A 244,425-nucleotide genomic window follows, 5' to 3' on the forward strand; every position below is an offset into this window, starting at 1 on the left:
ATGGGGAGATGGAGTGGAGATTCAGTGTCAGCCTTGTGCCTGTGCCTGTGCCTTCCCCTGGCCATGTGTAAATAATTATTATTTTTCCAAGCTATAAATCTGCTTACAAAATATTTTCATACATATTTTTCTCTTCTCGTCGCCGCCCACTTCTATCATTCTGTGGCTGCGGCTGCGGCGGCTGTGTGGCTCCACAAGCTCTGGCAATGATATACAGTTTTTAATTATAAAATACAAGTATATTCTAATAAAATTGTGCTTGGTCGCTGGCTGGTGCTGCGACACTCTTTGATTTTTAATAAAAATAGAGAATTCTAAGAGACACAGCTTTAATTTCCATCGTGTGCTCTAAGTCGATGTCTGTGTAGCTGTGTGCTGTCCTCAAATAGTTTGGTTTTCAAAAATTCCCAAAAATTGTTTTTCTCTGTAGTTTAACATTTTTGTTTGTTTGACCAAAAATTGAGCATCCCTTTGAAAAAGGTGCACACCTGTCCCATGGCCGGACAGTGAGTGGGTTTGGCATGCCTTTTAGAGAAAGAGAGAGAGAAAGAGTTTAGTTTTTCTATTCGACACTATTTATTATATATGTATGCTGGGACCCCAAAAAATGTGCATAGTAACAGGTAACGCCACATGTCCTGCACAGCCATTTTGTGTCCTTTGTTGATATTTTGTTGTTGTTGTTTGTAGTTTGAGTAATTTGCTTTTAAGCGGTTTTTAATATCAAAGTGCGATTGCCAACACTATTGTTCAAATATTTTATTACTTCAAAATAACTTAGAGCCGAATATTTCTGAAACACACAAAGCACCCAAAAAACAAAGTCTGCTTAAAATTGTTATAGCATTTTTATGCAAAATATTTTTTGGAAAATGCTGACTCCACGCGTAATAATAAAGGTAAAGAAAAAGAGGCCCACGCAAAAACCGAAAGAAAAACAAGTAAGAAATCTACAGTCGAGTGTTTTCGACTATAAGATACCTGCGAACCATTGTGAAGAAAATCAAAATAGTGTAGTTTTCATTTTAAAATATACTAAATTACTAAAAATATACCAAAGACTATATTTCGTATATTGATGTGCTAAATATACAAGATTGTCAGCCATACAAAAGTATTTATTAAATAACTTCAACGATGACCAGGAATACATATACTTTATAGGAACAGAGATGCCAGCTTCTGCTTGTTACAAACATTTCGTGAAGACACAAAGTTATAACACTCTTCTACGCTATGGGTAGCGAGTATAAAAATCCTCACACTTTGGGACAGTCATAAAAGAAGAACATTTTTAACATTTAAAAGCTGCTATTGCTGAGCATAATGGGATTAGGGGCGACGACCCACCCAAAAAAGCAAAGAAGTCATCAAAATGTAACTCAAGACATTTGCCGCGACGGGGTGCGACTAATTTGTGTCCACGGCAGGTCTTGTCAAGTTTTGCCTATCCTCATTTTTTCGATTTGTTACACTCTGTCGTCCCCCCATCCCCCATTCCCCATTCCCGTCCGCCATTTCGTTGGCTTTGCAAGTTTGTCTGGGGCACAAAAAAAGAAAAAAGAACAGCTCGTTAGATGGACTTTGCAGTTGCTACGAAAATGCAACGAAATTGTACATGAGATGTCAAAAGAAAAAGGTAAATATTCTTTTTGCTTTTAACATTTATGCTGTTGATTTTCAGGGGTGAGTGGCATCGCTGTTTTTTGATATTACTTAAATATGCGTCCAGCAGCTGAGCCCAAGGTGCAATTACCATGAATATTAAGCCACAATAACTGGAGATAAAGTTGGAGTTAAAATTGGTCGAATCGCAGCTGGGTAAGTGGAATTTTATGTAAAAGTTTTGAATTAACCTAGATGCATTTTTAATGAAATTTATGAAAGGTTGCCCAGGATATTCAAATTTAAATTCATGAAAATGAATTAAATATAGAGAGAATGGATTTTTCATTTGTAATTAGAGATGTTCAAAGACAACTTCCGAAAAATATCAAAAATGCCTTGCAAACTAATGACTGAAAAATCTTCAAAATAAACTTTATGCAATTTGTGATGTTGAAAAATGCCTTAAAAAAAACAATAAATGAAAAATCAAAAAACAAATAAAACTAAATGAAGAGAGAATCGATTTTTCCATTTCAATTTTTCAGTTCAAAGACAACGATTCAATAAACTCTCAAAATATGAAGTTGAAATAAACCTTGCGAAAAAATGATCCCTAGAGAAATGCCCATTCGTTTGATTCCTAACACAAATTTGAGCCAGCAATGCAAAAGTAGCCAGCAGTCACTTCCCTTCTCTTTCCACACATTTAAGTCCAAAGCGATTCCCTCATCCAATCCCCCTTCTAAAACATAACAGAAGCTGTAACTGCTGCATGTAAAGTCCCATTACATACGCACTTAACTCGATTTTTCTTTGTCTGTCCGCTCGACCTCGAAGTTCAAGTGCACTGGCAACCAAATTGAATTTAAATTCAATTTGAACTTTTCAATTTTGCTCGGAGGACAGCAGAGAATTTCCACATTTCAAATGCGTAAAATATAATGAGAATTATGAAATGGTAGCACATGGATAAAAAAGATAGAAGCAAAAAAAAAAAAAATGAAATGAAAATGAAATTTTACAAACCAAATTGTTCATGCACATTTAAGCAGCACTTTTCGCGTTAGGCAGACAAACACACAGCTCTAAATGAAATGAAACATAAATTGAAATTGAAATACGTAACCGTACGTGGAGATTGTGTCAGACAAGCGTCAAAAGTGCCGAGGGGCCAAAAACCTTTTGAAGCATTTCTGTACTCTTCATGGAAAAGGTGTCACATTTACACGGTTTGCCAAGGGACGCCGCCACATTGGCTAGTTATGGCCAGCTAGTACAACAGCTTTAATCAGACAGCAAGGACTAAACTCTATTACTGTCCGCAGCAAACTTTTATGAGTCACTTGCCCAGTGTTGATGACGTGCCCAGGACATGAACAGAAAGCACTGAAGCAGTGTGTATCCGCTATATGGCTGGGCTATTTCAGGTACCACGTTCCACAATGTTGACCAAACATAAAAAGACGCTTTTTGTCAACAGCAATGAAAATGTTGTCGACAGCACTGAAGAGAGAAAGAGAGTGTGTGTTGTGCTGTAATCGTAGTCGTAGTTGTACAACAATATCATCAGGCATTGGAGAACACGTTGCACTCGCCATTCGAGTCCCTTTTGTATTTAGCTGTCAATCGAGGTGCAGTCTCTCATATATGTATGTATGTATAGAGCGGGAGGAGCTGGAGCAGACACACATATGCCAGCTGGAAAACTCAAACCAAACACAGGCGGCTCGAGCAATTATTATTTAACAAATTGTTATTTATGAAGCAATTTACAAAATGTTTTTACTCCAAACGACTTTTTCACATGTCCTCTCCTCGCTCGAGGCGAAGCCTCCCGCTCTTCTCCCCCCTCAGCTCGGGAGGCTTGTGCAAACATTGCACAGAGTGCATTGCAGTCAAAATAGCGTCACAGGCATTTCACATATTGCAATGTCATTGCAACGACCAAAAATTGCCATGAATATCAGCCAGTCAGGAAAAAAGGGCGAATCAAAGAGCACCAACAACGATGGCAACGACAACGTCCGAGGCAACACACACACACACACACACACACACACACACACACACACAATGAACGTTGGCTTTTCGCAATGCCCACAAATGTTTATAATTTTATTGAACAATTAATTAAATGCGGCAAAACGTTTTCAGCCATTCCCAACCCCAGGCCCAGCCCCAGCCCCAGCCCCATCCCCAAAACAGAGATTGCCAACAGCTGCAGACAAAAGGCAAGGATGCGTTTTCACTGCGCCTGCAAGTATGCAACACAATATTAAATTACAACAACTCGCCTCAATCCACGTACAATTTTTACACATCGACACAAGGGTTCTATCAGTTTATGAATATGGAAAATGCATTTAACAGGCAGTCAAAAATATAGGAAATTGTAGAAATGTAATCGGAGACTGAGGTTTAATTATATCCAAAACCATTTGGGGCTGATCGTAACAATGATTGTTGGTCAACTAAAAAGCAAAGAATATGCATTTGTGGCACTAGTAAATCAAACTCAGGAGTCGCAACCCCAGCTGGACTCACAGAGAGGGTGATTTGCATTAAAAAAGGTTTCGCTTTTGGCACGCCCTTTTTATATTCGTACATTCACGGACATTTGGCGGACTCGTTGACTTGAGTAAATACTAATTTACATTTCGCTGTCATAAACACTTTTAAATTTGAATTTCGTTTTGTTTTCCGTATATTTTTTGTACACATTTGTATGTGGTGCACTCAGTGAATGTGTTTACAACGAGGTTTGTTAACTGTGAATTCCTTTTTTTCAGATCTTTTTGGAATAGCATATACCAAAAAGTAGCCATTTCTACTGCTACAGGGTATCGTGGTGTGAAGCACACTCGACGCAAGCACTCTGCCCTGTTTTTTTTTAATGCATGCACATGCAAATTGAAATTGATGCTAAAGTAAACAGTACGAAAAACTCAAACAGCGTTTGTTCTTTTTTTTATTTTTATTCTTTTAAACCCCACTTTCAGCCAGGCAATTGTGTTGACATCTTGACTGGCTAATTTTCCGTTTCGGCTTGGTCAGCAGCTTTTACTCTAAGACCGCTTTCGAGTGCAGATATCGAGACACTCGAAGACAGATACTTAGGTAGACGCATCGACATTGCTGTGGTGACTTGTTGCTCCGGTTTTATTTATCCCACTAACAACCTAACACCTTGACTTTCACTCCTTTTGAGGGGTTTTCTTTCTTTCTGTTTTCGGCAATTGAAATTCGGCTTTTATTTCTGCACTTGTTGCTCGCCTATTTCAATAGACAGATGGCTTTTCTTGAAACTTTAGCACTGCGTTTGCCTTGTAGTTTTTGGTTTTTTTTTTTGTTTTTCGTTGGTGGTTGTTCAGCTCAACAACATCTAGCATACAGATTGAGGCTTATTCAGAGCTGTCTAAAGGAAAAACGTCGCTTAAAAAGGGACGTTTAGTGTCGGAAAAAACCGTAGCAGGGTGTGTCACCCTTATTGTTTTTGTTAAATTTTGCAGAAAGTCCTCGTCCTCGTCCTCATCGCCCCTTTGACCTTCTTCCACATGGATTTTGTTTGTATGGTGGTTTTACTACCATACCCGTATATTTTTTTTCTTTCTTCTCTTTTTTAGCCTTTCGGGTATTTAAACTAAGCGGATTGTGTGTGTGACATGAGTGGGTGTTAAGTGGCTCTGTCACTTGCCAGTTAGTCTTCCTTTTAAGTGTGGGAAAATTCCACTGCTACAATTGCACAGCAATGCCACAAAATGCCAAATACTATTTTGCAGTGCAAAGTGAAGCAGAAGCAAAAAGCAATCGTTGTACTTGATCGATTTGCAGTCAGTTGAACTTGGAAATTGCTTTTTGCAAATCAAAGTCGAGTTAGTGTGAAATCTCATAAAATTAATCAGTTTTCCTCCCAAACATTGCCGCTTGCAATTAATCTATCTTAATTGACTGTGGACTTGACTGACTGAAGGGCTTACTCAATCCAAATGCCGAGTAAGCAATAAATCGCCGCTCTCTCACTCATTCGATGTTGTTATTGCTCTGCTGTTAATTTGCAATTGCGATTTCAATTTCAACAAACATTTTTTGCACCGAAAAATATGCCAGCGGGCATTTGTCGACTTCATTGGCATCCAACTGGTTGCGGAGTTTTGTGGAGTTTGGGATTTTGAGGTTTGCCAAACCGCAAACAGTCGACGTGTTTGGTCAGTATAGCCGGCAGTCATGTGTACGTATGCAAGTGGTTTCCTGCTGCCCTTCCACCGTCCTGCTGTCCGTCCGTTTGTCCGTTTCGAAGCCATTCATTTGTCCAATCATTCAACCGGAAGCTATACCGTTTGACACACATATACCTCACATGGTTCCCCATTTCCTGACCCTCTCACAGTGTGTATGTGTGTGTGTGCTTTCAGCTCCACTCCGCCTGGTGTCGCATGAAACACCCGCACTCGGACACTTTCATGACACATGCAAATTTCCAGCTGCTTCGCATCCCCCACAGCTGGAAATCACCACACGCAGCTCCAGCTTCAACTCCATCTCCATCTCCAACTCCAGCTCCAATCCACATCCGCATCCTGTGTGTTATGTGAAACGCGTTGCCGCTGTGCGCCACTTAATTCATTTGATGCCGTAATTTGGCAATTTCTCGCAGATTTCAGTCTGACATTCGGATTTGATCAATTAATTTGAATAACACCGGTCATTTATCATGTCGCTGGCAAAAAAGGGTTGTGTTCTTCCTGGATGTTGCTCTTGCTATGAAGCCAAGTGTCTATTACGTCTATGCCTTCTATCGACGGCCAGGAGTCTGAACTCAACTCAACTCAACTCGACTCGACTTAATCTGCCTGATTTGTTGGTTTTTTCTATGTCGGGAAATCGTCTTTTTTCAATTGTTCAATTTAACCTGTTCAAGTTGCAGACGAAGTTTGTTTTGCAGTCAAACTAAAATACTTTTTTTCTTGTAAGAGAACATCATTCCATTGTCACAAATAATGATAATAAATGATAGATAAAATGCTGAAATTATGTTTTTTAATAAAAAAAAGCAACAATACTTTATGTCAAAATGCCACCCACCCTTCAGCTCATATTTTTCATATACTTTTCTTGACTTTTTCCTTTGCTTTTTAGCATCAGCTCCCCACCAGCCGGGGAATATAAAAAATAAGCTTAATAAGCGGAACAACAAAGAAATAAGCCAAAGACACGAGCGCTTAGATAAATGAATGAATACAACAGGAACACAGCCTTGTATCATATTTGCGACTCAGACATACTTTACATACCTTCTCGGTAGCTCGAATTGGAGTAACAGGCGTGAAGCAGAAAGGAAAACCACATCAGCGGTAACGTCAACTACGGAATTTAAAAAAAAAAGAAACCAAAAAAAAAACACAACATCAGGAAAAAATATATAAATGACTTTTTATGTTGATTTCATGGACGCAGCTGTTCGAGCAATGGCTTTGTTGTACTCATAATTTATTATGCTTTAGCCTTGTTTTATGAACTTTTTATACAAATTTATAAGTAATCCGGCAGAACGATGAAACGATGGCGCAACCAAAGCAATCAATACATATGTTGAAAATTACAAATTTGCAAATTTAAAATATTTGGAATTTACATAAAAAGTTAGTTAGTTCAAAGATAGAATTATAGTTATAATATTTCTTTATAGGGATCAAGAAAATTCGATTAGGATACTATGATCTAAGAAATTTATTTATCTCTCTACACTATTTATTGTTTTTCCTTAAAAAAAAATTGATTGTTTGTATTTATTAATTCTATGATTTTTTGTACAAGTGTATGGAAAATTTGTTAAACATATTTATGTATCATATTAAAAAGAAATTGTAAATAAAAGGTTAGAATTTAAAGTCCCTAATTTAACTTTTCACGTCTGTTTTTTACTTGAACTATAATAAAACTATTTATTAATCCTAATATAAGGATTATTTATTGAATTTATAACTATATTATTATTTATGTTATATATTCATTATTCATTTTATTAGCCAGCTTATAATCACAATTTTATATTTATGAATACGGTATTTACATTTCATTCCAAATAAAAAATCTCAGATATTCCTCTATAGCAAAAGCTCTTTACGTTTAAGCTCATTATTGGCTTAGCAAGCAATAATCTATTGAATTTGGCAGCCTTTGTCTGAGAGTCTTATACAAGTCAATTCCATCTGCTTTATCGTCGATTGCACACATGATTGAGTTGAGCAATTTAAAGAGTCCTAGAGTACAGGGTATCTCTCGGTTACAGCTAACCTGTAGAATTACAATCTTGGCTTTCTAAGCTAACCCCGAACTATATTTAGTTGGGATTTTGTGCTTCGAAGCCTGAGACAGGACACAAGAGATGCATTGAACATTGGGCATTATCGAGCATTTTATTTTCCACTTTACTTGTGTATTTATTTAAATTCGTACTTGGGCAATATGGGTGATATGGTCCATGATAGCACAAAACGAGTCGAGTCGAGTCGAGTGAAGTCCATGAACTGTGGCTTATCGCTTGCTCAGCTTATTTGCACAGGCGATTGCTGAAAACCAATCAGCGTAAAATTGAAACCAGCACAACACGGACATGCAAAAACGTAAACAGGGATCAGAGCGGTGTCAGTCAGAGAAAGAGAGAGAGAGAGAATATTCTATTGGGTGGGTTTCACCCACAGCGAGAGCTCTGGGTGCGTGTGCCAGGGCATAATAATAAAAACCAAATAAAAATGAAGTGAGCGACGCACCGTGAAAAGTCAGTCAATGTTTTGGCAACTTATGGGCGACGAAATATGAATTTTCAAATTAAACATACCGCTGGGAGTAGAAGGGGGAGACTCTTCTACATAAACATCGATTGATTGACGCGCGATTTGACACGTGGAAAATGCATAAAAAACGCTTAGGCTGCCATCTGTAATTGTTGCAACAACCCCCACAGCATGAACACGATACTCGCACTTTGTTTTTCCCGCTGCGACAGTTGAAAATTTCGTATGCAAATCGACACAAATCGACGAAGCGGTGAAAAGGGGAACGGGGGGCAAAACCGCGTTGTTAAGCGTGAAATTTGTTTTCTACACTTGAGTGGGAGAGGTTTTCCTCTCTATGCTTGACATACATTCAAATCGAATTTCAGCTGCAAAGTCATAAGAAAATATTTGAACAAAAGAAAACGGAACGAGCGCTAAAAAATAAAGATGAACTCTGCTCTTTTAGGGTGGTGAACGTTTAGCTTCTGTCTCATTTCTACTTGATGCGATACGTTTTTCATTCTTATTTTTTTGGCACATTATGCAAAATGAACATGCAAATAAGGTTTGCAGTTAATAAAATTGGTGTACAACAGTTGTTGGTGGAGATTAGAGCATCCCCAGCAAAGAAAAACATAGACGACCCCTCCATATGCCGCTTTTGGGAACAATTATATGCAATTTTAATTTGATTGCCCAACGATTTTTACGTCAAATTGATGTCAAGTTAACTTTATAAGCTTTTTAAAATGCAAAACGTTGTAAGTGGTTGTCGATGGAATATTTCAAGGAAAAACTTAAATATTACGTATACGACAAAGAACTCTTCCAACCGATTCTTTCTGTTGATTATTAGTTTAGCTTTGCAGCTACCTCATTTATAAATATTTATCCACTCAGCGGCAGCAGTTGCCAGTCGCCACTAGGAAATGCTCAAAAGGAACTCAAAAGTTATTAAAAATTTAAGTGTTGCCAATTTTATGTTGCGTCCTTTGTCAAGCCAACAAAAAGGGCCAATGTAATGCGATCCCCGGCTGCAGATTGGAATGAGAATAAAGACACATGCCATTGTCGACAAGCCACTTACAACAATGGTAATGATTTTTGCATAATTTATTCGATGATTATTAGCGAGTCGTCGCAACTGGGATACCAATTTTACAGTGTTGTGGATCCCTTGCTACTTTGAGTTGACTTTCCACTTTCCACTTTCAGTGAATGTCGCATTTTATTGCAATTAGAATATTTTTCGCATACGAAACGACTGTTGTCGTTGGTTGCTCTGGTTGCTCACGGTTTCGTGTTGCGCGTTTCGTGTGTTTCAGCATATTCCTTGGATTTAATTTCATTGCTGGCAAAAGTGATTATGTCCTGTGTGAGGTGCACCTTTTCAACTCGACTAGAATTGTGTCCCCAGTGGCCTACACTGCCAGCTGCCTCCATCATAACATCAAGAACTCTTACACATGGGGCCCCGTGAAGTGGTTGTTACTCAGTCGCTGTTGCTTTGCTTTCTGTTTTGCTCACTTTTATTTCGACTTCAATCATATTTCATGCGCTTCAGCGTCACCGTCGCCGTCGCCGTCGTCCTCGCACTCGTCTGTCGCACTTCTGGTTTATGTTTATTGTTTTTGCCAGCTTTTTGCCGTGTGCCGTGTGCCAAGTGCCGAGTGCGCTCTCCACACACACAGTGCAACATAATCAAAAAAGGTAATCAACATAAACTTGAACGTTGACAGCGATGTTGTCAACTCCAAGTGCGACAGTACAGACTTTCTCCAATTCTCATTACAGAAGGCATCGTCTCGCTTTTGGTCTCAGCTCGTTTCTCCCCATAAGCTCCGGGGCTTAGCATCGTTTGAGCCGCTTGTCGCATTCTCACAAATGAATTAAGTGCCAAAAGCACAACTGCGACACCGAATTGATGTCGAGACTGGCTTAATGGATAACTAGATTCTTGTTGAAGTAGCATTTGTGAATTATACATAAAGTGGCTCAGCAGTGAACCGAACTAAGCAGGTGAAAGAAAACGAATAGAAAATGATTCCCCCTAAATTTAGAATATTTAGAAAATATAAAAAACCCTTTAGTATAAATGTATGACTAAATCAGTTTCTATTATCCTAATATCTTCTTCATATCGTGTAACACACACATGAGTATGAAACGCAAATTGATTAATCAACTCATTCGGTTGTGTACTTGCGTTTTGTGTTTCATCAAGCAGAAGAATTCAATTATTCAATAGACGAAAACAACGTCAAGGTAGAATCGAGGGTTGAGTTTGGTGATTGGATTCCCTTAATTTCTAGGGAACTGTTTTGGTCAACAACATATGCTCTGTTACAGCGTTTAGCATGAAGTATGAATGTGTTTGTGGTGAACCAAATAATAGTCAGTGTAATGAGCTTTCATTTAATTCAATTATAGAATTTAAATTTCGAAATTCTGCACACGAATTATACGAATAATAATTGAATTGAAATAACACGACAGTTTAATATTCAAGTACATATATCAACTGTTCATACTTATCGAGAAATTATAATTAATTAATCAAGTAAAAAAGAGCTTTATAAACTCACCTTTGCAGAATGCGGTTCATTATGAAGACCCCTTGTTTTTATAGGCACCACAAGGCACGTCTCGAAATCAAAACAAACACTTATTATCAGATGCTATGGTCAGTGTGCACAATTTTCCGTTGAACTCCAGCTGGAGTCTTAGTCTCCATCGCGATGGAGTCACTGTTGCATGTTCATTTTGTGGCCATTCTACACTTAATTAAATCATAAATAAGCATAACGCGACGCATCGACAATAAAACAAACATAAAAACAACCGAGTGGTAATGTCCTCAAACTTGCAAGGAGAACGAAACCAACCACAAACACAGAAAACAGAAAATTGCGTACTCAAATGACCGAAACGCATTTAAAATTGCATTTAATTAAATCAATTCTCGTTCAGCCCTTGTTACATACGTTGTACGTTGCAAAAGCCGTTGCATACTTTTGGGATTTGGGGGAATTTTGGTTACGGCTAAATGCCTTCATGTGAGTAAGGTAAGTCGACTACGCAGTTCAGTTGATGAGACTCACTTTGAATGACTGCAAATGCATAAAGTTAATTTCACTTTTAGTACGGACGATATTTAAGGCAAGTCTTCTGTCAGTTTTAACGTATAAGAATCGTTGCGAAGGGCTGCGATTGCCCATCATTAATTTCACTTTTAGTATGTCCAATGTTTAAGGCAAGTCTTTTTATCAGTTTTAACATATGAGAATCAATTAGAAGGCTCTAAGTGCACATAGTTAATTTATTCTCTGAGTTTAAGGCTAGTCTTCTACCAGTTTTATCATATGATAATCATTGCGACGAGCTGCAATACTTATTTTAAGCAAAGTTTAAGGTTACACTGTGAAGAGCTGAAACTATGAATAATAAATCGTGCGCTAAAGAAAATTTTAATTTAAGTATATGTATATTTTTTAGATTTAACGAATAATTGAAATAAAGTAAAATATTTTCTATTTTTTTTAGAAGCAATATATAGTACATAGTACCATAACAAAACAGTATAAGGAAATCTCATTCAAGCCAAATCTCAAACTCATTGAATGAACAACTTTGTAAGTAAATTCCATTTTCAACCAATGTCAGTGTAAAAACACTTCGGTGTGTTGATTTCATTTATGGTATCTTGTTGACTTTGACAAAACAAAGTTGACGTTGCGTCTCCACCGGCGAATTGCATGCAAATGCATTGCTTGGGAAACGGGTGAGGAGTGATAATGAAATGATGAGAGCTATGATAATTATGACAGTGTTACAGCTGAATATGATGACTCCTTCATAGACCATTGACCAGTGCACTGGCTCGGTCACAATGTTTATTTTAATTACTGAAATTGCATTCGAGTGCCAACTGCCAAATGGCCAAACGTTCCCCACAGTTATATTTCCCCATTTATGGTATCTCTCTCACATGCTGCTGTTCAGTCACCCTCTCACTCCCCCCACTTGCTTGCCTTGTTGTGCCAACATCCGCTGCATTGTTGTTGCATTGCATTGTTGGAACTGCCGCTGACATGGTTGCTTTCATTTGACTTTGCGTTTGGTTTGGCTTGATTTTGGTTTTGGTTTGGTTTCGTTTCGTTTGGCTTGCGCCATTTGCCTTCGGCTCCTTGTCGTGCATATGTACGAATATCCTAAGTCCCCTCCCCTCGCACTCTCAGTCTCCACTCTCCACTCACCACTCTGCGAATCGAGTATGTATCAAAGTTTGTTCAGTTAAAATGCCGCCCCGCAATGGCCGGGGCAATTGTTATGAGTGTCATCATCAGCATCGAAGGCAATGCCAACACGACACGACGATGGCAACTGCGGACTGCGGACTGCGGACTGCGGAAGGGACGGTTAAACATGCGACAGGCCACATTATCGATGCAAGCGCTCCTATTCAGAGAGGTGGCGGCTGCAATTCCGCAGTCCACAGTCCATCCAGTACACAGAGTGATGTCCACATGAAGTCTGTTGTTGGTCAGCGACCACGCGCTTTATGCAAACACTTGGCAAACAGAAATGAAAGCATAATATTGAGCGCACTCTGCAGTGATAGCAGTGAGCAGTGAGCAGTGAGTTGACTCTCGCTCCAGCTGCCGCTTTTCATGTTCAAAGTGGGCACTTTGAAGTGAACTTGTTTAAGTTTTAAGACGTCGCAACTTTTGTGTGCAACAAAATTGCAACATTTTAGAAAACATTAATTATAAATTGCTAGCGAAATGTATTCTTTTTGAAAGCAGCAAACAAAATAACTTTTGAATGAACTCACAAAATGCATAAATTATTGCAAGCACACTCACCTCTTGTAGTCTGCAACTCGTGAAATTGTCGATAGCCAAAGTTACGCGGCGTATGAGTAATAAATTTATAAGTACCCCAAAGAAAAAGGGGTATGCAAAGAGAACCGCGACAGCCAAAAATGTGCTGGCAACGGCACGTAATCAGTGCATAACTGAGTTATAAGAAAATAATTTTTCGCCAAACATTAAAAAAGAGCAAAGCGAAAGAGACAGCCGCTCCCCATGGTGGTAGTTTAGAGCCGCAACAATAATAGACAAAAATCACAGCGGAGCTGCGAACGACGACGACGACGACGATGAAGTTGGAGAAAGAGTCTGAGACTGAGACCGAGACGGAGACGAAGATGCCTGGCGTCATGTAAATAAGAATTATGAAAATAATAATGGAAAAAGGATTAAGACGCCCGCATACGGCAGAATTTCCACAGCACTCTTACCCTTCTTCGCTGAACGGGTGGTTGGGTTTTTGGTCTCGCAGACATGAAAAGCCCCACGTAATTGTAGTCAAGCAATGAATTTTCTGAATTTATGTTGCTCATATACCCAGCATAATGTAGACTTCAAATAAAGTGCAAGTATTTTGTATTATTAAAGATATTTTAATGATAAGACAATATGAAGAGAAATATCATTCTTATTTTATTAAATATAAATATAAAGATGTTGTTATTAATTTAAGGAATTATTGTTTAACTATATATTTGAATAACATAAGATTGTTTCTATTATGTTACTCCAATTGTATTCATATTTAATTTGCAAGCGTCGCAGATACCCATCATTATTTCTGGAGTTAAAAAACCGCCAAAGAAACTGACAGGCAAAAATATGGTGATTGTAAGACGACGACGACGACGACGAAGACGACGATGACAACAACGATGTTGCTGGCTGTAAAAGGTTATGATGGTTGGCGTGTGTGCGCACCACAGGTAGTGAAGAGAGTGGAGAAAGGGGAAAGAGGCTAGAGAACGCTAAGAAGATGTAGCTATAGTCGCATATAATTATGGCATTTTTACACAGTGGATATGTTACCTTCTCTTAAATTTAATTACTTTCGCTTTTGCACATGAAATATTGAAATGCCGCTGAGCTGTTGAGTTACTGAGGTGGTAAATGCTGAAGGTTGTAGGTTGTTGCTAACAGGTAATAGGTTAGAAACTTGCTGCATTTTAAATACGACCGCAGCCAAGAAGAAAAACAGCGAAAAAGAACAAAATGTTCACGACGACACCTGCGTGATTTATAGCGAAAAACGCGACAATTTCCCAAAGCGATGTCTCTCCCTCTCCCTCTCACTCCGACCCCAAAACTTCCATTCACCCTGCACCAGAGACACCACAAGAGTTTGTTAACATTTTAGGCTTTTTTTGGGGATACCCTGTACTGAGAACACACATTTTGGGTTGTTCTTAATTGCAAGTTGGATATGATTTAGAGTATCCTGCAGAGTATTGCGTAGTCCTACAACCTCGACTGCAACGCTTCCACTTGTTTTGGTTTAATTTCAATTTTCTACTTGACAAACGACGGCCCTCAATTTGTCGGGTGTGGTGGTGTCCTTGTTAGTCCTGCGAGCATGGCAGGTACAACAAGGAGGGAAGAGGTTTGCTGTCTACGCTTCAGTTTCAGTTTCAGCTCCAACTCCAACTCCAACTCCAGCTCAAGCTTATTTTGTATGTGGTGTGTAATTGTCTAGTTATTGTTGCTGTTACTGCTAAAAATTAATTTTTATTTATGAGTCTTTTCTCACCCAAGAAGCCGGCGAAGATGCGCGCCCAAGGTGCCAAAATGGGGCAATTACAAGAGCACTCTCACCAAATCGTACGCACAACGAAACAATAAAGACAATGCCATTGCCATGAAGTAATTATATTTCGCCCGGAAAATTTATTGCATTTGTGATTTTTATTTTCCTGCCGAGCGCTAAGCCCCACAAAAGTTTTCCATGCCGAATATTTTTCTGTGTTCTGTGTGTGTTGTTATTGTGTGAATTATATGGGGCAGAAATTAATTAAAAACAAGTAACAATGCCTAGAAAATACATTCCGCTGTTCCACAAGCCTATCTTTATATATAATTAAATTTTATTTGCCATTACATATGTCTTTTGAAAAGTATAGGAATTAAAAATACCAAGTAAGAAAGCTACAGTCGAGGATGCTCGACTGTGAGATACCCGATAAACCATATTTCACAAAAATATTACAATTTTACAACAAAGATACAAAAATATACAGAATATTTGGTATATTTGAATAGTACTGCATTTAAAATATACCATAAAGTGCAAAATATACCAGATTGTCCGCCAAAGCAACCAATACCCGTAGTGAAACAGATGGACAGACAGACAGACAAACATGGCTTTATAGTCTCAGCTGTTCACGCAGATGAAGAATATATATATATATATATATATATATATATATATATATATATATATATATATATATATATATATTCTGACACAAAGGTATAATACCCTTCTACTCTATGGCTAGCGGGTATAAAAACCTTTCATTGAGAACACTTAAGGTACAGTAGAAGGTAAAAATTGTCATCATAATTTACTATTGATTACATGATATTAAGAGCTTTTGATTTAGTCGAGAGTTATGACACATTAGCGTCTTAAGGATCATAAATGCGATAGCCTCTCAGGTGACCAAAAATATATACATATTCCTTAATACTATTATTAATCCCTGAGAGCATATGTATGGCATTAATCTTTACGCTCACGCACACATTATAAGAGGTACTCCCTCTGTCTGTTACTGTATTTGTGAATAAATTTTAACAACCCAATGCACAGTTTTATAACCAAGAGATAAATATCAAATGTGACTTTTTGACTGTGCCATAAAAATTGATAGAATATGCTTCACAGACTGAAATGTGTCCACACATGAATTTGATACCCTGTATCGGTAATTACGACTAAAGGGTAGTTACCACAATGGAACACTAACCAGAGATTTTACGCTTGCAATATGATATATGGTAACTCCCAGTTTTGGGAGTTCTTGTCGCCACTTTTCAGTTAAAAATTTTCAATAATTCAAAACACTCATCGCATAGAGGGTTGCTCTATGTGTAATCGTGTGGGTAAGCGTTACCTTTTGACGTACTTAATCTGTCAATAAAAGTAAATCAAAGTCAACCCCCAAACCAATAAGCGCATCACTTCAAGAGGCATTTCCTGTTTTAAATTGAGGTAGCATCCATATGACATGTGTGAATATGCCGATATGGATATGAGGATGTGGGAAGTTGGGAGGTTGGGATGTGTGGATGTGGGATATGGCAAATTCTTTGCTTCGTTTTTTTGTCAATAAATTTGCCTTGTCTTTCGGCTGAGAGAATTCCATTCAGTTCTATCTGTGTGCAGTTTGTGGGCTGAAAAGTGTAATTTTAAAAAGTCATAATCGCAGATAAGTGCGGTCTCATTGCCCAAGCCAAGGCTATTCATTACAGCTTCTGGGATCGACAAGGGCGGTTATATCGTATATAACATAACATAATATGATATGACTGTGTGTGTGTGTGTTTGTTGAAGTATCTTGCAATTTTTTTATACAATTTTTGCCTATAATCTGAGCACACCCGCTCACACACCCTCGCATCAAATACTCGCAATATGGCAATTTGGTTGCATTGCAAAGAGCCCATTGTTGTTGTCGTCGTGATATATGTGCGTAGGTATTAAACGTTATTGAAAATACTGCTGACAAAAGAAGTATAAATATTTACCCAAAATACTACTATTTGAAAATCAGCCAATGACTGAAAGACACACACACAAACAAGGAGAGAGTGAAGGAAGAAGATGGCAAAAAGCTTGGCGATTAGCATTGTCAAGCACTGCTGTTAAATGCAAATTATTGCTCTTTGATGTTGAAACGGATTTTACAGCGCATTTTGTGGCACGCAATAAGATAATGAAGCTTCGACTTCACTTTGCTTGATTACAAATATGTTAAACATTACTCATACGAAGCAAAGATTATTGTAACACTAAAAATATACCGAAAATATTCATTGCCTTAACAAATTTAAATAACAAATCTACACACATTATTATCGATTTAATTATGAATTAAAAATTTAACACATTTCTGAAAAAATAATGAATGAACCACATAAAATGGTGACTGGCTCCTTGCTGGGCCGAAATTCAGCTCATTTAAATTAAAATCCATGCGTGTGCGCTTCGCTCATTTAATCTTAATGAAAAACCGGTTTGTCGGGTTTTTCAGTTGTTGTTGTTGGGTTTTGTGTTGAGAAGATTTCCGTTTTTATTGCCAAGGCCAAAGGATTGTAACGCACACAAAATCCTCCGTCCTTAACGTACAACTTTTATTTAGTATTCATCAAATTTCTGATTTATTCAGTCCAAATGGGCAAACGAACGTATTTATGCTTATAATTACCCAACAGAACTTAACCTTAACATAATATATTGTATAACTCACATACGCCCATTCACACATGCGTGGAAACACAAATAATAACCCTTTATATAGAGTTTAAGGGGTGGGAAGCGAGGGTGTGGATATATTTATTCATAGAAAACTGAGGCGTTTATTTTCGTCACAAGTAAATTTACTCCTTTGGGATTCGATTACAGCAGAGATGGAAAATTGTAATTGTAAACAAAATGTTGAAAATATCAAGACAATAATATTTAATCTTTTACTACAGAAATGTAAAATTGCAGTTGTAAACTAAGAATATAATATTTCATCTCTTACTACAAAACAAATGCCTTTGTTTTCAATTACAATTTTAATCATTCAAATGAACTTAATCTCAATTTGAAATTGTTATCTATGATATAATTACCCAAACCCGCTGCAATGTCCAACACTTTCTCTGCGTTGCGTTTGAAAATTTGAGCTCTTTACATGCGGAAACCTGGTTGAAGAGATGGCTTTGATATTCAAATTCAACGAATTCCGCTTAAAAGTTTTATTTTGCAGCTTGCGCAACTAATTTTCACATTTTATGCATAATTCAAAAGTACAGCTCACCATTAGGCACTTTTGGTCACCTAAGGGTTAAAGCGGGTTGAGGCGGGAAGGTGAAGAGAGAGTGTGAATCGAGATAGCATATTTCATGGTTTCATGACCAAATAAATGCAATGAAATTCATCAATTGACGTCGACGTCAACATCTTCAGAGCCAACTACGCTACCGGCATCGCAGTCGCTGTCACAAGTCGCAGTCGCAGTCGCCATCGACTGAGCATTATTTGCATATAAATTGGTTTTCGGTTTCGTGTTTGGTATATTTTTGAGTTTTTCTTTTCATATTTGGGGAATATTTGTACTCCTCGTACTCACGGTTCTTTTTTTTTGTTGGTCGTGCCAACTGCTAATCGTGTTGTTGGCATCTGTTTTAAAAAGCAATTGCAGAACGCAACATCGTCGATTTGCTCATTATTAATTGACGCAATTTGAGCTTAAACGATTTGGCAATTCAACATGGCCTGCAGCGGACATCAGCATCCGCATCAGCATCAGCATGAGAATCAGCAACACCCATGGTGACAATTATACGTATACGCAAATTGGGAGACGGGGTCGTCAGCGTACTGCCCTCAGGCCATTGCTGGTGTACAAGCCCACCCATTAGTTCTGGGGCTTTCGAGCTTTTCGGGTACAGCTAGTCACTAAAAATAGAAACAAATATGTCAAATGAAAAAATCAACGAAACTTAAATGCCCTAAAAATATGACAATATTATATAATGCTATAAAATATTGATGTAACTATGTGAAAGTATTACATTTGTAGCGGTAAATATAGAATAGCCGTAAATTTGTAAATCATTTTAGTTTCCATTACTTTTTACGAATTAAAGAGCTTGTTTTATGTCATATTATATTTGCAGCGGTAAACAAATAAACTTGGAAAACAAATAAATATTAAAATCATTTTCATTTCGTTACTTTCGTTACTAATAAAATTACAACACAAAAGTACTAATGTAAACTTAAAAACAATAGTTATAAAATCAGATAAAGAATTTTGGTCTAAAAAGTGCCTTAGGAATTTCATAATTTTATGTTTAAAAAAACACATCTTGATTTCAAGAACATTTAAAATCGTATAGCTTTAAGACCAAAAATCGTATTATAAGAACAACAAAATTTTACATTTTATCATTCTTATTGTTTTTTATTATTGAATTTTCTAATTATTTTGAGAATTTAGCATTTTTTAGACTAATTCTTAGTTTTAGGAATTTGTTCTTAAAGTGATCTTACTTTAATAATACAGTGTAAAAGACAAATGTTCACAAATGGTCTAATTTTAATAAAACTATTTAAACCAATCACAAATTTCAAAGTATTGTACTTGAAGTGGTCTAGTTAAAAAAATCTATAAATTAAAAATAAATATTAAAATAATTTCAGTTTCGGTTGATTTTTAAATTAATGAAATTCTAATTACTAAATATTATAAAATTTCCTTTCCTTTATTGACACCCCAATTAAATTAGCAAACTTGATATTATAGTCAATATACCCTTCGAAGCAGCATTCGCAACACGTTCGTCGACTTGCTAGAAAACCAAAAACACGGCGCTGACAAAAATTCGTTAAAAAAGCATAAGACGCGTTTTCAAAAAGTCGCGGGACGTCGCCGAGAACAACAGCTTGGGGTTTTGTTTTTCGTGGGGAGGAGGGTGACATTATTTTTCATGTCGATGCCTAAAAAGGTCAAATGTCTGGCGGAGTTCTTTTTGGTGGTTTTCTGGTGTTCTCGCAGCGTTTTGTTTGTCTTGCTGATTCTTTTGCATTTTTTATATTTTTTATGTCAACGAAGCGAAGAGTAGCTAGTACGATTTGTGCCCCAAGGGCAGGTGATGCCGTCGCGATGCTGTTGCGCTTTGTTTCTATTGTCATCAACTGAAATTGGCTTTTAATGTTGCCGCAGAGATATCTTAAGAATAATTGTTTTGCGTGTTTTTCTTGATTTCTGCGGCGTCTTCCAGGCCCCGCAGGTGCGTTTTATTCGAAACTCGCGTAATTTTTACAACAACAGCACCGAAAACAAAAAAACGTAATGTTTGTTTTGGGGTAATACTTTGGAAAGTACTGAAACATCTTGGGAGCTTTTATTTTACAGCACAAAGGGCCAAAAGTTTTGTTCAGCAACAACACCTGTGGAGACTCATTTTGATTCTGTTACTACCCAAACTTTTCTCCAAGGGTTCAATTATAATTTCCAATGTCCATTGTATTAGTTTTAATTGATTTGTCGTGGCGGCACTTTAAACTCAGTCGGTATATTAAATCCTAGACCAAGTCACATAAGTCACAGTAATAAAACTAAACTATCATTTTTCTATATGGTTCCACCCCATTGAAATTGATTTCCGCCTGATACTCTATTTCTATGCTGCGTTACACGAATTGTTATCAAGCAGCCAGCGACCCATATAACTGTTTTTTTTTTTAGAGGAATGAGAAATCAAGTGAGAATAGTCGACTGGCAGATACCTGAATTTTAACATTATTAAATTAAATATGAAATATATATAATTTTCCGTAAAAAAAAGTTATATTTCAATAGATGATGATGAAAGTTTCATTTGTCTAGACAACTCCCATCATGCATATCTAATAGATATTATCTATACTAGATGTTTAGAACTATCGATTTTGAGCCATCGATAGTGTCGATAATGCTATCGATTGTTCTCCACCTCTAATCTATACTCCTTATTCATGTTTTACAGGGTAACATACAAAAATTTGCAGAGGAACACACTCAAAATGAACTCAAAGCAAAAGAAAACAAAAATTTAAAAAAAGCCAATCCCATGCAAAGGAAGAGGGTACTAGAAAACGATGCTGGGGGTGAGTTTCATATTCATTTTTTTTTTGTTCTTTCTGTGGTTCAGGGAGGGTTCAAGCTATGCTCCAAGGTTCAGTTTGCCGGCGGCTGCAGATAGGCACAATAATTGTATCAAAAGCATATTTTCCATTCTGGTAGAACGAATTTTATGCTTTTTCAATAAACATTAACCGATTTTGGTATTTTTTCATAAAAGAACAACAACACAAGCGCTAGCATGTAACGCACTGACAAAAATAAGTGCGAATGCTGAATGAATTCAAAACGAACGACAATTAGATACTCTTAGTTTAGCGTAGAATACATTACATATAAAATATATTACTTAACATTTCTAGAGGTAAGAAAATGTACCAAAATATTTTTTTTAGTTTTGGAAAAGAAAAAACTTATAATTAGCACTTTAATAAGAGCTAAGAATGATAATAGATTTATTTGTATGTTTTAACATAGCAAAAAATGAAGGAAATATACAATATATCTTATCGTAAAACAGAAAAAATGCGTGCTCTAAATTTAATTTTAATACAGAGTTATAGGAATAACCTTTACTTATTTTTTAAATTATCCATAGATATGTCTCTTTAAGCTCTACTTCCCTTTGCCTTCACCATTATTAGCATTAGCTTATTTACAAAAGAAGAGTATACAGCATAGAGAGAGAAACAAAAAGTGCCAGTGAGTATGCAATGCTTTTGTGCGGCAATCATTCATGCGTTCATTATTTCATAGACTACGAGATGAGTGCGTCGCTTGCCAAACTCCCAAACACACACACTCACACACACACACCCGCACAGACCGCTTAAATATTTTGCTGTCCACTTTTTGTACAAGGATATGCAAACGTAAGAGCCCCAAGAAAAATGGCAATCAATGATTCGGAAATATTTATTTTTTTCGTTTTGCAGTCTAAGCTAATAGCAATTTTTTTTTTTTTGGTTGTTTATCAATATTTCCATTGATCGCATTCCTGCAGCAGTTCAAATATTTTTCATTAGGATTTTGGGGGGAATATTTGTTTTATATTTTGTATGAATATTTCTTTCCTTTTTAAGTGAAAATTAGCCAGCTTTTCAATACATCTCCCACTCCCTTGAAATTCCTAATATACAATGAGTACTTAAATAGTGTTACAACAAACGCATAATAAACCCAAGATTTATGCCGAAAACTATATTTCATAATGGCAACCAAATGAGAAGGCAAAAGAAGCTGTGCTGAGGCTTAGATACTGGAAGTTGGCCTTATTATTGGAGCCATTTGAAGGCGTAATAGCAAACGCTCCACATAATTATTTCCTCTCACCATCGTTTGGCAGACGTCGCATCGATTTTGTTCTCATGTTACGCGCTGCTTTTGTTTACACAAAAATTATGTTTAATGAGAGCGACCCCCGCAGATGCCTCTCACTTCCCCTGGCCATCCCATTGACTACCCTTCTCTCTTGGGCTTGGGGTTGGAATCGCGAGCGCGGCTGGGCTACAAAAACTGACAATTATAATTACAAGGTCTTAAGTTTTTCGTGAAAATTATTATTTTAATTATGGTTTGGCGAGGCACAAGGCGCAAGGCAAAGGCAAAGGAAAAGCAAACGAAATGAAACGAGGGTTGCGCAATAAAATTTCCCCAAATACGCGTATTTATGGCCATATCGAGTGTAACACATAGATCATAAATCGCTCAACAAATAAATAACGTCTTCGTATTTATATCCGTATTTATGCGATATGCGACTGACTGTCGCTCGCATAATAAAAATCGAAAATCATGCACTGAAAATAACCTAATCAACTGGTCCAATCTGTTTTTATGGCTCAACGCCAATCATAACTTTTACACATTCATAATATGACTGTGAGAGTGAAGAAGTAAATGCTACGAACACGTTGATAATTTTTATTTGCAATTTCGCCGTTTACCGTCAGCGAATCCTGTGCTGGTGATGATAACTCGACTGGTCTACATATTTATTATTAGCACTGTCCTCTGCAAATAAAATAAATTTCTGCTGTACTTTTATTTCCAAGAGACGGGAGAGAAGTAATAATCATTTATTTAATGTGCCCAACATTTATTATTTCTGCTGACCTTTCCCGAGATGACGACAACGATGTTTGACACTTACAAAGGACACTCCTCTGATGGTCAAAGTTAGATTGGACACTTGCGTAATTTGCGCGCTCTGAATCTAATTGAGTTTATCGAGTAACTAGCAGCCAGCCAGCGAAAGTTACTTCACGGTTTAACCTTGAGCAATCGCACTGAATTTAGTTCGTATTTTTCTTGCCAAGGGAACTACCTTTTTAATTAACCAAATTCCTGCATGGATGGCAACTTTAATTTCACCCTGTTTCATCGAAGTATTTTTTAACCAAGTCATCATTCTACCCCATTTAGAACTCGGTTTTTTGTTTGCACACATTTAGATGTTAATGCTGAGAGGATTGACGGGCTTCAAAGCTACTATTAAAACTGACTTATCAAAGTGCCCTCGCACATAGGATATAACATATATGTGTCAGCTGTTTCACATGTAATTATCATGTAGAAGTTAACAACTCAATGCTGTGTGCCCTTTTGCTGACAAGTCAACTTTTGTAGAATAAGCAAACTCATTTGCAAACTATACAGATGAGAGAGAGAAACCATTAATTAAGTAGCTGATTGCAGCTTCAAAGTGCCTCGTAAAAACAATTGACATTCACAATAAGAGTACTAACTGGGTAATTGCAGAAATAAAACAAGACAAAAACAAAAAAACACGACTTCTAACCACAACCGCATGCTGATGAGACAAAGCAGCACAAACGGTGTCATCAGAAACGAGCTGATGCCTGATGTCGAGCCATATGCGCAGTTTGTGCAGTTGACCACAATAATGTGCCACACAAAATTGTCGTTGCCAGCGGCAAGACATTGAAATCGAAAAGTGAAGCGTATTGAATGCCAAATTGATATAAAATTGAAATGTGATTAGAGTCTGGTCATAAAACCAGACGGGCGACACAGTCGATTTATGCCGCAGGTCAATTTGAGAAAATGTATTGCATGCTTTTAGGCTGCAATTAAATAAACATAAAATGTCAGCGACTTGGCAAATAATTTCAATAAGCACAAACTTAGAGCTGGGCTATGGGAACGCTTGTGGTCGTTTTAAACAAACCGCAGGTGTTGCATACATTTGCTAGCTTTGCATTAATTATGATACGAGCTTGCCGTGGGTTGAGGGGCGTGGTTAAACTATTTGCTGCCGTTGCTGCTACGAAAATTGTAGCATACTTATGGGCTAAAGCAATTTTATTGCCATGCAGAGGAAGCTGCATAGACCGACGACCGACGACCGACGACCGAAGAGCGACGAGCTCCAACGTCATTGGAGTCATCGCTACGCTGCTGCTGCTGTTGCTCTTCGTTGGCAGTGAAGAGTCCTGGGAGCATGCACCGTGTGACCCGTAAACTTTACAATTTCTTTGTTTGGACTTCTACTCATACCAACGAAGCGCTTGCTTCTGCTTCTGTTGCTGCTGCTGGTGAAGCAAGTTTGTTGCTATTATTATTTTAGTTGGCTGTGCTCTGCACAGTTTTCGACAGACGCTCGAGCAAGTGGACGGGCGCAAGTTCGCATAAAATGTTATTGCAAAAAACTATTAAATTTCTCTAGGGATGAAAATATGATCAGAAATTTAAATCGATTTATTAAAAGCCACAGTTGTTGTTGTCCTTGTGCTGCTCTAGCGAAAAGGGTCTCTGCACCTGCACACACACACACACACACACATACGGGCACACACAATAACATATGTTGCCAAAAACTTTTCAGCTGCAATAGCTCCAAAAAGGTTCTCGATGAAGACATGCATGTGACTGCTGGACTAGTTGTTGTTATTCTGGCACTGTGGCTTTTAAATATTGTTAAAGTGATTAGCGCAGATTGCAAGAAAAGCTAGTTAGGTAGACTTGGCTCTTTGGTAAATAATTTAGTTAAAAATGCATTAGTTGTAAAAATTGTAATGACAAATCAAAGTTAATGCGCTTATCAATTGAATCAAACACTTTCCACTGTGCACAGTTGTCGCAAGCATCAAAATTCCCATTCCTCAGTTGAGCACAACTTGAAAAACAAATTTACTATGTACGCTTAATGTCTAGACAAAGCCTCCAATTACCTTATCCGATTACACGAAGATTTTCGCTGCAAAGTGTTACCCAGAGTTTTGGAACAAAGAATGAGCAAATGGGCAAATAGCCGAAACCCAATGTAACCCGTTGACCCAGCATGCTTCTCGTGCCGCAAAAGACGACTTTATGCACTCGTATTACACTCTCTTTGTCCCTTTGGTCCCATCTCACATCTCTACTCCAACGGTCCTTGTTGACGTCATCAAAAATGTTTCAAATTATTTGCGAGGCTAAAGAAATATTCTCACACCTGAGCACCAACCAACACACAGAAAAAAGGAGTAGCAAAGCACTTAAGTGCCTGCTCCGGCTAGTATTCGGGATTTTTAATTGAAGTGCAGTGGTGATCGCAGAGTCCTTGTCCTCGTCCTCGTCCTTGTCCTTTGTCGGTATTGTTTTCATTGCGACTTTCTACTCCCCCATTTTTAGTGGGCTTCCTTGGGAAAGCAGGTGTAAAGTTAAATCAGAAAATGAAATTAAAATAAAGCAAAACCAAGCAGAGCAAACGTAATGAAGTGGCCAAAAACGAAAAAAGGATTAACTTGGCTATTCCCCCTTGGGGGAGGGTTGAGAACGAGAACAAAAACGTTGCGCATAATTAGCTGTGCCCGAACACACATTTTTTTGCCAAAATGTGATGAAAAATGCATGAGGAAAAACCCCTTGAAAATTATCATCCCTCGCTGCCTAGCATTTTGTCATTTTACAATATAATTTATTAAAATTCTTATTTCGAGTGCAAGTTGTGTAAAGGATACTTTAGTAAATATTAAAACTGAGAAAAATGTACATGCAAAGAAAATCATGCGACTTTATTAATAGCATGCGAGAGGCTTTGATTGCGCAACCATTTTGTGGCCGTTTAATAGATACAACTGGCTAAAGCTGGGCTGTGGCGTTTTGACTGCGGCTTTGACGGTCTGTGGTCAATAGCCATTTGCATATGAAACGCAATCAAAATGTCAAAATAAACACCACCAGGTCAACAACTAAAAACCGTCAAACGTCAGGCTGGCAAACAAAACAAAACAGCAGGAAAAGTGGGCGGAAAAGTGACCGAGGCGACGCCTGGGCAGGAAACGTTAACGTTGCTTATATCACAACTTGGTTCTTCGTATAATTGTTTGTACTTTGACATAGGCACACGCCCCCAAAATTCAAATGCAAACACATTCACATACAGTACTCAGATATGCACACAGTGGCACCCACATTGTTGGATCCGACATCCAATGTTGTGTTTGTTTGCTTATGGCTACGCCTCAGCAATTCCAGCAAAAAGAATAAAAATATCATACGCTGTCTGTTCATTTGAAAAATGTTTTGTAAAAATATCTATAGAGAGCATTTAATCAATAGCAAGTTTAAGCATGAAGAGCTCTTGGGGTTAAACGAAAATCAACTTTTCAATTGTTGTTTCCAAATCAAAGCACAAAAATGTCGTTTGCTGCCGGGGGGAGACACAGCAATTCATCTTGCAAGTCTAAGAAATTAGCCGATCAAATGATGCAAGAGAAACCAAATGCCAGGCACAGTCTCCATCTCCGCCCCCGACCCCGTCTCCAGCTCTATCTCAATCTCAGAGTTTGGTTGGGCAATTAAAGGACTCCCAGCTACGCGCTATTCTCACTCCAAACTCTCTAGCTCGCTCTCTAGCAAATCCCTGAGGCTCTTCAGCTCTTCAGCCTGAGCATTTGCACACGCAGCGAAGTAAACGGAAAATTCATTACAAACAAATTAACAAATAAATCAAATTTCAATACGAACATTTTGTGTTTGCGAAAACAATTTTTGAGTGTGATTCCGGGGGAGCTCATCGCCCGTCGCCCAACGCCCATCGCTTGCCACGCCCAAGCGCGATGTGGGGGGCTTGACTGACTGACTGACTGACAGCCGGCAAATCGTTGGAAAATCTTTGGCAACTGGCAACTGTAAACTGAAACTGAAGCTCTCTCCACTTGAGAAATCATTTGTCTAAATTAATTCCTGTCGTTTACATTTGCCAGCCAGAGAAACGCAACGCCAAAAATCAAAGATTAAGACAAACATTTACTACAACTACGATTCCTTCTCACATCCACCACCCCAGTCAACATCTCGATGCCAGGGTTGAATAAATCTACTCTGTGTGCTGTGTGCAACTCTCTCACTCTTTCACTGAATGTTGTTTTTTTTGGGTTTTCGCCTCCACTCACGCCTTCCGCTGCCATGATAAATGACATGATGCGCATTTGGTGGATCAACGCTCAACGTCGTCGCGTTAATAACTCATTCGAAAATTCCGTGAAGAGAAGAACGCGACCGACGTATGTACATTTTTGGCCCCAAAAAAACAATTAAAATTGTTGTCGAGCTGAGCGTCAGGTAGCGTCGTCGTCGTCGTCGACGTCGGCATAATTATAACTGCTAAATCCAATATTATATAATATCCCGAAATGTAACAGGATTTCAACCCTTTGCATACTTTCAGGCTTCATCAAATCCCACTCTTATGTTATTTCCTTCTCGGTTTTCTTCCCAATAATTATTTCTGTCAAACACAGATCCAGAGACTGTCAATCGCAGCAAAAACGCCAGATTTCAACACAGTGTTAAAAATATGCATATCTTTATCTTTCAAATCATTTGCAATCCATGATAATTAAGAACTATATGTCTGCGATTATAAAGTACTATTAAAATTGTTGCTATAATTACTATGATATAAAAATATGCGTTTCTTCGCTTTCAAATCATTTGCAAGCCATGACTTGGATAATTAGGAACTATTTGTTTACCATGTCTGCGATTATTAGGCACTATTACTAGGATATATTTAACTAAATAGAATTGGGGTTTCTCCAGCTTAGCTAACACCTTTTAGGCTCTTTGTGCTCGACATTTCACTAAGCACATTGCCCAACAAAGTGGAAGACTTACGAGCATAGGCCACAACCAGTTTATAGGGCGATGCAAAGCGTTGTTGCTGTTGATCGCCGTCGGTTTGTTGCTTTAGATTCATTGAGACAACAATATCAACGAAATCATCTAGGAACTCTTCATGCAAGGCAGCTGGCATGCGCTCCAGAAAAGGACAAATTGCCTTGACATTATCTACAAATAGAGAAAGGAAATACAATAAATAAAAAAGTAAATAAATAAATTGCAGCATCTTCGCTAGGAAAGGAAAGACTGCAGAAGTGGCTCGAAATATACGCTCTAACCATAACTGCATCATCATGCAACATCTACTGGGTAATGCTCGGTATTTTAACTGGTAAGTTTTTGTCGACTGCTCATGAGGTAAAGCTGGGCATTAACAATAGGAAATATAACGTATCTGGAGTTAAGGAAACACTTGAGAGTCTCCTCTGTGTATGTCCAGTGTTATCCCGACTTCGACTGAAATACCTCGGATGTTACCACCTAGGATGTTGCTGGCGACTTCTCTAGACGAAGATACCTTCTACCGACTCAACTACGGTTTTCAACATGTCTATGCTCCGCCCCTCGTAGGAGCAGCCGGTCCTACCTAAGACCTAATAAATAAATCGAAAACTCACCTTTCAAAGTGCGGACTCCCTCGTAGACGAAAACCTCGCTGCGCACCTCAACGTTCTTGTAGTGAAAGCCAGCTTCATTCAGTAGCTGCTTGAATTGTTCCGCTGGCTTTGAACTTGTGTGTAGCGGGGATATAAACTGTTCCACATCCTGCATATAGGCAGCCCACTTGGCGTTTGTGTGCAACACTTTGTAGACCTCGTATACGGGATTGGAGGCGAGAAACACGAGCAAACAGTCGCCTCCTTCGTTGCGCAACAGATCGTAAATATTATTCAAAGCCACGCGCAGATTCTGCACCCAATGCAGGCAATAAAAGGATGTGACATGATCGAAACGTCCTTTTAACTGTTCCGGCAAACGATCGCAGCCAATGTCGAGCACCTGGAACTGCGTGCGTTCATAGCGTCGATAGCAATTGTTGGCATAGCCAACCATCTTGCTGGATATATCGGTGCCCACCAGCTGCTCATAGCCCTTGGGCAGCAGCGGATATACAAAGTCCATCAGCACATTGCCCGAGCCGGAGCCCACGTCTAGCAGCGAGTCCTGGCCATCGGAGCGCCATTGGAGCCGAGAGGAATACTCATCCAAGATGAGCTTGGCATCGTGACGCTGCACTTGGTTGGCGCGCTGATAGAGTGAGGCCTGGTTCATTGTGGCCACTGATAATGTCGAGCACAAAGTGCCCAGCTTATATAGCGAACGCGGGCAACAATAGCGACATGTATGTTATGTATGGCGTATGTAGATTTATTTATAAAGCTGACAGTGATCTTCAAAATTATTCACTCTCGCTCGCGCTACACTGACAAATGTGTTCAAGTTCGATCTTCGCTTAATTATACCCGCTACCCATAGGGCAGAAGGATATTATAAGTTTGTGCTTGCAAGAAATACATATATGTAACAAGCTGAAAGGTCCCTAATAATTATATACATATGCATATTTATTAGTCGAGACGATATAGCCATATCCGTCTGTCTGTCTGTCCGTCGGTACACCAAAAGCTCAGAGACTTAATAATATAGAGAAATAATTTTTTTCGACAGCACTTGTTATGTTTGAAAGCAGTAATTTTGGTATATTCTGTACTTCATATTATATTTTGAATGTAGTTATATATATATATATATATATATATATATATATATATTAGTATATTGGTAAATTTGTTATATTCTGTACTTAATATTATATTTTGAATGTAGTTCTATATAACTATACCAATTATAGCCGCTGTTATATTTGAGTATTTTGGTGGTATTTCAATTTGGTATATTTTAAGAATAATACTGCAGGTATCTCACAGTCGAGCACACTCAACTTTAGCTTTTTTTTTACATGTTTTAATTGTGGTGATGCTGGTTTTTTCATATGTATACCTTACTTTGCTTTTTCAAGTATTTCCAAAGCCAGCAAATACTTAGAATAATTCAAATTTGCAAACATATGCAGTGACGACCTTCGCATGAACAATAGCAGCCACCTCGCTGGTTTTTCCTATCTCGATCAACGCACAAAACAGTTCAAGTTCTAGGTCATTTGTGCTTAGACTTCCTTCCTACGTAACAAGCTTATTCAAATGCTAAATGAAATACTATACAACTTTTTCTATAATTTATTTCGTGCAGTGTATGGTAAAGATTTTCGGCAGTATAAAAATAAATACTTATATTTGACCCAAGAGTACCACGAAGTGCTTTAACCAAAAGTGCATTGATCTGACATCAGTCCCCAAAAAAATGGAATGAAATGCATTCAGTTCAACGACCTACCTTAAGATAAAAATAGTGAAACTAACAAAGTTCTATTTTAGTTGTCATCTTCCCAAAAAAATAAAGAAGAATAAAGAAAATAATTCAATCTCTCCCTTTCGACCCTTTTTTTGGCACTCAACATTGAAATATAAATTCATTAAAACATTCCATTTCTGTAATTGCTGTCAAACCTTCCCTTCAGAGATAACTTTTGATATGCTTATCATATTTCAAATATTTCCACGTATGACAGACAGACAGCAGAGACACAACAGAGGAACAACGTTTGATGTCCTCATGCATGTCGTCTGTGTTTTATGTTTTGATTTGCCAAAGTGACATCAAAAAGGAAGCGTTTGCTTCAAATTTGTGTGGGCGTTATGGCTGGTTAATTGCATTTGCAGGCAACGCATTGTCCTAAAGGCTTTTCGCCCAAAACACAATTAGAGCGAGCTGTTGAGAACAAAAATCAATTAATGTGCCACAGCTTAATGGGGAATATATAATGCAGAAAGAGTTTTTGGTTCGAGAGCAATCTCTAATCTAATCTGATTTGAGACAATATCAATTTGAAGCTAAACTTCATTTTCGAGAATATCAATTTTAAAACGAAAGTTCACGCAACTCTTAAAGTCTAATAGACTTGCAAACAAAACTACAGTTGTCTTACAGGAAGTAGTTGCGCTTATTAAATTCATTGTTTTCATCGACAGAGCAAACAAAATACATTCAAGAAAGGGTTCAGCTGCTGGTTTAGTCTCCTGTATTTTAGTTTGCCAGAAGTAAACGAGATTTTAATGTCCCATAAGGGAATTGCACACAGCCATATGAGTGTAGGGCAAGTTTTAGGATTTAAAATCCAAAGTAAACGGTGATTTGTTGTTATTGATTAAAGCGGACGTTGCCAAAGCGAGAGGAGAGGAGAGAAGAGAAGACCGAAAAGGGCAAAGCCAGACAAACATCGGATCAGAGACGGCAAAAACTGCTCGTGTGTATCTTAAGACGCAGCCACAACTTGATGAGTATTTAAAAGTTTTCCATTGTGTGTTTGATGAATATTTAATTAAGCATAAAAGGAGAGACTTTTATGCTGCAAAACTGTATCAGGCAAAGGTCTAAGGGTTGCTTTCCCCCCTCTGAAAAGCTTAAGCGAGAAAACAACACGCAAGAAAAAAAGTATAAAATAAAATAAAACAGAATCAATTATCGCTTTGTGCGCTTTGCTGGTGGTCGTTGGATTTTTTTCCTTTTTTGCTTATGCTTTTTATATTATTTTAATATGTGTATAGTATATACACGTCTAAGAAGCCTTCACAAGGCGAAAAATAATTAAATAGTGAAATCTCCCCGCGAAAAAAAAACCCTTTGGCTGAGGGAGAAGGAAACTTTTTTGGCTGCTCATTAAAGTTGAAAGGGTACGAGAGGCGGGAAATGGGAAATGGGAAATGGGAAAATGGGCGAAGAACGTTACCCACAAATAGCCAAAAGCGTGCGAATGTTGCTGGCAGTCTCTCCAGCTCCAACTCCGTCTCCAACTCCGTCTCCATCTCCGTCTCCATCTCCAGTTTCCATATACTTACACAATTTTTCTTATATTAATTTGTTTTCCTTTTGTTTCGATTTGCTGCTGCTGCTGCTGAAAAATTAATTAAAAATTACATAAATGAAACGTTGGAGGATAACGAGCCCCTAAGCTGATTTTGCGATGGAAAATATTTAACAGCAACAAAAAAACAACAAAAAATAAAAGCGAAACAAAAAATATTGTCGACCTACCGCGTGCCACATGACAAAAGGAAAAAGCAACAAAATTATCTCACCACTTGCCACGCACACACACACAGACACACACACAGGTATACACAGGGTATAAAAAGCAGAGGCAAAAACCAAAAAATGAACAACGAAGCTGCCATTTTTTGTCGCTTTTGGTTTTTATTTAATATCGACGCAACACCAACAAAAGCGAAGAAGTAAAGGAAAAACGCTGTGAAACCCTCTGAATGCAATGAACAGAGAGAAAGAGAAAGAAAAAGGGAAAGAGAGGTGGATAAAATTGGAAAATGTTCTTTAACATAACAAAATATTTTTATAAAATAATCAAATTTTTATTCTTTTTTGTTTGCTGCAAATTATTTTTAGCCCTCCTTTTTGGACACGGGTGAAAAAAAAAAAATGGTGAATGGGAACTTTGCAGCTCTTTGGCATTGGTTGTAAATTAAAATTGACAACGCTGCGTATTCCGTGATGAATTTTTGTGGTTTGTTTGAGAAAAGCACAAATTAACTTTGATAAAAATCACAAGAATACCTTCAGAAATTCACTTTCGCAGTGTCGACGACATTTCTCTCCACATTCTCTCTTCACTCGACGCAGCTATTAAAAGTCAATTTCAATGCAATTATTGTCTGGCTGGTTGAGCTCATAAGTCTCGTCGGAGTGTCGAGTATCAAACTACAACCCCATTTGAAAACTTTAATTGAAAGTATAAAATTATTTTCAAGTTAACGTCAGCAGAAAAAAGCCCAATGAAGAAGAAGAAGGCGACTGCCAAGGTAATTTCATATACATACACATGCATAGTACATAGAAATCTATAAACTCCATACATATCTACGTTGAAATGACATCGTGGAAGTCCTTGCAAAGGATCTTCAAGACAAGAAAGTTACCCAATTCAAATTGTAATGAGTTGGCATTTTCAGAAATTGTCGTAGACTCACAAGACTCGGGCTGCCTTTGGCCTAAGAACAGCTTGTTGGTTGTAAAGTAGCTGAAATGACATTAAAAAGACAACACTCAAAAGTAAAGACAATGCACAGTGGGACGAAGTATTGAAATGTGATGAAATGGACTTAAGTTAGAACTTTGCATATATGAGAAACTAATCTCAGCAAGAACATTAAAATGTTTTCTAAATATTCTTTTACTAAATTGCAATATTGACACTAAGAAGACAACACTCAAAACTAAAGACAATGCACAGTGGGACGAAGTATTGAAATGTGTTCGAAATTAACGCACTTTAGAACTTTGTAAATATGAGAAACTAATCTCAGCAAGAACATTAAAATGTTTTCTGATCATTCCTTAACTAAATTACAATATTTGCTGATAATTTGTACCACAGTGCAGCGAGCACTGTGGGCGTCGAGGTCCCACAGGAAAGTAGCGTGGACACAACACACATTCTCTTACCCAAATGAAATATGCGATAAACCCAAGCCGCCAAAACAGCACTTCATCCTTCCTTTCGCCACTGGAGTCGTTTCATACTTAGTTTACAATCTTATTATCTGCGCTGGCATCTCAAGTCCGCACACACACACACACTCACACATATGAGGGGCGGCGCCCAAAAGTATACACCACATTATCCAAGGCAATTAAAAAGCTTGCAGGCGTTGATGCCATTGCGTCCTTTTTCGGTTATTTGCTGTCGCTCTTGTCACCCTTATGTGTCTTGACAAACTTGATTGTGTTTATTAAACATATTTTGCATAAAATTCACTTTATTTGCACTTTATTTCATAAGAAAATTACAAGTTTTTTGGAAAGGCGAAGATAGTTTCTCCCACACACAAACACATTCACAGCTTTTACTACTCGATGCACCTTTTTCTCCTTAAAATTATGTTTGATCACGTTTTGCATTTCGGCTTTGTTTGATGAATATTTATACATATAAATGGAATGTAAACTGGCACTTTTGCTAGCCAGAAAATCTATTCAATTTTGATTTTTTCCATAAGGTCAGTCTGCAATAAAACTTGAAGATAAGACAAGTCGATGAAAATGTTTGTTGTCCTCAAATAAAATCTTATCAGCAACTACAAGCGTTTCCTAATCCATTCTCACGTCTGCCCTATGTTCCGGCCCCAGAGACGTGGATGATAGTGAAACCTCTCCACTTTAGACCAAGCAAATCCCATAAAAAACAGCTCAATGATATAAAAAGAAAAATAGATAACGCAACATTTGCAAAGCAACCAACAGAAAAAAAGTCGAAAGGACATCAATGAGTCAGTCCTCAACTTATAGATACCCTGTAATACCCTAAAAGTTAGTAGAAAAATAAATATGTAATTATATGCTAAAGCTGAGAACAACAAAATTCAGAATGTAGCTTTAAAAAATATGAATAATATTAAGTAACGATCCACTCTTCTTCATCCTTCAACAGGGCATAATCAAATTGCAAAAATATTAGAAGCGTGTCAAGAAAGTCAGCTTTAAACTAAGCCGCAAAAGCACTCGAAACGATGCGTCGTCAAGTGAATAATGGGCAAATCCGCAAAGTAAATATGACACATCGCAAAATGGCATTTGGCGATAAAAAAAAGAACGAAAAAAAAATGTAACCCGCCTATTGACAGCATCATGTCAGTGACATTCACATATCCCGGTCTTCTCGTATCCGGTAGAAAGGTGTTGTGACAAGTCGTCTGTAAGGGGTTAATCTTGGGTCTGCCACCCTCTCGATACATTTCACCCTCTTGAAGTCGTAGAAGTCATCGGCATCGTCATCGTCCCCCAAACCGTAAAAAAAGTAACAACAACAAATGCGTATCAATAAAAAGATTGTTCCGCTGGGCATACATACGTCGTATTGGCTGAAGAGAGCTTGTTGATTATGGGGAACGGATTCTCGATTCTCAATGCCCGATGCCCGATTCCCGATTCCCACTCGACGTTCCATATACAAATTTTGCGTTTTTCGTTTTTATACCCTTCTAAAAGTTATTACAGTTTTGTGTTGAAGTTTGCAACGCTCTGAAGGAGGTGTGGAAATCGAAGGAAATTCAGACTTCATAAATATGTATGTGAATATATGTAAACAAAATTAATTTTAGTAATGCATAGACTGCAGATTAAGTTCTGTTGTTAAAAGCAAAAATATGGTCAAATAAAAGATATATATTGATAAAATAAAATTAAATAAATGAGTCAATTTAACCAAGTCGACATTCCCTCTTTAGAAAGATATGCATTTTGTAATATTTAAACTTGCATGAGGGGAAACATCTTTTTTTAAAGCGATTTTTTTTATTTTATGCAAATTTGTCACTCAGTTTAGCAGCAATTTTAATTAAATTTGCAATAGATTCGTATAATTTGATTATTTAATTTTCATAAAAGTATTTACGTATAGTACTAAATCGATATACCAAATATTGGTATATTTGTAGTATTTTTAGATGTATTTAGAAATATAGCCTTCTATATATTTTAGTATTTTTAGTATTATAATTTGGTATATTTTGTGTTTAATTTATTGAATATGGATAGCGAGTGTATTTTTACTAGTTTCGGTTGCTTTATTTTAGAAGAAATTAGAGAATTACAAAACCTAAACTTTAATTTCCTATAGGAATATATATTTTTGTTAACTTTTTCAATTATTGTAATATATGCACATATGTATAGTATTATGTTATGCCTTAATAAGGGCATTTAATATTCGGTCTAACAAAGTTAGAGCTATACCTTTCGTGTTTTTTTATGTTACGAGTGGCAAGCAAAAAGAAAGTGCAACGCAAATGTGGCATAAAGATTACATTTGTGTGGCTGGCTGAGCAGCCTAAAGGGGTTTTTGTTTGTATGGGGAAGGGGGGTTACTTCTCCATCATTGTCTTGCAATTTATGAGTTTTTGACATTGAATCTTTATTCGAAAAGACAGTGGGCCATTCGATGTGCATTAAAATTCAATAATCATAAAATAAGCAACAAACAGCAACACAACAAACGACTCACAATTAACCCTTCGCACAAAGAAGCCAAACAAACTAAAGACTAAAGGGGCAAAAAGTGTAGCAAAATGTACTCTATCTCTCTCACTCTCACATGCGCACTCTTTCGCTCTCGCTGACTATGGAATCACAGTCGCAGGCAATAACGTAGAAGAAGTTGGCTACGACGCACGCAATATTAACGTCACATAAATCTTACAAACACTATTACTAAGTCGCTATTAAGTGAAATTGACCACATATTTTATCTCATACGCCCACGCAGACCAATGTCAGACAACAACACAACACGACAACGGGCTGCTGGACGACAGAGAGGAGGGTGAAAAGGGAGGTGGTGGTGGCAAAGGATGCTGGATTGTTAGGCACTTAATTGGTGCGACAGACGCAGCATAAAGCAATCTGAGAGTAAATTATATGAAAGCTGCTACTGGACACATCAAATTAGTTACTTGCTTACCGGAAAAAAGACTGAAATCAACTTGTAACCGAACCAGCAAAACAGTAATTGAAAATGCGCGCCATATTTGGATGCTGTCTAAGGTTGCCAGATCGCGGTAAATAGATGTTTTCATTCAGCAAATTTGGCAACTGTTTCACTGTCCATTTGTGGATGGTGTTTTTAAAATGAATTGTTAATATAATAATAAAATTTGCTCATAACCTAAAGCTATTTTTTGATAACTTGTTTACTTTATGAAACGTAAAGCAATAAAGCCAGCAGAATGTGTGGAATACAGATTACACAATAAAATCCGGCTTGAAAATTAGAGTGACCACTTTTTTTAAATGTTACTTAACGCTAATTTTCAAATTTGATATGCTTGATAAGAAATTTGGTTTTTTGTTTTAAAGCAACAAAGAAGCCTTCTTTTTAAATTTAATTCCTCCAATAAAAGATAATTATATAATTATTACTATATCAATAATATATATTTGACTGCACGATAAGTCACAGATGTTTACGTAAATAATCGATGTTTCAAAATATCGATGCATCGATAGCTGACAACATTGAAGTGACGTGTAAAGTCGGCATTTCGCACAATATAAATTCTTTACGGCTCACATTGTTGATACACATTTTAAACCGACACGTAAGTGCGGCAGATAGTTGCCATTTCACCAAGAGAGATCGAGAGAGATTAACCAAAGCCACCATGATGCAATTCCCAAGTGCATGTAAGTGAATACCTACTTAGATACACATCTTTTATATGGATACATTATCTTCATGTCGATATTCATCTAATCACGATTTTGCAGCAAGCATCTTGATGCTGACGCTGTTCTCCGTCAGCTGCGTCAACGCATTTTACTCACCCAGCGATGGCGTCGTCGAATTGACGCCCACAAATTTCGATCGCCTAGTCACACAGGACGATGCCATCTGGGTTGTGGAGTTCTTTGCTCCGTGGTGTGGTCACTGCCAGTCTCTGGTGCCCGAGTACAAGAAGCTGGCCAAGGCGCTGAAGGGTGTGATTAAAGTCGGTTCCGTCAATGCCGATGACCACAAAGAGCTGGGTGGCCAATTTGGTGTACGTGGCTTCCCTACCATTAAAATCTTTGGCGCTAACAAGCGATCCCCAAGCGATTACAACGGACAACGCACTGCCAGCGCAATTGCGGAGGCGGCTCTCGCCGAGGCCAAGAAGAAGGTGAACGCCGCATTTGGAGGTGGAAGCGGAGGCGGAAGCTCGTCTGGCTCAAAGGGTGATGTCATCGAACTAACAGAAGATAACTTTGACAAACTGGTGCTCAACTCCGATGATATTTGGTTGGTGGAGTTCTTTGCTCCATGGTGCGGTCACTGCAAGAACCTCGAACCTGAATGGGCCAAGGCAGCCAAAGAGCTGAAGGGCAAGGTCAAGCTGGGTGCTCTCGATGCCACAGCTCATCAGGGCAAGGCTGCCGAATATAATGTGCGTGGTTATCCTACCATCAAGTTCTTCGCCGCCGGCTCAAAGCGTGCTAGCGATGCACAGGAATACGACGGCGGACGCACTGCCTCCGACATTATTAGCTGGGCCAGCGACAAGCATGTGGCCAATGTGCCGCCACCAGAGCTGCTAGAGATCACCGACGAATCGAGCTTCGACAGCGCCTGCGAAGGCAAGCCATTGTGTGTGGTCTCCGTGTTGCCGCACATCCTCGACTGCAATGCCAAGTGCCGCAACAAGTTCCTCGACACGCTGCGTTCGCTGGGCGACAAGTTCAAGCAGAAGCAATGGGGTTGGGCCTGGGCCGAAGGTGGTCAGCAGTCCGCATTGGAGGAATCGTTGGAAGTGGGCGGTTTCGGTTATCCCGCGATGGCTGTGGTCAACTTTAAGAAGATGAAATTCTCGGTGCTCAAGGGTTCTTTCTCCGCCGATGGCATCAATGAGTTCCTCCGTGACATCTCATATGGACGTGGACACACGGCACCAGTGCGTGGCGCCAAGAAGCCAGCGATTGTCAGCGTCGATGCCTGGGATGGCAAGGATGGACAGCTGCCCACCGAGGAGGACATCGATCTGAGTGACTTCAACATGGACGATGATGTCAAGGATGAGCTGTAGAGCTGTTGAGCTCAACCGAGCTGTAACGGACAAAACTTATTCCACAAAGACTGCAGTGTTCAGGCTACATTTTCCACTAAACAAAACAAAAAACGATCCGCTCAATGAAATTCCACCAAATTGTCGCGAGTGTGATTGCGACCACTCTGAATACGAGAACTGAGTATTCACATTTTTCTACTATCCAATTGCGATCAATAAAAAGCATGCAAATAAACTAATTACTACTAACTAAAAAAATATCTTTCAATGTATCTTTTTGTGTACAGTTTTCGAGTCATGACTGACTGATCAAGTATTTGATCAAGCCACACTCAAAGTGCTGGAGAATGGAAAACTCTGATGGTTTTATATACACTGGCTTAATGTTATAGAGAGAATAGTATTTAAAGTTAAATATATAGTCCCGATTTATAACATGGTGAATATTTTTTCAATAAAATGCTTGCGATGACTGATTGAGTAATCAATCTAAGCATAGTACAGATGATTCGAGGGCAAAAAAGAGAAGAATCTAATATGGATATAGCCAAGTCTTAGTCACTGATAGTCTAAAATATTTTTAAAATACAGCTGCCAATAATTAAGAAACTTTTAGATTAAACTCTTTGTGCTGATTACCTTAGGAATTGACCCAATTATGAGCGTACACTCTAAATGAAAAGTATTAGCACTTGTTTTTAAACCAAGCTACTAAGTTTTCCCCCAAAACAAAATGAATCATAGATATCTGATAAATACAATAAACATCTGAATTTGAAGGTGTTGACAAATTGTTTATTATAATCTAGAAAGCAAAGTATAAAAAGCATTCGTCATAAATCAAATTCTAATCAAAACATTCGTAATTAAGTACTAAATGCGACATTCAACCCCAATAATAATATATTATAATATTCAATTTGAAGCAGTTCAGTCTTATGCAATTAATCTTGCATTGGATTTATATAAAATTGTATAAAGTATAAAATGGCATTTTTATTTGAATAATAAAGTCAGGATATTCAATCTTCGGTGTGCCGAAGTAGCATTGTAAATTCGAATAGGGAAGCTTACACTACAGATAAATGTAAAATTTATATAAAAATATATATATATTGTATATGGTACGGCGAGATTTGCGCATCGATATCGAATAAATTAAGTACTTGATGTTGGCATAAAAAACAACCATTGAGCAAATAATGCTTGGAAAACGAGAAAAGGAATTTCTGTGGCTAAAATCAAAATCCCAAATTCGATGGAAACGTTTAAAAATGAAAACTACCTGCGTTTATTGAGAACAACAAAAACTTCAGAAGATCTCAGCACATGTTGAATGTACACACACCAATACACATTTACACTGCACGTATACACACCTACACGAAGGTAAGCAACGACGCGTCGTTGTGTGTGTGCATATTGACTCATGTACGCATGCGCTGTCCGAAGAAGAAAGAAAGAAAAAGAGAACGCTTAAAAATGGAGTTTGCCACAGTAAAAATATGAAGAAAAAAGCAAAATGTAAATAAGCGAATAACTAAAAGACTTAATATGAATAAAATACCAATTTGCAGACAAAAGCTGAACTGGTTATTGCTACTTATACACTTACAATATATATGTATGTGTACGTATGTGTGTATGTTGATATATTAATCCTAGCGATGTTTATCCTTTAAGTACTCAAGTTATGTATGCGTGTGTGTGAGTGAGTGAAGCAATTACTCAGGCAAGTTGGTGATGATGCTTTTGATCCACCGGATAATTCTCAATCGATTGAATGGATCGCGACGTTGCCGATGTAATTGTTGACGACACGTCCATGAAACGATATTTCTTTTCGTCGCGACACAAAAACGGATAACACATAATGCCATAGTAGAACACCAATGAGAGCACAATAATCGTAAAGATGATGGCAATAATGCCAAATGTCGAAAAACTCGATTTGCTATCCAAATACTCCTTGGGCGTCTGGGGTGGCGCTATCGTCGATGTTGTAGTTGTTGGTTGCCTATTATAGCCATAACGATAACCATGCGTCGTAGAAATTAGACAACTCAAGGCTGAATGTGAAAAACACAAAGAAATCATCAATTAAATGTTAATCAGATACACTTTATTATGTTTACACTAACCAATAACAAGCAGTGTGCACAGCACGTACGAATTACATTGGCGCAACATGTTAAAAACAGTGATTAAAAGTAACAAGTACTCGAAAAAAAACTAGAACAAACGCAAGACGCAGGCGCACCACACAAAGCGAATGAAAAGTATCTTGTCTAGTAATTATGGTTATCGATAAGCTGTCTACTGTCTACTGACATCGATAATATTTCATCCCTGGCGAAAAATACGAGAGTAGGTATATTTATAATGGTATATTTTGTGGCCACATTACCATTAATATTAAATAGCTCATTGCGCCAAAAATATACTTTATTACAGTGAGTCCAATTAGTTGAGAGAGTATATTTAAAATAATGCTATAGAAAAGTTGTATGGTTTCTAGATTTCTATAAAAACACAAATATAGCAAGCTGCTTCAATAACGCGCCTCTCTCCATGCAGTTCAATATGTACCAATATACTATATGAAGTGTAAGCAGATATCGATTATTGGCGTTTATTTAAATTGGAAAATTTTCGAAAATAAAACATTTTAAAAGAAGTCTTATAATAATATAAAAAAAATCTGATCTATTGAACTAATTTATTTCGATTAATTTGTTCGCATTAATTATGTTATTTATATACAAAATCATCGATGTTTGCTATGAAAAAATCGACTATAAAGAAAGGTAAAAAACATCGATACCACCAAATTGCCAACGATGTTTCTCCATCTCTAATTGTGTTGTGCGAGCTGAACGTTTCGTTGGTGCATATTATTATTTTGTGGATATTATAAAACCATTGATAAATTATGTGAAATAAGCAGAAAATGTTAGCTCATTTTCGCATGCAAACTGTCCGTGAACAATGCAAAAACTGCACGGCAACGCAGTTAGGTGAAAAAATCGAATTGCAGCAATAACAAACAACGAAAAGGTGACGCGACGACGACTCGATTTCTCACAACGACGACGACGACGCTCGTTTTTTTTAACGTTCTTTTCTTAACTTGTCACTGGCAGCAGCGACACATTGAATACATTACGAAAAACTACAATTTAACAATTGCAAAGACGTCGTGAAAAACGTACAACCACTCGTGCAGTGTATGCGACAAATTCCCAATCAAAAAAAGGTACAGTGAAAATTTTTCGTCGATTGTCGGCAGCAGCAGCAAGCAAAACAGCACCACAAAGCGGGTACAACAATAAGAAGAAGAAGAAGCAGCAGCAGAAAGTGAACAGCAAAGAAACAGAGCAACAACAAAAACAAGGAGAAACGGAATTCAAATTGTAGTGGTATTGGTGTATGTGTGTGCGCTCAAATATAAATACAAACAAGAGTCGAAACAACAAAAAAAGAAAAACAAAAATACAATACAGTAAATGCTTGTGCTGAAAAAATGTCACATTTGCCATTGGATGCAAGGGCCATACTCCAGCACCTAAATGAATTGGGTTATAGAAATATATCCGCCGAACAACTACGTGAATTTCTAAAAGGTAAGACTCCCCGACCTCAGCTCTATTCCCCTTTTTGAAACTATCCAACAACCAAAGGCAGCAAAGCAGTTCCCGCCATTGCATATACACATACATATACACACCTATACATACAAAGTATATGGGCATATGTGTGTGTCTTGTGTGCAATAAGCATTTGAAAGATTTGTTGATTTGTTTTATATGCAAGTTTATTTCTATTTTCGCACAAATTTTACGAAACGATTCGTCACCATTTTTTGTTCGCTTTTAAGTACGAGAAAAGCACAACGGCGTCGACGACGAATGAGAAAAACGAGTATTACTCGCAAATTGTAAATAGCAGCAGCAGCAGAAAGAAATAACGAACAAAATTTGCCACAGCGCTTTGTTGTGTACTTGAGGTTACACACACATACACAGCGGAGAGTGCGAGTGTGAGTGTGCTTTGTGTTATATACACATTCAATTGCAGGCGTTTTAGAGCAAAGCAACGCCAAATACTACAACAACACACTGTGTTGGCCGATGGGCCTCACGGCACTTTCTGCTCTTGTGTGTGTGCGTGTGAGTAATGTGTGTGTATATAAGTGTGGTCATGTTTCGGGTTCTCCATGGCATAGACACACATATGGACGCATATACATTTGTATGTATAAATGCCGAAACTCGTAAAATGTGCATGGCCCCGTCTAGTTCATACAACACTTATTGTGTTTGACAGTCTGGCAGCGCCATCTAAAACTTCATGCTAGTGATGTAAAAATAACGATGTTTCGGTCGATATATCCTAATATAAACTCAAATTGAGCAAAACAAACGTTTTTATTGGAATAACCTCGTATAAGTATTACCAATAAGCATATTTGAAAAAATTAAACAAGAAAAGCTTCGATAGTAGCATCCCTAGCTCTCACGAACACATATAACAGTACATTACATGGTCATACACGTTTGCATCTGTGTGTGTGCGCGCTTTGAAATTGTGCGTTTCGTGTTTTTTGTTTTTGCTTTGCTCTCGACGTTCATGTTGTCGTCTCTTATTTGTTATCCATTTTTTCCACTCCACTCTGATGGTGGCGGTTGCTTTACTTGGTCTGCTGTGGTGAATTTTAAGCAACAAAAAACCGTACTACAATATCACGTAGTTTAGTGTTGTTGTTGCAAATGAGGCAACATCTTTACATTGCGAGCCAGCTGCCAATAATCTACAAGACAGACGTGCAAGCATATGTGTTTGTATATAAGTACATATGTGTACGTATGTAGGTAAAATAAACGTGTGCGGCTCATTTTGTTAACCAAACGGTCGACGACTCGACTCTCGACTCGTGGTTGTTATTGCTTTGCTGCTGTTGACATGGCTGCCTGCTATTCAACCCTTTACATACATTTGTATGTACGCTTAAATGTATGTGTGTGGAGCGCATGTGTGTGTTTGTGCTGCGCATGCAGTGTGTGTGGTGCGCTCGTAACGGACAACATAACAATGTATGAATGTCTTGCACACGAGTGTGCAATGTGAACTCGTTTTTTTATTTTTTATTTGTTGGTTTGTCTGTTTTCTTTAATTTATTTTCGTATTATAATTTATCCGGTTCCAATTCGTTGTTGACTACACAGCTGTTGTTATTGTTGGCGCGGTAGCAGTTATCGATTTTGTAATCGATATAACTCGCCAGCAACACTGCCGGTCTCGAATTTGTTATTTCTATCCTCATCCTTTCTCTTTGCCTTGTAGTTGTTTTGAGTGTGTAGAAATCGATAGTTTCATTCGATAGCACACTATGTATGTACATATTTGTTTCTAATTTACAAAGTGTGGCAACGCTTTTATTAAATATGTGTTGCTTGCGATGCCGGTTTTCGTTTATTATTTATGTGTTGTGTAGTTTTTAAATAATTAAAGCACATCAATTTTATGTTATGTTGGTTATTAAATATGAACAAGAAAAACAAATGAATGCACGTGAATAATCAAGAAAACAATGGAAATATGTTAAATGGATGCTGTGTGAAGCTTTTGGTTTGTTGGCTGCTGTCCGTAGGCTAAGTGCAATAAAAACAATTTAAACTAACTCTATCTCAATTTGCTTATATCTCTTTCTCTCTCTCTCGTTCTTATAAATGCATTAGCTTATTTGCGCCTAAAGGTATGCAACCGCATTTGGATAAGCAAAGTGCTATCAACAGCAAACTTTCAACAACAGCAGCCACAACAACAAGAAGGGAAACTCCTGAACAACAGCATCAGCAGCAGCCACAACCAGAGCCACAGCCTCACTCACAGCCACCGCAGCGCTCTAAAGTAAAGGTGATAAAGAGCAAGCGTCCACTTTGCCATTTCAAGTTCTATTTGGACATACGCGATCATCAGTTAACCAAGCGCATAGAGAGCGAAATAAAAGCGCTTGGCGGCAACCTCGAGTTCTTTCTCAACGACAGTATTACACACTTCATAACCGACAAAGAGCGAAGCACAACATCATCAGCAGTAGCCGCTGTAGTTGCCCCAAATAGTCGCAGTCAACATCAACAACAACGACCTGCAACACCTTTAACACCGGCCACACCAAATACACCGCAATCGCAAGCATCAGCAACGATCGGCAATGAGGATGGCAGCTGTAGCACTTCTTATCCACGCAAAGTTCGCCAAACGCGCGCCGACGCAATTCTAAGTCGGGTGCGCGAAGCACAACAGCAAAGTCAGCAGAGTCCATTGCGAGGTGCAATTGAATTGACGCACCAACAGCCGCCGGGCAAATCACTGTCATACGTTGTGTGGCAAACGGAATACGCATTACGCTTCTTTCGGCGCATTCAGACCGAGTTGCGACAATATCTGCAGGAAGGTGCTGTGACAACAACAACAGCAGCGGGAACAGCGAACATACTGCTGAAGGGCAGTTACATTAAGATCGAGAGCATTAAACGCAATCATCGACCGTATTATCATTTGCTGAAGCAGCCCGAGGAGTGGCCTAAAATTGATTTGAGCAGCGACGACGGCGCATTTCGTTTGCAGGCAAAAGCGAAGCTGCTGGAGCAGAGCATGACACGCAAGTCGCTCGGCTCACGGACATCGCAACGGCAACAGGAAAAGCACAAGGAGCAACAAACAGTGTCACTGCCACAGCAGCCACAATTGGTGGTATTGCAACACAGCGCGTTGCAAGCGTGCAAAAAGCAAACCGAGAGTCCAGATCGCTCACATTGTCGCGAACTGAAAGAGTCGAGTGATAAGCAGTGTGGTGTTTGTGAGATTTGTAAAATTGAATACGATACGCTGAGCATTCATTTGCAGAGCAAGGATCACGAGTTGTTTGCCAAGAACTCGGGCAATTTTGTGGCTTTGGATACGCTCATTGAGGTGTCGGCCAGCGTAAAAGGTTTTCTGCAACGCGAAGCGGAACAAGAGCAAAAAGAGCGAGAACAGCAGCAGCAACAGCAGAAGATTTTCACCGATATGGAAGTGGATGAGCTGCTCAGCGATAGCGCACTTGCTCTCAGCTTGAAGGCGGCAATCAATCAAACGGACGCCGATGCACTGCAGCAAACACTCAGCAGTGGCAACAACAATAACAGCAACAGGCAACGACCGTCGCCAGTGCTGCGCGAGAAATCGAAGCGCATCACCAAGGGCAAGCATTCCTCTGAAAAGTTCCAAGCAACAACGCCCAATAATTCTCCAACAACAGCAGCAACAACAAGCAATCCAGCGCCAGCTGCAACAACTGTTTCGCCCACAAAGAGAGGGACGACGACAACTTCTTGTAATCTGCTCGAGTTGCACGCCAGCAATGCGACAACCACCGCTGCCACGCCCACAAATCCCACGCGTCGCAAAACCAACAATTCGGTGTTGTCGCCACCAATACGCGCCATGTTGCCGCCGTCATCGCTGTACAAAGTTGTGGAGGCCAGCGATGCAACAGCAACTCCACCGCGCGTCCGTCGTGGTGGTGTTAACAATGCAACGACGAATCTGGATTCACCTTCGCTGATTGTCAAGTTCCAGAAGGTGCGACAATCGGAGTTGCAACGACTGAATGGCGAGGCCGAGAACTTTATGTTCCCCAGGAGCAACACAGCGACAACGCGAAGCAGCAGCGAGCTGCTGACGGATGTGGATCGCCAGACAACGTCGGATGTTGTGCGTGGCGGGCAACACAGCGTTTCGTCGTCGACGAACAGCACCAACGATAGCACCAGCGAGGAGCAGCTGGATGCTGCATTGGCAGCGGGAGCGGGAGTGGCAACAACGCCAGCATTGGTGCAAGGACGCGCTGCTGTTGTGGGAAGAAGACGCAAAGGTGTTGCTGCGGCGCAGCAGCTGCTGTCGACTGGCAGCACAAGCAGCAGCAATGGCAGCAACAACCAGCACCAACAGCAGCAGCAACAACAGCAGCGCTTTCCAAACGCCCCCATCCAGCCGGAAATGCAACCGTTAAAACAGCCGCGTCAGGCAACGGCGGCCACAAGGAAGAGCAGTCGCATGGCCACGGCCATTGTGACGGCGGCGACGACGAGCAGTCAACTGCAGTTGCGTCGTCAGCGCGGTGGCAACAAACTGGAGGATCGGATGGGGGAACAACAGCAACAACAACAACAGCAACCACAACAAGAACAGACTACAACAAATCACAAAAAGCTGATAGCAGCACAGCAACAACAACAAGAGGAGGATGAACATATGGAAGTGGAAATAGAGGAAGATGTGGAGGAGATGATGATGTCGCATGATGAGTCGAGCTGTTCGTCAGGCAGCGATGAGGATTATGTGGCCAGCAGCAAGTTGCACAAATCACTGCCAGCAACAAGTCAACGTGCTGCGGACACACGCGAAGAACGCGCTGCTCGACGTCTCTCGAGGCTAACGCTAAGCACGAGTCGCAACGAGTTGCAACGAGTGACGCCACTGAAATGTGGCAGACGTGGCAAACAAAAGCTGAATGCAGTCAAGAATAGCAAACTCAATAAACCACAACTAATAACAGCAGCAGCAATCACAACGACAACGCCAGCAACTCCAACAGCAACAAGTCCAACCAAGAAAACAGCTGCAGCAGCAGCAGCGACATCGCCCAGCAGCGAACAGATGTTTGACTGCAGCAAGAGCGTGCGTCTGCAGCGAATGCGATATGCATTCGAGACGTCGCCGAGTGCCGAGTTGTGGCATCATGTGTTTCAGCGCCAAGATGCCGGAGAGGAGCACTATTATAGTTACTACGGTTCGACGCGTTATCGCAAGTTGCCCTACGAAATGGGTCCCATACCCATGGAGCGCACCAAGCCACACAGTTGCAGCATCTGTCAGCAGCAACAACAACAGCAGCAGCAGGTTGAATGCAAGCCACAAGCGTTGTTGCAACCGATAAAGGTGGAGCGTGATGCAGAGACGGACAGCAATCAGACGGCGGCAACGACAACGACGACGACAACATCCTCGATGTACAAGCACAAGAAGCTGCATCTGCTGCAGCGATATCAACAGGAGCAACAGCAACAGCAGACACAACTCAACAACATTGCCGTGCCGATAGCCAAATGTGATAGCAAGGCGAGCACCCCCGAGCTGCTGGAGCGTGACTTTGCTCCGTTGAGCGAACGCGGTCAGCTGGTGGAGCGTGTGCGTGCCGCCTCCACGCAGAGCAGCACGAGCAGCACCAGCTGCAGCCAGAAGAGCAGCAGCATCAACAAGCAGTTGGCGCGAGTTGTTGATCTGCCGCCGCGCAAATCGCCGCGAGAACACGCCTCGACGCTGGCCTTGGTCAGTTGCATCATTCGCCAGCGTCAGGATTCACAGAGTAAAACCAACTCGGAGGCAGAGGAACCACCACCACCGACGACGGCTCCCCCGCCGCCAGTTGTGGTAAAGAAGCCGATTAAGCAGGAATTGGTGGAAGCTGTGACGCCGCACAAGACGCGTTCGCAGGCAGCGACGCCTGTGGAGGAGCTGCGCTTTGCCACCGAGATCAGTGAGACTGTGAAGCGCATGCGACGGGGCCAAAACAAATACGACAGCGTGCCAACGCCAACAACTCCAGCAGCGGAACGGACGACGCCAGCCCGTTGTCGTCGTCCGGCCAACAATAACAGCAACAACAACAATGAGGTGAACATGGCCAACACTTTGAGTTATTCGCGACGCACAACAACGGCGACAACGACGACAACCTCAACACTGCTGGGCAAGCGTAAGCGACGCCAGCTGGGCATGAAGACGACGGGCGGCAGGGGGACAACGTCGGGACAACAGCAGCATCAGCAGCAGTCGCATCAACAGTTGTTGCCGGGCATACGCAAGTTGCCGAGCAAGAAGGGATTGCTCGAATACGAGATGGAGGGCAGCGCGTTGAAGGCTTTGGATGCCAGCATGCAGTATGTGAGTCCCATGTTGATTGCCTGGCAAATTGACAAATATCTCGAGCTAACTGGCCGCGACTACGATCTGCAAGTCGACGATGAGGTGCAACAGCAACAACAGCAACCGGAGTCCAATGTGGAGTTGCGTGATGATGTTGTGCAGACGCCGCCGCCAACGGATTGTTTTACCAGCGAATTCGATTTGTGCGATCTGCTCGCTGGCAGCGGAGGCAGCGGCGATGACGATGAGTTTGCTGTGCGCACGGGTTGCCGGCGCAATAGTCGACTGAACTTGTTTAGCAGCTATCAGCGGAAGCGCAAGTGCCTCAAATCGAATCGCACAGGTTGGCCGCGTGTCCAGCGACGTCGTGCTGCAAGATCACTGCCCCACAATGATGATGCGCCGATCAATTTTCACGAGTTGGGAGTGTTTGACGATGCAAAGCAGCAGCAGCAGCAACGTGTCAAGCAGGAACCGCTTGAAATGGAAGAGGAGCAGACGACAGCAACCACGGCGACGACAACAACGACGACGACGTCGACGACAAAAGTGGCTGAAAAGGAGATCATCAAGGAGCAAGACGATGACGACAATGATGAGAGTGCTGCCCATGGCAAAGCTGATGGCGATGATGATGATGGAGAGCAGAGTGCACGCGAGGATGTGGTAATGACGCCACCAGCCACTGATGTCGATGAACAGCTGGGCAACGACGATGACGACGAGGAAGTAGAGGCGGAAGAGGAGGAGGAGGCGGAGGCAGCAGCAGCCAGCGATGAGGATGATGATGAGACAATGGCCGATTCAGTGGAGGAACAGCAAAATGATGAGGCGGAAATTGAAGCCACCGATGCCGATGTCGAGGAGGATGAAGACGATGAGGAAGATGAAGATGAAGAGCAGGATGAGCAGGAGGACGAACCGGAGGAAGAGCAGGATGACGAAGAGGAGGAGGAAGCGGAAGAGGAGGATGTCTATGAAGATGCCTATGGTGATGAGGAGGTGTCAACGACAACAACCACTCACGAACAGCAGTTGACATTACAAAATCTCAACAAGTCGCGCCTCAAATCGAAATCGCCGACCACAAAACGTGATTCGCTTGCCAAGACTGCAGAGCAGAGTCCGGCGAAAGAGGAGCAACGGCTGTTGACCCTGCAAACGAGCAATGGCTTCTGCCTGAATGTGACCACATCCACGCCGAGCACTCGACAGCCGCGTCATCGAACGCCCCAGTTGAACGGCAGTCTCGGGAGTTGCATATCACCCAGCGAGAAACTGGGCGATAATTCGGACATCTTTACGGTGTCGTCGGATGGCCTAGAGACCGATATGGATCTGAGCAATACACAGGCGGGCGATTCACTGGAGCATTGTCAGCATCAGCATCAGCATTTGACGCCCACCAAGCACAAGTTCGACATTAGCAAATATGCGCCGCCCAACAATGGCAAGGCGGCGAGCAGCTGTGCAGCGGAGGCGGCGACGGCAGCGGTTAAATCGCTGGCCATATCGCAGTTCCTGAAAAAGGAGGTGCGTGTCACTTGCCGGCGATTGCGTGCGCCATTTCGTCGCTTTCGATATCGTCGCTGATCATCTTCATCATCGTCACTCATTGTTGCCAGCAGCAGCCATTATTATCATTAATAAGCCAATGTGTTTAGTTTTAATATATCACACACACACACGCACACACAATTGTAAAGCCGTTCAACACGAGGATCAAATTCATTCATTCATCATCTCTCGCACAATTGTTGCACCTCTGTAAATGGCACATGCTCTCAGTCTCTCATTTGTTGTTGTACACACACATAATTAGCATCAAATTGAAATGCAAAACATCATAAGAAAGGAAAAAAAGAACTACACTACATACGTAAAATAAGCATAGTATAATTTTAGTTTAGGACAAATTCCATACCCTTTAATTCGCCACTTAGTTGAGTATCCCCAAAACAAAAACACAACTAAAATCTTACCATTAAAATAACGACATACGTTACGTTTAGTTTACCAACAAATTTGTTTCGAGAAATAAATTCTATATAAATATATCAACATTGATGCTCAAGCTATTGTAAAATAAAAATGAGAAAACTACGAAAACATAAAACCAAAAGCAATTGTAAAGAAAAAAAAACTAAAAACAAAGAGAAAACATTAAACATGCAATTAAACTATATATTCTATGTGGTATATATTGCTTTTCATTTCACACATCAGTTGAAACGTTTCAATTCTTTGTGCAATCCATTTAAAATGATGTGTATTAATGTGAATATTGCTTTGTTTGCTGCAGACCTCCGAAAGCTTATCAAACATGATGAACGCTTGGCGACGAACTCGAAGGAAGACCATTTCAGCAGTCTGCATAAACGGGACACCGTCAGCTCACGCGCTAAACTAGGCGGCGACAGCCGGGACAAGGAGAATGCTGCTGTTGCCGGTGCCGTCGCCGTTGGTCAGGACTTGGAGCGTCTAGCTGGTGGCAGAAAAAAGGTCACAGAGGATGTCTTGAACTTGGCGTCCGTTTTGCAGCAGAAACTGTCGCTCGACACCGCAAAGAAGCCGCCTGGAGCAACTGGTTTGGATTGTAAACGTCGCAGTCGCAGTAAGACTCGCAAGCATCCGAGGGAAATTAATAGAGCTGCATCCAGTGATGAATCCGATCCCAAACAGGAACGAACAAATGCCACAAAAAGTCGTTCCAAGTTACGCAAATCTTCGCGTACTCGCAGCACTGGCCGCTCTTTAGCTTTGGGTATGCGAAAGAAATTCTTAATTGTTATTCGTTGCTTATGTTTTCTTATTTAATTTTTAGTTCGTGCCCAGTCCAAGCATAAGACAAAGAATCCACAGAGCGATCCGGTGGCCTTATATCATTACTATCAGAATGAATGGGCTCATTTTCGTCAGCAGATTCCTGGCAGCAATCCAGGCAACAGACATAAGCTAAAGGATACCAAGTGACATGGCGACTATGGATATAAATGATATGCGTACACTTCTGACAACTTTCTGAATTCAATCGAATATAAAAAAAGAATGATCAAATAAACTACGGTTTTGTAATAAACAAGAATAACTTAATTGTTATTTTTTTTTTTATTTTGTTCATCATGTTCTTATACAATCGGGGAAAGATTTTAAATCGAATATAGCTAGTGAATATATGTAGCTATAAAATCATATAGTCACACACCTAGGTCAGTCTGAGGTGGGTCACAGGGTATACCAATATTGTGGAAAATAATGCTGCGGATAAAATATCAGGACTAGAATCAGAAAAGCTCCCCGTAGGACCTGCGACCTGAACCATTCTGTGGAATAGCTGGCTTAGTTTAATATGCAATATTTAATTTAAATTTTACTTTGGATTGTCCAATTTTGGAGTCGTCCTTGGAGCAAATAGTATAATTATATGTTTTATATTTAGTTACATATATTTTTCCACAGCAAATAGCTTCTAAGAGGTCACTTGATTTGCTCTGCACATGATCAAGTTTGAGTCGAAATTTAAAATATGAACAATAAATTATATTTATATTAAGTAGTAAGAACAGAATTGTTTAAAGAATACGTGGCTGCCAGGAAAGCAGCACCTGCATCAGAATCGAAGGTGAAGAAGCCGGCACTTCCGCCATCATATCCTCCAACTCAGTAAATGGTGGATGCATCAATTCTGAACCTAAAGGAACGTTTTGGCGTATCGCTTATGGCAACCAAGAATTAGGTCGTCCTAATTCCTACATTCCTAGAAGATACTAACGCTATAAATGACAAGCGAGTCTCGATTATGTCGTAAGATATCGAGCTGGCGAGATGTTTTTCTGATGAACGTGCTTAAATCCTTACCTTATAAATATCGATTCTTTTCAGCACCTAAATTTTATTTTTTGATAACTTTTTTTATATCTATAAATAAAATTACTAAAACATGGAGAATTTAATCTATGCTGTTTTGACAAAACTAAACTGATTTTAGTGTACTATAATATTCAATATTGAATTGAGAAACACACAAAGAGTGAGAGAGGACAAATATTCTTAACAATGGAGAAATGCAAGCATTACCTTGAACATCAATATAAACATAGTCATAGTCACGAGGTAAGTGGGACTATTGAAGAGTATCTTTAATTTGCATTCTACTTGAAATTGCTTGTAGAAAGAGCATCGTTGTGAAAATAGAAACGAGTCAAAGATGAGGCCACCACCAATGCCGGCGACTCCTTACAAAAAGGATCCAATATGCATATGCCACAAGGAGCGGCCTGAGTCACAGAAGCCTCCTTGTCATCGATCAACGAATGGGAAGCCAGAGAATTTCGAGTATTCAGCTAGAATTACGGAAGCCAAGTGTTCTGGTTCTTCGCAGGATGTGCGTAGTCCTTGTTCCTCTGTCTCTTGTTATACACCGAAGCCACGTCATGCGCATCAACTGCCGCCTTTGGTCGAGAAGAAGGACAAGGAGCGTGAGAGGGGAGGCCACACAGTCAGAGGTGCAGATATCCAAAAAAAACCTCAACCTTGTCATCGAGTAGTTAAGGAGAAGCATCAATCGCCCGATCACTGCCCAAGTCTATCGTTGGAGCTGGTAAGTCCTTGGGCTTCGCAAAAAACTTATACGCCGAAAACTAGGCTGATCTATAATAAAAAGAAGGATAACAAACCGAGTGGTGTCGCTGATGAAGCTAATGTTGATCGGATGCTGTACAAGAACTCTAGTTTTGGTCTAGAATGCAGTGCTGACAGCAACAGTGACATCACTATGAAAACTGACAAATTTCGAAAGAAATCTGAAAAGACGCCTCAGAATAATATACAGCTAGAAGACAAAGATTCCAGTCCATTGGTCCAGTCTGCGCGAGAGCATTGCAAAATGATGGAGGAACGCTTTAAGAACAAACTTTTGAATGACGATCTTTTAAGTTCAGATTGCGAATCGCAAAGGACAACAATTAGTGGTAAGAGTGCCGATCATTTGCGCATTATGGTTTGTTCGCAAATTGAGATACAAGAGATTATCGATGAGACAACTCGCAAACTGAATAAAGCAAAGGAGCAACGAGATAAAAAACTGCAGTCTTTAGAGCGATCGGATTTATCGGAAGATCGGAAGGAAACACCTCCAAAACCAACTGAGCAGAAAATCATAAATGGTGGGAGCAGTTTAGGAGGAATAAGCGTTGATATGGTTTCGCCTTTGGTACGCAAGGTGGAGCGAATGTACTTGAAAACACTTAATGAGCAAATGAGTCTGATGGAAGATCTGGAGCAATTGCCAGTCAAGTGCAATAATGTGAATCGCACGACTAATGAAGAAGCTGTGGGAGATGGGAAAAAGAACAGTTAGGACAAATGCAGTTATTGATTTAAATATATTTTCTATGCATTCTAAACAACCTACAAAACATTACTTACAAAATAGTCAAAAATTTTGAAAATAGCCGTTATGTGCACAGAGTGTGACCTGCCAAATTGAATTGAATTGTATGCACAAAATATACCACAAGTACCTGCTGCTTTTGATAGTGTGTGACCAGTTATGATTTCAATAGTTGTTATTTCAGCGATTGCGCTGCATTTTATTCGTTTCTATTAAATTTTAATGTAAAAAATAAATTGCCTTTAATAATAATTTATAATTTTTTTTTACTATCTATACTATAGCAGTATTAGTATTTTTTATTTGGTTAGCGTAATAACATGATGTTGTTGGCAGTCCTACGCAAATGTTATCGCTGCAGCCCTGGTTTCAAAGGAGGGGGGCGCTCGCATTCCCAAACATTGATTTTTCTTCGTTTCGCTGGACGCCAATGTCGCAAGCTGTCAATTGGCTAAGCTGACGCTCGTATTAGTTAACAAACTGCAGCAATTACGTGTGGACTATCAAAATGAGCGGTAAGCATTAAATTGTGGCTTTTTATAAATAGGAAATACTGCTTCCTGGCGTCTTTTTTGGCGTCGAGCTTTTTGTGCATGGCGTGTGCATTGCAATTTTGCAGCCTACTTTTGAGGGTGGGTGCCAGTCGCCCCCTCTCGCTTCTTCCTACACCTGCCATTACACAGACGATGACTTCATTCAGTGTTTACATTGCCCTCTCACTCTCGCTCACTACCCCCCTTTCTCTTTGGCAGGCGACGAGAGCTGCAACGAAAAGCAGACGCTAAATCTTTGCAAGCAGCAACTGAAGAAGGTGCCAAAGCAGGACGATGCCCAGAATATACGCAAACTTATACTGGACGACAATGAGCTGCAGAAGATTGACAACATTGATTCGTATTTGAAAATCGAAACGGTGACATATGAATTATTTAACACACTTAACGACTTTACATAACTGCGTTTGTCCTTTTCCCTTAGTTATCCTTGAGCCGCAATCAATTGCTGCGCATGTTTGGCGTCTGTCGTTTGCATTGTTTGCGTGAATTGAATCTCTCCTTCAATGGCATACTCTCCATTGAGGGTCTAAAGGAATGCGTGCATTTGCGTGAACTAAATCTAGAGGGCAACAACATCAAGACCATTGAACATCTCAATACGAATGTGCTGCTAGAATCCCTTAATCTGGCGGATAATAGCATTGGCAGCATTTCGGATATATCCTACTTGCGATCGCTGCGCGAACTCAATTTGCATGGCAATCGTTTGACGCATTTGCGTCAGTGTGACAAGTATTTGCCCGCTTCGCTGGAGACCTTGACCCTGGCCAAGAATAGCATCAATGATCTGAATGAGATTTGTACGTTGTCGCATCTGAGCAAGCTGCTCAGCTTTTCCATCACTGACAATCCCTGTGTCACAATGGCAAATAGCGTGGAGTAAGTGCTGAGTTTATCTTGTTATGGAAAATCTCTTTAACCTTTCTTAATTTGTCCGATTTAGTGGCTTTGATCATCGTCCTTTTGTGTTAAACTGGTGCATGAGCTTAAAGTTCATCGATGGCTACGTTGTGGATCCCATTGAGAGCTTGAAAGCCGAATGGTTATATAGTCAAGGACGCGGACGACAGTTTCGTGTGGGCGAACAGGCCGCTTTGGCCAAATACTTGAGCTCGGTGTGTCCGTTGTTTGGCAAAGCGTTGGAGAATGAGCACGATCGCAAGCTGCGCTTGATACTGAGCAAGGCGCAGCATCATCAGCGTCAGCTGCAGGAGGAGATCATGGACAATGCACAGAGTTCAGCAAGCACATCGCCATCGGCGCATCGCAAGAAGCCCACAAGTCGCATCCAATCGCCACGCTGTAAGCAACAACTCCTTAATTATAAGAATACGTATTAAATTGTCAATCATTTTATTCTAGTTTCACGTTTGAGCGGGCGTCAGGGTTCGCCGGAGTCCATGGTGAACAGCTATCATGGCAACAGCAGCAACAACAGTTTGAGCAGCACTGATAATGGCATCGTTAATCATCATGGCTTGCAGATGAGCACATCGCTAATTGAGAATATTAAGAACGGCGATGGCGACAACTTCTCGCTGGCCAGCAGCAGCATGTCGGGCATGTCGAGTAGCGTTAATACGAAGACCTACAACTCCACAGAGTCGACGCCGCGCAACATCACTCCGAATCCTTATAATGGTAAGATAATTACTTTACAGATTGCAGACTCTTCACTTTAAAAGTAACTTGAAGTGGTCCAGTGAAGTCTCTATTTCAGTCGCTTACTCCCTTATTAATGTTCCTCTTGCTTTTGCAGAGCAAACTTTCATTGGTCAAGCACCTTTGGGGGGGGTCCTTTGGCTGCCGCCTCGAAAATGGTGCCGGTGCCCGAGACTCTGATGAGTCCTGACGTTTGTCCCGCCGCCGTTGCCCAGCGTGTGACGGTCACATCAGCAGCAGCAGCGCAGCAGCTGCACAAAACCAAAGGCAACAAAAACAAAGGTAGCTTAGACTAAGTAGTTTATGCTTTATGGTAGTCGAAACAAAATTCTAATGTTTTCCATACACTCCCCCCCCTCACAACGATAGACAACAAATTGAATTTGCCACGTGTGCGCAGTCCTCAACTACGTCGCATGCAAAGTCCCACGAGCAGTCCACGCAAAACCGATCGTAGCTCGCAGCTGCAGCAACCTCAACCTATGCCAGCGGTTGCCACAATGTTGCAGGGCAATGCCACAGATGCCAGTGGTTTTAGCACCGATGATGATGGCGAGCAGATCAACATTGAAAAGTTGCGAACGATTCGTAAAATGGCAGCACAACGCACACAGCAACAACAACAGCATCAACAGCAGCAGTTGCTGGAGAACAATAATCTGAACTGTGCGGATCGGCTGATAGAGCATGTGACGGAGTCATCGGCGGTGACCATACAGAAGATGTGGCGCGGTTATCATACGCGCAAGAAAACCAAAGATATTGCCGAGAAGCTGCACAAACAGCGCACACACGAATACATTGAGTAAGTATAGCCACCAATTCTTATTGTAGTTTAAAGTTGGCTTCTTGAAAGAACTTCTTGCATTATCAAATATGAAATATAGTTCGTGTCTTCCTTAAGCTCGGTTTGAAATAGATTTAACTTAAGCTATGTTCTTGAGTCAATTTTAATTTATGTATTGTTTGTTGACAAATTAAACTGCCATTCTAATTCACTTTCGTTTTAGCAAACTTAATAAGGACATGCAGCTGACCAAGGCGCAACTGCAGAACGAACGCAAAATCCAACAGCTGCAGATGCAGGCCATCAATGCGCTCTGGAAAAAAGTCTCCACAATGCAAGTGGATGCCAAAGCAGGCAGCGAGCAGCAGCAACTGCCAGAGGATACACCAACAACAACAACAACAGATGGCAGCCAAGGAGGCAGTCAAGGACAATTGTGTCTTGATCAGAACTCTGCAGCTGTTGTCAACGATTTGGCCAAGCGTTGCACAATCCTAACTGACCAGGTGCAACAGCTTCAGAGCTCCATTGGCACCATTGTCAACTGCCTGACCATGGTGTGCAATCTGCCACAGGATGCGTTGCGCAAACAAATCAACAGCTCCTCGGAATGCGACGAGGCCACCGATCAGCAATCGTCAGGCGTGGAATTGCGCGACAGCAGCTCAACGCAAACGGATTTGATTGCTGTGCACACGCCTCAACTGGAAGATTTAAGTAATTTCCCCTTTACGAAACCAAGACCATCGACATTGGCGCTGGAATCGAAGCATGATGCCTTGCTGGAGACTGCCAAAATTGCAGGCGAGGCAGCGGCAACAGCAACTGCAGAAGATGCTGACGAATCGAAGGAGAACATTGAACAGGAAGAAGTTCAGTTAAATTGAATCCTCACTAAAAATGGACGCTTTACAAGCACAGATCTCAAGCGCGCATAAACAAAAAATATTCTTAGGCTTTGGTAGCTTTTGCAAGCGAATTTTAGTTACAAACAGCAGCCGCAAAACAAAAAAAAAAAAAAATTATTAATGTAGTTGTATTTTTTGGTTCTATATTTTAATTATTATTATGTATGTAGTAAAGACACCAATTCTTTTTGTTACAACAATTTGAGAGGAAAAAACAACAGTTTGCGGTTAAAAAAAATATACATAGCTAAACTTTTGTAATGCACAAAAAACCAAAATGTTGCACTGCAAGTCTTCAATCGCTGGTGTCTTCGGAGTCCGAATCCGACTCCGTTTCTTCGTCTTCTTGTTGGTGGGCAGGACGATTTGTGTTGGGCGGCAAGGAGTCATCTGAATCGCTATCTGAAGCATTGCTTACGGGTAATCCGGCTGATTTCTTGGCAAATCGCTCTGGCCAAATGCCCGCTTTTGTGTACTCTTTGATGTGCTCGGGAGTGAGAATCTTGCAGATCTCTGCCTTGACTTTGTCGCCCTCCTCGATGGGTTCCACGAGAAGGCAATCGCCGCGCTTGACCCACACATTCTTGCGAAACTTGTTGGGCATGGAAACTTCAGATATATAAAAATGTTTATTAAGTAATCAATGATAACAAGATTCGTACTAACCCAGAAAGTTTTCGGCGTCCGGTGAAGGCGCCTCGACCTCGTGTAAATTGTTGCCGCGACTGCTGATGACTCGCACAATTTGCTGCTGCTCGGTGGGCAGCGAGTAGTCGTCCTCCATCATCTCCTTGAGCACATGCTTGCGTCGCGTTGTATTCGGATGTGACATTTTAATAATTTTAACGTTTTGTTTATTATTATTATTGTTATGGTGTGGCCCGCCAGTTTGCCAAACAATTAAGCGTGTGTGACCGCAAAGCGAATTTTCAAATATACTAAAAAAAATAGATTCGTACTTTGGTAACACTCTGGAGCATGTGTGTACTCAAAAAGGTATGTCCGATAACATCTTTGTGGTGGTTGGCCGATTAGTTTTTTTGTAGTGTTGTACATAACGGTTATACAAATTTTGGAGCCAATTTTCCAATTTGGCGGTGGAAAAAAGAAACGTATAAAAGTTCGAACAGTGCGCGAGTGCGAGGATTTTCATAAATTTTTATTAAGCTTAAAAAACGGAAAGAACTAAAGCTAATTTGGACTAACAACTAGTTTTGGCTGCGTCGCAGCACCATGCGCTCCTTGTACAAAAGCCTTTTTGGCTGCGCCGTGGTAGCGCAGCTATTGCGACGATTTTCAGCCTGTGCATGTTTTTTCATGTTTTTCAATTTACTGCAACGAAAAGAGGGAAATCAAATTAGTGGATATTTCAAAATCCTGATCTAAGGTGCTGGACATACAATTCGTTCTCCAATATTGCCAACTCCTTCTTCCAAATGTCTTTGAAGTCGTTGGTGAAATTCGTCCAGTAACCGAAAAACTGATCGGGCGTACACTGTGCCAGGGTTAAAGTGCAACCTTTGGGTGAGAAGTGATAGAAACGCATTGTCTCCTGAAAGAGATCGCGGCATTCGTCTAGGAGCTGATGCAGCTTGGCCACCGATTTATCGGCATTCGCTGTAAACTCCTGCATTTTGGATTTAAAGGGCTCCTGAATGCTGCCACTGGATGCGTCGAGCACCTGTGCTGTGGTCTGTTTGCAAGCTGTAAGTAAAAAAATTGTAATTTCATTAATAAATATGATAGCTGCAGACAATTACAGTTTGAAATGCTTAGCATGTTCAGAGCAACCAAAACTGTACTAGAAACAGCTTCATGTAACTTAACAGAACTGGTACTATTCGCATAGAGTGTTAACAGCAACCTCAAAAGCTGAATAACAGCGCTGTTAAAATTACGGCATCGCTGCAACTGGTTGAGCAAGCTAAAATGCTAGAGTGTTCGCTATGAAATACCCAATGTTAATTTTTAGAGATTTCAAAAAATGATTTTATGTTATTCAGATAAGCGATTTCAGAATGAAATTGTCTAAGATTATTTTTCGATTTTAAGCAATTTTTAAATTAATAAAAATATAGGACTATCTCTGAAAGTTTCTGAAATTGAGGCGTTTTTAAGGAGAGATAGAGACGAATGAACTTGGCTTATATACAATAAATAGCAATTTCAAATTTATTTACTTAAATCCCCTTTCTCTCTCTCTTACCTGTTAGCTTCTTGTGCAGCTCCTTGATCTGCAGCTGCACCTCATCAAAGTCTAGTTGCGCTGCACGCTCCACATCTGGCGGCTCCGGTATAGGCAACTTCATATTGAACAGACTGAGCACCTCTTTGCGTCGCTGCGCAATGTACGTGCGCACAATGAAGTGCAACAGCGTGGTATGCGACTCCTTGGACTTGACATCCTTCAGTTTGCCGAGTATATCGAGATTGAAGCCATCCGCCTGGCCACGCTGTCGATTGCCGCCATTCATATAATTGCCCAGCGTTAATATGATGGAGAAAACGAGCTTTAAATCTTCACTCTCTATAAGTTGTCGCGAGAGCTGAGAAACCGTCTCCAGTTTGCGCACCAACAGCGTCACAGACTCTTCGAATTCGGCTTGAAAGACAATGCAGGAGATGCGTTCACTGGCCATCGAGATGAGGGAAATGTCGCGGAGAAATTGTTCGGGATAATCGAGTGGAATGTCGCCCCCATCGGCATCCTTGATGCGTTGCAGCTCCTCCTCGGTTGCACGTATGTGACTGATTTGTTGCAGCGTCTCCAGGCTAATGACTGAGGTGTCCACCTGGTAAATGGCATGCTCAATCTCTATGGACGGCATGTGCAGACTTCTGGCAAAGATGCCCACATTGCGTGATCGCTTTGGGTCGAGCACTTTAATCGACTTGTCCCGCTTGGGCTTCAGTTCCTTGGGTTTGCTAACGGGCGCAATTGCTTGGCGGGAGAAAAGCTCTGTAAATTCATCGATATTATCCAGCGGCGTCTCATCGATCTCCGTCCAAATCTCTTTGGATGGCGCAGCTGCCGCTGGTGTTGCCGCAACTGCAGCTGCTGCTGCTGCTGTAGCTGTGGCTGCTGGCGTTGTGGCTGTGCTTGGCGTCTCCTCCGGCGAACTGCCGCTGTTGTCTGTGCTGTCCGTGGAGTTGGCCACCGATGGCGGACGCGGCACTGGCGGCACATTTGTCACAATGCGCGTCCAGTACAGCGGTCGCATTGGCTTCGGCGGATTAACGGCGCTCTTGCGTTGTACTATGGAAAAAGGAAGCAGCAGGTGAGTTTCCAATTTATATCTGATTTTATATGGAGGCGGTTTCTCGTGTTCCAGTTTTAATAATAGTTATGGCTAGTATGCATTTATAGTTCATAGTAAAACAATTTGGATTTCTAAAGGTTTCAAACTAAGCAGCAAGAAGAATAAGAACTTTAGTATATTATTCATTACCAAAATTGTTCACAAGAATAGTTTATGCTTTTTTTAACTGTCTTAAATATAACAGTTTGATAATTTGTTGTTTTGCTATCGATAATTTTGAGACGGATTCTTATGTTAATACGACATTAGCTAGCATGAATTGATAGTTCTAACTTAAAAGCAAGATTAGTAATAACATTTCTATATTAAACTCCCTTTACTACAGTCTTGACAACCAATGGGAAATATTCTAACCAAAGAAAATTGCGTTCATGTAAACTAAAGTATGTCAAGCAAGGATTAGGATAAACATAAGCTTTGTTTTGCTTGCAGTAGTTCGTCCTTTTCTCATAATCATCAGCTTTATTTTCTATTTTCTGCTGCATTTTTTTTGGAGTATATGCATTTGTTATCTATGTTAGATACAAAGAGCTAAAAAAAAGTAAATTGTTTTATCACTTACTGCTTGTGCGTAGGAACCAATTGCCTTCAGCGGGATCGGGTAAGGGCGCTGGCGAGAGATTTGCGCCGGACTTGGAGGTACTTAGAGGCGGTGGCGGTGGCACTAGGCCTGCTGAACTGGCGGGTTCTGGGGGTGGCAACGGTGCGCCTCCTGCACCTGCACCTGCAATGGGTGGCGGTGGAGGAGGCGGTGGCGGAGGTGCAGCTGCCTGGCCGGGCAAGGGAGGTGCGGGTGGCGGTGGCGGCGGCGGTGGTGGAGGAGGTGGTGGCGGAGGCGGTGCTGCTGTAGTTGTTGCTGCGGCTGTGCCTGTGGCTGCAACAGCTGGCTGCACTGGCTCCGTCGTCGCCACACCCTTGGCTGCTCCACACGTACAAGTCTTATCCTGATCCTCTTGCTGCTCGGTTTGTGTGCCCGCATCCGCATAGGTTTTGCTCTCCACTGGCTTATTGCACTCGTAGATGGTTGTTTCGCTGGCATTGATCAGCTCATTGAAGTTGATGCACCGTTTGGAGGGTCGCCGCGGCGGTTCGTCCACGCTGCTGAGCAGCTCGTTGACCACCGCATGCACCTCGGCGAGAGTCGCGCAGTTGAGCAGCCGCTTGCGGAGTACTTGCTGCAACATCTTCTGGCCATCGAGTTGTTGTGTGCTGTTGCTGCTTTCCAGCAACTGGTGTTGCTTCAATCCCGCCGGCGTGCTAGAGAAGGGCCAGGCAGCCACCTTATCCAGTTTGCCGGGCGTCAGAGGGAGCGATGTTGTGGGCTGCTCCGTGTGCGTCCATTGGTACATTTCATAGGGCTAAAAAATCAAAAAGAGAGAGAATAGAATGGAATTGAGATAAACTTGTATTAGCCCATTGACTTCTAATTGCAGCTGAAGTGCATCTCCTTTCAGTGCTCAGTACTCGGGTCTCAAGTGGACCAAGCGACAAAGCTTAAAAGCCATCCCCTTTTTTGTTTCCTCACTTCCTCGCTCCGTGTGTGTCTCGTATCTCCTCAACTCTTCCTCCTCCCCCTAAGTGACGTCTGCACTCTCAACGTGAGCTCTGCACATGTCATTGTTGTTGTCGTGGTGTCCCGCAACGGGAATTTGACGACAGTTTCAAATACTCTTTTATTTCAAAAGTTGTCTGAGTGCAGTATCTTTGAATTATTCGACAATGAAATTTGATTTAAGTGAAAGAAGATTCTTTGTTTTCCTAATCAAATGGGTTTGCTTTCCTCTAAATTTTTTTTTTGGATATTCTATAATAACAATATATATCACATTAAATATTGTATTCTAATCTAAATTTTAATTTCCGTTAAGAACTTTCGACATTATTTTTCATAAACATAAAACTTTCTAGTAATCCTTGAGATTAAGACAAATAAAAAATCCTATTCAAAATATGTAAAAAGTCTTCATACTAACCTCGCAGGTATAATTTAAGAGGTCGTCATAAAATTTGTTGCCTTCGCATATATGCATTTTGAAAATATGTCGGAAAAACATTGAAATTTTGTAGGAATTCAAATTTGGAATTTTGTTTATTGTTATTTTTCGATCGACTCGAATAATCGGAATAGATTTGAATGTAGTGTAGAGCATTTTTTGTGCGGCTTTACTGACAGTATTTGTGTGTGTTTTTTTTTTAACTTTGCTAGTGCCACTGTTGCACTTTTTTGCTGCTTACCTATTTGTGAGATGTCATGCGTTGGACTCAGGCTGGGATTAGAATGCTTGCCTCGCTCAAGGATTGACAGTAGGAGGGGCGTGGCAGGGGCGTGTGTGGTTTCGCAAATGTGGCAACAAGATGCAAATTGCTAGCAACGCCAAAGTGCAAACACTTGAGCCAAATGGCGTGCAGAGAGAAAACGAAAGCCACGCCCCCAGACCACACTCCCACACAGTCTGTTGACTGTCGCTCACCTTAGCACAACTATCTTCTGATTCAGTATTATTCTCAGTTGATTTTCCACAGATTAGCTGAGTCAGCGGAGTGTATTGAAGGTGTGAAAGTGCCACCGAATAATTGAATTTCCATTTTTAATTTGAAGGAAGAACACAAAAAGATACTTGCTACCAAAGTATCCATGCATAATAATGATGATGTATTGTAATTATCGAGGATTATTTTGTGTGAAAGCATAAACAGATCTATCTCAGGTGTCAATTAGCTTTTCTAGCGAACAGTTAAATAATAAACGAATTGCGGGAGAATGGAAATGAAACATTATTGGAATACAAGCTTTGAGATAAACTCTAGTATTGAATGTAAGAAAAATAGGAAGAAATTCATCAAATATCCTCCAGAAGAATTATATAAATCGGCTTAGCTTTTGTGTTATATTGAATTTGCTATTTTATAATTTTCTTTTAAGCATTCTGCCCATATTCTTTTGTTGTTTTATTAGCTATCATATTGATGCCTTTGATTTAACTTTTTAGTTGTGCATTTTTTTTTGTTATTACTTAATGTTAATGTTAATGCATTATCAAATACTTGTATTACTTTGTTTTCTTTATTTGTTGTTTGTTTCCATTGTTAATTGGTTATTTCATTTATTATGTGATGGTACTTGAATTTAATTTCGCAACAACTAGTTTTCAAGTGGCTTACTAAACTCTTGTTGCGAGTTTGACTATGTTAATACCCTGTAATTTAAATTGATTGCGTTGAGCTGCAACTGGCAAAAGTTGACTCAACTACCGCTTGTCGCGTGGCGCACACAAAAGAATAATAATAAACGCCGAACTTGCCACAAAGTAATAAAAACGCACAAACTTTCAATGAGCTGCAACAACAAGAAGCAGAGCAGAGCAGAAAGAGACCAAGACAAAGATAGAAAGAGATAGCAAGAAGGTAGGGGAGGAGAGGAGAGCAGGCAAAGCTTAAGCTTTAGAAGCTGTTTCTGGCCTGTTGCCCAAAAACTTGATGACGCGCACATTGACATCGGACATCGGACATGGGACATGGGACACAGCTACAAAAAGACATGGGATTCACTGAACAGGAGGTTAGATGACGGGAGAGGGGGAAAGGGGGGCGGGCCCAAGGATGAGACGGAGAAATTTGTGATATCATAATCTGAAGAGCTCAAGTATCATCACATAGAAAATCACTTAACAGTGTTGTCCGCTCACTCACTTGGCTGGCCCTTTGCTCCCTACCCTCTCTCTCTTTCTCTCCCTCTCTTTCTCTCTCTCGCTCTGTTTCGCTGTTACTCTCTGATTCTGTGTAGGGATTTGAGGTTAAGCTGCTGTGGCTAAAACTTTTGGCCTAAACTAATTTGGACCATAGAACGAGTGCTTGATTATTTGTTAGTGTGTTTTTGGCCGTTGTAATGTCCTCAGGCCAATAACACTTAACATTAACTTAGGCTAAAAGCTGAAGAGGTAGCGCACTGAGTGTGGAAGGGGAAGGGAAATGGAAAGGGGGAGAACAGGTTAACCCTTAATTAAAGCAACATCAAAATTGGTCAAAGTCTCGTGATTTGTTTAGTTAGTCAGCGGTAACATTTTTCGAGCCTGTCCCCAAAGTAAACTATTACACAGTCCATTAGTTCAAGAGGAGGGTTCAAGCAAACAACCCGCACTTCCCCTCTATTTCACCCTGCAAGTCAACTCTCCAGTTTCATAATTTAGCATGCAGTTGAAAATGGCAAAAAATGAGAACGAAGAGCAGAGGACATTTTGTGCAGCATGGCCAACTTCAATGGCCAGCTGAGAGTGAGTTGACGGCAAAGTTTTAACAAGTTCTGACACTTGCAGGTCTCGTCAGCTGGCGGCTGCTGGAGTGCAGAGAGAGGGCGGGAAGGTGAAGGGGGGCTTATGCAACTGACAGAAGCAGCAGCTTGGCTAAATGAAAGTGCATTGCGATTTGCCTGGCAATGGAATTGCTAATTTCCGGCACAACTTTGCGGCTCATTTTTGTAGCCAACTTAAAGTCAAAGAATACGCTCATGATATGCACAGGGAGTGAGGGAGGGAGAGTGAGGGAAGTACAGAGATGAGGGAGTAGGGGACAGAGAGAGATAGAGATAGAGCGGATGCATAGTCAGTTCTTATCAATAGCTAATGACTTGGTCCAACCGAAGTACTCTTAAACTAAGTTACGTGCACTGGGATCTATTTCCGTCAGCGCCGTGACAACTTCCGCTCGATGACCAATTTCCCGTAGCCCTGGCGGGACTTTAACTACACTATATACGGTAGTAGTGTTTGCTGGAGTTCGTTGAACTTACGCTAAATCCGGACATGGTTTCCTGCTGCTGCTGCTGCTCATTGGAGATCTGCTTGAGTACTCCAACATATTTGAGATTATTGCAGAACTGTAATGCCATTGCATTCAAGGCATCTTGTCCTGTAGCATTGTTGCTTTGCAGCGTAGAGATTAACCATTTGATCAGCATTTGACCTGCAAACAGAAAGAGACGCTGTTAGTTACAGTGAGTAAAAGAGAGAGGGGGGCAAGAATTGTTTGTGGTTGGGGCTCGCTCTATAAACTTTGCCCACAGCTGCGGCTCCGATACACAAAACTTGGAACCCAAATACAGGCAGACACAATGATTTATGTGAGTGTGTGTGCAACGCATTGAGAAAAAGTCTAAAGAAATTTAGTGAAGTTTCAGGACAGGAAGACAGAGAGTAGAGCCTTCTCTCTCTCTCTCTTTCTGGAAGGTTGCCTTCTGGTCGACGTGTTGGCTACCAAAAACATTAGGCATAAATAAATTTAACTGTTGCCCAAAGAAGTCAGAAAACAAACAGGAAAACGACAAAAAAAGGCACCAACAAAAAAAAGAAGAAGAAAGTAACGCGTCAATTTGACAACGAAGATAAGATACTCTTCATGAGCGATGGCTTAAGCGCAAAAGCCAATTCACATCGTTTTTATTTATAGATAGCACTCGTATTTTTGATGCCATTGATTGGCACTTGACTTGTGGGGAAATCAAAGCAATTTGATACGGTTTCTTATGGTCAAGTTCAAAAACTTATTCACTTTTACTCTTTGAAGAGCTGAGTAAATATTTAGTTGGTTATAGTTTTACTGACGCAATAGTTGCTCTATGACGACAAATATATATTAAATGCAAGTTTTGCGAGTCATTCTGAATGCACTGTTTAGCTTTTACTAAATCATAAACAACATTTTATTTACGGGATTGTAATTCATAATTGTAAATAAATATTACACTCAAATGTGCGCTCATTGTATCGTTTATTGGTCATTGATCCTTTGGGCCATTGAACTTATAAATTTCTAGTTGCAGATATCTTTATTTTACTGGTCATTGCGACTGTAAATTTATAGTTGTAGCTATCTTTATTCTCTTTGATTGTGTGTCAAAGGTCTTTCTATCGATTATTCGTTTTAATGTACATTCAAATCAATTTAATTCATCATACGTTTTCATTGCCTTTGATTTCGTTTAATTCCACAATAGAAATCGAATTTTTGGTTGTTAGGATAAACTTGTTTTAATGTGTTAACAACCAATTAGATTTTTATAGCAGTTATTCGCAATGTTTTTTTTTATTGTATTTTATTTTTTTGAATATCTCGTCATTAATCGTGGAATTGATAGGAAAAAACCCATTTGCTAATTTCAAATTTTAATGTAAAAACTGATGAGACAATTTGGCGTGATGATAGACAGAGGACAACATTCAGCTATAGTTTGATTACTAATCAGTTTGATCAGCAAATGTAAATATGAACTCAGGTCAATAATCTACATAAACATATATCTATTATACACATATAATATATAATCTCATACTTTATATGTTTAATAATGAACTTATTTCTATAAAATTCTATATTTCGTCATAATGAAGAAGTAGAAGTCAATATTGAGCGGATATAGAATTTGTAGCTAATCAGTTTGATCAGCAATGTAAATATGAACTCAGATTAATAATCTACTAATAATCTATAAAACACATATATTATATAGTTGCATACTATATAATATTCTATATTTCGTCACAACGAAAAGGCAAAGGGCAACATTGAGCGCATCTATAATTTGTAGCTAATCAGTTGGATTACCAATGTAAATATGAAGAATTGCTAATATAATGCATATAGTATTATATATACTATGAATTCTTATACAACATAAGAATGTCACACTCTATAAGAATCGATATTTCGTCTTCACTTTAGAGCCTACTTGAAAATGTTGGCTTTCCTTTTATTTGCCATAGTTAGCAATTAGTTGTTAATACCCTTCCACTTACATAGGGCAAATCAAATAAAACTTACGCTGGCTGTCAGCGCGTACAGCTGGAGCGGGCAAGGGCGGGGGCAAAGATGCTATAGAAGCGTTGGTCATTGCCAGCTGTGGGTCAAGCGCGTGTGGGTCAAACCGAAGGCTGACAATGTGCACGCTAATGCTGAGGGCCAGACTGGAAGTTGGCACAGAGTTGTCGGGGGAGTTGTAGTCATCGTAGGTATAGTAGGGCACCAGGACAGAGGTTGTAACGGATGCTGCCCAGTCGACGAGGGCGACATCAGGTGGCTTCTGTGGCTTTGGATGGGGCATTAGCTGTAGCTGGCGATAATGCGCTGAGTGTGATGCCACGCTGGGCGATTGCTGTTGTTGCTGTTCCAGCCACGCTTCCGGCTGGCGCCACATAATGCTGCGATCCGGCAGACTAATTGGCACGTGATGCTCCGGTCGATGCTCCGGCTGCTGTTGCTGTTGTAGTTGCTGCTGCTCCGTTGGAAGCGCGTGCTTCGCCAGCAGTGAACACCAGACGTTGCTCAGCTGTGGCTGGGTGACGGACATGATATTTTTCCAGCGTGACTTTTGGTCGCGATTTGAACTAAACCGAAGCGCGTTGTTGACTGTCTGCTCACTGTGCTGTCATTTGGCGAAATTGAATGTGTCGCAAGTCTTATCAAAATTATCAACACTTGTACTTGCGCCTGCGAGTTGAGCTAGTTGTTGCTTTTGGTTTATACTCGTAGTTTGTTGTTGATAAGTGAACACGCTCCCCCTCTTCAAAGTGCATTGCCTATCGCTAAACAAGCTCGCTCTCTCTCTCTCTCTCTCTCTTTGTTACCTTGTGCTAACGCTCTGGCAAGGTCGGTGGTTATCAGTGTCATGGTCTTGATAACACATTCAAGTTGAGGGATTTCTACTGCAACTTTTTCCCCTTTCTCTCTTTCTACTGAATCATAAAATTATGAGTAACACACCGCAGCTAGACTCTGATTTTTCCCCCGAATCATAGATTCGGATCAAAAGTGCGTCACAATTCAATCACACTAATGACTCATTCATTCACAAATAAAGATAATCACAATTATTGTTTTTGCGTAGTCATACCGTTCGACTCTCTTGAAATTATTAAAGTTTAATTTCACTGCGACAAACAATACTTTGCTTATCAATTATCTGATTGAAAATGACAAATATTAGAAGTGGTTTCTTAAAACATAATTTCCATTTTCAAATCAATTTTTCTCAGTGTACTTTATAGTTCACGCCACTTCACACCTGCGCTGTAGATCAATTAAAATGGTTTACGTTATTTGTTGACTTTGGCTTAATCGAAACTGTTTAATTTCATGTCATTTTCAAGTGTTAGTCATTGTCATTTGTAAAGCTTTTCAAAGTTGGTCAGTTTAACTGATAAACAAAAGTTAACACACTGTATAAGTGATTGATAGTTGAAATAAGCGTCTCAATCTAAGGGAGAAATTAGGCATAATACCAAAATAAATACGTTGTACAATGAAGTGCTTAATTTGAGAGGTATTTGATTAGATTATCCGCTTAACAAAGGGAGTCCCAATCAGTTTTATAATTGGTAGAGATAAACGACAAAAATAGATTGGTTGGACAACTGACTGTATAATATTGGAATTGTTGACAATTGATAAGAGACATACATATTGTTTATCTTTGTGTTCTTTTTGTATGGTAAATGATTCCTAAGAAATCTTCCAATTCCCATTAAATGTCTGTCAGCAAAATGTAACATATTTTTATACTCGCTATATCAATATACAAAATATACATTTCGGTATATATCAGCATTTTTGACATAATAATTCAGTATATTATGTTATTTGTTATGTTATTGTTTAAATAATATAATGTATTTTTATATTCGCTATACAAATATACCAAATATACTTTTCAGTATATATCAGTATTTTTAAATTATTAATTTGTATATTAATAAATTTCTATACTCGCTATATCAATATACAAAATATACATTTCGGTATATATAATCATTTTTGGCATATTAAATTGGTATATTTAAATAACAGTATTATGTATTTTTATATTCGCTATACAAATATACCAAATATACTTGTCACTATATATCAGAATTTTTAAATTATTAATTTGTATATTAAATCTCGGTATATCAATATACTAAATATACATTTCAGTATATTTTGACGAACTCATTTGGTATATTTAAATGATAATGATCGGTTTGTTGAGATTTAATTGAGAATGTGTTGCGGGTTTCTTATTGGTTCTAATTCTCTATTATTTTACCATTAACAAAAAAAGTTATTTTGTTGAAATATCAGTGCTATTTATTTCTGTATGTGTTAGTTTACATGGCAACTAAAGCAGCTTAAGTTCAAGAACTAAAGTTGAAATGCGACCTCAAAGGCGAGCAACGATCATTAGCTGCGTGTAATCAAAGCTGATAAGAGGTCGACCAGTGATAGGCCAATGTGACGACGAGGCAACGTTACTGATGAGCGTATAGGTAGACCAGCATATATGGGACAACAAAGGGGATGAAAGTGTGGGGAACGATGGAGGTAGAAGAGGGGGGGTGCAATAGGGAATTGGGATGGCAACTTAGCTGCCATCGTTTGGCAACTTTTGATGAAACTCGGCGCGAATGACGGCCAACAAATTTGCATAACTGCTTCGTTTGCTGACGAGTGGGTAGCATATGGACAGTGGAAGGTTAGGGGGAACGGGAGCGGGATAAGAAGGGTGTATCGCTGTACGCATGCATGCGTTGCATTCATCAACGGCAGAAATGACGCTGACGCTGATGCTGAAGTCGATGCTGGCAGTCCAACACTTTCGCCAACCAACAACAGACAACAAAACGATGAAAATGAAACGTTGCACAGAAGACCACAAAGCACAACAACAACAACAACAACACCGACAACACTAACAGCAACAAGGACAACAAACAGAGGCAGATCTCTCTAGTGGCTGCTGAAATAGCTCCTTCTGCTGCTTCGTCTACCAAAATATTGTTTCATTACGCGTTGCACAAACAACGTTCGCTGGCTGCGGTTGCACACCATCATAGTTGTTGCTCTTTGATGGTACTTTTTGGCTTGTCTTTCCCTCCTCCTCCTCCTCCCTTTGGTGCCACAGCGGACGTGACGTTGCTGGGGCATATAAATCAGATTTTGGCCAGAGTCCGCTGCTGCTGCTCGCTCTGATGAAAAGTCGCGACAAAAAGCTTCAGCTTCAGCTTCTGCTGCGTCTGCTGCCGAAAGCCACGAAGAATTGATGGCCACTTCAGACAGTGACAACAGCGCCAGACCAAAAGGATGAGAAAGAGGATGAGGATGAGGATGTGGATGAGGCTGAAAGATGGCAAGCCAGCAAATTGCGTGTCCGTGCGGTTTTGGATTTCAATGGCAGCAGCTTCTGCCATTGTTGCACTTACTGTTGTTGCTTTTGTTACTGCAGCTTGGTTGGCGAGGCGTTAAAATGTTTGTTTGCATTAATTTGCAGCAGACGTTGATGCGACTCTCGATGATGCAACATGCAGATGCAGATGCAGATGCCTGGCAACAATGTCTGACACCAACCACAGTGAAAGAGAGCGAACGCTTACCAATTAGTGTGTGAGCTATCTGAGCTGTGTGGGCGTGGCACAATTGGCCACAAAATTGACGGCGTTTAGGCGCAAAACTTTTGCTTGGGCAAAAATAGTTTCAGGCACCAAATAATTTTCATACGGAATTTTAAGCACAAAAATGCCGAAAGTTTTCATTGGCTCTGTTGGTGTATGTGTGTGTGTGTGTGTGTGTGTGTGTTTGTGTGTGTGGCATGCGCATTTTTGTGGCATGTTTGTAGGAGCGCGTAAGACGCGACGCATCGACTTAAAGACAGCGCCCGCAAGTATGCAGCACAAAACGAAACTTTAATCTAATCAGAAGATGACGTCGACGACGACTCGCAGGCAGTTTGCTGATTGGAATGAGTAGCAGTCAACTTGAGAGGGGTTCGAGTTGGGTTAAGACCGAGAGAGGGAGAGAGCACTGACAAGGGAGATGGTTGGGGGAGACTTTTGCCCCTGGGGAGTAAAAGAATTTGTGAATTTGCATAGCCGTAACTTATGAATCCTGTCAACTGCAGGGAAAAATGAATACTTAATACGAATACTCGACACGACTCGACTTTGAGTTGATTCAAGTTGCCTTAGCCTGTGACTGCTAAAATTTCCGAAATACCAGAAATAAATGAAGCCATTAAGTCAAACAGAAAATCTAAGCACTAAGAATTATGTAAAAAAATTATTAAATGAAAAACGTTGAAACAAATTTAGTTGAAGTATGTTGTGATCTACTTTATAGAAATTAAAGTATTTCCTCTATCATTTAAAATTACGAACATACTTAAATATATTATTTAGATTGTCATATTGATTAGATTTACTTTAGCTGAATTGCACAACTTGTTAAAAATTGTAAGTAGAGGAACAAACAGAATTTTCATAAAACAAATAAAGTATAGTTTCAATTCTTTGATCATTGTTTAGTTCACGCAATAATTTCATTTAATTGCCAATTATTCAATGATGTAATCTGTCTGATCTAGTTTCATGAAATAACTGTCTAATATAAATACAATTAGTTATGTATTTTAGTTTCCTAATTAAATGCTCGACATGTTGCCGGATTAAACACAAAACTTTGGCAACTCTCACCGCCAGGTGGCGCTGCCAAACGTTACTTTATTTTTCTTCCACGGTTTGTTCAAACAACAAAAGTAACTCACCGTTTGTCTAATGATTCACTCAAGTTGGCATTGTCTTTTGATTGGTTAACTGATTTCGAGAGTTGCCCGCAAGGCGGAAATTGTATGAAAAGTGGGAAAAAGGGAAAAAGAAGCGAATTGCGTGAAGGGGAAAACTAATTGTTAACTTTGGGCAAACAACAAACGCAATCAAACGTGGCGCCAATTTGCCGAGTTTAACGAAAAAGGCAAACAGAAATGCGCAAAAATCGTTGGTTAAACTTGTATTTAAGCCAGGTAACTTTGCCACCCAGTCAATCCCCTCACCCCGCCCCGCCCCGCACTTTTGGCTGCGCTTGACTTGAGTCAAGATGGGCGAAGAGACGAATCGAAACGAACGAAAAGAGACAGAGACTAAAGAATATTTCGTGAGACTTACCTTCGAACTTTTCATATGCAGCGAAGCTTAACTTTTCCGGTACAAAAGATGAGCCTCGTCGCGAACCAGCGCCAACAGCGGCCTGCTGCTGCTTCTCCAACAGCGCTGACGTTGACGTCGCCAGCAGCGTTGTCTCCTTGTCCCTCTCTCGCTCCTTCTCCTTCTCTTTATCCTTATCCCTGTCCTCGTGGCCCGTTGCCAGTGACTGAGCACTGACGCTGCTGTTGCTGTTGCCCGTTGACGATCTCTCGACCGAAAAGCTGGCCACCTTTTTGAGCACATTGCTCGACAACAGCAGATTGGTGGGCGTACCGTAACCAGGTGGCGGTGGCAACGGTTCTGTCTCCTCCTCCAGTGCCTCCTCACCATCCTCTGCTGGCTGCTGTTGCTGCTGTTCCAACAACTGCTGCTGCTCCTCTTTATTGGCAGCATTGTCAGTCGATGCCGCTTGAGACTGCACAGGTGTTTGAGATGATTTAAACGAAATTATAACAGTTGATTGCGTTTCCAGCGGCGTCGACGGAGTCGCAGCAGAAGTCGAAGCTATAGCTGTAGCTGTAGCTGGAGTTGAAGTTGGGGTTGAGAGAACTGGCGTTGGTACTGAAATGAAACGAGATGAAACCAAATGGATGACGAGGCCGCATTAGTAGAGCAAATTTGTACAGCGATTGCAGAGCACAAAAGATTGAAGATTGGATGATATGAGTTTTGCCATCGCATTTGTGACGCGGGATTAAAGAGCTACTAAGTTCTTTAACATTTTGAAATCTTATTCCAATATCAAACCAAGATAATAACTTATCATAAAATCTGATGGAAATCCTTTTAATAAAAAGTTAAGCACTGTTTTAAAACTGATTTCTGAATCTAGAGAATTGGAGTATACTTAATATGAGCGTATACTTAATATTACATTAGTAAGCTGAGCACTCGCCTTCAATGAAAATGGTTAATTTGACGATGTTGCGTCGATACTAATTTTATTTTTATTTAACAGATTCTTTATGACTTTCAAATCATATTAAAATATCAATCCAAGAGAGTAACTTATCAGAAAATCAGTTGGAAATCTTGTTAGTCAAAAGTTAAGCAATATGTTAGAAAACGAACCGAGCTATGAATCTTGAATATTGGAGTATACTTAATACTTAATATTATAAAAGTAAGCTGAACAGCCTTAAATGTAAATGGCTAATTTGGCCATGCATCCGCGATACCAGTTTTATTTGTATTTGACTGATTTTTCTGAAAATTCGCAAACCTTAGAGAGGGAACTCTTTTGAACACTTGAAACAATACCACAGACGTGTAAAGTTTGGTCAAGTTAAAAAGTTAAGTGTAAAGTTAAAATGAAATTACGCAATTCAAGGAATCGATAGCAAGCCTACACTTTTAACTTGTATACGATTGAACTTAATCCGCATTTTATATGAAATGTCTAAAAAAGAAACTCAGTTCGACAAGAATTCGAACAAAACTGTCAAAAGCCAATCTTCGTTGCGCTTTTCAACTGAATGACTCTCGATTAAAATATATAAATGTCGAAAAAATACATATTTTTGTGCTTAAAGCTTCAAACAGAAGAAAAAAGAAAACTGCGTAGGTTGAATGACTCTCGATTAAAATATATAAATGTCGAAAAAATACATATTTTTGTGCTTAAAGCTTCAAACAGAAGAAAAAAGAAAACTGCGTAGGTTGAAGAAATAGAAAATGGTGCAAAAAACTTCTTCTTGCACGATCTATTCAATCAACACTTTACAGGAAGCCAATTTGCTGGAGTCCAATGAACAAATGTGTTGGGCAAATTGTCTAAGTACATTGAGTTGGCCCATCATTTCATAGAAATGCGTTATTAAACGCTTTTGGGCAAGAGAGCATAACGGCTTCGTTTTGGTCCTTAGTCAATTGAGTTGGCCCCATTATTTCGTTGTGCTCCGCATACTTGAAGGCGTCGTCGGCCAGCAGTAGCAACAACATCAACATCAACAATGGCAGAGCAGCATTTGCTTCACTTTTGTAGCCAATTTTTGAACGGTGCCTAGTGGCGCCTGAGCACACCCAGTGGAGCGCTTATCGCGGCCATCATCATTGACTTTGGGCCCAGGCGACCATGCTTACGCCCCCGCTTGTTCCACTTGGCTCGGTGCCTGGGTTCCTCTGTGCTCTGCTCTGTGTTCCCACGTGCATCATTCTATACAACATGATTTAATTAAAATTTAAAATTTGCTTTTTTTTCCTGTTGTATTTTATTTTAGCCAATGTTTAAGGAGGGGAGGAGAGGCAGGAAAGCAACAATGGGGAATCAAACACGGCTGAGAGCCTGAAGGGAACGAATTGGTCGGGCGCCGGAGTTTCCGGCCGACATTTTGTAAACAATGAAGACGTGTTTGCAATTTTTAAGTTTTTTACAAATGTTTTCGCCGTGCAGGCCAAAAAGTGCTCCAAACACAACGCAAACGCAACGCAACAAAACACAACAAGCTTCAACCTGAAACTGAACCTTAAGCCCAAAACCCATCGAGCCATGCTCGCTTTTGTTTTGTTAGCCATGAGGCGACAAGCGACGGACGCGCAATTAGACGGGAATTGGGGAGCAATTTCAATGAAGAGTGCCCCCCAAACGCTGGGCGGTGAATTTTTTGTTTCTCTGTTTTGTAATATATATTTTAGCTGGCAATTATATATTTAAAATATCATGTGAACCGAGCGCGAGCCTTTGCATAAATGTGCCAATAATTACTTTTGGGCTGACTGTTTGACTTAATTTTTTTTTTTTGGCGTTATACCCTGGCAAGGAAATGTGAAAGGTATGCCAGAAGATAGGTTGAAGATTGAGCAATGATAAATATATTTTCATTATTTATCATTTTGTAACAATTTCAATATGTCAGATAAATGAAATGAAAGTGTTAACAAAGTATAATATTAGTTGTAGGGTATCTACCATTCGAGCCACATTCTGCATAAATTTCTACTTTCACACACTTTTGTGTTGCGTTGTTTAAAGGAACACTGATCGGATCAGTTGCAAGAAAACAATAAAGAAAGCCTCGAAAGGGTCGGGAAAGTAGGCGAAATGAAAAAGGGAAGCAGCGACACGAGTTAATTAAAAAACTTGGAGCACATTTTTCGGATACCCTTAAGAAATGGGTTGACTACATTATGAGTTGCAAAATAAGAAAATAAAAAAACGAGTGTTGGGGTTTTGCTCACGTAGCCCAAAAAAACGAAAACATGTACACAACAAAATTTCAATAGAAATTGTAATTAAAATTAATAGAACGTGAATTCAATTCGATAAATTGAGATACAATGCAAATATAAATGAGACAAAGAACTTTGCAAATATATAATATGGTTTTTATGGGCTAGATCCGAAATAATTTTTTAACGGAAATAATAAGAAATTAAATTAGCTATAAGGAAATTAATAAGGAAAGAGAACCCAAACGAAAATTTATTGCTCTAGCTTTGTCACAATATAATTATTTGTATACAGAATAAATTGGCTGCGAATTTGTGGATGCTATGAATATGTTTTCTGTCGAAAAATTTCCATCAAATATCGTTGTGAAATTACACTAGAAAATTGCGTTAGAAATTATATAATCGCTTCGCCTTTAAGGTAACTTTGTACAATTTGCCTAAACCCCGTTGAAATGAAATTAGGAATTCTCAATCAAACTTTTTCCGGCTTGTGCTGAAAACTCGAAAAACTTTTTTGGCCGTCTGTTTGCTATAAATAGTGAGTGATATTTTTGTTATCGCTGTCCTTGACAGAGATGGCAAAAAGTTCAATTATCTGCCGTCATCCTTTTGGGGATTGAACACTCAAACCTTACAGTTTGGCAAGCACTTGTCTTCGATTCATGTGTTTACCTTTGAAATTGGCGCAGAGCACCAAACTGCTAAGGAAGCAAAAAAAAAAGGACAAGGCTTTTAGTTCCGTATCTTTTTTTTTGTTTTTTTCTTTGGACACAAGTGCCACACACTTGAGCATACACATCGCTTCAAGTGTGCTGTGGAACAACAGCAACGACAACAACTCAGAAGGTCGTGGACCAGAAGATTGGGTTTGTTCCGCGCAGCGCGTTTCGTTTATTTGCGCCGGCCAAGTGGGAATTTGAATAATTCCCGAATTTTGGCAAAAGGCACACACAACACACCCACACAAACACACACCCATACACACTCTGAGTGCCACTCCCCCTTACCGCCCTGAGCTTATAGCCAAGGGGCAGCAGTGAACCGCCTCCTAATGCGTTTGTAATGGCAATGGCGACCCCCACGTGACTTTAAACGCTTCAAGCTCGCTTGGAATGCGAAATGAGCAAATAAATGCGTCGACGACCTGCTGTCCAAAAGGACATTTGGGTAACTCACCTGCTGATGCCTCAGGTGCGGATCCGGATGCGAATGTGGATGCAGACTGTGACTGCGACTGCGACTGAGAAGGGGATGGCGTTGGAGTTGGAGTTGCGGATGTTGTTTGGTTGACGGCGGCACTGAAACGCGATGACAGATTCTGCAACTCCACCTTCTTGGCCTTCGAAATGTTGAACAGCTCGCCATTGCCCAAGGGTGAGTCAACACGCGGTGTTGCCACCGCAACAGCCACTGCTCCACCCCCAACTCCAGCACCGGTTCCTGTTCCTGTTCCAGCTCCCACTCCGATTCCCACTCCAGTCGATCCTCCAACCATCGATGGTGTTGTGGCTGTTGGTGCTGAGTTCAATGTGAGCGCCGTTTCCATTTGGGGCGTACTCGTATTGCCCAGCACTTGGGCCAGCTTCTTGCCCAGCTGCAACGCCATGCGCTCGTCCGGCGAGCTCTCCGGCGTTATCAACGAGTCCTTGAGCAGCTCTGTGTCCGTCTCCTGCTCTGTCTGCTCATTGGCAATGTTCAGGTACGTGATTCGACTCAGGCTCAGACAGGCGATCTTATCTGCACGACAACGTCGCTGCAGTTCCAACAAGTCCTTGTTGTTTGAATCTGTCAAAGATGGAATTGAGTTAGTTTTTATGTTTAACTGGGTAATTTATTGTATATAAAAGGAATTTCGATTAATTTTAGTATTCAAAGACTATGGAGCTAATGTTAATGGGATTTTTTAAATGGAATTCCTTTATATAAGTTGTTGTACGTCGTAATATCAATTTATACAATATCGGAAGATCTTAAAGGTAAACATGCGATCTCTCGTTCATTATCAAGCTTCAGCGTCATTTATATCTCTTGGAAATATAAATACAAACATCAGTTTGCAATTTTGGTTAGAAAAAGTCCATGCTGTAATATCCTTACAATTTTTTTTTCAAAATTGCGCCTAAGTATCAATGACGATGATAATAATAATCCTTCACTGTACGAAGTTACGAGAATAGTAAATTTCCTGAAGATTCAACAAATATACATTTTTCTTCTTTTTCATCGTTTTTTAAGTAAATGAACATTTTTTGTAATACTCGTAGCTGAAATTTTATAAATTTGCTAAAAATTGGCATAACCTTCTTCCTAAGAATGAATGCACTATTAGATCATATGAAAAGAGCTAATAATTTTCTAAAAATAAATCATAATTTTGTTGTTACCATCTTCGGTATCTATTCAAAATACTCTATATACTCAGATTCGTTTTCAACTCTAATTATAGTAATTTCTGATCGTATTTCGAGTGTCTGTAAAGTGTCGACATATTGCTTAGTTACCGAATAGGGGAATCGGAATCGGTATCGTTGCTGGAGGAGGAAGAAGAAGAGATCGATAGGGAGTGCAGACGTCGGCGGTGCTTCGTCAATGTGGAGTTCGATGCATAGCAATCGTCGCTGCTGCAATTGCGAAACTCGACGGAGTCGCTGTTGTAGTCCAGGCTGACGACGTCATCTGCTGGGGCAGCGAAGCAAAGCAAAGACAGAGAAAGAGATATAAGAGTGGAAGAGAGAGAGAAACAGACAATTGAAGTGGCGCAAGATGAGCTATGTGCTTAAAAATGCCAAAAACAGAATAATAATTGAAAATAATGAAAGAAAAAAAGAAAACAAAATTTGAGCTCATTGATTTATCGTCGCTGGCATTTGCGGCTCATTGAGGAAACGCGACATGTGTAAAATATAATAATTAAATAAAAGTAAATAAAAACAAAGCATCACTGGAAGGCGGCGAACAAGACTCTGAGAGAGAGAATGAGAGAGCGACATAAAGAGCAAACTGAACTGTCAAGAGAGCGAACCGAACAGAGAGCGAACGAACACATGCTCGCTCTCGTTCTGGCATTGGAAATGGCCAAACAAAAAGTAAACTGAAAACTGAAACCGAAAACCATAACGCAAAATTATGAAAATCCATATGGAAAATGAACTCAAAAGCAAAAGCCTCAACAACATAATGACAAATGACGAAGTGAAAAGCGGCAAAAGAAAAACCGAAAAAACAAAACAACAACAAAAACCAAACAAAAGCAAGCGAAAGGCCAACACACAAGAAATAACTTGAAACTGGTTTGGTTATGGGTCAGCTGGCGGGTTACGAAGGGGGGAAATTCACTGGCGAGATTCGGGAATGGGAGCGGGAACGGGAACACTTTGGCGTCGTCACTTTTTATTCCTCTTTGTTTTTTTTGTGTTTGTACTTCTGCAACACGCAAACACAAATTGTTTAAGTTTGTGTGTTTGGCAATTAAAGCAAATTGAAAACAAAACAAATGAAGAAACACTAAGCCGCAGGAGAGGAGAAGCAGCAAATAAAAGATAAGCTGCAGTTGAGAGAGAAGAAGATGAAGTTCAAGTCGAAATTGAAGTCGAAGTCGAAGTACAACAACTTTTGATTATGCACCTGTAATTGTGTGTTGATATTCCAATGTTCACATATGTGTTTTCTTTATTTCGTATTCTCTTCGTTTCGTTTCGTTTTCGTAGCAATTCTAATACACAACTTTTCACTTTTTACACACACACAGATTTTCCAATTAGCCAAATGCGACAAGAATGGCTTTAAACTGCGTCTGCGAATGCGACTGCAACTCGAGCGATCTGCGCGGAAGCGAGTACGAAGCGTTACTAACAACAACAAGAGCAACTGGTTTATGGTACCGCAAAAGAGCAAAAGAGAGAGAGAGAGCGAAGCCACGCTCTCACAACTGGAAGTCAAAAGAGAGAGAACATGAACATGAACGCGTTGTTAGTGGAAAAAAGAGCGCCCAGAGCTGCTTTGTTGTTGGCGGCTTGATGCCGCAATGGGATTTCTTGTTTGAAATGACCAGCGAAATGTGTGAATAGAATGAGCATTCAAAATGTAAGTAAAATTCACTATATATATTTCAAGTACATCGCTGAATAATTTGCATAAACGCAATGCGTGTTTTAGTAGTTTAATGAAAGAAAAATGTTCTTGCATTCATGGGAGACAAATTACAGACCTTGTAATATATTTAATTATAAATGTTGAATGCTTTTGGGCTGAAGAGTGCGTATATAAAAAACTACAAAAAAAGCTCTTTTCAGTTCAAAGCGTTTTGCAAATATGCGTTGCATACTTTCGGGCGGCCATTAAAATCGTCGGCAGCATTTAAATGAAAATGTTTCTGTGGTGTTTGCAAATTATAAGTTGTGATTAACGTTAAGCACACAATTTATCTTTGCGATTAGTTTTCAGAGCAGTATTTTGTTTGAATGTTTTATATTCATAATTCGATGGTAATGTTCATAAATTTTATGGGAATATTATCTTTAGGCTGTCAATTAAATTATATTTGAAAGAGATCCTACATAAACATTTGCCAAGGTTAAATCCGACATTTATTATCAATTTTGTTGTGTAAAGCTTATTTTGTACATTTTCCCAGCTACTGCAATTATAATCCCATTTAATATGTGCAACATTTCGTTTTGGGGGGGAAAAAAAAACTCATTTGCAAAACAACAAGGGGCCAAATTGAATGCGAGGCGAACAAAACAATTAATGTAATATTAAACAAATTGTAAACAACCTTAAACAGTTGTCAAAACTATGCAACGAGAGTGCGAGCGAGATGGCAATTGAGTGGAGTGTTAGGAAGTTTACAACTTTATACAAAATTTGTACAAGCAAAACTATTAAAACTAATTGCCATAAATATTAGCGGCCCGCCACGTGCCATGCTCAACTTTTTTTTGCTCTAAAAAACCGAGTGGGCGTGTATGTGTGTGTGTGTGCGTGGTTGTGTGGGTGTGTGTGTGGGTGTGTGCTAGGGGTTCAGGGGATGCTTAATTGAGCACGTTGTCGGTTGTTGTTGGTCGGTTGCGCGTTGCAGAAACTAAACCGAAACTGAACAACAGCGAGCATCAGTTAGCAACAGACAGCGGATACCCCATGGCCTAAACCTCCCCTTCCCCTTCCTCTTCTCTCTGTGCTGCGTTCATCATTTGCCGTTAACGCGGACGTGAACGCAAATTTCCATGGCTCCTTTTTATATTCGCAAAATGGAGGCCGCTGAGTTTTGCTTATGGTCTCCACATGAATTATGAATTTATGCATTGAAAGAGGCTCAAAAACTTGTTGTGTATCCGTGTCTCTCAACTTGCACTATGTGTGTGTGTGTATGTGTGTGCAAACGAGTTTGAATTGGGGGCGCATGGAGGGGCGTGGTCTGGCTTGGTGCGCTGCCATCTCGCGCGCGCTAAAAGGGAATTTTTGATAGGAGACTCCGACTCCGACCACTCCGAGAGACCAGCTCGCGCCTTGGCACGTTTAGGATTTTTCGTTGATTTGATTTTGGACTTTGCCCGCTGCAATGGCAGCCATGCAATGGCAGCGAAGCCGCCTTTGAATTGCTTTTTGATATAGCAGACTCACTACTACTCGCCTCCCCCCTTTCCTTCCCTTCCCTGCTATCCTTTTGCCTACACACTATACTTGTTCTCCACTCAGCTCCCCAACCCCCCTTTGCCATGCTCTTTCTTTTCGAATTGGATGGCGTCTTTGTAAACAGGAAAAGCAGCAGCACAAAATGCTCGCTGAGTTATTTCGGCGTCAATTTGAATACGCTTCCCGTTTAGGCTTAACAATTTACTCGATTGCAATGCATCGCTCACAACACTTATTCCAGAAAGAATGTGATATGTGAAAAACGTATGCTGCATTTGGATCTCAGTTATTTTGTTTGACAATCAGGTATATTTTGAATTGTATGGTATATGATGAATGTAGCAGTATTTAAATATACCAATTATAACATTCGGTATATTTTGAACACTTGTATATATAATAGGTATTGAATTATGTACTAAATATAGCATTTGATATATTTTGAACTCTTTTGTATATTTTGAATACAGTAGTATTTAAATATACCAAATATAACATTCGGTATATTGTGAACTCTTTTTTATATTCTAAATGTATTAGTATATAAATATACCGTATTAAAATCGTGATTAGGTATATTTTTTAATTTTTCGGTATTTTATTTAGGTATATTTTAAAAACAATACCGCACCAATTGAAAGTTTCTCTTTTTATTTGAATATTTGAATCCTCTAAAATAAACCTACTCAAATTTTTAATGATATTCAATCATTTCTAGTTTTTTTTGTAATTTTCGTTATTAGTATTTTTACACTAATGAATTCATATAACTAGAGTACAAATCCTTCGACTTGTGACACTTAAAAGCCAATGCGTTTGTTTTTGGTTGTATTTCAATTTGTTTGCAACTGGGGTAAAGCAGCTGGGTTCAAGTCAGCAGCCTGCAGATTTCTTATACGTTTTTATTTTCAAGTCAACGCATTTTTTAATAGACAGAGTTGAGTTTTTGAAGTGGGTTTCCACAGTCTGAAGCTGTGTGTGTGTGTGTGTGTGTATCTGTGTGAGTTATGAGCTGGGAACGTGCTCGCTTTGAACTGCAAGCAGTCATATTTTGTTTTTATTATTCGTTATTTGTTTTTTGTTTCTTTATATACATATACATATATATATATATTTTTTTATTTTAAAGCAGCATCTCTTAAAGATTTCACATGAATAACTAAAATCTATAAATTTTTGATTTCACTTTGCCGATGCGAAGCGCAACGCAGCGCCAACTAAGTAAAGATATTATTTTGCCAGCCAAACTGCCAATAAGTTACCAAGCACAGAACTCGAAAGTTCCACCAGCCAGATGAGATAGAGGGGGAGGAATGTAGAGTGTTGAAGGCATATGTATAAGCCATGGCCCAAACAACAACAACAGCAACAAGAGCAACATACACTGTGAGCGGAAAAGTAAAGCTCAAAAATGTTAAAAGTCAAGCGCAGGCAAACAACAAAGGCAGACAATAGAGAAAGAACGAAACACGTGGGAGTAAAAGAGCGAGAGAGAGAGAGAGAGAATCAAACGGAGTCCAGAAAATTTCATAAAACTTTAGTGAAAACTTGTGTTTTTTTGTGTTTTGGAAAAACTTGCCAAAAAATTCTTATTTAAACTACGCTTAAATTGCAATAAGTCGTCAGAGGGAGCTAGTTGCAGGGGTGCCAGAGTTCCACAATAAAACAAAAGTAAACTAAAATAAAAAAAAAAAAAATATTAAAAATTGAATAGAACAATGTGTAAAAAGTTGCCATAATGCACAAAGTAAAAATGTGGCGTGGCGAGAGAACTCGACTAAGTTATACCTGTACTTGCATGAAGTAGATAAGCTTATCAGTAAAATAGTAATAGAAATTATTATTGATTCTAATTCGTAAAAGTTATAGAAAATCCAGAAAATGATTATATATTAATACATATATGAAAACGTGGAATACTTTCATATTTCTAAATACTTTCGTAGTTTTTTTCAGTCTCATTAAAAAATACCAAAATACCAAATCCAAAAAGCCGAATATACATTCTTATTTCTATATTTAAGTGAAACCCTCGTAGTTGTTTTTTTCTCATTCTTATTTTCAACCCTGCTGTGATTTCCACTTCAAAATCAATATCAACTGTATTGCGATCTAAAACTCTCCACACTACAAAAGTTGTTGAAGTTAGGGTATAAGAATGTTAGTTTGTGATGCTTGGTTTCGAGTTGAAGTATGGCGATTTATAGGAAAAAAAAGAAAATAACGACCGAAGAAATTACTGACAAACTGAATTTGATGCACCAAATAACAACAACAAGAAAAACAAGAACAAGAGCAGAAACAACAATCATCAAAACAAAAACAATAAGAAGATAAAAAAGAAAAACGAGAAGAAAGAGAGAACAAAAAAAAACAAGCTAAAATTGAGCTGAACTCGAAATTGACTTACGAAAATCCATTTGTTCTGTGTTGGCATTCAATTGTCCATGCTCCACTTCCGGTGTGCTCCACTCGGCCAACGGTGATGTGGGCGTCGAGCGAGTGCCGTTGGTCGAGGTGGGCGTGGTTGCCGCCTGAAGGAACGCATCCCGAACTCGCTTCTGGCTTACCAAACGGCTCAAAACTCGCGTCCGGCTGCTGCGTCTGCTGTTGCCCCCGCTCCCGCTGTTCTCCCCCAACTCTGCGACCAGAGGCAACCTCACCAGGCTGCCGCTGGTGGCTGGCGACTTTTCAAGGGCCGACGACGACGTTAGGGCCGAACGATTCTGGTTTTGGGTATTGCCCATTGGTAAGCAGCTCTGCAGTTGCGTTGGAGTTACTATCTGCAAAAAAAACAAAAAAGAAAAAAGAAGAAAAGTATGACAACAAATAGAAAGCAGAGAGTAAGCAGCAGAAGTTTACAAAAATCAATTAAAAAAGTTTTCAATCAGTCGCATTGTTTGGGGTTGATTTTCTACGTTTTTTTTTGGTTGCAAAACTTTTTGACCAAAATGTTGCAGAAATATGAAATGAATTAGTCGCCAGGTAGAAGGAAGAGGAAGAGGAATAAGGAACAAGCAGGTTGGTTGCTTGGTTGGTTGGTTGCTTGGTTGACAAAAGTTGCTGCTTTGCTTGTTTGATTTCTATGGAACTCTGTACTACGATTTTCATTCTTCTCGACCAGCAAGAGGAATTCCTTTTGTGTGTGTAGTTGTGTCAATAGCATTTTGCTGGAGGCCACCGCAACTTGCAACTTGAATGAGAGATGCGACATGTATTCTCTCTGTGTGTGTGTGTGTGACGACAACTTGCAACACAAGCTGCAAAATGAACTTTCATTTTACTACATTTCAATAATGAACATTAAATGGATTGATAGCAACATTTGCAAATTGTGCACTTTGAGCACATTTAATTGTCATCGATTTGTGATTTTGCAGTTTTGCACAATTTCTACTACACACAAAATTCGAGCAAAACTTATCTCCATGCGAATTGCTTTGCACTAAATTATGCATTTCTTCATTTATTTACATTTCATATTGAATGTCAATGAATTTTGTATTGCGTTATGATTAATATTTCATTTGTGACAAATGCCGCAGATATTAATCAAAAACATGCCAAAAGTCAATAATACTTTCGTTTGGGTGCAGTTTGTCAAATTGTTGATAAGATTAGATGCATGGGGAAAACGAAACGTACAATCAATTTTTGATTTCTAGTCTAGCACAAAATAAATTGAGATCATAAATTAAAATGAATGTATTCCACAAAACCGATCAAAAGCCGCCGAACTTTTTATCAATGCTCAAGGTTTCGTCATTATGATAAATAGTTGAGCAATGTTTATTGAATTCGAGAGTCGAGAGTCATGACAATGACACCTAGTCAGTCAGTTGATAAACCTTGTAAGTGGAAGTTTGCACAGTTTATCGCTAATTGATAAAGTCGATTAAGCTTCCGTTTGTGTTTGCATTGCAATACAACATTGAATTGGTTTGAAGTTCAAGCGCTTATCTCTAACAATTGTATTGTAAATATGTAAAAATAATAATGAGGTGTTCTATACTATGAAATACCTTGTAATATTTTCTAATATTTGAACTGATTGAATCAAATGAAAGTTGATAACGCATTCAAAATAGGAGATACATTTATAGAAATCAAAAAATTTTGTTATAATATTTATTAGAGATTTTTGAATCATACGGTTTTGTAGCTATTCAAATTTATATTACATTTTTGAGGTATCTCTAACAAATGTATTGTACATATGCGAAAATAATAATAGTAATAATAAATCGTGTTCTATAATTGAATGCTTAAATTAATTGAATTAAATGAATGTTGACAAAGTATTCAAAAGTTGGAAGATATTTACAGCTGTGTTCTTTGAAATAGCAGTGCATACGACCTGTAATATAAAAATTGAAAAATACCTTTATAAACATAACTTCAAGTAAAAAGTTTAGTTATAATAGATTCATGTATTTATTTTTAAATAAAAAGTTTATTCATTTTGGGTAAGAAAATGAATGCCATATGAGGTTCATTGAAATAGCAGTGTTAAATTTATAATGCAATTCAAAAATCAAACTATTTCATTACGTCCTAATATTTTGTTGTGTGGTCATTTTTTGCAATTACAACCACACTTTTAGGTGGCATGCAATCCGTTAAAGTCCCGCAACGTGTGGGGGGAATCTGGATATTGCGATAATATTTAGATATATAGATGTAACCTTACAACGTTTCAAATTTATTTTCTATTTTGTGGGCTATCTGTGACAAAAAGTATATTAAAAGTGATAAAAGGTGGAGTAGACTGAACTCGAACTGAACTGAAATGAAATATATTTGTAGTCTATTATGAAATTAGCTCTATTTGATTAAAAAGTTGCTTGATTGATTAACATTTTATGCAGTTTTAGAGAAACGTTAACATTTATTTAGATTTTGCCAAGCTACCCAATTGACACCACTTAAAAAGTGCAGGGTATAATTAAAATTCTGGCTAAATATTTGGCAATTAAATTCAATGTTTAATTGGATCACATTTGGTGGACGCTCTCTTTGGTCCAGCTTCTCACTTCTCGCTCTCATACTCTATGATGGCGCTCACGGCGTCCACATAAATCACAATAAAAACAAATTAGCAACAATTTCTTTTATTTTTTATAAGGTTCGCGTTGTTTTTATTATGCAGCCGCCGTTGGCTAATTGAAATACTTGGGAACATGCTCTGCACAGCAGCCAAGATGATGTAAAGAAGAATTAGGAGGAGGAGGAGCAAGAGGAGGAGGAGGGTGGAACAAGAGAAAGTGGAACTGGAGGTCAGGGTGCGGTGTGTTGAAATATTTTAGGCTCAAATTAATTGGTAGCAATAAATTTGTTGTTGTTGCTGTTGCGTTGGACGTTGTCCTGGACACGAAATGAGCCGCCGCCCACGTGACTCACGCTTTCGAGAGCCGTGCGCTGCATAATGAGAAGAATATTTTATGTTTTATTTGCTGTCCTTTGTACAAATCAGTTTTCAATTATTACAGCTGCTGGCCAAAGGGGAGCGAGGGAACCGAAGGAAGTGGAGCAGTGAAGATTTAGAGACTTAGCTGGGCGTCGTAATGACGTAAACACTTTGGCTTAATTGTGTCAAAAGCGCAATTTTGTGCAATTTCATGAAATGAGAGTGAAAGCAAAAAGCGCACAACACACACACACACCCACACACACACATTTCTATAATACACACAGACACACACATATATAGACACACTCATACATTCACAAACTGTTACGGACCTGAGTCGCACTTCCGGTGCAATTTATACAAATCTGTTTCTCAGTGCCGCAAGACGAATTTCTGTGTGTTTCTCTTTCTCCGTTGTGCCTTAATAATACGTATACGACTTGTTGTTCTTATTGTTGTTATAGTTGTTGGTGTTTTAGTTGTTGCTGTTGTTGCGTTTGTTTTGTGCTAATGCGGCAAGTTCGTGACAGCCTCAATTTCCGCTCTTGCTCACACTTTGTCGCCGTCGTCGGCTTGCTCTCTTTCTCTCTCTCTTTCTCGCTCTCTCACACACTCACTTTCGCGCACGGAATTGCATTGAACGTTTTTGACTATCAATATTGTCCACACGCGTTCCACATTAAGCATAATGAGTGACAATTTCCTTTACGCTTGCGTTTTCGCATGGCCAAACAATTTGATTGTTTTAAATTCAACCACTACGAGTATTGATATTGTGCAACTATTGAAATGATTAAACACTAACTGCAAACTGCAGCTGTCAGAAACTTGTGCACCCGACTCTCAAATGTGCATCACGTAAACAACACGAGAGCACGCCGCGTAACACACCGAAGGTCCCGAACTCGAACCGAACCGAACCGGACACCGAATCGAACCGAGCCGAAGTCAAGCTTTCGCCGCAAATCAGCTGTTTTACGCTCTCTCTCTCTCTCTCTCACCCTCTCTTTCCTTTTGGTCCTAGGACAACAGCGAACAGCGAACGTTACGAGGCGTTGCGAATTTGCCGTAGCGGCAGCTGGAAAAATCGATGGCACACTGGCAGTCAAGCAAAAAACATCGGCGAATACAATGTGCGAGAGAATGAGAGAGAGAGCACGTGCTGTCAAGCTACGAGTGGGAGAGCGTTAGTGGTGAGAGTAAGAGAGAGCGCGCTTCGATAACAGCTGAGCGTTTATTGCGGTTCGTTGACATTGTGGTCGTTATGCTTGCGGAGTGCGCTGCAATTGTTATTGAATAATGAATTTAAGATTGTAAAGCATTAAAAATAATAATGTAAAGTTGTGAAGGAATAAAAATAATAATAAAATTATAAAACCTTTTAAAACTTTTATGTAAATATAATTAGTTATTATTATTAATATTAATATTAATATTATTATCATTATTATTATTATTATTATTATTATTATTATTATTATTATTATTATTATTATTATTATTATTATTATTATTATTATTATTATTATTATTATTATTATTATTATTATTATTATTATTATTATTATTATTATTATTATTATTATTATTATTATTATTATTATTATTATTATTATTATTATTATTATTATTATTATTATTATTATTATTATTATTATTATTATTATTATTCGAAAAAAGTTAAGTAAAGCAATAAAAGAAATTTCAAAAATAATATTGTAAAATTGTGAAGCAATACAAATAATAATATTATTAGTTGGAGTTTCCCATAACTTAGAGCATTCAAAAAGTATACAAATTTAAGTATGTTAGACTTTAATAAGAGATTAGAGAGAATATCGAAAACAATAATTTAATTAATACCAAATAAAAATTACAAATTATGAAACTTCCATTTACTTAATTGATTGATTTGTACAGAACATAGAATATTTTATTTATTTATTTATTTTACGGAGATAGATAATAAATCTATTCATATAATAATACTAAAGTTGAAGAATATACAAAATTAAAAAATTAAATTTACTTGAATTACATATTTAGGCTAAATTATATATTTTTAGAATTTTATGAACATATATTATGCATATGAGCCATAATACATTATTAGATATAGTGTATTATATGTCAGATATATATTTTGAAATAAAAATTCGATAGTATAAGATCATCTCCTAAAATCGTAGCGCACTTCACTGTCAATGCAGCCGCCTCTCACAGCTCATTAGCATTTAGAGCTTTGGGGCTTTATATTAGGGTTAAACATAGTTTGCTTGGAAATGAGTCATTGGCGAGTCACAAACACAAGCATAAAGCAATTGCAATTGCCGTTTCTCGTTCGACGCTGCTTTTTTTTTATGGGCTTTCCTGAGACTTAAACACTGATAACTGTCGGTTGATCCCCGTCCTCAGCCGCAGTCAGCCTGCGACTCAGCTCTGCTTATCAGTTGACTTGATAGCAACGACTGCACTCTCACACGAACAAGACGAAAATAGCTCAACACATAGCATTTCAGATGCAAATAGGTTCAAAGTGTACATAATATAAAAATAAAATTTCATTTACTCATTGCTTAAGTGGCGATAAAATGTTTAGCGCTTTCCCTTCATCTTTTACACAGTCTCTCTCTCTCTCACTATGCCTCTGTCTCTCTCTTTCAGTCAGTCCGTCAATTCTGGACTTTTGCATTCACTCTTTAGGCTCATTGTTTCTGTTTTCAGTATTTTCAGTGGTCAAGCTTTATGTGACTTTTTTATGCTTGTGCAATTGATAAAAAACAAGAACAGAAAAATACAAAAAGTTATCGCATAACCGAACTTTGTATGCGCTTGTTTGTGTGCTATAAATAACAATGTTTTTACTTAAAACTTATTATGTTATGTAGTGTTTGATATATGAGCTTGGTTAATCTGGGGCTATAAATTTTAAGTCTTCTGGTTTAAATTTCTCTAACTAAATTCTAGGATCTAACATCTTATTGTATTGTTCTATTTGTGTTCGCAAAATCAAATCGTAATTAATTATAATATATTTCCATAGTCATAAATATGTTATTTAGAGACGAAAGTCCCGTCAATCTATTCACTATTTCTATTGTAATAGCTTCCCAAACTTTCAGCTCTTCCCAAAACTCTTTTCTTAGATTTAATAGTCTTTGTCTTTCTTTTTTTTTTTTAAATTCACTCCTTTTTCTTTTAGAAATTAAGATATTAAAATGACTAGATAGATGACATTTTATCTTAATATTATAATAAAAAATCTAGATAGATGAATTTTTATTATGTTTGAAGAGTGAATTTTGAAAAAAGTTAAAACAAATGGGTTTCCCCATGTACTATAGTTAGAAGTTGGATTTAAATAAGTGTTAAAAATTTAAATTATTTTCACTATTTGAAATATTAAAAAAAAATGACAATAACTATTAAATCTAAGAAGAGAGTTTTGGGAAGCTCAGATTAATATTGCAATATCAATTTTTGAGGAAGGGTATTTAAATAGTTTGTATTGCAATAATCCACTCTTGTGCAGGCGTTAATTTTTGGGCTCTTTGATTTGTTTTTCTTTTTCGCACATTATTCATTGTGTTTATTTGTGTGTCACGAGTGTGTCAATTGAACGTTGAAATATTCATTGTAGTTGTTGCTGTCGCTGTTGTTGCTGTTGCTGCTTTTGCTGCTGCCCCGTTGATAAGCCGTTTATAGCTGAGCAGCCGTCAATTTGATAAGGCAACCGAGAGTCGGTTTTTGTGGGATTTTGATGGGTTTACTTGGGGTTTGCCACTCCACACATACACACACACACACACAAGATCACACAGAGAGAGAGAGAGAACGCGATGTGTTGCACGTAGCTATATTGCGTTTGGGCTTGTGATGCGTGCGTGTCTCATTAGAATGGTAGGCATCAAAATGTGACTATGTGGCATGCGGCAAGTGGCAAGTGGCATGTGGCATGAGGCATGTGCCACAGCCACGGCAAGTGTTCTAATTAGCCAGCCAGTCAGCTTGCTAGAGTTAGAGCTAGAGCTAGAGAGCTGTGTGGAGACTGCGATTTTAATTTGACTAATGCAAAATGCATGCACAACCGACAAAAGTTGGAACATTGCGAAAGTCATTTAATTAATTTAGAGGCAAACTCAAAGGCACTCCGGATGGGCTGCTTGGGGTCGGGAGGGTTAAGAGCGAGAGAGCATTTTGTCACATTGTTTGACAAATTGCAAGACGCGTGGTGGCAAGAACCATAAACTGCCAGCCAGGTTAACAAAATCATCAAAGCTAAACTTGCAGCGTGAGTAAGAAGAAGAACCAACACACACACACACACACACACAAACACACACGCATACGCGAACAAAGTTTAATGCCAACGGGCAACTAAAGCTGCTAAGCATAGTCCACACACATACACACACACACACACACGCAGGTGCAGCATAAGCAACACAAACAAACAACAATGTTGCAAGCAAGTTGTGCAACTCCTTGCGGGCTCCACAAGCTGTTCTTGCTGCTGCTGCTGTTGATGACAACGCGAAAACGTTGCCATTGACTGCCAACGCGGCGTATGAGCAACGAGGCGCTGCTGCGACAGCGTAAACTACAGCAGCAGCAGCAACAACAACAACAACAACACCAGCAGCACAGCAAACAGCTGCTGCGCTTCAGGGTAGCTGTTTGCCACTGTCCCACGCAATCGTCTCCTTCACTTCCTGCTGCTGCTTCCTCACGTTCCATCGCCTACTTGTTCTATGCCCCCCACCGCGTTTGCGATATACAATGACAAAGTCAGTTATGGTCAATAAAATGCAATGTGCAAAGCGACAATGACGACAGCAGCAGCAAAAGCAAAAGCAACGACAACAGCAACAAAAACAATAACAGAAACAACAACAGTAGCAAAGCTTCGCAGCCAACAGCCAACAGATGGCGCTTGCATTGGCCAACGGCGAAACTGTGCAATCTTGCGATGACATCGTGAGCGATGAACTATCGCATAAGTATGCATGAAAGAAAAGTTGGGATAATACAAGATTTTGAATAACTTCAAATACAAATTTGATATATTTTGATTATAACAGAGTTAATTAGTATTAAAAGTATATAAAGTAGTTACATTCAGTTTAGAGAGACTAACTAACTTCAAAGAGACTTGTATCGAACTATCGAAGCCTATTGACAGTGGGTCCAGATTAACACTAGTAGGGTTGCCACATGTACATATATCTAACAAAATTGAACATATAAAATATTGTATCAAAGGGGCTAAATACTTTTTTATTACCTCTTTTTTGCTTTTGGGCTTTAAAATAGAATATTATATTGCATGAAATGCTAAAAGATATAATCAAGACTTTCATCGGAATGGAATTTTTCTTTAAACTAATTACTCTTCATTTTTTCGGCGATAAATTTAAATTGTATTATACAAAAAATTGTTCTTATCGTGTCACGCTGTCGGCGCCAACAAAGAAACGCTGTCGCTTTATTGCATTGGGCGTTATGGGCGTGACCAATGACTGACTATCCGCGCGGTTAATATCGTTAAAACAAACAACGGGCCAGTTGATGCGAGCTGAGCGCGCTCCAGAGACTTTGCGACTTGCAGCAGCAGTGACATCTATGTATGGCGACAGCAACAGCAACAGCAGCAGCGACTGCAACGCGACGATGCTTAGAGCATTTAAAAGTGGGCGTGTCCGCACCTTACAAAGTTGCCCCATTGCCTGTTGCAATGGCGTGCAACGACAACCAAAAAGTATTGACCAACAACTTGTAGTTGTCTCTAAACGAAACCCGCATGCTCTTGCAGAAAAGATATTAGCTATTGAGGTAACACATCACTCAATATATTGTGTTATTAACCCAGAAATTACACTGATTTAAATAAATTGATGCATTTTGTTAGAAGTACGGATCTTCAACTTAAAAATCTGGTTTGAAGATTGTTTTTCTTTTTTGAGATTAAAAATAACTTAAATCAATTTTTATAATCTTGTTTTCAATCTAGAATAAAACGTTCATGAATGAAGATTTAGATCTTAAAATAGAAGGTTTCTAATCTGAAAATGCGAATTCAGATTTTTTCAACGTAGAAATCGTATTTCTTATTTATTTATTATCTTTTTAAAGGTGAAAAAAATATGAAATCAAGATTTGCAATCTATTTTTCGATCTATATTTTTGGTTCTCTCTGTGTTTACATAAGATATTATGACATTTCGATAGATAGTACAAGAGGTATTGCATAATAAAGACAGCTAAATGTTTATCGTAACATTTTGTAATATAAAATTAACAATTCAATTCTATTTTTCATAGTTTTATAGAGTTCAGAAATCTCTATATAAGTTGTTTTTTTTTTGTTTAAATGTTTTATAAGAAAATAAATAATTATATTGAAATGACTTTTTAATGTATACAATATCGAAAAGAGAACAAAAATTGAAAAATATATAGAGTTTATTATAAAAATAGAAAATTAGTTTTATTCACTTATAAATAGTTATAATATTTTCGCTTTCAAAATATCTTTAAAGTATCTTAAAATTCTGTGATGAAATCTTGTACATATATTTGTATATTTTTATTGCTTATAATTAAGCAAAGTCATGGCAAACAAACTCATTAGCAATCCAATTCATCATCGAGCTGAATAACTAAATAACAAATGCATAATTGCTTGCACTTTCAGTTAGTGTATCACAGGATTGAAAGGTAACATTTGTGTAGCATGTTTGGAATCGCTCAACAAGCAAAAGTCACAAAAACAAAAAAAAAGGAGAACAAAAACCAAAATGCTGAAAAAGTAAACCAGGAAAAAGGGAAATGAGAGGGGAAACGAAAATATGTAACGAAATGCAACTGGCGCGCGACTGGAAATGTTGAAATTGTTTTAAATTATGGCTGTGGTTGGGTTTTCTCTAGCGTTATTGCCACATGTTAGCCCCAATATGCCAGCAACAGCAGCAAAAGTGGTATGCAGAGAGTGAAGAGGGGAAAGGGGAAAGGGTTATAGGTGGTGCAACCAAATTATCTGCTCACATGCATTGTAATTTGAATACATGTTGCAGAAATTGTTGGCATCATTTTTGACTGCTCGCTGCTCGCTGCTGGTCTGGTCCCAACAATAAGGAGTAGGAAAATGAAATTTTGTTGCAAATTAATTAAAACAAATCAATGGAAATTGTTCAAGAGTATTTACTGTCGCAATATTGGGGACGCTCTTCTCTTTCGCTCTCGCACTCGCTCTCAGGATGTGGCAGGATGTAGCACGCAGGACACACTCGATTTGCGTCCTTCACACTGGCCATTGTCAGCAGCAGCAGCAGCGCTGCAACTTTAATTGCTTTGGTGGTTTGGGACAAATTAGATTCTGCGGTTTTGTCGCGTCGCCGTTTGCCAATTGCCAATTCGTTGATGGCATAGATCTTGAAACCTGCCCAGAGAGAAAGGAGTGAAAACTTCTCTGTGTGTGTGTATTTGGAAAATTTGGAAACTGCATGGAAAATAGCATCTGACGCTGACGCTCATCAATTAAAGTTGTCAATTGCGAAAACGAGGTAAAGAAACTAATAGAAACAAGAATGCAGCAAACGAAGAGTGTTGATAGCAGATGAACAGATTATTCGGGGTTAGAGTAAGCTACTCGCCTAATGCAGTAGTTATTAAAATGGAAAACACATTAAACAATTTAAATTGTTTAATTTTAGTAAAATATTTTCCATAAATATAATAGTTTATATGGGACATGGCTGAATCTTATTGGCCTTAATTATTTCCTTTATTCTTTTCCTTTTGCATTTCTCTCACATTTTTCATAGAACATTTGTTTCCTTTTAATGTTATCATTTGATTAAATTTGCAATTTATTTATTATTTATATGCTCTTCTAAACACTTTTGCCTAGATTTGACGCTTTATTTAAAGGACACGGCGATTCGTTGATTATTTTATCTTGTTTTGCTAACATTTTGCTACTGCCTCGAGTGCCACAACAACACAAACAACAATAACAACAAGCTTAACAACAAGCATAACAACAAAAGCTAAACACAATCAAAAAGTAGGATCCGCAAACAAAAAAATGGTATCGAAAAGTTGAATGTAATAGCTGAATGATGTAGTCTCTTTATTTCTAGAGTACAATACTAATGAAAAATCAGAAAGTTATCTAGAAGCAATTAATTATTATTATATTATTATTATATTTGTTATATTAAAGTGTGAAAAAGCAAAAAAATTCAGTATTATTCCCAAAATATACAGAAGGGTATGTTTTTGACATATTGATAGAGTGCTATATTTAAAATATACCATACAGTACAAAATATACCAGATTGACCGCCAAAGCAGCTAAGACGCATAGTGAGTCGCTTTTTTTTGCCATACAAAAGAATTTCTTGAATAACTTCAAAAATTTGTGCTGATATAGTTGTTATTGTATGTACAACTATTTGATAATATATTGCAATACATTTTAATTTAACAAGGCAAATGAAATGATAACACAGTCATGTAGTCAGAGTCTAAACTAACTTCAGCTGAGTTTAACTCCTTACAATAATCGTTACACCCTTTCAAGAAGTGTATAAGGAAAAGGCAAACAAATCGCATATACGCTCGCATTCGTTGTCCTACTCGTATCTGTCACACATATATTTGAAAATATTCGGGCAGACATTTTAGGTACCTGTACACAATTTAACCTAGCCGCGGGGCTTTGGCATTGCTTTTTCCTATTTCCTTGCCTTGCCTCATGTTGCTCATATCTAAATGTTGTCGTTATGGACTTGGTCCAAGCTCTGCAACGCGCCATGAAATTGATTTATTTCTGTGTTGCGTCGAATGCAAACAAAAAAATGTGAGGTAAAAGAAAAGTTTTCATTTCTTGAAGAGAGAAGAACCATAGAAGCCAGTACCAAAAAAATACAAAACAATAATGCCAGTTAGAAGAGAAATCGAGACCGAGAATGAGAGCGAGAATCAGAGTCGGAGTCGGAAAGTCTTGCCTCTGGCTAGTTGGCATCAAATTTTGTGTGTTCTTGCTCGGAATTTGTAAGCCTAATCCTAATGCTCTCTAATTACATTGGCACAGCCAGCAGAGCCAACACAGCTACCAGTCGGCCACTTTACGGCTACTTAACATTTCGTTTTCGTATTTTTTTTTTCCTTTAAACTGAACCAACGGGCACGTCTCCTCACTTGGAATAAGCCAAAGAGGCACCTAATTACTGTCCCGTTGGTCATGAGCATTGACACATCGAGAGATCATTGAACTGCTCTTGAGAATGACAAATACAACAACTATTAGGCTAATACGTTCGCACAGCTACAATAACAACACAGATATTGACCAGAGATTGAGTTTCCTTGAATTTCTTGTGATGCGAGTCTCCTAGGAGGCTTTAAAGTGACACAAGTCACATACGAAGAGTGTATTGTATTTATATTCCTAATTTAAAGACCATTTGAGATATTTCCTCAAGTCCAGCAAATATATGAAGGATATAATGTGTTACAGGAAATGGTAATTATATTTTTTATGGCAATTGTTGATTGCGAAGCATAGTTTCTATAGAAGGAATTATAAACAGACTTGAGAAATATACTATAAGCATCCAAATATACCAAATACATAAAAAAAACTAATCCGAACAGAAGGTGAATATATACACGAATTAGAAAGCTTTTGAAGTAAAGGGTTGGAAATTAAAAGAATGCAAAATATTCATTTTAGTTATAGACTAAAAGCATATAAATATCATATACCAAAAATATAAAAAACTATTTCATGCAGATCGTAAAGATATTTAGCAAATGAGTTTTCGTTTACAAATGTATAGAAAACTATTAACGACTTGCTGCAATACCAAAGGGATAGAATAAAAAAGATTTGCATATTTAAAATCTTTACAAATAGAATGCAAGTCAAATAAATAACTTGAACGGAAGAGATTAAAATTCCTACATCTATCAGAAAGTAGTGAGAGATTTACATTTTAGATTTTAGAGATTCAGCACTATTAAATAAAGTAGAAATATTCCAAGCAAAAGTTGCTGATATCAAAAATAGAACACTTTGTAGTTATTAGCTTACAATTGAAATACAAAACTATTAACAAATTCCTGAAAAGCCAAAGAAAATGGCCTGCAGAAAAAATGCTTTGCATATTCAAAATATGTAAAGACATTTTTTATCTTCACAAAGACAAAAAAAAAATGAATGCAAATCAAATGACAAACATAAACGGAAGAGATTAAAATTCCTGCCCGCATTTACTTGCTGTGCTGTAACTAAGGATGTTTGTGTTTGTTTTTTGTGTTTTGTGTAGTAGAAGGTCACAGGTTGTGGCCCCCTTAAATGGTGCTGTGCTGTGCTGTGATGACTGTTAAAAGGTGCCTCGGCACGGCGCAGAGAGGCCAGCGACATACGCTTAACAGGCATTTATATTTATTTCTAGATATATACAGATATATGTATATGTATTATCTTTTATTTCGGCTGCTGTGCCGTGTAAATTTATGATGGGCGGCTCTGCTGTTGCCGTTGCTATTGCTGATATGCGCTGTGAAGCTACCTCTGCCATTGTTGCCATTTTTGTGTCGTGAGTGTTGGCAAAAAGGCAAAGCCACAGCGTAAACAGCCAGCGAAAATGGCGAGCAATAAAAATAATTGCAAATTTCGAAATTTAAGTGTAGGCGTGTGCTACGTTTAAAGTACGTAGCAAACAGACAACACAGACACACACACACACACAGCAGAGTAGAGGGGTATCCTCTCTCCCCTCGTTCCCTTCCCTTCCCCTCTCGCTCTGACAAAAACCTAGAAGCCTCCCTGCTGTGCTGCCAGTGCACAAACAATGGCCAACGAGGCGTATGCTCAACGTGCTGTAAAATCAGCGCGTCGCGGTTTTTTTTTCTGCGCCCCCCTTCGCCATTTTTTTCGTTGCTCGCTTGTGTGTGTGTAGATGTGTGTGTGTGAGTATGTCTGCCTGTGGTTTACAATCTGTTTCGCAACTCACGTAAAATATAAGGTAATTTGTGGAAATTTGATGTTTATCGTAAATTGTTTTTTATTTGCGCAATGTCACCATTTGTGGTTTGCCAACACACACACACGCACACACACAAATAAAGCACACACACATACTCACACAATTGCCAGTGTTGCCGTGCACTCGTAAAAAAAGCACAGGCAAAAAAAAGGCAGACATTTTTTAATTGTGGCATCTCTGCCGCCAATGAACAAAAAACAATTGCAACAATTTTCAATTTACCTGCACAGCGGTCACATCGGATTTTCTTCTCTTCTTGCTCGCAGCTATTGTTGTTGTTGTCAATGTTGTTGCTGTTGTTTCTGACAATGTCGGTTGTTTTTTTCTTGATGCCAAATAATTTGTTATGCAGTCGGTACAAATTGCGCAGCATGAGGAGCACAACGATCAGCAGCCAAATGATCAGCATTTCCACAATCAAACTGTATTTCTGATTTGCCATTTCTTTTTCCACGATGGATACAAAAAGTATACAAATCTATTTTGCAGCTATTTTTTTTTTTGATTACATGTTGAAAGTGCCTGAAATATTTGTGCGATTTTGATAATTGAAACACGGCTATAGAGTTTTACATTTCGATTTATTCAATATGCGTATTATCGTTATCGTTATCATTATCGTTATCGTATCCATATCATAATATCGTTATTAGAAGTATGTTCGTTACTCGCTAAGTTTACAGTTAAAATTTTTAGTTTGCCATCGCCATGCGACCAACTTCGTTCACATCTAAACATATATCATGCAAGTATATATGCACATATATATTTTCTTTTCTTTTCTTTGTCATTATATGTTTACTATATAAGTCGATTAAATGTTAGTTAGTTTACAGAGAGATAGAGAGCGATAAAGTTATAGTCTAGAATGTAAATAAAATAACAGACGATTTCAATTGGACACATCAAATCGCATCGTATCGTATGCTAATAATATCGTTTAATATCATATATCGTATCGTATATCGTAACTTATTCAACTACTTACAACTGCGCCTCTTCTTGGACTATTTTGATTTCAAGTTTTCAATGTGTCTTCACTTACAATTAATACATAGTTTAAAAGCTACTTAAAAAACACAGAAAACAATTTTAAGGTTCGGTTCTTTTCGAAAATGTCTATAAACAAGAAACGGAATCGAACTATTTGGTAAATTCCAACATGCTTTCCACTCTCTTGTGTCTGCTTGCATTTCATTTTAATGCTAGTAATTGCGTGTATTTACATAATTAAATTCAATTAAACAATTAGTTTGCATATGCTACGATACGTTTGGTTATCAATATTAATATTTATTCATTTTGTATTATATACAATGCACTTACAATTTATTTATAAACTTTTCAATGGATTTTTTTTTTGTATTTTCATTATTCATTTTTTTTTGTTTGTAGTTGTTAGTAATTTAATTTGTTTAATTTTGCATGCATACTTTGCATAAATATTTTAAAATACTGTTAAATTATTTATCGTGATATTCATTCGTTATTTGCTTGAATTGTTGATGAGGCAAAGAGCTCAGCATACAAATTCACTGCACATAGAACTAGCTTATAGCCTACATATAAGATGTTGTACGTACTTACAGGCAGCCATCAAAAGCTGACCCTGTATGTATTATCTTGTATATCTTCTTCTTATGCATTATAAATTCAGAAAGTTTCATGAACAGAGCGATGACTACAGCATATTCTTCCTGTTGCCTAATTAACTCTTAGTTACACATCAAAATAAATGCTTCAATTTAATTCGTATTGGTGGAGTTGAAAAGTGTTTTTATACACGAGATTCGAACGTGATTCTTTCTCTTTTTTGTTTCCTTTACATTCATATTCAGAGAGAGCTTAAAAACGATATAGAATTTAGAAGCAAAAGAAATACCAACAACGTTATATTTCGCATTTTACAAACCATTTTGTTGGCATAAACACGAAATCAAAATTGTTTTTTCGTTTTGCATGAGTGAATAGGAAAATTCCCTAAAAAAAAAGTTTATTACAACTGCGTCTATTAGATGTGCATGGGATTAGATTGCACAGGCCAGAGGTGGGTATTACAAACATGGGAGGATAGCAAAAATCGGAAGGACTTTCAGATGCATCGAGGCAACGAGCTGTGCAAATTCCAGCAGTAAAAAACTATTGGCAAATGGTTATGGAATTACAGTAATCCCAAATCAAATAAATACTTGTTAAATATTGTCTAAACTTGCATATGAATCAATCATGTCGACATCGTTTGTTGGCAGCACTTTAATTTTGTTAAAGCTTTGAGTTTGCCTTGTGAATACTGTGTTTAAATTTTGTGAACATATTGCATTTATTGAAACGAGATAAAATATATTTTTGACTTTCGTTTGAACTTTAATTCAGCTCATATTTACTAATTTTAGAATTTAAATAAATTGTGCATTTGCTTTGTATCTACAAAATTTACTTTTCATCTCATAAACTTATGAATTTGCAATTGAATAAGCTTGTGACAATATTAAGTTTTAATAAAAGCATTAATTTCAATTGAGAATTAAACGAACTCAGTGGCAATTCATCAAGATTGTCAAGACATAAATATGCATAAATCGGTTATAAATTCTGCTTTGATTTGAGACTCAATTAAGATAAATATATGTTGCTAGCAAAATAAATGTTTTCTATTGTTAGCAATTTAACGGAATTTAACGCATTTGCTGCTAGAGAGTTTATTTGCTTTAATTTCATTATTTTGGTTATCTTGGCTGTTGTCAGACAGTTTTGTAGTTTTTGTTATTGCTCGGTTTATTGTTTTTATTGTAATAGTTTTGCACTTAGTAGTTTTTGCTATGTAGTTTGTCTGGCATTGTGATGAAGTTTAACATTTAAATTGCAATTTTTGCTATTGGCCAAAAACGGTTTTTAGGGGTTGTCAAAAGATTTTATTATTTTGATTTTCATATTTGCGGTTTGTTTGCGTTTCCCAACAAAAAAAAAATTTGATGTTTTCATTATTTGTTTTCGTTTATTTTCCAGTTGCCAGTTTCTTCTTCTTTATTGCTTGAGATATGCCTTTAAATTGCATTTACTGTGTTTGACGAGAAATTGCAAATTTAATAAATCTTTTTGACCAATTGGCAATTAAGCCAAAAATAAATTGAAAACTGTTGTGCTTTTCATTTGCTGATGCTGTCAATGAGTCTTGTGTGTGTGTGTGTGTTTTTCGTTTTCTGTGGCATTGGCAAAAATTAATTTACAACATTTACACAATCTAATTTGCAATAACGCGACCCAATTGTAATTTGTAATTACAATTTTCGTGATTATAAACGACGACAATGCAACAATCGAAATTAGCTGCGCAATTAGTTGTTCATCTTGCTGCAGCATTGTTCTTGCCGATAAATGCCCACTGCTTTTCCCCGCATTCCCCGCAGTCCCTTCAGCTCACACAGCTCTTAACCCTGCGATGTGATTCAATATGCCAGCACAAAAATAAAGGCTAATGAGCCTTGTTTGCTCTTTTCGACAATTTCAGCGTATTAATACCCTTGAAGTGGGCTTTACGAATTTGCCACTCGATTTACACTTCTGAGATAAGGAAATTTAAAATTTACCTTTCTGAGAATACATTTTGTAGAAAAGGAAATTTTAAATTTACATTTCTGAACCCATTTTATAAAAAAAAGGAAATATTGAAATTTATATTTATGAATTAATTTTTAAATTTAAAATGTACATTACTTAAAATTTACATTTGTAAGAATTCATTTTGAAAGAAAGGAAAATTAAAATTTTTATTTCTGAGAATTCATTTTGTACAAAAATAAATTTAAAATGTACATTTTTGAATTCATTTTGTACAAAACTAAATTTATAATACATGTATTCTATTTTGTAAGAAAGGAAATTTAAAGTATGCCTTTCTAAACCCATTTTGTTAAGAGAGAAATTTAAAATTTACATTTTTGAATTCATTTTGCTAAAAAGGAAATTTAAATGATATATTTTTGAATCGTTTTTTTTTAAAGGATATTTACAAATTTTTATTTCTGAGTTTCTTTTGTAAAATAGGAAATTTATAATTTCTTTTACAAAAAAATTACAATTTATAATTATTTAAAATTTTTTAAACCAAAAAAAGTTTAAGCATTCAAATTTATATACTGCATTTGGCACATTTTTAAACTGTGAAATCAGTTAAAATTCAAATAAGAGTATTTAAACTTTGGTTTCCCCGCTTAGCGTTTAGTTTTTTGTTGTCAATGCAATTAAAATGCCATTTCACGGCAATCTGAATATGTCTGTGTGTGTATATGTGTGTGTGTGTATATGTGTATTGAGTTAGGATACAATAACTGTTTATTTGATTTTAGTAAATTTTCCATATTAGCCGCAGGATTTTTGTTTTGATTTTTGGGCAAACATAACCTCAAAGGTGGCTTTTGTGTTTGGCTTTTGGCTTTACAACAATTGCAGACAGAATTTCATGCTACAATTATTTGCACTTGTCGCCATTCAATGCGGGCATAAACGAAATAGGCAACCTCATTTTGGCCACATAATATATAGAATTAATAATTATTTTCAACAATGATTACAAGGAATTATAAAAAGGGTGAAATGTAGTTTAAATATGCTTTATTGAAATATATTTTAAATTCAGTTGAGGATTTAAGGCTTTATTTATATGGCTTCCACATTAAATAAACTTTTCTGAAATGTATTTTCAAGCAGTAGTTGAAGAACGAAATATAATTTATGGGTTCAGAAATAGTTGTTGTCAAAAAAAATATTTTTTTTTGCAATGGTGTTCATTTAAATGATCTTAGCTCAACTCACTCTGTGTATTTTACAATTAATTTCTTAGTTAAAGTGCATTTTATCTTTGGTTTTTCGCTGTGGTTTTTAGTTTTCGTTTTTCGTTTTTTTCTTGGAATATTTTTTGCATAGTTTATACATTAAATGCCTCTTTTCACTGCAGTGCTTAGTGTTCTACGAGTAAATCTAAAGATTTGGATTTTGCTTAATTTGTTTTTTGGTCGAAATTTGCAATAATTCTACACGTAAATCGAATACTCTTTTCTGTTTTCTGTTAGTTAGAAGACACCTAATAGAATTTGCTGTATTTGCGATTTCTAGTACATTTTTATGACACATTAATTGCATTTTAATTGCTGCAATTCATCTGTGTCTGTGTGTGTGTGTGTGTTTTCGGCTCAATTTACTTACTTAATGCTAATGTCAAAACGTGTTTGTTAAACGTTTTTGTGTTGTTCATTTTGCTGTTTTGTTGTTGCTGTTGTTGTAATGTCTCTTCACTGGCAATTAGTTTAATTTGCTAAATCCTGTATTATGTCCGCTGTAATGAGAGACATAAAGAAACAGAAAGGGAGAAAGGGGGAAATGGAGGGAATATATTAATCGATTTCGTTTTGTACAAGTTAAGCTCACTAATAAATAATATGTGAATTGCATAATTTAAAATAATTAAAAACTCCATTAAACTATACGTTCAATTTGCATTTGAAACATGTTCATGACGGTATTAATTTGCTAGATTTAAATATTTCAATATGTTCGACCGCATTAAATACCCAAGAGTTCTGATTCTAGAGATGTTGATTGGTTATTAGTATTATTTAATTGTTAAGGTTGACTTTAAAACGTTGAAGATGAGATTCATTTAATCAATTTAAGAATAAGTAAATATTCTTTAACTAACATGATTTTTATAAAAATGTTAAAAGGTTTAAATACATAAAGAGATTTTAATTTAGAAGCACAAGAAACAATTAAATCAATTTAAATTTCTCCAAGACAACAGAAATATTCGTTTTAAATACATTTCTAAATAAAGAGGTAAGAATAAATAGATTATATTTTGAATACTCAAAGAACTATTAAATCAATTGAAATTATGTTATATATTAGACAAATATTCTTTATGAATACATTTCGCAAATAAAGTTGTAAGAATCTGTATTAACGTAAAAAAGATTATATTTTTGAAGCGTGATGAACAATTTATTCAATTTAAATTATGTCAAAGACAAAAGAGATAGGCAGATATTCTTTTTAGAAAACTTTTTCTCATAATTTGATAATCATTTAGAATTTTATCGATTTAAATATTCTCCAAAAGAAGTACAAATTAAAGAGAGATAAGTTAATCGAGCGATTGAATCAATTTAAATGATGTCATAGTTTTTTTTTCCCAGGGTATAATTATGATGCTGTGTCTATATGTTTAACCCTACTCTATATGCAAATGGGTCAGCGAATTTGTGAATGCGTCTCTAAGCACGCGATTTGCATATGAATACTTATATATTTATTTATGCTGTAAATACAGAAATAATAAATATATATGCATATACTATATGTAAATATATATTTGTAAATATTTTATACAATTTGAATGCATTGCCGCTCCAAATGCATTTGCATTCAATCAACACACGTATTTGGGGGATGCAGCAATGAATACAAACAGAATGTGAAAGGGTTGCACCTGGGCTGCTGCTGTACTTTGTATATTGCATTGAAATATATCAAAACCGAATATATCTATCTATCTATGTGTATTATGTGACAAAAGCAGCGAAACATAATCAACACTCAGCGACAGTTCTGGAATGCAAAACTCAATTCAAATGCCAAAACACTCAAACACTCAGGTGAGTTCTGAGTTCTGAGCTTTTCTATCTTCAGCTCTAACCATGCGATGATTGTGTGTGTTGTGTATGTGTGTTGCGTGTGTGTGTGTGTGTATGTGTGTTGGGTATTTGAAAAGTCAACTCTTGTCAAGTTTTGTACTCTTCTCTCACAACTGTGGGCGTTAGCACGTTTACACTCTGGCTTCGATTGCGTCATGTAATCCTTAACCTAATCAAGTTCTCGGCGGAATAGATTTTGTGGCTTAAAATGTAGTCTGGCAGTTCGGATTTATAGCACCGAACTCATTTTCCCAACAAATCATGTACACATGTAGCAAGCAGAATGAATGAGGAAAGTGTATAGAAATGTTTTCAGATTTTATTTATTTTTTATTTTGTGTGCTTGTTGCGAGTTTCATTTCAAATTCTTTTATATTTTTTAGTAAAAATCGCACTGAAAACTGTTCTCATTTCATAGATTTGATAGGATTTAGAATATTGCTTGTCGATCAAATTTTGATTGATTGTTAAGCAAAAGTTTATCAATGAATGGCAGATTTGCTTTTAATTGGAAGAGTTTGAATTTTTAGAGATTTATTAAAAATTCATTATAGTAATTTTATATTATTTAATGTGGCAAAATAATTTTGGTTGTCATACATTTATAACTTGTTTTGAAATAAAAATCATTTTATATTTATTCTATGCCAACATTTTGCAGATATATTTAAAAACTTTTAGGACAACAACAATAAAATACTTAGTTGGTTATATTTTTAAAGGAAGCATTTAAGTTCTACTTTCAAACTTGTACATTAATATATTTCAAAATAAATTACGATATAAAGTTTGAATAAAATTTTATTAATTAAAAATGCTCAGTCGCTAACTTTTTGCAAATAGATTTGAAAACTCTGAAATGTGCTTAGCAATTTTTCTCACTTTTAAATCCCTCAACTCAGAGCGTAGTGTATTTAGAGCTTTGTCCCTTTTCTGCAAAACTCCATTGCATAAACTTGTCTTGTAGGTGTTTGATGTGCCGAGTATCTATCTATGTGTGTGTGTGTGCTTATGAGTGTGTGCGTGACTATGTGCCGTTGATTTCGCGCAACACTTTCTGCACTTTGCGTCAACGTTGACAATTGCAACTTTTGCATAAATACATTTTCTGCATTTGCCACGCACACTTCACATTCTACCACAGCTCAGCTGCTTTTCTATTTCCTCTCTTCCGCTTTCTCTCCCTCTCTCTCTATCTGAGCACTTCAAGTCAAGTGGAAGGTGCAAATCGTTGTTGTTGTTGTTGTTGCCTTGCGGTTATGTCTCGCACAATATGAAATACCTTTGCATACTTTTATGCGCACGCATTGAAAATTTATCAACGCTTTGCGAATTCAGTTTGGCCAAATGCGTTTACGTTTATCTTCTTCGACTTTGTAGTTGTAGTTGCTGTATTGAAGTCTTCGTTGGAAAACCTGGTTTCTGGTTGAAAAACTCAATTAACAATTGCAATTTCTTTATTCGCATTGAAGCGCAGCACAAACAATGCGTAGAGCTACGAAATGGGGCATAAAGGGGCAGAAGCTCGTTGCAAAATTTATGTGTTGTTATTGCCTTTGCCTCGTTGTTAGGCTATGTTTCATTACCTAATAAACATTTTATGAGCGATCCGAGTTGTGGTCAGTCAACACACACACACATACAGCGATGCATAGACAACGCCAAATTGGTAAATTGTTTGAAAGATGCATGGCCCGTTTGACCAGAGAGTGAGTGCAGAGAGAACACAACACAACACAACACAATAGAACACAACACAACACAGTTACTGGCAACAGCTTCCTCGGTTTGGCAGTTTACCTCTTCACCACCCTCCGCGAAACACACACAGTTAGCTATGCCATAATTAACAAGCTCCAAAAGCAGGCTCCAATGCGCTGATGATGGCTCGCCATTTGGGTTTATGTGCCACACTCTGCCCATGCCCTTGGGGCATAGCCGCTATTGCTCTCTGTTGACAATCACAACTGATGACTGGGGTCAGCAGTAGCTGTGTGTCTGTGTGTGTGTGTGTGTGTACGTGGTCATAAGTAAACTTCTCGTTCGGCGTATTTAACCAAAGTTGCTGAGCTTACTGCGATATCAATAATAATTGCTGGTTAATGAAATTCATCATTCGAATTTTAGTGAAGTTTTGTTTAGAGCCTAAATATATTGGAAAACCTATCAAATTTCAGCGAAGTTTAGGATGTATAATAAAAAACAAACAATTCTTAATAGATTCTTAAAAAAAAAAGACAGAAAAGCGACACAATTTCAGCGAAATTAAATACAGAGAAAAAGTGCAAGTCTCAGCAGGTTCTTTTAAATAAAAGAACGATAATCAATCGATTGAATCTCAGGGAAATTTGGACGTAGGAAAATACAGTTATAATGTATATAACATTTTGTAATTCAGCGAAACTATGTTTTTAAATAAAAGTTCAAATTAAAAACATTTTAGTATATCCTTTTCGTTTTAGCGTGTTATTTTGCTAGAGTGCTATCAACATGAGAGTATTTCTGTATTCATTCGTTTTTTCTGTGATACTTTACTTACATTTTATATTTAGTTTTTATTTCTTTTATTTACTACTGAAATTATTTCCACTTATTATTTTGATAGACATAAGTGGGAGCATTAATTTATTCATTAGTATTTCATTTACGTTATGTATAAAATTTGTTTTCAGTTTTTATTTTATATTTATTCCCTAGGAAAAAACGAACAAAATTGCAATAAAAAATGAGCTTATTAAATGACAAAAATTATCAACTCAATATAAAGTCAATTAAGATTTGTTTTACTGTGGGGAATTCATAATTACACAATCAATTGAAGAGTAGTGATCTTTTATGTTATGGGAAATAGAAACTGTTTAAAATATTGATCAATTCTTTATTATTTAAAGAAAACAAAGAATTATGAATTAGTTTATTTATGAAATTCTTGCTTAGCTTTAATAAAGTGTATCTATTTGTTGTGCTTGTTTTGTAAACTATTTTTGTTATGCACTGTCTATTGCTGGTTATTGTGTTCGTTCTGTTCTGTTCTGTTCCGTGTGCTGGTCGCGGTCTCTATCGTTATGCCTTCACGGTCCGGTCCGCATCGCAGCTAGCTCTCGCAGTCTGGCTGCTGGTTGCTGGCTGCTGGCTCATAAAACATGCTTGGCCGCAGGTATTCCTGTTACCTGCTGCTGTTGCTGTTGCTGCCTTGGACAGCCTGGCGACGCTCAAAGCTGCCTCTCTCTTTCTCCCGTATTTATGCCTATGAATATTTCATTTAATTGAAGCGCATTCATTACGAACCACAGCAAGTATGCCCACCCAAACACCCATCCACCTAGCGAGGCAGCCACATCGAGTATGCCACGCCCACACTATATAGTCAAGCAAGCAAATGCGCCCAGTTTTGGCGTTGTAATTAAAATAAATTTATTACGCAAAATGTTTTGCCAAAAAATTTGTCAAAAGTTGTTGGCCCCAGGCATAAATAATGGCGACCTCCTCTGTACACCGGTTTATATGCACATATCTTATGTCTCAGAGTTCGCATGTGTGTGTTGTTTGTTTCTGTATTTTATGTGCGCTGTATGCTTAATGATCTGTCCTCTGTGTCGTGCACAGAACAGAGTCTACTTTGTTGACTCGTAAATTGATGTGGTTAATAAGCTTCTAATTGTTAATTTTCTCTTTTGTCAAGCACAGCAAGTTAATGAAATTGTAATACCCGGTAATCGGCGTTGTATGAAGAGTTTTTACACATTCTGTGAATTTGGTGTAATTAAAAGTAAAAGGATATTATCTAATGATTAAATGATAGTTAAGTACTCAAATTGAGTTAAGAAAGCATATGAAGAATAAACTAAATTAGTATTTTTATGTTATTGTAATAACAAATACAATTCCTTATTGCAATAAGATGAGTAAGAACGGATAAAATCAGTCTATTAATATAAAATAAAAAATAAATTTAAATTAAAATTTGTTAACAAATTGTACTAAAGAAGTAAATTAAGATTGAACTAATTCATCGAAATAAAATATTATTAAAATTTCCATTAAAATTTAATTTAATTTAAGAATTTATATAATTTAGAGCTTGTTTGTCTTTTTCCTATGCTTTTGAGTAGATATTTAATTTGAAAATTATGTTTTATTGTGAGTTTACAACAGCAAGGGCAAGTTAGACAATGAAGTTTTTAAAATAAATAGTTATTCAATATTTCAATCTCAAATTTGTTGTTATTATACCCGGCACCCAAAGGGTAGAAGGGCGCTAACTTAGTCTAAGTAGCTTTGGCTGATCATCTGGTATGTATATTGTACTCTATGGTATATCTTAAATGTAGTACTATACTAAATATAGTTTTTGGTATAGTTACGTATTTTTGTGATGTATTAATTTGGTATATACCGCACTGTTTTGCTTTTACTCAAAGTGGGTAGCGGGTATCCCACAGTCGAGCACACTCGACTGTAGCTTTCTTACTTGTTTTTATAGTAAGTTAGTCTATTTTTCTGTTTTTTAAATTCATAATTAAAAGATTTTATAGTCATTCATGTATTGGCTGTAACAGTAATCGTTTTATTTCTTTTTTAGTTTATTGCTCTCTTTTCTGGTGCCTAGAAACTCAATTTGTGACAGGCTCTAAAAACTGCTTAGAAAAAGTCTCTTTAATTCTCTGCTGCTACACATATTTCTATTCACTATACTGCGTTTCAGTTCAAAGCCGCTCAGAGTTTCAATTGAATGCATTTAGATGTACATCAATGCCAAAATCAGTTCAATACGGCAGTGCATTTTTTTGTGCTGCTTTTATCGCTGAAACAATGGCGTTTTGAAGCGGTAAGCGATTTGAGGAATGCACCTAACCAAACTGCCAATAGAAGCAGCGCAATTTATAGAGAGAGAGCGAGTGAGACAGATAGTACTGGGTAAATGCTAAATATTTGGCATTGCACAGTGCTATCGCGTTAAAAGGATAGAGCATTCTCTCTCTCGTTCTTACTCATTGAAAAGCGGCCACAAATGCGGCAATTGAATTGCACAGATCGAGAGCTCAAAAGCATTGCATACTTTGCAGCGCCAAATACGCCAAACAATGGCGAAATATTTCCCCGTTTCCTCTCCCCTTCCTCTGGCAAACGTCAAAAGATGCGCAGCGACTAACAAGTTTTCTACTTTAAACTAGACATTTGAGTTCCCTCTAGAAATTCAAGTTTACTTTTATTGTTGTACCCTGCCCCTGTTCGCTATTCTCACTCTCTCTCTCTCTGTTCATTCATGGTTGTTGTTAGAATTCGAGTATTGTTGCCGTGTGGCCATTGGAATGCTAAAAGCATAAGCACAAAAAGGAAGGGAGAAGCACAGAAAAGCACAGAACAGAGTCAAAGTAAACTGCATAACTTGAATAACTGCAGAGGGCACTATACGACACTCAGTTACCTTTTCTAAATCACAAAAAAAATATGAGAGAAAACCAATGAAAGTCAATGGCATAACTGCATTTTATTCTGAGAATGCGATTTGAGTGCTGAGATGTGACTTGGTCTTAGAGATATGTGGTTAAGAGATATGACACAGAAATAAACCGAACAAGCTAATAGAAAACATTAAAAATAGCAATTTTATACTAAAGAACTTAATTGTAAATAAAAAATTAGATAACTTCATCTTCTTTGAAATAAAATTGTCATTTCCAAGTTTTTCTTATTACCCCATTGAAGTTGTTAAATATAAATACATTTATATATTCATAATTAACAGCTTCATTAAGGTAATAAGAAAAACTTTGAATGTGGCTATTTTTTTGTATAATAAAGTTCAATGTATCTTATCATTTTATTTATAATCAACAACTATAAAATGGTTTATCTTCAAATTTGGAAAAGGAAAAAAACATTGAATAATATTTCCACATTAAAAAATAGTTTACATATATTAGCCTCACTTTTATGCTAACTCTGTTCATTTATATTTTATTCCCTACGTAATTACCAATTAAATTTGCAAATAAAAGCAAGATACACTCACTAACTAACCTTTTCTATTCTCTAAGCCGAGCTGGCCATAAAAAGTGCTACAAAAAAATTACATTCCCAGTTGTGCTTGCCGCTTGTTCATCCACAGATGTCTTTGGCCAATCATTGAGAGTTTCTTATAATGCTTTTGACTGTGGGCAATGTTTTGCTTTTGGCCTTCTTATGACAGTCACAAAGCCAACAACAGACATGAGTTTGTTATCGTCAGCCTTTACAACCTTTTCTCCTTTTTACAGTTTGCAATTGAAGTTTTTCTGCTTTTTTGTGGCCAACAAATGCGGCTCTCTCTCTCTTCGGCAGCTGCTGTTGGACTTTGAGTGCTTTGTTTTAATTGCATTTTTTGTCTGGTTTTGCGAAGCTGCTAAGCGGATTAGAATCAGTTCATAATGTACGAACGAGTGTGGTAAATATGAATAATCAGCAAAAACAATTGAGTCGCAGCCTCAGCTATTCTCTCTCTATCTCTTTTGCTATTTTGCAGTCTGTCTAATTGAAGGCAGTTTCAAGTGCCAAAAAACTAAGGAATTAAATGATGAAGTAATATATTATATATTGTTTAAGCTTTTAAAGTAAAGTAAATTGTAAGTAGTTTTCAATGGATCTTAGGTTGAAATAATATACAATTTTTGCCATATTTTACAATTCAAAAATGTAAATGTTTCACACTCTGCGCTTGCAGGGTATACATATTACGTATACGCTCCATGCGCACACTCGAAATGTCTTTGTAATGGTGTGCATACATAAGCAGCTCAATCACAATGCTTTTTTCGCACAACGTACGCTTTTTCATGGTTCTGAACAGTTTTGCGGCTTGTTTCAGTGGTAAAAACACGAAATGATTGCGCCACTTTTTCATCTACTTGAGAAAGTTGAGCAACTATTTTGTAAGCTTTTGTGGCTAGTTAGGATAATTGTGCGTCTATTTAGCAAATCAACTGCAGTGTATTGTGCAATCATTGCAATTTCATTAAATGTGTATTGAAGTATTGCATTTAAATTTAAGCATATACAATTTTTCATTTAAATTCGTGCATTTGAAGTATTGGATTTAAATTTATATATTAGGGTGGAAAATTAAAAAAATCTACTTTTATTTATTTCCAAATTTCACTTTTAAAACATAGCATCGTAATGAAATTTGTTTACATTAAGAAATCACGAAATATACAATAAAATATAAACAGAAATATAATATTTTGCTTTTTTTTTTATCGTATCATTGTATAACTTATGGACTATGTTTTTTGTTGTATTTACTACAAGAACTATTATTTATAGTTCTTATAGTTTATATTTTGTTGTATTTGGTAGATTAATCTTTATGTGTGATAATTTATATATTACGCTGTACTTTCTTTATATTATATATTAATATTTGTGTTACAGATTTCAAATACAAAATAAAATGTCAGCTAAAATTTACTTATAGTAATTTTTAAATACGTAAAGCAATTTTTTTTTGCACTTAAAGAAATAATATTTCAAATAAAGTTGTCTATATTTTATGCCAACAAAAAGTGAATAACGTCAGATATTAACTAAGCAAATCATCAGCATAAATCGTCTTGAGGAAAAGTGTTCGTAATCCTGTGAGAACGTAACTAACTGATTTTAGATGCTTCTCGCTCAATCATCTACCATGGTTGCTGTGGCAGTTATAAAACTGCAACCTCTTCTACCCAAAACAAAACAAAACAAAAAACGTATATTTTGTGTTGTGAATATTTTGGTATGCTTTTTGTTTTATTTTTGTACTTTTTTTGCTGCTCTGTTTTTTGCATTTGTTGTGCGTTGCTTTTTGTTGATGGGGCAAGTGGCGTTGCATTCTGTTCAGTGATTCACTTCACTTATAGCTGGCAGCGTTGTTTGATTTTGATTTTGTAAAATATTTTGTGCTTGTGCATTTTTTTGTTGTTGTTGTTTCGAAGTCATTTTCTATTAGAGTGGCGAGTGTAGGAAAGGTGGAATGGCTTGATGTAGTTGTGATAGTTGTCGCTGCTAGCGATTTATTGTGTCAGAGGAGAGAGAGAGAATGTCTGTGTGTGTGTTTGTTTGCTGTGTCTGGTTCCGGCTGCTCATGCATAAAAGGATACAGATGCAAATTGTACACATCCTGGCCAGCTGGATTGCATCCTTCCAAGCCAAGCTCAGCAATTCTATTTTATTTATCAGTGTCTAAGTGTGTGTATATGCGTTTGAGTGGCAGCTTCCGCTCAGCTTGCGCAACACTTAGTTGCATTATCAATCAAACTGATTTCCGAGCCATTCATTCTAAGTTCCCCGCTCCATTTCCCCCTTCGGGTCTGGTCCTTTGCTTCATTTTATCTAAGACAAACGGTCAACACTTACCCAGCTGCTGTTGCTGTTGATGTTGTTGATGTTGCTGTTGTTGCTGTTGCTGCTGTTGCTGTTGATCCTTGCGTTGTGGTGGCAGCGGTGGTTGCTTCGACTTTCTCAATGTTCCATAGCGTTGCGCTGCCTGCAGCATCTCATGCGGCGCCAACGGTTGCTGTTGCTGCTGTGATGCTGTCAACTCTCTTTGCTGTTGTTGTTGTTGTTGTTGTCCAAAGCTCTGTTGACTCAGCGAACTGGTCACTGTGGTTATGTGCGTGGGTGGCACAGCAGCAGCCATGGGATAACCGGCGTAATCCACCAGGCCACTGAATGCGGATGGCGGTCGCTGTTCCACATAGATTTGCTGCTGTTGGTGTTGCAACTGCTGCAGACGCCAGAGCGCCTCCTGTGACAGATCGCGTGCATTGCTATAGTTATTCTCCTGCCCATTGTTCGACCCTGCAAAAACAAATTACGCAAACACGCACACACAGACACATAAGTATAAGTAGAGTACTTAAATTAACAGAATGCAAGGTGCGAGACGACACAATTTGCTTGAAAAGGTAAAGGTGCTTTTGTGGAAACATGAAAGTCACACTGGCTAATTGGGAAACACAAAAGATGCCCGGTCATGCTCATCAGCACAGGCAACTGTCCAAGCCAAAAGAGATGGACCAACGCCTTCGTTTTCGTCTTATGCGTTGCTTTCACCTGCATTTACAAATTCATGCTCTCTCTCTGCAGCTGATAGCTGCCACTTTTATGCTACCTCTTGTGTTTCCCAGCTTGGCAGCATTTGCATTACATTTACATTTCACATCAGTTTCACTCAAAATTCATTTAATGCATTTAATGCATTTTTCGACAGCGAGGGCAGCAAATTAAAAGCAAAAGATTTTTGCGAACATTTTTGTGATAATTAAATTCCATTAAGTGCATTTCAGTAAGAAGTGAGAAAAGGATATACTATATATAAAAGGGTAAATAGGGTAAGCAACTATTGTGTGAGACTGAAAAATATATATCAAATGTTTCAACTATTTCACATTTATCTAAATTAGAAGGCATGAAATTATTTCGCGAAAAATATCGAGTTCTAAAACATATTTGTTATAATACTGGTTAAAAGATAAGAAAAGTTTATTAGTTATTAATTTATTCATTAAGTTTACTATTTCCATTAGAAAACTGCAAAAAGAAAATATATTTCTTTACAACTTTCATTATTTATTATAAGATTTAAGAAACGTTAACTTGACGATATCAAAACGTTACAAAACGTTACTATAAGATAATTCTATTAATTGAATCACGATAGATAGATATTATTTCTTTGAAGTTCCCATTAATTTAAATACATTTTCCATAAGAATTTTAAAGCTGAAATCAATGCTAACACCAAAACTTTTAGCTTCGGTGAATAATTTGGTATATTTTGAATGTATATGGGTATACTAAATGTAGACTGCGGTGTATTTGAATATTTGCCGGTATATAAATTTGGTATATTTAAATGTATATCGATATACTAAATGTGGACTACGGTATACGGTATATACGGTATACATACAAAAACAATATACTTATATATTTTAATATTTTTCGGTATAATAATTTGGTATACTAAATGTAGCCTTAGGTATATTTTGAATTTTGTTCACTAATTTGTTATATTTTAAGAATACCACACTGTTTTGAAATGAGTGTTGGGTTTCTCACCGTCGAGAACATTCGATGTTAATGAACGTCGAAGTATTGTAAACAAGTAAATTTGCCAACCCTGGCTTTACTTCTAACAGCAGGATTGACGGATTCACATAAATTTAAATTTCGTCTATTATCGTAACTAGTATTTTGTAGTTTATTTGTGATACCAAGTAAAACGGACAAAAGTAATGTCAACATTTGTCGTAGGCATTTAAGTAACAAGCACATATTTTTGACTCTACTAAATCCACATTACTTTCATGCTAATGCCACTGTTTGAACTGGGCATCCTTCATCTTCTGCAGCCATGTGATGGTGCCGGCGACAAGTTCACGCGATCCGGTGACCAGGACATCTAATTCTTTACGCATGCCATACCGCTGATTGCCATGCTTCTCCTTCAGGTAATCGAAGAACGACTCAATAGAAATTGAGAGCTGAGCGGTGTCCCGTGTGCCATCCTCTTCGCACAGCGAACGCCAATTGCTGGCATTGCGTCGGGCACGCTGCAGCTCCTCCATGCTGTGCCACGTAATGGCATCCTTTGTGGCCTTATCCTGTTCCTTTGTGGCCACATCCAATGGCTCGCCCTCAAACAAACTGGGACTGGGCACAAAGCCGGCCTCCTCAAAGCGTACATTATGCCGCAAAATGGTGAGCAAATCCTTCGAATTGAACTCATTCACTTTGCTAAAAAGCAGCACTTTGGGCGCCCGACTGCTGCGTGTGCGTGTATAGAACCACTCACGGCACATCATCATGCTCTCCAGGGTATCAGCGCTATCCATGTACACATTGAACATATCATGCTTCATCACTTCGAATTGGCCTCGCTGCACATACGTTTCGAGGCCACGTGTGGCGCCTGGCGTCAACTGTGTGGCATTGTGCTCCAACCCGGTGACATACTCGGGTCGATGACGACGCAAATAATCATAGGCCAACTGTATGGCCAGCGAACCATTCAATTTCACCGCAAAGTTTGCGCTGTTCAGCAGCTTTTTATCGGAGAAATTTGTCTCCGCATACGCAGCATAGCTGGGCACCCGATGCAGTTGGAGACCCAATTGTTTGGCCCTTTGACTCAACACCTCAAAGCATTCCGGTTGCGTGGCACTCGTATAAATACTCGCTTCTGGTTTCATGATGGCCGCCTTAGCCCAGGCAATGTCGCGAAGTGAATTGCTCAGACTGAAGCTCTGCTCCCAACCCAAAGTGCTGATGCCAATTGTTTTCGTATGCGACATGATATTCGTGCAATCGCTGGCACAACCGCTGCCCACCTCAATGATGGCCACATCGACCTTGGCATTGCGAAACGCATGACATGCCATGATCATGAGCAACTTCTGGTAACTGGGAGGTGGCTGCATTTGCGCCAGTTGCGTTTGCAGCTGCTGAAAGAGTTCGGTGAATTGGGCATCGGAAATAGGTTCGCCATCGATGCGTATGCGTTCGTTGGTCACAAACAGATGTGGAGCACAAAGCACGCCCGTCTTGACGCCATGCGAGAGAAGAATGGCCTCAACAAGGAGACAAGTGGAGCCGCGTCCTTTAGTACCAGCCACCTGAATCACTGGAATACTTTCCAGTTCCGAGTGCTCATAACCAGTTTCCCTCAAACACTGTAAAGTGTGCTCAATATTGGGTTCACTCTTATCGGTCTTTGTTTTGGTCTTTGCACGTCCGGCGGTCGGTTCATGTGCCTGATACGCATTCAGCTGACGTACGGTGTCCAAATAAGCAAGACGTTCGGGTGACTTGGGCTCAGGTTCGGGTTCCGGCTCAGGGGCGGACTTGACCGCAGTTTTGGGGTTAGCTGTCGCTTTAGTTATCTCCGCCTGCGGCTTCAGCTGTTGCATCTTCTGTTGTTGTATATCGCGTCCCGCTTGTTGTTTGGCTTGCATATCCTTGAGCCATTGTGCCTGCTTTTGCTGCTGAGCGCCATGCATGCGATGCATCCAGGACTTGCGCTCCGCTACGCTGCCGGCGTCCTTTGGCTGCTCATCATCTGGCTGCTGCTTTTCAGGCATCGCATTACTCGATTTGCCAAAGTTTGTCGCATTATTTGCGCCCACAAAACTCGCCATGGGCGACGGCTTCGTTTTGGTTTCGGTATCGGTTGCCACGCGTGCTTTTGCCTTGCGTTGCATGCCGCCGGGTGATACTTTGGCCAGCCACTTGTCACGCTGATCCTTGATGTTGATCTGTGGCACAGTAGTCACTACTGGGCGCATCGCTTTGGCCTGCTCCTTGTTGCCAACGGCAGCCTCGTCGATTGTTAGTGGCATTGGCTTTGATTCAAACGATTTCTTGCGTTGTCTCTGCTGTTGTTGTGTCGAGGACTGAGCTGTCGGCGTCGCAGCTGGCGACACTGACGATGGCACTGTTGGCGATTTGAAGCTCATCTTGAAGAAGTTATTGCTGCATTGCAGCGTTAAAGTGCGTGGCAATGCAACATGTCGACATATTCTATACATTTCTCACACTCTCTCCGAAATTGGCGTTAAAGTAAAGATTTGGATTCTGAAGAAATTTCGCTGTTGTCTTTTTTTGTTGTCTGAACTTTGTACTTTGGAATGCTGTCTTCTTCTGTTTTCTGTTTTACCTAACGTTTAACGTTTATTTTTTTAAACTTTTTTACGTTTTCATTTGTTTAATTTTTGAGCTGCCAAGCGACACGACACATAACGAAAAGCCAATGAATGATTAGCTCTTAAAAATGCTGTGATATGAATGTGAATTGAATTGAATTTTCATTGAAAGCGACAAATAAATATCATTAAAATTAATACTGTAGTCTCACACAATCTACACTTGGCAGTTTCCAGATAGTTATTTATTAATTTTGCAACTTATTTGCGTTATTCTTTTTTGTTTTCATCTTTTCGGGTTATATTATCTTTATTTTTTCTTTATTATTTTTTTTTATATTAATGTTCCCTCATCATTGTCTTTGTTTTTTTATTTGCTTATTCATCTCTTGATTTGATATCACATATTTATCTCAATATTTCTTATATTTTTATTGCTTGCAATCTTGGCAGGTATAAACATATGTACGTGATTTATCTATCTGTTTAATGAATATGTTTTATTATAAATATTTTCTTTTTCATTTTAATAATTATTTTATTATTCTCTTTCACTCTCTTAGCAGCCCCTTCCTTATTCAATTGCTTTCAAAAGGCAGGGCAAAAAATTAATGAATATTTTATTGCAGTTTAAAATGAATTGCGATGTAAGAGAAGATGATGGCGAGCAACAAGAGATTTGGAATAAAAATTGTGCTTGTGCAATGTAGTTCGAGTGCTGCAAGTGCTGCGAGTGTGTGTGTGTGTGTGGCAAGTGACATGTTGCAAGTAAGTAGCAAAGTAGCAGCGTGGCATGGGTGCATGGTGCATACATACATAGATAACATATATTTTCAACTATTTAATTATTGGCGTCGTGTGTGCATTTTGTGGTGCAAAGTTCAAGTGTCTGTTCGGTGGTGGTGGTGTGGCATCCACTTTTGCAGTAATCCCACAACATTTCCTTTGCTCAAGTGTGCACAAGTGTGTGTGCGAGTGAGTGCCAGTGTGTGTGTGTGTGTGAGTGCGATTGCGAGTGTTACCTGTGATGGCGAGCGTTGTTGTTGTTGTTGCGGTTTTGGCATTACGTGAAGTTGTTGTAATTGTCGTTGCCAGCGCCGTTGTGGTGCCAGCCGTGGCTGCGGTCACCAGCTGCCGCTGTCCCTGTTCCTGCCCCTGCCCCAGTCCAAGTCCCTGTAATTGCTCCTGCAAAGCGCGCTTCTCACGCTGCAACTGACCAAGGTTGCTGCTTCCTCCTCCACGCTTCAAGGTGGAGTTGTTGCTCAGGCTGTTGCTCAGGTTGTTGCTGCTGCTGTTGCCGGTGGCGATGGCGGTGGCGGTGGCGTTGTTGTTGTGCATGGTTTGAGAGTTGTTGGTGTTGTTGATGGTGGGCTGCTTCGTTAGTTTGGCGGCGCGTGCTGCTTGCAGCTGTTGGAGCTGGCTGCTGTTGCCTGTTGGCACTGGAGTCGACTCAAGTGGTCCTGCTTTGGTTGCAACCGCATGAACCACACACACACACACATACACAAAGAGACACACACATACACACAGAGAGAAACACACGATATATGTGTCGCCAGTTTCCAGTTTGGTGCGCAGAAAGGTGAAGGGTAGAGAAATTGTAATTAAGTTTGGCATTGGCATCGCGCACATTTAAGTGCACAGTCAAAAAATGAGAAATAAAAGTAGAAGTGGGAGTAGAACAACAACCACGGAAATAGCAAAAGAGACTCGCATTGCCAAAGAGACACACACACACACAATTAAAATGCATTTTGTGGCACATATTTTTGGGTTAGGTTTTAGTGGACATAGGAAAAGCGGCGGAGAACACAAGATTATCATTTAAATGAATGGCAAACTTTGGTATAGTTTTGGCAGAGAATTAACGTAATTTTTGTTGGCACATTTAATGAGTCAATTCAAGGAATTTAACCAAGAATGTAGTTGTCTAAAAACTATTGTCGAAAACTATAAATAATCATTTCAAAAGCGTTTGCTGTCAATAGCTTGTTATCTAGTCGATTTAACTTTTTCGTTTATTTCTTTCTAAATACTTGAAAGTTTCGGCCATGAAAATGCGTCTGACTATGAACACAATAATCACTATATTCTATGAATATTAAATGCACGCTTAGTTAGCATAGAACCATTAATTTTCATTTGAGAGGCTTGCTGCTAATTTTGCATTTTATGGCACTTTATTCAAATGCTAAAAAATTGCTGTTTCTCTCTAAAAATGTTTTCCAAGTATTTGAAGATTATTTCGAGTTTCTCTGAGATACTTCATTGATTGCTGCTTTGTTACTAAATTTAATTTACAATCGTTTTCTTACTATATCATTAGTGCTTAACCCCAGGCGAGTTTTATATATTAAGAGCTATTTTGTTTGGCTTGTAGAAAGGCTCAGCTGAGCTGAGCTCTACGAGAGGTTGTCGTCTAATCCTTAATCTTTTTTTTAGTAGGAATTTTATCAATTTAGCTGTTTTCTAGTTTAGTTTAGTTTCTATTCTTAATTGTCTTTGTTTGTCGTCAGTCTGAAGTGTAGCGGACCACTTGAAGGCCAGAAAGCAAAAAAATTTCCTGTGTATTTTTTTTTTTGGCAACAGTATTTTATGACTTTTGTTGAGCGCCCGTTGGGCTTAAAGCCAATTAAAAATTGTGCAGCGCGAAGGACAAAAGAACACGAGTCACGGCTTAATTCGCACTTAATTGGAATTACGCTGGAAATGCAGAAGTAGAAGCAGCTTCAGCTGAGAGATCCACTCAGAACTCGTTTCGCTGGCCGATGTCATTTTGGTAACCAAAGGCACAAAGCTGTATCTGCTTATGCATGGAGCGAGGAGCGATGAGCGAGGAAAGGAAAGGGAAACTGAGAGTTGAGAGCTCAGTCTAGATTGACATGAAATGCAATTACGGCCAAAAGCGAAGGCGTCAAAATGGCCGCCATAAATCTGCGACGCTGCTTAATGAAGAAACCGAAGCTCTTTTTCGTATCTCTATCTCCTTTCTCTCTCTCTCTCTGTCTAGTGTTGTCTACTTACACTCGCCATGATGTCCGGCACTGGAGGGCAGCACTTGATAGCTGTCGCTATCGATGCCAATGCCACTTGTCACATGGTATCCGTAGCCATTCGAATGCGATTGGTGGTGGCCACCATAGAGGCTGCTGGCGCCGCCGGGTTGCGACGTCTGCTTTGGATACGTGTGCAGCAATTCGCCTTGTTGCATGTTTAGTTGCTCGTCGGGATCGTGCAACGCTGTCAGTGTTAATTCCATGCCACCATCCAACTGTTTGCTATCCAAACTACCCGTGGGATAGTATGGCGGTGGCGGCGGTGGGGCAAGTGTCGATGATGCGTTGTTATCCGTCGATGTCGTTCCCGTTCCCGCTGCCGTTGCCGATGTTACTGTTGTTGTGCCCACCAAGGAGGCATCCACATCGTACTCCTTGCTACTACTGTTGCTGTTGCCATTGGCATTGGTTGTTGTGTTTGTGGCAGCCGCTGCTGCTTGCTTCTTGGCCGCATGCGTGCGCCGGCAGCGACAGAATGCGTAGAGCAGCAGCAACAGTAGCACAAACGAGATGCCCGCTATGATGATGGCAACCACGGCCGATGTGGCTATCCCCGAGCTGTGTTTCATGTACGATTTGCCAACTATAAAACACACACATCACAGAGAAATAAGCAGAGGAAGAAATTGAAATATTTATGCAAACAGTAAAAGAAGTATTTGCTAAGCTAAATAATAAATTAAATTAGTTCATTTGCCAAAATTATTTAAATTTAAATTAATAGGTAATATGGAAAAGTTATATTTCTGTATGAATATGCAATAAAACTTTGGCTTTACGTTTAAACTTTGCTGAAATACACAAATTATCTTTTTTATTTATTTCTATTCCTCATTTTATCACGAAAAATATTGCGAAATTCTAAATTTATGATATTGAAATGTGTCATGTCAAAACACAATATTAATTGGAACTTTGTGCGACTAAAAACCAGTTTAGTTTAACGGGATTAGATTTCCTTTTCACAGCTTTTTATCTGTTGTTTTGAAGCTAGTTAACAACATTTATATTTGAATATTGTAAATTTCAATTTCAGGTATGTAGTTTTCCATCAAAAGCTTATTTGCTTACTTGTCATATATAGTATTACTTAGAAGTGCTTATGAATGGGGTCAAAAATATGAGTACTAAAATCATAATATTTCTTTTATTATTATTTTTTGGAATATGTACTGTGTTTAATGTTGGATTCAAATAACAATAAGAATTAACGGTAAAAAATTGTATTCAATTTCTCATGTGAATCTACATATACATATATCAAATATAGATTTCGGTATACTTTTTTTTTTTTCGATATATTAATTTGGTTTGGTTGCGCGTATCCCACAGTCGAGCACACTCGACTTACTTGCTTAACTTAAATTATTGAGATTTACGCACGCTGCGAGCTAGAAGCTTGAAATTAGTTAACTTCGTTCTTAGCTTCTTTAAATCACTCAATAAAATTATCATAAATTTGTAAATAAGATTTATTGAAATTGATTTTGAATAGATTTAGTGCGCAACCTCCTAGCTCTTACCGTCTAACTTAAAAAAGCTGTTGAAACTTCTTAAAATTTTTACATTGAACAAGTTGCAATTCGATGATAATTTCTTATATAATATAATATATTCAACTAGATATTTTCACTTCTAAATAGTTTTAGTTAGAAACTCCCTAGATCTCACTTATTAAGTTTAGCATGAAAAGGCGTTAAAAAACAATTGAAACTGCGTTAAATTTTGGCATTGAACTAGTTGAAATTCACTACTAATTTCTAATATATTTCATATTATTTTTTTGTTGAGAGTCACACTTACTTTCAGCATTCGCGTAGGCGCCGCAGTGTTCATGATTGGCCAGCAAACACAGTTTCACACGCACAACTGGCCCCGGTCCTGCAGTTTCTGCCAGCGCCATTGTGCGATCCTCACCCAGTTGTCCATGCGTGGATGGGTTTAAGTTGCGTCCCGAACTGCTGGCCGTCGTATAGTGAGCGGTGCGTGCCATCTGATTGATGACAGCCTCCTTGAAGGTGGCCTCACTGCCCGAGGGCAGCAGCGTCAGTGTCTCGACAATCTCCCACATGGGTACGGTGGCATCGCGAGTGACCAAGGATTCGACAACAGCAATCAGCGAGAGACAAGTGGCCGCGACATTGATGCCCAGCACATGGGAATTGGGATCGTAGCTCACATGTAAGGGTGGCGGTATTTTGCTAACTTTTGTGGTGGCCAAAATCTCATTGGAATAACCCGAATTGCCTTTCGAATTCAATGCATACACTCGGAACATATAGCTCTGATGTTGATCCAATGGCGCCAGCTTGCAGGGATTCTCGCGGAAACAGTTAAATTCGATCCATTCATGGGCGCCCACTTGCGATGAGCTACTAACCACCTGATAACTGGGAGCAAAGGCGTGTCCCGAGCAATCCGAGAGCAATTGTTCCCTGGGCGTGGCCACCCGTCGATAGCTCACCGAATATTTGGTGCTCATCAGACCGCCATTGAAGCCCGGTTGCCAACTAAGTACAGCATAATTGTGTGCCACTTCGATGACTTTCAATCCCGAGGGTTTCTCTGGCGGTCCCTTGGGCTGCAGACGTATCTGTGTGCGTATGGTGTCGAGTGGATTCACGGCACGACACGTGTACTCCCCGTAGTCTGAGTGCTGCAGGTGTGCTATTCTCAATATGGAGATATAAATGTCATTATTGTCCATGCGTGTACTAATCTCATAGTGTCCATCAGAGGACATTGTGAGCGGCGAGGGATTGTTGCCGAATTGCCATTGAAACTCCGGCTTGGGATAGGCTTGCACCTTGCATACCACCTCAGCGGATTCACGGACATCGTAGGCCACCTTATTGTACTGATGCAGGACAATGGGTTCATGCTCGATGCGCAGATGCATCGATGAGTTCGCCGAGTTGACATCGTTCTCGTAAAGACAAGTGAAGAGGCCTCGATCTCCCGGCAACAGTTGATTGCCGTTGGGTCGTGCCTTGCCGCGAAAACGTAAAATACTTTGCACCGTAACAACACCGCCAGCTGTCTCACTAGGCGTTGTTCTAATCTCGTATAGCTTGCGTGTGGGCAGTATTTCGGTGCCATCTTTGATCCAACGTATCTGTGGCGTTGGCTTCGCCTTGGCGCTGCACGTGACCGCATAGTCCACATCGCCTACACGACGCGTCACATGCTGCTGCAGCTTGGCGATGAACTGCGGCGGCTGATGCACCTCCAGCACTATGGTGGCCATTTTGCCAATGCCCAGCTCATTGACCGCGTGACAATGATAGCGTCCCTCGCTGCCCAAATGCGCCTTGGGTATGGAGTACTGCGGTCCCTGTGCCAGTATCTTTTGCGTGTTGCTCATCTCGCCGTCCATGTCGCGAAACCAGCGATACTGCGGCACTGGCCAACCCGGCGGATTGGCCGAACAGCTGAGCGTTACCCCATTGCCTACGTGTACAACCGGTTTGTTTGGGGAGATGTACGCCTGGCCGGGACGATGTCGCACTAGTAGGGCCACCGTGGAGTTGCCCACACCCTCGATGCGCTTGGAGTTGTACGGTTGCATCACATTCACCGAGCGACAGATGTAGTTGCCAGCGTGCTCGGCACGCACTGAGACCAGAGAGAGCAGCTCGCCAGTGTAACGGAAATCGGGAGCACCTTCCTTCAGCCACTCGATGTTGATGGGCGGCGGATTGGCGGTGACATTGCAACGCACCAACACCGTCTCACCTTCCTCGGCCTCGTGGGTTTTCGACTCGATGGTGACGATGGGTGGGTAGAGCACATCGAGTATTATGTCCTTCTCGCCCGTTTTGCCGAGTCCATTGTCCGCACTGCAGGTGTATTTGCCGGCATGATGGCGACTCACACGATAGATCGTATGACTGGGGGTGGCACTCACATATTGGCCGTTGCGTGACCAGCGGACATTCGACACCATTGGCTTCGCATCGATGCGGCAATCCAGCTTGGCAATGTGATCGCGTTCGATGCGCAGTGGGTTCTGTGGTCCCACCTCGACGCGGGGATAATCTGCAAGTGCAAGAGCGGTAGAGAGCAGGGGTTAAAATTGAGGGGTAACAAGGGGTTAATAGAGGTAGCGAGACGTTAAAAGCGGGAGAGCGATAAGACGATAAAATTGAGGAGTAAATGGGAGTTACGGGTGTAAGTCAGTTAAAAGTAAGTGGGAGTAAGAGGTAGGCTTAAAGTGAGGAAATTAAAGATGGGAGTAGGAAGGTAATATTGAGAGGTAGCAAGGGCTTTAAGATAGTCCGTTAACAGTAGGGGTAAAACTGAATTAAAGATTACAGTAAGAGGGGGGTACAAGTGTGTGGTAGCAGGGAGTTAAGAGAGAATTAAATGTGAGGGACAACAAAGTGCTAGAAAGTCAAGAGAAAATGGGGTTTAAAATAGATGCACATCGGGAGGCTAAAAAGTCAAGTAACGTATTGGGGTTATAAGTGAGGACAACAAGGGGCTAAAGAGGCAGCGCAACAGGGCACGCAGCGCAACAAGGGGTTAGCGGGGGAGAGGGGGAGCAGTCGGTCAAGACTACTTGTGTGTGCGACTTTCGCATACAAATAGTCAATTAAGGCGCAACTTTGCTGCGTCGGTTTCGTTGCTTCAAAATGGCCCATTAACTTGCCAATAACCATTTTCAATTACACGTACAACGAGTGGTCCTGTTTCTTCGCTAACCCCTCCCCTCCACTCCCCCGCCATCGATTGCCTTTGGCAGGACATTCTGGCAGGCTGAGCACATTGACGAGCAGCGTGACCCATCGACATTTTTAAATAATGTCCATTTGAGGTGAAACGGCCGCAGCAACTAGCAAATGGCCAAGGCTCTTGGCTATTATAACAAGTGCATTGTGCTCAGCTCTAGGCACAGTGGTTCGAATTAAATGTAATACAGGTGAAATTAAATTAAATATAATTTAATATTCAGAAATATACAATATGATCATCTATTTTGAGCTTTAAATGTTTGGTGAATTATATTTTATTAATTTTTTGTAAAAATCTATTATTATATTTCTTTAAATTGCTTTTTTTGTGTTAGTTTTATAAATATTTGTATGTTTCAAAGGTCAAATTGGCATGTGTTAATTGAAATTTATATATTTTATTTTTATTTTAGAACTGACAAAAAGGATTACTATTATTAATTCTAGTGCTCTTGTGAAATAATTTCAAAATAAGTTTTCTAAAAAAAAATTAATAAATGTATAGATTTAACTTATTTATTATATGAAAAAAAAATGTATTAATAAATAAATAAGTAAATAATAATCATTACAATATTAGTTGTGAAATATTTTATATATTACCAAGATATCTATGTAAGATTATAATCTTGAATTTCAAGATTGAAAAATCTATAATTATACCCGCTACCCATAGGGTAGAAGGGTATTATAACTTTGTGCCGGCAGGAAATGTATGTAACAGGTAGAACGAGGCATCTCCGACCCTATAAAGTATATATATTCTTGATCAGCGTCAACAGCCGAGACGATATAGCCATGTCCGTCTGTCTGTCTGTCCGTCTGTGTGTCTGTCCGTCCGTCCGTATGAACACCTAGATCTCAGAGACTATAAGAGATAGAGCTATAATTTTTTTTTCGACAGCATTTTTTATGTTTGCACGCAGATCAAGTTTGTTTAAATTTTTTTCCACGCCCACTTCCGCCCCCGTAAATCAAAAAAATCGAATAACAAGCGTAATTTTAAAGCTAGAGTTCCGAATTTTGGTATATATAATAACTACTATAGTAGTTATGATTTCTGAAAATTTGGTTGCGATCAGATAAAAATTGTCGAAGTTATTAAAGAAATACTTTTGTATGGGCAAAAACGCCTACTTACTAGGGGTCTGAGTTGCTTTGGCTGACAATCTGGTATATTGTGCCGTCTATGGTATATTTTGAATGCGGTACTATGCCGATATACCAAATATACCATTTGGTATATTTTTAGTATTTTGCAGTATATTCGGTATATTTTGAGAAAATACCGCAAAATATATTTATTTTATTCAAAATGGGTAGCGGGTATGTTATCTCACAGTCGAGTACACTCGACTGTAGCTTTCTTACTTGTTTTTTTTTTTGAGTTTCGCTCGTGATTTCAGAATAAACATTCTTGGTTAAATTTTAACATATAATTTTAATTCAAGATTTTATTCTGGAATTTAGCACTTTTTTTCTGTATATTAGTTATTAATTTTGACAACTTGTTACTGAAAACATTTGCCAACAAAATGATACAAAAATGATTCCAGAGAATTAAAGAGGTAATCTAAAATAACTAAAATGAAATATTTTAAATAAAACCATTAAATGCAGTTCACTCAAACGAGGTATATTATCGTATAATACGTTTTTTTTTATTTTTATAAAATATTTTCTGGGCTTAATAGCTTTTTAAAAGTTTCAAAAACACGTTCCACTGTGTCATGGGTCATTTTGTTTAACTGGCTAGCCATGTAGCGTTAGTTTTTGTTCGGTTTTTGTGGGTCCTCCTGCCACTTGGCTGGCTAGTCAAGCGTAAGGCATAACAGCGTCTAACTATAGTTGTTGTTGTTGTTGTTACTTCTTGTCGTTGTTATGGTCGAGTCGATGTTGCTGTTGTTGTGATTGTTGTTGTTACCGTTTCAGTGCCAATTAACTTTCAAATACTTTAGTTTAATCACCAAGTGACTGAGCAAATGACCAAATGCCTATTGTTAAACTCGGTTGACTTTGTTGCTATTGCTGTTGTTGTTCTTTTTGCAGTTAACGTGGTTGTTATTGTGTTGCTGTTGTGTGTTTTTAGAGCGGCAAATTCCTGAACTGAAAATATTCTAAACGGCCAAGAATCGGGGCCAAAAAAGGGAACCCAACCAGCTGCAATGTTGCTCGAGACCCAATTACGAAGCAAACCAACACATTAAAGCCTATGTCCGTGTACGTATCCGTGTGTGTGTGTGTGTGTGTGTGAGTGTTGTGTGTTGGTGTGTGTAATTATAAAATAAAATTTAATGAGCAACGCTTGTCAGCAGCGCGTTGCAAAAAAAACAAGCTCAGTTTACATTTCAACACATGCTGCCTGCATACCATACACCTCAACCACCTCTCCCTCTCCCACTGCTGTTCTCCCCCCTCTTGGCATTTTCATGCCCAGCCAGCCATGCAGTTTCACGCTGACGGGTGTTGCTGTCACGCCCATCTAGCCCCAGTCCAAGCACATCGTCGCAGTCCCTTGCCACAAAACTTGCTGACATTTGCCATGAAGTTGGCTATGCGATTTTTTCCCGTTTCTTTATTTTTTTCAATTTAAAACATCGTTTTTTTTTTAGATTTTTTTCTACTTTTTAAATTCCTTGCCATGGGTGTTATGCGAGCTCGTGCTGCTGCAGGTATCATGATTTTGACACCTTGTTCGTGAAGTTGTGTGCAGCAGACAGCTGGCAGCTTATCAGGTTTTAATAACTGCTTAAAAAGTTGTTACCAGATGCTGTTCTCCTCGCTAGTCTTTAATAATTTTCTCGAATAAAAAAAAAACAGACTTGGCCATCATGTGCAATACTTATCGTTTGACATTTGGGGATTTAGCTATCAGAACTTTAAACGTGTTTTGGCTCCTTTTTGGAATATGCTAAAGAAATTTGTTTAGGTGTGAAAAATATGGTTCTAGATTTTAGATTCTTTGCAGACTTTTGAGTCTTTGTTTATGAGTTTCTAAAAGTTATTTAAAGTATAGTATTTTATTTTAAGAAATGTAGATTTCTAAATTTTTGAATAAATTTTGATGTGTTTCAAAAATAAATGAAATAATTGGAACAAGGTATTAATTGTATGTTAAGAAACGTAAAATTCCATTATGATGATGGTTTTTAATATACTTAATGGGTTTCCAAAATTATTTACCGGTTTAGATTTTTGAAATGGGTCTTTTAAAGAAATACTTGGAAATAGCTGGACTGCATTATGAAGTGTTCATTTTAAATACATGATAATACATAAATACATACGTGAATATTCAAGTTATTATCATCAAATTCAGAACTATAAAAATTTGGCTATAACGTTTTGTTTTTTTGCTAGTATTTTAAAAATATCATGTTATTTTGAAATTATTTACTCAAAAATAATAATATTATTCTAATATCTTGTATTAGGTGATTACGAAATCTTATTATGAATTAGAAACAATATTTCTTTTTTTTTAATACATTTTCGCAATTTAGTTTTTCACATTTATTTTTATAGTTTCCTTTTACAAGAACCTGTACGATCAAAGGCTAAATTCCCTATAACGATAATTAAAGTTAGACAGCACTTTGAAAAATGAACAATCCAAAGATATTTTGTTGAATAATTGTAATAAAATATTACTCAACTGGCCGCAGGGCATCTGAGTGTCGACCACAGAGCCAACAACAGTTTTTTATTTTAGCATATTTTTAAAAAATAAGTTAGCAGGTCTGCTGGCTGCTTGGCCGCTGAATGTTCACATGCATGTTGCCACGCCCGGCCACAAACGCCCACTTGGAACGCAGCACATTGTGATTTTATGACTGGCTACATTAGTGCCATGAAATATGCGTCGCCTGCACCTGCAACAAGCCACCAAGCTGCCACCAAGCGGCTCTCCCCTCCCCGCACTTCTCTTACTCTGCTGCCTCACTCAATTTGCACCATGCCACCATCCCTTCTACTGTGTTTGTGTGTGCGTGTGTGTGTGTGTGTAAACCTCGTTACACGACCCAAACGAGGCTCTGGCTTCCGGCTAGGCAGCGTTAAATAAAACTGAGCGTTGCTCATACGCCGCGTGGTCGTTACTTATGCCCGTTGGCCATTTTGCCAGCGAAATTAAATTATTTAACCCGGAACTGGGCCGAGCCCCTCGTTATTAATGCTGCACTGGTTGTTGTTGTCGTTGTCGTTGTTACTGCTGCTGCTTCTGCTGTTGCGGTTGCTGCCTGCAGGATGTATCACACACAACTGCTCGGAGTTATTTTAATGAGTCAAGTTTGCATTTGCTTAAAGCTGCAGCGAACTCCTCTGCTCTTTGGAATTATGCACCTGCGCTCTGTCTTGGCCAAATTGAAAATTTGCTGTTGGTGCAGCAACAACAAACAGATTCAGCGACAACTGACAAGCGAAGAGCAGCAGCAGCATGAGCAGGAACAGGAGCAGCTGCTGTCGCGTACGTGTCACACAACACGTCACGTGACTTCCGATGCGCGTGACTGCAACACCTACAATCACACACACACACACACACTCCTACGAAACTCATTTTCAATGACTTTCCCACACGACTCGTGTTGTGACAAAATAAATATCGAAACTGCATTTGAAAATACGTTTCCAGTTGCAGCTGCCGCACATTGTAAACAATATTCAACATTTATTTATTCACTAAATAGCAATTAACAAGCCACCCAATTGGCAATAAATCAATAAATTGCTCTCAATTAATCCGCAATGGGCTGGAAGATATCGCATAATAAGCTTAAGAGAAGCTGCAGTAAAGCATAAAATGATTTTTATAAGGTTTTATTTTTTTGTGGTTTTTCTGCTGCACTGAAGCGTAAGAATTAAAATATAATAAATGCAGTGATAAAGCTAAATGAATATCTTTTGACTTTTCGGGGATTTAATTTATGCGCATTTTAATTTGCAACGATGATGCGGAGTTGCTGATAAGATTAGAGTTGACGGCCAAGATTTAGAAATTACTAATTGAAAGCGTCTTTGTTTAAAAAGTGCAATTCAAAGTTATTAAATTGAAGAGATAAACTAGAAAATATGACCAAGAAAATTAAACAAAATGATTGTTTTATAAAGTTTATGAAGTTTTATCTGAAATAGAAAAAAATAGCAGACGAAAGCAATGTAGAAACAGATCTTTTCGAGAACGTGTATTTACAGAAACCTCAAAAGAATTAAGCAAAAATATTATAAGGTTTTTTGCTGGTCTTTTATAAATTATTTGAAAGGTGGAAAGTAAGAGCTTTTAATAGTTAAGCTACAAAATAAGTGCAAGAAAATATATAAAACACTTTTCTTAAAAATATATACCTGCAAATACACTAAAATATACCTAAGGCCATACTTGATAAGTTCAGCATTGGAAATATACCAAAAAAATCGCTCAAGCTTTTGTTTCGTCTCAAACATTTGAAACAACGTTATCATCAGCTCAAATTTTTAAAATACTTGAAACCTCGTTATTTTCGGCTCTATTTCTTAAAACCATTTAGTCCTTTCGATTGATTGACAGCTTAATAAAAAAATTTCGGTTAAGCACAAATTAAAGAGTTGCACTTTTTTCTGCAGGAACACTACTTTAATAACTTTTTATTGAGACACGAAAATAAGCAAACATAACAAAAAAAAATAGACAACTTGACGCATATGAGCACACAGAGTTTTCAATGGATGTCAGAATATTTTTATTGCACAATTGTTGACAAGCTTGTGGCCGGCTTTTGTTGACAGGCCTCAGAATCCAGAGACAGTTCGCAAAAACTTTTTCCCTCCCCCCACAAAAATACATTCACTCTTCCCCTGCCCCCTTCTCACAACACTGACCCAACGGTGCTGTTGGAATGTTTATCGTTCGTTTGCAAATGCTTATAAAAAAGTGAGTGTGTGTTGACTACTTTTTTCGGACAGAGCTCGATTGGGTTTGTGAATGAGAATGGGATTGGGTTTGGGTTTGGGGTGGAAGGCTTTTGTGTGCATTGGTCCATAGGTGTCATATGTATGGCCATTGAAATTAATTGAATTGGCTGCGCGTTGTAACAGTCGAAGCTACAGCAACAACAACAACCACGTGCATAACGAGGACTGCTGCTGGAGGTTGAAACAAAACTTTTGCAGTGCACTTGCGGTTACACACACACACACACACACATGATGCTGGATGATGAAGTCGGTTGGGTGGGCGAGCGATTGAAGCTGCAAGTTAATTGAAAGTGGGTAGCAATTAATTTGCTTTGTCACAAAAGCTGTTAAGTTGCGCTACCCAAACGCGCAGCAGTTCGCTTGTCATCAGCACACTGGCGAAAGAAAAACATTTCGACATCTTTTATGCAGATAATTTACGCTTTGGCTGCAGCTTAAAGTGCACTGGGATTCAGGTAGCCAACGAATGTCCTTTACTTTTTTTCCCCTGCATACATTAAACCTTCTTCTGCCGTCGGCATTAAATCCAAAACTTGAAATCAGCTTAAAGAAAACTGAGTTAAGGCTAAAGCTAAATCTTAAAGCATAACAATCGACACAGGATACGGCCAGAACTTTGAGGCTGAAGGCAACTTGAAGCTGTTGTACACGCCTGAAATGTTGTGCAACTTTTGGCAACGGCATTTTCTTTTGTGGTTCAGTTTTCCCGTCGTCATTTTCCATGGCTATGCAAATGTGCTCTGGACAGGATTCTGTCCAAGGCTGGCGATGCCAACACACTGACACTAATTGCAATTGTGTGCGGGCATTAGCACGTGTCTGTATCGCTCCCAGCGGCAAATGCTCCGACTCTCCATCTCAGCGTCTGTGTCCTGTGCCTGTGTCTGTGTCCTGCAAATGCCATCTGCCGTTGCCTCCGTTGCCTGCTGTGGAAAAAGCTTTTCGTGTGAGAACTCAGAGCTCAGAACAGAGCACAGACAATTCGTCCTTTTTTGCTTTTTTGGCACTTTGCCGTTTGCCTCTTGGCAACGGCATAATCAAAAATGACAAGCCGCAGACTCACGCTCTAGGCCCTCCCTAAAAACGACTCCGATATTGGCAAGCAATAACAACCGAGACGGTAAAACCGAGAATCGCTGCTTGTTCTTCTCGCTTTAGCTGTTGTTATTGTTGTTCTTGTTCATGTTGCAATTGCTGTTTTTCTACCTTGGGGATGTAAGCCAACAATTTCGTTTGTCAAGGTGTCTTGCAGTTAATGCATAGCATCAAGAAGCAAAGAAAAATCATTGCATCACATTTGCATTCTACTTTGATGTTCTTTGCAGAAAAAATTAATATTTGCAATATTTTCTTTTTGATAATATGTTTTAAAATGCATGATTAGAGTGAGAAATGAATAGATAATATTTAAATCTTTGTTTGATATGATTGTAATATTTATTCTAATATGATAAATGATTAAAAACAATATGTTTTAAAACGTCACATAATAAGTGTAAATGAAAAGTTGACATATAAATCTTTTGTACGATGCTTGTTATATAAATTGCTAGTAATATATTCTGGAAAACAGAAACACATTCATTTAATTTCATTCATTTCGAAATACTTCTAATTGTTTAATACATTAGGCGTATACTTAATATTCATGAATTATAGTTTAAAGGTACAAATCTATCTATTATACATTTAACAAGTAAGAAAGTTATAGTCGAGTGTGTTCAACTGTGAGATACCCGCTACCCATTTTTAGTAAAGGCAAAATATTGCGGTATTATTTTCAAAATATACCGAAAATACTAAAAAAATACTAAAAATATACCAACTGGTATGTTACCATGTACCAAAGTTCGCATTTCGATTCGATTTTTTTAAATGGCGGGGGCGGAAGTGGGCGTGGCAAAAACTTGAAACAAACTTGATCTGCGTGCAGACATAACAAAAGCTGTCGAAAAAAAATTATAGCTCTATCTCTTATAGTCTCTGAGATCCAGTGTTTCATACGGACGGACGGACAGACGGACATGGCTAGATCGTCTCGGCTGTTGACGCTGATCAAGAATATATATACTTTATAGGATCGGAGATGCCTCCTTCTATCTGTTACATACATTTCCTGCCGGCACAAAGTTATAATACCCTTCTACCGTATGGGTAGTTAACATGTTAATATGCACTTTATAGCACTCTTTCTGCTTAGCTAGTTAGCTTAGCTTAGCTAGTTAACTTAGCTAAAGAAACACACACACAAAAAGCTTGTTTAAACTAAGTGAAATCAAAAATCATTGAACTATTGATAATTGAGCAATTATCGCTGCGTATGCAAGTAATCGAATCAAAGTATTCTTAGCAAATATTTGGCGAATAAAGGATGCGCCTTAAGGATTTGCATTTGCATTCGCTTTGGCACGCAAAAGGAGCGTTGTCGATTTTGGTTTTGTGCCAAGGAATTTCACGCTAATGCGCATTATTGTCAGAGTCGACGACGACGACGACGACGTTGCTGATGCCGCACGCAGAATGCATTTGCATGCCACCTGAGTAGTAGGTGATGTTGCACACACACTTCTTCTGCTTCCCTACAATACTCCTTCCGCATTTTTTTGCCATATTCAAATTGAAATGTCTTTTCAACGGCTTTGCTTTCCACTTCAGCAGGCCACGACACATGAGTCCTGTTTGTCTTCATCGCCAGCGACTTTCTGGCCAAGGACTCTTTTCCTTTTTTTTTTATTTTTTGGCAAATGGATGCGAGGTTTATTACGTGAGTTGCATGCAAGTGCACAAAAGTCACGTGCCACCCACACTCACACACACACGCACATACACAGTTGGAGGGCCCCAAACAAATGCAATTCGCGGTATGTTGGTCGACTGAAAATATGTGCAAAACGTGCCTCACACGTGTGTTATGTGTGTGTGTGTGCATCTCGCGGCTGCCTCCAAAAACTGTGCCAAGTTGACAGCGCCGCGTGTCGCATTTAGCATGTTGTTTTGTTATGGGCGGCCACGTTGCGTATGCGCAATTTGCAGGCATAGCTTTCAGCGTGACGTCTCTAATTTCACTTTTGCTCATCATATTAGCATTTCACCACACAGAAACGATGTGTGTACTCGATAACTCCAAAAGAGATGCCACAAAAAATTTATAATAATTTCATTTGGGATTTTCGCACGTTATAAAACACTCAGCACTCGATGATGTCGACGCCTGACATTGACGACATGACGCATTGGGAGTTTATTTTTTGAAATGGCAGCGCATATTTTTTCTCTTTTTTTTGTTGTTTTTTTTTGTGTGCATCTTCTTTTACGTTGCCATTTTCCCCTCGGTTTTTTTTTTTGGCAACGCAGTTGGTGCCGTTTCAACTTGCCTCGCGTTGAGGCATAAATCAATCAAATGCAGGCGCAACACGCAACGCACACACACATAAGAAGCAACATCAACAGCGACGTGGCACGTCGAGTTTGTGGGGCAAAGGGGGAAGGCGGAGGGGGGAAGGATACTCCGTTTCACATGCAAGGAATCACATTGGCAAGAATCCATGCAAACATTTTCAATTAAAAATTGCTCTGCCATTTGTCAGGTTGCCGCTCACTCTTTCTATCTCTCTCTCTCTCTGTCTCTCTCTATCTCTCTTCCTCTATGCCATATCTGTCTTGCTGCGTGTGAGTGCGAGTGCGATGGCATGTGCCTATCTGCTACTGCTGTCTAATGTTGCCAATTGCTTATCCATCACAATCAGAGTCAAGCATTAAGACTGCAGGACAACGTCGCCTTTGGCTTCCATTCGCATTCATATCTGTCGCTCAATCCCAATGCTTGTCCAACTGCACGCTGCCAGCAGCCTGTCTGTCAAGCAGTGCTTGCCATTTTAATTTGATATTGAGCACAAAGATGTATTATGCTTGTTGCCCATGGAATTTAGTACAAATAAATAAGGCTGCTTATAAGGAATGCCACATTAAATTAATATTAATATAAAATATTTGAATGTCGATGTGTCTATGGTAACAATTTAATTTAATTTAGTATAATTAAAGTAAGAAAGCAAATAAGAAAGCTATAGTGTGCTTGACTGTGAGATACCCGCTCCCCAATTTAAATAAAAGCAAAATAATGCGGGATTTTTCTAAAAATAAATGACATAACACAAAAATACTACAATATACCGAAAGCTATTATTATATATATTAAAATATACAGATTTAATATATAGAAAATATACTTAATTATACAAAAATATACGAAATTAAATTACCGAAAATTACTAAAATATATCTAAAGGTATTTTTGATATATATATTACTTTCTAAAAATACCATATAGTACAAAATATACTAAATTATAAGTCAAAGTAACTAAGATTTTTTAAATAACTTCCACAACTTTTATCCGATATTATTCTTCTACCCTATGGAAACCGGGTATAATAAATACGTGAAAGGCTTAAACATGAGTTGAGTATTTATTCACTTTTAATGCCATTTTTGTATATTTATTATATTTATAATTCTAAATAGAAATTGTTGATGAATTAGTTTGTTGTTTGAGTTGTTAATCCGTAAAATAAAATGTCAATATTTTATATAAAGTTTTTTATTTATTTGGTTGATATTTCATTGCATTTTTTGTTTTTTTTTTTTTATGTTTAAATTAACTCTATTTGATTTCATTTGAATATGTTAGCATACAAATTTGATTCAAATTACATATTATCAATGTTTATAGTTGCTAGATCCAAGCATAGATTTCTTTTCGAAACAACTTTCTTTTCCCATAGCCTATTTTTTTATGCAATGACTCTCAAACTGTGCTGTGGTTGGGCCAAAGAGCTGCGCTCTAAATTCAATTGTTGTTAAACGTCTCGGACAGGTTGTGAGTTCCCAGTTGGCCTGTTTGGCCCTTGTGGCCAGAATGGGCCACATTTTGGCTTCCAGCTAAATGCACCTCAGAGGCACTTTTGACTTTGGCTCATAGCCCAGGCACATACACACACACACACATTCACACACTCACATACATTCACATTATGAGACCACGTTCGTTGGAGTAGTATGTTCTTACTGCCTCTTTTATTTGCCGTTGTGGCCTATGCTGACTATGCTGCTAATGGATTTTAAATGAGCATCATAAATACTAAACCCAAAATTGCTGCTCCCCCCTTCTCCTGTTCTTTGGCCCACACACAATGCTCGAGGAATTGGAGCTGAAGCTAAAAAGGAGTCTCAACCCGGCAAGTCGACTTCTCCTAGTAACTTGGCCTTCGGCTTAACTTTGCTCTGCATTTCGTTTCTTCATATTCCAACTTGCCTCTTCTCATTTATTCTCGGTTGTGTTGTTCTCTGTCTGTTTGTGTCTTCTTCATTTCATTTCGTTTTACACGAATATATGTGACTCTCTCTCTCTCTCTCTGCCTCGCTGTTGTGTGTGTAGAGCCTTTAACCAGCTTGCTGTAATACCTTTTTTATGCCGCTTAAGTGGGCATTAAAATTTGTCATTAAGTTTGTAACGCTGCAAAGGATTATTTTCTAAGCATGTTTAATTTGCATAATTCTTTTGCAACTTCATTCCTATATCAACTTCTGCAATCTTAACTTTTCTTTTCCAAGCTGATTTACTTTTGGGGATTTCTCGGTAAACTTCACCTGGTTGTTGCTTCGGGAAATCCAGTATGATTTTTGTCATAATTGTTAATGAAATATCGTGATAACTTTGTGTTAGTTGATTTGTAGTTATGTTGAAATAATGTTAGACAGTAATTCAATTTAATAATATTTGTTAAACTTAGTTTTCATGAATTTCCATTTGATAGAGTTCTTTAGTTATTTAATTAAAAGTTGTTTGTTATGATTTAAAATTCCATTTGCCACTTTATTTTAGAATCTATTTTTATTAATCATAAGTAAAGTCAAATATTTATCTTTGAAAAACAATTTCGGAATTTCTAATAAAATGTATATATAGTATTTTTTTCTAAATATAATCCTTTCTTTGATAGAGTATTTAGCTTTTGCTTCATTCGTAGGCCCTTAAAGTTTTTGGCTGTTGTTAGACTTTTTCTTGGTGTGTTGTCTGGCTTTTCGTTTCGTTTGCTGTGCCAAATAGCAAAGACTATAAATATTTGTTACGCTGACGTTACGAGACCACTGCATGTGACACACACGCACATATGTAGTCTCCATGTTGTTGTTGTTTGTCTACTTTTGCGGCTACAAATCCGGCGTGTATAAAAATGAGTGCAATTTATGTTTTCCTATGAATATATTTGCGCGCTTCCCTTTCCACACTCATTCTCTCTATCTTCCTCCCTCGTTGAATCGTGTTACTTGTCAGTTCTTTTTGCGCTACCTTTTTTCGCACCACAACAACACACAACAACACCACAACAATACCGACAACAACAACGAGAATAGAAGTCTGTAGCTAACTGTAACTCTATTTGATTGCATAAATTTTATGCAGATTTCATATGATGTCGTTTTTAGTGATTTTTATTATTAAATGCAACTAACGTGACAAGTTTATTGCGCATACGCAGCGTGGCCCATTCAAATGAAATTTAATATTGGCAAAAATGCGAGAAAAATGCTTCCAATGGTTGCCATGTGCACAGCCTTTTCCCTTTCCCCTTTCTCTTCCTTCCCCGCCCCACCGCCCCCGCCACGTTGTGCTTCCCCAACGACTTGTCAGCTAATATGACAGCTTGAGTCTTGAAAGAGAAGAGGCTTCATGCTCCCAACTTTAGCGACGCTCCTTTTGCGCTCTGAAAACCAATAACTAACAATCAAGTAGTCTACTTTATGTGTATGTGTGTGTGTGTGTGTGTGTATGTGTGTGGGTGTCAGTGTGCGTGTGTTTGTGTTTGTGTGTGGCAAAGCAGACACTTTATGGGTCTGCTATGTGCACGACTTCTGGGTCACGTTGATCATGTGACAACTGGACAGCAACATTTGTTCAACAAACTGCTGCATTTAATTACAAAAACTGACAAAAGGAGAAGCGCAAAGAAAAACCAAAAGGAAAACGTCCTCGCAAAACCATCTGCAATAAAACGCACTTCAAATGCTCTTTCAGGCGTGCAAGAAAATACGCCAAAGCGATATAAAGTTGACACGTTATGTGAGACAGGAAAATGTGGGAGAAATTTACAAAATGAGAATTTAAAAACCAAATGAAAATAGAGAGAACAAATAAACAAATGCATTCTATTTAGTTTTAATTTATAGCTATGCTAAGGAAATAATAAATTTTATGATTTACCACTGCAGATAAAATGAGAAAGTGAATTAATTGCTTTGTTGATTTTGTGCTGACCTTGTTTTCGCTTTAAACAGCATTTGATGGAATAATCACTATTTCAAAATGTTTCTCTTTAGCCTATTTTGGAGGTCATCAAAACAAAAATAATTCTTTTAAAATTTGGCAAATAAAGAGAGATAAAACTTTGACAATTTATCAACGAGTTGTAGAAACAACTATTATTGTTAGCTTCACAAAAAATCAACAAATACGAAATGCAAAATTGTTTTGGCACACATGAGGCGCAGAAGCAAAAAAGCCTCTCGAATTAAATCGTGGGTCAAGTCATAAATCTCTGGTCTATAGCAAGTGTTTCAGTCTCTTCAGTCGTTTTCTTTTATATTCTCGGCTTTGTTTTCTGTTTTCTTTCTTTTTTTTGGCATTATTCCATAACATTCTTTTTTTTTGTGTGTTTTTTTTTTGGTTGGGTTCAATCCCTCCCGTGGTCCACACAATTTTATACTCACAGTTGACGTTGAGAGCCACGCTGGTCTCCAGTGAATGGCCCTCGGGCATGGCTCGATTCCAAACGACGCATTTATACTTGGCACCATCATCGGCCCTTCTGGGCAGTATCTGCAGTGTGGCATTCGTGTAGTGGTTCTTTGAGCCGCCCTTTAGTGCATATGACTGCAACGGCACATTGCTGCCCTCACGATACCAGCTGCAAATCCAAAATGTAAGAGTCAGTAAGAGAGAGAGAGAGACAGGAATAAGTATATAAATAGTGTGGGCAAAAGAGTGCGAGACAGCGATTTAGTGCCGTCAAATAAATAAAAAAAAAATTAACAAGTGCAAAAAAACTCTGTGCCGGCTGGGATTATTAATGAAGGCGACCAGTTAAGTGATTTACTTGCTGCCGGATGTGCTTTAACTGTCGCTGACCACAGCGCCGACGACAGCTGACCCCAAAAATGTTACAGTGTACAAAAAAAAACTCGAGAGAAAATATATCTTTTGTTTTTTCTGGCTAGCTGAAGTTTGCATACTCTGACGGAGAGATTTTGAAAAACAAGTTAGAAAACTATAGTTGAGTGTGTTCAATAGAACCACAACAGTAATATCTTTCAAGCATACTTAATTAATAAACCAACAAAATATAGAATAATATCGAAATGTATATTTGGTATATGAATATACTACTACATTCCAAATGTTCCAAGGAGTGTGATCTACAAAGACCCGTTTATAATAAAAGCTAAACAGTGTGATAGTATTTTTAAACTGCACCAAATGAACATACCAACAAAATATAGAAAAATACCGAAAAGTATCATCAGTATGTTAATATACTACTACATTCCAAATGTACCAACGAGTATGCTCCATAAATACCAGTTTTGAATAAAAATAAAATATTGAGTTTTTATTAAACATACTAAACTAATATACCAACAAAATATTCCGGAGCTTGTATTCGGTATATTGACCCGAACAAAGTAGTGCGGTAGTGTCTTTAAATCCTACTAACATAATATACTAAAAAATATATAAAAATATTAAAATGTTTCTACGGTATATTAATATACTGCTACATTCAAAATGTAGCAAAGATATCAAAATATACTAGATTTACAGCCATATATAATTCTCTCTTAAATAACTTCTAGAGTTTATATCTGATCCCTATTAAATTTTCAACTCAAATGAGATATTAAAAGGATGAAATTATAAAACATTTTGATCGAATTTAAATTAATAAATTATGAAATTATTTATTATGTGTTATGTTACAGTCTATTTGCCAAATTCAAAGTGCACCATTGAAAAGCGAGTGAGTGCTTCAAAAGAGAAGTGCATCATTAACAATGCGAACTTACGTTATCATAGGATCCGGTGAGCCGCCAATGCTGCTGCAGGTGAGCTCAAGTGGTTTCTCCTCGGTGGCGACCGCAATGTTGCCGGGTGTTACCATCGGCGGATGTGGTGCCGTTAGCACGGTCACATTGTAAAACTCCTGATGCACATCGGCGCCGGTGCCTTTGGCCTTGATGCGACACTCGAATCGTCCATTGTCTCGATTGTACGAGGTGTTCTTAATTTGCAGATCGTAAACGCCGCGTCCAGGCCGAAAGTCAAGTCTATAAAAAGCAAAAGAAGCAAAGAAAAACAGTGAGAAATTAAGATTAACCGTGGTGTGAGCAAAATTTATATTATTAGTTGGGAGTTGGGGGGGCCATAAAAATAAAAGAAGTGAAAGCAATGTTTTGTTTTTCTTGTACTTTATGCAAATTAACTGCGGCCATATTTTGTTAATTTACATAGCCAAAGCTAAGTGAGCACCTATTTATTATAGGCGCACTCTCAAACCATGCACTTCATGGATATATTTCTCTTGTATTAATGATAAACTGTGCTTTGCAGTAGGGTATATTCACTTAGGGAGAGGCCTTGTCGAAGAATTCATAATAATTGTTATTTATTATTAACATTCCCCTTGAAAACAACATCAATAAGGAATGTAGAAATCCTAGTGTGACCAGATCATTTGAATATGACTTATATTAAAGTTTTTAAAATATATATGAAATAGTATTCTTGATTGTTTGAATAGGAACATTTCAACAGATATTTTCATTATAGTTTGATATAACATATTTTAGAACAAAATATCAAAGTTATAACTGTTATTTAAATGATCATTTAAAATATATGTTATGTTGACCATCTTCTCTAATTATAAATTGATATATTGTGAGGATTAATTCCTTTTCCTTATTATATTATTTACCTAACATGTTCTACTTTAATTCATTACTTAATTAGTCAAGCAAATTAATCATGCTGTAAGCAGCTTAAATCCTTTTGCTTTTCGATATAACCCTTACTTTAATTTATTTAAATTTCGTGAAGTGTTTCTATATGAATTTATTATATCTTAACATACATCACAAATTGAAAATAATATGAGTAGAGCGTATGAGTAGCTTAATTCTTTTCCCTTTACACATACTTCATTTCATTTATATCTCGTATGTAGGTGTTTCATAAAAAGCTTTTAGCATCCATTAGCCGTGTATGCCCAATCCCAATTGCTGTTCCAAGGCGAGAGAGAGGTGTAGAGCATTCCCTAGTCCACCTCATTAGAGTTCTTTCTGTTTGCTCGGCTTGTTTGCAATGAATACCGTCAGCTTGTGGTAGCTCATTTCTTGTTGCTTTTCTTTCTCTTTGCTTTGGTTTTTCTTTTCGTTTTCCTTTTATTTTGTTGCCTTGGCTTTGCATTGGACCATTTAGATTTGGTGTTTCTGTTTTTTTGCGCTTGCCTCGCCTCGTCGCGCCTAGCCGCGAAATAAAATGAAAAATGCTCATGGCAAATTAAGCGTCGAACTCATTTTTGTGAATTTATTAGCTTAATTTTTGTGTGGCGGCCTTCTTGTCTTGATGTTGCCATGGGGCCAAGCATTACATTTTGATTAATTTAACATCTTTTCGTTATATTTTTTTCTTCTCTTTTGCACTGGCTACCTGGACTACCCACCTGACTAGTGGAAGGGGAAGGAGTGGTAATAAGAGAAGCGTATTTTCTTAGGTAAAACCCAATCAAGCGTAATAGCTCTGAAACTGTTCGAGCACTGCGTATACTTTGAGGCAAAAAAGGAAATGCTTTTAGTTGCCTGCATATGCAGACCTACAAGTCCACAAGCTGCCACGCCCCTTGCCTCTGCCTCCGCCTCCGTCTCAGCTTTGACTGGCATTGCTTTCTTGACTTTTTCTTCATCAACGTCATCGTCATTTATTTAGCCCAGCCGCCGGAACGCTTTGTGTTTAAGTTTTAATTTCTCATGATGAGATTTTTTTTTTTAGCCCACATGGCGTATGGATGTTGGGTTTTCAATGTGTGTGTGTGTGTGTTTGTGTGTGTGGATAGAGCATAAATCATGCACTCGACATTATTAAAGTAGATCTTATAAACTTCTTGAGTGCATATGCAAGTTGATTGTGAGATGTGGAATGGGAGCCAAAAGCGAGAAACTTTTTAAATAAAATTTCAATTTTGATAACTTTTATGGCAATGGCAACTATGTCTGGCAGTCGTCGAATGGCAAGGGGGGTGAGGAGAGCGTAAAGGAGTTGGTAAAGTAAGGCACATGTGTGTGTGTTCGCCATGTTGTAGACCCAAATGCGGCACACTTCCGTTCAGCTAGCTCAAATAGCATTTTGGGTTTCTGTTTTCAGTTTCAGTTTGCTGCTGCTGCTGCTGTTCTGTGTGTTTCTCTGTGTTTTTTGGCCGTGCCCAAGGAAATGGCTGCATTTTTACCGTTGCCAGAGATTTTTGTGCGCTGCATTTCCGGCTCTGACTTTCACGACGGCTGCATCTTGAGTTTCATTTCACTCTCCCGCTCTCGCTGTCGCTCTTGATCTCTCTGTGTGTGTGTGTGTGTTTCGAGTGCTGCTGTAGCTCAAGCGAAGCACATAATTGCCTCTGCCTGCTGCATGCAGCCAGCTGCCTGCGTGCTGCTTCAGCATGTCCTTATGTCCTTGGACCAGGCGGGGGCCCAAAAAGGAATTTCTAATGTGAAAATAAGTGCTGCCTCCGTTATTATGTTGCATCGTCGCAGGACTTATGCAAAACAGTCGCAGAATTGTTATGCAAATTGCAGCCAATTACATGGCAAATGCCTGCCTCGCTCTTCTCCTTCTCCTCCGCCTCCTTCCCCTCTTCACTATCTGCTGTAGGTTTCATATATGACAGCCAAAGTTGCCAACAACACTGCACTGCACACATTTTGCGGCTCTGATTGATTTCGCTGCAAAGTCTCAACGAGTTCTTACATATCTTATTAACTGCAAAAAGTAACAGAGTAAAATGCATGGGAAGGAAGTGATTTGGAGTATTTGTGAAGAACAAGTCAAGATTGCTACTCCATATTTGAGTAGAAAATAAAGTGAAGGAAGTGGAAAGCTACGTTTTGAATTGTACTTTTATTTGAGAAACTCATGTGAATGCATTGACAATATATTCTCTTTTTTTTTGATTTTAGATTTGTTAAGTAGTTTTTAAATTTAGAAAGTTCCATGACAACATATACTCATAACATAATAGTATATTACTTTCAGCTAACACAGCCCAGATTAAAGCAAAGCAATTAAATTGCAACAAATTGTAAGAAAATAAATGAGGGGAATCAGCAGCGAAATGGTTAAGAGCGAATTGCAATTAGGGGAAAACTTAATTATATTTAATAACTTGTAATATAATACTTTGGCTGCAAGTAGGGGACTTAATAATGCAGCTAAACGTAGACAGAATAAAAGAGTTTATTTAGTGAGTGAACAAAATACGACTTGAATTTTATAAATATGTGTTGAGGTTCACTTAAAGACTTGCAATGTAATATTTTCTCCTTCTTGTTAATTAGAGTAGAACATATAGCGGGACAAGGTATAGAATTTATTAAAAAAAATTGTGATTATCTTAAAGCAAATAAATTAAAGAAATATATAACTTAAGATTGTAAAAAAATATATATTTGGAATATATATATTGTGTTATTATATTACTTTAATATACAATTTCCTTTCTCACTTCGTAATAATAGTAAAGGAGATTGTGAGATTCTAAAGAAAAGTAAAGAGATAGTAATTGGAGAATTTACTGAACAAATTTGTGATTATCTAAAGGCAATTAAATTGATGAAATATATAATTCAAAATTGAAATTAAATTGATGAAATATATAATTCAAGATTGCACAAAAATATGACCAAAATAATGTGTGAAAATTTATAAATATATTTAAATTTCTTTCTTTAAATATTTATTTTGGGTTTGAGTATAGATTTTAACAAAAAATGTTCTTTTATTTGTAAATTTGACAAATGTTTTATATTGTGTTTTAAACTATTTTAAATAAATTATTTAAAATAATTTATTTTCTTAGTGCATTACATTACATTATTAATTATGAAATTTTTAATGAGATCATATTCTGATTTTTTAAATAATTTCTACTTATTCATTTTTATTAAATAATTTTCTTGGTAATATTTGAAAATTGTAATTTTTGGAATTCGATCATTTTCTGTTATTGCTATTTTTAAAACATTTCAAAGGATTTAAAAATAAATAATTTTAAAATAATTTCTTATTATTCTATGCATTTTTTTTGTTTTAAATGGGTATATTGTGTATAAATATAATATTTCGATTTATTTTGTACATTTTTAATTAAGTTAATTGCTTTAAAAGAGACTCTCAATTTTTGCTAGTTCTTAAAGCGATCAACTCTTTCAATCCCTTCTTAAACTCCAAACTCAAGCCTGTGGCACAGTGTTGCCTTCTTTGCCTTTGCACCTGCAGCAGTATAATCGGCTCGTGTTCACTGTGTGGCTGCCCCTGCTTTATGGCCCGTTGCCGGCAAGTGCTAACCTGAGGCATGCCACGAGCTTGTTAACTGTAACTAAAGCACGCGCCAGCTCGTTAGTGCGAGAAGGCGAGCGAAACTACTCGAAACGCTCGTTGTCAGATTATGTTATTATCGGTTTTTAGTATCGAGTATCGACTTATCGGAGGTCTAAGGGTGACTCCTCATTGTTGCGAGTGCCGTTGCCTTTCTTTCTTTTATGCGTTATTCAATGGTTGAGTGAAGCATGAAGTGTGAAGGGAAGAGACGTCGGAGGACGCTGCGGTGTCGTCTCATAAAAATAATAAACTTTTTGTAGCTGCCATCACTTTTGGCGAGAGGAGAAAGTTTAAAAAGCGCGCGCCAAATTTGACGCGTGGCAAGGATGGGAAGAGAAAGAGAAAGGACTCGCTCTGGCAATGTTACGGCTTCTTGGGCAGGCGATGTGCCCTTGTCCTCTTACTTTCTGTTCTCACGCCCTTTAAGTCGACTCATCTCATGCCTCATGCCACTGTCAACGATGTGCGTTATGTGCGGATAATTGACTTTTAAAATGTGTGTGCGATATCACAACAACAACAACAGAAACAGCAACAGAAACAACAACAGCAACAAGGACATCAGCGAGCTGAGAGAAGGAGCTGGAAAAAGGGTCGCGGCGTATAATTAAACGGCATATTGTCACGCATCCTTGCAGCAGGACTCGCTGCGAAGGCGCAGCTACTGTGGAGCAGAAGAGAAGGGAGGAGGGTGGACGCGTCAAGGACAAATGGGGAGCAAGGACTCTTTAGGCTCTGTTACAAAATGACTGCCGTTGTTTGTCGTTGTTACTGCTGTTGTTGTTGTTGTTCTGCTTCTTCTTTCTGTTGTTGTTGTCGCCATTAAATGTTTAACATTGTTGTTGCCTCTTGCCTTAAATAAAAGTGAATGCCATGATGTGCGAAAAAGAGAGAGTAAGACAGGGAGGGAGCTATAAAAAGAGAGACAGAGAGTGAGGGGCAAGTACTATATGTATGTAGGTGTAAAGTTGGAAAGTGGCAAAGATGCCTCAAAAATTGGCAGCAAATTTGAAAGTAGATTAAACAAAGAGAACATTAAAATGGAAATTTACTTAGGATTGGAGTGTGGAGATAGCAAAAGGACAAACTAGTTAATTGAATTGGCTAAGGAAAAAGCAAAAGATAGAAGGACAGAATAGATTAGAAAGAAAATGAGTTGGAAACAAAACTAGTTGAGAGTGAAAAAAGAAAACTAGTTGAGAGAAAGATGAAAATTCCATCTTAAAAATAGAAGAATCTGTGATATAAGGAAATCATTTTGAAAGTCAATATGGGAAAAGGATTCAGGAACTAAGAATATACAAAGAGCTGAGCAAGAAACGTGATAGATACTAAAACTAATAAATTATAATATATATATATGTATATATAATATTAATTTGATATCATCGTCCTAAGATCCCTTTGAAACCTTGAGGAATATATTCGTGCAGGCTTTGGGAAATCCTTTAGCAAACTTCCTGGAATATGAGCAAGCTTAAGAATTCCCACAAACTGCCCCAAATCAATGGTCAAGTTAGGTGAGGCTTAACCATGTTTACAGGCATAATCAATCGAATCAGTTGACAAGTAAATATTTAAAGCAAGCAACCCGCTGTGATGCAATCAGCATTAGATGGATAGTTCCGTCTGACCTCCGAACAATCGATGGCAAATGTTGGAAGGCGAAACAAAAGCGAGTCCCCAAAACCCAAAATCGAAAGCCAGAAAATGAAACTAGGCAGAGAAGCAAATCAGGCAACAACTAACTCGAGACCCGGGCCTCACAACAACATTCATCAAGTTATTCACACAATTTCCGCCAACTTCAGTCCCAGTCGTTGCGATGTCCTGATGCTCTGTCTCTCTGTCTGTCTGTCTGTCCTCTTGTCCAGATTGTCGTCCAGTGTTGGACTGGTCCAAAATGCCGCTGCCAGTGACTTATTTATGCAAATGGCCATAACAAATGAGGCGCACACTGACTGCGGGGGCGGCGGAATGGTGAGAAGCTGTAGGGGAACTCAATGTCGACCGCACAGTGGAAACGATTAATTTGGTGCTGTGACACAGTCGCCAGCCACAGAAAGAGAGAGAGAGAATGAGAGAGTTGGACTCGTTCGAGACGCCATTATAAAGGGCTAACCCTGTAGCTCAAATGTTTGATGGTCTGGGAGTGTGCCCAAAGTATCAACGAGCGTGAGGAAGGCGAAGTGTGGAGGCAGCACCAGCGGAGATGTCCAGCGTATTGCTCAATCGTGCCCAGTCGCCGGGTAATGGTCATGGTAATGGCTATGCCAATGTGAATGGAACCAAGTGGTGGATGGTGTAGAGAGAGGGGGAGGAGAATAGGCGGCGATACGGCTGCTCATTATTGAAACATGTTGCTAACATTTGTTATGCAAAGGCGACATTCATGCTAAATGTGATGTGTGCGGAGAGGTGGAAGGGAGACAGCAGTCACATGTCTCTGTATCCATCATGCTTATTGCTATATCGCCCCATCCTCCAATGCTGCCGTTGTGTCTGTCTGTCTGTCTGTCCCGCTTCAGCGCGCACTTTCATCCATTCGGTTTGTTTGCTTTGCGCTTCTGCAAAATTTCTATAAATGCCTTTGCCTTGCTCTCTGCTCACTCTCTGCCCGCTCTCTTGCGCCCTCTGGCGGCCGCCCTTGTCAGCTCTATTGGCAATTTGATGCTGTGTTGACTTTATCTGGACCTGTAGCCCATAGCTGCCCCTCAACCTCCTGCCTACCACCTGATAGCTTCTCCTCTGGGCGCTGTCGCCTTTGTGCCATTCAAATTCAATGCAATGTCCTCATGTTGTTAATGTGTGTGCATGTTTGGCCTTGCTGGCTAAACTATTTACGTATGAGTGTGTGTATACTTGTGTGTGTTTTGGGTGGCAGCAGTGTGGGAAGATACTCTTGATGTGCGCGGCCTTTGCAACAGTTTTGTGTGCGCTCTTTAACGGTAAATGTGTGCAAATGACAGCAATATGACAGGCCAAGGCAATAGCAACAACAACATGGTATCATCCTTGCCAAAGGTTTTAGTGTCAGTGTCAGCAGGTGTTCATAATAAGGCGTCATCGCTATCTAGAAAGCAAAGCAATGTCAAAGGTTAAAGCTGTTGCTGACACTCGCAACATTTGCTAATCAAATGTGTTTAAGCACTTCCCACTCGACGCTGCTAATCAATCTGTTTATTCTCTATTGCTTTGCAGGGTCAAAGCTTTAATGTAGATGGCAAGCCTTGATTGGCGTCACAATGGAGCTAGCAAAGACTTGAACGAAGCAGTGACGTTGGTATTGCAAATTTCTATACGCAATTTTGCATGGTGTACCTTCTAAAATGTATTGTCTTTGGCTGAAGGTGCAAAGTATAGTGAATGTAAAAGCAGCAGTCTGCACTTTCAGCTATCCTTCTTATTCACGAGCAAATTGTGGTGTACGTAAAAACAACAAGGTACATCTATTGCTATCCTTGTTGCTCACACGCATCTTAGCAGGGTGAACGCTTTAATAAAGATTCGCATATAACAGCTCCAGTGTGACGTCATAATTGCCCGAATTTGTGATGTAAGCATTGCCGATTTCTATGCCTAATTCTTCAAAGAATACCTTCACGAATAGCAACATGCGGATATAGTTATCCTTGTTACTCTCGCAAAGGAGTCGATCAGCCAAATGTCGTTAACACATCCTCACTCTTTCTAAGAGTTCGTAGTGCAAGCTCTCTCATCAAATTTCAAGAGAGGAACTGTCACACTTAAAAGCAACAACAGATCAGACTCTTCGCAATGCTCCACAAAAAAGTAAAAGGATTTTGCTCAGTTAGTTGTCGCCGGTCGATCGAAATGTTCGGTTTTATTTTAAAGAACGTGGAAGTGCGCGCAAAAAGTAAAACGCAAAAGCGACAACAACAAAATGCATTCAATCGTCGGTGTGAGTGAAAATCAGTGAGTGAAATATGTTTGTGTTTTAATTGTGCGCTATAATTCGCATTGGAAAAAGTGCATATATAATTAATCTAAAATCAATTATGCAATTTAATCGCATTAAATATGCGCATATTGCATAAAGCTTAGGTAATATAAGTGCGTGTTTGTGTTTAAAGCATATTGCAAGTGTTTTTTTTCAAGTGAAAAAAAGATGGCGGACCGTTGAAACGGTACTCGTCTGCAGTTTATCGTTTTTGCTTTTGTGTGTTTTAGTTTTTTTGGTTTTTGTTTTGTGTTTGTGTTGTCAATCGCTGACAAAAGCTGAGTGTTTTTTCAAGCGGTTCAAAAGGTGCTTCAAAGTCACGCATAAAAATCAACAATGACTTTTCATATCGATAATATTAGTGCTTTTGTGTGAGCAGAAGTTTCAAGGGATTCCACATGCATGAACTTGTCCATTTGCTAAGCGTCTTATGTAAGTACACATGTATGCACATATAGTAAATATGCAGCAGTGTGCTGTGCGTTGTGTGTGTGTGTGCAAGAGTTCATGCATATTTTGCTTGTCACTGATTTCTCAATAGATTTCACAGGGAAATATGCATAAATCATATCGCCATAGCGTTAAGCAAAAGTCAGACAAACCATCCGACTGTTATGCATGCACGAGTGTGTGTGTGTGTGTTTACATCGATAGAGCGAGACAGCTGCGCTTGCGGTTGCGGGGCAGCGTCAAACAGCAGCAGCTTTGCGTTTTATGCAACACTTTTTGTGTACTGTCAGTTTTTATTTGCTCAGCAGTAGCGTAGTAGCAGTAAAAATTTTCTGCTGTGTTGTCGCCGCAGTTAAAATGACTGTGAAAAATAAATGTTAATATGCAAAGACGGAGAGTAGAACATCATGTGGTCTGTGATAAGACTACCAACACAAACACACACAAACATAACTCTTGCTGGCTGTCATAAAACTTGTGTGAGATCGACAAACGGTTACCCTAACAGAAGTCCACAAAGCACAAAGCCAAGCTTAGCTAGCATTTGCTATCTCTCCTTTCCCACTCTCATTCTCTACACACATATTTGACAGCATCGCGCTTATTTGGTGTAATATTCATAATAAAAACAACAAACAGAGAGAGCGGGCGCGTGCTACTTACACACTCTCGCACTCCGTCAGAGGCTCTCTATCTCTCCACACTCTCTCTTTGTGTGTCTTCGGCTGCCGGCCGCCACGTCTCATAAGTTATAATCTGTGCGAAGAAATTGCAGCAGTACCGAAATTTACGAGCATTGTGCGCTCTTGACTGCCGCCTGCTTCTTGCCCCCTCCTTTTAACATCTCACTCAATATTTTTGGTATATTTACGAGTCCGTGTGTGTACAAGAGAGCGTGGGAGCGTGTGTGTTGAGGACACTTTGCATATTTATTGCATAATAAATTTGCTAAGATGTTTGTATTTTCTGTTTAGTATGAAATTTTTTCCTATATATGTACCACTCCAAACATTTAAGTAATAGTGTGTATTTTGTTTGGTATTTTTTTTAGTTTTTGTGGAATGGAATTGCCAATAGTCGTATATGGTAAGGTAAGTCATAATTTTTATTATTTTGGTTTGACGAAAGTTGCAGAATCGATTTAAGTTATATGAATTATTTAAAAATGAAATGTCATCTTAAAAATGTAATGTCATCTTACATTATTGGCCATATTGGAATTGCAGTCGATGAATGATTTTTTTTTCACAGCATTTTCACAATTTATAATTTATATTTTTACCCAATATTGGCTGAACATAATCTGCACAATAAATATTAATGCTGTTGGTTGATTGTACGAAAATTACCAAGATTTTAAATGAAGTACTCATTTATATTTTTATGTTTTGTGTGGAATTCGAATTGAATTGTTGTAATACTATACAAGATAAATTATTTTCGTTTCTTTATTAGCGTGTTACCAACGCAGTGTACGTTTCATTGGAAACTCTTAATGAAGAGTAGAACAAGTTCGATATTTACAAGTAGAATCATAACAATTTCGTTTGCTTTTGTGTTCTTGCGTTATGTTTCGACAGTCACTTTGCATATTTTGCTGTTTTCAGCAGATTTCCTTTCTCTTTCTTGCTATTGGCCGTTGTCTCTTTCTCTGCGTTTCCGGACCTTGTGCATAAATATGATGTTGATTTTTATGATTTTTATAATGTTTCATTATGTTGCGTTTTACGACTCATGCGGGATCTGTAAGCTGGGAACTGTGAGCGATGCGATATGAGGCGACGGTAAGAGGGACAGACGGACAGACTGACTGACTGTATGGCTGGGCGCACACATGGTTGGGTCATATAAGTGCGGAATGCGGATGAGGATGTGGATGCGGATGCGGATGCGGATGCGGATACACAATGCACTCACTTCGTTTCTGTTCTAATTTATGGCATGTTCTAAATGTTGTTGCTGCTGTTATTGTTGTTGTTATCTACTTTTTGGCTGTTATGCGCCTTTGCTTAACAGTTGTAACACTCGGTTCCCCGCTTTACACATTTTATGTGCGCTCAAAAGCCAATTTTGTAGAGATTTGGAAACGGCCCATGGCCGTCGAGGAAACTTGCGGCCCATTATAAGCGCATAATCTTTACAAAACACACGAATACACGCAGCCCAACACATAGACAGACACCAACACACACACATAAACAGCCGAGGCAACAAGGCTAAAAATGAAATGGCTAAGACCCCCTAAGTCCTACTCCTAAGCTGGCCATGTCTCATGCCACAGTATCTGCCTCCCGCGTCTTTTACTTTTACTCTCCTAGTACTATGCCATGTTGCTGGATAATTTTTCGCTTGGCTTCCGAATTACAGTGGAGCTTAAATAAAGTGAATCTTTATGAAAGCATAGGAATGTGCGTGATGTTTATCTGTGATAATTTGCTAAATAATCCCTGCATAAATACGTTGTATGAGAAGTCACGATCATAAGTAGCATTGTGTTTGCTAATATATATTTATACTTTAATATTCTATGTATATGTTATAATTGATTTCGAAAGTGAAAGCATTGATTGAAGAAATTTTCAAAATGTCTGCCAGTGTTTGACAGATGTCATCTGTATAGATAATTTCATTACAGTGGGATTATAATACTATCTAAAAAGAATAATAAAGGAAAATTTCGTTTTGCTAATGTCTAATGAGATTTACGTGAAGAAGGATCGACTGCTAAACGAGCTAAAGTTGGGTCTATTCTAGTCACACGGTGTCAGTTCCTTCCTTTGCCACGCTTTTAAGGCTGTGGGTCACTTGAACGATTTTAAAGCGCGCTTTTAGGTGCACATTGGACATTGAAGCACATTTAAGATAGAACCGGCAGCAGTTGGAGAGAACTCGTCTAATTTCTTTTGGCAATTTTTTTATGACACTCGTCTTACAAATGAGTTTCTCTGTCCCGGGCACAGAACAAGGCCAATGCCGTGACTCCCCGGGGAGGAGCTGCAGGGAGCTGACAAGCGAGAAGGGACAGCGAAGGGTGTCAGGAAAGGGAGGTTAAAGAGGGAGAGGGAGGCGTGTGCTAAAGCTACGAGTTGGTCGTTCAGTTCTATTGCCTGCTTTATGACAGTTTCATAGACTTTTTATGTTTATGTCCCGGGCGTTTAGTGACGCAGCTGTTGCGCCATGGACATCACTTGTCTACTCCAGCCCCACCCGATACTTGGGGCAAGTCATGGGTGAGGAAGGCAGTAGGTTAGTAGGCTGCTGCTGCTTCTGCTGCTGTTGTTGGCAGGAGGCGGTTTTAGTGTATTCATATTTGCGTTTCTTATCTGCACGTAATTAAGGCAATGGACAGAACCGGCTGGTGTTGCTCCTTGGAGGCCTTTGCCAGTTCTAATCATCGTCGCCATCATCATCATTGGCAGCGCGTCGGTTGTCATCGGGACCCTTAACCCTTAGTTCCCCACTCCCGCGTCTCCTCACTCTCGTTGCTCTTGTGACGCCTCTGGGCGATCGTTTGTTGTTGTTAGTGTGTTGTCGCTGCTTGGCGCCGCCAAACTATTTGCCTTTCACAATGCTCGCGGGAGCAATAATGTCTGACACTCTGCGCCCCTCATTGGCTGACAGCAACAGCAACGGCAGCAGCTGCTACCAGTTCAGAGAAAGAGCAACCCCTCTCAATGTTATTTGTGCCACACAGCTCGTAGTTATTTCTTATTGTTGTTGTTTTGTTATTGCGCGGCCCCACAAAACCTGCTTCAAGTAATTCAACCAGACAGCCAGACCCCATTCCATCTTGCATCTTCTTTCCCGTTCCGCATTTTGTATTTGCACCTGCGGCGTTTTCACTCCCGGAGTCACAGACTTCCCCACAGACTCGCAACTCGGGTTGAGTTCGTTTCGCAGCTCTTAGAAGCCCCTCACTGATTGGTAACAGGTTACAGCTAACAGTTAACAGATTTTTGCTGTTGATTTTGCGTTGAATTTTTAATTACTCTCATGTTTATGGCAGTTCCTTCTTTATGCTTGAGCTTGGGTGTTCCCTGTTGATTTCTGACAGCTTTGCGCAGGGCTGCAACACTGCAGCTTTGAAATATTTAAACAGTAGTTGACTTTAAGTAGTACGAACTTTCTTAATATAGTTGTTAATTTCTTTCCTTTTCCGTCTGATGAGTTAAGTATCTTAAATTTAGTTCGCTTTACTTGTTTGATTATTTATTTCAATTAAGTGTTATGCTGTTTCATTAGAATAGAATAAACTCAAATATAATTCCAAAGATATTTTAAATAAATATTCACAAATTTAAGAACCGTTTTAATAGTTTTATCTCGGGGTTTTAATTGCAAACTTTGCAATAAAGCGCTCCATTACAATTAATTTTCCTTATTATCATATTGGTTTAGTGCTCTACGTTAATAATGTGTATTGCTGCCATCCCTGTTTGTTGTTATCAAATTTTGCGTGCTGCATTTTAATGAGCATCCCCCATGCCAAGGACTTTCTGTCCGTGTCGTGACACCCCAATGTTGTGTACAGAATACAGTATCCAGTATCCTGGCTGTTGCATCCCTTTTAGTTTAGCTGAGTTTAGTTTAGCATTTAAACTTAATGAGCTACCCCATAAATCAGGCTATAAACTAGTTTCCATAGCTTTTGTCTGCTCCTGCCATACGACAAGTACCTTTAACACGCATTTAAAACGAGACACATTAAATTCTGGGCAGGTCGCACGTTTCTTCGTAAGCCAATTTTGATAAGCGAGAGAGAGAGCGAGGGGTGAGAGGGATCCCCACGTGCTCGCTCCCTACTCATTGTCTGTCAATGCCGGGCACAACAAATATATCAAAATATGTATAAAAAAAAAACAGCAAAGAGAATGTTTCTACATTAAAGGTGACAGCGGCAGACGTTGACATCGTCTGCTGGTCCTTGTCCGTGCCTGAACCTGAGCCAGAGCCTCAATCTCAGCCTCAGCTCCGGCGTCTGTTGCTGCCGCTGCCATTGACATGGCATGGCATTCACTCAGGATGATGATGGCGACGGCGACACAGGAAACAAACAAACAACGCAGCAGTGCAAACATTCAATGCGAGCAGCTGGGCGGGGGGGGGGGTGGGGGTAGTTTCGAGGGCGTGGCAACGTTCGCAGTGCGTGTGTTTATTTTGCCGTAAATTGATTTTAACGGCGAATGACAAGCAACAGCAACAACAACAACAACAGCAACAATAACTTAAACAACAACTACAACAAAGCAGCACGCGCTACGTTTTTTGAAGCATTTAAAAATGTATTTAAAAAACACACAGAGACAGCAGGTGAAAACAGGACAACAGCAGACTATGTGAAAAATGCGAAAGAAAGAGAAGAAAGACGAGTGTGGTGGAAAAGCACGGAAGACAACGCGACGTGTATTCATTTACTGATTAGAAAAATTATTACATAAAATTTATGTTAGTTGCATGTGCGACAACGACAAAGTTTATGGTGACAGTCGAGATAGGGAGAGAGAGAGAGAAAGAGAGAGAAAGAGAGAGAATGAGAGAGAGAGAGAGAAAGAGCGAGATGGAGAGAGGTAAGGAAGGGAACCTGTCAAGGAGCAACCAGAGGAGCCAGAGAAAATGAGCAGCAAAGAAGAGCGGCAGCAGAAGCCCCCAAAGGCTGTTAATGGCTTCCTTGGCAGGCAGCGTCTTGTCGTCCTTTTGCTGTAGCTACTCCTGCCTTTTGGTAAGTTAGCTAAACTGCGTTACGGCAACCGCAAACAGCAGCAGCAGCAGCAAGAGCAGCAGCAGCAAGAGCAGCAACAACAACAGCATGCTTAATAAATGTCGACACAAAAAGAGGAGCCAGCAATGGGGAGCAGGTGATGCTTGCTGCTGGTGGTGCAGGTGGTGTTGCTTTGGTTGCCTTGCAACATGTTAAGCAGGTGTTTCAAAATCACTTACGCTAAAACATAACAACAACAAAAGACGCAGCAGCAGCATCAGGACTTGGGATCAGACGCAGCAGGAGCAGAAGTTGTCAAGGCTGCTCCCGGCTGTAACAAGGACAACGACAATGACAACAACAGGAACAGCAACAACAACAACAACAAGCACAACCACAATAACAAACAACAACGGGCGAATAAACAAATTTAGCTGATATTTAAATTTTTGCAGCAGCACGCGGCATATACGCAATATGCACTGCAAGATTATTTATGTTTGTTTAAGCGGAGAATATTATTAGATAATAATTTTGTGCATGTAAATTTGATTATTATGCTGCAATAACGATCAAATCAAGAGAGAGAGAGAGAAGAAGCAGAAGCGAAGATAAATCTTTTAAAATGATTTCATGAATTGCAATAAATTATTTTTGCATTAAATAACAAAATTCTTGAATCAATTTAAATAATTAAAATATTTAATTTGAAGTCGTAATTGATAGACTACAAAATACTCTATTTTTGATGGACAATAACTTAATAACATAATTTTCTGTCAGAATTACCAATAATCAATCTTTTATTATTAAAAATGAACCTAATTTCCCCCCTCTTTTGTCGCAAGTCCAATTATGCATACATTTTTGAGCTTAAAACTGCTGACAATGGTTGAAGCTCATAACAACATAACATATCCAGAACTGGCTGCGCAATAGGGGAAAATTTAACTGAATTATTCATAAAGTTGATAACGACAAAGGGGTGTGAATATAGAGGGGGAGCCAGAGTCTGAGGTTTAAGGACAAGGACGTGAGAGCATGGACGAGGAGAACGAGCTTGAGGCCTATAACGAGACCAAGACCCAGACCGAGACCGAAGCGACTGCTTCCTGGGTGGGCTGGGACTGAAGCCCGAGAGTCGCTCTCCTGCTCTGCGGCTGTGGCTGTTGTGGTGTAGGATGGTGGCCGGAAGTACACGTTGACAAGTCGCACTTCGTACAGTGGACAACTTCCGGCGACAACGTTGCCTTCGCCGTTGCCATGTTGCTGTTCCTGCCTTTTGCGGTTGTCCGGAGAACGGAGAACGGAGCGAAACTTTATGAACTTCACATGACGGCGGGTGGGCTGCCAGTTTTGCGGTTCTTGTTGCTACTATTCTTGCTGCTGCTGCTCTTGTTATTATTATTATTTGTTGCTGAAGGCGTATTTGCATAGAGGGGTCAGTGTGCAAGGCAGCGAAGCCAGCAGTCGCTTGTGTTATTATTGTTGTGCGTGTGTGTGGGCTTAAGCCAACTTTAAATTAAGCTTAGCGGTTGAAATTAATTTACACGTCGGCCTGCAACTGAACAACACCAGAAACAATAAACACCACATGGCGAAACACTGCAAACTGTACAAGTTACAGCCTCTGAGTTTTGTCGGAGTTTTTAAATCCGTTCGTAAAATCACTGAACTTCCAAACCTGAACTTGGTCTTATTTTGACCTCAACCTCTGCCTCTCACTTTGCAGCGCGAAAAGTCATTAAAGTCACTGCAGTCGACAGCATTTAAGGCTTGGCTCGATGCGTATTTGACAGCAGTAAAAGTACAAGATTTTCCATTTATTTCGGTTGGGAAATTTAACTCATTTTCACCGGAATTTGCAGACATTAAGGTGATGATTTAGGAACAACGAATCTTAAATGAATTAGATGCTTACAAATTTAATTTAATGTATTTTGCAAATTAATCAAGATTCCCCATTTTATGTTGATGTTCTTTTGTGTATGGGGTATGCTTTAAAGTAAAGTTAACTTGCCATATAAGTTAAAATTTAAGCAATTATTTTGCACAATAGCGGATAGTCTTTCACAATGCAAAGTGCTTTAAGCAATTGCAAAAACAAGTACAACAATTTGCTAGCATTTTTCATTTGATGTGAGTCAAAGCATACATATATAAACAGTTTGTGTTATGGCAGCTGTGTACTTTTTGCCTGTTGAACATTGTTCTGAATGGGACCAATTTATCTATTGTCCTTTTTTATTGCTACTCGCCATTAACAAGAGTTTAATTGTCTTTGGGGGTAGGCGGCACATCGTGCACATTTTGGGAGAGCATACATTTAGGCGTTGACAGCGCCAAACAAAAGGCAACTGTGAGCAACGGGGCGTGTCCCTAGTTGTTGGCCCAGGGTCTGTCTGCCTCTCTGTCTGTCTGGCTTCGGTTTGGTTTGGTTTCATTGCCTGCTGCCGGCCTGGCTTGCTTTGCCTTGGTTGCTTGATTCTCAGGCCAAAAGGCAAACAAAGCTGCAGACAGCTTTTCAATGCTTTTAATAGCTGCCCGAAGGACCTGTAGATGAAGCCCAGTTTACTCGATTGTTTCCATTTTTTTTGTTTTTTGTATTGGTCTTTCGTTTTTTGTTGCTAGCTGTTTTTCATTTTTATTTGTGGATGTTCCTTTAGGTTGTAGGCTGCATTGACACCAAACAAAAGGCTAATTGGAATGTTAGCAGCAGTCACATTTTTTTTATAGCATCCTTGAAGTCGGGGCGCTAAAAAACAAAAGGGCGCATTTTAAGCAAGAGAAATGCTTCCGTTGCTGCTCCAGTTGTTCTTGCTGTTGTTGCTGCGGCAGCCAAAATGAAAAATTGTTTTTTAAATGAATTCAATAAAGCGTGAGAACCAACAAAGAATCCGAATTCATGTAGGGGTCTGTCTGAGTTGCGGTGAAATTGTGGAGAATCCAGCGCCTAAAAACCTGACACCGAGACACCGAGACAGACTCGCTCGGTTTTCAGGCTTATTTGCATTTCAATTTGCATAAGTGTTGCCATTGCCAAACACACAGACAGACAGACACACAGACACATACGCTCATACATATCATATACCATATATCATATATACTTGTATATATATTCTCCTGTCGCTGATAGATGTAACGCCCACGTCGCGACATGTGTGTTCGTCTCTCTCTCTGTCTCTCTGATTGGGGGTGTGGCGCAAAAGTCAAACGAATCGGAACCAACACGTGTTGCCACACACACACACACGCATTCTGATCTATGCATTTGTCTCTTCGCTTCTGTGCGTACAAGGTAAAGGTTAAATGTTGACCCGCATTCGCATAAAGGAGATATGGAAAGTGAGATATGGATGGGCCTTTGTGTGTCACCGCGGCTCGCGCCCCTTTCCTTTCATTGCTTCGAGGAGGATGCTATTGATAACAACCGACTTTTGCATAAATAGCAAAAATTATTGCGCACATCCATCACAAAATGAGAAATGTGTCAGCTTGCCCTGGCATCCAACAACAATAACAAGGAATAGAAGAACAGAAGATAAAAAAAAAAAACCTAAACAAGAAATTGCTCAAAATTCAATTTCGAAAACCATAACGAAGTTTAAATTCTCTTCTCTAGAAAAGAGCACAATATATGTACAACCTACTATACAAAGCTGAGAAGTTGCAAGCGCACACAGATTGCTGAGAAAATATTCGAAGCTTGAGGAAAAGTTCGTTAGTGTATTAAATCGACGTCATTTGTTGTGCATATCGTAGGCAAAAAAAAAACTTCAATGCCTATTGAGCAATTTTCTGACTGACGCATGTTGTATGATCTTTTTTTTTGCTCTGTGTGTGTGTGTTGTCTGTTTTTCTCGGCAGCAGCACAAATTCAGTTTGGTTTTATTTCAGTTAAACAAAAAAAAAGAAGAAATACATAAAAAGTGAAATGTTAAAATTGCACGGATAACCACAACAAAGACTGGGAAAAGCGCCCTCTGGCGGTTGGTTGCCTTACAAATTGGCCGAGGCCTCAAAATCAAAATTAAAAAAAATCGATATTTTCCCGACAACTCGCAGCACTTCATATTAAATTTCTTTTAAACACACAATTGAAAAGGCACAAGACTTTGTTGTCGGTCTCTTTAGGCTGGAATTCTCATCTGTGCTAAGAAAAGAGCAGGAACAAGAACAACAAAAAGTGAAAAAATGTGTTCTGATTGTTTCCGAAATGTTAGCGGCACTTGAACACAAAATTCCAATATCATGGCACACCAAAAGAGCCTTCTCGCACCCAAGAGTGATACGAGTAATAAAAAGAATAAAAAAAAACCCAGAAAGTATGACTGAGATGAGAGGTGGAACAGCTGGATGCTCTTGTGGATGGTGAATGCGTTGCTAAAGCAAATTTCATGTCATCTGGATGACAATTTTGAAAAGGACAAAGTGCAAATGGACACACTGAATAGGGTGATTGGGGTGTGTGTGTGTGTGTGTGTTTGTGTATGTGTGTGTGTGTGGTATAACTCCCTCTGTTTTTTTCTATGTGGACGTCCATGTGGGTGTATTTGGGTCAGTTATCAGAGCCAAAGACCCAATGACCGAACTGACATCCATCATCCACAAACAGTTAACGAGACTGCGTTGATTGAATGCTGCTCCATTCGAAGTCATTAAAAAATTCCATGAGCTGACCAGCTGTCAGGTGATAATGCTCCAATTTAATTAGTTCCATTCACAGAGAAAGCAAAGCGCAAATATCATACTTTTATTAAACTCTCTAGCTAATGACACGAACTCCAAACAAGTTTGGTCAATTTTAAAGCATGACATTTGCTGGCAGCATTTGTGGTCAAATTTTGCGCAATTTTGTTTTTGACCAGCATTTTGGTTGCCAAAACGTTATTGAATTCAAGCTACAATCATTTTTGTTTTTGAACGCCACACAAAAGGAGTTTGAGAGTATTCTTTGGTCTGTCTACCAGCTGGTATGCTATATGGTATATGTTCTGCCAATGCCATTAGCCGCGTCTCTTAGCCCACATAAATCAAGCAAATTGTTTAACGCGCGATTAGCAAAAATTTACAATAATTTTCTTTTGTTTGCCCGATCTGTTTGGTGTTTTTGCATGTTCTGCGGCTGCCATACTTGGCCATATATTATACATCATCTGGCCTATATACTCATACATATATGTCTCTCTTTCTCTCTCTCTCTCTCTCTGTCGTTCTCCTTTGTCTGATTGTCTCCTTTTTTTTTGTGGGCGTGGACTGTTGAAAATTTTCCAAGCGATTTGCAGCATACGCCGCATTGAATGTTTTTCACGCTTAAAATGCGCTGCAAAATGATTATTATGATTAATAAATAAATAGGCAGGCGGGAAGAGATGATGGGAAATGGGAAATGGCAAGCGGGGCAATGAGGCGATGAGGCGATGGAGCAATAAGCGAGCATCGAGCAACGGCGAACATTCACCACATTTTCCAAACAGCCATTTAAAGGCGCATAGCGCTTGACGAGCTTTTCCACGCTTTAATCAAGTTGCGTATACGCAATGTGTTGCCAATTATACACAGTGGTACAAAGTTGTTGGTTTTGTTGTCAGAATTGGAGACACGATGAAAATATAATCGTAAAAAATATGAAATTTAATGCGATTACCAAACGTTTAACGTTATTTGTATTCATTTTCTTTATTTAAATGCATTCGGTCGTTCTTTATTTACTTTAGATAGTTTATTGTGCAGTTGTGTTTTCTATTTTTCCTTTTCGGGGGCAATTTAGGATAACAGCTTCCAGTTGTTGGTCTTTGTTTTGTTGCCCATTGTTTTTGAGCGAACGTTGTTATAATAATTTTGCCTTTGCCTTCGACACCGAGCACAGCTGTGTCTGATGGCCGCCACGTTTTGTGCTCGTCGAGCACTTGTCCTGTCCCTACACTTTATTTCAGCGTTTCCCTTGGGGTATTTGCAATGGCCATCGTCTTGTTTACAGTGCATGCGAGGGGCGACGACGTGTTTCTAGGCGTGGCAAGCTATGAATTATCGGCTGCCAGATGAACATTTAATGATGTACACAACACAAGAGTACAAGAGACAGAGAGAGAGAGAGAGAGAAAGGGAGAGGAGAGAGAGAGAGAGAGAGAGAGAGAGAGAAATGCCAACGATGACATCGATTCAAGGATGATTCCTTATAGCTGCCATCGGCAATTTTAATAAATTTAACAGCTGAACGCATCGCGAAACTTTCGCATCTTTCATCTTTTATCAATAAACATGCGATATAGAGAGTGTGAGTGTGTGTGTGAGTGGAAGGATGTGTTGCGTCATCTGAGTGTAATTCTCGATCCTTGGGCATTGAGTGTCGATGTCGTTGTCGATGTCGATGTTGATGTCAGGCAGGCAATTAAATAAATGTGCAGTCGATGCGGCTGCCTTCGCCCGCGTCGCTTCTCTTGAGACTGCCTTTAACTTTTCGCCTGCTTATTGACAGGCCATCAATGTTGAATTTATGAGGCCGCCTGTGATTTATCAGACCATTGCACACAGCACAAACATACCGACACACGCACACACACACCGGCACAAACACACACACACACATACATACACTCTCGCTCACTCGCTCGGGACAAAAGGACATTGCGTATACACACTTACCGATAATTCGAGTTGAGCTGCACATCGCCAATGGCCACGTTCTCGAACAATGTGGGGCAGCAGGTCCATCGGGCCCAGTAGAAGGTGAAGTCAGTTGAATCATAATGCTCGGTGAAACGGCACTTGAGCACCAGATCGACGCCTTCGCGTGTGTCCAGCGATTCATCTGCCCCGCCATCCCTCGGCGCCATCCAAAGCCACAAGCAACCTGTAACACAGAGCGAGAAAGATAGCGTGAGTGAATGAGTGAGTGAGTGAGAGAGATGATAGAGAATAGCCAGGGCGAAATGGGTATTACATGGCAATGCAATTTGGTTGTGCAAATTTGCAGCGTACATTTAATTAAGAGTACGCCGTATACGGTTAAACCCTACACAACAACAAACAAAAGACCCAACACATACGCGGCAAATAGAAATAACTGAAAAACAAACACACACACATACACAGGCAAGGATAGTAACAGAGTTGGACGAAACGAAAAAGAGAAAGCAACCCACTCGCATGTTACAAAAATGTATCCGCAAGCGAGTTTTTGCTCAACTGATTTGATTTATTTTTATTATCAGAAGCAACAGTCGCGGGCGGCAGCCAGCAATCAATACAAAAATATTGCAAAATTGTTCGAATTGTAAATCTACGCCACAAAATGAATAATGCACACACACACGCACACACACACACACGCAACACAGCAAGCAAGCAACTGGTTTAGAGAGAGAATGAACGATAGATACATAGATCTATAGCTTTGAAATATAACTGCGAGCAGTAGTTTGAGAAAGTGCCGCAAAGTGTTCCCCAAATGGATTTCGACTCAATTACATTAAAATTTAACATGACATATTTATGAGGGTTGCAATCAAATCAACTTAAGGCAAACTTGCTTGCTTAGATAATGTGCATGGCACATTGCTTTATACCCTTTCAATCGAATTGATGTATCAACGGGTGTGAAATGCTTAAGAGAAGTTTAGCTAACTAGAATTGAACACCATTTAGTATATAGTATATATATTAGTTAACAGTATTAGTTAATAGTTAACAGTATATTAATCAATAACTTCTTCAATTTCTTATCGTTTTGTAGAGTATTTTTTCCGTCTAGAGTGCCACTTTATTAATTTATGGTGAATTACCATTTGAAACCCCTTTAACACTTGAGTTGCTGTGTTTCGAAACCATTTGAAGAAAATTATAATTGTCGAAAGAGACGAGAAATCGATTTTGGTAACGCAATCCGAAATGGATTTTGCAAAATGAAATGTTTCAATTTATTGCAGTTGCTGCTTGGATGGTTTACAGTTTGAGCAGCACTGTTCAAATGAAACTAAGCACACAGCGAGCGTGTGTGTGTGTGAGTGTACGTGTGTGTGTCTGCAACTAAATGGAGCAAATGGTCGAGTAGCTGCCATTGGGTCGAGTACAACCCCTTGGGAGAGTTGTTTGTACATGCAGCGCTTAGTTTTAATTTGTCTGCCTGTTAGTTTTTAACCCACCGCGCAACATAGCAAACCACCGAATTGCCGCCCCTTCCCCGCTTCCTTCTACTCTAGCATTTTGTTTGTGCAAATCTATTTTTACTATGCAACACATACATACATATTATATGCGTATGTGTGTGTGAATATTTTGTGCACACATACATTTATATATATTTTTTTGTAATTTTTGTTGTTTACTTGCTCTTCATTGTTCGTCCAGTTTTTTGCAGACATCGGAAAAGGGAAAATGCAGAAAAAATACAGAACAGAAAATAGAAAAAAAAGAGTACCGGAATATGTATGTATGGTAGTAGTATATACAAAAAGGACTAAACGCGCTGTGTGTACACATGCATTTGATATTGTGTTGAGATTTTTCACTCTGCCGCATAAAACAAACAGCTCAATGTGCTCTGCTCGGCAACTGTATTTTCAATTGCCGCCCGCAAATGTACGCTGTACTTTTTTGTTTGTTTTTTTTTTATGTTTTCATTCCCTTTATTTTAACGGATGAAGGGCGTGGCGAAAGAGGGGGAACGAAAGAGAAGTTTTTACGTTTTTTACGTTTCAACTTTTTGTTAACTCTTCGCTCTGAGTTATTGTAATTAACATTGCAATTGTTGCTGTTGGGCATTTAAAAAAAAAAGATGGAGAGACAGAAAACAAATGCCTGGGAAAAAACAAAGAACAATTTTTAAAAAATGTAAAAAAAAAAGATTACGGCATTTGTTTGCCTAAATGCTGACAAATACTCGAATATTTACAACTCTTTTGAATCATATCTCTTCATTTTGCTGAGGAATTCATTATGCTTACAGTTCTATTAACTTGGATACAATTGAAAAACATATTTTTTCTCTCTCTTAAAAGTTAATGAGGAGAAACTCGGTAAATATTTAAGTTTTTAAGTGCATAAATTTAATTCCTCATGGATTCATTAAAATTTCTACCAAACGATTTACGCAATGTATTTATTTTTATTTATATTTAAATGGATGGCGAATGAAGGAAGTGAAGAGCTCTCCTCCGCGGGGGGGAGGAGTTGCTCAAAGCAAAGCAAATGGGAAACTGTGAATAACACTCGTTCCTTGCTGCTGCTGTTGACTACCTTGGCCAAACGATTTGCATATTTTTATGCAAATAATTATAAACGGTTGCTGCTGACCAACCACTCACCACCCACCCTACTCATTGCCACTGCCACGCCCATCAACGTGCCGCATATTTATACTTATGTAAACTACATATGCATTTTCACATTTGCTTTATTTAAGTACGATTCCACAAAATTAAAATACAAAAGCGATGAAGAAAAAACATTGCATTGCAAGAGTGGGATATCTTTTTTAGTTAATTTTGAGCTATCGTATCATTCGCATATTAATTTAGTTGTTGGAGGAAAAGTGTTCCATAATTAAGAGTTAATGAAAGCAAATATTAAACGTGTGTGGGTGATTTAATGAAATCCCATCGATTGTTTATACACGGTACCATTAATGAAGTCGTACTCAATAAAGAGAAAAATAACATTTTCTGATTGGTTAGGTTTTTGCATTCTTTTTTCCGCTTAACTGCAAACAGAAATGTATTTAACATAATTTCACAACATGATAGTTTTTAAAATGCAGTTTAACGTTGAACACTCAACTGTCCAAATGAGAAAAGTTAAGTTCAGTTTAGTGCTGATTGACGCATTAATTCAATCCGTGTACTTTGACACCGTGTGATTAAGCCATCATGACAGAAGCTCCTGAAAAACCTCATACATACGGAGCTCAGTGTGAAAGAGGGCAAATGACTTTGAGAGAACTTTTGTACATGCAGCGCTTAGCCTTACAACAACACAAATCGGCTGCCCAATAATCCTTTATTAAGTAGTGGCTAGTCCATGTTATTGCAAGCCTCAAGCCGGTGGCAAGTGCTTCACGTTCAAGAACGTAGTCAGTAAGCTCGCAATCTAGTCATAGTGAAATAAAATTTACCACCTGACAACCAAGTAGGTACTGAAAACTTAGAATCAATATAGATGCTGATCAACTTATATTTTTTCGACAACAATCTCGTCGAAATCGGTGAAAAAACAATAATTTTTCAATAAAACATTTCCCTTTTATCAAAATGAATAATAGCGAAGGTTTCGAGGGCATTAAATGTGGCGTAAGTTTCATTAAACTAATTGTTAATACAACTCTTAAACATTTATTGCTTAGACTACCATAATGGCTGTTGAATATGATGGCGGAGTTGTGCTTGCCGCCGACTCGAGGACTACAGCTGGTCGCAATGTGGTCAATTCAAATACGGATAAACTATCCCGGATCACCGATAAAATTTACAGTGGTCGCTGCGGTTCGGCAGCGCAATCTGAGCAATTGCTAAAATTTGTCACTGACAACGTGGATTTTTATAATCTAGCATATCCCGACTCAATGACTGTCCATATGGTGGCCACGATGTTTACCAATAAAATCTATGAGAAACGTCACGTTAATCAGGTCGGTTTCATTGTTGCCGGCTGGGATAAGGAGCAGGGTGGCCAGGTCTATAATATAACACCGGCGGGTCTTATGTTGCGACAACGAGCCGCAGCTTCTGGCTCCGGTGCGAACTCAATTCGAGGATTACTAATGTCTAGGCATACCAAAAATATGCCTTTGAATGAGGCTATGGAATTGGTAAAGATTTGCACAGAAATTGCCATTTCGTACGATCCATTTTCGGGGGGTCACGTTAAGATTGCAGTTATCAATAAGGATGGCTTAGTAATGCGCCGCACCATACCAATCAGTGACACAATGTTCCAGCTATCCAGCAACATGTTGTGGAATTTGGAGTTTGATGCATGCAAATAAGATTTTTATGTTCATAGAATCTTTTGCTTAATAAAGTTATTTATATGGTATATTTTGAATGTAGTACCTTTGGTATATTTATGTATTTTTACAGTTTATTGTTTGGTATATTTTTAGAAATATACCAAACTGTTTTGCATATTATACCCGCTGGTATATTTTCATCTCTATTGTATATTTTGAATGTGGTACCATATTATAGCTTTTGGTATATTCTAGTATTTTTACAGTATGTTAAATTGGTTTGTAGAATAATACCACACTGTTTTGCATTTTATACCCGCTACCCATAGTAGTTATGATTCCTGAAAATTTGGTTGATTTGGCTGCCAATCTGGTATATTGTGCCGTCTATGGTATATTTAGAATGCGGTACTATATTGATATACTAAATCTACCATTTTGTATATTTTTAGTATTTTCGATATTTTGAGAAAAATACCGCAATATTTTGCTATCTCACAGTCGAAAACACTCGAATGTATCTTTCTCACTTGCTTAAAACAGTTCAAGCTGATCTTTCACAGCTTATTAACTAGCCTATTTTAACTTTTCAAGGAGTTTGCTTAAGCCGTCTTTCCATAATGAAGATTTCGGCATAGTTGCTCAGATCTATTTATACACCAGGCTGTGGCTCATGAAAGTTAAGCACTGTCTCTACTTGTCTTCCAAATTTCGGACAGTGCAGTGAGAACTGATAAAGAGACTTGCAAAAATGAGTTCACTAGAATAATGTTTAATTTTTAACTGTTGCCAACTGTTCCAATCTGCGAATAATTCGTCGATAGCAAACACGTTTAACAACTTTACAAATGCGTTCAACTTCGTGGATTTGAAAATGTTAATTAACTTTACGTATTCAACTGTCGAAAATAAGAAAAGTTCAGTTCAGTTCAGTGCTTGCCAAACTGTAATATGTCGAGTTCTCAGGTATTTTTGTGTGTATGCGTATGACTTATAATAATTAACCATCATTAGAGTTTCCGCACACGCACACATGCATACACACCCACATACACATCCACATACATATAGCAAAACAAACTGAAAACAAAGTTTCGTCTTTCGCTTTTTTGCTTTTCTGCTCTCCTCCATGTCCCGCCTCTCGTCTCACTCATTTATGTATTTCTCTGGTGGCTTTATGAATTTTTCAATTGTGCTGCTGCTTCGGTGAAACTTGCTTGTAGATTCGAGTGCTTAAACATTCATAAATGCAAGTGCACACAGCTCACTAGCACTTGCCTCCTCCGTTGGGGGTGTTTTCACTCTGATGCTATATTTGAGGGAGTCTGTGTGTGTGTGTGTGTGTGTGTGTGTATAGTAGTGTAGTAGTGTGTCGCTTGACTTTTGAGTTTGAGGTTGTCGTCCTGCTGGTTCATTTGCCTGCGAACACAACTCAAAAGTCTGCAACCGAAACAAACACACAAAAAAAAACTCTCATGTTCATACACACACACGCACGCACAACCATAACAACGGCATTAAGACAAACTTTTGCAATGCATTTTTTTTTTACTCAATTTTTCTGTTTTGCCAGAGGTTTCTTCGAGTCTTTCGAGGTGGGGGGGGACGGAAAAGTGCAATGTGGCGGTGATGTCTCCATAAACCAAAAGAAATCAAAATAGAAATGTAAATAAAATCGTAGCTCAACAGGTAATGCACTGTGAGAAAGTATTCCAATGTATTCTAATGCAATGTTCGTCTTTGCCGGTTTCCACTGTATTTGTTAGTTAGCTATAAACAAAATTAAGCACAATTTTTGTTAATACCCCCAAAAATGGTTCTTTTTTGTAGCATGCTTTTCGGCAGCACTTGAAAACTTCATGATAATTCAGCAAAAGCTAAAGATTTTGTTTTTACTCTGCTTCGAATGCTTTCTTTAGAATTAATTCGATGATGAAACATTCAGAACAATTTACAACCTTCGCAATAACTGATTTCACTTTATAATTACAAAATTCTTTTATCTTAGAATAAAAGAATTTAAATTCTATATTCCAATTCCAAAATTAATCTATTTCTTTGCGTTATCAATGAATTCTTGAACTCTTCTGAAGCTGCAAATTGTCTTATTACAGCTTTCTGCTTGAAATGACTTTGCACTGTTTATTTGACTCATCTCAAGCAATGGGATTATTATGAACCGCAAAGCAAACATAATATAACATCAGTTCGCATATATGTGCTCATCACACACAGGATACTTGCCGCAGTGTAATGCACTTTTAGCATTGCCGGCGTCGACGTATGTTTCCTGCAACTGAATCAGCACCCGACTGCATTATGGTGCATGGTATTCGCTCTCTCTATCCCTGCTTCTGTTCCGCTCCATTCCCATGTTCTCTACATCATATAACATTGCGGTTACTTGCTTGACTTGTTTGTAATTATTTATTTCATACTCGTATAAAGTGTAGCATACTTTTGTGCGTAGACAAGAATTATGGCAATGCTGCCAGTTGTTATTTGTGTGTGCATGTGTGTGTATGTGTGGGAGTATGCTAGGCATGTGTGCCGTTTTTTTTTTTGTAAGATTTCATGCTACAGCGCCGAGGCCAACATGGAACAGGACAACAACAGGAAGATGTTTGCCAGCCGTCGCCTCCTGCCAAAGAAACGAATACAACTAATGTAAGTTGCACTCCGCACACAAACAAACACACTCTAGTGTGTGTGTGTGTTGTTGTGTCGACTTAAAACAAGCTGCTTGGCTCGTTTACTTGTGGCCTGAACTTGTCTGAGCAAACCCGTTCAACCTTCTCTCATTCCCCGGAATCCACAAGCTTTTGCTTTTCTTTCAGCTTAATGCGAAATTTCTGCTTTTAACAACAGCTATTGCACTTGCTGTTACTGTTGTTGTTGTTGTTGTTGTTGTGTGTGGCATAACGGCATAAATATAATATGCAGTCTCGCCCTTTGCAGCTATTGTAAAATATATTACTTTTTAGCCGCTCGTCTCGCCCCGTTCCTCCCACTCCCCTTGGTTGTAATTTCAGCTCATAACAATTACAACAACAGCAATTGCTGGGCAAAAATCAACTACTAAGGAGGCCGTGTAATGTGCTGCTGACATGCCTCCATTGTTGTTGCTTGAGTTGCTTGAATTGTTGTTGATGTTATGGCCAAATGTCATAAGCCTTTAGTACTCTCAGGCACAAAGCAACTTCACTCTGAGACTGAGGCTTTTGTGTTTTATTTTTGGTCATGCAGCATAATGGGGGCTGTCTCTTTCCCCTCTCTCTTTCATTCTCTCTGTGTGCGTGTGTGGCCAACATATGGCTGCAGTTGAAACGCTTAACCAGATGCAATTGCAATGACAGTTGCCTAGTTGAAGCAACAGAAGCACTCAATGCGCTTACCGAACACCGGCTGCGAAGTCATCAAGCTTGCTGTGTGACAAATATTTGCATGACATAAAGCATAATAAGCAATACGCTCTTCGATATTTACGACGATGATACTCGACAAAGCAAATGGCAACAATTGCGTAGGACTATCGATGATGAGCCAAAGAACTGTTAAACACTTTCAAGAAGCGAACTCAAGAGTTCATTGCAACCTGTCGCTGGCACAATTCCAAGCGAATGAGGAACGCTGAGCGATGCGCTGAGGCATGCTAGTCCTTAAAGTGCCGGGACAACTCATTAAAATGCCAGCATGTGAAACATTTTGCAAATTAACTGCAAACGTTGCGTATGCGTAATATGAGAGATAGAACAAAGTATTTGCTTAGACCTTCCTGGCCCCCCCCGTCACATGCTTGCCGCCAGCTGGCGACACTGGTGGGGGAATAAGTAAAGCGGATAACGAAGGTGGAGTGGGATGAAAAAGCTGGGGGTAGGGAAAGTGGCTGATGAGAATGACGACTAAGCTGGCAATTATAGCCGCTGAAGGGTGGGATTAAATTTGCGTAACCAACGACTTTCGAATGCACTAGAAAACTATTTTACTACGTCAATTATAAATCTTAAAAGTGAGCTCATTAAATGCATTCTAATCCGTGTTAAGTCCATTCATTCATTAATCGCTTTAAATATATTTTTCTATATCATTATATACAAGCAATTATATAGTTCTACTTATAATTTGTATGGATATCGAATTCGATTCACGCAGACAAGAATTTTCATTTTGTGATGATTATTTGAACGGCCAAGTGTCTTGGGAATTTGAAAGCACTCTTTATATAATTATGTTTATTTGATTTCCAAAAACTGTTGCATAATTGCTCACATAGTTGTTGGACCTAGAGTTAAGTTCGCTCATATATTCCGTATGTATGTGTGTTTGTATCCAAGAGGCATGGGCCAAGTTTTACGCTGCGTATGCGTAACATCTGGCTAAGGCTAAAGCCACGTTGGCACAGTTGCCTGTTGGCAGTTGTTGGCTGTTGACTGCGAGCTGCGCGCTGCGAGCTTCGAGCTGTTGGCTGTTGACTGTTGACTGTTGGTAGCTGAGATTGTGGATTGGGGATTGCCACTCAGAATACCCAATTTCACTTTAATTAAAACATTCGCAGTGCCTTTTCCCATTTGCAGCTAGTAATGTTGCAAAGTTGGCGAGCCGAGTTACCCATTACATAAACCCTTTGCCAAGTTTTCGTCCCTCCCCTTCTCCCCTCTCGCCATCCCCATTCCCAAACATCATCATCAAATACACACAAATACACACGCGCAAGCACACACACACAAACACACATTCACACACTCTGAGATCAGTATGAAAGGGAGCACGTATATTACATAATATGCCATTAATAAAAGTGTTTAAAGTTCACTTAAGTGCCGCATGGAGCTTTAGACAAACGGAAACCGTATCAACAACAGTTAGTGCACACTGAGGAAACTTAAACTCGGCATACAGCGCGACGGGGGCGAGCAGGGGGGACAAAAGTGCGGGATTTGGAATTGGTTTGTGTTTTGCGTTGCGTTGGGATTGGATTGGATTGGGCTGCCGTTGCTCGCTGCTCGTTGCTGCTGCTGTGCTTACCTAGCAAAGATTCTTATTCTCCCTCTCCCTCCATTGCTGGCACACTGGATTCCATGACAGACTAACACGCAGTTGGATTTATATGCGGCCAGCATCAGGGCAAACATGAGCATCGGACAAGGACACAAAGTTAAAGAGGAGCGACAGAGATGCAGCAGCAATGAATGAATGGATAGATAGATAAAGACTGCTAGAGCAAGACAAATGAACAAATAGTGCATGTCTGAGCTTGGAGTTGGAGTTGTGAGAGGACACACACACACACGCACACACACACACACGCACACAGAGAGAAGGCTAACCAAAAAGAAGTGCATCAGCGTTGCCTCATTGAAATGAAAAATCAACGTCGTATAGCTCACAGTAGTATGAACTGCCATCGCTTTGGGGTCTCCCATGAGCTCCACAGGGACACAAATGTGCCTCCCACTGGGTTTGTTGGTTGGTTGATTGTCCACGTGTCCAGGACTCGTTCATTTCCGCTGCCAGAGACTCGAACAATTGACTTTGTGGCTCTGTTTGCTCAGCCAAAAGCCAAGCCAATAAGGCACGCACGCTGAGACAGAGACAATTGACAGCGAAGCCATTGAGATAGAGACAGAAATAGAGAAAGACCAAATTCAAAACCAAAAGGCAAAGCGAAAACCAAAGCCTACTAACCGCAGATTACGACTTCTCTTACCTATTGCCATAATGTTGTTATGCTTGTGTCTAAATCAGAGATGGCATGTTTAATTTTGTCAATACAAACAGATGTGTTATTAGAAAGTGGTTAATAAAGGAAATTTAGTTCAAATGGTAATGAAAAAAGTGTGATTTGCCCATATAAAATCTGCTTAGAAATATTGCAATTATTTTGGAACTTCGCTTGAAGGTGTATTTTTGGTTTGCTAGATAATTTGTAGCTATGTCTTTGCATAATGCGGTTGACCAAAGTCTGTTGACTTGACGCTTTGTGTGTGCATCTGTTTGAGTCACGCCCAGCAATTGATGTGCATTTAATTTGTCATAATTTGTGCGGCAATTGAAAAGAGGCGTGTCCAGAGAGTGCATAAATCATGTGGTTAAACATGAAACGTAATTTGTTGTAAATTAAATAATGCCAACTATTTGTTTGTTTGCTCACTTTGTACATTTGGTTGCATACTTTTGTGCGACACTTTACGAAACATGCAACAACATGCGACAGCAGCAGCAACACAACAACAGAAATGACTGCAGCAGCACTTGCCGCACTTGCCACACAATTTATGACTGCATTAATACACGTACAACACACTCACACATGCACTCAGCTTGACCATTTTGTAGTGTGTGTGTTCTTGTTTTGTGGCATATGCCACACACACACACACTCACACATAACTTGCCTCACATACTGCAGTTTTTGTAGTCACTTGTTATTGTTGTTGTTGCTGTATTTATTCTTGTTGTACTTTACAGTCGAACAGCTGCCGCCTCTTAATTAAATTATGCTTTTAATTAGGCCTTCGTGTTCGCCTCTTCATTTGCTGCAACAGATTTTTGCAGCTTGTACTTTGATGGCACAAAATTTAATTAAGTGCTCGCCTTTGTTGAATTACCAAAGTGCAGCAAAAATTACCTCGAAAAATGTGCACAATTTTTGCTATTCATTAGTTCTATATGACATTTTAATACAATTTTCTAGTGAGTTCTTAGATGCAATCACTCAGGTTTTCAAATGTGTTGAAAAGTCTTTCAATGCTCTAATAAATGCAATTATATTTCCAAATTTTGTATCTCAATGAAAATATGGTATGTATTAGAGGTGGGCGCGGGCCTGTATTTTGAGGCCCGGGCACGCACGAAAACAAACTCTTTTTTGAGAGGCCCGGCCCGGCCGAACACGAAAAATTTTCATCAAGGCCCGGGCCCGGCCCGGCCCGGCACGAAACTTATTTACACATATAAGAAAACATTATTGCCATTATAATTAACGCAATCGAAAAGCTTCCACACTTCACTCCTGCCCTTTTTTTTTGTATAAATTTTACACATTCACTTTTTTTTATTTACAGCATCCTGAATTGTTTGTCGCGACATTTTTATTTTTCACAGATTTGCTAATTTCACAATAAGCCGCCAATTTTGAATTAGTGGTGTGCAAACAAATAAAATATTGTATAAGCAAATTAATAGTAGCATCGATAAGCAATTAAAATGCGACAAATGGCGGTTCTAATTCGATCAAATCAAAATTTTTTCGGGCCTATTTCGGGTTTTTACGGGCCGGGCCTTTTTGCTAAGGCCCGGGCCCGCACGAAGCCCGTACGAATCTCAATTTTAAGGCCCGGGCCCGTCCGAACCCGCTCCGGGCCTGTGTAAGCCCGCGGGCCACGAAAAAAAGCCCGGCCCGTGCCCACCTCTAGTATGTATTGAGAAAATTGCATTTGGTTAGTTACATTTTTGTTTTCCATAATTAAAAGTCAATAAAGTCGAAATATTTGTTTATTAAAAACCTAATCAATATTAAGTTTCATTTTTCATTTTCTTATTTTATATTTTTTTTTAGGTAAGTCTGCTGCTAAATATTACTTGATGACAAAAAGAAACCTGCAAAATATTGATTTAATTCGTAAGTAAAGTTGGTGAAAGTCCAAGTCAACAGTATTAACCGAACAAGAGAGCAAAAAGTAGACTACTTACATATGCGTGCTTCATAAGAATAAAACCAACAAAGATTTCATTTATTTAGATTTCTCTCTTATTTTAAGTTATCTTTTTTACATTTGTTTTTGCTGTTGTATTTGAGTGATTTTATTTTTTAGTTTTTTTTTTTTGTGTTTTGCTGTCATATTTGGTTTTCTGCATAATTTGGCTGCTGCATGGTCAAAACTCTTCCATCCACAGCCAAAGTTGAAAGAAATAGAAGCTGCTGTGTGGATGTGTAGAGGGGAAAGGAGAAAACACAAGGACGACGCTTATCTCGAATTTTGTGGCTAAACGCATATTCTAACAAATTTTTGTCATGTTTTTGTCGTTGTTATTATTGTTGTTGTTGTTTTTGTGCGAATAATTTAAAAAACAGGCACCTTTGACACTTGCAACTGACACTTTTGCCAGTGTGAAGGAGAAAGAGACGGAGAGAGAGAGAGGAAGGAGCAAGAGGTGATACCCTGAACACTTTAATTTAATATGCCGTTGAGCAGACGATAGAACAGAGAGAAAGAGAGAGAGAGAGAGCAGCATGAGGAGAAACCAAATCCCAAAAGTGTACCCAAATCACTTTTGAAACTATCTGGCGCCTTGACGCAGTCCGAGTGCCACACAGACAGCAGGACAGACACACACAGATAGAGAGAGATAGAGAGAGAAGATGTGTATGTGTGTGTGTGTGTGTGGGATAGAATAAGCTTGGCATGCTGTTTGAGCCGAGTTAAATATTTCTGACCACAGCAAAAGGTTTTTGCAAAGCATCGACCCAAACACAACATACATATTTATGAGGTCCTTGTGGATTTTCATTGAGATAAGCGCTGGCATTTAGGCAACAAGCGATTGCCCAACGGCCACAGAGTTGAAACCCTTTTTTGTTGCCTTCGTTTGTGTTGTTGTTGTTACTGGTTGTTTAAATTTTTGCATTTTTATTGACAACAAATTTAATTTCAAAGTAAACGCCTCACGTTTACAGTTTGACAAGCACTGTATGTTAGCCTATACTTACAGTTTGACAATCCCTGTATGTCAACCTATGCTTGTTGTTTTTTTATTTTCGTTCGTCGTTTGGCGTGCCAACAAATCAATTGCCACGGCTCAGTCAAGCGTTGACTACGTGCACCACGCTGCGTATACGTAATGAGCTTTTTGCTTTAAGACGCGTACGTCATTCCCTCCCGAACACTGGCTTTCATCTTCACCAAATAAACAGCAGGAAAAAAAATAGGAAACAAAATTAAAGGCTGCGAAATAGAGCAAAACACGCAGACAAAACTAACGAGCTGACTGGCAAGTGGAGCAAGTCGAGCGTCGACCAGCAAAAACTGACAACAGCATGAAAAATTGTCACTGCCCGAGAGTTAAGAGCAGGAAGAAAGGAAGCGAGAGGGAGAGGGAGAGAGAGTGCAAAGTGTGGAAGGAGAATTGGCAATGGGCATCTATTGCCATGAGGCATCTATGGCCATCTTGGCCATCGCCATTGCTGCAAACACTCGAGAGTAACCGGAAATGTTGCTTAATAAAAACGGATATACCAATTTAGTTTTGTTCAAACACAGTAGAAGCAGCAAAAGCAGCAACGACAACATAAACAACAACAATGGTTAAGAAGCAATGAGTGCCGAAATAAAACAGCAACAGACGACAAGCAACGATAAGGTTGAGAATGGCAAGGTTTTTGGCACACAACTCGAGAATGCGAGAGAGAGAGAGATGAATGTGATGGGGGTGAAGTGAAGAGCCAAGCAGAGCAGACTGCAAAGCTCAAATAAACACAAAAATAATAGAAATTCATTTAAAGTTAAAGCGCAAGTAAAACAAAGCGCACAACAAAACAAAAGCAACAAAAATACGACAAAAAATGCCAGCGGAAAGTGCAACTGCAAAACGTATTGTGATCGAAGTGGAAGATATCCTGTGATTATTTGTAGTTTGAATAGCTAAAGTCGATAAAAGAAAAATGTAATTGAATAACAAATTCATCAAAATTCATCAAAATATGTACATTTTGTATTCGCAAATCTACCTTATTTTCATTTAAAATAGATTTTACTTACTTCACATAAATTATAGGGTATGAGAGGAAACAATATCGAAACTATTGACAAAGAGGTAGCGAGTGAGGAGTGCAAGAAAAAAAAATACTGTGAAAAACAACTCAGCGTTAAAATGCACAGCGCAGTGATCAGGATCAGGAGGACAATGGGCCAGGACCAAGCTGCGGCCATGTTCAACATATTTGCAGAGCGCACAAGCAGAGGCTTAGGCAGCACTGAGTTGCAGTGTAGAGCGGAGGAGGAGGGGAGTGTTAAAAGGGGGTACTTCTAGGGGTTTACTGTCGCTGAAGTTTAGCACACAGCTCACAGCTCGAGTGGAGCTATTTGTTGTTGTCGTCATTGTTGTTTTTGTTGCTGTTGTTGATGGCGGCCTGGCCGCAATTTTTGTGTTTTAGGTTTTTAAGCTTTATACTAGTGTTTTTCTTGTTTTTTTTTTTAAATTTTTTTTTGTTGTACATTTTGTTGCTGCTTTTGTTTTGCGGCCAATGCAGCTCGTTTACGATTGAATGCATTTTGCTTTCACTAGCGAAAGAGAGAGAGAGAAATGCGAATGGACTGTTTGTGTGTAGAGGTCAGTTCGCTGGGGGTTTGTCCAAAACAAACGACCAAAATGACACATGGCCAGGCAGCGAGGCAGCTAGCCAGCGGCAGCGATGGCGACGGCGACGTCGACGGCCTAAATATTTGGCCCAAAAGCACCAATACACGTGCAAACAGCAAACAGCAAACAACGAACAACAAGCGAAATTGCAAGGCAGCAAACGAAGCGAATGAAAAGCAATCGAGCCATAGGCTATATATAACTCAGAGGTTCTCATAATTAGACTAGAGCTATTACCAGTAAAACCCAACCAAACACAAACAGCGCTGAGACCCAACTCGTTGCTCAATAGATTTGTCAATTTTTGAAAAGGGTTTAACGCGGAAAATCGTGCGGAAAATGGCTCACAAATGTTGTACTTCAATCTAGGGACAAACCATAACTTGAAGGTGTGTGTGAGAGTGTGTAGAGAGCCGGGAACGTGAAGAAAGGGGAGAGGGGACAACGCACAGCAGGAAACTGAACTGAGTTGAACCGAACCGAACTGAACCGAACTGAACTGAGAGCTGAGAATGGAGCGCAGAGCTAAACTAATGGCTAGGAACAAAATGTTGTTTCAAGCTGTGTGCACGAGCGAGCTCAATGATATTTTTCTTATTTTCCTTCTGCCCTTTTCCTGTGTATGTGTTGTTGCTGTTGTTTTTCCGGGTCGCGCGTGTTTTTCCTGGCAAAAGACCAAGCGAATAGCATTGGGGGCAAAAATTCCAGCAAGCTGTCATAAAAATTCGCCATAGGAAACAGCCGCCAAAAACCTACGCAATGTTTTTTTGAAATAAGCACAATACCAACAACAGAACAGAACAGAACATGAAAAAAACACACCAGCAATGACAACAAACAACGACGAGGAGTAGTAACAACAACAACAACAACAATAATAATATTAAGAACAACAAACGAATGGGAACCAGCTGGAACTTGTATTCGAATTGGTAACTGGTTCTGGCTGCTGCTTCAAAGGAGTAAAAGATAAATAATGGCCTGCACTGATGAGAAGTGCCAGCTCCATTTGAAAGCAACTGCGGGGGGGGAATTACTTGGATTGTTCTCGTCTCGTGTGTGTGGAGTGTGTGTGTGTGTGGAGGCAAAAAGCCGATGCGATTGAAGAGCTCACATGATTGAGAGCTTTGGCATTGCCTTGGGTTACTCGCTGGATATTACTCAACGCTTTAGCTGGAGAAATGCGTAGGAGCACAACCCCAACACGAATACAACACACACACACACAGGACCGCGAGAGTATGAGGAGAATGATAGATAGGCACTGTGACTCAATTAGATAAGGATAATGTGGGAAGTGCAGCAACAACTGGGACAAGATGTTTCAATTTGCGTTGTTAGGACTTGGAACTTAATGGTGTAATGCCTAAGCAACTTTAAAACTGAGCTGAGTTGAAACTGAAACTGAATTATAATAGAACTGGAACTGAACTGAATTGAAACTCAACTGAATTGAAGCTGAACTGAAACTGAACTGAAACTGAACTGAAACTGAACTGAAACTGAACTGAAACTGAACTGAAACTGAACTGAAACTGAACTGAAACTGAACTGAAACTGAACTGAACTGAAACTGAACTGAAACTGAACTGAAACTGAACTGAAACTGAACTGATACTGAACTGAATCTGAACTGAAACTGAATTATAACAGAACTGGAACTGAACTGAAAATTAACTGAAACTGAACTGAACTGAAACTGAACTGAATTATAACAGAACTGGAACTGAACTAAAACTATACTGAAACTGAACTAAAACTGAACTGAAACTGAACTGAAACTGAACTGAAACTGAACTGAAACTGAACTGAAACTGAACTGAACTGAAACTGAACTGGAACTGAACTGAAACTGAACTGAACTGAAACTGAACTGAACTGAACTGAACTGAACTGAACTGAAACTGAACTGATACTGAACTGAATCTGAACTGAAACTGAATTATAACAGAACTGGAACTGAACTGAAAATTAACTGAAACTGAACTGAACTGAAACTGAACTGAATTATAACAGAACTGGAACCGAACTAAAACTATACTGAAACTGAACTAAAACTGCACTCAATTGAACTGAAACTGAACTGATACTTAGCTAAAACATTACTGAAACTCAAAATCAAATTCATTTGCTAGCTCTTCTAAATTATTAGAATATAAAAAATACGAAGTTAATTCGCCAAGCCATATTGATTAAGCTGTCAAATCATTAAAATTTATAGCATTGTTTATATAATACTTTATAAAAACAGTTTCTTTCACAATCAGCTAAACTTCACCAACTTTCAATCTCGATTGCTGTGTCGCTGTTGCTGATTAGGCAAATTATGTAGTCCTTAGGTTATGCACTGAAGCGTAAGTTTTTGTTTAGTGGCCTATATATTTATGCGCATTAGATGCGACCAGCAAAATCCGCAGTTCGCTCAATCAGCCAAAGACAAACAATCAGAAATCGCAGCCCCGCAGCAAATGTTGAGCCACAGCGAACAGTGTAAAGTGCTTGGCAAAAGTTGTACAGCTGATGCTTGAAGCGATTGCCCCTTCCTCTATCCGCCAATACTCGTAACTCCCTTTCCCTCCCCTCATAATTCACGTTCCCCCTTTGGCTTTGTCCACCTACTGCTGATTAAGGTGCGACTGGCTGACTGGTTCACAGGGGCTTACAGGGCGTATGAGCAACGGCAACATTGTTAACGGCGTTCAACTGTGACAAATGCGTTTGCCGGTTTATACCCCTGCACACACTCACACACACACACACCAGACACAGCACACACACATGGAATCTCATAACATATGTTCCTGTGCATGTTGGCGGCTTAGAATTATTATTTATGAACAAGGCAACGCACACAGACAATGAAACTCGCTTCATACTCTGCCTTACTCTCTCTCTCTCTCTCTTGTTAATACTTCTTCTCTGGCTCCTATTGCTCCGCCTGACACTTGTAATTTTTGCTGAGGTTTTTGCACGTTTAGTAAATAAATCACGCGTTTGTTGTACCCACTGTCCTTCATTTCCGCCCCCCGACGCCTCTGACGTTCTCCGCCATCTTTAGCTATGCCACAAAATGCTTTGTCCCATTTTTTATATATAAATAATTTGCTTTTTGGGCAGCCGCTGACCAACTTGGTCATTTTTGTTGTTCTTCGTGGTTGCTTGTTAGTTTTACTGTGCATACACTGAGAGAAATAAATCATTCATTTATTTTTGATATACAATTGAAATATGTCATTTTTTTTATTATCTTTTTGCCACAAAAGGTTTTTATTTACTCAAGCTTGTGTTATTTTAAAGATAGATTTGCCATAACAATTTGCTGTTTTTTGCAGTTCACTGGACATTTGGTAGAAATAATATTGAAAGAAAATGTATAGCAAGTAAAATTCTTTGAGAATTTTGTTTAAGAAAAAGCAATTCAACAAGTTTAAAAAAAAGTTTCAATCTTATAAAAATAAATCAAATTCTTTGAGAGTTTGTTTAAGAAAAAGCAATTCAACAAGTTTAAAATAAAGTTTCCTTATTATAAAAATAAATAATGATAATATAAATAAATATAATAAAGAATTCAATTCAATAATAATAATATAAATAAATATAATAAACAATTCAATGGATATTTTGTAGAGACAAGAACACATTTGATAATCATTAAAAATTGATATTGTTTAAATCAATTAAATAATCTAGCGTTGCAATCATTTATTATGGCAATCGTGAAATGTACAATTAATTTACAAATTGTTTAATGTCAAAGAAATTAAACCAATAAATAAATTTTTTTTAATGTAAATATGATTAATTGCCAATGATTTTTTTCGCTGTGTGCACGTACATAAAACTATACATTGATATGACCATAAAAAGACATACGAACACAGGCACGCACACCCAACCACACACACACACACACACGCACACACATACACATAGAAACTAGCTGACCTGAGCGAGTGACCAACGTGTGGCGGCGCTTCTGATGATTTATTATGTGTTGCCTATTAACGTCTGCCTTATGATGTGAGTGTGTGTGTGTGTGTGTATGTACGCTTGCGTGTGCGAAAGAGACTATAAATATACGTAGAAAGTATGTGGGAGAGAGGGAATTTAGGGAGGTTTCACCCTTGGGGAGTATTTGATATCATAAATAAACGCAAATCTATAAACTAAACAAAACTAAACACATGTGTTATTTATACATACTCGTACACAACAAGCTGAAAGCGACATTTAACTCGCACGAATAAACACATGATTCTCCTCTCTCTCTCTCTCTCCGTCCATGTTGCAACTGCCCCACAGACTGTTGTTGTTACCAGAGCTAATGAGCACGAAGTTGTCAATGTGTCAATTTAATTAGACAAGTAACCCAGCCCAGCAATGACACCAAATTGAATTATTACGACGACATTTCGAGCTGAATTTCGAAGCTTGTGTTTATGTTTCCAGCTACTCCCGATATGAGGCGTTCTTGTAAATTATAGTTGTTGTTGTTATTGACCATGTTCTTGTTGTTGTTATTGATGTTAACATTGCAACATTTGCGCCACATGATTTGTTGACTTCGGGGTTGGCAAATTGTTGTCGGCCCCCCAAGTTTGCTTCATTTGCTTCCAAAAATCAAAGCAAAGTAACCTTTGCGACCGCATCGCGTATACGCAGCGAGTGCCCAGCGGCTGTCAGGTGGTCACGGGAGGCATCTAAGGCAAAACTAAGACTAAGCAATGCCAAAGCCAAAGCAAAGCAAATCAAATCATTTATGCTGCCAGCGGCCCATCAATAAAGCTCATTTGACAGCCAAGTCTAAGAAGCATTGACCAAACAATTAACGCTGCTTTAATGATTTATGTGCGAGTGTGTGTGTGTACGAGCGCATGTGTGTGTGTGTGTGTGTGTGCGAGTGCGTGTGTGTGTGGTGCGCCTATTGTGGGTGAGTTAATTATGCTCAGCGGAACTGAATGATGAGCTGCCTGAGAGGTTTATGTTGTAGTCCGCTCGGTCTCGGGGATTCTCAGCTTACAATCGGGAATTAGTTGTCGTTGCCGCTTCGGTTGTGGCCATAATTGTTCCAAAACAATTGATTTCAGCAGCTGTGCAAACGTACATATTTACACGGATTTGCTTAAATACATGGAAACGTAATATTACCACACGGTAATTACACTTTAAGTTTAAAGATCGCGGAGAGTTTGAAGTTTTGTATATGCTTAATATTCTTTTTATACCCACTAGCCCTAGGATAGAAGGGTATTATAACTTTGTGGTTTCATAAAATGTATGTAACAGGCAAAAATAGACATCTTCGACTCTATAAAGTATACATATTCTTGATAAGCGTCAACAACTGAGACGATATAGCCATGTCCGTCTGTCCGTCTGTCTGTCTGTCTACCTGTCTGCCCGTCCGTATGAAACACAGGATTTAAAAAAATAAGAACTATAGTTTTTATTATTCCTAATTACTACGATCTTCAGTTTCGTTGGCTGAAAATCTTGTATATTTTTCGATATATGGCATATTTTGTCTATGTCAATATACCATATATAGCATTCGGTATAAATGTAGTATTTTTGCTTTATATTAATTATATATATTTAATTTTAGTATATTTGTAGTATTTGGTATATTTGAAAAATATACAGCACTGTTTTGCCTGAAATAAAAATAGGTCGCACATATAATTTTAGTATTTTTCGCTTTTTAATATATTTTAAAATGAATACCGCACTGTTTTGCTTACAATACAAATGGGTAGCGGGTATGGCAACGAGTATCGCACCGTCGAGCACACTCGACTCGACTAGCTTTCTTACTTGTTAAAAGTGTATCGGTTTTTCTTTTGTTCTTAATTAATAATCAGCTCAACAGTTTGCTCGACTCTTTCGCTCTCGTTCTCGTGAGGCTTTCTTCAAGCGCACTTGCCTGACGCGCTTTCTCTCGCAGTATTCTCTAGAGTTCTCTAGAGCTGAGCAGAGTTTTGCTGCTGTGCTCTCTCTCTCCCTCTCTAGTTGCCCATTCAGTGCGCTTGCTTAACATGCAAATTTGATGGCAGTTCAGCTATAAAATGCGAGCCGGCAACATTTTCATTTTCAAATTTTACTTGGTAAATTTTAACTACTATTTTTTTTTGTACGGGAGAGGGGAGAAAGCCGGCACAACTTTTTCGCATGGAGCAAAAAGTCACTGCCCTCGCAACCTTTCTCTCTTTTTTTGAGACTCTTTCCCACTCTCCTTTTTACCCAGCACTTTGCATCTCTTTCTGTGCTTCTTGTCGCTTTGCTTCGCTTGGGGCATTTTGATACTCCTTGCAGCCAACCCGTTTTCGTTTTCGGCCATTGTTTGTCTATTTACACGAGCTCATTAACATTTGAAATGACTTTTTGCTTCGGTTTGCCAGCAAATTTTTCGTGCGTTGAGTTATTTTAATGTTTTGGCTCGGCAAATATACAGGTATTCCCTGCCCTCTTATTCCCTCAATTCTCTTCATCACTCTCCAACTCTCGAGCGCTTGTTTTAATTTCTTTGCGTTTGGCATTAAATAAAATTTGCAAAAATAATTTATACCGACCAAAAATTAAAAAAGAAAGAAAGCTTTTTAAACATTTACACAACATCTTTTCTTTCTTTTTTCTCTGCTCTCGCTCATATTTTTGCTTTTTTTAATCAGCAGAACAGAGTGAGAGGGAGAGAGAGGGGTTTTGTCGTTTTGTAAGGCGTGAGTGCGATAGACTGATAGCCTGGCACTCATTTATGCTAATTTGCGTAATTATGCGCTTCATAAAATTACTCGGCAAATGCAGTGTAGCTCCAAAGTTGAAGTTGCCACTTGCCAACATTTGTTGTTGTCCCACTCTCGTTGTTGTTGTTGTTGTTGCAACAATTAACAACAGCAGGTTGAGTGGAGAAACAGTAGGCAAAACGCAATACAAATAGCACATAAAATATTGAAAAAGTTTCATCACAAGTCAGACAGAGAAGGAAAACGCACGAACACAGCGAAAAGGAAAGGAAGGGAAAATATGAAATGAAAATGATGAAAATTTATAAATGAGTCGGGTTTTTGAAGTCTGTTAACTACCTCAGTCCACAGTTGAAGCAAAGCATCGACTTCCTCTCATTTGAGGATGCTTGCTTTGTTTTAATACCCTACACCAAATGATGCACTGCGAGTGGGGTATGCCAGAGTAAAGCAAATGAAGTAGGAAGTCATGAATGATACATTACGGACTTTCTTTATAGCACAACTTCTAGTCGAGCATTTGCCATTGTTGTTTTTTCTTATTGTTTCCATATACTATGTACGTGCTGAAAGTTTTTATATTTGGTTCGTTCGCTTTTCAAGTGAAGTTTAACGAATGAGGTTTACAGCTTCACGCCTGCTCAGAGCACAGATTCATGTATGCTTCATTTGCTCGTTGAATAATTGAATGTGGCTCACACAAACATTCTCTCACATTCGTTGGATACATGTGAGAAGTGGGAAACAGAATAAGTGCTGGGAATTAGCTGCCTTGTTTGGCTTAATTATTTACGACGTTTGCCGACCAGTGACTGTAAAACTGTACGCACTACATAAATTATGCCTAATGTAATATGCACATATGTCATACATATCGGGTGTACACTGTGATTACCATTTGTATCGAGTGTACACTGTGTTTGGCACTTATGTGGCGGCAACACTTTGTGCAGCCACATACAAATCATAATAAACAATAACAAAATCAAGTGAGCGCGTAACATGATCCGCCGCTTGTGCGAATTCGGCTAAGTCAGCATATGCACGCTGACCGCCAGTGCCCTATGCATAAGTGCATAATACACTCTCTCACTCTAAAGAATTTATGTAAGACAAAAGCATGCTTGTCCATTGACATATAAGTATATACATATAAGTAATATATAATGCAGCCGCGCCGCTGCCGGCTGAACCGGCAGCGCAGTGCGCGCTGAACTTATGTACTTAGGGTAAGAGAATATTTTACTTAGAATAAATGAACATTATGAAAACCAAACCAAAACTGCACTGACGTGCATGTGTTAATTCAATTAAACTTAAAAAAGCTAAAGAATTCTTCCACCAACTATTGTCGAATATAACATGGCGACCGTGACGTGGGTCTAGGAAAGACCAGGACTCCAGGATCTCTATCTCAAATAACGAAGACAACATAAGCAAACAACGAAACGCAACCGGCGATGCGCTAACAACAACTGGAACAAAAATTAAAGAAAATCTGAGTGAGTAAGAGTTGAGAAATGGGCAAGCAGCGCGGTGGTTTAAACCACAAGATTAATAGAAGAATAGCCAAGCTAAAGTGGCTAATCTATAAACAATCGCCACCGCCTGCATGGTCAACAGCACAGAAACTACAAACTGAGCTGGACCATCTCATAGAGACCCTAAGGGTTAAAAAAGCCTCTCACTCAAACTCTCACTCTGACAACAACAACCAAATAAGAAATTTACTGAAAGATATTCCCGCCCACATTCCAGCAGTTGTGCCGAGAGTTCAAAAAAGATGCCCAAACGACTGCGAGGGACCACTAAGCTCACCGCATTGTGAGTTCACCTGTGCAGCCAGCACCGGTGCCCCTACGAAGAAGTAGAAGAAATAGCAGCCTGTGCCAGCCCAGCACCGGCAACGCCACGCGCATCACGCTGGCCAACAACAATCAAGAGAAGAAACAACAAGCGAATAGAGGAAGCAACAAGCCTGTGCCAACCCAGCACCGGCAACGCCACGCACGTCAAGCTGGCCGAGGAACCGACAGTGCCACAGAGGGCACAGAAGCTGGCAGCACTACAAAGAGTGCAGGAATCAACTAATGAATAGAATATAACATAATATAATTAATTAAGATAAAAAACAAATTATATAATCGTGCGAAACACCTTTTTGCTCGATAGTAGTGCAGCCCGTATAGCTGTACGAAAAATTAGGTAGGAAACTGTTAATCTAAATGAGAATTTCCAAGTAAAAGTAGAATTTTTTTTTTATTTAAAAAATTCCTAAGAAAAATTAATGTCTATAGAGACAAATAGAATAAGTAAATATATAGCTAAATAAAAAACAATAGCTAAATACAACAAAATGTAATAAAAAAAAAAGAATAAAAAAAAAAATCATAAATAAAAAAGAGATTATATATATATATATGAAATATAAGATCAGAATAGAAAATAATATCGCATAACATTATGAGTAAATTAGCAAAAAGGAGTTTAAAGAACGTCTTGTTAAGAGACCCAGATTTAATCAAAAGAGTTAATTTCATCGTGTCATATAGTCCCACGTATATATGTAATTTCGAAAGTATATATATAAGGACATATGACCTAGATTTCTCCCCATTTATTGGCCTATCTAATAAAGAAAAGGCTCAATTATTAAAGTTAATACCTGGCATAGAAATTATGACGGTATTTAACGAGAAATCTGAGGAAATTAACTACGAGGTATTCAAATACTAAACCTCGTATAGGAACCACTTACTAGCCCATATTATGGAATGGTCAGAACTTTCTGAACGAATCCATAATATAAAAATCAGATTTGAAAAAGCATACAAATGCTTAACTCAGAATAGACCAACTCACAGAGACACAGTAGATAGACACGCAATAACCTAATCGACTGCTTTAATGAAGCACGAATATTAATCTATAATCATAAAGACGTATTAACCGATCAACATTGGTCAGAAACGTCAAGGTTATTGACAAGATTAAGAAATAATCTCCAAAGTATAAAGGAGAAACATAATCTTAATCTAACTGTGCCATCTATTCTGAATACCCCAGTAAAATTTGAGGCTAGTACAGAGGAGGATATACAAGTCCAAGAACAAGACTTGGCAAATCTTACCATCCCAGCCATTCTAATGTCAACTGTAGATTCTGATTCTGATACACATTCAAGTGTAATAGAAATCAAAACAGTCACAATGGCACAATCCAATATTGAATTCATTAATACAGCATCAAAGCTTATACCATTTTTCGATGGTAAAGCGGAAAACTTAACAAGTTTTCTTGATGCGTTAAACATTGTCGATGCAATAAAAGGCGAACACGAACAATTAGCTGTGTCAATGATAAAGACCAAGCTAAAAGGTGTTGCCAGAAATTTAGTCGGAAATGAAACAACTATATCAGAAATCATTTCCGGACTACAGAGCAATGTCAAAGGCGAAACTGTAGAAGTATTATCAGCTAAACTGATGAATCTACAGCAACGCAACAAAACTGCTAACCAATACACAGCAGAGGTTGAGCAGATGACAAAAGCTTTAGAAAGTGCGTACATAACGGACGGCCTACCACTTGCGTTAGCCAGAAGTTATTCTACACAGTCTGCAGTTAAGGCAATGACAAAGAATTGCGCAATTGATAAGGTAAAACTTATCATGCAGGCTGGCACCTTCACCACCATGAATGAAGCTGTATCGAAATTTGTAAACAGTTGCACAGAAGCAACTGGACAGCAAAATACAGTCCTTTATTTTAGAAATTCTTCACAGCGTGGTGGAAACCGCGGACGTGGAGGTTTCGGAGGAAACTCGCGTAGTCGTAATTACAATTACAACAACTACAACGGTTACAATTATAACAATAATGGACGAGGCCAAAATAGAGGAAACTCTAGAGGCCGTGGCAACTCGAATAGAGGCCACAATAATAACAATTCAAACTCTAATGTGAGGGTTGCTCAGAGTAATTCGGGAAACCCTCACCCTTCAGATATTCAAAGCCAATATATGGCACCATAAAAAGCATCAACCTTGATCTGAGTATTTTTGTAAAAATTAATAATCAAAAACAGGTAAAAACTTACGCTGTTAATAGACACTGGTGCAGATATATCTATATTAAAAGAAAATATAGATATATTCGATAATGTGAACAAAGAGGTCACTACCCACATATCGGGTATAGGCGAAGGAACAATAATTTCAAAAGGCTTAGCCTTCGTAGAACTCCAAACATCAAATTACATAATTCCTCATGACTTTCATTTAGTCGATAAAAATTTCCCAATACCTAGTGATGGCATACTAGGCATAGATTTTATAAAAGAATACAATTGCCAAATAGATTTCAATGAAAGTGGCGACTCCCTATTTCTTCGTCCAAATAACTTAAATTATCCGTTTAGACTGGAAATATTCCATACTTGTGTCAATAATGCCACAGTACTTCCAGCTCGGTCCGAAGTCGTCCGTAAAATACAAATTCCTTCAATTACTAATCACATCTTGATACCAAATCAAGAAATTGAAGAAGGAATTTATATCGCAAACACCTTGTCCGATCATAATCATACTTATGTCCGAATTTTAAACACGACAAACTCCAATAGAATCGTTAATTTAAATAAAATCACATATGAAAAATTAAACGATTACGAAATATTAAAGAACTCTAACGAAGATAGAAGCAATTTAGTCATGAAACAGTTAATCAAAAATTTTCCACCATTGTTCAAAAGCCAATTAAAAGACCTTTGCACCAGATATACAGATATATTCGGACTAGAAACCGAATCAATTACTACAAATAATTTTTATAAACAGAGACTTAGATTAAAGGATGATGAGCCCATATATATTAAGAATTATAGAAGTCCTCATAGCCAAGTACAAGAAATACAAGCCCAAGTACAAAAATTAATAAATGATAAAATAGTTGAACCTTCAGTGTCAGAATACAATAGCCCTCTACTTTTAGTCCCGAAGAAATCTCTTCCGGGCTCAGAAAATAAAAAATGGCGATTAGTAATTGACTATCGTCAAATAAATAAAAAGCTATTGTCTGATAAATTTCCACTACCTAGGATAGATGATATTCTAGATCAACTAGGTAAAGCAAAGTACTTTTCATGTCTTGACTTAATGTCAGGATTTCATCAAATTGAACTTGAAAAAAGTTCAAGAAACATAACGTCATTTTCAACGAGCAATGGCTCATATCGCTTCACGCGATTACCTTTTGGCTTAAAAATAGCCCCAAACTCATTCCAAAGAATGATGACAATAGCATTCTCTGGTTTACAACCATCCCAAGCATTCCTTTATATGGATGATCTAATAGTAATAGGTTGTTCCGAGAAACATATGGTCAAAAATTTAACTGATGTTTTGACAAATGTAGAGAATACAATCTAAAGCTACATCCAGAAAAATGTTCATTTTTCATGCATGAAGTCACATTTTTGGGACACAAGTGCACTGATAAAGGAATCTTGCCAGATGATAAAAAATATGAAGCCATTAAAAACTATCCTGTCCCACATGATGCGGATAGTGCAAGACGCTTCGTTGCATTTTGCAACTATTATCGACGTTTTATTAAAAACTTTGCTGATTATTCACGTCACATAACAAGATTATGTAAAAAAGGCGTACAATTTGAATGGACATCAGAATGTCAGAATGCTTTCGATCATTTAAAAAAGGCATTGATGCATCCAACCTTGTTACAATATCCAGATTTCACTAAGGAATTCTGTATAATAACAGATGCAAGTAAGCAAGCGTGTGGAGCGGTTTTAACTCAAAACCAAAACGGACTCCAACTTCCCATTGCATACGCATCAAGATCCTTTACCAAAGGAGAAAGTAACAAGAGTACTACTGAACAAGAGCTAGCAGCTATTCACTGGGCGATAACTCATTTTCGACCATATATTTATGGTAATCATTTCACAGTAAGAACGGATCATAGACCTCTTACGTACCTATTCTCAATGATCAATCCGAGTTCTAAACTCACTCGTATGAGGCTTGAATTAGAGGAATATAATTTTACGGTTGAATATCTGAAGGGCAAAGATAATCATGTAGCGGATGCGTTATCAAGAATAACCATCCAAGAATTTAAAGACATACAAAATAAAATCCTGAAAGTCACTACCAGGTACCAAAGTAGACAGAATTTCTGCGCAGAAAATGAAAAAGTAGAATTGCCAAGGCAATCTACAGAAAAAGCTTCTCAGCCCAACGTATACAACGTCATAAACAATGACGAAATACGAAAAGTAGTGACCTTGCATATAAAAGATTCGCTATGTTTCTTTAAACATGGTAAGAAAATTATTGCAAGAATAGATATTGGTGACATATATACAAATGGAAATATTGATTTAGGTCAACTATTTCCAAGGCTCGAGAAAGAAGCCGGTATATTACAAATAAGCCAATTAAAAATAGCACCGTGGGAAAATATCTTTGAGAAAATTTCAATAGATAATTTCAAAATAATGGGCAATGAAAAATTGAATACATTAAGAGTAGCGCTACTCAACCCGGTGACTACAATAAATACAAATAAAGAGAAAGAAGCTATACTGTCTACACTACATGACGATCCAATACAAGGAGGTCACACAGGCATTACAAAAACCTTGGCCAAGGTCAAAAGACATTATTACTGGAAAGGTATGACTCGTGATATAACACAGCACATCCAGAAATGTCAAAAATGCAAAAAATCAAAAACAGTTAAACATAATAAGACCCCGCTAACAATTACTGAAACACCAGTACAAGCTTTTGACAGAGTTATAGTGGATACAATTGGTCCATTACCAAAGTCAGAGCATGGAAATGAATATGCAGTCACGCTTATATGTGACTTGACTAAATACTTAGTAGCTATACCAGTTGCAAACAAAAGTGCAACAACAATAGCAAAAGCAATATTTGAATCTTTTATTCTCAAGTACGGTCCAATGAAGACGTTCATTTCGGACATGGGAACGGAATATAAGAATTCAATTATAAATGACTTGTGCAAATACTTAAAGATTAATAACATAACATCTATTGCACACCACCACCAGACCGTTGGAACAGTCGAAAGAAGTCACAGAACTTTCAATGAATATATACGATCTTATATATCAGCTGATAAAACTGATTGGGACGTATGGATTCAATATTTCGTATACTGTTTCAACACGACCCCCTCTATGGCACATAACTATTGTCCATATGAGTTAGTTTTTGGAAAATTGCATAATTTACCAAATGATTTTAGTACTATAAATAGAATAGATCCTTTATATAACATAGATGATTACGCTAAAGAAGTTAAGTTTAGGTTAGAATCAGCCTATAAAAGAGCGAGAATAATGCTCGACAAATATAAAACTAAGAATAAAGAAATTTATGACAAAAAGGCTGTAGATTTCGAACTACAAATAGGAGATAAAGTTATATTAAAAAACGAAACTGGCCATAAATTGACCCAGTATATTTAGGACCCTATACAGTAGTTAAAATAGAAGACAGAGATAACGTAGTAATTAAAGGCGAGAAAAATAAAACCCAAAAGGTCCATAAGGATAGGTTAAAATTTTCAATTAAAAAAATTTTTAAAAAAAGAACTTGGCCTGATCAACCAAAACACAAAAAAAATATATATATATAATTACTTTATTATTTACTTTAAAAATATACATATATAATCGCGTTTTAAACTAAAAAATCAAATTTTATATTTCAATTTCAATTAAAAAAAAACGATAAAGTAAAATCCTTTTAAAATTTCAATTTTAAATTTGTAAACATTTTAAAACAATAAATTAAAATAACTTCATTATATTACGTTATTTTCAAAAGGAGGGAGATGTAATATGCACATATGTCATACATATCGGGTGTACACTGTGATTACCATTTGTATCGAGTGTACACTGTGTTTGGCACTTATGTGGCGGCAACACTTTGTGCAGCCACATACAAATCATAATAAACAATAACAAAATCAAGTGAGCGCGTAACATGATCCGCCGCTTGTGCGAATTCGGCTAAGTCAGCATATGCACGCTGACCGCCAGTGCCCTATGCATAAGTGCATAATACACTCTCTCACTCTAAAGAATTTATGTAAGACAAAAGCATGCTTGTCCATTGACATATAAGTATATACATATAAGTAATATATAATGCAGCCGCGCCGCTGCCGGCTGAACCGGCAGCGCAGTGCGCGCTGAACTTATGTACTTAGGGTAAGAGAATATTTTACTTAGAATAAATGAACATTATGAAAACCAAACCAAAACTGCACTGACGTGCATGTGTTAATTCAATTAAACTTAAAAAAGCTAAAGAATTCTTCCACCAACTATTGTCGAATATAACACTAAAATTTTCAATTGTTGTTACAATGTTTTGTGTAATTTTCAATGCGACTAATGAGCTGCCTGCCAGCCACTCAACTCAACGGAGGACCAATGGAGAGACAAAGAGAGAGAGAAGGGAAATTAGGAGGGAAAAATAGAGGGCGGCTCAAATAAAGCCACGGCTAACAGGCTTCGGACATAAACACCTGGCAATTGTCCATTTGCGCATATAAAATGCAATGTTCAACGTTTCGATTATTGTATAACAACGACGTACTACATCGATAACCCATCGAAAGAGCCATCTATTAATAAACGAATTCGGTGTGTATTTCATATGCATATTTTATTTGCTCACCTGCCAAATGTAAGCGATACCGAGTTTTGTTGAATTTTAAAGCAAACATGTGGCTTTCATTTGATAAATTACATATACTCAAAATTTAAATTTAGATTTATTTGAATTTTATATGGAGGGCATGTTTAAATTTAGACTAACCTCAGATAGATAATGGAAATTGTGTTGATTTTATTGCAAGCATAAATTTCCATATTAATTAAATATTTTTTAGTGAGCTTTAATATTTAGGGAATTTAGATTGACTCTTAAAACATATTTAGATATTTGCATTTATAACATTTTTATTTGTCTAAATGAAAACATATATTGGTTGTGGTTGTTATTTGTTCTTTATTCCTAATCGACATCAACCGATTCAAGTTGAATTGAATTGAATCAGTTGAAGTTATTAGCTTTATTAAAATTGACATTTTTGATTTGGTAATCAAAAACGTATAAGCTTTCAACTATTCTGTTAAAACTCTAGGTGACTTTGATTCATGTATACTTAATATAATTAAATATTATTTTCCAAAATAAACTATAATATATTTTTTTGTATGCTGTGCACATAAAGAATAGTTGAATGACATTTTCTATTGCAATATTAAAGCAATACCAGAAAACAACTACATTTGGCAATCGTATACGAGTCGCTCGATTACATTTCACAAAACGTCGAGCGAGCTTTAGTACTGAATAAGTTGTTGGTATCAAAAGGAAAATTCAATTTCACTAGCCGGCAAATATATGTAGAATGAGGGGACGGGGAACGTGGGACGGCGACTAAACTTGCACTCTGTAAGCGAACTTGTCGGGCCTGGCACATTTTGCCATTGAAATGCAAATGAAATTGAATTGTTAATTTCAAATAGAAAATCCTTGCGGGCCATTCATTCAATATTGAATGTGCTCGCAATAAATGTAATGACTGGCACAGTTTTTCTTCTCTTCTCTGGCGGGCTCTCATGTAACGGGCGGGAAAATTGGCACGCAAACAAATTTTGTAGGAAACGTGGCCTGTTTTTTTTTTCTGGGAGAGAGCAAAGAAAATGTTATTTTATATGTATACTTTATATGCCATTCGAATATTTACACTTACGTATGCGTCTGTATGTGAATATTCACATATATAACGCATATAACGTTTCCGTTTCCGTTAAAAAACCCCCAATTGAAAACTCGAATTGCCAGAACTTTGGTGCGTAAACATTGCCAAAAAAATAAGAAATAAATGCTGAGAAAAATCTGATAGTTAAATTAAAATTCAATTTTTTTATTAAATAAACAGTATTTTAAATATCGAGTGTACAATTGTAAAAATATCTTTAATTTTCGTAGTTCACACTATAATCAAGTGCGTATTTATTCTAATTTAAATCAACACAGCTGGCAATAGTTGCAAAAAAATATTCCATTATTAGTGTTCGTTCAGTGGTCGCAGCTTGTCTATGCCAAAAATATTCCACCTTGCCCCCTCTCGTTTTTCTATGGTCGTAGATAAGCCAAAACTAAACGTGCTTCGTTCTCCAAATACGTTGACAAAGGTCGAGACCTCGTTTACCTGCCAAAGGTTGGCACTCCGTGCAAAGGGTGTGATTATGCCGCTGACACATGACACCTTCAACTGAAGTGTGTGCCCCTCGTTCATTTTCATTTTCCCATCTCCCTCACACTTTTTCACATTTAGTCTATGTATTTGTGGTCAACATGTTGCCCCTTAAAAACGGCGCAAAAATATTGTAGCATATTTTTGGGCTGCAGTGTTTAGATACTCGAAAAACAGTGTGTAACGAATTTCCATTTTGAATTTAAGCCAAGACCATTACGAAAATTTTATATTTAATATTCAATGTTAATATTAATATTATATAATATATATATTTTGTTGAAATTAAAGCTTGTTTTTGTTAATTTCATGATTCTATTATAAAAATGTATCAAATTTTGTATTAAAGATTTTTTCTGACTATTAATAAACAGAGATTGTGACTTTTTGTTACTAACTATTATAGAATGTTAATTGAAAGTAAATATACCTAAATTGTGTATTAAATTATATACACCTTAGTGTAAATTTGTTAGTAATTCCTAGGGTATTTTAAGTTCTTTCTACTAATGTCAACTATTTCATTGTTTTGTTTTCTCATTTTGCCATTGCTGTTTGTACCCTTTTAGCACATGTCAAAGCATTTTGAACTCGTTGGCATTTCGTAACACCTCTTTCACCTTTTTCTAGGACTCTACACAACGAAACCCTCAGAAAATTCTCTCTTTCTCTCTTCCCCCCAGCTCTATCTTTTGCCCTTCAGTGTTTGTTGCTGCCGCTGCTGCTGATGTTGAGGTGTAGTTGCTTGTGTCGTGTTTGTGTTTTGTTAGCCGCTGCCGCTTTCAAAATTCCATTTAGAAAATTCAATAGCGCTTTGATTTTGTTTCGTTTATTTTCACAAAGTGTTTTCCACTGCCACTAACTCCTTGTCCACACTTTTCTGTCCCCCCTCCCCTTCCCCCGCTGACACCACACTTACTATAGCCCCTGCTTTTGGGTAGCATCTAGCTGAAACTCAGGCTCAAATCGATTTCGCGTCGTTTGTTGATTTTTCGTTTCGTTTTGTTTAGCGTGAAAATCAAACTGTTAATTTGCGCTTTTGTCTGCAACGATTTAGTTCGGTTCAATTCGTTTAGGTGACCTCAAAAGGGGACGAGAGACTAGCATAACATAGAAAAGCAAAAGCATTGGGAGGAGGGACTCGAAAAAGCTTTTTGAGAGCCACGCACAACACTCCACGTGGTGTGGTCAACAGATTCTGACCCAAAAGCACTTTGCTAACCATTTTGCTTAGTTTATTTATTGTTGCTGTTGTTGTTGTTTGCTTGTTTGTTTATTTGTTGCTAGCTTGTTTTTCGGTTAGTTGAACGCTCTTTGTTTTTGTGGCTGCAAATTAATGTTTGCTTAAAGGATTTAATAAGCAAATGATTTTCATTTTCTGACTAGGCAACACTTTTTAACACTGCTGCAATGCACAATATATTGTAGAAATATGTGACGACTATGTGTGTGTTTGTGTGTATGCGTTCACGCTAAAGTGACTGCGACAGAAACATCATCAATCAACATCAATTCAAATCCAAGTCAAAAGATGAACAGTTGATAGACAATTGAGAAGGGAAATTGAAAGAGAGACTCAACATCTTATGTGTGTGTGCGTGTGTGTATGTGTAAGTGTAAGATTTTACACAATTAATCAACATTCAAAGAAATGCTACACTCTAAACATGGATAAAATAGACAAGTTCTTGGAATAACATCGACAGTTTTAGAGTCACTGGAAAGTGTTTGGAATGATACGAAGGAAGTTATAGTTTAATCAATACTTTAAATGATTTAAAAAATTTATATGAATTGAACATTAAAGTTTTTGGAAAAACATCAACAGTTTTAAATCCACTGGAAAGAGTTTGGAGTGAGATGAAGAAAGTTTTAGTTGAAGCGTTTTAGTTAAATTATTTCATAATTCGATATAAATAAAACAGTAAAGTCTTGGAAGAACATCAACAGTTTTAAATCCACTGAAATGAATTTGGAATGAGATGGGCGTACGTAGTTTTCAAATCATATTTGTTACAAGATAAAGAAAATTATGAATTCGTTAACTTATTTGATAATTTTACTATTTGCTTATAATTATCAACTTTCGCATTCACTCAACAAAAATCTGATTAGATTTGCCAGCCTGGTGGCCAAACAAAGTCGTGTGCAATAGATAAGCTAGCTAACGACATAAAAAGAATAAGTCAATAAAAAAGTATATGAAAGAAATAGAAAAAGGCGGTGGGCGATAGGAGATAACTGTTTTGCCATCAATTTTAAGCCATTTGTTTTGGTTTTGTATGCGCTGCCCAGCTAAAAATTAACTTCACGCCAACTATTAAAAAGTCTTATTAGATTGCTTTTATGCCAAAGTTTTGGCTGCTGTTGCCATTGGCAACACTCGCTGCTGGCCTCCATTCTATGTTGCCCGTCCCTCTATCTACCGCAGACATCACACGACGCTAGTTACTTTACTTTTAATTACTTTTGTGAAAATTCATTTATCACTTTTATCCCAGCTCAAACTCAAGCTCAAAAGCATAGCGACCATCTCTGACTCGCTCGCTAGCTGGCTCTCCCCTAAGATCTATGCGAAGGGCCATTTTTCACTGAAAAACTTTTCCACAAAAACACACACACACACACAGACACACACTCGTGCACAGGAAGTGGGGCAAAGGAAGCGGGGGAGGTAGTTGAGTGAGGATATAAAATTGAACGCCCTTTGGCCAGTCATCGGCCAGTTTGGCAGCTGAAAAAGTCAAGTGGAAATTCAATGATGCCATTAATTGGCCAAAGTTTTCACTTATGCTCTGATTTTTGGCCCCACAATACATACATACATTCCCACACATAAACACACACTCACACACACATGAACATACAGACAAATGCCTGTGCCTGGCCTTGGCTATCAGCTGAAACTGTGCCAGGAAGTACAAATGTAGCTGGCTGCTAAATTTACGGTTTCCCCCCCTCAGTTCAGCACAACTTTCGGCCAACTGTGCAGCCAAATTGCATGAAATCAGTTTAGCCAGAAACGCCTACATACACGACTCCATCTCCATCTCCGACTCCGTCTCCGTCCCTGTCTCTGTCTCCATCTCCTGCTGCCGTCAGCCGTCTGCCATTTATCTTGCAATTGCAACTAGCGCGGAGCTCTAAATGCTTCCTGCATGTTCCAACTCGCCACATACGCCGCTCACCTCCTCTGCTTGTTGCCCCCATTCCTATTTCCTACGACAACAACGAAACATTTTACATACAAGTCCGAAAAAGAGACTGCGAAACTATCGTCTATTCAGCAAGAAAACTTACGATTTTTGTTAAGATTTTTGCAGCTGATTTATTGCAATTTTTATAAGCATATTAAAGACAGATAAGTTATAGATTTATGTATTTATTATCAAATGATAAACCAACAATTATCATGCTGTCGACAACCTTTGATTAGTAAACATCGCGCGACTCTTTGCTAGAGGTTCGTAATTATTTGTGCACGGCATTACGATAATCACGTATCACAATATCACGTATCGTATGTATAAATCTTGATTAAACTGACACTATTAACTTAGTCTAAAGTCCTAGTCTTAGTTAAGTCTTAAAAGACTAATTATCGGCTGATCGAAATTTTGCTGAATAATGACTTGCGGAAATTGGTATTTACTTTGATCGAAATTGTGCTGAGTAATGCTGACTTGCAAAAGTTGTTATATACTTGAATCGATATTGTGCTGCATAATTATGACTTGCAAGAGCTTGCATTGGACTTGGATCTGTGTAAGTCTGTTGAAGGCGTTTAGCTTCAATATAAAAAGCAAGCAATTGTTCATTAGCTCAAACATTCAACCAACAAGCATTGAAGAGCAAACATCATAATGAAGTACATACCAGAGATCAATTACAATGCCGATGATAAAGTGTGGAGTGGCCAAGAGCCGCCCGCATATTTCGCAAGTGATCTTTCTGTCGGGGAAGTTATTTTCCATGAAATGCAACGCCATCCAAAACTTATTGCGCAGGTCAGTTACAACTTAGTATCTGAGTAGTATATACATAAGTGATCAACGTTTGTAATATTGATATCCAAAGATATCCGCCTCGGAGAATACGGTGTTGACAAGGGAAGAACTCCTCTTGAACTCAATGCGAGTGGCCAACTACTTGAGGAATATGGAACTTGAGCAATCGGATGTCATTGGACTTATTGCCAGGAATACTACGCATATAACAGCTGTTGCCTATGGCTGTTTCTTTAATGCCATGGCTTTTCATTCGCTCAACATAAATTTCGAGCAGGAGAAGATTGAACACCTCTTTAACATGACCAAGCCAAAGATTATATTTTGCGATGGCGATGAATACGAGAAGGTAAAGGCTGCCACAAAGCAACTGAATGTGCGAATTGTGACAATGAGGAATCACAAGGTTGGTTCCATCACCATTGAGGAAGTTCTTAAGACACCCGTTGATCAATTCTTTCAACCTGCACGCCCAGAATTGGGAAGCAAGCAGAATTTGGTAATTCTCTGCTCCTCGGGCACAACGGGAAATCCTAAGGCTGTGACTATGCCTAACAATCCTGCTGACACCAAAATGTTTCCGTGAGTCAAAAGTTTTTTTTTTCGTTAAGTATGTACATTTCTAATTTTGTTGTTTTCTTTTAGTTTTGTAACCACCGTGGATGTTCTGTACTCACCAAGTACTCTGGATTGGGTAACAGGATTACTTGTTACCATTACATCTGGAATTCGAAGCGCAACACGTATAATTTCGGATACACCCTTCAATCCAAGTGATTTATTGCGACTCATTAAGAAATACAAGGTCACATTTCTAATGCAAGCTCCCCCACATATGGCGCTTATGATCAATTGCCCCGAATTCAATGAGGATTATCTGAGCAGTATACTTTATTGTATATACACAGGAGCCGGTTGTTCATTGGAAGTGCAACAAAGATTTCGACAGCGGCTTTCACCCCAAAGTTTATTCGTTTTTAGCTATAGCTTTACAGAGTTCTGTGGCGTGGGATCGATTAATTTGCACTTTGATCAGAAACCTGGCTCAGTAGGTCGTTTAGCGGGTGGCTACAAATTGAAAATTCTAAACGATCAACGTGAAACATTGGGACCAAATCAAGTTGGTGAGATTTGCTTACACTCGGGCAAATATTGGGCCGGATACTATGGCAATCCTGAGGAAAGTCGAAAGTTACGAGACAGCAACTTGTGGTATCAAACTGGCGATTTGGGTTACGTTGATGATGATGGATTCCTCTATATTGTGGATCGCAAAAAGGATATGCTAAAGTATTCGGGCTTGATGTATTATCCTCATGAGATTGAAAACGTTATTAGCCAAATGCCAGAAGTTTCAGAAGTTTGTGTTTTCGGTGTCGTGATTAATAATGAAGACGCCGCAGCTGCAGCAGTTGTAAAGAAAATTGGAACCCAATTGGAGCCTCAGGATGTTATTAATTTTGTAGCGAAGAATGTGAAGGCTAAGCATAAGCATTTGAATGGCGGTGTCTTTGTGCTTGACGATCTGAAGCGGACAAACAACGGCAAAACAGATCGACGTGCAACAAGATCATACTGTCTAGATAAGGTAGTAAAAGTCTGATTGTGATTATAATAATATTAATATCATTTACATAATATGATGAAGTTAATAAATAATTAATATATTTTAAAAATAAATTTGACTATCAATATGTAAATAAGGGTATCAACAAAGGAGATAACATTATTGTCTTATATTTACAATCAAACCCATAAAGAAGTAATTCCCTAAGTCATCATCAGACACTAAACTGATAAGGTGTTCTACGTTCATTTGAACTCTTAGCTCTTACAAGCTAAAAAACATATGTATTGTTATCTTCGCGCCACCTTATCGGACAGTAAAGTAATGAATCAATTTTACTGTCTAGAAAATAATTAAATACATTTGTTGCGAGATAAGCAAATATACTAAATGGGTTTTATCAATCAAGTCCCATTATTTAACAAATTTGAGATTCTTAAATTTTATTCGTTATCTATAAACTTTAGCTTTAAGAATTTATAAATAGATTTACTGTATATTACAGAATTATTACCTGATTATTTTTTAAAGACTTCTTCGGAAAACGTAAATTTAGATTCTTTATCAATGATGAAATATTTTTACCACTAATGAATCAATTGAAGAAGGTCGCCAGATATATTCGTCACGTTTTTGTTCAAGTCATTTCGATAAGGTGGTCGACCACAACGTTGTTAACGATTAAGTTGACTCGACTGACTGGGTTGAAAGTCTAATCGTCTATCGCTTTTTTTTGATAACATGTAGTTTGACGTCGTAGAGAATAGATGACAATCACTAGAGTCTAGGGAGCGTTGTAAACCCAATTTACTGAGATATTTACTTCCCAATAATGATCGGAATTTCGCTGTATAATCCTGACTTGCCAGCAATTTTTGAACTATTTGCAGTGTATAAAAAGCGAGCTACGACTAAGAAATTTTAGTATTAGTTCAAAGGTAATCTAGAAACAACGTTAGGATGAAGTACTTGCCGGAAATCAGCTACAATGCCGACGAAAAAATATGGAGTGGAAAGGAGCAACCTGTATATTTCTCAGCCGATTTATCAGTTGGTCAGGTTATTTTCCATGAAATGCAACGCCATCCGAAACTTGTAGCTCAGGTTAGTTTGAAGTTATGCTCAAATATAAAGTAGGTCTTTATTAATCAGGACATGGCACATTTTTACTCAAAGATTTCTGATACGGAAAATACGGTGCTGACAAGAGAGGAACTGCTCTTAAACTCAATGCGTGTGGCTAGCTACTTAAGGAATTTAGACCTTGAGCAATCGGACATAGTTGGAATCATAGCAAGAAACACAACGCATATATTCGCTGTAGCATATGGGTGTCTTTTCAACGGTATGGCTTTCCATTCGCTCAACATCATTTATGAGCAGGAAACGATTGGAAAACTTTATGATATTACTAAACCAAAGATCATCTTCTGTGATGGTGATGAATACGAGAAGGTGAAAGAAGCCACAAAACATTTGAATGTGAAAATTGTGACAATGAGGAAACACAAAGACGGTTCCATTCGCATTGATGATGTGCTTGCCACTCCACTTGATCCATTCTTCCAACCAGCAAGTCTCGAGCAGGGAGTTAATCAAACCTTGGCTATTCTCTGTTCCTCAGGAACTACTGGTACTCCCAAAGCCGTAACAGTTCCCAACGCAAATGTCGTGAAAAATATCCTACCGTAAGTGGCATAGCATCCTTAGGATTTTAAACTTTTTATCATCTAAATTTCATTTAGCTTCATGACTATTTCCGATGTTTTGTATGTACACAGTACATTGGATTGGATGACAGGTCTTTTTGCAGCTATTACGTCTGGAGTTCGAAGTTGTCTACGTATAATATCGGATGAGCCTTTTAATCCTTCCGATATATTGCGACTGATTAAGAAGTATAAAGTTACGTTTTTAGTTCAAGTGCCTCCGCATATGGCACAGATGATTAACTCCCCAGAATTTGACAACAACTACTTAAGTAGTCTAAAGTTTTATTTCTATGGAGGAACCGGTTGTTCTCTTGAGGTTCAGGAGCGCATTCGTCGATGTCTGCCGCCAAATTGTGTATTTGCCTTTGGATATGCTTTTACAGAGTTGTGTGCTGGAGGAACTGGGAATTTTCACTTTGATCAAAAGACAGGTTCAGTTGGACGTTTATTGGATGGCTTCAAGATGAAGATTCTCAACGAACAGAATGAACCCTTAGGTCCCCATGAGGTTGGTGAGATCTGCTTATACACCGGACGATTCTGGGCAGGATATTATGGCAATCCTGAGGAAACTCGCAAGTTACGAGATAGAAACTTGTGGTATCACACTGGAGATTTGGGTTATGTCGATGACGATGGATTCTTATTTATCGTTGATCGTAAAAAGGACATGCTCAAATATAATGCCATTATGTATTATCCTCATGAAATTGAGAAGGTAATTAGTCAAATGCCGGAGGTGTCGGAAGTCTGCGTTTTTGGTAAACCGAATACTCTTTATGGCGATGAAGCAGCTGCAGCGATTGTTAGGAAAACTGGAGTTCAGTTAGATCCTCAGGATGTTATTAATTTTGTGGCAAAGCATTTGCAACCGAAACATATGCAGCTCAATGGAGGCGTCTTTATAATTGATAGTCTGAAATATACTTCCAATGGTAAAACGGATCGCCGGGCAACAAAAGCTTTTTGTCTGGAGATAAACACGTATAATTAATAAAAAGGCAGTTATAATTATTCTTTAATATATCATAATTTTAATACAAATTTAACATATTTGCAAAATAAAAGTTTTTTCAATATTGACATCATATAACTTATACGAATGATCCCCTTTATTGTGACAATACCATAAGTCTATCTTAAACAATTTTTATTTGTTTATGTTTTTATGATTTTATTAACTTCCTAGTATTAATGTCGAGAGATAAACATTCTTATCTTTCTTAGTAACATATGTGGGGTTATAGGAGATTTGCGAGATATTTCGTTTTTAAAATCTCACTTTGACATAAGATTTCTGACGTGATAGCAAAAGTCAACATAGCAATTGTATAATTGTGTGTGGTGTATTAAAAGCATGCATTGCCAACAAGTTTATTCAGAAGTGTTCAACAAACGACGTTAGAATGAAGTACACGCCAGAGATCTCCTACAACGCTGATGAGAAAGTTTGGATTGGGAAAAATCCACCTGCATATTTCTCTCCCGATTTATCAGTTGGTCAGGTTATTTTTCATGAAATGAAACGCCATCCGAAGCTCATAGCACAGGTTCGTTAGAAATTATATTAATTATATATTATGACATTATTGATTACCGCAAGGAATAATTTTTACTCAAAGATATCTGTGACGGAGAATACAGTGCTGACAAGGGAAGAACTCCTCCTAAACTCGATGCGTGTTGCCATTTACCTAAGGAATTTAGGTCTTGAACAATCAGATGTTATTGGAATTATAGCTCGGAATACTACTCATTTATTCGCGGTTGCTTATGCCTGTTTTTTTAACGGCATTGCTTTCCATTCAGCCAACGTAAACTATGAGCAAGATAAGATTAGAAAACTATATGGTATCACCAAACCAAAGATCATCTTTTGCGATGGAGATGAATACGAGAAGGTGGAAGACGCCACAAAACATTTGAATCTGAAGATTGTGACAATGAGGAATCATAAAGACGGTTCTATTAGCATTGATGATGTGCTTGCCACTCCAGTCGATCCATTCTTTCAACCAGCACGCCTCGAAGAGGGAATGAATCAAACTTTGGCTATTCTTTGCTCCTCAGGCACAACGGGAACACCAAAGGCGGTAACAATTCCCAATGAGGAGGCAATTAAAAATGTTCTTGAGTAAGTGAAATGACACCAATTCGATGATTTGGGTTTTATAAATTTATATCTTCCCTGTAGTTACGTAAACACTTCTGATGTTTTGTTTACGACAAGTGGTTTGGATTGGGTATCTGGATTCGTAATAACTTTAACATCCGGAGTTCAAAGTGCTCTTCGCATAATAACTGACCAGCCATTCAATGCTTCTCATGTATTGCGACTGATTAAGAAATATAAAGTGACGTTGATAATGGCGCCTCCTCCACAAATGGCGCAGATGGTAAACTGTCCCGAGTTTAAAGAGGATTACCTGGATAGTGTACTCTATTATTTTTACGGAGGTTCCGGCTGTTCCTTAGAGGTTCAAAACAGATTCCGTGGCACACTTTCTCCTAAATGTATGCTAATTTTTGGATATGGTTTCACAGAGTTTCGTGCAGGAATTATTTCAAACTATCATTTTGATCAAAAGCCCGGCTCCGTAGGTCGCCCAATTGATGACGTTAAGCTAAAGATCATTGACGAACAGAATGAACCTCAAGGTCCCAATATAGTGGGTGAGCTTTGCGTATACAGCGACAGATATTGGGCTGGTTATTACGGAAATCCAGAGGAAAGTCGAAAATTTCGAGATAGTAACTTATGGTATCATACGGGAGATTTGGGTTACATCGATGACGATGGCTTCTTGTTTATAGTTGATCGTAAAAAGGACATGTTAAAATATCAGAATATCATGTATTATCCTAACGAAATCGAAAAGGTTATTTCTGAAATGCCAGAGGTCTCTGAAGTTTGTGTCTTTGGTGTATTAAATAACTTAAATGATGACGAAGCTTCTGCAGCAGTTGTTAAAAAACTCGGAGCCCAATTAGAACCCCAGGACGTAGTTAACTATGTTGCAAAGCGCATTCACGCTGATTACTTACAACTTCATGGAGGCGTTTTCATAGTTGATAATCTAAAACGTCTTAGCAATGGTAAGACGGATCGTCGGGCAACAAAGGCATATTGCTTGGGGCCAGAGATAAAAAATTAATCATAATATTCGTAGCTATAATTATTCATTATGTTCTTAATAAAATTATAGCAAATAAATACATGATGCTGCAATTTGGTAAATAAGTTTCAGAATCAGCTTCTTAAATAAACAGTGTATGCCATAGTCTAATCGATTAACTTTTCGACAAGAGGGATCAAATTATTTTCTTTTCAAGTGGAAATGCATATCCTCCTTCTCTTATTTATTTTCATTGGAGACGTTAGGAAATTACTTTCATTTTACAAGCACAACCAATTTTTAACAGTCTCCTGCAAAATTTAACATTTTATGTATTTATAATGTTTAATTGACATTATTTAACTTAATCAACATGGTTATTAAAGTATTGGGATTTTTACCTCCTATTAAAAATCCAATTATCGCATATTACTCTAACTTGGCTGCTAGTTGTCAAGATACAAATTATATAATTGACTGCTGTGTATAAATATAGAAGTAAGCTCAAAAGTGTTTAATAATCAACGTTAGAATGAGATCTCCAAAGTTTGTGTTTTTGGTATTTTAAATCATAAAAGTGATGAAGAAGCAGCTGCTGCTATTGTTAAGAAAATCGAAGCCCAACTGGAGCCTCAATATGTGGTGAACTATGTTACAAAGCACATTAAGGTTGATTATTTCAAGTAAGTGCAGGCGTTTACATAGTTGACACTCTGAAGAAAACTAGCAATGGAAAAACGGATCGTTGGGCAACAAAAGCATATTACTTGAAGTTGTTAAGGAAAAACTAAGCGTATTAATTGCATTATTTTAAACAGAATTTCATTATGCAGAAATTGTATAAATTCGACAATTAAATATTTTAAACTTTTTTATGTTCATCACCAGAATTCCTAAAAGAGCAGTTAATCTATAATTACAATACCCATTATAGGTCATCGCATGGAACTTTCAAACATGCGTTAGTGATAACGTCCATTCACATTAAACTGTTAAATAAAGTTGCCATTGAGCGGTAGTAGCTCACTCTAAGGGGAACACGAATAGAGCCCATATGGCCATTTGAGTTGAATGAAAAATGGGCGCGTCATTAGGCGTTGACATGCCATAAACAAACATTTTTGCGTTGGAACGGAAGCGAGAAAAGAAGCAAAAACCGCTCATAAAACTGAGACAAACTTTGCGCAGATTGATGACAATGGGCTTGCCGAGAGAAAAGGGGGAACGGGGGGACAAACAGGATAAAGGAGGGTGAGGAGGGATAGCTGAGTACCGGACAGGCCAGCGCATGTCAATCGATGGGCTCGCTTGCTCGCTGGTTGTCGTTGTTGTAACGAGTGAATGGGGCGGCAATCCAAAAACTCAGCTGGCCAAAACTTTTGCCTGATGTCACAAACTTGCAACTATTTTTACAGCTCGGCTGGCAAGGACGACGTCGACGACGACGACGACTACGACGAGCAAGTAGCAAAACCCGGCGGGCACCTCTCACTCACTAATAGTCAAAAGTTTAAATTGTTACGAAGCGGCAGCCATATGAAAAGTCAGCGCGGGTTGCTTCTCAGACACTTGCAGTTGGTTGGTGTTGCAGCTGCAATCCCAGCCAAATGATGGGTGATGGGGGAAACAAAAATAACAAAAACGGAAACAAAATGGAACAAAATTCACAGACTCTCAGAGTCGTTTATCTTCAAGCCCATAATGACAGTTTGGGAAAAGAGCTGAGCAGCTGTGACACTTGACAGAGTCGAAGATACGGCAAGGGACAGAGAGAAATTGCAGGCATTCGGTGGGAGGAGGAGAATGGCCGGAAGTGCGGGACGCAAGTGAGAAACGTGTGTGAATAGAAAGAGTTGCCTCTTTATGCTGATGCCTGCATTAATTAACCTATATGAAAGTTTGACAGCAATTTCTATCAGTTTGGCATGCACTCAGGAGGGAGTAAATGAAAATATTAGTTTGAGTCACTCACGCTTCGTATCTATTACATATTTTATGGCTCTTCAGAAAATTCTTCCATTTATAATAAGAACAGATTTTGTGCCTATTTCTTATACAGTTTAAAAGTTAGTTTACAGATTTAAAGCCAGGCACTACAGTTACTCTAAAACTTACAAAGTAAGATTTAGTTGCTTGATGATGAAGATCTATAGTTTAATGCATACTTACTTTAACAAGCGCATCTTAATCGCATGTCTTAGTTAAGCCATGGTCATAAGTTCAATTAATTCAAGTAAATGCCATTTATATGCAGTTTAACAATCACTTCCGGTTAATAAACTTGACGTTTGAGAGCCGCACTTACCTCAACCCATGCACAAGGTCTATAAAGATTTATAGTGTTTGCTTTGATTACGAGCCACACACATTTCGCACACTTAACCACACAGTTTGATGGCCAGTGCAGAGGGTTGTTTGAGCCGTTTATGGCTTTGACATGCAGTTTGATTACCCTCGGTCTCATAAATAACATGCAACACTTCAGAAAACAAAAAAAGAAGAAAAAAAAGGAAAGGTAACGACCAAATCACACATAGCACCAGCTGGTGATGGTGTTTTGTGTGCCCCCTACCCCCCATGTTTCCCCTCTTCCCGTAGCAGAAAAGTCACCTAAGGCCATGTCATAAATTATACGACAAATGCGTTTGTCTTGGGGCGGCGCCATTTCCGAATTGTTGCCTCAACCTGCCTGCTGCAATCATTGCCAACGTTGCATTGTCGCGTTGCATACTTTTCGGCGCCGGCATCGCCATTACCATGCACCATACGCTCTGTCTCTCCCCCCTTTCTCTCTTTCTCTCTCGCTTTCAGCATGTCTGTAGACTATGCAGCTAATATTATTTTATTGCTTGCGACTTAAGAAGCCGCAAAATTTATGCGACAACAACATGGAGCAAAAGAACGTCGAGCCATAATAATAAAAGGCAGTCAGGTAGCTATAGCGAATAGCATGCAGCCTTGCAGCATGGCAGCATGTTGCAAGTTGCCATTTTGCCATTGCCATTGCCATTTTCTGCAGTTACTTTTGCTGTTAAAATTGTTGTAGCTCTTGTTGTTAATATCCTGTAACCAAATTCGGTGCTATATAGCATATTGAATTACTGCAGCAACTAGATAAAGTTAATCTATATATGACGAAAATGTTATAAACGAAATTGAAAAGGAGAACGATGTAATAGTAAGAGAATTTTCAAAATTTTATTAATAACTTAATAGAAGGTGTTTAGAGATATCTGCTTTCTAAAATCTTTGTTTAAATATAGGATTTATGAAAAGTGAAATTTAATTTAATTTTAAATTCATTGTCTCTATATTAAGACTCTATTATAGAATTTTATAAATCTATACAATATAAAACTATATTTATATATGTAGCTTTCCTTTAAAATAAATTTGTATATAAAATTTATCTTTGCTTATATTGTTATGGATAGCAAAACAATCAAATTGTTAAGAGTCGCATAATAAGTAATTATATTCGTTGTTCGAATCGTTGTAAATTGAATTTAGTATTTAATACTAGATTTTATATAATAAATAAAATAAAAAAAAATATGATTTGGCTTACTCATTTAAGAAATCATCATATTGTATCTCATAACTTATTGAAAGTATAAAAATTCCTTACATAGGAAATTATTTTACTACATTTGCTGCACTTTACCTTCGTTGCACTAGTCGTATGAAGTGGAGGGTATCGCATAGTTAATAATCATATTTACCGACAGATGGCGCTGTTGCTGTTGCGCTCTGAATGCAAACAAATTTGCATGCCGTCAGTTACTATTTTACTGCCAGCTGGGAATGTGCTGGGAGTGTTGTGTTGCCTGACTGTGTGTGTGTGTGTGTGTGAGTATAAGTGGGAGGCTATGAAAGTAAGGGAGTGGCACCTTTGCAAAGTAGTAAATCTTTTTGTGTTTTTCCATTGCGGTTATTTCAGTCGTTGTTGCGTGGGAAAACAGCGGGCGCACGGGGCGTATGAAAACTTCTTGCCAGCGTTGCCACATGGTGTGAACTATGCAGCTACGACGACGTCGATGACGACGAAGCAAGTGAAACAAAAGTGCGCGCCACACAACCGTCTGAAGGTGCTGTGACCAAAGTTTTCCACCTGTTTCACCACTTTTCGCTCTTGTTTCATTCGTTGCGATTCGTTGCGCTTCGCACGTTGCACACGTGACTTGTTTATGTAGTTGAACTTTCCGCTGACGTCGTCGCCACCGCCAACGCCACAGCCACAGCCAAAGCCACCGCCACCGCTATTGAGCACATACGAATACTCATTCTTATACTTGTTGTATGCACCGCTGCCGAGTTGCCATTACTAGTTTAAGGCTGCCTCATGCAACCAGCATCTGGCAGCCTTTGCTTCATTTTCTGTTTCGTTAGCTCCACTCACACACACACATGCACAACAACACTGGCTTTAAACCCAGAAACTTGCTTTTATTGATATTTAAACATTTTTTATTGGGCGCGCATAAATTTGAACTCATTTACTTGAAGAAAAAACAGTAGCTTGGCAACTGAACGTGTGTGTGCGGTTGGCTGCAAAAATGAACTCTGAAGTATGTAGTAAATTTGAAATATGTTTATGTGATAAACTTGCCATTTGTCAAAGGCAATTTCAAGACACTTTTCATTTCTTCAAGAGCAATGGCAGCATTCTATTGATTATAAAATTGTGAGCAATAAATGCAGATACACATAAAATTGATTACTGCAATAAATGAAAGAAAACTTTAAAACTTTCTTAAATTTGATAAGAAATGAAATGATTTATTTAGAGCAAAATAATAATGCATATTGTTCGTACTTACAGCAAGCCTCTGTTCATAAAATCGATTTCTCTTATCCCTGTTATATTATTGACATATGAAATGAACATAAAGTCAATACTGTGTCTTTGTTTGATTTACGTAATGCAACCCACTGCAAGTGTAACCCAATCGAACAGATTTAAGGTGATTCTGCCACAAAACTCAACGTATTTGTTAACTTGTTCATCTATCGAATCTATATGGGTTGACATCATTAAGCTTGCTGAGAGCAAAACTTTTCCACTCATTACGCTATGCACTTAACAATCGTTGCTCGTTGCACGTTGCAGCTGTTGTAGTTGCAACAACTTTTTAAAGTAGCTTTTGCTTAGCCTGAAACTTAGGGCCAAGAACATGTCTACGAAGGCAGTAGAAAAAAAGAAGTCGGTGAAAAAAAGTTGCAACCTAAAGCCGAAGCAAAGCAGAGAGCTAATTTGGCATTTAAACGTCAAATGTCAATCAAAGAGGACGAGGAAAACGAAAACCTAAATGAAAACGAGAATCGAGAATGGCAAAGGGGAACAGGGGGAAAAGGGAAGAGCCAAACGAAGGCAACCACAACGAACAATGTACAAAAAACATAATTGGCCACAAAACAAGCTGGGATAAAAGTGCAGAGAAAGTGCAAAAAGCAAGAAATTTACTTAATGCGCTGCACGAATCAAGCTACAAAAAATGCCAGGCAACTAGTTTGTAAAATGATAAACTAGAAATATACGCTATAGTTGATTCAAAAGTAGAAATAATTGTTAGGAAAATGTAAAGGAAAGTGCAAAGTTTAATGTTTGAAATGAGTTTTAAATAATTCATTTATAAATAAAGTTAATATGTAAATTTATGTAATATAACTCTTCGTCTTATACACCCCTTAAAGGTTTATGACTCCAGGGTATTGACGTGGAAAACAAACCAAAATGTCTGCAATGAGATGAGATAGTAAAACCAGGCAGCAGCTACATACAATAATAGAGGCGAGGGGCAAGTTGCAGCTGATAGTAAAGCTGTAAGCAAAATGCGCGTGGCATGTTGGCTTCCAAAAAATCTGCATGCGTGTGTCTATAAGAGGGTAATCCAGCCACACACTGCATATGTATGTGTGTGAGTGTGTGTGGAAAGTGAGGATAAGGATTGTATGATTCTACAAGAAAATCGCATTTTCAACGCGCTGCAAAACGAGTCAAAAAAGAAAGAATGAAAATAGAAATGAAAAACTGCTTCGCACTGCGAGGCGACGACAGATAGCGCGCGCTCCATGTGTTGCATGGGAACAAGGAACAGGGGCGCATTGCTGTGGAATGTGGCAAGCGGCATGTGGCAGGCGAAGGAGGGAGAGAGGAGGGCGTTTGCTTACAGAAAATAAAATAAACAGCAGCTAGAAATGCGGGCACCCGAGAGAGAGACAAGCGAAACCTTCGCTCTCCCTCCATTCCTCACCACTCTTCTCGCCAGTCGTTAAGTTGAGAAGCGCACAAAAGTTCAAGTTTTCAGATACTTTTTCAGGCTGCATGTTGTTGCATACAACTTGCGCCTTGCTTGCCACCAAGCTGCTGCACAGCTTCATCATCATCAACCTCTTTTTTTTCTGTTGTGTTTGCTACTGCAGCTGCCTCGTGTGTGGCGTTTTGTTGCATAGTTTGAGGCACAAGCGGAGCTCGCGCTTTTTGGCTTACATTGTGCATACATAAAACATGCAGCAGCAGAAGCAGCAACCCTCCGGTCCCCCTTGTGGACCGCGCTCACCTGTCTCGGCGCATAAAAAGTACAGATAATGGGCATCGGTAGCTGTCCAAAGATAGCCGAGAGTCCGTGTCAAAATTCAATTGCAACTTGTAGTAGGCAAAAGCGGTGAGAAATGCAAATTAGAATGTCTGACAGACATTTAAAAAAACAAAACAAGTCAGAAAGCTACAGCACAGTGTGATCGACTGTGAGATACCCGCTGCCCATATTGGATAACACCAAAATAGTGTGGTATTAATTATAAAATATACCAAATGAATATACCACACAAATACAACAAAATATATACCAAATGATATCTCTAATATATTACACAAAAGTATCAAAATATACCAAATACTATATTTGCTATATTTATTCAGAACTACATTCAAAATATACCACATAGTGTGAAATATACCAGTTTACATCAAAATAATGTGGTATTAATTATAAAATATACCAAATTAATATACCACACAAATACAAAAAATATATACCAAATGACATCTCTGGTATATTACACAAAAGTATCAAAATTATACCAAATTATATATTTCGTATATTTATCAATTCAAAATAAGTCATATATTGCAAATACCTGTTTACTCCAAATGATATATGTGGTATATTTATTTATAACTACATTTAAAATATACTATATAGTGCAAAATATACCATTTTATCAGCAACTAGGATCCGATTGATGGTTATATCGTTCTGTCTGTTGACTCCGATCAAGAATGTTAACTTTAACTAGGCTCGGAGATGCCTCCTTCTGCCTGTTTCATCCATTTCCTCCAGTCACAAAGTTGAAATACCCTACCCACTATCAGTAGCGGGTAGAAAAAAATGCATAGACATAGAAACGCCCACAGATACAAGTGCAAACGAAGCCAAAGTTACAGATACAGATACAGATACAGATACAAAAACATAGATAGGAATAAAAATGCAGAGGGTTGCTGCTGTCGCTGCTAATTGTATGCAATCTGTAGGTGTTGCCTTCACTCTGCGCAGCTGTCCCTCTATCTGTCTGTTTATCCATTTTGCCTATTTGTCTGCTGGTCTGTGCTTTTGCTTGTCTTGCTCCCTCTCTCCCTCTCTCCCTCTCTCCGTCTCTCCGCATGTCCGACTGCCACTGACTGCAGCTGTCAGTTAAAAAGACGGCCGATTGCTGGCCAAAAATCTCATGTGTGTTTCAGAATGCTTCAGAATGCCAAAACTCTGTGAGTGTGTATATATGTGTGTGTTTTCTTTTTTAATGAAATTTCAGCGAAATTGGGTTATGCATTTTGGCAGATGAGCGAGAGATTGAGCTTCAGCTCTCGTGACCTCATCGATTCTGGCTGTGCATATGGGGAGTGCATTATGATAATTTATTGAACACAATTGCCTTGTTGTTCGTATAAGTGCAAAATTCCGGTGCCAATTCTGATTGTTTCGAATTTGCAAGCACTTTTTTCTTTCAGTTATTAAGCCAACTTTTATATCCATTTTTCACATTATTCAATATCTAATATTAATATAAATAAATGAAAATAAAATGCTGCTCACTTTAAAATTTGTGTAAAATATTTTGAGTAAATAAATTCAAATGATACTTAAATTGAAAATACTTTCGGTATATTTTTTGATGCCGCAAATAAATGTGATTTATTTTGATTGTATTAAAATAAATTCAGCCAGCTGTTCGCTCTGAAATCATTCGCTCAGATAAACAAACACACAAAAACACGATTCGTACAATAAAAACAAGTGCATCAATTCTATAGCTGAAGCTGCAGCTCATCCAAGAGTTAAAGCTACACACATATGCTGTATCTTTTATATTGTCAAAGTAGAGCGAGTATCTTAAAAGTAGCTGCGGCATTTTTGCTGTGCTCAAGCTGCTGTTTGTTGACTCTTTGCTTCAAGTGTATGAAAATGTGTGTGTACGGGTGTGTGTGTATGGGTGTATGGGTGTGTGCCTGATTTAATTATTTCTTTTGCTGCCAGACACTTTTAACTTAACATATGGCAACGCAACAACAGCGTTTTGGTCACCGCAGTCGAGCGCAAATATTTGCAAAGGATGATTTTCAATTTTCATAAGAACAAGTAAGAAAGCTACAGTCGAGTGCGCTCGACTTTGAGATACCCGTTACCGATTTTGATTATAAACAAACCAGATAGGTATTATTCTCAAAATATACCAAATTAATATACTGCGAAAATACTAAAAACATACCCATGTATGTATTTGGTATATTCACATAGTACTATACAAAATACAAAATAATAATACTGACAATCTGGTCAGTCAAAGCTACTAACACTAAGTAAATGCTTTTTCCAATTAAAAAGTATTTCTTAAATAACTTTTACAATTTGCATACTGTAGTTATTATTGTATGTACCAAAATACCCTTCCACCTTTTAGAAAGTCGGTATAAAAATGCGTAACATTTTGATACTCCCAATGCTAATAATGATGAAGAGTAACAAGTAAAGTGTAACCATGAAGATGATTATGATACTCGTAATGAAGTCTTTTTGGTGTCGACGACAAAATGTTAACAAAATTCAACATTCTCTATTCTCGTTTTTGGTTACTTTTCTCAGTAGCTCCAAAACTGTGGCAGCTTGTGTGCAAAGTTTTCAATCAAAAATTCGATAGTTGCAGTTACTCTACATATGAAAATATTCGTTGTAATTTTAAACCCAATTTAAGCCTCACGCTGCGCCTCTTGTGTGAGTTGTGCCTGCGGCTTGGCGAAAAAAAAACTAACTCAATATAAATGAATTTTTCACATGCACAAAGCCAAAAAAACAATTTGAAAGTAAATTGAAAGCAAACATCAATCTATAGCCCAAAGCTTGATTACATTGAATAATTATTATTAACTACTGGCTGGCAAAATATAAATAGAAAAAAAGACAAAATGGGAAAAAAGAGAGAAATTGGTGGCAGAACCTCAGACCTGAATATTTTATGTTCGCATTGTGGAAGATGACAAAATGCCGGAAATTCAAGCAAAACAATTCGAAAGAAATTCGACAAGATTTATGGAGTTGAGCCGCTGCACAAATTGCAAATTGAATGACAACAATAAGTAGCAAAAGGGACAGAATCTTCAACTTTTTGCTCAGCCGCCCCTTTTTGTCTCTGTCTGAGTCACGTTGCCGGCTCAGCGTCTAGACTTCCGTCGAGACGCCACGAATGGAAATTTAAATGTAATGTGTTCACTTTTCGGCAATGCCAACGACAATGACGACAACGACGACAATGTCAACCAAACCAAACCAAACCACTTTCAGTTGAAACGCACTTACAGCCACTTAACAGCATCCGGTGGTTGCTAGAGATGAAGAAGCAGAAGTGTGGCAAGGAGACAGCTGAACAGACACGTTACGTGCAACGTAAGCAATTGGCCAGTAGCCAGGCCGAAATGTCGAAATGCCGAACGTTAATAAACATTAATTGTACAACATTTTTATGGCCACGTCTTCAGCAGCAAACCGGAGCAACAGGAGCCAAAGCTGAAGAAGCAAATATTGCCGCCCTGTTGACTTCACCATTCGCATATTCCGATTTTATTTGCCTACTTTGCGTTTTCATTGCCCTTTTCAGAACGAGTTAATCGTTTTTGAAAACCCTTTTGTTTTGTGAAATTATATATAGTTTATTTCTTAAGAAAATTGTTTAATTAAATTTTAAAATTCATATTATATTTTTATTAATACTTATAATTTTTAAAGAATTTAAAGTCTACATATAGTTCATAGATACTCTAGAGATTCTCTAGAGTTCTTAAGTAATTTTTCTTTAATTTAAATAAATAAATTTGAGAATCCTGCTAATACCCCTAATTTTTATTTATTTATTTTAACTAATCCTAACTTATGTTAAAATTTTTAAAATTCTAACAACTATAATAACTTTTAAATTTAATAGTAGGTTTTCTCTAATTAAAATAAATAAATTTGAGAATTGTGAAAGAATTTTATATATTATTATTTTTTTTTAATTTTACTATTCCTAACTAATTATTATTATTTTCTAAATTCTATCTTTTTTATCTTTCAGATTTCCTTGTCAAGATTTGCTCAATATCTGTCAACAATGTAAGTTGTTACTAAATAGTTATTTTTATTGAAACTAAAACCTCAAAGAAAAAATTGAAAAAATACACATAAACCAATTAAAAAACGATTAAATACCACTCTTTATTTAGAGAGAACGTGAAATATCTGTGAAATTACTTGCATGCAAAGTGAAATCGGTTTTTTTTTAATATAAAATTCATTGAGAACTATATGCGTTTAATTATCGCCATCCCGATTGATAATTTGCCATCGATAATAATGCCTGGTGAAGAGCATTTAATTATCGTTTACAAAGAGGCGAAAAAGTGACGCCACTTAATTTATATATTTTTGGTTCTTGTTCTTTTGTCTTTGTGTTTCACAGTCGAGCGAATTTTCTTTTAATTAATTTTAAATGAATGTCGTTCGTTGGCGCGTCGCAAACTTTTTCCCAAGCAGTTTCCGGCTTTTCAATGCAGCATTGGGCGTCTCCATTCAATGTGAATGCCACGGGGCGTGGGCATCGGTGGGGTACTGAGGTGTTGTGTGGGGTTAAAAGGGGGTATTGGACAGGAGGGGGGCGAGGGCGACAGAAACAGGCGATGTCCAGCTGCACGTTGCGCGCCCGTTGACTTTTAGCTTAATTAGCTTTTGGACGAGTTTTTCTTCTCTCTTTCTCTTTCCCTTTTTTATTTTTGGTTTTTTTTTTTCGGGCATTTCGTGCAGCTGCAGCTGCAGCTTCAGGTTGATATCCTGCAGGAGCAGAGCCGGCAACGTGAGGCAATTAAATCTTGTTGCAATTGCCGCTGCTGTTGCTGCTGCTTGCTGGTGCAACATGAGGCAAACAATAGTGCTGTTGCAGCTTCTACTGCTGATGACGTCAGCAGCGAACATTGTCCGTCCCTCTGCCCACTCTGTTGCCTCCCGCCAGCTGCTGTCGTTGTCCTTTTGTGCGTTTGCCTTTTGCGCATTTATGCAACTTATTGTTGTTGTTGTTGTTGCCTCTGTTGCATATATACTTCTGTTATTATGTTGAGGCTTCTCGCAGCATGTGGCAGCGCTTTTGTGGTTGTTGTTTGCCTCTAGCAAAATGTGTTTTCATATTGTTGTTGTTTGTCGTCATCATCAGCAGCAGCAGCAGTAACAGCGTGTCTGCCTCCGCCTCCGCGTTTGTTGCCTTTGCCAGTCAACATTCGCTTTTTGGTATTTAACATTCATTTGAAATTGTCATGCCCGCTGTTGGCTTTTCTCGCTCTGGCTGCCTTTTGGCTCCTGTGCCTCTTGGGCTTGGTCTGAGGAGAGTCAGTGAGTGAGAGTGTGAGAGAGCGAGAGTCGGAGAGTCGAGAGTCCTTTTTCCTGCACAGCGATTATGTTGATTGCAGCGCAGTTCCTGTGGACCCATCGCTGCTGCTTATTGTTTGCTTAACTGAATGACTGAATGGCAAAGGGACGCAAAACGCGCACAAACAATTACTGGCTATAGCTCGCTAACGGGAAGTACTCGCTGCTGTGTAGAGTAGAAGAGTAAGAGTAGGAGAAAATCCGAAAAGGGAAAGGGAACGATTTGTGCTTTTATCCATTCCAGTTAGCGCACGCTTCTGCGGAGCCATCGCCATTTCATAATGTTCATTATATCCTGTTGATCTGTCAACTGATGCCGCCCACTAAGTGGAAAGTCATCCTTATCCTCATTCCGCCCCCGAGGGTGGAAGCAAGAGCATGCAACGGGACGGGGAAGGGACACAGAGCAATGCGTCAATTGCATGCAGACATGCAAGAAGAGGAACAGGAAGCAACCATAGAGAGAAGGGAGAGAGTGAAGAATGCAAACTGACTAAACTGATGGCAGCCATAAACTCTACATTATTTTTGCTTTGTTTTGGCAACACTCAATTGCAGGGTTGTCCTCCCTTCTGTCCCATTTTGAAGAGCACTTTTAATAGCAATTTGAGTGGATCCTTTGATTCTTTTCACAGTCTCTGTGCATAATCACTCGACTGTATTTCCGACAATGTTTAGGGGAAGCTGCTTCATTTGCTTAAAGATCCACAAATTTTTGGGGAGTTTATTAAATGATCTGAGAAATAAATTATGAGTAGAAAAAAGGGAGAAATTTCTAAATAAAATGAACTTCAATGCAACTTGTATATCTCAACCGCCTTCAAGATACAAATTTCGGATAATGAAAGTAATGAGCTTAAAGGAGAAAATGTTATAAAGTTTGCTTAAAATTAGATTTAATTCAAAAGCTATTAAAGTACTAGTAAAGGTGAAAGGAAAAAAAGATATTAAACAGAGAAACTCAAAATATTTCGACTGTTCCAACGATTTTTTTAGAAATTAATGATGATATTCTATTGAAAACAAAGTCTCTAATTCAATGATACTTGAAATAAAAGATGATCAATCAATTTTAATCAAACGAAATCTGGAATTTAATAATCTCAAGTAAAGGAAACTCTACCTGTTCTACCATATCTGGTATACATATTTGGCCCAACTTAATCCTATTTCTATTCTTTTAAAATGGCTTTCGGTAAGAGGATTTTCAAAAGAGTGTTTTTTCTGCCTGGATATAACTTTGCTTTTTCAAATTCGCTCGCTCTACGCACAGAATTTATATTTTTGCGCCACGCCTCCTTACAGTTGCACTCCCCCTCAAAATGTCCCTTTTGTTGGTCTCTGTTATCCTGGTTGGCGCTTTTGTCGCGCTTCTGTTTTGCTGTTGCTGTTACGACTATATTTTACTCCCCTTTTCTGTTTGCTGTTTTGTTCAACGAATTGTGCTCCATTTACATTTCAATTTTGATTTGTTTCTTGTCAATCAGTTAGACATGCTGGCGTGCCACGCCCATTTTTCCAGGCCTTCCGCAATAAGAATTGCCCCATTGTTGTCGCCGTTTGTTCTTCTTGTTGTTGTTCGCTGTCAATGTGGCTTTTTGGGTAGCAAATTTTTCAACGTTAATTGAAAATTTATTGAGACAAATTGTGTTTTATTTTCGCATTATTGACATGCGGACCCTCAGCTCAAAATGTGTGTGTTGAGTATGAATTACGACTGTGTGTGTGCTAGTTGTAGAGAAATTGAGATTATGCTCAATTGTATATATGTATATACATATGTATGTATATATACTAAGTACTTCCACGACTTTCAGTGCAATCAGATTTATTAATAGCCTTCACTTTGCCAGCACTCACTTAATGACAATTTAATTCCCATTTTTTGATACCTTTTCGATATCACATAAATGCGTTAGAGTGTCGAAAGGGTAGCTTAGGCTTTAACAAAAAATAATTTACAAATAATTAATGAATTTTTGTTATATTTTTGGAGTGCATTAATTGTAGATTTGACATTTATCAAGCATTCATTATTAATTATTCCATATAAAGGGTAGTTTTAGTCGAGCAATCGATTGTATTTCAATGATGCATTGTAAAAATATTTCATAAATTGCGTGATAAACAAGCCAAAGCTATTACCACAAATGCAGTTTGTCACTTGGAGCGCAGATCCCCAACTCGATGCGTGTGATTGTTTGTGATTTTAATTAATGCAAACAGATTTAACTCGCTTTTTTCCTCTCCCGATTGTTGTTTTTTTTCTGATTTTCTGTGTTTTATTTGCACTTCCGATCGTCTGGTGCAATATTACATAATGAAATGGTTGACGGATATTGATATAAATCAATCGACGACGCACGGATGAAATGCAAACAAAATAAACTGCGGAACAGTCAAACAAACGAGCAAAAGCCGCAGACGGCAGTGTGAGATTGGTTGTTGGGCAAAAATCACAGACAAGGACTACGAATATGCTGAGCGCGTTGTAAGCAAAATAAAATTAAATGGCATTAAACTGTGGAGCGCAGAAATCTACGAACAAAACCCACATCAATAAAAGAAGCGATAAAAGAGAAGAAGACGGATTTAAAATCGCTTGGAAAACATTTTGAATTGATCCTATTTCGATAAGATCTTAACTCTATCGATCTTGTACAAAATATATTACAAATACTTTTCCAAAATATTGTTTTGAATATTATCCGATTCAAATTATTTTTATTGAAGAAAAATGACCAAGAAATATTTATGCTTTTTTTATCATTAAATTTTCTAATAAATTTGCCAGCAATTTTCGTTCTTTGTTGATATTTCATTTTATTTTGTGGTTTTACATAAATGAAATTATAAAATCAAGCTTTTGAGTGGATTGCTCTTTAAATGTTAAACCGATTTCAATTGCGACTGATAACCATATATACGAGTACGCTTATGCAACTGATGGAGGCCAATTAATTTGTTAGACACTTGGCCATTAACTGTACTCTTTGATTGCACAACACTCAAACAAATTATTTAATTATGTATGTCAATAAATAACTTTGCATTTCACATTTGTAGTCAGCATTTGTGCTCGTTGTGCAATGAAAATATTATATATCAAAAGCATACACAAAAAACAGTCAGAAAGCTACAGTCGTGGGTGCTCGACTGTGAGATACCCGGCACCCATTTTGAATAAAATCAAAACAGTGTGGTATTATTCTTAAAATATACCGCAGAAATACTAAAGTATACCTAAGGCTATGCTTGGTTTTATTGATATAGTACTACATTCATTAAATATGAGTAAAACAGTGTGGTATTATTCTTAAAATATAGAGCAAAAATCCTAAACACAGACTAAATATTCTTAAAAGGATAGGAGATACCTTCTTCTGCCAGTTACACTATGTTATAATACCTTTCTATCCTTTGTGTGATAACAAATATCGAGCATTCCTGAAAGAGGTGTTTTCAAGGATTGGCTTTGACTGGAAAACACCCGTTGAAATCTCTGTTGCTTACGAGAACTAATTGTTAATACATATAATATTAATAGTATGGTATATTTTAAATATTTTGGTATATTTATAATATGTACAATAAATAGGTTTTAAGAAATTTAAAAATAAAGCGCGGAAGTTATTTCAGTTCTATTCTATGAATAAACACTTATTTAAGAATTGTAAAGATGGAATATACCCTCTTTACCAATTGTTAACATACGGACTGTGCAAACAAAATGGCAAAAAAAAATCAATTTAAAGCCAACGAGAGCAACAACAAAGGTGTCAAATAGACTTATTATTATTTTTTAACATTTATTATTTATTAGTTGCCTTTCATATGTACTCCATGTGTTTTTTTTTCGTTTTGCAACATTTTTCATTTGGATTTATTATTATATAATGGAATGGAAATAGCGGGATAGGCAAGAGCAAGGTTTATTTGCCTGTGGAGAGAGGATAGGTGCCAATTAAATCTACTCATATGGCATATTAAGCCAATGATACGCACAGTTCGTGCAATAATAACATCATAAGCTTTACATTTGCAATGCTGTGACGCTTTTGTTCCACTGTGCACAGCACTGAACACTGAACACATAATGAACTTTATGCGCCATTGTTTTCCGGCTCATTGTTGCGGCCCCGTCTGCGCAGTTCTTCTTGTCCTTGTCACAGTTGTTGTTTTTACAGTTGTTGTTGTTACAGTTGTTGTTGTTGTCGTTGCTGTTGCCTGTCAATAAAGTGTCAATAATTTATAAAACAAACAAAACTGCTGCTGCTGTTGCTGTTGCTGTTGCTGTTGCTGCTGCCTGAGCATAAATGCTGTAAACAAGTCCAAACTCCGTGACGAGGGCTGCTGACGCGGCCTTCGACGCACAGGGAGACATTTATTCTATAGCTACATATATATGTAAGTATATATACGCGCGAGTATAAAAGTATCGCATCTAATGCAAATATTTGTCTACAGTGCGCGATACTTTCCTCCTCCTTCTCTTCCTCCTATCGTCCTGTCCTGGCTGTCAGTCTATCTATCTATCGATGTCCGTCTGTCCATCGTCTGTCAGTCCTTCAGTTTGTTTGTCCCTCCGTCTGTCTGTCCGACTGTCTCGGTTTGTTTATTTAAAATTTATTAAAAACGACCAGCAACAACAATGCCTTCGTAATGAATGGCTCGCAAAATAGAATATTATGTGATTGCAATTTATGTTGACATACTTAAGCTCATCAATTTCACTCTTCCCTCTCTCTTTGGATTGCTTGTTTGGCAAATGTTTCTATTTCTGCTCCTGGCTCTGCTTTGGCTTGTCAAGTGTGTGTGTGTGTGTGTGTGTGTGTGTGTGTGTGTGTGTGTGGGTGTGTGTGTGTGCTTGGCAAACATTTGCATTTTCAATAATTAATGCAAAAGTATTGAATATTAAAAGGTTCAGCTTACACTCTATTATATACCATAGCAAGTGTTGAACAAGTCTATTACAAAGTGCTCAAGCAATTAGAACTGTAACAAAAGCGTAAACTACAATATTTTGTTTGTTAAGACATTTTTAAGTCAAGCCAGTTTTTAATAGTTTTAAGTAAGAACACAGGCAACAATATTTCCATTCATTAAGCTCAAATTGTTGATCTCCCAAGAGAGTTTTGCCAAATATTGTATTATGCAAATTTAACGTTGGCTCTAAATTTGCATAATACAATTACTAATTAAAATTGGAAATTTCCATAAATTATCGAAACTTTATCAAGCAAGCAAGCAAAACAATTATTAGATGTGTACTAGATTAATTCCAGTCTATTGCCAAAGAAACAAAAGGTTATGCTGAAGCTACATTTTGTATTTCGAATTGAAAACTATTATTTGAATTGAATAAGTCATTTTATGTAGATGAAGCTAAACCAGCTTGAGGCCTCCGTAATGCATAGATAAAATGTCATTTTGTAATTGAAAGATTTAGTATAAAATGTGTTGTACAATAGCTTTGGAATTTAGCTATCTATTAATATAAGTAATTGCTTTTACAGAAGCACAAAACTTGCAAACATTTAGATAGACTTGCAGATAAATGCACTTCCCAAAAATGAGTCACCACTCACCAATCACTGGCACAATTAAAACAATTAAAAAACCACCAAAAACTTTTCTCAAACAGTTTTGAAGATTATGTTTAAACTAAAATAAAGACTCCCGCAAGGAATCGAGTGCAGAGGGAGCTCCCTAAGTTGCATTTGGTGGTGTTGTTTCAAACAATTAAGCCGCAAATAATGAAAACCAAGAAGGGGCATAAGATAAACGAAGATAGTAAAAACTTGATGCACAAACACACAATTTAGGTACGAGGGGTAAAAGGAGTGTTGTGAAAAGCAGCGAGGCACAAGACTCATGCAACTGATTAAAAAAGCGATGACGACGACGAAGAGGACGACTCAGAAGTGTAGGAAGGAGAGGACTGGAGACTTCTAAAACTGTCAAAGAGGATTTTGCCATACGATTTTATGATGAGCAAAACTTGTGAAGCGAAATTGCGAGCGGCGGCAAGAAATTAAAAGAGGAAGCGACGTTGCACAGAGGTAGTTAGGGTGCAACACAAAGGCCAGGTGAAAGTGCAATGGCGATGTGCGAACGCCGCGAAGGATGCGCGGCCGAAGAGGATTCACCATGGCCGGAAGGCCTGGGCAAGGTACGGGGACGGAGCCGGGGTAACCAGTGCATTTTGTCTTTTGTAATTAAACTTTTGCGCGACAATGCAGCAGGCGAAATGAATTTCTAAGAAGCCAAAGCCAAGCCAACCGCTGTGGCAGCCACTGCGGCGAAGGTGCAAAGCTGACAATGCAACTGACGCTTCGAGAACAACAGCAACTGAAAACGGTGGCATCTGAGCGCAGCGTATGCAATGCAAAAGTGCCACTCGAGTTGACAACAACAGCAACACGAAGAACAACAACAGAAGCCAAGTGTCTCGTTTTAGTTCTGGAATGAGCAACGTCTGGGACGATGGCAGCCTGCAGGCATGCTAAGGACACGGCTCAGCGAGTCGAAAGAAAAGTGCAGCCAGGTCCAAGAAGCTGCCACACACACACACACAAATAGAGAGAGACAGCCACAGCCGCAAGTGAGAACCACAGTTGCAGCCACACAGCCACAACCAAAGCAAGAGCACCACAATAGCAGCAGATTTAGCAACAATTCTAGAACAAAAGACAAGCGAGATGAGCATCAAACTGCAACAGCAGTGTAACAACAGCACAAACTGCCTAAGGCGACTCGTTGCCGTGCTGCTTTGCTGTTGCAACACTATGTGGCAAACGACCTCGTCCTCGTCTTCATCCCTTGGTCTAATTGAAAGCTGGCAACAAAAACTAAGCGACGCAATTTGCACAGCTAGAAATTATGCACATACACACACACACACAGAGAGCATAAAAAGAAAAAGCGACGGAGACGGAACCGAGACAGTTGGAAAATGGTGTGCAAAATGAAAAATGTGCTAAAGGAAAGTGGCAAAAGCTAAAATTAAGTTGCTTTGCAACTGTGTTGATGGCTCAACAAGATGCCCTAAACACTGGTTAAAAGTTAAACCACAACCGATTAGAGTAGATAACGAAATATAATAGATTAAGGGTTACCAACCCTGAGAACTAATGGTAAATAATATACTTAGAAAGTGATAACGTGAATCGTAAATTTAAAGTGACTCTCAAACTGTAAAGTGTGTGTTGCTTAAATCTTCATTAATGTTAGATAAGAAATATGGGTTCCATTAACTATATTTGTTGATCAATTTATAGACTTTATTCTATTAATTAACGATTTAAAATTAAATATTATAATACACTTATAGAGCTAGAATAATTGAGACCTCATTAAATATTTCTAGCAGAGCTGCAGTTCTTGTTCAATTTTAAATTTCTTGATTGTGAATGTGGTATTTTTCAGTATATTTATTCGGTAAATTTTAAGAAAATTACCGCACTATTTGTCTTTTATTGAACATGAATAGTAAATAAAGCTTTCATTGTATTTTTATGTCTTTTGGTATTTTTTCAATATTCAATTTTTGTATATTTTTAAGAATAATTCCGCACTGTTTTTTTTAAGAATGGATACTACTAATTAAAGCTAACGCTATATTGTCGGTTCTTTTAATATTTTCTCAAAATATTTATTTGGTAAATTTTAAGAATATGATCGCACTGTTTTGCTTTTATTGAAAATAGGTAGCGGTGTCTTACTTGGTTAATAATACTATTAGTTTAATATCACCATTTAAAATAAAGAAACTTTGTTTCCAATCCATGTGAGATTTATTCCTAAATTGTATAATACACCCAGTTTGATTTTTAGCCATCTTAAATTTGCTTTGATTACATTGTAATTTCCGCATTAGACGTCAGCCGTTGTTAAACGTCATGGCATACCCAATGTATACCCTTTAGTTTGTGGGGGGGAAGACGAAAAGACGACAATGATTGTGGCAGCCGAGCATCAAAAGCAAAGGCAAAGGCAATAGCAAAAGCACAACACCTTCGTTGGCAGAAAGGTGACGAACGAAAAGCTACTCAGAACGTGCGAAATGCTAATAAAAAAATGCAACACCACGTGGCGTTTAAGGAGCGCTCTCTCAGCAGGACGATGAAAAGCGAAGCGAAAGCAAGCAAGCTGCAGGCAACTTGAAGACATCTTGAATGCTGAAGAAGGGAAAAAGAGTGCGAAGGTTAAACTTGGGTTAAGCTTAAGCACGCCGCACTTCAATGGAGTTTCTTATACCGGGTTAAATCTAATTTGCAGCCAACTTTACTTTGTGGCATTAGCTTGCCGAGCACGCGCTCAAAAAATTATCACTTTCTCCCCCGGTGCCTGCTGCCGGTGCTGCTCTTGTCAAAAAAAAAGGTCAAAATTTCAATTGCTGCCACTGTGTGTTGCAGTTATGAAAAATTCATAAAGGATAATGAGCGAACAGCGCGTGTCAACGTCGTCGCCAGGACAACCAAAAAGCAGCCTGGAAAAAAATGAGGAAAGAGCTGGGAAACGTTTTAACAAACGAACGAGCAGGCAAATGCCATGCAAAGGCAAAAAAAAACGGGGCATGCAACGACGGCGACGGCGACGACGACGACGGCAGGTTGCAAGCTGAGTAATAGTAGTAGGAAGCGCAGCGTGTGCTGGACATGAGTGAGTTGCTCTATGTTATGCTTGGGTTTTAGCACTGGGCTAGGCGCTAATTAAAATCCCAACTCGTAACCATGACAGATAAGCGCCAGCTGCTGTTGCTGCAATGAAGTCAAAGGTGTTAGATAAGTGGCTGCGGGGCAAGTGAAAGGGAGACGAGGCGAGAGCAGACGAGTGCAGTCAGATTTGCTGCAGTTGACAGCAGTCGTTGGTTGCTGACTGCTGACTTGCTGTTGCTGTTGCTGCTGTTGTCACTGCCAAGTGGGGCACACAAAAGCAAAGACGAGAGACAAGCGACCCGCATTGCTGGCATTTTGACTTAAAGCTGCGCTCTCAGGCAGCAACAACGACAACAACAACAACGACAAAAGTAGCCGCGGGCTGCTTAGTTATTGGGTTAATAAAACAGAACAACTATGCGAAATAGCAACAACAACAACGCAGCAGACAGCAACAAAACTCACCTAGTTTATCAAAGAGCTTACCTCTCGTACACGGAGCGTATGAGAAATATTTGTATATGCGGATAAACAAGCAAATGCCATCGCAACTACCAAGTGTGCTGCATACATAGTATAAAAATATACAAATATATACGATACACATATACATATACATATATATGCTCTAGTAGTAGATGTGTGCCAAGCTCATATGACATTTTCAAGGGGTTGCCACACTGTGTGGCATCTCCATCTATGGTTTTGTCAAGCAGAACTCGTCGTCGTTGGACAAAGGTAACCAAGGCAAAGGCAGTGGCAAATATAAGCACAGCTACATTTCTTCTGCTTACTGATTCAATGATGGTGATGATGAAATGAACAGAGAGAGAGAGAGAAAGAGCTCTGAATAATCCATTAAATTATGTCCAATTAATATGCAACTCGGAAATGTTTTCTTAAACGAATTTATGTAAATGCTTTGCCTTTTCATCGTCGTATATAATACATATAATTAGGTATTTTATTAACAACAAAAAAATGTTATTATGACCATTGCAAGTGTAATCAATACTTGCCATAAATTAAATGAAGAGAAATTGTAATATGACATTTCATTAAATTCTCTTTAGGCGTTTAATAATAAATAATTGGCGTAGACGAATCGAAATATCATATTCAATTGCTAACGAATTTTATCCAATTATTAAAGCGTAGCCTTTAATATTTAATTACCGATTGCTATAATACACGTGCTAGAAGTCAAAAGACAGTTCTGAGAAAATGCCTTGAGGCAATTGGCTTTCGATAAAGAAGCCGCTCGTGTTTCAGTTAAATCATCTTAAAGTTGACCGAAATGTGAAGCAGCTGTGAAACATAAACATAGAGAGAGAGAGAGATGTAAAGAAAATAAAAGCTGAGACAACGACAAAAAGGTAAACACAGAAAGAAGACAGAGACAGAGACGAAGACGAAGACGAACGCGATGCATCTAATTGATATGGCTTTTCAAGGAACTGGTCAACTTTGGTAGCTTGATAGCCACAAGCAGCAGCAGTAAATAATAATAATAATAATAAGTAGCGAGTGGCAGCATCGATTGTTCTTGTTGATGTTGATGTTGCTGTTGCTGTTGGCGTTGCTTTTGGTGTTGATGTTAATGTTATTCCCTGTCCCACTTGACGCAATCAGCGAAGCGACAATGAGACAGACGAATGAACCTTGATGACAAACGAAGCAGCAGCAGCATCAGAAGCATAAGAAGTTGAGCGAGAAGCATCGTTTGTTGTAAATGATTCAACACCTACAGGAGTGGGAGGAGGCAAAAAAAAACCAGCAGCAATGGAGCTGATAAGATCCAACGAGCGAGCGTCGTTCAAGGAGTCCCTTGCTTCACTCACTCACACTCTTTGTCGTCAGACATATCAATCAGTGTGAGGCGTTTTTTGCCACGCCTACTTCGAGTTGCTTCTGCTGCTGTTGCTGTGGCTGCTGCGCTACGCGCTGTCACTTGACGCTGTGAGAAAAATGGCGCTGCATTATTTACATGGCGCGCCTGAAAGCATGCTTTAATTTATTTTAATTCACTTTCCCACACTCGCTGTAGATGCTGCTGCTGCTCCTGATGCTGCTGCTGCTGCTGTTGTTGTCGACGAGTGATATGTAAATATGCAGTTACGTGCGTACATTGGCGTGCAATTACAGTAGATACTCCCCCCATCTACTATTCATGCCTCCCTCCTCTCTGCTCTTCTCTCTTCTCTTTACACACTCTGCTTGCTCCCGAGAGCAAACACTGGTAAAATTCTTTTGCTAATGCGAAACACATTCGTTGGCATTAATGCGACGCACAGTGGGCGCAAATTGGTGATATGCGGCATCAGCAATGGCAATGGCATCAACGCTTTAGACGGCTTATTAGGCAGCTCACACTCTCGCTCTCGCTTCTCACAGCAGCCACTCACCAAGGATGATGGCTGGCAGTCAGGCTCAGGATGTTCTGCTCGTTATGTGTAAGCAATCCAAGTGCTCTAAGCACTAATTCCCATGTCAGCATCAGGTGAGACAGCGTCTCGTCTTCCCATTCATCCCATTTGCTCTCCCTTCATACATATATTCTTTAGCTGTAGCTTGAGCTCCTCCACTCTTCATAGCAGCAGCAGCAGCAGCAGTTGTGTGTCTCATCCCCTGTCGCGTCTCGCCTGCTGATTGACTTCCGTTTTTCCTCGTTTTCAATGCCTTTAATCGATTTTGCACCCAAAGGACATTTTTGTGTGATTGTGTGCGGTTTTTGGCTTTTCCTTCTTTGCTTATTTTCATTTTGATTTGTTTTCTCTGCAAATCTTTGCTCGTTTTCCTCGAATCTCAACGTCATGCTCGTAAGTTTGCTCAAGCGATACTGTAAACTGCCACTGGATCTCCCTGCGGTGCAATTCTCCGCCTACCGATTAAATGTATTTTAAACTACCATATCAAAAACAATTGTTCAAAATAGCTGGATGCCTCAAAGTTATTTATTTTTAACCCAGAAATATTCTTAGACGTTTTAAATGTATTCAATTTATTTTTAGCAAAAATAATAATATATTAATATGAATGGCTCTCTTAAAATTAATAACAACTATTCTTAGAGTGTCACCCACGTCGTATACGCAACGCAAAAGCACTTTAAAGCAGTTTAGTTATTGTTATCTTTGGATTTTGCGGTTTGCTGCCTCGCGCAGATTCAACTTCAATTAAATATGCGTATGAAGTTTGTTTTTCTTTAGTTTCGCTTCGTTTTTTTTTTCTCGTTTCCTAACATTTTTTTTCTTAGCCACGTTTTTATTGCCCCGAAAATGGGCGACGTGCTCTGTGTATGCAACTGAGTGAAACTCTCTGGCACTGAACCTTGGCAGCAACTGAAACTGATGTTGATACTCAAGCTGAAACTGAAACCGAAACTGAAACTGAACCTGAAACTAAAGCTGATGTTGTTGTCAGGGCCAAGAGAGCAGCGTCAGGTCGGTAGTCTTATAAATTTTGCAGCAACTTTCATATTTTTCAAGCCACGTCCAGTGTCAGCCAAGAGAGAGAGAATTGTAGCTACACATAAAGAAATTTTCGGGTTGGAGACTTGTAGATGGATGGAGCGCAAAAGCCATTCAAAGGTGGGTCGGACTAAGCTGATGTCATTGTCTCTGGTTTTTGGTATGAATGTCACATGCGTCGACGTCTGCTATTTGATTTAAGTGTATGGCCACATACACACACATACACACACACACGCATACATGAAGAAACAAGTTTTTGGCCAAACTTTACCTGTCCAAGTGCATATCAAAAACACAAGAGTTGAAGAGCAAGGAAATATGGCAGAGTCTGATGCTTAAATGCAGACAACATTTGTAAACCTTAAGTCGGAATTTTGGTATGAAAATACGAAGAATATAATACTATTCACTACAGTTGTTCACAGCTTGTTTTACTTCCAAAATTGTGAAACTGCTGAAAGAATATTATTTCGTTTAGAGCGCATAAAACTGGTTGAGAATTCCAGTTAACAAGTTGTGTAAATATATTTCAAATTCAGTAATATACAGCATTAGTAACATCAACATATTTATATATACATAAAAGTGTATTATAGCTTTGTGTCTCTAAGAAATGTATACGAGTATAAAATGTGAAATGCTACAATAATGAAAATAGTATTTATTTTATCATGAATTCATTATAATTATTCAAGAAGCACATAAATTGTATTCGCTAAACTTATATACGATGCATAAAAGTAGTCAAGAATTTAAGTTCAACAGTTTTATCAACATATTCGACATTCAGCATTTTTATATTTATCAATATTTTATTATAAATTCATTATAATTTATGAAGAGTAAAATAAATAAAAAAAATGATGCAGCTGACTCTAATGTTGTATATGTTTTGGGTTAAAATAGTTCAAGAACTGTAATTTATAAGTTTCAGAAATATTACATCAGAAAATCATTTATAATCAAAAGGTTTTTAATACTGTGATATGTTTTTTTTCGTCGCATAAATGTAGTCAAGAATTTAAGTTAACAATTTCTGCAAATATATTTGAAATTTAGCATTATTTCATCAACAAAACTATTATAGAAATTTAAATTTCAAAATCTTAAATACATGTGTTTCCATATTAGTTTAAATCTTAAATTATATGTATATTTCTGATCAGAATTTGTTTCAATTTACACTTCCATGTAATGAATTGCTTATTATAATTGCATTACGAATGAAAACCATGCCAAATATATTAATAAATATATAAGTAAATATGCATTTCCGTCTTCATCTTACACATTAAGCATTGGCTTTCTTCTCATTAGAGCAACTATTCATTTCTATCCATCAACTTGTCACACTCGAAGCGCTTAAAGCAGACAGCCCATATCTTATGCATTCGTCATGTGCTCTCAATGCAAATATAATTTTGAGCTTCAATATTAGTTGCTATTAAGCAGTCCATCAACTTTTGCATACAACAAAATCTCATTTCGTATTTAAGTGAATTTTCGCCTGTGCTGCAAAGGCTTAAGGAAAGAGAAGAGTGGCGGGGAAGAGGGAGGGGAGTGAGAGGGAAGTTTGTGTGCATCGATTTCTGTTTAGGCTGACAAAACATTTTGTTGGTCTGGAATTTTGCGCTCTTGAAGTTGGCAAATTTGGAAGGCGAACTCACTTTCATGTTTAATTAAAAGATAACACATACTCATGCAGATATGACTAGAATTTAGATACATATACATATATATATATGCACACATTCATATACATATACATATATGCGCATGTCAAGATTCGTGTTTAAAACACTTGCATTCATCCGGGTTTTTGGGCTCACTGGATGAATACCCGAAAGTGCTTGTGTATCCATATCACATGATTCCGTTTCGATTCGCTGCGTTTTGTGTTGCTCTTGTGCAATTTATGCATTTAAGTTAAAGCAAATTTTACGTGTGTTTAGTTTTGCAGCTGCTAAGCTCCACACACACACAAACGCATCCGCACATACACAAATGCCAAGTTGCTTTTTTGGGTTGTGCAAGCTACTGGAAAATATTTCACTACTTGAGCTGTGAAAACTTTTCTCTTCATAACATGTGCGTGTGTGTGTATTTGTGTTTGTGTGTGCGGGTGTGTCGGTTCATGTTTGTGTTTGCCGATTGGAGATATGAGATTCAGTTGCTCGATTTGTGCAACGTTCAACTTATCGCCCTATAATTGAAAGCTTTAAAATTTATGGCCAACTTTGCTGGCTATTTAGCATATCAGCAAAAAGCGAGATGCAAGCTCAAGGCAGACAGAGACAGAGTTAGAGACGAGCTAAGTAAATGTGAGGTGGAAGTGAAATCGTAAAAATATATAAAACACACACAAAAAAAAGCACCACACGCAGCTGAATTATTCCAATTATTTGAAGCTTTTCCAGTCCGCTCTTCCCTTACATTGTGCTCGCCGCAGTTGAATTGCTTTGTGTTTTATTGCACTGCGAATTTAGCGCCATCAATTAATGGCATGCCATAAAAGTTTTATTAAGTGATTGACTGTCCGGTCAGAGTCAGAGTCAGCGAAAGGCGAAAGGGAATGGGAGAGACTGAGGGGAAATAAAAGAGAGAGAGCGAGTTGATTGACCCAACTGACCGAAACTGAGAGATCCGTTAACGACGAAACCCCATCGACGTTTCAAGTCTGCCAAGTTGCCGTCGTTGAAATATTTAAAGCCGCTTAAACAAATTGCGGTTTTGCTTCTGGTTGTCGTTCTGGTTCTTGTTCTTATTCTGCTTCTCCTTCTGACTCCCTCTTTCGCTCTGTGTGTGTTTGTGTTACTGTGTTTTCTGCTTCGCTTGTGCAGACAGCAGAACGAAGCATTTCAGAAAATCAATAGGGGTAGCCATTGGTTAACTCAAAGAGTACGAGCGGAGTGGGGGAATAAGAGAGGAGTTGGCGACTTGCCGCTGAGCAGTTTCCCGTAATCACACATAAAACTCTCGTTAGGCGCATTAAATTACAAATTCCATTAAAATGATTATTAAGGCAAGTATTTGCTAATTAATTTACTTGCTACGGCACAATGCCAGAGCGCAATTAATAAATCCAAATGAGCAGCGACCGAGCGACATTAGCGTCAAGCACTTCAGACCAGTCGAGTGCCCTACGCGTCGCCGCCAGCCCAAAAACATACTTGAGTGGGCGATATACATACATATATAACGTATACGCCCCCAATTGCAAGCTGATGATGATAATTGTAAATGGCGGAAGTGTTGTCCTCACAGCTGGTTAAACGAAATGTATAATTAGCTCGATAATTATTAACCTCAATTCGGATCGAAGCAATTGACAACGCTTGCGAATGAATTAATCACAATTTCCATATCGAATTTCATGACAAATCTTTGCTTTAACTATATGGTACACTATAGTGAAGCCTTTTACGAATTGAGTCGCTATATAAATATATTTTTCGGTTTGAAATGAAATTATATTAATAACAATGTTCAAAGTATACATTTTAAGATCGAAAGTTATTAATCTTTGTTTTAACTTTACACTAACTTTTCAATATTTCCAGAAAACTGACGTTCAAAGTGTAAATAAAAAGATAAAATTGTATGAGAAGTATTTGCTTTAACTATGTACTATAGCGCTACTTTTTTGGAATAATTTTTATACCCGCTACCCATAGGGTAGAAGGGTATTATAACTTTGTGCCGGCAGGAAATGTATGTAACAGGTAGAAGGAGGCATCTCCGACCCTATAAAGTATATATATTCTTGATCAGCGTCAACAGCCGAGTCGATATAGCCATGTCCGTCTGTCCGTCTGTCCGTCTGTCCGTCTGTGTGTCTGTCCGTCTGTCCGTCTGTCCGTCCGTCCGTATGAAACACTGGATCTCAGAGACTATAAGAGATAGAGCTATAATTTTTTTTCGACAGCATTTGTTATGTTTGCACGCAGATCAAGTTTGTTTCAAATTTTGCCACGCCCACTTCCGCCCCCGCAAATCAAAAAAATCGAATAACAAGCGTAATTTTAAAGCTAGAGTCACGAATTTTGGTATATGCAATAATTACTGTAATAATTATGATTCCTGAAAATTTGGTTGCGATCAGATAAAAATTGTGGAAGTTATTAAAGAAATACTTTCGTATGGGCAAAAACTCCTACTTACTAGGGGTCTGAGTTGCTTTGGCCGACAATCTGGTACATTGTGCCGTCTATGGTATATTTTGAATGCGGTACTATATCGATATACCACATATACCATTTGGTATATTTTTTAGTATTTTTTTTAGTATTTTCGGTATATTTTGAAAATGATACCGCAATATTTTGCCTTTATTAAAAATGGGTAGCGGGTATCTCACAGTCGAGCACACTCGACTGTAACTTTCTTACTTGTTTCAGTTTAAATTGCTGAATATTTTCAAAATATTGTATAAAAATCGTTACAAAATTGAATTTTATTAGAAATTTTGCTTTACGTTTTAGTGACAACTTTTTGGAAACTTTTTTGAGTTTCACTTTTAAAATATGTATATTTTAGTTTAAAATGCTTAATGTAATATTTTTAAAAACTGGCTAAATAATAAGGTTCAAAGTGTAAATATAGAAATTAAATTGCATCAGAAATTGTTTCCTAAACTAAGCCCTGACTTTTCAGGGATTCTTTCAGTCGAAACTGATTCGCTTTTAAAATATATTTTTGAGTTTCTACTTTTGAATATAATATTATTAATAACTGACTTAATAACAATGTTGAAAACTAAAAAAAAAAAACAATCGTATTCAAAATCCCGACATTAACTATACACTTTAGTAAAACCTTTTTACAAACCTTTTTTTCAGTTAAAATTTAATAATAATATCATTTAATATTTTCAATAACTCACTTAATAACAACGTTAATAATCTTTGCTTGAACTATACACATTTGTGGAAATTTTTTAAAAAACCTTTTTTCAGTGAACATTGATTCACTTTTAAAGTAACATTCAGTTTATTTGAAATGCTAAATATAACTTTTTTAATTCAACCTCCCCACATAAACCATTTTTTTTGGTTTTTTGAAAGCCTTTTCAAAACGTCCCTCAAACCCATTAAAAAATGTATAACCCTTTGGACAAAAAATAAATCAAAAACTTATTATGCTGCATACTTGAGCATTTGGAAGCATTTAATCTATTTACGCTGTCGTTGGACCAAATGGCAATGTCTGTCAGTTTCGCCCCTAATTGAGTTGGGAGCACGCGTTTAACATGTCACAAACCTTTCCATTGGCTCGATGTACCTTTTTCAATCTGTTTTTCAAATGCGACCGCGCGACGCCCTGAATGTAATGAATAACTGCTGCTGCTGCCAGTCGGAGAGCTTCTAGTCCGAAGGCGGGGCGAAGTCCTTATGAATAATAAAGCGAATAATCTGTCAGCGTCGCAGCCGCCTAACAAGTCTACCAAAAACCGGGCCTCGGCTTCGGCCCCCGGATAACCAGGTTAACTAACCAGTCCGGGTTTTTGGGCACGCCAAACGACTCAATTTCGATGAGGACTCTCTCTCTCTCTCTCTGGCTGGACTTTAGGCTGGAGTTTTGGACTCGCGACTCGGAATTCGTTTCAGGGCCATGGCGTGTGTGTTTTGATGGGGAGAAAGGAGAAAGCAGAGAAAGGAGAGGAGTTGAGAGGTCAGCGCTAATAACATGAAATCGGATTTGAGCGTTGGGCCAGTTGACGCTGCGTGTGATAAAAACAACAACACGCAGTTGCGGTTTGCGTTACGTTACGTTACGTTGCTGTGTGTGTGTGTATGTGTGTGTGTGTTGGTTCGTTGCTTGTTGGACCGGGCACACGCTGCGTATGCGTAACGTGCGTTTTAATGAAATATTGAATTTTATTGCCTGCGTGCCTGTCAACAACTTGCAGAGTCCTGTCCACATCGCATTCGCATTCACATCTACATCCACATCCACATCCCATGTCCACATCCATTTCCACATCCCGCACTCTCCCGCACGTCCAAAATTCACGTCCAATTCCGCTTCACAACTTGTCACTGCCTCGAGGGCAAAGGGCGTCACCACCGACCACCGACTGGCGTCTCTTTTAATTTGATTTTCAGACAGTTTTTCCCCAACCCCCTCTTCACCGTTTCTCCCCGGCTCTTACTCGCCACCTCACGCATTTTAACGCTTTTTATTTGCTATGCAAAAGTTCAAGTGTATTATTACCAACAAAGAGAGGAAAAGAGGAGCAACAACAAGAGAAAAGTTGCTTTATATTCCGGTTTTTGGTTATTGTCGTCGCTGTTGTTGTTGTTGCTGCTGTTGTTGTTGTTGCTGTGCCTGCTAATAAAAGCAATTTATGAAGCCCAAAGCGCGGAAATGAATTGTTAACAAATTTTGCGGCGTTGAGTTTTGTGCGTTGAAGTGGATACGCTGTAGCCAAATGCTTAAAGATGATGCGCATACAAACCGCAGCGAATGGACTGTGTGTGTGTGTGTGTGTTTGTGTGTGTGCCCATCTCTGGGTCATGATGAGTGGCTTGGTCGTTGTCGTTGTGTCGAGTGGACGACATATCTTGTTTATGGTCATGCCCCAAACGCAGCCACAACACACGCATAAGCTGCCGATTGTGGACTGGGAGTAGACCACGCCCCCTCTCTACCGCCCACCTCCCACATCTTGTGGCATGCTGAAATTTCCCAAAGCGCGCATAAAACGCAAACTCCTCCACACAAAATTGAAACCAACGAAAAAAAAAAGCAACAGACAACTGCAATCCTTGACATTAAGCAGTAACAACAGCTTTAAACACTTCACAAAAATAGAAAGAGGTTTATACTTTATAATCGTTTGGAAGCTATAAACACAAAATTGTAGCATAAAAAGAGCCCAAAAATAAAAATGTTGGTCTCATTCATCATTCATATGCTTGAGCCTAAAGCTGCTTATTTCATTTACATATTGCGCAGCAAAATTATGTTAATCTACTTCTCACAAAATCATTTCTCTTTTTATTTTACAAACTACGTTTCATTTATGATTATGGTCTAACAAACTCAAACAGTTGATTTCTTTCTGTTTTATGAGAAATGAGAAAAACCTGCCGGCATTTTATTTTCCCAGAAGCTGCTTTCAGTTCGAGTCTTTTATTTGTTAATTGCATAATAAGAAATAAGACTGAAGTTAGTTGAATAAAAATAAGTGAAATTTCCAGATGAGCAAATATTATAAAAAGAATTGAGGCGCGTTTTATAATTAATTAAGAGATAAGACTGAAGTTATTTCAATAAAAAATGTATTATAAGTGAAATTTAAATATTAAAAATTATTATAAAAAGAATTGATTTATATCTGCAAGCTAATTAGCTTTAGTAATGATACAGAAAAAAGTTCTAAAATCAAGATTTTGGATTTATTACTAAGAATTTTGTCAAGAACATGAAAATCTTCATATTAGAATTCACGAGCACTTGATATAAGATCCAAGTTCTTATGAATAAGAAGTAAAAAATCTTACACTCTTTAGACCAAACAATCAAAGCTGGGTAAAAAAACTATAAGAATTTCGATAGATTACAGAATTTTGTTAACCAAATCTAATATTTTTGATCTTATTTTCAGAATTTGGCATTATCAGACTAATGTTTTTAGTTTGAAAAAAATGGTTATTAAATTAGTCTTATTCTAAGAACACACTTTTTAAGTCGAATGTTCTTGATTTTAGAAACTTTTTTCCTTTTTTTCACCGTAGAGAGCGTTGAAAGTGTTAACAAAAAAATGCACATAAGTCAAGTCTCTAAATAAATGGAAATAATGTTCAACAAATTTCAATAAATCATCTTGTTTTTTTTAGAGAAAAAGCCTATTATTGAAATTATTTTTTTTTGTATTGATCTAATATGCCTTTAAAATAAATAATTATTTTGATTTATGTACTTTGAGCACTATTAATAATGTTATTGAGTGGCCAATAAATTCAGTTGCAGTACATTAACTTCGCACAACTCGCACAAACTTTGTTATTAATAACTACAGATTTCAGTGTGAATTTCTTTTGATACAGTTTTAGTGCTTCAACTGCAGCTAAGTAGCTATTATCAACTTTATAATTCTCTTTTAATTTCTAAGCAAAGTTTGCAACGAGTTCATTGAGAGACGATTCCCTGTTGAATATCTCATCTGATACTCATATCGCTTCATGCAGCAGAGATTAAGGTAAAAGTTTTGGGGTGCGACAAAAAAAAAAAAAAAAAAACATTTTCTATTTTTGTTGTAATTGGAATTGCAGCTGCTGCTGTTGCTGCTGCTGCTGTTTAATTGTGAGATAAAACTTACCGATAATAAGCAGCTTAATGGTCGTCATATTCGCTGTTGTTGTCGCTTCTTCGGTTATTTATTTTTCTTAATGCCTATTGTTGTTGTTGTTGTTGATGTTGCTGTTGCTGATGGAGCGTGGTTTGTTTGTTCGCAGCTCGTTTGTGGTTTTCTTTTATTATTCTTGTTGTTGTTATTTTTGTCGTAGTAGTTGTTATTGTTGTTGGTGCTTTTAATGGCTCAGCGTGGCAGCTGCTGCACTTTTTCAATTGCTGTTTACGCAGCATACATATTAATCCGACTCGCTGCACAGTTTGAGAAGCACTGGTCACTGAAACTCACTGAAACGCCGCCAACTCAAATGGCATTTTAATGTTAACAACGAATGCAATTTTATGCTCACTGCCACAACAACAACACAAGATGATGCTGCCACATTCGTTGAATACGTTGAACATTTGTTGTTGTTGTCGCTTTACCGTTTGTTGCCATTTTTCGCTTTATTTGTTTTAACCAATTCACCCGCGTAATATTATTGTTGTTGTTGTTGTTTTTGTTGTTATTATTGTTGTTGCCTACTTATGGCAGCCGCATGGCACATTACAATATAATTTGTTAAACATTTCGAACATTCTTTCGAAAAATTATTGTATCGACTCTTTAATTGTGCTTCAACTGTTGTGTGTGTGTGTGGCACTTTAAGCCGCTTTCATTCAGGACTCTGTAATGGAATATTTCAATTAAATTGATTGAAAATGCCACTACACACACATACATATGCAAGAGTATGCAACACACTTCTCGATGCAGCGCCTATTTTAAGCCAATGAATATTTAAAGCCATAGACATTTCAATTTCTAGGGAGTAGACAGTACTTAAATAGAATTGAAGATACGCCTAGACATTAAATTAACATATTTTGCTAATAATCATAATTTGTCTCTATACTCCGAGCATGCCTCGTGCCTCGACTCAAAACTGTGGCTGACTTGCTGCCTGGCAGATTCAACACATGTAAACTGGATACCTAATGTCTTATTCATGTTTACAGGCTTGTAGCCTCCTCTCTCTGTGTGTGAGTGTATGTGTACACACACACATACGTATTACACCTGCTGCCATCTTTGCCCTCTTCATGTTTGCCATGACTCTAAAATTGTTTGCGTGCTGTTAACTTATTAGCCACTGCCAAGAGAGAGCTGAAAGCCAAACCCCAAACAATTAGAACGGCATTTCTCGACCACAATGCCAAAAAAAAAAACAACACAGCCTTTATAATCTAAATAGCACTTGCTATTCTATAAATCGTCGGGGTAAAAAATAAACTCTGTACTCTGACATTTTATTGCTATTACAAAATCACATTAAAAACTTTTGCAAATTTAATGAGATTTTTACACCGAGTGTAAATTCGAAAACACATAAATTTCACAACAGTTCTTAATGCGTTCACAAATATAATAATAAATTGTCGCACGATGAAAGCAACTTTAAATGTAACTTTAATGGGAAATAAGTTGATTTTTTGGATAGAATTTGCTAAATGAGTTTTTCACAAATTTTTAATTCCTTATTATTTTTCAGACACGCATGAGAAACTTGTATTATTTTTTGTTTTGCAATTACAGCAAAGTTGAAACAGAAACTTTCAACTTTCATAATTTGACAATTTCTGTGAATTTTTGGCGCACAAAATGCAATTACACTAAAACTAAAGCTGAAGCTAAACTTTTGCACAAAATGTTCGCAAAGTCTGCGCGCCAAAAAAACGGAATGCCAGGATGCTAGCAGGCAGACACAAAGCTGTGATGTTATTGCCACATTATGTGGCTAGCAGAAGTAGAAAGGTACAATCAGCTGTCACAGTTGAATAATAAAAACAAATTTATTTGCGTTTTTTTTGGCGACTGCCAAGGACAACAAGTTGTACGAAAAATAAAAGTAGACAACAGCAAACATAAAAATAGCAAACGAGAACACAACATAAAGGAAAATTCCTTAGAAATTATAAGAATTTGACAGATGAGCCAAAAAGTGTGCTGGAGACAGAGAAAGAGACTGAGATTGAGAGGCTGCTGGGATTTGCCACAAAAGAGGGGAGAAAAACGCGAGCGTTGAGCTGGCACAGCGCCCAGGTAAAAAGTGGAGCACAAGTTTTGGTTTAAATTGAGCTGAAATTTGTTGCCGCTGCCGTTGCTGCTGCAGTTGGCCCACTTTTTTGTTCATGTTGCATAGTAGTGCATAGTTCTTTTGATTGTGTGTGTGTGTGTGTTGTTGGACCCGGCATGAATATGCATGCGGCATGTCGACAGCAAGGTCGACAGTTTCTGGCAACAGTTGCACTTGAGTGTTGCAGCCTTGCAACTGCCACTTTCTATGCCACCACACAACAAGCACTGTCCATTTGTCACTGAGCTGAGCTGCTGCTGTCGACCGTCGACCGTCGAGGGCCATTTGCATAATTACAAACGCACAACGAGAGGCGTCTAGGCTCTGTGCTCTACATTAGCTCTAAGAACACACACACACCAGCACACTCACTCGACATTCACTTCTCGCCGCAGACGTAACTTACACTCCGCGCGATTTTCTGAGGAATTTCGTTTCTGATGTTTCTGAATGTTGTAAATGAACTTCGGCTGCGTCCGCTTTTGCCGCCCGTTGCCACCGAATGCTTCTTACCAACTAACACAATTTGTGTTTTATTATAGCTTAAAACGAGCGGCAGCAACACAAAACAGTCACACACGAGGCAGCCTGATAGCTCGGCTAACCGCGAACACGACACGAGTCCAGCTGCCGAGTGAACGCGATTGGCTTTGACGCAGGCGCAATCGAGAGGCAAAGAGAGCGAAATGTTTAGCAACATTTGTTGCCAAAAGGACTCGGCTGCATTGTGCTAGGTTAGTGAAGAACAAACGGAATAAGATAAATAACATATAACGAAAATAAACTAATTATAATATGTAAAGAATTCAATATTAAATATAAGCTCAAGCTTCGCTTACTGCAAGCTTCAATAAATCACCTTGAAAAAAGCATTGCCTACTTTTAGGCTGACTTCGTTTCTGGGTCAAACAGACACGATTTCGACTCGTTGGCACTTCGTGACAGCCGAGTAAGGTATTTAAGAGCACACATGTTTCATTGCCATTGCGTTCCGCTCTCTGCTGGCAACATGTTGCCAAACCAAAAAGGCGCAACAGTTGTGCCCAGCTGTCTTTGGGTGCTGTCTGAGCGACTAACTGACTGAGTTTAAAAACCCATCCGCACTTACAGCAATTGCCACTTAACTAAAATGCCACACTCGAAATTGTTGTTGTCAACTTTTTTTTTCACTTTTCCGGGGGGCGGAGTGCTAAATTGTAGCCATGCAGCTGGCTGCGTGGCAGGCCAGGTGTTTAAGCAGCCACTCGACTTGGGCTCTAGATGAGCTCTAGATTTTAATGTTTTTCGCTCGCAAAACTACTCTAGCGCAATCAGCAAAAGTGGCCAAAAAAGACTCGGCTCAAAGCGAATCCCCCCACACGACCAAATTGCAAAAGGCCGAAAGGGTTAACTCATCACAGTGTGTGCGAAGTCGTTTGAGGAACATGTGCTCAACACACAACAGAACTAAACACATCAGAGCTCCGACCCCTTTTAGAATATGCACATAAAAAATATTTTGCAAACTGTATGGCAACTTTTGCAGTAGCAACACCTCAGCCATAGATACATGTGGCACAGATACCGATACAGTTACAAATACAGATACAAATACAGATACAGATACACAAATGCACATTCACAAAAGTTGTTAAAAAGTCCAAATAAATTTGTTTTTGTCGTTTGGCTGGGTGGCTGTCGCCTAGCTGATGTTGGCACTCGAGTCTTTGACATAAATTTATGCGTTTTGTGTGCCACAACAACAACATCAACAGCAGAGGCAACAACAGCAAATCAACCCGGTTATAGATCAGGTCATGGATTGCTCTAGGTGCGGGTGACTTGTTGTTGGTTCAAGGTGTGAGTTGCGTTCATGGTTCGTGGCAATGCGAATGGTTGTTGGGTTGCGGAGGGGGGTAAAGCGGAGCGATTGCTGCTGACAAACTAAAGTGTATTTCGAAATTGAGTTGTCATAAAAAATGCCAGCCAAGTTTAGTAGTATGTGTGAGGTACAGTGAACACACGCGAAGAGAAAATTACCTGAAAATTTAGGTTGTGTTTCTTGACTTCAACTTTGAAAAAGTGACACAATTGTTTATTATAATCCTGTTACTAATTATTCTTGAATTAATTTAATAAAATGATCTTTCAACAAAGGAAGAATGAATTTATTTTTAGAACACTTCATACATATAAATAATATAAATATTTCACAAATGCACAAGATTAAAGATCAAAAAATAAAAGTACTTTATAAAATAGATGATTGGGGGAAAAATGAAAATGAATTTAAAATCGAAATCGAACTGAATTTAAGACTTTATAAAAAATATGAACATTTCACATATTCAAAAACAATAATTTAGTAAATAACCTTAAGGAACATTATGAAAAGACGATCAAGGAGAAAAATTCTAGTAAGAAGTAGAAATAGAATTCGAAGTAGAACTAAATTCAAGACTTTCTAATATTTTAATCTGTTCAAAAATATATTTAGATATGCTTCACAATAGCAAAAGAAATAAAATTAAACAACAAAAATACATTCTTTCCACTTAAAATAATAGTTTAGGTATGAAAACTTATAAGAAAGTTGACAGTTGAGCATTGTCAAATATATTTCAAAATTTTAACTATTAAATTTAAAGTAATTAGCTTCTATATCAAGCATTTGCTTTCTTTAATGTACCTTTGTCAAGTCGTTAACACATTAACACCTCGAACTTATGCAATGCAAATATCTGTGCAATTATGACAAAAACGATGCTAGGGTCAACATTGTGAGATAATATGCATTTAAGACCCCACTTCCAAAGCTCGCTTATTGTTCACCTACAGAGAGCTGAAGGTTGGAATGAATTTTAATTTGTAAATTCCACAGAATTCCAGATAGATGCAGTTATTTGTTGTTGTTTTCACTGTAGTTGGAGAGAAACTTGGACTCGGGCTTGGCTTTGACTTTAGCATTTTTTATTTGCCTGTAACAAAAAAGGAAGGAAGAAGAAGCAGTAGCAGTAACACAGTGGAGAAAGCTCTAACTCACGACTTCTGGCCACTTGAGGCTGAGATACTTTCATCGCAGTCGCAGTCGTGGAGACAGTTGGCATTACAACTAGTCATAAAATACAGAGTGAAGCTAAAAGCCGAGTGCAAACTTTTTTCGATTTAAATAAAAGGGTAGAGCAAAAAGCGACGGAGGTGGAAGAGGGGAAAATATAACGGCAGGCAGTTTGAACTTTGATGACTGAGAGCTGTAAAATAAAAGAGAAACAGCAGCAGAAACAACAAGAAGCTCAAAATACAACCTGTCCAACACACTTTTGTGGACCATGCCTTAACTTTCTCGCAGCAAGATGAATATGCAAAGCAATACGGGATACGAGTGCGATTACGTATACGACTCGTAATATTCGCTTGGCCTGTCAACGCAAAAGATGTGAATATATGTATGTATTTTGCTGCTGCGATTTTTAACATTTTCGACTCGTTGTTCGTTATTTGTTTTTTTTTTCTGGGGAAAATGGAAGCGACTTAATGCGGTGAAGCGGGGGAGGTTGAGAAGACTGTTCAATGAAAGCGACGACGGTTTAAACAGTTTTTAATTAATTTGCACAAGGACAATGCAGCCTGACAGCAGCTGCTTGGCATAAAACGCACGTAAATGAGTTGTGCATTGGTGGCTTCGAGGAGAGGAGAGGTGATAGGGACAAGTGAATGAAGGGATAAAATTAAAATTGTAGTGAAATTCTTGGGGCTTACTGCAGCAGCAGTAGCAACAGCAACAACAGCAACAACTTCAGTTAATCAAATGACATGCAACTCACACTCACACACTCGCATTTACGTTGTGGAAGTGACACAATCTGGTTGGGGGTGGCAGCCACATACATAAATCACAGCCATCCCACTTCTCATCCTCTGATTCTTTAGGTCTCCTTCATCGACGTAATTGCTTAAACAAAATGCTGCGCACTATTGAGCAATTATGCATTCCTCTTTCCCTCGCACTCTCTCTCTTTCTCACAACTTTAACTCCCTCTCACACAAAAGTATGCAAAACTTTATGCCAGAAATTAACAGCCGCCAAAATGTCTTAATATATTCAACGATTTTCGACAACGACGTCGTTGTCGTCAGTTTTGGGCTTCTTCATCGTATAATTTATGCGCGTTTTAATTTCATTTTGTGCCTAACAAATGCCACGCCCAAACGCCCCTTGAAATATGTTATTTTGACACCTTCAAGGTTGCGACGCCTCTTTAGGCCAATTCCGATTCGCCTTTCCCCTTTTCCCAGTTTCACCATTTCCATTTCACCGACTAAAAAAAGGTTCCAAGTGTGCCGCAGGCAAGAACCAGGAATCAATATGCCACCAGATTGTTCTACACTTATGCCAAAGGATATTAGCAGACTCTCATCGGGTGCGGGTTTGGGTTATTTACATAGCGCTGAGAATGTTATTGAATTATGTATGGCGTTGTCCCCAAATTGAGAGATCCCTTTTTTAAAAATAAACCCAAGGACATTATTATTATATTTTTTTAGGCGACGTTTTTCCGGCATTCTGAAATGTATACAACATTATTCATTTATATTATTTTGCAAAGATTTTTTTAATTCTCGAAAGCCGGCGCATTGTAAATTTTTATTTTCCAGTTTAAAACATTTGGGTGACAACTTAAATATTTACAAAACTTTGCGTATACTTAATTTTGAAATAATCACAAATATGAGTTAAATCTACTTTGTTATGTAGTTGAGAAGTTAAAAATAGCACAACTTTTTATTTCTACCATTTTTGTTGAATACATTTGTGTAGCGACAAATAAAGTTGAGTATTTTATTTGAAAACGGATATTGACAATCAAATAATAAAAATCCTGTTATATGGGTATAAATTTATATTTTAAAATACTTCTTAATTGTTTGATATTTACCATCAGCATTTTGTGTTAATTTTGAATTCTTCTCCTAAATACAAAAGTGTATTTAAAATTCGTAGCAATGATTAATGCAAATTCCCCAGTTGTTTTACTTAACACTAAATCCGTTTTGCATAAATTGTTGTCGACTGGCATTGTTGTTGTTGTTGTTGTTGTTGTGTTTTCGATTGCCGCATTTCAAAATTCACAATTCAAAACGTGTTAATTAGGCACAGGATGTGAGTGGGGGAAGGAACAATCGAGGAGGCGTGGCTGTAGTTTATACATTCACGGGGGTGAGGCTCAAATGTGTTAATGACTTACCAGTGCCGAGGCCATGCCACAGCTACTGAATGACTGCCTCTCCCTCTTCTCCCTCCGCCCACTCACTCGCAACCCGCAACCGCTTACCTTTCTTCAATTTCCGCGTTGTGTGCCTGCTGCAAGAAGCTTGTTGTTGTTGTTGTTGTTGCTGTTATTGTGGGAGTTGAGGGGTGTCAATAAAATTAGCA

At 38.3% G+C, this 244,425-nt stretch overlaps 14 protein-coding genes and 1 long non-coding RNA gene across 26 annotated transcripts; 8 read left to right on the plus strand and 7 right to left on the minus strand.

Moving 5' to 3' along the window:
• Positions 1-27,893: 27,893 nt before the first annotated feature.
• Positions 27,894-29,521, minus strand: LOC133841335 (juvenile hormone acid O-methyltransferase). Its single transcript, XM_062273743.1, has 2 exons — positions 28,845-29,521; positions 27,894-28,395 (listed from the first exon to the last, which is right to left on the minus strand). The coding sequence occupies exons 1-2, from the start codon at positions 29,497-29,499 to the stop codon at positions 28,148-28,150; spliced, it is 903 nt and encodes a 300-aa protein (XP_062129727.1). The 5' UTR covers positions 29,500-29,521; the 3' UTR covers positions 27,894-28,147.
• Positions 29,522-30,274: 753 nt separating this feature from the next.
• Positions 30,275-36,938, minus strand: LOC133834878 (uncharacterized). Its single transcript, XR_009893491.1, has 3 exons — positions 36,815-36,938; positions 32,075-32,239; positions 30,275-31,056 (listed from the first exon to the last, which is right to left on the minus strand). It is a non-coding gene; the product is annotated as an uncharacterized LOC133834878 (long non-coding RNA).
• A 438-nt stretch (positions 36,939-37,376) lies between these two features.
• On the plus strand, positions 37,377-39,399 carry LOC133850809 (protein disulfide-isomerase A6 homolog). The gene is made up of 2 exons (XM_062287018.1): positions 37,377-37,536; positions 37,621-39,399. Exons 1-2 carry the CDS (start codon positions 37,515-37,517, stop codon positions 38,910-38,912), a joined length of 1,314 nt encoding a protein of 437 aa, XP_062143002.1. The 5' UTR covers positions 37,377-37,514; the 3' UTR covers positions 38,913-39,399.
• Positions 39,400-39,667: 268 nt separating this feature from the next.
• On the minus strand, positions 39,668-41,193 carry LOC133850810 (uncharacterized). The gene is made up of 2 exons (XM_062287019.1): positions 41,036-41,193; positions 39,668-40,963 (listed from the first exon to the last, which is right to left on the minus strand). Exons 1-2 carry the CDS (start codon positions 41,082-41,084, stop codon positions 40,623-40,625), a joined length of 390 nt encoding a protein of 129 aa, XP_062143003.1. The 5' UTR covers positions 41,085-41,193; the 3' UTR covers positions 39,668-40,622.
• A 540-nt stretch (positions 41,194-41,733) lies between these two features.
• Positions 41,734-51,426, plus strand: LOC133850807 (protein chiffon). 3 transcript variants are annotated; one of them, XM_062287015.1, is made up of 3 exons: positions 41,734-42,517; positions 44,633-50,399; positions 51,169-51,426. In XM_062287015.1, exons 2-3 carry the CDS (start codon positions 44,652-44,654, stop codon positions 51,274-51,276), a joined length of 5,856 nt encoding a protein of 1,951 aa, XP_062142999.1. In that variant the 5' UTR covers positions 41,734-42,517; positions 44,633-44,651; the 3' UTR covers positions 51,277-51,426. The 3 variants fall into 3 exon arrangements, with proteins under 3 accessions (XP_062142999.1, XP_062143001.1, XP_062143000.1); XM_062287016.1 differs by lacking the exon at positions 41,734-42,517 and adding an exon at positions 44,502-44,522; XM_062287017.1 differs by lacking the exon at positions 51,169-51,426 and having other exon boundaries at positions 44,633-51,065.
• Positions 51,427-52,795: 1,369 nt separating this feature from the next.
• LOC133850296 (uncharacterized) lies at positions 52,796-54,505 on the plus strand. The gene is made up of 2 exons (XM_062286348.1): positions 52,796-52,979; positions 53,038-54,505. Exons 1-2 carry the CDS (start codon positions 52,923-52,925, stop codon positions 54,223-54,225), a joined length of 1,245 nt encoding a protein of 414 aa, XP_062142332.1. The 5' UTR covers positions 52,796-52,922; the 3' UTR covers positions 54,226-54,505.
• Positions 54,506-54,612: 107 nt separating this feature from the next.
• LOC133849517 (centrosomal protein of 97 kDa) lies at positions 54,613-58,330 on the plus strand. The gene is given in 9 exon segments (XM_062285656.1): positions 54,613-54,773; positions 55,011-55,171; positions 55,237-55,694; positions 55,759-56,117; positions 56,178-56,456; positions 56,575-56,600; positions 56,603-56,759; positions 56,847-57,282; positions 57,488-58,330. Coding segments are annotated over 9 exon segments (2,547 nt in total). The 5' UTR covers positions 54,613-54,766; the 3' UTR covers positions 58,152-58,330.
• On the minus strand, positions 58,297-59,159 carry LOC133849619 (probable RNA-binding protein EIF1AD). Its single transcript, XM_062285790.1, has 2 exons — positions 58,839-59,159; positions 58,297-58,781 (listed from the first exon to the last, which is right to left on the minus strand). The coding sequence occupies exons 1-2, from the start codon at positions 59,002-59,004 to the stop codon at positions 58,468-58,470; spliced, it is 480 nt and encodes a 159-aa protein (XP_062141774.1). The 5' UTR covers positions 59,005-59,159; the 3' UTR covers positions 58,297-58,467.
• Positions 59,160-59,310: 151 nt separating this feature from the next.
• LOC133849491 (protein cappuccino) lies at positions 59,311-99,299 on the minus strand. Of its 6 annotated transcripts, none has more exons than XM_062285602.1 (9): positions 98,986-99,299; positions 84,707-85,079; positions 77,839-78,447; positions 73,453-74,052; positions 66,279-66,451; positions 62,055-62,850; positions 60,379-61,428; positions 59,573-59,876; positions 59,311-59,504 (listed from the first exon to the last, which is right to left on the minus strand). In XM_062285602.1, the coding sequence occupies exons 2-9, from the start codon at positions 85,041-85,043 to the stop codon at positions 59,381-59,383; spliced, it is 3,993 nt and encodes a 1,330-aa protein (XP_062141586.1). In that variant the 5' UTR covers positions 85,044-85,079; positions 98,986-99,299; the 3' UTR covers positions 59,311-59,380. The 6 variants fall into 6 exon arrangements, with proteins under 6 accessions (XP_062141586.1, XP_062141594.1, XP_062141611.1 ...); XM_062285610.1 differs by lacking the exon at positions 98,986-99,299 and adding an exon at positions 88,039-88,632; XM_062285627.1 differs by lacking the exon at positions 73,453-74,052 and having other exon boundaries at positions 98,986-99,298.
• Positions 99,300-102,840: 3,541 nt separating this feature from the next.
• On the minus strand, positions 102,841-239,514 carry LOC133850927 (hemicentin-1). Of its 5 annotated transcripts, XM_062287189.1 has the most exons (10): positions 239,419-239,514; positions 236,864-237,563; positions 162,321-162,528; positions 140,982-141,242; positions 139,629-139,825; positions 122,977-125,211; positions 121,142-121,756; positions 119,140-119,580; positions 113,829-114,272; positions 102,842-104,095 (listed from the first exon to the last, which is right to left on the minus strand). In XM_062287189.1, the coding sequence occupies exons 2-10, from the start codon at positions 236,889-236,891 to the stop codon at positions 104,067-104,069; spliced, it is 4,458 nt and encodes a 1,485-aa protein (XP_062143173.1). In that variant the 5' UTR covers positions 236,892-237,563; positions 239,419-239,514; the 3' UTR covers positions 102,842-104,066. The 5 variants fall into 5 exon arrangements, with proteins under 5 accessions (XP_062143172.1, XP_062143173.1, XP_062143169.1 ...); XM_062287185.1 differs by lacking the exon at positions 119,140-119,580 and having other exon boundaries at positions 102,847-104,095; XM_062287186.1 differs by lacking the exon at positions 119,140-119,580 and having other exon boundaries at positions 102,847-104,095; positions 239,385-239,514.
• On the minus strand, positions 115,645-118,229 carry LOC133850928 (uncharacterized). Its single transcript, XM_062287190.1, has one exon. The coding sequence runs from the start codon at positions 118,001-118,003 to the stop codon at positions 115,787-115,789; it is 2,217 nt and encodes a 738-aa protein (XP_062143174.1). The 5' UTR covers positions 118,004-118,229; the 3' UTR covers positions 115,645-115,786.
• LOC133850654 (proteasome subunit beta type-6-like) lies at positions 165,831-166,706 on the plus strand. Its single transcript, XM_062286792.1, has 2 exons — positions 165,831-165,961; positions 166,015-166,706. The coding sequence occupies exons 1-2, from the start codon at positions 165,923-165,925 to the stop codon at positions 166,654-166,656; spliced, it is 681 nt and encodes a 226-aa protein (XP_062142776.1). The 5' UTR covers positions 165,831-165,922; the 3' UTR covers positions 166,657-166,706.
• Positions 197,872-199,702, plus strand: LOC133850713 (uncharacterized). Its single transcript, XM_062286877.1, has 3 exons — positions 197,872-198,064; positions 198,135-198,646; positions 198,710-199,702. Exons 1-3 carry the CDS (start codon positions 197,921-197,923, stop codon positions 199,665-199,667), a joined length of 1,614 nt encoding a protein of 537 aa, XP_062142861.1. The 5' UTR covers positions 197,872-197,920; the 3' UTR covers positions 199,668-199,702.
• On the plus strand, positions 200,580-202,337 carry LOC133850651 (uncharacterized). Its single transcript, XM_062286788.1, has 3 exons — positions 200,580-200,735; positions 200,808-201,319; positions 201,377-202,337. The coding sequence occupies exons 1-3, from the start codon at positions 200,592-200,594 to the stop codon at positions 202,335-202,337; spliced, it is 1,617 nt and encodes a 538-aa protein (XP_062142772.1). The 5' UTR covers positions 200,580-200,591.
• Positions 202,739-204,533, plus strand: LOC133850652 (uncharacterized). Its single transcript, XM_062286789.1, has 3 exons — positions 202,739-202,893; positions 202,966-203,477; positions 203,538-204,533. Exons 1-3 carry the CDS (start codon positions 202,750-202,752, stop codon positions 204,496-204,498), a joined length of 1,617 nt encoding a protein of 538 aa, XP_062142773.1. The 5' UTR covers positions 202,739-202,749; the 3' UTR covers positions 204,499-204,533.
• Positions 239,515-244,425: the final 4,911 nt, after the last annotated feature.

This window comes from Drosophila sulfurigaster, chromosome 2L (genome assembly GCF_023558435.1).
Source record: "Drosophila sulfurigaster albostrigata strain 15112-1811.04 chromosome 2L, ASM2355843v2, whole genome shotgun sequence".
NCBI lineage: Eukaryota > Metazoa > Arthropoda > Insecta > Diptera > Drosophilidae > Drosophila > Drosophila sulfurigaster.

Excerpts from the sequence above, each read along its gene's own strand:
- LOC133850296 (XM_062286348.1), top strand. The coding sequence starts at position 52,923 with ATGGAGAAATGCAAGCATTACCTTGAACATCAATATAAACATAGTCAT. Across the intron at positions 52,980-53,037 it reads AACATAGTCATAGTCACGAG|AAAGAGCATCGTTGTGAAAA; the intron begins GTAAGTGGGACT and ends AATTGCTTGTAG.
- LOC133850652 (XM_062286789.1), top strand. The coding sequence starts at position 202,750 with ATGAAGTACACGCCAGAGATCTCCTACAACGCTGATGAGAAAGTTTGG. Across the intron at positions 202,894-202,965 it reads ATCCGAAGCTCATAGCACAG|ATATCTGTGACGGAGAATAC; the intron begins GTTCGTTAGAAA and ends TTTTACTCAAAG. Across the intron at positions 203,478-203,537 it reads GCAATTAAAAATGTTCTTGA|TTACGTAAACACTTCTGATG; the intron begins GTAAGTGAAATG and ends TCTTCCCTGTAG.
- LOC133850651 (XM_062286788.1), top strand. The coding sequence starts at position 200,592 with ATGAAGTACTTGCCGGAAATCAGCTACAATGCCGACGAAAAAATATGG. Across the intron at positions 200,736-200,807 it reads ATCCGAAACTTGTAGCTCAG|ATTTCTGATACGGAAAATAC; the intron begins GTTAGTTTGAAG and ends TTTTACTCAAAG. Across the intron at positions 201,320-201,376 it reads GTCGTGAAAAATATCCTACC|CTTCATGACTATTTCCGATG; the intron begins GTAAGTGGCATA and ends AATTTCATTTAG.
- LOC133850810 (XM_062287019.1), bottom strand. The coding sequence starts at position 41,084 with ATGTTGCGCCAATGTAATTCGTACGTGCTGTGCACACTGCTTGTTATT. Across the intron at positions 40,964-41,035 it reads GTGCACACTGCTTGTTATTG|CCTTGAGTTGTCTAATTTCT; the intron begins GTTAGTGTAAAC and ends TTTCACATTCAG.
- LOC133850713 (XM_062286877.1), top strand. The coding sequence starts at position 197,921 with ATGAAGTACATACCAGAGATCAATTACAATGCCGATGATAAAGTGTGG. Across the intron at positions 198,065-198,134 it reads ATCCAAAACTTATTGCGCAG|ATATCCGCCTCGGAGAATAC; the intron begins GTCAGTTACAAC and ends TGATATCCAAAG. Across the intron at positions 198,647-198,709 it reads GCTGACACCAAAATGTTTCC|TTTTGTAACCACCGTGGATG; the intron begins GTGAGTCAAAAG and ends GTTTTCTTTTAG.
- LOC133850807 (XM_062287015.1), top strand. The coding sequence starts at position 44,652 with ATGCAACCGCATTTGGATAAGCAAAGTGCTATCAACAGCAAACTTTCA. Across the intron at positions 50,400-51,168 it reads CGCAGTTCCTGAAAAAGGAG|ACCTCCGAAAGCTTATCAAA; the intron begins GTGCGTGTCACT and ends TGTTTGCTGCAG.
- LOC133850809 (XM_062287018.1), top strand. The coding sequence starts at position 37,515 with ATGATGCAATTCCCAAGTGCAT. Across the intron at positions 37,537-37,620 it reads GATGCAATTCCCAAGTGCAT|CAAGCATCTTGATGCTGACG; the intron begins GTAAGTGAATAC and ends ACGATTTTGCAG.
- LOC133850654 (XM_062286792.1), top strand. The coding sequence starts at position 165,923 with ATGAATAATAGCGAAGGTTTCGAGGGCATTAAATGTGGC. Across the intron at positions 165,962-166,014 it reads TCGAGGGCATTAAATGTGGC|ACTACCATAATGGCTGTTGA; the intron begins GTAAGTTTCATT and ends TTTATTGCTTAG.
- LOC133850928 (XM_062287190.1), bottom strand. The coding sequence starts at position 118,003 with ATGTATAGAATATGTCGACATGTTGCATTGCCACGCACTTTAACGCTG.
- LOC133850927 (XM_062287189.1), bottom strand. The coding sequence starts at position 236,891 with ATGACGACCATTAAGCTGCTTATTATCG. Across the intron at positions 162,529-236,863 it reads CATTAAGCTGCTTATTATCG|GTTGCTTGTGGCTTTGGATG; the intron begins GTAAGTTTTATC and ends TCTGTGTTACAG. Across the intron at positions 114,273-119,139 it reads AACAACGCTCGCCATCACAG|GGTCGAACAATGGGCAGGAG; the intron begins GTAACACTCGCA and ends TTGTTTTTGCAG.
- LOC133841335 (XM_062273743.1), bottom strand. The coding sequence starts at position 29,499 with ATGAACCAGGCCTCACTCTATCAGCGCGCCAACCAAGTGCAGCGTCAC. Across the intron at positions 28,396-28,844 it reads GGGAGTCCGCACTTTGAAAG|ATAATGTCAAGGCAATTTGT; the intron begins GTGAGTTTTCGA and ends CTCTATTTGTAG.
- LOC133849619 (XM_062285790.1), bottom strand. The coding sequence starts at position 59,004 with ATGTCACATCCGAATACAACGCGACGCAAGCATGTGCTCAAGGAGATG. Across the intron at positions 58,782-58,838 it reads GGACGCCGAAAACTTTCTGG|TTTCCATGCCCAACAAGTTT; the intron begins GTTAGTACGAAT and ends ATATATCTGAAG.
- LOC133849491 (XM_062285602.1), bottom strand. The coding sequence starts at position 85,043 with ATGGGCAATACCCAAAACCAGAATCGTTCGGCCCTAACGTCGTCGTCG. Across the intron at positions 61,429-62,054 it reads TTGGTTCCTACGCACAAGCA|TACAACGCAAGAGCGCCGTT; the intron begins GTAAGTGATAAA and ends CTTTTTCCATAG. Across the intron at positions 59,877-60,378 it reads GCTGCACAAGAAGCTAACAG|CTTGCAAACAGACCACAGCA; the intron begins GTAAGAGAGAGA and ends TTTTACTTACAG.